Here is a 221,952-nt window from a genome sequence, read left to right on the forward strand (position 1 = left end):
AGTCAGTGGAGTTTATAGCCAAATATTAACATACGGAGGAAAAGAAACAAGAAACTGAATAACGGCGTTGTGAAACACGCGGACCATCGGCGGACCACCGGCCCTCAAGCAAAGCTGGCAGAGCTGCGTTTCTCAACACGTGTGGCATAGTGACCCACCGGGGGGCTTTAGGGTATTTTACTGGATTGCAGGTCTCACCTTTCTATTTGCCTTTTTTCCTGTTTAACTGTTTTGTTTTTATAAATAATTAATAAAGATAATAAGGTGGAGGTTTATGGCCCCCAATGTTTGTGTATTTTGAACTGTTGAAGCCTGAGCTCCGGTTTGGGCCTTTGAGTTCGAGGCCAGGCTTCCTCGGGTGAGGCCTACAGCTCAGACCGACTGGTGAGGCCCGCTCAGCCATATGGGACGTTCTTGTGTCATCGCGTCATAAACATGTCATTTGTATGCCACCGCGGGCAGTGAGGCGTTTGCCTAATAAAAGATATCGATCAGTTTGTTCTGAAACAGGAAAAGGTGTTTATCTGAATAAATTAAAAAAGAGCCGGACTTGGCGTAAGCCGCGCTAATTCGGGATATTCATAAGAAATGTAAAGATTTACTTCATGCCGCAAACGTACATAACACAAGAAAAGAACTGCCGCCCATCGTTTTGTAACCCGCTTAGTCCTCGAGAGGGTTGTGGGAGGTGCTGGAGGCCATCCCAGCTAGCAGAGGGCACAAGGCAGGAATAAACCCCTGAGCGGGCACCATAGTTGTGTCAGATATTAGAAAACTGAAAACTTTGTGCTTCAGTTTTGACTCGCTTATAATAGAAATCTGTCATTTTTCACTTTCTGGTGAAGGTTCACAGAATAACCTGAAATTCATAATCACTGACCTTGAAATAGTGTGAAACGACACCCCAGACGCTCAGGTTTGAAAGTTGTCATTTGAAACCTTTGGGGGGTCGCTGTTAGGTGGGCTAGGACCACCGGTAAAGAATCTGATATCAGGTGAGTGATCAGAAACCTCAAAACAGCATCAAGTGACACTCCAGTGCTTAGATTCCCAATCTCCATTTCTTCAAAACTTGATGGACACTCCAGGGGTCACTTTGACTCTTCATATTCCAGGAGGGGGTCACAGCGTCAGGTCCTTCTGATCATTTTTGGTTTACAAAATATCACAGAAAATGGTCCAAAAATGAGTGCTTTTTCAGATGGAGAGTCTAAAATGGTTGGTGGGGGACCTCAAAAATCTCAACGTTTTGCCTGAGCAGACACCAAGGAGAGTCCACCGCTAAATCACGAGGGGGTTTTTAATCTCACTGGTGCAGAAATGTCCAAGCGTCCAGAAGGAATTCTCATCAACATCGACGAGACCTTTGACCTGCACAACCCGTGTAACGCTTTTGATTGGTTGTGGGCCATCAAGTCGTTTCAACATCCGTAGATTTTCGTGAAGGTGAATTCTCCTTAGCCCGTTCTTTTAAGTCTCCCAACGGTGTCCTCCTAGCCTCCACCACATTGCTGCTCATCCTCCTCTTCTCTTTCCTTCTACCGTTCCCGGCATCAGATTTTTTTTTTTTCTAGAAAGCCTGGTCATCTGTGCCTCGAGTCAAAGCCCTGGATGATCCACCGGTTTTGTCTTCTTGGCTGTCCATGGTATTGTCACAAGTCTCCTCCAGCACCAGAGTCCCAGAGGGTTTTCCTATCCGTGGAGTGTCACGTGATTAGTGCGGCTGGAGACATTGCGGTGTTTCAATCACGTTTTTTTCTTTTTCTTTCTTCTCCGAGGCCTTCATGGCTGTTGTCCCACATGCTGGTCTGTGGTGTGTTCCACGATGACTCATTCCTTGACCGTTGGGTCCTAAAAGGCAGGCGTCGTCCCCCAGGCTGGCTCTTCTACCTCCTGTCAGAACTTTGGTCTTCTTTATATTTAATTTTAACCTCATTATTTTTTCACCATGCTCTTTGACTTTTGTTATGGGGCCTTGCAGACCATCTTCATTTTCTCCAGTCAGGGTGGCGTCATCATCCTGGCGCAGGTTATCGACTTTCCATCCTCCAACTTTGAAGCCACGCTCATCTTCCTCCAGTCCTGCCTCCCTTGGCGCAGACTCCACACGTGGGTTGTCTTTGCCAGCCTGCAGCGGGTCTGTTTCAGCGTGTTGTGGCTTCCTGTCCTTAGTAGACGTTCTTCATGAGGACAATGAGATGTCAGCAGTGTAACCCTCTACTAACCGTATCGTTCAGTCTGTTAGTTTCAAGTAAGATGAAAAGCCCCCCAGCCCACTCCTACGGGGACTGCATGGCCCGACACCACACGACTGGCGAGTTGCTCTGCCCTCAAGTCCAAACTTCCATCTTCGTTACCTGAAAAAGCTCAGCACACGTTTGTCATTATCAACGCAGGTTAGCGGAGGTGTTATCATAGACCACGACAATCGATCAAACTTTATTTTAAATCGTGTCTTTCACAGAGAGCCTTCAAACAACTGACTGTACTAAAAAACAAGAAAAACAAGAATCCCAGTGAACGCTGCATGCCGGCTCTTCGAAGTGTTAATCCATCAGAAACTTGTAGCATCGCTGCATTAACATCGGCTTCTCTTACTCTTCATCGTTACAGGAGTACATTATGTCACTTATGTGTCACCTGTAAACTTGACACTTGGTGAAGACCTTTAGACAACAATGAGCTGAAATTGAACTGGCATCCCGACACGGAGGGGGGTCTCACACCCAATGTTGTCAGGAAGTGGCCATCAAAAAATCATCGGCGACAAAAGTCATCAAGAGTGAGGAGGCAACATCAGCATAAAGTCAACACTTATTAAATTGTCACCAAAGGCCATTTTGTGGCCTGCTAGCTTCGTTCACTCGAAACGTCACACAAAGAAATACAAGTGTGCAGAACATCCAGGATAATCAGGCGGTGAAGGCCCACACACACCTTCTGTTGCTATCAGGCAGAAATGTCCTGAGCAGGTGGGCACAAGCATTAACAGTAAAATAAAGATGGCCTCAGGCAGCGCTGTGGACGAATTCCTCCCCACTGTCACTTGACTTGCACAGTTCCTCTTTAGGACGTCGTGCCCATGGTCTTCTGGTTATGATGTAACAGGCGGAGCTCAGCAAGGCCTTCGTTTCCGTCATCCATGACCCTTCTGTACACTGGAATACGAAGAACAGGCAGGCAGCTTTGTGAGCTCTAAGAAGTGGGAGAAGCAGGCATTGTGGGGCAACAGACTAATCCACACTAGAGAGAAAGGAAAAAGGAGGTCGGTGGAGCAATGACGAGGACTACGATCTAAGCGGTCATGTGACACAATACAAAAAACAAGATGACCTTTATGAGATTATTCTAGTAGGTTACACTAAAGACCAAGGGGTCAGCAGACATGAGGTCACCTCTCAGTAGGATGGTGGCCAGGACTTTTAAGAGGGCCTCGCCATTGTGACGCAGACAGGTTTAATTGTCTAACTAGCGCTGTCCTCTCAGAAACTGCTCACGTCACAAAGGTCCACGTCAGACTCTCAGACTGGCACTGGGTCTTTTCGTAGGCCACCGCCTTCCAGGTGAATCAGCCCTCCATCTGCTTTCAGGAGGAGAGCGGTAATGTTGGGCTCAAGATGGCGGCCATCTGTCCATTGACATGGCAGCACCAGATCATCTCCCTCATGGGGCAACCTGGACACTTCCTCCAATGGGGCACCTTTACCTGGCAGGAATAAAAAAGACTTTAATAAGCACAAGGCAAGGCAAAGAAATCCAGGAGGAAAACAACACCACTCCCCATGAAATCATGAGATGAAAACCCTCTCAGCCATCAATACAAATAGAAAAAAGAGGAGTCTGACATTAAGTAACGCTCAGATCATAGCACCTACCAGCTTTTGAAGAGCAGCTGTGGCAAACTGGCTTGTGATTGTAGCCGAGCACTTGAATAAGACCAACTTCTCCTCTTGGGTCCTGTTCCAGTACGAGAAAGACCTGCGAGTGACAAAACATCGAAATCAGGAACCGTTCAAAGACAGACCACCTGGACAGCCCATTGGGGTCAGCCCCACCTATCTGGACGGCCCATTGGGGTCAGCCCCACCTACCTGGACGGCCCATTGGGGTCAGCCCCACCTACCTGGACGGCCCATTGGGGTCAGCCCCACCTACCTGGACGGCCCATTGGGGTCAGCCCCACCTACCTGGAGCTCCAGGGTAGAAGCTCCAGGCTGTAGAGAGACATATTTTGGGGGTTAGCTGGAGGAAACGGACACTGGGAGACACAACTCCTTATCACGTCTATATTTTATTCTTTAGATTTCTGACTTCACATCATGAGAGGTCCACCAAATCAACAATCTTATTAAAATGGTAGGCTCATTTATGGAATGCTCTCTGGACCTGCTGGAGATAGTCATGGAGGAGAGAATGAAGACAAAACAGATGGCCATCATGAGCAATGCTGCACATCCTCTTTTTGACACAGTAACTTGGAGGTATGTGGAGGTATCTGAGAGATGCTTTGTTGCTCGTCATATTTATGTATTTATATTTCTTGTGTTTCTTGAGGTTCTGTAAACATTCAAAAGGTAGCCGTATTTGTTGAGGGTTTCCAAATAGTTCAAAATAGTTCAAGTGCAGATACCAGAAAGGCACGGCAGCACCAGTAGGACTTGTACACGAAACTCCACAGTCCAAGTGTAAACATTTTAAATATTTCAGTAAAATTCAAAGTAAACAGATGACCCATAAAATAAGGAAAAAGGAAAATGTCTTGTTTATGATAAGCATCCAGGTTACATTTCTTAAGGTTTCCATCTGTTATCTCATTTACGTATATATGGTCAGAGCACAATCCGCCCTTAACGCTGATCTGTGTTTCTCTCTAGCTGTCTAACTTCAGTCTAAGTGCTCTTCTATTGCCACACAGTTAACACAAAGAACATTCCATTAACTTTAAATTATAGGGGGTTCAACTGAATCGTCCATTATCTGTGCTTAACATAACATTATAATCAAGTTCAAAACTACAGTAAATTTACCATTAAGTTAAAAGATCTGGCTCTTGCACTGAATTTCCCCCAGAGGACAAATAAAGTGGCATCCATCTATCTATCATATAGTGCCTCATCTATCCATCTATCTATCTATCTACCTTATAGTGCCTTTCCATCTACTTATCCTTTTAACATTTAGAAAGAAATGAAAACTGAAGGGGAGGTCAAGTACTAACAGTGCCGTCACATCATAAGTGTGTAACGATTTTTATCTGCTACACTTCACAAAGTTTACAGTGAAAACTGTACTGATGATTGCAGGTCAACCCCAAACGGTCTTCAGCCCCTTCCCATAGCGCAGAAAGATGACTTATAATAATAGAGGCGATATTTATCAAACCACACAGAGAAAAGATGCAACAAAAAAAAAATGGAATTAATACATTTTCTACAATCTCCCAAAACTCCTCCACTTCCAATATATACAATAAACACAAGGCATAAAATTGTATCAAGAATATTCCCCACCGTCCATTCAATTTAGTCTTTTTCCGATTCTCCTATTTCCCCATAGTTCAGTTTCTTAGACATGCCAATCCCAGAATAAAAGATTTCCGGCTCACACTGCTTCCGATCCCTTTCACCGGTAAGGTTCACTTCCCTCAGGGTATCCGGAATCTTCGATGTGGCCACCCCAGACTGCACTGGACTTGTGGTGCTCCCCGAAAACAATCTTTCTCCTGGACTCAGATGGGTCTTTTCCCTCCTTCTTAAAAACGCGGGCTGTCTTCCCTTCCTTCCTTCTCTTCCTGCCTTTTCGTGCCCCTATTTAAAAATAGTGCATCCGTTTCCATGGCACTCCCAGAAATTGCAATGACAGCTCCGTACCTCCCAAAAGGTCCTCTCTATCTAACCTTCTCATCTTATGCTACCGTGCCGCAACGGGATTTTACATAAAGAGAAAAAAACAAACCATATGCAAACTAATATGGCAGTGCTACACATAATAATAATTCTTTGCATTTATATAGCGCTTTTCTCGGTACTCAAAGTGCTCAGCAATTGCAGGTTAAGGGCCTCGCTCAAGGGCCCAACAGGGCAGAGTCCCTATTGGCATTTACGGGATTTGAACTGGCAACCTTCCGATTGCCAGTGCAGATCCCTAGCCTCAGAGCCACCACTCCGCCATGTCACATGTATGTAGCTCATAAGGACTCAGCCTGACAGCGGAGTCCATTTCACACAAGAGTAAAGCATGCGATGCTAATTCCAATATCCGCACATGAATGAGACTTTAAAGAGTCTGAACGCTCCGAGTGGCGAGTGCGACGCTCTGACCCGGGGGTCTGGTTGGGTTTATGGAGTGGACTTGGCAAAACTGCTGGGCATGAATGTGCAGACAGGTAGAGCAGGGAGGTGTGACCCTTAAGAAGAAATATTCCTTTCTTTCTACCCCAAACTTAAAATAATTTTAGAGAATGTTGCTTTTTGCAATTGTGGAATTATATGTAAAAATAATTTCATAAACTGACAAACAAAACTTGCTGCGTTGCTAATGGTTTACGGAAATGTTGCCCCTCACGTTTCACCCCCCACCACATTTTGCCTTCCACAATTTGCCCCCGTAGATATTGAGTAGGTTACAGAAATCTAAATAATGCACCTAATTTTTTTATATCTTCTCATTTATTTTGCTTTAATAAATGCACATGTTAAAATTGCCAAAAAAAAATGAACCAAACATGTGAAATACAATTAATCTTAAAAATATACCTGGAATTTTAAGGTTAACAGATAGTATATGAAATATATTAAAGTAGTGCTAATTAAGATGATTATTATGTCATATAATGTTTTGAATAATATATCAGAGTTTCAATAAAAATTACAGTCCCATTTTCGATCTAGTCTCCAGGCCAATCACACCAGCTACAGTCATGTGAAAACATTAGGACACCCTTTGAAAGCATGTGGTTTTTGTAACATTTTTAATAAATGGTTATTTCATCTCCGTTTCAACAATACAGAGATTAAAGTAATCCAACTAAACAAAGAAAACTGAAGAAAAGTCTTTTCAAGATCTTCTGTAAATGTCATTCTACAAAAATGCCTATTCTAACTGAGGAAAAGATAGGACACCCTCACATGTATTCCCTCTTAAATTGGCTCAGATCTCACACAGGTATATCACACCAGGTGCACATAATTAGTAGATCGTTACTCTGCATGTTGAATGAGGCTTGCCCTATTTAAACCTCAGACATTTAGTTTGGTGTGCTCCTGACTGTTGAAGTGAGAGTGAGCACCATGGTGAGAACAAAAGAGCTGTCAGAGGACTTCAGAAAAAGATTGTAGCAGCCTATGAGTCTGGGAAGGGATTTAAAAGATCTCAAAAGATTTTGAAATCAGCCATTCCACTGTCCGGAAGATAGTCTACAAGTGGAGGGCTTTCAAAACAACTGCCAACATGCCCAGGACTGGTCGCCCCAGCAAGTTCACCCCAAGAGCAGACCGCAAGATGCTAAAAGAGGTCTCCAAAACCCTAAAGTGTCATCTCGAGAACTACAGCAGGCTCTGGCTACTGTTGATGTAGAAGTACATGCCTCTACAATCAGAAAGAGACTGTACAAGTTTAACTTGCATGGGAGGTGTGCAAGGAGGAAACCTTTGCTTTCCAAGAGAAACATCGAGGCCAGACTGACATTTGCCAGAGATAAAGTTGACAAAGACCAGGACTTCTGGAATAATGTTCTTTGGACAGATGAGTCCAAAATTGAATTATTTGGACACAACAGCAGAGGACATGTTTGGTGTAAACCAAACACAGCATTCCAAGAAAAGAACCTCATACCAACTGTGAAGCATGGAGGTGGAAGTGTCATGGTTTGGGGCTGCTTTGCTGCAGCAGGACCTGGTCAGCTCACCATCATAGAATCCACGATGAATTCTACTGTGTATCAGAAGGTGCTTGAAGAACATGTGAGACCATCAGTTAGAAAATTAAAGCTGAAGCGGAACTGGACCATGCAACATGACAATGACCCAAAACATACTAGTAAATCAACCAAAGATTGGCTGAAAAGAAGAAATGGAGAGTCCTGGAATGGCCAAGTCAAAGTCCAGATTTGAATCCCATTGAGATGCTGTGGGGTGACTTGAAAAGGGCTGTACGTGCAAGAAACCCTCAAACATCTCACAGCTGAAAAAGTTCTGCATTGAGGAGTGGGGTAAAATTTCCTCAGACCGATGTCGAAGACTGGTAGATGGCTACAAGAACCGTCTCACTGCAGTTATTTCAGCCAAAGGAGGTAACACTCGCTATTAGGGGCAAGGGTGTCCTATCTTTTTCCTCAGTTAGAATAGGCATTTTTGTAGAATGACATTTACAGAAGATCTTGAAAAGACTTTTCTTCAGTTTTCTTTGTTTAGTTGGATTACTTTAATCTCTCTGTATTGTTGAAACGGAGATGAAATAACCATTTATTAAAAATGTTACAAAAACCACATGCTTTCAAAGGGTGTCCTAATGTTTTCACATGACTGTATATGTTAAAGTCACCGTTATCTCCATAGTCAGAACAAATTAATTTAATATTTTTCACTATTATAAAAAAAATTTTGGAAGGAGACGAGACATGACTTTCTCAGAGAGACACTTTCACGTCCCGCGAGACGAGACTTTGTGCCAAGAGATGTAGCCAGGCCTGGGGCCGGAAATAAAAAACAAAGAGTATGTGACAAAGTAGAACGTCATAAAAAATTCAAAAATGTTGGTGCGGTTAACACATGCAGAGCAGGTTAGAGATAATGAAAGTATGAAAATTCAAAAGTCTCAAAAAAATGAAAGTAAAGATCGCATTAGCGCAAACAAATGGAAATTGTTACTCGGTGAACTAACGGAACAGTGAAAAGAGATTGAAAATATTGTTCAGATTTAAACTTTAATTCGGAGACTTGTAGATCGTCTAATTCGTGCTGCCATAACGGAAAAGTAGTGTTACTTCCCAATGAAGAGGCGTATCCGTGAGAATTAAAAGATTTGTTGTCTGGTGAAAGTGAAATCCCGCGAGAGAAAATTTCAAGCCCTGCAAGACAAGACTTTATGCAAAGAGATTTGGAAGAGTTGCGCCCACATAACCACGCACACGGTTCAATCATTCCTTATTTGTGTTAATGCTATTGTCAGACGCAGTTCTTGGAGAAAGAAAGAAACGATATTCACTCACGGCCAGTTATACGTTGTGTTGTCACGATGTAATTCCAAACACGGAATCAACGTTCAATGTGATACTAACGAAATGGTAAAAGCGAAAAGAGATCGAATATATGGACATAAGTGATATGACTGAAGTATGGAGATATTGTTTGGCTTTAAACTCTAAATCGGTGACTTGTGGATCGTCTAATTCGTGTGGCTATCAGGGAAAAATAGCGTTTCTTCCCAATGAAGAGGCGTATCCATGAGAAATAAAAGATTTGTTGATTGGTGAAAGTGGAATCCACACACGTGAGTGACAGAGACGTGAAGTGGCTAACGTGTAATGAAGGCGGGGGGGTTGGTAAGCGAAGTGAGCAGGGGGCTTTGCCCCCTAGTAAAATAAAATAAAACAATTTAACAGAATCATTGTTTAAAACTCAAAGTTGTATGCAATGCCGCTAAGGTAATCAGTCACATTACGATTTTGAAAATCTTGGCCTATTCCTTTGATCGTAGTAGAAATTGCAGTAAACTTCCCGTCACTACTCGTCAGCTCCACAGGGCTTACACAAACCCGAAACCGCAACACTGTGGCAGTAAAGCGGCAAACCTGACAAAATGTAACCAAACGCCAATCCCGTCAAACAATCGGCATAGCAAAAGTCACACCAATACAATCAACAGCCCCGTTGACAGAGGGGTTAGCATCACGCCAGTCGACAACAGACTCTGTGGACCAGTTTGAGCCGTCAAAAAGGCATTTAGTTTAGTCTTCGTAATCTGTGGCTCATTCACAGAACAAAGAGTGAAAAGACCCAAAGCAAAACTTCAAAACCAAAAAGGATTCTGCGGTCTTAGTAACAAATGAAGGACGAGCACGGCGCACACGGGCCTACTTTACTCGTCACTTCTTGTATAAAGTACATCTGGTACTCATTACCTGACTTTGACGCTGCCCACTAAAGCCACTCAAATCTGGACCAACTGGAAAGCCATTTCAAACACAGAGGCCCTTATTTCAAATAATATAAAATAAATCTGAACCATTAAACATAGAAGAGACTTCTGACACACCAGAATGACTAAACAGAAAGATAACTGGAGACTTGGCTGAAGATAAAACGAGCCATCGCAGTCCCCGTGAGGCGTCACGCTGGCGTATTGCAGTCGTTGTGAAGGAGCCCCATTACGGTTTCCTGGACTCCCTGCTGTGCTGAAGAATTCGTTCAATGAAAACCCTCAAAACTTGTGTCACAGAGAGGCCATGCAGCGCAGTTCATAGTGGCTTTCAGTCTGTCTGTATATCCTGCTCCACTATGACCTCCAGCGGGTTCAGAACATGTCCCATAACTTAGGTGGCCTTCTTAATCAGCTTGTTGATTCGATGACGTGAATGGCCCAGCACATCCCACTGGCCGTCACAGAGTTCTAGAACATGTAAAGGTTGACACTACGTGTATTAAAAGGACGAGGTCTCTTAAGAGAAGAGACGGCGGACAAGTGACCTGCACAAACAACATGCATGTGGCCCTGTCCCTTTGTCATCGCTGTGGCTTTGCACCATCAACAAGGCACATGGTGCTCAATAACATTTTGTCATTTCCTATCTTATATTCACTAACAAGTGAGGCAGAGATTGAGGTTACTTTTGAGGACACAGAGGTCTCCTCCATTTTCACTAGAACATTAAAGAGATGTGAAAGAAAAAAAAAAAATCAGAATGCTTGCTGGGATACGGCGCCACATGTTTTGACATACAAGGCTTATGGTGCTTTTATCTGATTGGGTATCGAATACCTTTGTTGCCTCTGTAAATTTCAATTCCTTAATCTAGAGGCTGTATATTATCAGTAACAAATAGAATGTTTAATTTTGCTAAAATATTTGAATTCTGTCTGTTGCTCTCCTGTCAATGCACTGTAAAACGGAAAAGCTGTTTTCTTTCAAAGTAAAACTGAAGCCTTAATCCACCTTAGTAAAAGGAGAAGTGTCTGTGTGGCTTTGTAGCTCTGTGTCCATCTGGTAGTTATGGCTGTGTCATTCCAACAGATGGTGCACAGCCAACATTTATAGCAATACAGTAAAATGTTTTGCATTTGCCATTCCAACAGATAGTGCGTCACAAAAATTAACAAGGCTTTTACGAATCCCAAACCAAATGGCATATAACAGAAACATATTTATTGCATTTGCTCTTCCAACAGATGGGAACATCACAAACCTTTGTAATGATGCATTTTATTACTGTGGATGTTTGTGGAATGACAAATGCAATTCCTTTTATTACTACATGAACGTGGGTGTGGCACGGTGGCGCAGTGGGTAGCGCGGCTGCCTCGCAGTTAGGAGACCTCTCTGGCTTCGCTTCCTGGGTTCTCCCTGTGTGGAGTTTGAATGTTCTCCCCGTGTCTGTGTGGGTTTCCTCCAGGTCCTCCAGTTTCCTTTCACACTCCAAAGACAAGCAGGTTATGTGGATTGGCGATTCTAAATTGGCCCTAGTGTGTGCTTGGTGTGTGGATGTGTGTGTGCCCTGCAGTGGGTTGGCGCCCTGCCCGGGATTGGTTTCTGCTTTGTGCCCTGTGTTGGCTGGGATTGGCTCCAGCAGACCCCCGTGACCCTGTGTTCGGATTCAGCGGGTTGGAAAATGGACGGATGGCTGGATAACAAAACTAAATGTATTCTAATAGATGGTGCACTGCAAACGTAAATGCTGAGGTCTACACGTTGATTACTTAGCTGGGTTACCCTTCTAAGATGGTTTGAAATCTATTTTCTTAATAAATATAAAACTAACCTCAATAGAATTCCAAAAAAACACAAATGCTTGTGTAATGTTGTTAAATGTCAAGAACCTGGAAGGCCTGGACAATAAACGTCCTTTACACCTGCGCATGTACAGTGCAAGTTGGGCCAGAGACGTTGATCGGGTAGCCACACGTGACTCCTGGATGGACTGCCTGTCTTCAGGGCATTAAATCACGTTAGCCTAGAGACATAGAGTATGTGTAACAGGAGTCATGATATCGTACTGCGGTCAGTAACTGTGATATGACTGTAGCAGTACATGGTAATGTGTTACACGACTTTGTAACTGGGAAATGTCACTTGATCCCACTAATGTGTCACCATCAACTCTGGTCAGCATTAGGAAAAGCATGCAGATGGTCACTTCTTTTGATATTAGCTCAGGCCTTGTCCTGTTATTTGTGCAAAAATTGGAAAAGCCACCCCAAGTGCTAATTAACAGGGCAGTGTGGCACCCTGGGACAAGTGCAGTGAATGTCTTCAAGTTCATTTTAGTCTGAATCTGCCTGCCTCCTAACTTTGGGTATAAGAGGTTGAGGACTGAAAATGTTACATCAAATCAAACAAGAAAGACACACAGCTCTGTGGAGCCCAACAGCCGCCCTCTGGCAGGCCGAACTGGGGCACCCGCCTGTCACTCCATTTAATTACCCGCTTGGCGCTGCTGCCGGATGTCCCGGTGACACTGTCCACGCTGCTGCTCCCCTCGCTCATTTCATCAGTACAGGGATTCTTCACTGGATATTCCTTTTGTCTGAAATTGGAAAATTAATTAATTATTTAATAAATAAAGTAATAAATAAAGTGCTAAAATGCTTTAAAAGGCTGGAACTGCTCCCACAAAGGAGCTCTCCACTAACCCAAACTGACAAATTAGGGTTAGAGCCCCCTGTCAAGTGCACCTGTCATAATCTGGAAAGAAGGGAAGAGATCAGGAGCTTGTGGTTTAACATCCCACTGCGCAGTATACACGTTGCCTTAAAACAGCCGAGTTTTGTTTTGCACCATTCTGTTAACATCTTTTTTCCTAACATTCTGGACTGTCTTGTGATAGAATGAATGAAAGGAAAGAAAGAGACTTTCTTTCCAGGATGACAGAAATACTACATCCATTCTCTGGACACATTCTATCCATCACAAAGCCGGAACATCATCCAGCAGTGATGGTGGTAGACAGGGACCAACCACAGATGTAATACGCCAGCTCAGTGATGGACTCATCTGCAGACGTCAAAATGAAATGCTGCCCAGATAATTTCACCTTTGGCTTGTTTTCTGCCTACAGAACCCTCAACATGGAAAGAGAGCCATGAAGTAAACATATAAACTTAAAGCTCAAGAAGAGAGGGCTTGGGTGGACAAGGGTGCCAAGTGGTAAAGGACACCACAAGCCAGTTACTTATTGAAATCACAGATTCATTCAACTGTGTCGTTATATTGGTCAGTCCTGAATGACACAGTGAACAACTGTGACCAGGAGAAAATAACAAGTGTTAAGGGATTTAACCATCAGAGCAGTGCCATTTTGAACAAGAAAATTCTGGTGAGGGACACAGAAAGAGAGAGAGCTGCTGTCAGAAGGGGCGGAGCCTGGTGAGAGAGAGAGAGCAAGAATGAAAGATAGGGAGAGAGACAGAGAGAGAGAGAGAGAGCTGCTGTTAGAAGGGGCGGAGCCTGGGAGAGGGAAAGCAAGAATGAAAGATAGAGAGAGAGAAAGAGAGAGAGAGAGCAAGAATGAAAGATAGGGAGAGAGAGAGCTGCTGTCAGAAGGGGTGGAGCCTGGGAGAGAGAAAGCAAGAATGAAAGATAGAGAGAGAGAAAGAGAGAGAGAGAGCAAGAATGAAAGATAGGGAGAGAGAGATGGAGATGTTACCAAAAGGAGTGGAGTCTGTGAGAAAAAGACACTTGTCAATTGGGGAAGAGCCCTCCTGAGGTAACGTGGCGTGTGTGTGTGTGTGTGAGATGTACAGACAGTCTATCATCCAGGACACTCGTCCACCTGTATAAAAAGAACAGGGATGGCTGGATGGTATTGAAGGTGCTGTTGAAATCAAGAGCCGTCACCATCACAGTGCTGCCAGCACTGACTAGCAGATTGACGATTGTCTCTTTCACTCCATACTTTGTCCTATTGCCAAACTGCACTGGATCCCTCAGATAAGGAAACACTGGTATAAAATAAATAAAATTGAGGTTTTAAAGAAGAGCAAATACTTTTTCACAACCACTGTAGTAGAAAACAACAAAAGGAGGTGAACAATAGAGTCAGAGCTGTTTCATGGTATACATCAGCTAAGTAATTGCTTGGGGCCCTCAAGCTCAATAAAAAGAGGGCTGAATGGAGGTGGTCTCCTAAAGTAGGTCCACTGTAAGATGGAAAGAACCGAGCAGCCAAAGAAGGCAGAAGTGTCACTCGAGCATTTTGGAGCTGAATATGGGAGCAGTTCAGACTTGACAATCTCTAATAAGACAAGAATTACAAGGAGGGGGCCAAATGGACAAAGAAGAGGTACAGACCCTAATAGAGCAAGGGACTAGATTGCAGACATAAGATAGACCCTGAGAGAGAGAGAGAGACTGTCAAAAGGGACTGTGACAGAAAGGACCACAGCAAGAGGACACCATGAATCAGCCTGGATGACAACGCTGTTGTCGCCCCTCTGTGGCTTTGATTGCTCATGCATCCCGATACAAAGCAGTGGATCAATTAAGGGAAGAAAATCAAAAAATGGAGCGGCCACCTCAGTCCAGCAGTCGAGTGAGACAGGCAATTTGCCACAAATATATCAGTAAGTACTGCGCGGCCAAATAAGGTTATAGACCAGTGGCTCCATTTCTCGCCGCCAAAATGACCTACTTAGAGGCGTAATTGCTGTAGTACAAGCCAAGCCAAGCATGTAATTGAAAGCGCACACTTCCACAAGGAAGCGAGGGTCTCGCATTGATCGCTGCTGCTTTGTAAGTCAAAAGAGCCGAGGCACTGCAGTGTGACGGGATGGCAGAAACATTTGTACAGGGAATCATTTAGTTAAACAACACGCGAAAATAGAGTTTGAAGGCTCACAAACTACTCATCTGTGCTCTGTTTGCCAGCTTCTGAGGTGAGCCCTTACATACTCCATTTAAAAACGCGTGTGGCACCCCCATCCCCCACCCTCAGTATCCCCCCGGGTAGCGGTGTTGCACCTTTTAAATGGCGGCCTCACAAGCTGCTTCTACTTTTCACTTTATTAGTTGTTTCTTCTTAATGGATGCTATCCCGTTTAAATAAATGGCGACTGTGACCACATGACACTTGGATGGTACAAATCGATAAAAAGCATTCCAGAGGTTAACTCAAAAAGTAAAGCCCACCACACTTCAAGGTGACCCAGTGAGCAGAAGAAAGGCAAGATGGCCGAGTCAATCCTAATGGCCCGCTACCAAATGATGAAGACCCTGCAGAATAAAACAACATCGGGGCCAACTTTATATAACATGGTGGATGGATGGGGAACAGAAGGGGTGCAAAAATGGCAGAAAGTAAACCACTGTAAGGTGCCAGGTCTAGGCCTTGGCATGCAGTGCAACAAACTAATGTCTTCAGGGGTGAATGCCTCTTTGCACAGATTGTCCAAACTCCAAAAGTTTTCCTCACTTTGATTAGTGTGCCCTCCAAGCCAGTGGGCTCTTGCTCTGTCTCAGTCTGAAGCACAGTGACAAGGGTGGTGTTCTGCCACAAAATGCCAAATACCATTGAGTGTGGGCATCACTGCACTACTGGCATGAGCCTGTGGATGAGGACAAGTGGACACACTACTGGTCAGAGGAGAGCGCTCATTCATACAGTGCTCGCTCGTCTGATCTCGCTCTACAATGTAGCGCCTCTCATTCATCTTTTATATAGTGCCTTTCCAATTTAACCATCTAGTTACCTATCATATATTTTATGTCTAAGACAGAGACGCTGACAGCTGGTCAGTGCAACAACAAAACTCCTTTTATATTTTTCCTTTTTCCTCTTGTCAGACCAAAGCAATCAAACTCATCTCACAAAAAAAAGACCTACAGCACATGTAATTCAATGATGACACAGTGCGCGCACACACATACATACATACATACATACATACATACATACATACATATATATATATATATATATATATATATATATATATATATATATATATATATATATATAGAGATAACAACATCGTGCATTTTATCTGTGTATGCATCTATCCATTCATGCCGTTATCTGTCTGATATAATAATGCCTGTCTGTGTCTTTCTCTCTCTCGGTCTCCTACAGAGCTTTTGATCAGTCTATACATCTACCCACCGTCTATCCTACAGTATCTGTTTTATATAGTGCCTTTTATTAACTGTTTATTTTGATAGTACCTTTCCTAGTTATTTACAGTATCAATCTATTATATACTGTTATTGATTTATCTTTCTTGCCACCCACCAATAGTCCTTTCATGTCTGTGTCTTAGACAATATTTCTTATCTATCTACCCATGTGTCTTTTTGTCTATCTATCCGTTAATTCACCTGTCCACTGTGCTCGTCAAATCTGCTCTATATAGTGCCTTTCCTATCTGTCAATCCAGTTACCTATTATATGGTGCTGCTCATCCGTCTATCCATCCATCCGCCCCTCCTTTCCCTGGTGCTCTAATCTATCATGTAGTGCCTTTCTTATCCATCTATCTGTCAGTCATGCAGTGACATTTTCATCTGGTATCTACTGCATCATACAGTGCCATTCATATCTCTGTTATTCACCACCATTCTTATCTCGCTCTTACACTGACCTTTTAATTTTCCTGTCCATCCAACCACCACACCTGTCCTGTCTCTTTTATATAGTGCCTTTCTATCTATGTTTACTTCATAGAACCTTTCTGATGTATCTGTCTGTTATATAGTGCCTTTCATCTAGCTTTCTCTCAGCCATACATAGTCCTTCATGTCTGTCTCTCTCTCTCTCTCTCTATCCATGTGGCTCTTTGCCTTTCTATCAATCCATTCATCTGCTGTGTCTGTCCCCTCTCTCTCTCTTTTGTTTTATATAGTGCCCTTCCTATCTATCCATCCACTTGTCTATTATATAGTACCTTTCATCCATCCATCTTATAGGACTCTTATCTGTCTGTCAATCCACCAGCATGTTTGTCATCTGATCCATCCATAGTGAATGTCCTATCTGTTTTCTGCAGTGCCTTCTCTATTGAGTATATACCACCAGTAACACCACCTTTCCTATTTATCTGTCTATCTATCTATCTGTCTATTTAGTGTATAGTGCCTTTCATATCTATCACTGTGTCCATTTACCTGTACAGTACGGTTCACGTATGGCTTTGCATCAATCCATCTTAAACTGTCGGTCATCCTGCCTCACATATCCCAGATGTTCCCTTCCTTTTTCTCCGTCCACTACGCCAGTGATTCCCTGACCCAGTCCTGCGGATCCCCCTGTGGCTGCAGGTTTTTGTTCTAACCAACTTCCATTTCTCATCGCACTCTTAGCCTAATTGAGCGAGTTGTTATTATTTCCGAGTTTCTGTGTTTTGGAGTCAGTGTAGAAATTACAATCTACGTTTGGTAGATTGTTATTAAAATGTAATAAGCAGTTTTATGGTGAATATATATGCAGGTTGTTTGTTTTTTTAAGTCTTTAAGAGTATTTTCAAATTATTTTCATCCTGCTTTTCCAGTGTGCTGGTTATTTCACCAATTATTTTACTAATTTGCGGGTCTGACACTAAAGTCGTTGCTTCTTTCATCATCCCGGGTGTCTGCTGTGCTGCTTGTTAATGGTCACCATTAGGGTTAAATGAACTACACAGGAAAGAGGATAATAACAGAAAACAACAAAAGAGTTAAGCATTTAAAGTTTTAGAAAAACACCCAAATATTTCTAAATGTCTTCTAAAAGTAAAAACCATACTGTTGTGTTTAACTGAATGCACAATGAGAGAAGAGTAAAAAAGAGCAGCTCATTCGATGAGATCAGCCGTTATCGATTATCACCGCCGATTGTGAAGCTGCTTGGAACAAAAACCTGCAGCCACAGGGGGTCCCCAGGGCCAAATTTGTGATCCACCACACTAGAGAAACAGGCGTTTGATCTAAAAAAGAACCCAAGAGCATGTAGGTGCGGCTCTGGCACAACAAAGCAGTGGGCATGGGGGGGGCGCAATTAAACACAAATCAGTGTGCCCATTTTGTCAAAGTGGAGAAGACAAAGGCCAACACTGGTGGACTTGAATGTTCGATGCTGTGAAATATGGATGGACCTTTGTTATGTAGTCAAGGAATGGCGAATTCCACACAAAGTCTTCGTCTGATGACAACTCCGAATCTTGCCAGCACCTACTGCGGGCACAGAGGGCAGCACTGCCATAGTACAGAGGGTGCGCAAGCAGTTTGTGTTTCTACCCACGGTCTGCACAGTGAGGGCAGACATTTATGGCACATCTCCAAGGCTCTGACTGACAGGCCTTCCCAGGATAAAGGGGGTTAAGACCATACAGAAGTTAGATTATTGTATAGAGAAACGTATGTGGGTACAACTGGTATGGGCAGGTGTCGATTGCCTGTTTTATTACTTCTTTTCCTCTCTGCCCTGAAATGTTCAGATTATGGAGAGAACTCGGTTCATGTCACAGCCCCATCGTACGGCTTACCTGTTACAATACGTCACACAGGCGCCAACGGTCAGCACCAGGACCAGTATGATCATGCAGACAGCGATGGTGAGATTACGCCTCTTCTCTTCCTCTTCACGCTGCAGTTCCCACCACTCCAGATCGCTGAACTGGCAGCGCTCCCCCATGTAACCTGTCACACAGCTGGCACAGGACACAACAATGTTAGATGCTCACATTACCAACGCAGAGGAAATTAAAGCATTTGCTGTTAATTTGGCTTAAGGTCCACTTCTGAACTGAGCTCTTTCTTTTTCTTTTTTTAATTGAACTAACAAAACTGTAAAACCAGACGCTTGGAAGGGAAAGAAATGTCATGACTGCCCTCTAGTGGCAGACCTTAATATTGACAGAAAGAAATGCAGCACATTAATGAACACTGCCACCTCAGAGATTCAGTACCCTGGGCTCAAATCCCAGGCCTGGACACTTTCTGTGTGGACTTTGCCTGTTCTCCCTGTGACTGTGGGGTTTTTTATCCCAGTACTCCAGTCTTCATCTCTCCTCCCCAGTCATGTGATGGTTAACTGAACTGACCAGTATAAAATGGCCTTGTGTGGGTGTGAGTGTCTAGGTGGGCTGGTGCCCCTCCAGGGCCATTTCCCGTCTTGTGCTACTGGAAAAAAGCAATGAGCCCAAGCCATGACCTGAAAATGATTAAGCAGATTTGACAATCCACAGAGCGCTGATAAACAGCGAAGTGTGAAAATACAAAGACCAGCAGAGCATTAATGAGGTATGGCTGCCCCCCAGTGGTAAATCTTGTTAGTGCAGGTTAAAATGCTACAAATGATACTTGGTTTTTAGGGGTCTTCATTGTCAGGCACACAGAAGACAGTCTAATTCTGACTTGCAGATGCTGATCAACATGCAATATGTCGCCACTCGCTAGATTAACATCAAGCCACAGGATTATCAATGTCATGAACTGGCATCAAAATGAGAGGGAGACAAACTGGTGCCATTGCTACCACTGCTGCCTCACAGCACCAGTCTCCCATCCCCATTTCCAATCTGTGTGCAGTGTAGTTGTTCTCCCTGTGTCTGTGAACCATCTCCATGGAACTGACAGATGATTAGCACGCTGGCCATTCTCAGGGTTTGAGACCGCTTTTCTTTCAGTAACTGACCAGCTCATCACTTTGAAGTTTGTACCACAGGCCAAGGTTTATCGGTTCAACTACCAAAATTTGTCATAAACCTAATGTGTTTCTTTTTTCATAGAGAAAATAGTGCTGTCTTTTTTATGCTTTGTCGATAGAATCTAAAAACACAACGAGAGCCATTGGCTACTGAACTCTGAGTGGGATTTCAGTTCAAGCCACAGCTGACACGATGGAACTGCAGCACTTGGCCTGCTTTGTTTTGTTTCAAAGTTTGATAAATATTTGAAAATACTTGACATTGACATTCTGCTTCAGTACCATCATGCTCTGTGGCACACAAACATTTACATGAAGTGGGAGATGTCACTAAATGTCACATCAGTAGGGGGTGGTTAGGGGACAGCACACTTGATAGAGAAAACTTCATTGTGGGCCTATCATGGAGTGAGCTTGAACCCAGATAGGTAGATAGAGAGACACATATAGGGAAGACCCTATAGCACATATATAAAGACCCATACAGAGCCTTGAGCATGGGAGAGGTGCTATATACTGTAAATAAAATGCATTATTACTATTAGAGACATGTGAGAGGCACTATATTGAAAGATAAATAAAGAGATGTGAAGGGCACTATATAGTACATGGAAAGCACTGTATGATAGATAGATAGCATTACATATAATAAGATGTGAAAGACTGCATATAGATGAAAGGCATTATATTAAAGATGGATGGATAGATATGAAAGGCACTGTATAATAAACATATAGACAGAGAGATGTAAAATGCACTATATACAAGTACGTAGATAAAAGGCACTATATGATAGATAGATAGATAGATAGATAGATGGATGGATGAAAGGCGCTATATAATAGATAGATAGATAGATAGATAGATAGATAGATAGATAGATAGATAGATAGATAGATAGATAGATAGATAGATAGATAATCTTGCATTTGGTGCCGCCTGGATGGACTCTGGCCCCGTCACTCTGAGTTGAATGAAGCACCTTTCATGATGTTATGAGATTTTAAGCTGTGATGCTTAAAATTTGCCATCCTGTTAAATGGAAAAATGTTCCTTCTGCCTTAATCTGAGTGGCATGAGGTTTGCCCCTATTATTTGCCCTGAGCCTCGCCCCACCTTACAGCCGGCTTGCTGTCTGGGCCCTTTGCCTTTCCTCTTTGTTGACTGCACTGGCTGGCAGGGAGCCCAGGGAAGTGTTTGGATGCCAACATCCGTCCCCAGCAGCATTGCTATGGCTGAGTCTCTTTGTCCAACTGCAGTGTGGTGGCCTCCTCTCACTTGTCACCCTTCATACCCTAAACGGGTCTCCTACAGCTACACACATCCATCAGCTGCTGCTTACAAGGCCGAGTGCAGCCACCAGCCCTGGACAGCCCAGTGTGTTCATCCCTACTGCAGTGCCCAGGATCAAACGCCAGAAGATGAACCCTGAAGGTGATGATCTGGATTAACAACTGAAGTTATTCTTTACAGTTTTGGTTTGCCTTGTGCCATTTTTGTTTGCTCCACATGGACTTACTTGCAGGCGTAGGATTCAATTTCTGGAATATGGAAGCAGACTCCTTCATGAAGGCAGTACTCAGCATGTGAGGCCGGGCAGCTGTGATGTCGCTCGTCATTCCATGGATGTGTCGTTTCATAGACATTCCGAGGTGGTGGGATTGTAAATTCTACAAGATAAAAATGAAGTGAAGTCACCTCAGTGGCATCAATACATGTTTAGAATTAGAGTGGAGACTGAACCTCCATTTCTGCGGGAGCTGCACTGAATGTCAATAAGTAATACAGTGGTGGGGTGGTCATGTTCAGATGGTCCGAGGACTGTCTCAGTGCAGTGGCTCTTCAGTCCCTGCCATGTAGTAATGGAGGCACTCAGATCACTTTGTGGCATCTCCCTTTCTCCCAAGTGTTAAGGAAGGCAGGGACATTTGGGTCTCCATTTCCCTTGACTGACACATTTAAAGCTTTGAATTCAGGGTGAGAAGGTGCCCCCTGCTGGACACAGTCTTCCATAAAATGTAAAGCGTTTATTACCAACATCACTCAAGAGTGTAACTGCAGTCTGCGATACCTATGACGTGAGTCACATAACAACCACCAGCCCATAACATCATGTAACGGCCACAACATCAGTCACAAAACAACAATCACGCATTAACAGAAACGAGCTGTAGATGTTACAAGGTATGTCTGGTTACACTGTGGTTATTATTAAGATTGTGGGTGGGGGGAAGTATCTAACTCAAATAACAATGATTATCAAGTAACCAAGGGACATAAATCTCTTCTCAGTACTCAAATGTGCCACTTGGTGCCACCGCCCACCTTCCAAGTGGTTTTGCCTGCCTCAGGTAAAGTCATCTCTGATGGAGGATCGTAGGAATCGTCAGGTAGAGGGGTCCTTTCATCTGATTGGCTGGCCCAGCGCGGACTCAGCTGTGGATTGGCCGATAGGGGGAGGCAGCTTGATGGCAGAGGTCTTCAGGACTCCAAACCCTATTACGTGAAATCATCTGTTAAATTCTGCTCTGTATTTGTAATATTTCTATTGCACTATTGTATTGTATTGAGGATGACTTTCAGTTCTCTTCTGTCTATTGTGTATTGTATTGACCCATTTTTTTTATTTTTGGAAAGGGGTCTCTCTTTGAACTGCCTTTCCGGAGGTTTCTTCCATATTTTCCCTACTAGGGTTTTTTTTGGGTGTTTTGTCTTAGAGAGTCAAGGCTGGGTCTGTTAAAGCCCCCTGCGGCACTTCTTGTGTGATTTTAGGCTCTACAAAAATAAACGGTATTGTATAAATGTGTTGTCAAGATTGACATGAGAGGGTGTTTCATGACTGACGTTGTGGGTGTCCCGTGACACTGTGGGTGTCCCGTGACACTGTGGGTCTTATGTAAGTGACATCATCACTACTGCAGGCTGCAGTTAGGACCATCTTGGGTTACATTAAAACATGGAAAATGAAGCAAAACAAAGCAGCATCAGGATAAAACATCAAGTTTTAAGTAATAATTTAATTTCCCAAAATTTGAAAGTCAGCCAGTGGATTGAACATCAAACTCACCAAAACAGCTAAGGCCTGATCCGGAGAAGCCACTTCTACAAGTGCAGGTGAAGTTTCCTTCTGTGTTTGTGCAATCGGCGTGTGGGTGACAGTTGTGGACACCCAGGCTGCATTCATCAATATCTGCAAGACAAGTCAGAGGGCTCACCTCCAGTCAGACATTAGAGAGGGGCAAACATGGGCTGGAAGGAGACTGTGACTCTAGGCTCTGAATGCACTGACACAATTCAAAGTATAAGCATCTCTCAAACAACCTTACGTTAAAACGACACAAATGCCATCCACCTGTGACCTGACTGATCTCGCTCTTCAACATTCAGTCCTGCCAAACTAAAAAGTGCCTCATAGTCTCTTACTGGAAAAACACTGGATTGGATGGTGATGCTGCCTTCTTTGCATACATTAGCAAGGATGCTGTAATCAGGAATTGTGGGTAATTATTTAAAGCCAATTATTATACTTTATTCCTTTCATTTCAGGGACCTAAGCTGAATATATAACAATATATATTTCAGCAGACAGCTGGGGGCCATGCCCAGCCAGGACACCTGGAAGGACCCGGAGAGGGACTATACCTCCCCTGAGCCACGACTGGGCAGCTGCCCTGGTTTGTATGAGGGCCACAGGAACGGAGCATAGAAGCTCAACCCTATTGGGGCTCGTGGTCACCACAGGGGGGCCCCCACTGGATTGTGGAGCCCTGGATGTCAGCACTTCTGCCACACCAGGAAGTGTCGTCGGAAGATCGTCAAGGAGCACCTGGAACACATCCGGGTGCTTATAAAAGAGGCCGCCTTTCTCCATTCAGGAGACGGGAGGAGGAAGACGAAGCTTGGGAGGAGCGGAGTAAAGGTGGAAAGGAATACGGAGAGCAAAGGAAAGAAGGGACTGTGTATTGGCGGATTGGTGCACTGTGTTGTGTGCAGGACATTTTGTGAGAATAAACAGTGAGTGTTTTTGGACATCCGGCGTCTGTCTGTCTGTACCCGGGGGCTGTCTTATCACAATATATAAATGATTTTTTATTTAAAAATCGAGGATCAGTTGCATCCAAAGAAGGAAATTTAGATGCAGAAATAACCCACAGAATGCAGTGTGGATTGAACAATTGGAAGACGGTATCAGGAGTGTTGTGTCATCAAAGAATTAAGACAAAGGTTAAAGGTAAGACACTGATAAGGCCAGCAATGATGTCTGGAGCTGAGGCATGGCCAGCAAATGGAGCGCAGGAGAAGAAGTTGGATGGGGAAGAAATGAGAATGTGGAGATGGATGAGTGGAGTTACAAAAAAGGGAAAGAATAAGAAACGAGACGATCAGAGGTGCAATAAAAGTGGGGGGGAGATGTATTAGAAGGTACAGAGAAGTAGGCAAAGGTGGTATGGACATGTGATGAGCAGCAGAAAGGAACAGTTGGTCAAAAGAGGGATGGGAATGGAAGTCCAGAAGGAGACAAAGTGAGGAGGCCAAGGTGGAGATACATGGATAAAGTGAAAGAAGTTTGGGAAGGAAAAAGGCGCGACTGAGGAGGAGGTGCGGGACAAAGCTGGATGGAGAAGGTTAAACAGAAAGAAAAAATGAAGAAGAGTTATGGAGAAACAAGATGAAATTATATAACATATATAAAGAAATTATTTTGTCACCATCACTGCAAACTGCCAATAGAATGTAAGAGTTAAACTCAGCTCTGCCTTTCAAACACTTCATGGTGTGCATGGCACATTTGTTTTTTCTCATTCATATAACATTGATTCAATCTTTCTAGTGAAACGGAAAACAATGTCCATCTGAACTGGATACCCCCTGGACATTTTGAAACTGTCGTGTCTCTCTTTTGCATTAACGCCTTGTCCCCACCAGTCATGGCTCCTCTCACGTGCCCATAGGTTTCTACTGTGTTGATGCCACTCTTGGAGCTGAAGCCACCATGAGCCAAGTAATTTGTGGAGGTTCTGCACTATAAATAATTTCCAGCTAGCATGTAGCTGTTGCTCATGGAGGTCGGTAAGGTTGCATTTGTCTAACAAATTGATTTTTTTTTAAATAACTTTTGCAGATTCAGGACTGATATTAGCATGTGCTTTTATTGTAACTGAATCGCTTGCAAAATTAATTCCAACGGTCTAAAATAAAATGGATGGGAGCCACAAATGTAACCGAGTCCCTTTTACCTGCAGTCTGATAGTTGCTTTAGTAGCCTGTGGACTCCATACGGACCCCAACCCCGGCTGGTATCAACCATTTGGCCCATTTTGTGTGTATGTAACGCCTTCTCTAATCCGAGACAACACTGGAACTACCAGCAGCTCCCAGTTAGTAATGGATGGGTGTTTCAGGGAGAGCAGAACAGCACAGCACAGATAGTCATCTTGGCAAAGTCTGTTCTTCTGGTAAGGGGCATACTTGCCACTTGTGATACCCCAAAACTGCTATGTCATACTGGGACGTCCCTCAGCATATCAACATTACTATGACGTTCACTCCTCGTGTGCATTTTATGGCAGAGATTCTCCATAGAGTTTCTTACCCAGACAGCTCATGCCATCCCCAGTGTATCCAGCATGGCACTTGCAGATGTAGCCTCCCTCTGTATTAATGCAAACTGCGATCCCCCGCTGACAGAGGGCAATGCCAGTGTAGCATTCGTCAATGTCTGTGGGGGAGAGAAGAACACGTTTCAACACATCACAATATAACCCAACATCAGTTTCTCAAACCCTCTTTAATCAAGTCAGGGCTGTGGACAGTCAGAGGCTGCTAAGATGGCATTGGGCTAGACAGGGTGCCAGTCCATCACTGAGCCCACTCACTCACACACACACTTAGGACCCCAATTAACTTAACCAGCAGATCTGAAACAGTGCTGAGAGGAACTGGCAGAAAAAAGAAAGAAAGCGGCCACACAGCCATAAACAGGGACTAGGAGATGGAAAGAATCAGAAATGGTCGCTGAGAAGTTGTTACCAACAACTCAAAAATGATCAAGTCTCAAAAATAAAGCAGAAATCAAGAAGTTTAGTTAAAGATGAAGAGAGCAAGAGCAAAAGAACTGTCATTAAAAGTCAATGTTCAAAATGGTGGTGAGGTGAGATTCTAGGATTTTTCTCAAGACTTGGACAGACCACAAACAGTTGTGCCGTGTTTTACAGATGGAACATGATGATGATGATGATGATGACACATGTCATGTAAGAAGTGATTAGCAAACAAAAGGGAAAAATGGCAGCACCCATAAAAATCCAAAGTGGCATCACAGTCAACAAAATTAAATAAGAAAATTCAAATAAACAATATGACCAGGAACTAGCATGTAAAAAATAGACTGTATAATCAGGACATCCCAGGAATGTGGAGCGGTAACTTATGAACCAAGAAGAAAACAGGCAACAGAGGAACAGGCAAATGCCACACGGAAAGGGGTCTATGAGGGGGGCACAGATAATCTTTGTGCTAACATGCCACTGTGCTACAGCTAGTTGTTGTTCCTTGGCTTATGTTTAAGGATCTTCAAGGGTACATTCCTTGTATTCTGTAAGTCACCATAATGTCACTTCTCAGGGACAAACGCTCCGACTTTATACAGAGGTTGAGGAGATGAGCTGAGCAGAGATGCATCAATCAGGGTCAAGTGTCTTTCATACTTAGTATTGTTTTCAAAGATTCTAAGGGTTTATTTGATTTTTCTTTCTCATTTTTTGCTGTTTTCTGGATTGTAGATGTGGACTTCTTTGCTTTTTTGTCTTTCTCCATTGTCTTTTTCAATTATTTAAATACATTCTTTAAAATAAAAGGGACTTTGTTCTATTCATTCCAAACCAAATGTTTTTGATAATCCTCTCCCTTGAGGCTGTTTTTTTGTCCATTTTGTGTATTTGAAATATTTTTAGACTTTCATGAGCCAGAGCCCCATTTTGGTTCTGTGCAGGCCTTGAGGCCCGTTTTTTGAGTTTGGGGTACAGCTGATGGTATTTGGAGACCTCCTCACCCCTTTCACTTTGTGTCACTATATCACTACACATGCATCCCAAAGGCATCTAATATATACACTGCACGCAAAGCATGAGCTAACCCCTGGATGGAATGCCAGTCCTTCAGAGGGCCCCCTCACTCTCACACACCCACCCATACCAGGCTGGTTCACCTAACCTGCCCATATTTGGTTACATACATGGTAGGAAAACTCACACAGATACAGGGCAGCATGCTGAAGCCACACAGACAGTGAGCACACTTCAGGTTTGAACCCAAGACATTAGGTCTGTGAGGAAGCAGGGATAACCACTGTGGCACCATGTCTCCCCAGCATAGATATTGTCACTATTGGGCACAAGGCAGGACCTAGTGCTAGACAGTGTGCCAGTGCAATCCAGAGCACAATCATACACATGCCCAGAGGGCCAACTTACATTTGACAGTCCTAAGATGCACATCTGTGGTGATGTGGGAGGAAAAAGAGAATAGTGGGAGAAAAATGACTTGGTGTGGGATTTGAACCTAAAATGCTGGATTTGTGGGAAACCAATACTAAGCACTGTGCCATCATACCATTAACACTATCCACATATTCATTTACCAATCATTTACTGAACTGGGTGAGCAGCTCAGTTTGGTTCAGAGGTGCAGGGGTGAGTCCCCCAGTAGTTGAGACTGGATTATGTGGGGTCTCTCAACCTGCCAACGAGTGTTTACAGTAAATGGAGTTTCTACTTGCATTTCAGTCTTCCACCAGCAGAGGTGCTCAGCAATCATTCAGTAGCAGCTGCTTTTTCTCCTTAATTTTATACTCAGCATAGATAAGAAAGGGACCGGTGGTGGATGGATAGAGTGCCCAGGGCTTTAGTCTGGAGTAACTCTCCACACCAAGAGGGCCAGCCAGCAGAGTCATCAGTAGCCTTTTAAAAAGGGCCCATCTTCAAGGGTCCATACAGTTCCATTCCTGCTGCCAGTCAGATGATAATAAATGGGCATTGTGCTGCCATAGGTCAATCAGGAGGTCTTGTTGCATGTACACCGTGTCCTCAGGTAAATTGTTTCCCCATTGCACCTACAGATGTTCCTGTCCTCTGCCAACACCTGACAAGCTGAGTTGCTTGTTCCCTGCCAACCTGCCAATGTGGCTGTCTGGTCTGGGACACTCTAGTGGTGCCCTTGTCCCTGATAGCTTACCTTTGCAGGTGCTGCCATTGCCAGCAAATCCTTCTATACATTGACAAACAGCGCCCCCTTCTGTCAGGACACACTGAGCATTAATGTCGCACTCTTGTTCAGCACAGTCGTCACCTTCATCTACAAAGAAGAAACAACAAACTATTTTAGCTCTGCTTTTCTGCTTTTAACAATAAGGTCTGATGTCCTTTATATCAGAGCATCTCTCAGTAGGAATCAGCACAAGCCAAAGAGGAACAGCCCAAACACCGGCATCTTTGTCAAGCTGGAGTAACCACCAGTTTACCCGACATCGCCAGATGTATTCCTGTAATGTGAGACATGTCATAGTAGTTAATCTTGGCCTCGTTGACTTATTCACAAGACCGCCCAAGGCACCCCGACTCCAAATCATAAATATCAGACATGTTCAACATTTACGACTCCACACAGTGAGGTACGAGGCCTGCTCGGGAGGTTTTTACACAATGCATCTTGACATCACGTTTGAAAGCCTGATGGCCAACGAGAGGCAAGCGGGTGGAACCTGAACAAACACGGCAGTGAAGACAGGGGACACTTTCTCCAGGTGGGCTGAAGCGTTTGTATAAAACGACATTTGAGAGGACGGAGATAAAGAGTAAGCATTTTATATATAGAACAGAGGTGCAGCAAATGGGTAGTGGACCATCATGGAAATTAACGACAATTCAGAGTCTGAAGACCTGAGTCAGAATGTAACCAAATCAATCCATTCATTTTTCTTACTAACACTGCAGCTAAAATGTTGTAACCAAAAACAGGCCATCAAACCAAACACAACTTTACTTTGCTTAGTTTTTCCTTTGAGTTGCTTTAGCTCAACGTTATCACAATTATCTGATTAATTAATAAACTGATGAATCCCATTAACCATTGTGATAGACCTTGCCTGGAGAAGGGAAGGGCCGGTAGAGGGGCAGTATCTTCCCTGGGATGCAAGAGGACAGGCCCCCTGGATTGCATGGGGGCCACAGAGCTTGGACGCTCAACCCTGTGGGGGCGCCTGGATGGTTTCAGAGCCATGGACTGCAGCACTTCTGCCACACCAGGAAGTACTGCAGGAAGGCCATCAGGGAGCACATCCGGGTGGTGTATAAAAAGGGCCGCCTCACTCCATTCGAGGAGCTGGAGTCGGGCGGCAGAGGACAGAGCTAGCAGGAGAGGAGTGGAGGCGGCAATAATAAAGGAGAAGAAGAAGAAGAGGAAGAGGAAGAGGACTGTGAGCATAGTGGGGTTTGTGCATTTGTGATGATTTCCCACAAGGGAAAAAGAAAATAAAAACCGCGGACGTGCTTTTTGACATTCTGAGTCCGTCTCTGCCTGTTTTCCAGGGCGTCTTTCACACCATAAACACGCGTCTGAAGGAATATCTGATCAACAGTATTTTATTTGTCCAAGAGGAAACTTAGACTTTATATAAGTTCAAGAAATACATCAACCCTCCTTAAACATAGAATTACAAGAAAAGAAGAAAAACTTGTGACTTGGCTAACGATAAGAGCGCAGTCCCAGTGAGGCACTAGAAAGTCAGGTTTCCAGTGGTATGAAGGAGCCCCAGAAGTTTCTGGACAGACCTCAGCTGAAGTGTTTGTTGGCTAAAGTCCTCAATGTTGATGCGTCATGGAGAGAATGTGCAGCTTTGTTCATAGTGGACATCAGTTTGGTCTTCATTCTCTCCTCCCCTACTACCAATAGAAGATCCCAATAACCGTGTCTGCCTTCCTCGTTGATGTGGTGGGCCTCATTTGAAGTGAAGTTACCAGCCCAGCACACCACAGGCTGGCATGTACAGACTTATTGAAAATGTAAAGACGTCAGTATCGACACTGAAGAAGTGCAGTCTCCTAAGAAATAAAAGAGCCTGCTCTGCCCATATTTATATGGCTCCACCGTGTTACAAGGCGGGTCCAGTTGCTCCTGTGGTGGCCCCCCAACATGTCTGTAGTAGTGAATCACCTCCACGTCCACTCTCTGAATAGCAACCGGGTGAACAGGCTCTTTGGTGTGGCCAAAGTCAATAGCAGTTCGTCGATTTTGCTGATGCTGAGCTGAAGACAAAGGTGAGTTACTTTTAGCCTATTCGGGATGAGTCGACGATTCCAGAGAATTAAATTCACAGCAAAACTTCAAGTTTGCTTTGCAAAAAGAATCGTGATTGGTGAAATTCACACCATTGACCAAATACAAATAGAGTTCAGTATATTTTTTTTTTCACTGTATTTTCATCTCATCTGCAACCAAGCACCACTGCCAATGCAGGGACTACAGATCCCATCATGCAGCTGGGGTGCTCTGGGGCTTCAGACAAAATGCAATATAAGAGAAAGGAAACCTGAGAGAACACACTATACTGTTTTTTTTTCTTAAATCAAAACTTTCACTATTTAAGACAGAGAGTTATAAAAACTCTCCTATTACCCATGGGAAAAAGTCATTGTCCTCAGAGTTGGTTACCACACCTTTAGGAGCAACTCCGTGCTTGCTATTATGCGATTTCAAGTCACTTTTAAAAATGTTCATTCACTCTTCTTTAATTTGAACACAATGGTAGGTCAGCGAGTGCCAACTGCTCACTTCAACATCTCCATTGGGTTGGTCAGAACTTGGACTAGGCCTCTTCAAAAGCGCTTAGTCGTTCATCTGTAGACCTGCAGCAAAACCCAATGACAGCATCACATAACAGAAAGATGAGCAGACATTCTCCTTAAGAATATTCTGGTCAAGTTCATTTGGTAATGGCAAGTCCTCAGAGCATGCCCATCCCATTAGGACCTCAATGTTTCATTGCAGGTCTGATGTTTTTCTGCTGAATGCCAGACACAGTAGGCCTTGTGTCGTTTTAAGAGTTTGGCTTTCGACGATATTTCAGAAAGTCTGGGGCTCTTCCAGGTGTTTCGCTACACTGATGTTACTCTTGGGTCGCTCCTGTGAATACCGATGAGCACCAACCTTAGCTGAAGCCGGGAGGCCTGCAGATCTTTGGATGTTCTCCTGATCCACCGTGTCTTCTTGAAGGTGTTCTCGCTTTGGCCTTGGGGTCTTTTTGGCAGGCTGACTGTTCCAAATATTCACCATTAATTGATACTGGCTCTCATGGTGGTGGGTTGGAATCTAAGAGCCTTAGAAATGGCTTTGTCAGCCTTTCCTTTCCTGACTGAGCTTGTTTGCTCATCACTTCTGAATTTCTTTTGTTTGAAGCCTAGTGGTCTTGAAGAAACCTTGTGGTGGCTTTTTCACTGTCATGGTGAGGGTCAGTATGTGGGGAGATTTAAATTAACAGAGCTGCCTAGGTTTATTCAGCTGACTTAAATAAATTAGAATAACTAAGACTGCAATTAACTTTTACATGTGTTGGATAACTTTATTACTTACACATTAAATTAGTAACATTGAAATGGTGCTATTTGTCTGCTCAGGTTGTCTTTATCAAATGTTAAAGTTTGTATAAAGATCTGAAGCTATTCATTGTGACAAATACACAGAAACAGGGGATATCAGGAAAGGGGCCAATACTTTTTCACAGCATGGTATTGAGCTTTATAACATTTTTTTCCCCCCATAGAAAACACAAATCAGCATTAACAGGTAATTCCAAACTGGCCCCTCTGTGTGTGTGCGTCCTGCGATTGATTGGATGTTCTGCATAGGGCTGGTCTCCCACTCGGTGCTGCGGGGATGGGCTCCACGTCCCCGTAGCACTCACCTGGATTAAGCGGCTTTGGCAGTATTATGTTGCACACTGTAGTAAGTGATACCTATGCTGAAGTGTTACCACAGGGGTTTTTTTTCGCTATGCTTATGCTGCCACTAACTAAGCATACCTGAAATCATAATTTCCGCTTCCAGAAGGATCCTCAGTGAAGCGTCTCCTCCAGCAGTGGGACGTGTGACAGGAAATGCTGGACTGCCTTCACTGTTCAGTGGTGTATTCGACAAATTCAGCCTGCCTGAGTCGGGCTCATCGGACACTGGGCATGAAAAACAAAAATCAAAGTCACATTAAGAGAGTGACATTTTGTGACAAAAGAAGCAGAGCAGACCTGGGAGACAAGCCTGACAAATCCTGCGTTTCCTTGAACTGTGTTCTTATTTACTTGTCCAACCTCTATATACAAGAAAGAATGAGAAGAGCCCAAAGGCATGGAGTCCAAATGGACTGAACAGACAGCTGCAAGGAGCAATGGGGCGAGATGGTGGTCAGTGCTTGTTATGGTGGTAAACCTCAGAGCCACTGGGGGACATTAATGCTAATGACAGTTATCGGCTTCAATGCAGAGCCTCTCCATGCAGTGTTAGCAGAAGGGTCTCCATATTTGACAGAGAGGAACACGAAGGCTAGTCAGGCCCTTGGCTGCAGCAGTGGAAGACATGAATGCCCATGTGCAGGTGGCAAAGGACCCTCAGGCAGGGAAAGACAACTCAGGGAGTGTGGAAGTCAATTGAAATAAACTGACTACTTGGTAATGTTGGCCTTAATACAAGGCGCTATATCTCATCCAAAGTAAACTCTTAGTTACACAGAACTGTGCTTGACCCTTTGACATGGCCACGTGTGACATGATCTGGTCATTGGGTCGGGTCCTAGGAAAGCAACACAATAAGAAGAGCAGAAACCCTGAAGAAGATTGCGCGTTTCACATTGACGTTGCTATTTAACACTGTAAAGAAGGGCATTGATGGGTTTACATCTTGGCTGGGAGACCATTATAATGAACAGATAGTGGGAGACTCCTGCCAGGGCTGTGTGTTCCACCAGAAAATTGGGTGGTGGCACCCCTCTGGTTGAGCTACCATTTGGACATCCACAGGCCTGCATTGAGACCTGCAGTCCAAACATCCAGTTCAGTTGTGATCCTCTGGAGGAAGCTGCTGGGAGAGACCCCCCTCTGTCCTGCAGAGGTGAGGCCTGCTTTGCACCCATCAACGAACAGTGCCCTATGTACCCACTTCTCTTAGTTTCAGCACAAGCCTTTCTTATCAAATGCCATCACTGGCACCTATCTGGCCATCTGCTTTTGTTACTTTGTTTGTCATTCCAGCATATTAGTGAAACGTGACCTCCCTGTCTAAACCTAAGCTAGCTATCCATTCGCCGTCACTCCTGTTCTTTTCTTCACATGTCATGCTCCATTTTCTCCTTACTATATTCTTCCATTTATTTACCCATAATGCATGTTAACCTCACAGGCCAGTCCTATCACCTTTTTTTACATCTGCTAAGTTCAATTCTCTTGGAATTTCCAGAGGGTACAGTACTGATTGAAAAAAACACTTTAAGGATTTCTGTTCCTATTCAGTAACCTAAAATATGGAGGAGACTGAGAAGTTAAATAATGCATTTATTTCTAGTACTTCTGTATTGTGTTATTCACAGGCTGTCAAATCATTCTCTATGCAGCTTTTACAAATTTAAAAAGCTGCTTCAATTATTAAAACAAGAAATAGAAACTCTAACCACGCAACCCTAGTCCCCAACTCATTACAGTGGCTTCCAGTTAAGTTATAAGAAGGAGGAACTCGAAATCAGTCCTAAAGTCTTAAATAGTGGCGGCCCAGTTTACTTATCTATACTAATGAAAGGCAAAGCCCTCACTGACTGACTGACTGACTCACTGACTCATCACTAATTCTCCAACTTCCCGTGTAGGTAGAGAGCTGAAATTTGGCAGCTCATTCCTTACAGCTTACTTACAAAAGTTGTGCAGGTTTCATTTCAAAATTCTACACGTAACGGTCATAACTGAATCCTACTTATGTACATATATACAGCCATAGCATGCAGCTCGGTCGCCGTGTGAGATGGAGTTGCGTCCCCCATCCCCACGCTTCCCACGTAATTGAGTGGTTGCCCATATAAGGCCGTCCGTCAGCAGCAACTTTGATGTTTATGAATGTTTAAACTCTCAAAAGCTGGATGCGAAGTTATCGATGAAGCCGGTTGTATGCTTACAACGCTTGACAGATGCCGAATGTCACTTCAACACGTCCTGCAAATACTAACGTAATTGAAACAAACCATGAAACTCAAACCGATTATGACAACAGCAATGCAAGCTGTGAGAAAACACTAAAAAGGAGGCATGTCAGACGTCGTGGTACATTTTCTGATGCAGCGAGACGGAAACAACTTCGTGACGCTGCCGCCAAATACTCGCAGAAAAATCCACAAGTTCATAGACACACTGTCGCTAAATACTCGAAAGGCAAATCCACAACTCAATACCGGGAATGCCTGTTAAACATCTTAGATTCACGACTAGCGATTTGTGTAGTGAACACTTCGATGAATGAAACCTGTTATCTTTACAACGGTTGACAAACACAGAATGTAACTTGAACACAACACGTCCTCCAAATACGAACCTGATTGAAAGAAATAATGAGAATCAAATCCCTGATGACAGCAACACTCATAACAGTCACAAAACAATGACATTGACAATCAGGTTACGTTATTTTTAAAATGTTCCCTTTTCTTTTTCATAACTTCTTTAACACACTACTTCTCCGCTGTGAAGCACAGGTATTTTGCTAGTTTTAACTTAAAATTACTTGCAAACCAGAGTGCACATTAAGATGTTGGCCTACTAAAGAGAAATAAAACAGCAGCAGGAAGTCGGGCTTTTAGCTACAGGACCCCAAAGATTTTGAATGGTCTGCCTGTTGGTCTCAGGACTTTACTTTGGCACCCCTGACTAAAGCGGATGATTAGCTGTCCATATTCCGTCTCTGTTCGTTATCCTTTTGTACAAAAATATACACAATTCAAATCACTAACCCTCCTCTGTTCTGTTTCACCTTCTCTGTGTCCTAATTGGTGCCAAGCGGTTTTCTTGACTATGAAAAGACACCTGAGGTACTGGAAACCTTGGACTCAATAGATAGAAAGGTTCTGTCATCAGATTAGCCTGCCCAGCACAGGCAGTAGTGTACAATGACCAGTAGGGGGCGTGTGGCCAGTTGGCCTAGGTCTCCATCACTGCGAGTGTGTCCGACTTTGTCAGGTCTACATGTTTCCCTCTCTCTGTTGTCAACTGGCCTTAGCTCAACAATTCACTAATGGACAGAGAGTGCTGGGCTCCATTTATGTTTCAAACCCATTTGTTTTTTTCTGCCTGTTTAAACGAGTCCATGCTTTTATGTTCTTAGTAGTACTTGTGGACTTGTCACTGTGCTCTGTGCCTGCACTCAGTGAAGGGTGCTATGCAAGAATAAACCAATTCAAGTGACCTCCCTAAGCATGACAGATTAAATATCGTTTGGTCCTGAAAATTTCAGCCATTTTAATCTAAGCCACGCTTAGTACCTCCTTACCAGTCCCCATTACAAATACTGCACATGTGTTTAGTGCTTTCACTAGCTCACTGTCTGTATTTTCTAGTTCATCCTTACTGTTCCTAATTGTTGTTCTTTTATTACTAAAATCCTGAAAGTTCATCACCTCAGGCTTGTACTTACATGGAACTGACTCAGACCAATAACAAGACCGGCCATCGGCACCCTTTAGAAACTGTGGGTGACACGAACAGTGAGCCACGCCAAACCGGTTGTCACACTTGTGGCTGCATCCGCCATTATTGGACAAGCAGGGGTCAGCACCTACAAGCAAATCACACATTAGTTTCATGTCCAGCTCTGACAACACACTTGAATATCTACCAGCCAATATTTTGACCCTGTAAGATGCTGGCACAAGTTTTTGTTCCTCACTACAGGTACTTGACCTCCATGTTTTTTGCAGTGTGACAAATACAAGACAGGAATATTTAAAGACTCTGCTCTATGGCGATACCATGGGGTCAGCTACTTCACTTACATTGCTCCATCCTCCATCACGGGCTGTCCCTGCAGTCATGACCCTCTGAGTCTATGTGGAGAGGGGCATTTTCCAGTATAGCCCCACCTGGTGGTCATTATCCTAAAGACTTGAGCCCACTATCTGATGCTGTCCTTTGGAAGATCTCAGAGCCCTCAATGGCTATTTGCTAATTTGCTGCTGGTCAATTGTAATTTTTTTTTATTTTCACATCATACAAACTGTAAAAATACAAATGATTATAAAAAAAATAGAAGATAATGACCAATCATGAAAAGACAGCAAAGTCGGCAAAAACAAGCACATTGAACATGAGCCAGGAGAGGAACCTTGGATTGAAGAGAACTTCTTTCCCCCCCATTTTTGATTTCAGGGAATAAATTAAAAAGATTCTTCATTTGCTTCTGTGTTATTAATCCAGAGGTTTTATGGTCTTCTCTCCTTTAAAATGCATGTTTGTATATTTGAGACATTTTTTGCACTGTTAACGTCAGTACCCCATTTTGGCTCTATGCAGGTTGAAGCCCACCTGCTGAGTTTGGTGTTTGGCTGCCTGGGGTGAGGCTTATTTTTAGAAGCAGATTCGTCGAGGTCCTCGTCTGACTGGTTTGGTTTAAAATACTTCAAGGAGTATTTCACCCAAAAATTATATTTCTTTCTCTGTTATTTACCCCATGTAGTTTGTAGTAGGGGCCAAAAATAAGTTTGAAGATGGGATTTTTGACCAATGATTGAGGGAGAAAGGAGGATCTTCAAATCCGACACACAGTATTGTCGTGAAATGACGTTTTTACTGTTGACGTTCAATGCAGCATTTTCAGGAAGGCATTGTTGATAATATTTTAGCAAAAAAAATGCACACATTTTACAGAATCTGACCATTCGCAAATGAATAACAGATATGTGAATTATGCAACACATGTTACGTGAGATTCTTATTTTTCACATTGGTTGCCATAACACAGAATTGGCCTTCCATACGTCATTTCACCTCAAACACGAGATTAAGGTGAAATACACTTTTAAGCCTTTAAAACCAAAAAAGGCCAGACCTGGACCTCACTGAATCTGCCGCTCTAAATAAGTCTCACTCCAGGCAGCCAGACCCCAAACCCAGCTGGTAGACTTCAACCTGCATGGGGCACCAGCATTTATTCCTTTAACAACATTTTCATCATCTTATTTCGCTGCCTTCACACGGGTCCCATCTCAACTATATTTGTATTATGCTGCCCCCTGCTGACAGACAGCTTCAGAAAATTCACATGGGGTGTACACAGAAATCCTTCAGTCATTTGTTCAATGATGAACCCCTGTAATCCAATTCAGGGTCACAGGTGAACCAAAAACGGCCCCAGCAACACGGATTCAAGCACAGCCGGGGCACCTCTCCATTAGATGGCACACTCATACTCCACCCATCACTCCTATGTGGTAAGTTTGAAGCTGCCAGTTTGCCTAAAGCGTACATCCCTGGTACATGTGAGGAGACCAGAATACTTGAAGCCGGAGACTCCCCAGGCTATGTTTAATTTAAACTGACCATTTAAGTAAAGGCATGGCTGACAATTAAAAGGTGCTATATATGTGACAAGGAAGAGCAATGAGCAAAGAGGTGATGCTGAACATTTCCAGATGAACCTCTCTAACTCCAGTTTTTACTTCAGCATACATCTACGCCCTAAGTGGCATCACATCTAGTGACTGGGCTTCCCTTGTAACACGTCACAGGTGACCTCGACTTGCCTGTCCCCATGTAAGGTCTGCCATCACCTGCTCTCCCTCTTTGTAGGTACTGTGCCTGCTGCTATCTCATGCCAGTGAGGTGCCAGCCTTTGCCTTTTTTTCTTGCCTTACATTCCATGCACACAGATTTTTAAATTTACCCCCGATAATATAATGAATGTTTTAGCAGATTTCTTACCAGGTTTGGCTAAAGGGTGCACAATAACAAGAGAAGAAGGGCGCGACATGTTGCCTCGCAGACGCACTCCATTCTGTCCACTCCTCTTGTCCACTCTCACAACAGATGGATTCTTCCAGTCAGTGAACCAAAGGTAATCTTCAAATACAGCAACGCTGAAGGGGCGGCCTGACACAAGGGGTTTCAAATGGAGAAAATTCTTCAAAACACTGCTCAACGACCCAGGCTATGCTTGCATGCTTTTTATAAGTAAATTCAGCAATAATAGAAGCCTCACCTACATTGTTCTGTGTCAGGATGCGCCGGTGGGTGCCGTCCAGTTCAGCCACTTCAATGACCGATCGTTTGGCATCGCACCAGTACAGCTTGTCTACCAGGTAGTCTACTGCTAGTCCAGTCGGGGCAATGAGCTGGGTGCTGACGACAATGCGGCGCCCGCTGCCATCCAAGAAGGCGCTTTCAATCAGAGGCTTGTCACCTTCATCAGTCCAGAACAGCCTCCTTCAAGGTAAGGAACATCAGGTGAGACGGTGAAGCTGAGGATTAAGGTGCTCTTCATGCTCTCCACATGCTTAACAGCACACTTAACACACTTGTGACTCCGCTCTTAACGATGTGCTTCGTTATTCACACAAGTGCAAGTTTAATTAATGTGCTTCACACACTTGCAACTGGGCTCTTAGTGATGCGCCTCACACACTCAAAACCACCTCTTAATGACACATGAACAGCTCTTAATAATAATAATGATACTGACGAGGCCGATTTAATGCGTTTCACACACTCACAGATCAACTCTATGTGATCTGCCTCACACACCCCAAGTATTTAGTCGTGTGCTTCATATGCTCACAGCTCTTGTGCTTTATACACTCGTATCCCAGTTTTCACTCCATACTTTGCACATGTCCAACTCAACTTTTAATAATGTGCATAATAAAGCTTATAATGTATTTCACACCGTCACAGTTCTTACTGACGAGGCTTCACTTGCACTGAACAATGGACTTTAGATACACACACCTCATTTCCCAGTGATGTACTTTATGCACTCACTGCCCATTATTAACCCCTAAATGGCCACATACTTGGGGGGTTAATTCACTGCCCGGACGCCAAATTCTTTTTTGCTGCACTTTTTAAGTAAATATCACAATTCACAAAGAAAAAGTGAGATTATAATGGAGCACATTTTTTTTTCATGCAAACAGCATCACAATTATTGCAACACGGATCATTTTATACACTGCCAATGTAGTGTAAAAACTATAAAACTACTGGAATACGTAGAAGGTGCAACTGACGCCATTGATGAAATTCAGTAAATGACAGATCCAACTGCGCTTGAACTGGCCGCACACAAACACACAGAGGCCAACGCTGGTATAGTGCAGTGGCTCAATCCCAGGGACAGTGATGCTGCAGTGCTGCAGGGGGCGCCAGTGGTCATGAGCCGACTGCTCAACGAATGTACGGCACGGACTGATCAGCTGACTATAGTCAATTGCAGCATTTAATGAATATACGTTGTGGAGTATACTCGCCTCCGGTGAGCTGGCAAATTGCATTGGAAGCCGACTAGAGCCGTTTCCGGCGGTTTAAGGGTTAATAGTGTTCTTCACATGCATCCAAAATCTTAATGATGGCCTTCAGAGTCACAAATGTGAATAATGAGCTTCATACACTCATAATCTGACTTTTCATTCATTCATATGCTCTGCTCACTTCCAACTCAACTCTTAGTGATGTGCTTCACATTCTCATAGTCCACTCCTAATAATGTGCTTCTCACACAGCTCAAGTCCTAAAACTGTATTGACGTGTTTCACATGCTGGCAGTTCATTATGACGTTCTTCACATTCTCACATCCCACTTCAAATAAGTTTTACATATTTGCAACTCAACTGTAAATGTTCAGATTCACACACCCATAATCCCACACAATGTGCTTCATTTTCTCATATCCCCGAGGTGAAGAAGTGGTATACGTCACAGGCCCACAACTCTTAATTTTGAGCTTAACACACTTAAAGCTGCAATCTTAAAATACGTACCTCACATGCTCACCTCTCTTCATGATGTCCTTCATATGCTCAGTCCCTAATGTTTAATTATGTACTTCACACACGTACACTCCGCTCTTAATCACACATCTTGATGATGTACTTCACTCTGTCTAATGTCTTAATGATGTGCTTCATATACTCGCACGTCTTTAGAACGTGCTTTACACACTCACACCCTACCTCTCGGTGATGTATTTCATGCACTCATAGCTCTGTCTCAACAATGTACTGCACACGCATTCCAAATCTTAATGATGTAGTTCATAGTCACACATTTTAATCATGTGTTTCATACACTCATAAGTCATACCCGCAGAACAATAAACTCAAATATTAAAGATGTACACACATTTTATTGATCTGCTTCTCAGTCATAATGATGTGCTTCACAGGCTCTTTGTTCATTATATTGTTCTTTTACACACTTGTAACTCAAGTCTAAATGGAAAATGAACCCAAAAGTGCACTTGTGTGTTGGGCCACTGGGTGGCATTAGCGGGTGAAATTCCAGGGCATCACTTGGATTTGGGCATCGTGTTTGAGGTTCAGCCGCCTTTACTGTTCAATGAAGGTGTCACCTCTGCCTTTTTCTTGGTAAATACTCCAATTTATTGGCGACGTACACTTTGACAAATTAATGGCCAAGTTTTTCACATTTAAAATAGCGGAGATGTTCTTGAATCTGATAATTACAGCTGATCTGTTGTAGTAGTAATGATCAACTAAAGCCTTCGTCGTGCCCATGCCAATGCGCTAGCAATGTTTAGCCGTAGCCTTCCAGTGTTTTGTACCCTCCTTCAGTTTTCAGAAGGATAACCAGTATGACTCTAAAGCAAAAGGATTTATTTACTTACAAGACTCTTTTGATCTCGTCCAGCCTACACACAACGCATTTAGTCATTTTAAAAAGATTAAACGTTAACGTGAGGCAAGTCAATGGTGTCTGCATGTCTGACCATTTCTACATTTTATTTGATGTAGAGATGCTGGTAACTACAACTAAACAGAAGTGCACTGTTAAATAAAGTGTTTTGATTCATCTGTAGCCTGAAGGTTTGCTGATGTTCTGTACCAGTGGTTGTTAAACTTTTTTGTGTCTTCAAGACTCAGAATCACCGTGGATTGTCACCCTGATACTCCCTTGGAGAATCCCCGATGGGGTCCCCCTTGGTGAATCCCTGCCAACTGTCACCTCCTTCTACCTTGCAGAACTGAAGGTTGTAGCAGGACAATGGCGTTTGCCAAAGCTGCCCACCGTGTCCCACCGCAGACCGTACACGGCCCTCTATTATCAAGTACTATTGAGATTTGAGACTCTACACAAGCCAAATTCAGACAACATGCAACCTAAAAGGGGTCGTGACCCGCAATTCAAGTGCCTACATACGTCCTAAACAATCAGTCTGAATGAAGCGCTCGCCCCGATATAGTCGGTGATGTCGCCAGTAAGATGGAAAGCTTGAATGCTAAGGTGAAGGCCACGTTGACACAGTGACCCCTAAAAAATAGTTAAGAAATCCTGCAGCACCAAAATACCTCGTAAGACTCAAAGGGTGTCTGATCTAAAGAGAGCTGAGTGGCTCGGGAGAAAAACTAAACTAACAGTTCATGATGAAATATTGAAAGCACCAATAGCTAAATACAGCAATGCAGTCCATCTTGAGAGGCAGTCCTATTTCTCTAAAATTATAAATGATAATGCTGGATATCCACAAGTTTTATTTGCTACTATCGATCATTTTCTAAGGCCAGCACATTTCAACAGAACGCCTCCTGAAAATTTCTAATGGACATTGTGAGGCTTTTGTAGCATTTTCTTTTAAGCACAAACTAAACAATATAATGCATACCTCCAAAGTTGTTCCTGTTGAAGCCAGGCCTGCTCTTTATTGGATTCAATTCCTTCACTCAAATCGATCTACTTGAACCCCACAGTAGAATCTCTCAACTAAATCCCTCCACTTGTGTCCTTGACCCATCGCAACAGGCTTTTCCAAAGTCGTCTCCGATGCGCTTGTGGGTAGCGTAGTTGGTCCCTCTACACTGTGCCATGAATGCCCACTTCTTTCATTCCGATCTCAGGCCGTTCTTATTGAAAGCTTTCTGCTAATCAGATCAAGGACACCTCTGGTTTTCAGCTTTTGGGGCTTCCCCATAGGATTCCACCGTATTTGTAAAACCCATGCGGCCTGATCACTAACATTCCTTGCCCAGGGATGCTCAGTGTTTTCCTTAATACTGTACATACTTGTGTATAAGTTGGGGTCTTGAAACCCGAAAAATCGATCATAAAATCGGACCCCGACTTATACGCCCGTTAAAAAAATACGACAATTTTTTTTTTTTTCCATTTTCTTGCTTCCTCCAATCTCGCACCAGTTTCACAGACACAACGAATTTTGTACCAATTTCTTTCGCCACTTCAACAATATTTAATTTAAAACCAGCTTCATATTCTCTTCTGATCGAGCACTCCATCGTTGATAAGGGATGCTCTTACGATAAAGGTGTATGAGGGTGTGAGATACAAAAAACAAAACAGTGCAAACGTCGCTTCAGAATAGTGCGGGTATTACCGTGTGGTCACGTAGGCACAATACATAGAAAAAAAAAAAAAGGCTGTGTGCTCTGGTACGCTCTCAGGTGGGCGTTAGCATATCGTAATCTCTTGGACCAATAGTGTGAGGTTTCTGCATTTGACTTATATGACCGACATTATAAAATACCAGAAATTATACAGTAAAAATCAAGAGAACTTAAATGCTCCCACAATTGTTCCTGTGATATGCGTTACGCTTACTGGTTTATTGTTACTTGAATCAGTCCAGCGGCTTCAAATCTACTAAATTTCCAGTCCAGTCCACAGGAATTTCTCAGTGTGCAGAGATTTTTAGAACATACACCTCAAGGGTCTCCTTCTGCACTTCCTGACCTCCTCAAGCACTCAAGAAGAAATGTCCCCAAGTTCTGAAGATTTGTAAAATGTCAGCTTAGTCAGCTTAGCCAACTATTCCACCATTTCTGTAACAATTTACTAATAACTATTTAGATTTCTGATATCTTATTTAGCCAATCATTTTCCATGATAAAGACTGACATTGAAACATTTATTACAATGAATGTTCCCACAAATGAATCACAAGGCTCTGGCACTCATTCTGGCATGCCGTGCGCCATCATGAAAAATGCATGTTTTTGTCAACCATCTGACACATTTGCGGCCAGACAAACTTAGAGGGTAAAATCAGGACATGCCAGTCACAGAGCAGTGTGGCTTTAGACCTGAGCTCCACAGACAAAGCTGTGACATGGCGGCATTACCAGTCAAGTCACCATGCCAACCCAAAGACTGGATCAGCCTTGTGCCATTGTCAAGGCAACAGTCGCACCCTCATTCTCACTCCCATTCAACTCCAGTGTGTGGACACAAAATGCGTTCAGCAAAGAATCCAAGACTTACTTTGCCAGAGGGTGGACGATAATTCCACGGGGCTTGGTCATGTTGTCCTGGATGATCACCTCTCCTTGCATCCTGTTAAGGTCACTTTTTTTAATCTCAGACCGCCTTAAAGAAGAGAAAACGGTAAAAACCGAAGTGAGACAAGTCAGTGGCATTCACAGCGTGTGAACAAGACAACGTCACACAGGATTTGCTCACATCTATTTATTTCATCGGCTGCTCCCTCATTCTTTAGTACCTTCCAGGTTTTCCTGAACAGACTTTTTGAACTGAATCAAGGCCATGTGGTGACTTCTGTCGCTGTCCTCTAACCCTTTTGGGATTTGGCTCTTAACGTTGTTCCCTTCATTTGCGTTTGCATACTCTCAACTGATTTGTCTTTATTTTTCTTTGTCTGTCACTGAGGCCTGGCACAGAGTCGGGGGTTAAATACTGTTGTCTTTTGCTTCACAAGCATGGCAGGTTTAGCAGACATCATTTTGTAAGACTCCAATGGACAACCATCTGGGCCTGTAGCGTTGCCACTTAGTAAGGAATTTATAGCATCCTGTATTTGAATATCCTACTTTAATCCTAATCTCATGCAGTTTGGTGAACATGATTCCATTTCCAGCTCCATACTGCCCCTATAGGCCACAAGAAGTACTTCCAGTAGTAATCAATGCGAGTGTATAGTACTTTGTGTTATGTCTCGATGCATGCTTAACAATCCAGGTAAGGAAATTCTGGAAAGTTTATTCTGTTCATCTGGACATCACTTGGATGAATGATGAAACATATCAGGAAAAAATTAAACTATGTCCAGATGAACAGAATAAACTTTCTAGAGTACTTTGGGTTATGCCCCAACTTGGGCCTAATATAGACAGTGCAGAAACAACATTTCCCAGACAGCATTGCAAGTCCAGGAAGAACTTCATGGAGTCGCTGCCCCTCTAGTTGCTGGGTGTGGCTCTTTTTATATTGTTCTATAAATATCATCTATCACATTTTCTTGTTGATTACTCAGGTGTGCACTGAAAAAAACTGTTTTGATAATTTCATGAGATATTTATATATTTATGGGTGCTGAATTCAAAAATAATTTTCCCCATCATGTACATTTTTTTTCACAAAAACATTTTTAGTTACTTTTATTTGCTGTTTTCACACTACAATATTCATATTTTATTTTAATCATAATTTGTTTGAATAGTTGCTAATATTTAAAATCTATGTTTAAAGCAAAAGTGTTTTATTTGATAAGAAGGTCAGCAAACCACCAATTAAACCTGGAACAGGCATTTGCCACTAGAGGGCAGCACATACTGTGAATTAAACCTGGAGTGGGTCAGAGATTCTTGTTATGTTAGGTGAAGATGCTCTTTGGCAATGTTGAGAATGCTGAAAGGACACATATTGAAAGATGTTTGGCTTTCAAAAAGCAGCATTTCCTAAACAGCAGTGGGTAACGCTGCTCTGCGCCAGTACCAGGGTTCAGGATCCACAAGCAAGCCTGTTCATTTGCCTTTTCCCAGATGTCCGTGTGAGTTTTCACCCGAGACTTCAGTTATTTGCAGGCCACTGCTGACCTGAGCTGGATTTTATTCTGTGATCCCATCTCGCCCTGATCTACAATATTATCTGACTTCTAGACACGTAATCTGCTTTGTGCCTTTCACATTAAAGTGGACGCCACCACAGACTAACAGCAGAGGCACCAAGACCTCGATTCAGCTGGATTGTGGTTGTATTACATTGGCTCTGGCACAATTAAGGTTTCACTACAGCTTTGCTGAAGCCAAATGGGCCCCCTTAAAGTTGGTCAGAGTATTCCATTTTAATCAATAACAATTTGAACAGAAACGGCAATTTACAGCCCATTTGGGTCAGGAACAGAGTGGCACAGAGGCATACACACTGCCCTGTTAAGTCTTGAGACTCTCTAGAAATACTGCCCTCTAGGAGCCCACTTGGGTCACGGCTGTTAGGATTGGAAGCAGAGGTGGGTAGTAACGAGTTACATTTACTTGAGTAACTTTAAAAAAAAAAAAATGTACTTCTAAGAGTAGTTTTACTGCACCATACTTTTTACTTTTACTTGAGTACATATATACACACACACACACACACACACACACACACACACACATACATACATACATACATACATACATACATACATACATACATACATACATACATACATATATACATATATATATATATATATATATATATACACACACACACATATATATATATATATATATATATATATATATATATATATATATATATATATATATATATATATATATATATATATATATATATATTAGAATTAGAACAATCTAGACGAGAACAGGCCATTCAGCCCAATAAAGCTCGCCAGTCCTGTCCACTTGTTTCCTCCAAGAAAACATCAAGTTTTGAAAGTCCCTAACGTCTTACTGTCTACCACACTACTTGGTAGCTTAGTCCAAGTGTCTATCGTTCTTTGTGTAAAGAAAAACTTCCTAATGTTTGTGCGAAATTTACCCTTAACAAGTTTCCAACTGTGTCCCCGTGTTCTTGATGAGCTCATTTTAAAATACAAGTCTCGATCCACTGTACTAATTCCTTCATAATTTTAAACACTTCAATCATGTCACCTCTTAATCTTCTTTTGCTTAAACTGTAAAGGCTCAGCTCTTTTAATCTTTCCTCATAATTCAACCCCTGTAGACCTGGAATCAGCCTAGTCGCTCTTCTCTGGACCTTTTCTAGTGCTGCTATGTCCTTTTTGTAGCCCGGAGACCAAAACTGCACACAGTACTCAAGATGAGGCCTCACCAGTGCATTATAAAGGTTGAGCATAACCTCCTTGGACTTGTACTCCACAGATCGGCTATATAACCTAACATTCTGTTAGCCTTCTTAATGGCTTCTGAACACTGTTTGGAAGTTGATAGCTTGGAGTCCACTATGACTCCTAAATCCTTCTCATAAGGTGTACTCTCGATTTTCGACCGCCCATTGTGTATTCAAACCTAATATTTTTACTTCCTATGTGTAATACTTTACATTTACTGACATTAAATTTCATCTGCCACAAATCTGCCCAAGCCTGTATGCTATCCAAGTCCTTCTGTAATGATATAACGGATTCCAAATTATCTGCTAATCCACCTATCTTGGTATCATCTGCAAACTTAACCAGCTTGTTACTTATATTCCTATCTAAATCATTTATATATATTAAAAATAGCAGCGGCCCTAGCACTGACCCCTGTGGAACACCACTCTTAACATCGGCCAGTTCTGATGAGGTTCCTCGCACCATCACCCTCTGCTTCCTGTGTCTGAGCCAATTCTGCACCCATCTAAAAACATCACCCTGAACTCCCACTTCTTTTAACTTGATGCCCAACCTCTCATGTGGCACCTTATCAAATGCTTTCTGAAAGTCCAGATAAATAATATCATAAGCTCCACTTTGATCGTATCCTTTTGTTGCCTCCTCATAGAATTCCAACATGTTAGTAAAACACGACCTCCCCCTTCTGAACCCATGCTGACTGTTCAGAATAACTCCTGTCCTTGTCATGTGTTGCTCAATCTTATCCTTAATAATTCCTTCCATTAATTTTCCTGTGATGCTTGTTAAGCTTACTGGCCTATAGTTGCTTGGATCTGCCCTGTCACCCTTTTTATATAATGGGATGATATTTGCCATTTTCCAGTCCTTTGGAATCTCTCCAGTGCACAGTGACTTCCTAAAAATATGTGTCAAGGGTTTATATATGTACTCACTAGCCTCCTTAAGAACACGAGGATAAATATTATCTGGGCCTGGTGATTTGTTTGATTTCATCTTATTTAATCTGAGCAGCACTTCTCCCTCTACAATTTCCAAATCCCTCAGTACCTCCTTAGTAGTTGTTTACCTCTGGAGGTTATCCACTTGCTCACTTGTAAACACCTCAGAAAAATGTAAGTTTAGGGCATCTGCTATTTCATTGTCTGTATCTTTTAATTCCCTTTACTATTCCTGATGAACTTGACCTCCTCCTTAACTGTTCTTTTACTACTAAAATACTGAAAGAATCTCTTGGGGTCTTCTTTGCCTTATCTGCTATATTCCTCTCCAACTGTCTTTTAGCCTCTCTGATATCCTTCTTAATGGTTGCCCTCATGTTCTCATACTCTCGGTTCTCTTTGCAGTCATTAGTCTTATATGCCTTATACAGCAGTTTTTCCTTTGCAACTTCTTTTTTAAATCTTTATTAATCCATCGTGGAGTTTTTTTTAGTTTCCTATTACTTCCAAATTTAGGTATGTATCTGTCCTGCATTACATGTAAAACATTTTTAAACCTGTTCCACTGCTCCTCGACTGTCTCTTATCCCAGTCTATCCTACTTAGACTTTGTCGCATCTGCTCAAAATTAGCCCTACTAAAGTTCAACTTAACAATTTTAGTCTTTGCATCTGTACTCTTACAAAATACTGAGAATTGTATTACATTATGGTCACTTGACCCTAGTGGTTCAATCACCTCTACACCCTCAATTCTATCCTGATTATTACAGAATACTAAATCCAGATAGGCTTCACCCCTTGTTGGTGCTTTAACATGCTGTGTTAAAAACAGTCGCTGATTACTTCTAAAACTCCTGCTCTTGTGCTCCTCCATCTGTAAGGTTATCCCAGTTAATATTTGGATAATTAAAGTCCCCCATGACTATAATATCCCCTGTAAACTTGCCTTTTGATATTACTAAAAGATGTGTGTTGAAATTACTGTCTGAATTGGGTGGTCTATAACACACTCCTAAAATGAGACCTTTTCCCTAATATTTTCCAGGCCAAGCCACATGTCCTCACTAAGATGGGGCTCATCATCCAACTGAAGATGACTTACATTTAATTCCTGTTTGGCATAAACAGCAACCCCACCTCCTTTTCTGTTCTGTCTATCCTTCCTAAAAATGTGTATCCCTCTATGTTACACTCATCCCCATCTTTGTTATTTAGCCAGGTTTCCGTTATTGCTATAATATCAGAATTGTGCTCTGCTACATACAACTCCAACTCACTTACCTTATTTTTGATACTTCTAGCATTAAGGCAAGCTATTTTTAATGTGTTAATCCTTCTATCTTTACGTGTTTGCTTAAAATTTACATTACTATGCATTTTTATTTCTACACCATTGTTTGTTCTTCCATGTATAGATCTAAATCTGGCCTGTCCTAAACTCCCTGCCCCCCCATTCCCTAGTTTAAACAATCCTCGACTAGCCTACACATACGCCTCCCCAATACATTGGTGCCCCTCCGGTTCAGATGTAACCCGTCACGGCGGAACAGGTCCCATCTGTTCCAAAAGGAGTCCCAATGCCCCATAAACCTATACCCTTCTACCCTGCACCAACACACATTATACATATACACATATATACACACACATTATATATATATATAATATATATATATATATATATATATATATATATATATATATATATATATATATATACACACACACACATACCTGTACTGTATATAAATAAAAATGGAGTAAAAATTCAGTAAGTACATCCTACCTGAAGTGTACTTTGCAGCCAATTCATAACAAAGCATACGCTTTTCATTTGTCACTACGCGTGCTAGACAAGAGTTCATTAGAACAATACGTATTATAATTTATAATTATAACATGACTGTAAATATTGACTAAAATGCAGTAAAGCATCAATCTATACTAATAAAAGGCAAAGCCCTCACTGACTGACTGACTGACTGACTGACTGACTGACTGACTCGTCACTAATTCTCCAACTTCCTGTGTAGGTAGAAGGCTGAAATTTGGCAGCTCATTCCTTACAGCTTACTTACAAAAGTTGGGCAGGTTTCATTTTGAAATTCTACGCGTAACGGTCATAACTGGAATCTACTTATGTACATATATACAGCCATAACCTGCAGCTCGGTCGTCATGTGAGGCGGAGTTGTGTCACGCCACCCACGTTATTGAGTGCCTGCTCATATAAGGCCGTCTGTCACCAGCAATCCAACAGACACGCTGCCGCTACAAGGCGTTTGTCATGCCTAAGACGAATATGATTTTCGCAAGATACAAGTTTAATGAGAAGACGCAAGGTATAAACGAGACTTTTGATCACTTTATAATGGAGTTAAAATTGCTGGTGAAGGACTGTGCTTATGCAAATGAAGATGAGATGGTCAGGGATAGAATAGTGTTTGGCACAATCTCAGCGAAAGTGCGAGAGAAACTTTTAAGTGCCGGGTCTAAGCTAACATTAAATAAAGCCGTGGACATCACAAGATCGCACGAGATAGCACAAGCACAGCTGAGAACCTTCGATGCATGTACTCAGAGTGGCTCACGTGAACTGACTGTGAACGCAGTACGCAGACAACAAGCAAGAGCTCCAAAGAGCGCTGAACAAAAACGCATTACACAATTGAGAAGGCAGCAAAATGTGATGCAACGTGACATATTCATAAGTGCAGCTACTGCGGAAACAAAGCACACGGTGGAAAAAGTCAATGTCCAGCTATAGGAAGACATTGTAAAAAATGTGGTAAATTGAAGCACTTCGCTAAAGTTTGCAGGACTGGGAAAGGTAAACCCGTGCATCCAGTGTGTAATGTCTCAGATAAAGAGGAAGACGAGCTGTTTATTGATGCAGTAGGAAAGGAAGAACCCTCTGAATCTGAACAAGCCTTTGTAGACATATCAATAGGAAAGCAAGGTGTAAAGTTTAAGATAAATTAAGTTCATAGACACGCTGCCGCTAAATATTCACAGGCAAATCCACAACTTAATACCGGGAATGCCTGTTAAAAATCTTAGATTCACGAGTAGCGATTTGTGTAGTGAACACTTTGATAAATAAAACCTGTTATCTTTACAACGGTTGACAAACACGGAATGTAACTTGAACACAACACATCCTCCAAATACGAACCTGATTGAAAGAAATAATGAGAATCAAATCCCTGATGACAACAACACTCATAACAGTCACAAAACAATTACATTGACAATCAGGTTACGTTATTTTTAAAATGTTTCCTTTTCTTTTTCACTTTTTTAACACACTACTTCTCCACTGCGAAGCGCAGGTATTTTGCTAGTCATTTAATATACAGCACATACATTGTACACTATGGTAGGCAAAGAGTTTCACGTTGCAGTACCCAGATAATTTCTTACAAGACCCGTTATTGGCTGAAAGAGGAGGCTCAACCAATCAGAGCAGGATTTTCATTCTCTTGGGCTCTGATTGGCTGCTGCTAATGTGGTGTAACCTCGCAAGAACAGCGAGCATGGGTCCCTGACACATCTCAGTTCTCTGTGTATCGCGTACCTTGCTTGTGGTCTGATTGTTATGAGAAAACTTTTTGTGAAGTTTTCGTTTTGTTTTAAGACCTACGATGGCTCCCAAGCATCCTGCATCTTCTAAGCCTCCTGGTAGTAGTGAGCCTAAGCACCAGAGGAAGACCTTGACCATTCAGGAGAAGGTAAAACTCCTGGATATGCTTCGGGAAGGAAAGCGTTATGCGGACGTCGCTCGCCATTACAAGTTTACATGTGTTTGAAGCGTGTAGGATGGGTATTTTAAGGCTTAAGCTATAAAAAATATGTTTATTCATATGGTCTTTGTATATCGCGGATTTTCACTTATCGCTGATGGGTCTGGAACGTAACTTCCGCCATAGGCGGGGGATCACTGTAATACATTCCAAAATGCCAGAAAGGGAGAGAGGAACCATGAAATCTCTGGCCCGCATAACCAAAACAATGTTGCTTAATAATTACAAAGAGTTTAATTGAGAAAAGAAAAGAAACAGACTCAAAAAACACAACCAGAATAAAAGATGCCTAAAAGAGACTTTAAAAAAAAAAAAAACAAAGTCCATGGTCGAACAAAAGAACTACGAAACAAAAAGCAAAAACTCACAGAAATCAGAAAAGGACTTCAAAGGGCAAAGAACCGAGTCCAATCTAATGACCTGAGGGCGGGCCTTCAGTGTTCAAACAGGATTATAAAGGCCAGAGGGTGGGCCTTCCATTGCCCCACCCCAAACTTAGGATATGTGGGCAGTTCTTCAGTTGGCCCACCCTCTGAGGTTCTACCTTGACTGTATAAGGCACAGAAATCAAAGAAGTGCTAAGGAGTGCAGCACTGGAGGGCTGAGGCCTAAGGCATAACTTGAGTTCCAATACCCAATTCAGTAAACACAGCGGTGTGATTGACTGCACTGCCACAGTAGAGATAGAAATGAGCAGAATGAGGGTCTTTACTGACTGACAAAACTGGGAGTACAAATTCTTCTCTGGAAAACTTACCCTGAGTCGGTCCAGTACAGCTTGCGGTTTATCCAGTCCACAGTCAGCCCTCCACACAGACCTAAATCCTCACTGGCCAGCACTTCACGCTCTGTGCCATCCAGGTTGGCTCTCTCTATCTGCTTGAGAGCAGTATGAGCAAAATAAATCTAGGAGACAAAAGTCAGAGATATGGCCATCTTAGAAGTCTTCTCAGTAACAGTGGAGGCAAAAAGTATGGAACTGAGGGCTTCAGGCTGACTAAGCGGCCAAGGGTGTGGAACTTAAAGAAACGGTTGGCCAGATTAAACACTGTAGGTGGTGATGATGATGATGCAGTACAAATGTGAAAAAGCAAACTAAAGTGCTGAACTAGCACAGCCCATCTACTATGAAAAGGCACTATATAACCTTCCTCAATGTGCGTTGGCAAGTTGTCCACACGCCTGTGCAGGGTTATTTACCAGGTAAAGTATTTTAACATCCCTGAACACATGCAAGTTACAATAATTAGCAACTCTGCAAATGTGTGTGCCCTGCAATAGACTGGCACAACATCCAGGGCTGTGCCAAACTGGATCAGGAACAGGTGATAATGGAACGAGGGACATCGCTGGCAAAGTGACCATCATTCCAGGAACATAAAAGCATGCACTATATAACAGGCAGATAGAAAAGGCACAATATGATAAATAGATAGACAGACCAACGACTGCCTGCATGATGGGCCCAAATGAGAGAAGAAGTGGCTTAGAATCAGAATTAAAAAAAAACAAAGAACAGAACGTACCAAGAAATGTTATTTCTTAAGAGTACAAGAAGTGTACTTGTGCATGCAGGTTGGTTGGTGCGCAGTGAGTTTGATGCCAGGTCTAATGAGGTCAAGGCAGAGGTGCCCACAAGCTGTTCTCGGCTGAAGCCCAAAACTGTATGTCAAGCAACGCCAATGGATTTTTATGGCATTGGGATAAAAACAACAGCTGCGGCACCAGAGCAACGAAATGAGGTGAACACAGGAGGCGTCATGACGTTAGGAGCGCAGTGCCAGTGAAGCCGTCTGTGCACATCATCTCGGATTAGCAGTTCTATTTATTATACAGTGCCTTTCATTTCTGCTTATTTCAGTGTGTTGTGCCAATTCTATATCTCTATTACAAAGTGATCTCTCTATCCATTATTGTACATTGTGACTTTTCTATGTATCTGTTATAAAAGGAATTGTGTATCAATCAATCAATTATTAGACATTGCTCTGTTTCTAATTTAGATATCATATAGTGCCTTCCTTATCTAGTACTGGACAGAGTACTTTTACTATTTATTAACTCTAAAGTTATTACTGTATGCTTTTCCTATTTATCTATTAAATTGCACCTTTCATATCTAATATATATAATGCAATTCACATTGTAGAGGATATTTTTCATTAGTTTAAAATGCTTCCAGTTTTGTGGCTATTGTGACTGAACGTCTTATGCTCACCTCGGCCAAGGCCAGTAAAGTCATGTAAAGATCTTATAAATAGTTCAACATGTTAAACTGTTACACCAAACCAATTACAAAATGGAAAACTCTATAAATACTCCATGCAAGATGCAAATAAACAGTTATATAAAATAATAATAAACAGACTGCATAGTTATTGGTCATGTGAGGGCAATAATTAAATACGAGGACACAGCTAAATTAATAAAAGTGTAAATTAGGAATGTGCTTTATTGTACATGACCACCTTCACAGAAAAGATCCTATTTTGGAAAGTGCTAAAGAGATCTTAGTGTGACCTCCTTTTGGTCAGGAAGTTGAGTGCCATGTTGCTTTATGGCTCAGCTTATTTATTTGATACAATTTTTAAATAAATTTACCTTACAGACACTTCCTTAGGATACTCCAAGTGACTCTGACTAACCTCTGATCTTCGTCTTTTCTGCTGCACGACTCAGGGCGAGACCCCATTCTGGTTAGCGCTGCCTGTCCTCTGCTCTGCTGCTTTTTCCCCCCAAATGTCTTTCCATGAACCTCAATACATTGAATATCCAGACCTCGGACTGTTAATTTTTTCCTTACATTCTAAATATGACATTCATGATATTCAGTCTCCTATCTTCTTCATTTTTAACGTCAACGTCTCTTCAGTGGTCACTCAGGCTCATTCTCAGGCCACCTTCCATCATTTTAACATATCTGCATTGTACAGTAGAACTGTTTGGGTGGTCATAATCAGTGACATCACACTATTAAGCAGACAGTTGCAGAACGTCACTACATGTGGGTGACATTACAAAAGGTGTCCTTGCAGCAGCCTCCCACTAACTGGCTCACCTTACTTTCCACCGGGTCGTAGTCCAGTGCTAACACTCGGCCCATCTGCTTATCCAACAGGGTCTCATACAAGGTGCCATCAAAGTGGATGCGCCGAATATCATGAATATTTGCAAAAAGTAGATAAGGCTGGGGACCTGTCAAAAATAAAGAATAAAAAACAATTAATGAATTTTCACAAATATGCAACCCCACCTTGACAGATGCTTTATTGTAAGGGCCAGCCGTCACCTCTAATGAATGAATAACCGATATGGCGTCGTCATTATCAGGCTAGTCACTCTACTCAGGACCTTCTCCAGTGCTGCAAGGTATTTTCTAAGTTGCATTTACATTACTAGCGACTTTCATGTGGAAGACAGACAGGCAAAGCAACAAAACACTTGGTAGGCCGATTTTGTTGAATTTTGGCACAATTGTTCTTCAAACAAATTTCTCAGTAAAGTTACATTTTTACTGAAATATTGTGAATACAGACCACTGTACTAATTTTAAAATTAGAAAAACTTATTTTTATAATTCATATCACCATTATGTTATAATTACAATATTATAATAGTGCGTGTGAGTTGTTATTTAGCTGGTTTTGCTGAATTTCGCTTCTTTATTAAGGGTGTCGTCATCTCCCAGTTTCCCTTAAATGCGGTGTACAGATAGGACACACTTGCTGTAAATATATATAAGCTTTCACGTCAAGTTTTGTTTTATAAATCCTGATATTCGCATGGGAAATTGTGTACGCACATTTCGAGCCTCTTTTTGTGCCTATACAGGCTCTATAAAGAAGCCTCAGTTGTTCAAGAGACGAATTAACAATATTTTAGAAAAACTACATGTGCCGGGGATGTTGCGAGCACAGGGCAGGACACATGACATGTGGATTATACAACACAAGTCATTGGAGCTTTATCTTATGGATGTTTTGATATTGTTTGCCCAGTTAACTACCATTCTATTCTGGAACTTCATTATCTCAGCAGGCATCACTACAAACTGCATAAGGTAACAGATAAAAAGGCATGACCATTTCTGGGTGGCGTACTCCTTTAAACCTAATCAAAGCCCATCACACTAAGCAAAAATTATAGCTCAAATAATCTCTCTCACACACACACACACACACACACACACACACACATAGCCTGAAAAGATTCTGAAATCTAATGCATGCAAAGCTCTTTCACAATATCCACAAACTGGGACAAAGAGGCTTGTGCACCACCATCTTAAGTAGGGACAGTGAAATGCATAACTAGCAATGTTGTCACCACCAGAGAAGAATGCACAAATTGGTGGATCAAATAAACAATAAATGAAATGGCATCACAAAAAGTACAAAATAATAACACCACTACCTTTTATTAACAATATCGTGATTCACAAGAAAAAAAGTTAATTCTTTATGTGCTGAAAACGTAAAATCATAACAGGTACAGTTAACAAGAAAAACAATATACATTTTCCGAGAATGAAGGCATCGGCACCAGACACAGTTGATTGTGATAATCAAAATTCCAGAGATGGTGATGTCCTTCAAATAAATAAGTAGATACAGTAAATCAATGAATACATGTGTATAAGTATACCAACTGCGCTGCAGTGCTTGGCATCCCTGTCAAGACGATATCCAGGAAAGCAATCACATTCCCATTTAGTGGGACTCCGCAACGTACAAATCTGACTGCACCCCCCGTTATCCAGAGATGTACAACCTAAAAGGAAAAAGCAAAAGCAGCAGATCACAATCACAATCCACAATCCGCAGTTCAGCTCAGTTTATTTTAGTATGGTGCCTTTCACGAAGGACAGGCTCAGGAAACCTGTACAGGTTTCCAGCTACAGAAACAGAAATAATTAATCCACACATCTTGTACTTGCAGTATATGCACACACAGTAATCAATCTGATTAAGATGCCATTATAACTGTTAGGTTTCAACCAGTGTTTGTTCCCTGGCTTATTTATGGTTTTCCTGTTTGGTTATTTCTGTTGTTTATGACGTGAATGATAATTTTAATGATTTTTTTATTATATAATTGTAATTGATATTGTCTTATTTAAATCTTATTTAAAAGTTAGGCATATTGTATTTAAGCCTCCGGACTATGTTCCATGTATTTTGCAGGTGATACCCCAAGAAGCAGGGTCACCATGCTGTCACAGGCTGACGGTCCCGAAGAGCATCACGGAGTGTTGTAGACTGCAGATATTTGTAACTACTTCTCTTGGATTTTCTGATTCTTGTGGATTTTTGCTTTGTCTTTGGTTTCTGTTTATTGTATTACAGACAGGACTTGTTAGCCTTGGGTTATCATTTCAGGCAAACCCTTTCTGTAGTTCTTTTTTTATGTAATACCGTACATCCTTCATATTTAAAGAACATTATTGTGTCTTTTCAAGCCAGAGGTTTTACACTCATCCCCTCCTACTGAAGGGCATGTTTGAGTGTTTTTAATAGTTTTAGCCTTTTAAAGCCATCCGTTTCATTTTGGGCCTGTGCAGGCTTTGAAATTTGTCCTTTGAATTAGGAGTTGGGCTGCCTGGGGTGTGGCCTGCTTCTGAGGAAGACTGTTATGTTTCAGCCTGGGTGTGCTTCACGGCTTATGTTAATGTTTATTTTTACATCTTTTGCCATTTTCATTAATTCTGATGTACCTGTATTATGAATTCTTTCAATTTAAAAGATTTTATGTGGGAATGGTTCTCTCTAGCCAAAATTATTTCTGGTTCGTTTCCCTTGATAGGCATTTCTGGATATTTATGTATATTTTGAGACATTTAAAAAAGTGTATTGAGCTTTTCACGCCAGATCTGCTGTTGAAGCCTGCCTGTAGAGTTTGGGGCCAGGCTGCCTGAGGAAGATCAGTAAGGTTCTGATCTATTTTGTGCTTATTCTTTGAGCCCGTTCACCTTTTATACCATTTTGATGTTACTAGCTCACAGCAGTGATAAGTGAAAGTACATTAAAATTACAAGTGAGATATGGGCAGGTGACAATGAACAAGAGGAATACAAAAACTGAATTTGGCATCATTGATATAGGAAATTAACATCTGGTGCTCCAGGCCAGTTTTACTGTCATCACAGCTCTGCTAGCCTAGGTCGACAATACCTAACCAATACCTGAGCTGGGCATTTAACTATATAAACACTTGCAGTAAGGGGAAGCCCAGTTTAGGGCAGCAGAGTGTCTTAAGCCATGTTAGGACACCTGTCGCCTATTGTGGACAGACTAGCAAGGGCGGCAGGTTCCACTCTGACTCCCCAAGACAGTGGCCAGGTGGTCACCCAAAGGTGTTTCAGGGAGAGCAGAAACTGACCCTGGAGGTAGTTTTAAAAGGATTGTTGGCCAAGTGGCCACTGGACAAAAACTCAGGAGTCAGTGCTGGACAAGGGATCAACTAGAGAGAGCGAGAGAGGCCAGATACGCTATAGAGAAGGTGATGGAGGTGACAAAAGTGAGCCTGGGCTGAGACTGGAGAGCACTGTAATACCCAATCAGTCAAGGCCAGGGAAGCCAGCATGTTTTACACCTTAATTTTCATGCTTTGTGTTATTCCTGGTTAATGTAATTATTTCTGTAATAAACCTTCTTATTGGACTTCTCTCTGTAGGGTCTTTTCTGGGCTCAGGGGTGCAACACGAGTGCCATGGCATGTACTGTTCACAATGCTAATGACTGGTAGCCTAAAGAGCACAGCCCAGACCTGGCACATTTTAGTTTAGTTTTTTTTTTTTTTTTAACTTAAAGAAAACCATACAAGTCACTTTACCTGTGCAGGTTCTCCCATCTGGAGCCAACATGGATCCCTCTGGGCAGGAGCACACGGCACCCTCTTCTGTCTGCATGCAGTAATGACTGCAACTGGTAAGGTCAGACAAGCATGGCAGCAGCTCTGCAGATGAACACAAAAACACAGAGACAAAGGGAGCACATCAGAGGTTCTGTACAATGGACACTGCAGATTGTCTGCTGACTTGAACTGTGCTACGACCCTCCACGTCACAACTGCAGCCACAGAACCGTGAATGATGGCACGACGGCCTGCAGCAAAGAGAGGCCTGAAGACCTTTCTCTGTGCCCTCTGATGGTCTGGTACTCTGATTAGGGTTGGTAGTTTCCTTCTTTGCACCCAATGCATTGTTATGACCTAAATATTCCTTCATCCCTTAAGCAATCTGCTTATTAAATCTCCAGTTTATCCAAATCTGGGGTGCGCGGACACACAGTGGAAAAATAAAACAAAGGAAAAGTACGAAAGATCCTGCAGTTTAGGTGGGTGTGGGCGACTTGCAATTAAATGTATTAGCAGGGCTTAGGGTCAGAGGGGATGGCACTAATGTCTACAGAGCTGGGTCCGGCCACCTGGCAGATCAGAGTCTGCATTTCTCCCCCTGTCCATGGGAGTCGTCTCCATGTTATACTTGGGATTCACGTGAGGAGTGAACTCGTCAGCATGTGCGCGGTCACTGAGCTACAAATGAAGGCATGAAAGGAGTGTTGACCCTGGTAATAATTCATGCAATTCTTCACCAGAAGTATTACGTTCAACCAAAATTTGAACCCTGTGTACCACTATTTTATCTAACATGGCTGCCATAATGTTATAAGTCACATGACCTGTGTGTACATGTTTGTTCGTTTGTGTCACATGCCTTACAACAGCCCTAGCAAACACAAACAACATGGTGGAAAATACCAGAAAAATCAAGGAAGTGGTGGAACATGTAAAAAAATGAAAAACTGTAGACACCCGACCATGACACCCAACTATGCTTGCTGCACATCTCATTCCAAACCCACAATCATTAATACGGAGGTGGTCCCCCTTTGCTGCTATCACAGCCTGCACTCTTCCTTCCCCTCAATTTTATAACACAGTGGCGGAGATTCAACCACAAGAAGACTGTTGAGTTAGCGCACTGATGTTGGGGTTGCAGTCCAGGTGCTCATTTGGGGTTGACCTCAGGGACAGTCAAGTTCTTCCATGCCATTTTTGTGTGGACCTCACTTTGCAATGTAGCGAGGATAGATCATTTTTACAAACTTCCTCACTTAGTGGTCCCATTCTGTGATTTTGTTTGGCCTGCCACTTGATGGTGGAGTTCTTGTTGCTCCAATTCATAATACCAGCAGTTTCAGGGGATAAGGCAGCCATTTGAGAAACTGAAGGATGGCATCCTCAGACAGTGTCACGTTTGAAGTTAATGTGATAAATTAGTAGACCCCATTCTACTGCTGGTGTCCGTCAATGGAGAGTGAAGGGCTGTAGGCTGTGGGTGCACATGTTGTACTTTTGGCATTTTGTATGGATAACAACAAAGCTAAACGTACAATAATACAAAATTATTTACAATGCCAATGATGGGCATTGTACTAGACTAGGCCAGCTGCGGACTCTGAAATGGTCCGCTATTGTTGTTTAGGCCATGCCCTTCTCCTGATGTTGCCAGGAAAAACTGTGCCTCCTATTATCCCTGTAATGGAATAAGAGGGTTTGTAAATGGCATGGATGGACTCATAATAAGTACAGTTCAGTGTCCATCTCTGTGAAAGAAACATTCCTCTGAGAATAAAAACAAAAAGAGCCGCCATCCAGAGGAATGCAGAAGGAATTCCAAAGCCCACTTACTAATGCAAGAAACACAACAGATATTTGTCTACGTCAAGGCCGATGCAGCAATGCACTTCCAATTTGAACGCATGAGCTGCGTTGACAGTCGATCAGCTGAAATTCCGCCAGTTCTGCCAGGTGGCTCAACTATGCCGGTTTCTCATGTACAACAGGAATTCCTCCCAATACAGAAAATATCTGACATTTCACTCAGCTGACAACGTTCGAGTTTTACAGATTAATTTCATACAAAGCAGGCTACAACAAGTCGTAACATTTGAAAAAGCAACGGCTTCCCCTGCCTTGTGTCCTCTTCTGCCAAGTAAGGTCTGAGCTCCACAGGACAAAGCAGGAAGACAAAATGAATTGATGGACGGAAGGAAGGAAGGAGTCTGACCAGCATGTCGCCAGCAAGCAAGAGAAACGAGAGGCGGCAGGAGATGATCAAACTTAAAACCAACCTGTCCTGCAGTGCAGTTGTGTTTTTGATCTCAAATTCTGCAAAAAAATTAACGACTTTACCGTTTTAAGTGCAAAACAAAACAAAACAATAAAACAAAACGTGACATGGCACTGGCATCAACCTCACATGTTCCCAGCCACTAGGGATTCATTAGTATCCACTCCCTTGAATAAATCAAGCAGCACTTACTTTCTACATTCTACATATTTTTACAAGATACATCCATTTATTTGAAATTGCAAAAGTAGAAGAATCAGGACATGATACATAAAAATGAACATGAATACACATTTTGGAATCTGGACTCTTGGCTAATGATTAAGGTGGGAGGCAGACCCTCAATTCCTGAAGTGTCTTACATTTTAATAAAGTGAAATGTGTTTGAGACATTGTGTGCCTGTGACTGGACAACCTCATACTGTATGTGGGTAAAGTGACACAAGTGACAGATCTGCAGGCATTTTAATATTGTTTGCTGTTGGTCACCATAAACTTACTGTATATTATATCAGAAACTTTTGTCTCTGTTATTGATTAAAGACTTTAAAAACTTTAACTATCAGTACAAACCACATGGGGGAAGTGACCTGTAAAAAGTTTTAGCGGAATGTTCCTTTAAAGGAGCCACAGCAAGCTGAGATCATTTATAATTAAATGTCAGCTGCATTAATATTTTTGTTCATTGTGATATACAGTCTATTGATCAAAGAGCTCACAAAGGATTAGATTTGCAAAAGCAAAATAGACTGATATTCAAAAAAAAAAAAAAAAGGCTACACGTGTCATCCGTCGTAAAATGTGGTGCCATATCCAGAGAGCTCTTTAACATTCCTGTGAAAATGGAAACGCCTTTACAAGTACCCATTTAAGAAACTCAATTCATTTGACTTTTTTCTTTCATCAACAGGGTCCAGGCTGGCACCAGGTTGGTAATTGTATTTTGGGAATCTGTTACAGCGCTCTGAGCCCACGCTACACAAAATAAACTGAACTGAATAAACGCTGCTTCTTCTTTTGGCTGCTTCCATTAGGGGTCGCCACAGTAGATCATCTTTGTCCATCTCTTCCTGTCCTCGTCATCTTGCTCTGTCACCCCCATCACCTGCATGCCCTCTCTCAGCACATCCATAAGCCTCCTCTTAGGCCTTCCTCTGCTCCCCTCACCTGGCAGCGCTATCCTTAGCATCCTTCTCCCAATATACCCAGCATGCATCTCTCCTCTGCACATGTCCAAACCAACGCCATCTCGCCTTTCTGACTGTGTCTCCTAACCATCCCATCTAAGCTGACCCTCTAATGTCCTCATTTCTAATCCTGTCTATCCTCGTCACCCCCAATGCAAATCTTAGCATCTTTAACTCTGCCACCTCCAGCTCGGTCTCCTGCTTTCTGGTCTGCTTTAGCCTTTGCTAGACAACTGATACATCTGACAGACCGCTGATATCAGTGAGTGACCTACCGTGGCAGGTTTTCATGTCTGGCAGTAAAGCAAATCCTTGAGGACAGGTGCAGACGTAGGAGCCTGGAATGTTGTAACAGCCTAAAGTACAGCCATGATTCCAAAAGGCACACTCATTGACATCTGGGGAAGTCAAACAGATAGACTGTTACTTGATCGATAAAAGATTAAATGTGAGCATAAATACAAATCTGACAAGTCCAACACAAGTAACAGGGAAAATACCCAGCAGCTTTGAGAGCATCACATGACACTGCTGACTCACTAAGACTGGTGTGTCCTACCTTCACAAGCCGTCCCGTTTTTGGTTAGTGTAAAGCCCTCCGCACACCGGCACTGCTGGTCCCCATCACTCACACAGACACTTCGGCAACTGTCTTGTCCGCTGGCACATCCAGAATCTGTGAAGCAGGGAAAAAAAAAAAACAACACACACACAATGAGAGTGAAGGACAAATCCTGTAAGCCCACACACAAGCCCATGTCTACATATGCAGCTTGTCTGACAGATAAAAAGTTATCTTGTCGTGTTGGATCAGTGGCCACGTGAAGCTCAGAGCAAAGGAGTCAAGTTGCAGAGTGAAGAAAGAGACTGCTAGGATAAAATCACAAGTAAAATGTCATAGCACAAAAGGAGTGTGCAAATGTGACTGGTGAGATCATTAAGAGTTTGTATTAAAGAACAGGCCATTCAGCTCAACAAAACTCACCAGTCCCAACCACTTAATTCTTCCAAAATAACATCAAGTCGAGTTCTGTAAGTCTTTAAAGTCCTGCCGCCTCAGACGCTACTTGGTCACATTTTGCACCCATCTACACACCACACCCTAAACTGTCACTTCTTTTAGTTTGATGCCCAACCGGTCGGTCACGTCCTGTCTTATCAAATGATTTCTGAATGCCGTATGCACCACTTTGGTCGTATCCTTTTGTTACTTTCTCATAGAATTCCAGAATGGTAATAAAACACCTCCGTCATCCAAACCCTTGCTGACTGCTCAGTAAAACACCTTTTCCTTGTCATGTTTTGCTCAGTCTTTTCCGGTCCCGGTGATTTGTTTGATCTTAGCCTATTTAATCAATACAGCACTTCTCTCCCTCTACAATTCCCACATCCCTCAGTATCTCTCCTTAGTAGACCCTGTTACTACTGGGCGGTTATCCACCTCCTCACATGTGAAGACTTCAGAAAAATGCAAGTTTAAAGTATCTGCTATTTCACGGTCTGTATTTTTTAATTCCCCTTTACTATTCCTGATGCACTTCACCACCTCCATGATTGTTCTTTTACTACTAAAATATTGAAAAAAATCTCTTTGGATCCTCTTTCGTCTTATCTGCTTTATTCCTCTCGAACTTCCTTTTAGATTCCCAAATATCCTTGTTGATGGTTGCCTTGATGTCCGCATGCACTCTACAATTCACATAATAATTATAATAATACATCTTATCTGTTCATTTTTCCTTTGCAGCTTCTTTTTCCAACTCCTTATTAACCCACTGCCGAGTTTTTAATTTCCTACTAATTCCTAATTTCAGGATGTACCTGCCCTGCATTATATGTAAAACATTAATAAACCCTTTTCACTGCTCCGTGACTGTCTCCACACTTAAACAAATGCTCATCCTGGTCCATCGCTCTTCAGACTTTACTGCATCTGTTCAAAATGTGCCCTACCAAAGTAAAAAAGTTAACAGATTTGGTCTTTACATCCATGCTCTTCCAAAACACTGAGAGCGTAATGTCACGTCAATGAGACGTCACTTTGGGAAGCAGCCTGTCCCAACAGCACTGGGTACGAAGAAGGAGAATCTCTGTGGAGATGAGAGAAACTTACAGAAGGACAACCAACACTGCAGGACTCCACAGCTTTAGGCTTTGTGACAGACAGAAGTCTCTCTTCAGTAAAACATACTTGGAGTTTACAAAAAGGTACCTAAAGGAATCACAGACAGTGAGGAACAAGATTATCTGGTCTAATGAAAACAAGATTGTCGTCATGTCTGGATGAAACCAAACATCACTCATCACCTGTGCAATACAAAGGTGCAGTATGGTGGTGGTAGTGTCACGGACTAGGAGAATTGTTAGGGTCGAGGAAAGCTGAGCGAAGCAAAGCATAGAGATATTCTTCATAAAAAACTACTCAGAGTGCTCTGAACCTCAGACTGGACCACCTTATAACAGGGCAAAAAACAAAAACACCATTGGAGTGGCTTAAGGACGACTCTAGGAATGGCCATGAATGGCCCACCTAGAGCACAGAGCTGAACCCAATCAAACATCTCTGGAGAGACCCGAAAATATCCGTCTGCTTAGAGGATCTGCAGAGCAGAATGGCAGAAAATCCCCAAATCCCAGCAAGCAAAGCTTGTCGTATCAAACAAGAAGACTCTCTGGCTGGAATAACTGCCGAAGGGGCTTCAGTGGAGTACTCAGTAAAGGGTCAGAATACTTGCGTCAGTCAATCTGAGATGTCCAATTTTTAATAAAATTACAAATACACCCCAAATTCTATTTTCGCTTTATCATTCTGGCGTATTGAGTGTTGCTTGATGAAGGAAAAACTGAATCTGAATTTAAATTTAGCACAGACTGCAACAAAATCTGTAAATTGTGCAAACTCTGAATACTTTAAGTTTGAATGGGTGCAATGATACTCCCAGAGTCGCCCTAAAGCCATGTCATATTTACACAAGAACACATGAAATTTGCCTTAAGCTTCACCCAATACCTAACCAGACACAAATAAAAAACACACATATCTAAACAGGTTAACAGTTACATCAAATTTCTGAGATATTTAAATCATTTCAAAAGTAATGCTTAGCTAACGACATGTAACAGTCTGATAACGTCTCTGTACCTAAACAGTTCCATAATAAACGTTCTACACTTCTACAAGGTGTTTACCTTCAGTCAGAGATCAGCAAAACAATTCATGTTAATTTAACTCTCACACACACTTGCTAAATAAATTGTGTTTCACTTCCAGCAAAACTTGCATCATTTACACAAAAAGAAACTCATTTCATTCCAGTCTGAAAGCGTTTTCATTCATTAATTTATTGTTTAAATAAAAACCACCAGGGAAAAAATAAAATCACCAGAAATACATCCTCAACTAGGATAAGGCTGTTGCTAGATAAGGCTCTGCCTGTACGGAGCTTCGTGTCGGTCAAAACACAGCAATGTGCATAGCGGTCTTCACATCCTAATTATGTAAAAAGTGTACTGCAACAAGAGGCCTAAACAGACTGGACTTTACCAGTGTGGTATCGATTATCATCTTATGAAAAGAACACAAGTAAACACAGAAGTGTGAACGGTGCCTTTCACCAACCTCAGAAAACTCTTCAGCAAGCTCTACAACTGCAAAACAGATTTTACTGTTAGTTTTGCAAACTTTTATGCACATCAAAAAGATGCCCACTTTGTTCATCCCTACTTTTGATACGCCTCGTTAAAAAGCCATACGTCTCATTTCTGGAGTGTTTTTATGGTTCTTTAAAGTGCCTGTCTGCCCTGATTTACAGAAGCAAAGTTCAGTCTGTCATCAGCCAAGATGATCTCCAGCTTCTTTATCATCTGACCAAATCATCTCCAGTCGTTCTGGTGGTGTGTTTGGTACCCTGCTAAAGCTTTATACATTTAGATTTCTCAGACTACTTGACATACAATGGAACTGAGACTGATGGGATGAATCTTTGATAAAAGGCCAGCCTGAACAGTCTGAGCTTAGTGATTGCACTCCTATGTATTTGTGTTTCCACTTCTGCCTCCATAACAATGGGAGGTGTGTGTGTGTGTGTGAGTGAGTGACAGAGAGCAGAGGTGGGTACTGTAGGGTTGCACATAAATATCTTCCTTTGTGACCCACCCATCTGGTATAATGACCACCATTTCAATTTCTCAGAATGACTTTCCACGTGATCTGCGATGTCAGCGACCACCTCTGGAGGTGTGGATGGAACCATTTCTTGGCTTTGACACATTGATCACACAACTAGCAGTGTCCCTTCTATTTTCCAATTAGGCATTTCGTCGGAGCACTACCAAATTATTCCATGAATCTGTCACTTGTCAACTTTAAAGAACACACATTTCCACAATTAAAACATTTTCTCAATTGAAACTGTGCCTTTCCTCCAGCAAACACACAAACTGAAACATGACAAGTGCTGTAAGCTCCCACCACCTTTGCCTGACTAGATTTGCCACCGTCAAACCCAAGCCAGGGCTTCTTAACATGCTCAAAGCAACTTTTTCATATACCACCTTGTATTTGTCAAGTGTGGATTATAAAGAGAGTCCTGAATGCAGAAAGTGACAACCATTCAACGTAGTGATCACATGAGAGAGGCCAGATGAGTGAGACATGTCAAACTAACCAGTTGTTAAAGGAGCTCCTGTCCAGTCTGTGAGTGAAGTTAACGGGAAGACGACTTTCACATCCGCCAAAACATCAAATGATGGCTTGAGGTTTAAAGTGACGACATTCCGGCCGGTGTATTTATGGGTTCTCCTGATTGCTCTCCTCTTCAGGTCCGTATAGTAGATGTGATCAGCATACAGAGACATCCTAAATGGCCGAGATCTGCAAAAAAAAACACAACTTCAAAGAGGTATCGAGTGACCTGAAGTGTGAATGAAGAGAGTCCCCTCAGGTGGTTTTTCTTTTCCTCTTTCAATTGCCTGGAGCAAAAAGACTGAGGAGCTCCCTGCTCAGCACCACTTCACTTACCACAGAAGGTTCTGATAACTTTTTTTTGGAAAAACTTTACTGCAGAACTTAAACAAAATAACAAATATAATGTACACATGTAACGTAACCTATCAGATGATTCCTGATGCACATTACAAATTACAGTAACCTGACAAACTCACTTCACTGCAACTCCACAAAGCACAACACGTGGAACTGATCTCCAGAAACCCCCATAGCAGGCCAGGGCTGTCTATGCCTACTGGATTGGCCTCACCCCATTTAGCCTAACCCCAACTCAAAAAGCAGGGCTCAAGGCTGCACGGGCCCAGAAATGGCTGAATTCTGAAAATCTAAAGTCCAGCAATTTCAGAAGGAAGGAGGAAAATTGTAAATCCCTGACCAGAGAAAGTAAATCACTGCCAAACTCTAAAACACTGGCTTTTACTAAAAACTAGCACAACGGGATCAAAGGAGTCCTAGATTAAAATGTTCAAACAGCCCATTAAACTCATCAAAAACACCACGTTGTTCTTTAAAAGAATGAAGTGACTGAGGTCAGCCAAAAAAGGGGACAATAGTTTTCAAGATTTGAGCAGACGGGCCATGTGGCACACTGGCCCTCAAGTGCAGCTTCTATACTTACTGAGCCAATAATCTCATCATATGGACGGCAGCCCCACTGTAGTCACAGGATCCCACCGTGGCTTCTTCTTCTTCTTGGCCATACTGAACCCAAAAGACTCTCTTGTCATTAAAATCCAGTGAGATAGTTTCCAGTTTCTCATGTGAGCTGAATATTGACTTCACCTTTCCACCGGTGCTAGGGGCACAATCAACAGTGGCCAACAGTCCATCAGAAAGCCAGAAGAGAAGCCTGCAGCCAAAATTATAGAGCAATGTTTATAAAATAAGCAGCTTTTATCATGAGCCACAACCCCACTGGCACGTTCTCCCCAAAATACAAATGTATGTTCAATTCTAAGGTCTAAGGTGCAAGGTTAGCTTTGGGAGGCTGGGGTTGTGGTGCAGGGGTTAGCACTGCGGCCCCCTGAACTAGGAACCGGTCATCAACTCCTTGGCCCTGTTTTGTTAAGGTCTTCAGTGGGAAGCCAAGCCATCTCTGCGGTGAAGACCTGGCCTAACGGTGGAGCACAAGAACGGCTTCTTTTCCCCAGCTACGCTCCCTTAAATGATTTGTGGTCAGGCCTGGCATCATGCAGAAGGAATTAGGGGTACAACCGTCTCAATTTTGGACAAAATCATTTTAAAACGTACTTATTCTGGGCTCAGATTGTTATATTACAGCCAGGCTTCTAGCCTTAATTTTAGTGTGCTGTTTACTAAATCTTTTTACTTTTTAATGTTTTGTAAATATTGCTGTTATGTTTTTGTTTCCTTGTCTATTTAATAATAATAATAATGATACAGATAGGTATCTATAGATAGATAGATAGATATTGTATCTCTCTATCTATCTATCTATCTATTTATTAAAAAAAGGCTTTGAGACGAAAGGACAGCTGCTGTCCAGGATTTTAAATGATCGACGTGCAGCGTTACAAGCAGAACACGCAGCTTGGCAGCAGCAGGAGAAAGACAGCAGCTGATCCAACCGCATCTCCTCTGCGTGCGTTCATACACCCCCTCCCCCGCCACGACAACGCGAGCGGCAGACACCCCAAGTGGTTGGAGCGTAGCATGTCTGGGTGGGGGGTGGAGGGCGAAGCACCCTAGTGTATATATATGTATTAAATTCAATGTCTGTCTGTCTGCTTTCACGTCAGAAATATTTAATGGATTAAGATCGGGTTTTTTTTTGAGGAATTTGCTTGAAAATTCGAGTCGATTTTGTGACTCCTCTCTTCGTGCTAAGTATCACAGTTCGCTTGTGGTACCGATTTATTTGTGTTAATCCGAGAGACACGCAGCAGACCGAGGGGAGGGGGGTGGGTCCCTCCTCACTCATGCACCAGCCTCAGGGCATATCTTACATCCGCTTAGCTAGCGAACGAGAGAACCACTTCACGGATTTAGATCAGGCATTTTTTCCTAGAATTTGCTTGAATATTCCAGTTGATTTTGCGACTTCTCTCAATGCGCCAAGAATCACAGTTAGCTTGCAGGAGCGATATATTCGTGCTAATCCGTGACAGAAGCAGTGGGCCGAGGGGAGGCGGAAGTGTGATGTCAGGAGTGGGGAGCCGGGTAGGACCCTCCTTGCTGTCCTGTTTCACTAATACGTGGGTGAAGCCGCGGGGTGCAGCAAATTTAATTTATAGAACACCTTTCCCATACTCTTAGTGCTTAATGAACATTTTATGTTATTATTTTTACCTTTTGTTCTCGGTTTATATTTGTTGTGAATACTGCTGCTCACAACGCTCAGAAATTGGGATGTAGGTCTGAAATCTCACATAAAATGTTAGGCCTGCCCTGGATAGGCCTCACTCCTGGCTGCTAAGACCCAAACCTAACTGGCAAGCTTCTCGTTAAGGATTTAAAAAAAAGATTGTAACCTACAAGGCCGAAACAATAAAGAAGTGCAAAAAACGGAAACCAAAAGCCAAAGGATTGTAAACCCAACACAGTTTACCTTTAGCAAGAGCCTGGAGTAGAAACCATAGGATTCAATAATTGAAAAGTACAAAAGCAGATGATGGGAACCAAAGGTCAGAAATGCAATGGCAAAACTGAGCTGCAACATCAGGTGGTTCCTTGGGCTCCCCATAAAGAAGAAAGGCCAGAGAAGATCTGTCTATCTTGCTTTAGTTGGTAGAAGAATGGATGGCATTTTGCCGAAGGATGTCCTAAATTAGACATTATGCACGTGATTAGATGTCAGCTTTATATGTGACATTATCATGGCAGAGCTTTTTAAGATGGTACTTCAAAGTACTTTCTCTCCAACCAGAGTGAATGAATTGAGTGATCTTTAAGGGAAGACTACTCGTTATCATTAATGCCTCTTGATTGTCTTGTTTTGTTTTTTTTGACTTCTCATTTTTGTATTAGTCACTCTGTTCTCGTTTGTGCTTCTTTTGGTTTCCAACCTCTTGTTAATGCTGTTTGACCTTTCAGTTGAGTTTCCCCAAACATGTTTGTAATTTCCTAATCTAATCTTCCCTCCTCTCGTCCATTTGGAGAGGCCATTTTCGGTCTTTCATACAAATTTTTAAATGACTGACTGCCATCTTGTGTTTAGCAGTGAATAATCATAGGGACTCCATAGTCTGGCACTGAGCTCACTGTAAATTTGAAAGTGACGATTACATTTCAAGCACAAACAGAAGAGCAGGGTTGTTTCTAGCATTTGAGATTCATGCTTAGTGGGCATCTTCAAGGCTCTTAGAAATACATGTACTTCACCTCCAGAGCATAGTGCTGCTGCTAAAGCCATTTCCCCTTATACCGTCAAAACAGAATGACTGGAAGAACGGTGAAATCACTTCCTCCTGTGTCACAGAACTTCCTCCTTTTCCACCCTGCATCGTACTGTACATTGGAACATAACGAACTGGAAGTCAGAGGTCAGTCAAGACCATCTTCACACCCAGATTGGCCTTAATTCAAGTCTTGGACCTATTTGCACCCACAACTATTTCTTTTTTTTTGTTAGGCCTGCCTGTTAAATGGGGTCCACCACACTGGTGCCCCAACTTTTCATTTTGTGCCATCTGGTTGTTTTTCACTAGTACAGTAAATCAATGTGTTAATGTCTCCGAGTAGCTGCAGGTCTGAAGTAGTGTGTGATAAAAATGAAGACCGACAGCCCTGAGTCACCAATCAGCTTCAGTGAAAAGCGCGTTTGTGCAAATTTCCATCTCTTCTTCTAGAGAGCAGGCCACCGTCTAGTATGATTCATAACTGCCCTCCAAGTGACTCTGGGTGAGGTGAGTGTTATGACCGCAGTCTTGGCCGGCTTTCACTTATTACAAAAATGACAGTGCGGTCAAAAACAAGCCAGCTACAGCAGATGACACCTACGTGTAAGCCATGTTTCAATGGACTGGGTTGTCTGCAGTGATTCACAGGGAAAGTGAGAAAAGCATTTGATGTTTGCTTTTCAACGCCAGTAAACGTATGGAATATTTAAGGAAAATGTCATAAAAATGTCTCAAAAATTGAAACATTTTACACTTGCCAATCAGGGATAGTGTTACACGAAGATTGGCCAACATGTAGAAAGTGACGGGTGAATTCAGTGTGCAAATCTGTCACTTTGTCTGTGAGATGAAATGCCAGCCTCTTCAGAAAATAACAATCAGAGAAATGTGCCACCCCTGTTAGGCAGTGGGATTATAAATCTCTCTCTGCCCATCAACTCCTCTTCTAAGCCGCCTTGTTCCTGTAAGAGTGCATGAGGCGAAGTCAGCTCAATGAATTTCCTAGGAGAAATGCTTAAGTGGAACATTTCAAATAACATCGATTACTGGATTCTGTTAACCAAGTGTGTGGGGGACACTCAACTGTAATGTGCAGCCATAGCCAAAAGTTTTGAGAATGACACAAATATTCATTTTCACAAAGTTTGCTGCCTCTGTTTTTTTAAATGGCAATTTGCATCTAACTCTAAGAATGTTATGAAGGGGGATCAGATGAGCTGCAATTAATTGAAAAGTCCCTCTTTGCCATGAAAATTAAATGGCATTTCCACTGCCTCAAGCCTGACCGCCAATCCTAAAGTTGATTCATAGCTCGGGATTGGGGGGCACTGCCAGGGCAGAGCTTGCTCAGGAATGGCAGCAGGCAGGTGTGAGTGAGACAGACTTATGGAGGAAGGCCTGGTGGGCGTCAAGAAGGGCAGCAAAGAAGTCAAGAAAAACATCAGGGACAGACAGAGGTGCTGTGAATGGACTGCTGGATATGAGTCACTGTCTCTGATGAATCCCCTTTTTGATTGTTTGGACACTTGGAGAAAAGAGAAGGCGAGCATGCAGTAACGAGTCATGCCAAGCATCCTGAGACCATTCATGCTTCTCACTCAGAATTCTGCCTAAGAACAGAGCCCTGAATAAAGAATGGGAACAAAACATCATCTGGGAGCAACTTCTCCCAACCATCCAAGAACAGTTGGTGACCAACATGATGGAGCATCGGGCCATAAGGCAAAAGTGACAACTAAGTGGCTCGAGCAACAAAACATTGACATTTTGGGTCCATGGCCAGAAAAAATCCCCAGACCTTTAATCCCATTGAGAACTTGTGGGCAATCCTCGAGAAGTGGGTGGACAAACAAAAAGCCACCAATTCTGACAAACCCCATGCACTGATTATGCAAGAATGGGCTGCCATCAGTGAGGATTGAGCTCAGAAGTTGATCAACAGCCTGGCAGGGCGAATTGTAGAGGTCTTGAAAAAGAAAGAAGGGCCAACATCTATTCACCATATTACTCTGGTCTTGCAGCAGCTTCATTGGCTCCTGATTAAGTTTCAAATTGATTTTAAAATCCTGCTATTAACATTTAAGGCCATTCATAACCTCGCCCCTCCATATCTGTCTGACCTTCTTCATGTTGCCATTCCCTCCTGTAACCTTAGATCCTCCTCTTCCTCCATCCACCTGACCGTCCCTCTTGCCCATCTAACCTCCATTCAGTTGTTCTGCTCCCAAGCTCTGGAATTCATTGCCTACTGAGCTCAGAAATATCGAATCATTTTCAACCTTTAAATGTAAACTTAAAACACATCTGTTTAAAATGGCTTTTTCTTTTTGATTACAGTGGCTTTGTTTGGTTTTAATTTTATATCTTCTGCTTTTTACTTATTTATTGTTTGTTCAGTACCCTTGAGTTAATATAATAATAATAAATAATAATAATAACACTGCAAATGTGGACTCTGCGTAAACTTCATGTCATCTACTGTATACTAATAAAAGGCAAAGCCCTCACTGACTGACTCATCACTAATTCTCCAACTTCCTGTGTGGGTAGAAGGCTGAAATTTGGCAGACTTATTCTTTACTGCTTACTTACAAAAGTAAAGCATGTTTTATTTCGAAATTCTATGCGTAACGGTCATAATGGTCAACAACGTCCGCCATGTTGAACTTTCTTATTTATGGCCCCATCTTCACGAAATTTGGTAGGCAGCTTCCCTGCGCTAACCGAAACCGATGTACGTACTTATTTCGATGGTATGATGCCACTTTCGGCCGCCATATTGAACTTTCCAACGTCACTAATTTTCCAACTTCCCGTGTAGGTAGAAGGCTGACCCCATCTTCACGAAATTTGGTAGGTGGCTTCCCTGCGCTAACCAAAACCGATGTACGTACTTATTTCGGTGGTATGACGCCACTGTCGGCCACCATATTGAATTTTACAAACGTCACTAATTCTCCAACTTCCCATGTAGGCAGAAATTTCGCAGGCTCATTCCTTACAGCTTACTTACAAAAGTTAAGCAGGTTTCATTTCGAAATTCTACGCATAACAGTCAACAACGTCCGCCATGTTGAACTTTTATTCATGGCCCCATCTTCATGAAATTTGGTAGGCAGCTTCCCTGCGCTAACCGAAACCAATGTATGTACTTATTTCGGTGGTATGACGCCACTGTCAGCCACCATATTGAACTTTCCAACGTCACTAATTCTCCAAATTCCCGTGTAGGTAGAAGGCTGAAATTTGGTACTTATTTCGGTGGTATGATGCCACTGTCGGCCACCATATTGAACTTTTCAACAGTCTTTGTTACTTATGGGCCCATCTTCAAGAAATTTGATACGCGGGTTCCCAACGCTAACTGAATCCTACTTACGTACATATATACGTCCATAGCCTGCAGCTCAGTCACCGTGTGAGGCGGCGTTGGGTCCCTCATCCCAATGCCTCCCACGTTGTTGGCTGCCTGCCTATATAAGGCCGTCCGTCGCTCCAGTCTCTTCATTCCCTTCCTTGCTTCGCCACAGGATTCACGTCTCCCTGCTGATAACTGCAGCCTTTATATTTAGCGGCTTCTCCACTGTTTTATTGTTCGTTTATTATGATTATAGTTACTGTGTAGGTATTTTAGACTTACTTTACATTGTTCAGGTCCCCATTTCCTTTATCATTCCAACCATACCCGCATTAAGAGGTATATTGAGGTGATCACCATCGATCAAAGAACTGTCACTTACCGAGTGGTTTCCATGCCCAGAGATGCCACCTGCCTTTTCCACTCTCTGTGTTACATATTGCACGGCCATATCAGGCTCACTCTTGATATCCATTGTGTCTTATGTATTGAATGACTGGACAGGTTCAAGGTGTGGACTGATGACGTACAGGAGATAATTAGACTACACAGGAGCACTAGAAGAGTGAAATGCTTAAGTCCTTCACCTATGGATCTGCATGTGAGTTGATGGCTGCCGCTGAATTGTTCGGTTGTCGCTTTCAAGTGTACCGAAATGGCCAAATATTTTACACCTTTGGACAACCACCAATGCCTCTTAAACATCTTAGATTCACAGGTGACGATTTCAGTAGTGGACACTTTGATGTTTATGAATGTTTAAACTCTCAAAAGCTGGATGTGATTTTATCGATGAAACCGGTTGTGTGCTTACAGCGCTTGACAGATGTCGAATGTCACTTCAACACAAGTCCTACAAATACTGTCGTAATTGAAACAAACCATGAAACTCAAACCGATTATGACAGCAGCAATCCAAGCTGTGAGATTTGAGACAAGATTACTGTTCACATGGCCGACTGTACGTTACATGCTCAAGAGTAAGCTCAGCGCACAGCTTGGTCATATTACAACCGGAGGGCCGAACTCACAATGTGGTATACAAAGAGATCCTTAAATAATTATTGGTATATTTTCCCTCAGTTTAAAAAGGTTTAATTTTCTTCTTAATAAAAATTGATTAAAATTTAAGGCAGTACTTCGCCGCTGCAAAGGGCGGGTATTTTGCTAGTTGACAATAAAAGCCTTTTAAACTTCTGAAATGCTTGTAATTCTACTTCAGTATGACATCTGACAAAAAGATGTAAAACAATGGAGAAGCAAACTTTGTGAAAACCAACACCTTCTCCAAACTTCTGGCCACCACTGAGGTCTCATCCAGCTTGGACAGGACTCATTGTATTGTGCTAACCTCTATATGGACGACAGTGCATTTCAAAGGCATCAACTCAAAACTGACATCTATACACACACACACACACCTCATATTACATTTTCTATAATATAAGCAACAGTGTTCTTGGCAAAAAAAAAATTGGTGAGGCTACATAGAGGTGGGAGACACACTGCGAAGGTGTTTATAAACGGTCCGAGGTAGAGGGCCATCGTGCCAAACTGGCTCCAAGTAGAGCACATGCAGAGGTATCCGTGTGTGAGAAAAGCACTTCAAATGCTACACCTTTAAGAGTCGCTCCTCTGCTTAAATTCATCGGGATGTGTCGATGGTCACCAGAGACCTCAAGAAGGATCCAGGGTGGGATCAGCTCACAGAGCTGGGGAAAGGGAGTGCCGATCATGTTGCCTCGGGCACCAACCGAGCAAAGTGAGGTGGAGCTGGCTGTGTGAAAGGGCAGGCAAGGGACATGGCCGACAAAGAATCATTGGAACTGCATGGAAGTTTGGAGCAAAGTAGACAACGCTGGAAGGAGGCCGAGAAAGGAGACAGCCTCCATTACGCTTCACATTAGGGAGCAAGCAAAAGACGCTGTGTTTCACAATGTATTAGACCTCCAGCACCAATGATGATAAATGTCAGCCAAATAAAGCTTTGAAAAATCAAACAAAGATCTATCAAGATATTGATATACAGTGCAATGAAATGCTCAAAACCAAAAGCAGAAACACAAATGCATATTTATCAGTTTCCAATGTGCAAAATTGTTTTGTACATAAGAAATTAGTGTGATTCATGATAATGATGAGGAGTACTCCAAAACAGTGGGATGTTCAAAATCACGCAATCTTTAAATGGAGTCATAAAAAGTCAACAAATGGGGCACTTAAATGGGCTCTGACCTTCAAACCCCACAGTGGTACTGAAATGTGGAGGCCACTTGCCAGGGCTGAATTAGAAATGCATGGTCAATTCCTGGAATATCAATTAGAACTGGAATTGTACCCAGCCAGGAAGGAAAACATTGCAATGAAAAGAAATTCTACAAAAATCCACTTTTGAGATAATTAGCCTTGGAATTGTTAAATATAATGAATCACATGAAATACAAAACACACCAAACAGATTCAAGTATAATGTGTGTATTATATGTTATCCAAAAATGTTTCAACTTGCTTCTCATGTCTTCATGAATATGGTGGTCTTATTTGCCTCCTTCACTCTGCTCAATGACTTTCCAGCAATAATGTGGTTTTAGTTTTGATGAAAAACAACACTACCCAGGATTCCAGGCAGATATGCGGACTCAAAGTTCATAACCTTAGAGCAGAGTTTAAAGGCGTGACACTGCACTGGAGATTTAGTGTGCATGTATGTGTTAGTTTTATAGAGTCTAATTTCTTGGACAGTTTTTGTGTGTGATCTTGGACTGTATTGAGGACCTGATTGTGTGTGAACTCTGGACTGAAATATTAATATGGAGATATGGAGCCCACTATTAAATTAAATTACAAATAACGGGAAAAACCGCAGTAAAGGATCCTTTTGATGAACCAGTTCCAACGACATCAAGTAACCGCAGTGAGGTCTGTAAGCATTGTGGTCTGCCTGTTCATGGATCCAATGAAGCAACTTCAAACTCTAAAAGGCGTTTCACGCGAGTGCTTATAGAACTAGCCGTTAGAAAAAAAACTTTAAAATATTCTAGACTTCCAATCAGAATGGTCACTTGGTAGACTTGCCAATGCAGATAAAAATGCTTTGGTAGAAATTTTGTTGGGACTTTGGTAAACTTGCATCTTGTAGCTTCACCTTTTGAACTTTGTAACAATGCTTATTCTCAAATGTGTTCCTTTCAACTGCCATTGTATTGTATAGTAAAAGAGTGTAATTTTTGTTAATACATTAAGTCATTTTGTGTGTTATGTTGTACAAACGTTCCAACCATCTCCATCAAGATTGACAGTTTCTAACACATTAGTATATAAAAGTCAATCACTCGATAAGCAGAGCTCATCTGCAGCGGTGGAAAGCCTGCTCAGTGTCACCAGCAAGATGTCCAGGCCTGAAAGAATAAATCTTAGTGGAGTGAAATAGGAGGATGTTATGAAGATTTGGTTCAATGAAAAGTAAAACTATATGAATGAAAGAATGTTAACTTTTCTCTTAAAATTACTGTATGTTATGGTTTGAAGTGTCACTGATCAAAGGCAAGCAGGGCAGTACCTCATTACACCATCATATCTAGTAGCAAAAAAATACGTTTGACTTAACATAAGCCACACTAATTCAGGGTGTTGAAATGTAATGATTTACTTCATGAGGTAAAAGTAACAAGAAAAATTGCATCAGGTATTTGAAATATTAAAAAGGTATTCTTCAATTCAATGTTTAAAGTCTAACTTTTTTCAATGGTAATTGAAATTTGTCATTTTTCATCTTTTGGTGGAGGTCCATAGAGGCCTAGGTCTGTAGTAAAGGATTAAAAATCAAAAATAGCATCAGATTCATAATCACTAATCATGAAATAGTCTAAAGAGATATCCTCATGATTATGTTTGAAATTGGTCATTTTCACCCTTCAGGGAGTAGCTCTTAGAGGGCATGGACCACTAATAATGAATCAAATATCAAAAATAGAATCATATGTACGATCAGCAACCTCAAAATGGCACAACAGGACAAGTTCTATTTAAATTTTAAATATAAGTAGGTTCTATTTAGTCGACAGAAATCTCTTTGGTAGGAATGCAAGTTAAATTTAGTCATCATTGCATACATTTTTCTTCACCATAGAAATGTAAAGACTAAATTCAACTTACATTCCTACCAAAGATATTTCCGTCGACTAAATAGAACCTACTTATATCCAAATAGAACTTGAAAAGATAGATTTTTTTAAATCTGAGCTCGCATTTTAGATCGACTTAACGTGCACTACATCGAGCCGCGTGCTATTGTGCTCTGGCCTGCCTGCCTGCCTCAATAAGTCACCGTCGCGTCGCTCTTACTTTTTTACCGTTCATTTAATCATGGGCCTCTCTACAGTTTTGTTTATTTTCAGGTTGTAATGTTCATTAAATTTACGTATCATTTGGTCCATTGGCGGACCGTGCATCTCACTCCTAGCCCTTCAGTACTGCTCTGTCTGAATCAACCCGCCCCTCAAAAACTAATTTATGGTTATAAAAACCATCTTAATATGCAGAAATACAATATAAAGAGCTGCTGCATCACAGATAGATAACTCCTGTAGCTGCAATAAATGCCTTTATTGAATAGACAAACAAGGGGTGAACAAGTTCCTTTCTACTGCAGCCACAGCTGCGACACACACAAAAAACATCAATAATAACTCATAAACTTGCAATATTATTTAGGAAAATCGCAACATTTTACTCACCAAAAAATCAGATTATTTGTAAACAAAATCCATCCTCCTCTCTTTCCTCAAAAACAGTTCAATTACTCTGTTGTACGGATTATCCGTGCGCCTCAGTTCCACCAAAAAGTCCCTTTCTATTGCCATCGAAGCTAATGCTGAAAATCGAACCTGCAGCTTCTATCCAAACAATGGGTCTGAATACGGTGATGTCGCCGTACGCCTGCTAGAGGGCCGTACTGACACCAACTCAAAATCTGATTGGTTGAAGCAACAGGTTAATCGACATGTATTCTGTGTTAGAGTGCCTGCACAACGGATTGTAAAGTCCGCTCTGCCTGGCAACAAATGATGGCTGAAATGTGATTGGTTAAATGCTTTAATACGAAAATACATGCCTGGAAGCAGCACAACCATCGGAAAAGCTATGAAAGGAAGCGGACAGACTATTTGGAATTATTTAATAAGTATTCATGGACAAAATATAATTAAACAACAGCTTGTGATTCAGATATTTTTACTTATGAATATGCTAAGCGCAGTTCTTCACCCGCGAATATCTACCTTATATGGGCAGGCACTCAATTACGTGGGAGGCGTGATGATACGAGACAACTCCGCCTCCCACGGCCATCGAGCTGCAGTCTATTACGGTATATGGATGAAAAAATAGGTTCCAGTTATGAGCATTATGCGTAGAATTTTGAAATGAAACCTGCCCATGTTTACTGACCTCTACTCTCTCTTCTGTTTCTTTTTCCGGTTTCTTTGTGGTGGCGGCCTGCGCCACCACCACCTACTAAAAGCATCATGATGCTCCAACAATGATGGACTGAAAGCCAGAAGTCTACGTGACCATCATCATCAGGTCCTTCCATGAAAACCCTAAATCCAAAGAGGACTGTTTGACTTATGTTAGGTAGATTGCCCAGAGGGGACTGGGCTGGTGGTCTCTTGGTCTGGAATCCCTGCAGATTTTATTTTTTTTCTCCAGCCTTTGGAGTTTTTTTTTTTTGTTTTTTCTGTCCACCCTGGCCATCGGACCTTACTTATTCTATGTTAATTAATGTTGACTTATGTTTATTTTTTATTGTGTCTTCTATGTTTCTATTCTTCATTTTGTAAAGCACTTTGAGCTACATTTTTTTTTTTGTATGAAAATGTGATATATAAATAAATGTTGATTGATTGATTGATTGCCGAACTTTTGTAAGTAAGCTGTAAGGAATGAGCCTACCAAATTTTAGCCTTCTACCTACACGGGAATTTGGAGAATTAGTGATGAGTCAGTCAGTCAGTCAGTCAGTCGGTCGGTCAGTCAGTCAGTCAGTGAGTGAGGGCTTTGCCTTTGCCTTATATATATAATAATTTAGTTTAAGCGAATGGAGATGAAGAGTACACATGATTGAGATGTTTTAATTAAAAGAAGCAGGACAATGGATTTCTGCTGTTACTTTAAAATTAATTCTTCAGCATGAACACAGGGACATAGACAGAAACAAGTTAAGGGTGAATTGCTTTTTCTTCATACATACAGACAGACAGACAATCACATTGTAATGAACGTTTAGTACAATAAAGCCTCCCAATACTGCCAGCTAGACCAGGACTTCATTGACCCCAAAATAGGTCTCATCCCAGGCAGCCTGGCCCCAAACTCAAAAGGCAGGCTTCAAAGGCCTACACATGCCAAATGCTTGGCTCAGGCTTATAAAAGTTCAAATACTCAAAAATATACAAAGAAGAGGTAGAATCTTGAGCACAAGAAGACAATGCCAAATTGTAAGTGAAGAATTTATTTATTTAAACAAAAGCAGCACAAAAGTGGACAATCAGGAAAAAAAATAAAATGATGCAAAAAGGTGTGCCTAAAAAAGGCAATCCAAAATGACCAAATACAATCTGAAATCTAAAGGCAGAATAAAAAAACAGAGCAGAAATCCTCAAAACCTGAAAAGTGAGACACTACTTACAAAGACAATACTCAATGTACACTCTGAGCCACCTTCTGCCCAGCCTGAATGATAAACCCCAAAGGCGGCCACCTCAGCAGTGGTGTCATGAAGGCACAACCGCTTGGGCAGTCACCAAACAGAAAAACAACAAAGGCCAAAAAAAATTAAAAAAGAGTAATATTAAACAAAAAATCCATTAAAACAAAAACACATGTACAAATAATTTGAAAACAACAGAAATAACAATAAAAAAGGAACATAAGCACTAGCCAGGGGAGAAACCCTGGCTGAAACAACATAAACACACACACACACAGAATAAGTGACCAGGCAGTGTGGTGGACAGTAAGACTTTAGGAACCTGCAAATGTCAACTGAATGCTACTTTAGAGAAATTCGGGGAGTAGGATTGGCAAACCTGTTGGGCTAAATAGCCCGATTTCATTCAAACTGATCTGATATTGTGTGGTTTCCTTTTAATTCTTTTATTTTATTCTAATCTCCTTTAAGGTCAATGAAAAGCCCCATCCACCAGAAAGTGTCTCCCTGAGACATGCCGCAGAGCTGAGCGTCAATGGAGGAAGACTAAACTTACTATCCACCATGAAATATTAAAAGTCAAAATAACAGAATACAATAACACTGTCCGTCTTGAGAGACGCTGCTATTTCTCCACGATTATAAATAACAATGCTAGTAATCCCAGAGTCTTATTTTCTACAATTGATCGCCTACTAAAACCCAGGTAAGTCAAAGGAATGCCTCCAAAGTTCTTCCAGTAAAACCTGTGAGGCTATCGCTGTATTTTTCAATCAAAAAATTAATGATATTAGAAATAACATAGTATATCCCTCCAACACTAAGGATCCTCCTAAACCCCAGCATCCTGTTATAAACAAATTCAACTCTTTCACTAGGATAGATTTACCTGATTTACAAAAAATAATATCTCAATTAAAATCCTCCACCTGCATCCTTGATCCAATACCAACAAGGTTTCTCAAAGAAGTATCAGGCGTGCTAATTGATAATATTCTGGACATAGTAAATTCGTCATTAGATACGGGGGTCTTCCCAGACTGTCTTAAGACTGCTGTAGTTAAACCCCTTCTTAAGAAACATAATCTTGACCCTCGCTTTGAAAATTTTAGACCCATCTCTAACCTGCCTTTCTTAAGTAAAGTTCTGGAGAAGGCAGTCATTATGCAGTTAAATGACCACCTCAATAAACCTGCTATTCTTGATAAATTTCAGTTGGTTTTAGAACAAATCACAGCACAGAAACTGCACTCGTTAAAGTAGTAAATGACTTGCAAGTGAATGCAGACAGAGGCCATTTATCTGTTCTCATCCTCTTAGATCTGAGTGCTGCATTTGACACCATTGATCATAATATTCTTAGAAATCGCCTTAGTCAATGGGTGGGCCTCTCTGGCAGGTCTTAAATTGGTTTGAATCCTACCTGACAGGGAGAAAATTTTTGTTAGTTGTGGGAATTACAACTCAAGACACATGATATCCGATATGGTGTTCCACAAGGCTCTATCCTGGGTCCGCTGCTTTCTCAATCTACATGCTTCCGTTAGGTCAGATTATCTCAGGGCACAACGTGAGCTACCACAGCTATGCTGATGACACACAGCTGTACTTATCAATAGCACCTGATGACCCCGATTCTATTGATTCACTAACACAATGTCTGACTTGTATCTCAGAATGGATGAATAGTAACTTTCTCAAGTTAAATAAAGAGAAAACTGAAATCTTAGTGATTAGCAATAATGGATACAATGAGGCTATTAGAAATAAACTGGATACATTAGGATTAAAAGTCAAGACGGAGGTAAAAAGCTTAGGGTAATTGTTGACTGTAATCTGAATTTTAAATCACATATTAATCAGATCACTAGGACAGCATTTTTCACTTAAGAAACATAAGTAAAGTTAGACCTCTTATATCACTGAAAGATGCTGAGAAATTAGTTCACGTGTTTGTTTTCAGTCGACTAGATTACTGTAACGCACTCCTCTCAGGACTACCCAAAAAAGACATAAATCGTTTGCAACTAGTGCAGAATGCAGCTGCTAGAATCCTAACTAGGAAAAGAAAATCAACACATTTCTCCAGTTTTGATGTCACTACACTGGCTACCTGTGTCATTCAGGATTGACTTTAAAATTCTGCTTATGGTTTATAAAGCCTTAAATAATCTCCCATCTTATATATCGGAATGTCTGACACCTTATATTCCAAATCGTAACCTCAGATCCTCAAATGAGTGTCTCCTTAGAATTCCAAGAACAAAACTTAAAAGAAGTGGTGAGGCGGCCTTCTGCTGCTATGCACCTAAAATCTGGAATAGCCTGCCAATAGGAATTCACCAGGCTGATACAGTAGAGCACTTTAAAACACTGCTGAAAACACATTACTTTAACATGGCCTTTTTATAACTTCACTTTAACTTAATCCTGATACTCTGTATGTTCAATTCATCATAATAACTATTCATGGTGGCTCTAAAATCCGTACTGACCCCTACTCTCTTCTGTTTCTTTTCCGTTTCTTTGTGGTGGTGGCCTGTGCCACCTCCACCTACTCAAAGCTTCATGATGCTCCAACAATGATGGATGGATTAAAAGGCAGAAGTCTACGTGACCATCATCATCATCAAGTCCTTCCATGAGAACCCTAAATCCAAAGAGGACTGTTTCATTTATGTTAGGTAGAATGCCCAGAGGGGACTGGGCGGTCTCATGGTCTGGAATCCCTACAGATTTTATTTTTTCTCCAGCCGTCTGGAGTTTTTTGTTTTTCTGTCCCCTGGCCATTGACCTTACTCTTATTCGATGTTAATCAATGTTGATTTATTTTGTTTTCTTATTGTGTCTTTTATTTTTCTATTCTTTATTATGTAAAGCACTTTGAGCTACTGTTTGTATGAAAATGTGCTATAGAAATACATGTTGTTGTTGTTGTTGGTGGGGTCTACAAGTCATGTTATGTACTCACTTGTTGTTTTCACTTGATTTTTAGTCCCTTCAGTCAGTTCATCTTATATTTCCTTTGAATTCCGATGGTTTGGATTTGCTAATAACCTTTAGAAATTCCAATTTTGTGATCTAATCAACCTTGAAGCAAACCAAATTGAAAAGGAATGATAAAGATTTACCTCTCATAAGGATCAACAATAACGTCACTTGGATGAAACAAGTCTCCAAAAAGAAGGTGTGGGTTTGACCCATTGACAGTCACCTCTTCGATTGTCCCCTTGATGTGATTGCTCCAGATGATGGTGTTTTGGATCCAATTTACAGTAAATCCTGAAACGCCTTCTCCTGTCACATGCACTATCTGTGAAGAAAGAAGAAGTTGATGAAGATGCAGCCATGGGAACTTTTGGCTATAGCTTAAGCTGAGGCTAATCTTTTATCACTTTATAAAATTTTAGTTAGCAGAATGCTGGGAAATGAACACCATAAACAGTATAAGACACAATCACCACTGTCAGAAATACCTAATTTATAGAAATAACCCATCTAAAAATGGCAATGAAATTAGAAAAAAGAGTGACAAAGACATTTCTAAGGCACCACAGTGAGAACAATTATTTGCAAATGGAGATCATTTACAACAATGGGCAGCTCATTCAAGATCTCAAAAGATCATCCAAAGTTGAGCAGATGCCTTCCTAGCTTCATGTAAGGTCAGTGCTCACGACTCCATGATAAGAAAGAGTCTGAGAAAAATGGGATTCAAGGTATAAACCGCCTCCATCCAAGAGGAACATCAGTGCAAAGAAATACCAGGATGAACTCCAAGCCTTATGAAATAATGACAAACGACTCCAAAGCAAAACTCTTTGGTCAACATAGTGTAGCATTTCAGGTGTTGGACAGCAAGAACATCAGATCTGCAGTAGAACATGGGTGTGCTGAAGGCCTTTAATGATCTCTTGGGCACGGCCATCAGCAGTGTGTGTGTCTGCGGAGACAGTGTCAACCTCATGGAGAGATTTACTTACCTCAGCAGTGACATTCACATCTCTGGTGACTCTTCCTATGAGGGCAATAGATGGATTAGGGGATCATGTAGAGTCAGGGGATCACTGTAGAGGGGTGTGTGGTGCTCGCGATATCTCTGTAAAAGGACGAAGGTCCAAGTCTTTAGAGTCCTGGTGCTTCCTGTCTTGCTATATGATTGTGAGACATGGACGCTATCCAATGAACTGAGACGAAGACTGGACTCCTTTAATACTGTGTCTCTGTGGAGAATCCTTGGGTACCACTGGTTTGACCTTGTGTTGCTGTTGCTCATGGAGTCCCGAATGTGGCACATGACCTGTCAGTTACAGCACTACGACCATGTGGCGTGTTTCCTCCAAGGGTGATCCGGCTTGCAGGATCCTCATTTTCAAGGACCCAAGTGGCTGGACCAGGTCAAGAGAATGCCCAAGTAACACATGGCTATGGCAGATAGAGGGTTCATTTCCGGAGGGTGGGTTGCCAATCAGGATCCTGAACTGTTTTGTTTTGTTGTGTGGTGTGCTGTACCAGTGCAAGCTCCCCAACCTGGCCTGATCTGTGCTCATGTGATGGTGTGGGAATACTTTGGAACACTTACTATTATTGAAGGAACCTGGAATTGTGCACTAAGGAGAATGTTGGGTGAGAGTCCAGTCATCTGTCAGTGACTTAAAACTAAAGTGTCAGACAAAGAGCCAAAACATACACGTAAATCTATAGCTGAATGGCTCAGAAGTGTTGGGTGGCCTATCCAAAGGACACGTTGAAACAACCAGTTGATGCTCTCAAACCAACCAGTCCATCTGCATGAAAAGAGTCCTGCAAAGAATTAATGTGAACCACTGATAGCAAACTACAGGAAGTGTTTCTGTACTGCTAAAGGTCCTAGAAACAAGTATATAAACTATGGATGGGAATGACTTTCTCACATGGGCGATTGGGGTGCTGGATTACTGTTTCTTGATTAAAGAAGATCCCGATTTAAAAAATTATATGTCCACTCAGGTTCTTTTTCTCTAATATTGCATTTTGCCTAAAGGTCTGATGTTATTCGCTGGGCAAAATATACAAATGCAGAGGATAATAGGAAAGGGGCAAATATTTTTCATAGCACTGTAAATGCAAAAATACTAGTTCAAGAATATTAAAATTAAAAAAGGGGAAAGAAAAAGCATCTTCAGAAACATCATTTATAAATGAATACATAAAAAAACAATTAAGAGAGACACTTGATGAACCCCTGGCTATAGCAGATCATGTGTCATGCCACTCACCTCCTTCCTTGTGCCATTCATGAAAGCCCTGCCAATCATACCCTGCCTGCTCATGTCGGCCCAGTAGATCCTGTCCTCACTGTGGTGGTAGTCCAGTATGACAGAAGAGCTTGTGTTGGCCACCAGCCTCTTCAGGTTGGTCCCTTCTCTGTCCACTTGGAATATGGAACTGCCATAACTGAAGATGAGGTAGGGGGCGAAGGCTTGATTATGGGCAAAAACAAGAACATGATTAGTTTTAATAAATCAAATCAACAATAGGATCAATCCATTTTAATAATTTGCCCTTTTAAAAATAACAAAGCCAAAAGTGTGTGTGCTGAAAATGCATTCCTGTAAACCAAAGAAAGAGAATCCTTCTAGAAGAACCCACAGCACCATCTTCACTTTCCACCCACTTATGAGGGTCACAGTGGTGACAAGCCAAGGAGGGCTGACCAGGCCACTCTGTCCTCAGTACTTTTTTTCCCCCAGGATCTCCCAGGCCAGTCAAACCATGTCCTGGGTCTTCTGCAAGTGGCCTGTGTCTGGTATTTTGCCCCAAGGGAGACACCTGGGCTTGTGGGGGAGGGGAGGAGCCCAGATGACCTCCTCAAACCACCATCTCCTGTCAGTCTGGAGAAGCAGTGGTTCAACTCCAAGGTCCTCCCTGTTCTGGCTAAAAAGGGGAAATATTGAAGATGTTTAGCTAAAAAAGACCATTAAAAAAGCAAACAAGAAGATGACTCAAAAGAAAAAAAAAAAGAAAGACTTGTCTGAAATTCTTAGTCCGGTCGATAAGAGGAGGTCAGAAGAAGGATACACCAAAACAAACACCAGAAATCAAAAAGGACGAAATGCAAAAGGAAACACAAGATTAAATCCCCAGACTGTAGGGGGGGCATAACACAACTGCCAGTTCTAATCAAAACAGGGGCACAGTACCTGTTCATGCAGGACAAAAAGTATTCCAAATAATGCTTAAATTAAAGCAGGCACAAACCGGCAATTCCACACTCCTGGCTGAGACAGATTGGCTCCCTTTCAGGCTATTGTTGGGCAAAATTTGGGAGCAATTTGTTCATTTTGAAGGACTGTTTTCAGGGAGTTATTGTGAACCAATTCATGTGCAGAAGAGAATCAATTCAAAGGAGTTCAGCGGCACGGATATGGCATCTGTGATGCCATTTTGCAGGTAGCTGTTGAGGCAGATGTGCAGTACGGCCTGTCCGATTCATTCTCTCTTATATATATTTCTCTTCTGGTTCGTCCTGCTTCCACTTCAAAACCGGTCCCACCCACACGCAAACAACACGGTATTTCTCGATTCCTATTCATCCTCTTTCAAACCCTTCTCCACGCTGCCTGCGGCCTCCCATACACCTTGCAATTTTCGTTATACTGCGATAGTTGTTTCCTAAGCCTTTGTTATAAAATGAACGACAGTATCTTCTCAGTCAACGGGTTTTTGTACAACGTCATCTCTATTCCGGGATCCGGCAACTGCCTGTTCCTATCAGTGGGTTATTTCTTGACACAAACGGTTGACGAAGGCAATGCACTCTTACTACGACACAGGGCAGTAGATTTTGTTGCATCACATTGGGACAGATTTGCAGACGTTCTTCCTGTTGTTCTTTACAGCGCAAATCGAGTTATCACAAGTCAGGAGTACTATCAATACATGGCAACATCTGGAGTTTATGGTGGTGAAGCTGAAATTCAAACTCTTTAAGAGATTCTCCATGCTACCATTGTCATTTACTTCAAACAAGACCCCAACATCCTGCCTTGCATTTACAATTCTGGAAATACTCTCTTCATTTACCTTCTGTACACAGGACAACTGGACAATGGCCACTATGAAGCCCTCCTACCGATTCTGATCATGTTTCCACAGCAGCATATAATGTCTGATAACACCAACACATCAGTCCTCAGTCATTCTTCTCTTCCACAAAACACTACAGTTTCGTCTACTGCTACAACCTTTCTCTACGACATTTGTAGTAAACCTTTCAAAACAAAACCCAGCCTTGCCAAACACAAGAAAATTCACTGTAACTACAAATTGTTTCAGTATCACACTTGCACAAAATGTTTCACAACGCAGAACTATCTTCACAAACACACAAAAATTCACTCTGCTGATAAATTACCTGACTCCCACTCCAGTAACACATTCTTCCAGTGCAATTCCTGCAAGAAAACTTTTCAAACGCGAACCTCACTTGCTAAACACAAGAAAAGGCATTCTTCCCAGCAACTATACAAGTGCCAGAAATGCAATAAGAAGTTCACTACACAGGATTGTCTGACTAAACACAACAAAACTCATTCACAAGTCTTGCAATGCGACATCTGCAAAGCAATGTTTCCAAACCAACGCAGTCTCAGCAGACATACACATAATCCTCTTCCCGTTACCACAGGTACTTCTTCACCTCATTCCTATCTTCCCGTCTAAGATTACAACACTGGGACTCCAGACCAGCAGTGCAAACACGGTCATGCACTATACTGGCCTGCTGAGCGTAATACATCCAACAAGTACTCGAGGTGCTGCCACAACGGTAAAGTAGCTTTACCACCTTTGCAGGAGCCACCTGTGTCTTTACAACAGCATCTTACACAGCAAACATCAGAAGGTAAAAATTATCGTGAACACATTCGAGAATACAACTCTTCTCTAGCATTTGCTTCCATGGGTGCACCTCCTGGCCACGGACCATACAGTTTTAAAATACACAAGCAAATCTATCACCAAATCTCTCCACTATACGCTAACACTTCTCTCTCTCCAGGATATGGACAGTTGTATGTTTTTGACACAGAGCAAGCTACTGAAGTACGCTTACAAAATAAAGCAAACTCTGCTTGCAGCAAAAATTTACTTCTCCAGCTAGAGTCCATGCTCAGAACCATCAACCCCTTTGCTAAATCATACAAACACATGTATGAAATTGTTTAGTCCAGTCCAACAGCATCTGTACAAATGGTTTTCAAGGAAAACCCTGGAAAGGATTTATGACGATACAATGCCCCAACATGTCATACCGATGTTGCAGTGATTTTCATCGGAGAAGATGGCGAACCCCCTGCCGAAAAGGACATTTGCATCTCTCCCAGAGGCAACTCCTGTAAACAGATTTCCATGCTCAATATGAATTGCGATCCTATGGTTTACCCACTTTTATTCCCTTACGGGGACATTGGCTGGCACAAAGATTTACAACATGTTCCCGATAAAAGAACCGCCAACCAAATCAGGCTTACTCAATGCCAATTTTACACGTACAGATTATCAGTGAGGAATCCATTTAGTATTTAGCACTCCAGCAGCAAACTATTCCAACAGTACGTTGTAGATGCCTATGTTAAAACAAGGGGTGCGCATCTCAATTATCTCCGATTACATCAAGAAGATCTGCATGTGGAACAATACAAAGGACAGTCAGACGCACTGCAAGCAAACTAAAAAAATAACAAATAACAACGTACGAGTAGGCAAAATGGTCCACATTTCCAGGAAGTCCAAGATACATGCAACAAAACTGTCAGGATGCCACGGCCATAGTACGTAAATTCGGAAAGCCCAATTTATTTATCCCTTACACATGTAACCCTGCTTGGCCGGAAATTCTACATTCACTGTCGGATACCCAAAGACCGGAGCACAGACCTGATATTGTAGTACGAGTGTGAGAGCCATTTCCCTAGTTCTGTAAGATTCATGAATATTTTACTAGATTACAATGCATAATCTATGGGAGGTTCCTATAACCCCCGTAAATAGAATTGTATTGGTATATTCTTGCCATTTCTAACAGCTTTGAGTGAACAATGTTCTCCAGTTAGTGACAGCCTTGCCTTGAATAAGGTATGGAAGGCATAAGGTTTTAAACCGTGCCTGGGCATAGGCCTAAAGGCCTTTTGAGTGTAAAGTAACTCGTAAAACAGCACTTATTGAAGTGTTGAACCATATGTTTAAGGCATACAAAAGAAGAAATTAAGAACCTTTACGTATAGAAAGCAGAAGTAAAGAACTTTTAAGTATAGAAATAACTCGGTTTCTCAAGAAAAGCCAAGTTTATAAAAGATGCATTTTTTCCATTTTTTGTCTTTTATTCTATGTGTGTAACTATTCTTCCTTTTATTCTTGTGTGGGTTATTTGCTTTTAACTTTCACTAAATATTTTTAAAACAAACTTTTGGACTGTGAGATTTCTTTAGACATGCGTTTTACCCGTGCCTGATTTCGCCTTACTCCGGTGGCTACAACAAGTCTTTTGGATTAAGCTGCAGGAATTACTTAGAGACATTCTACAACATCATCTTTTAGGGGGTGTTATCTCTTATATTTACATAATCGAATTTCAGAAGTGTGGCCTTCCTCATGCCCACATGCTGTTTACTCTTCACAATAATTCTAAAATAAGAACCAAAGAGGACATTGATAAATATGTCACTGCTGAACTCCCTAACCCTGACACTGACGCTAGGTTATTTGAAATTGTTACTAAATGCATGGTACACGGACCATGCGGTACAGCAGGTAACCCAACGGTATTGTGCATGAAGGATGGTACTTGCACCAAGCGATTCCCGAAAGATTAGAAGGAACACATGCAAGAAAACATTAACGAGTACCCAATCTACTGCAGAAGAGAAGGGCCAACTGCACAAATAGGTAAGTTTATAATTGATAATCGATGGATAGTTCCATACAATCCTTGGTTGAGTAAAAAATGTACATGCACATATTAATGTCAAAGTTTGTTCATCTATAAAGTCCATCAAATATCTCTACTAATATTTTCACAAAGGTTACGATGCAGCTTCCGTTACCTTACAGCAAGAACATGCTAACGATGACTTGGTTCACGATGAAATCATGACTTTTTTGGACGGAAGATATGTTAGTGCTCCAGAAGCTATGTGGTGTCTTAGCGAGTACAGTATGTCAGACAAATCTCACACAATTATACGATTACCTGTCCGTCCTCCCGAACAACATACTGTCCTGTTTCATGAAGGTCTCGAAGAAGAAACCTTAAATCGAGAAGCAACGAGAAAAACCATGCTAACAGCATGGTTTGACCTGAATAAGATGGATACTTATGTGAAATCACTCCACTCTGCGACGACTCCGAAAAAGTAACACTATAGGTAGAATGCCAATTGTCTCTATTCAAGACTCTGAACAATACTACTTATACACGCCCTCTTAACATGGTTTCCAGGAGCTACTACTTTCCAGGAGCTTAAAATCATAAATGGAAACATATGCAGCTCATTTAAAGCAGCATGTCAAGAGTTAGGTCTCCTTAACGATGACAAGATTTGGCACGACACTCTTTATGAAGCTACACAAACTAAGATGCACGTACATCTTTTCGCTTTCATTTGTGCCTTTGGGGAACCTGTCAATGTCCCGGACCTATGACAAACACATAAACTGGCAATTTGTGAAGACCCGTTTACTAAATATTCCACGGACACTGCCCCGATGTACGCTCTCTCGGAAATTAATGAAATACTCAAGTGTTAAGGTATGACTCTTCAACTATTTCATCTCCCGGTCACTGAACTCATCCCACCTTATACTCCAACCTGTGTTGACATTCTCCACGAAGAAAAAGTAGCTTCAGATTACACAAAACTACTCAACGACGATCAGCGAACAGTCGTACAAACAGTACTGTAGGCAATATACAATCCACCGATGTTTCTTTCTCGACGGCCCCGCAGGATCAGGCAAGACCTTTGTATACAAAACCCTCATTCATTCTGTGAGAGGTAGAGGAGACGTGGCAATAGCGGTTGCTTCAACTGGAATCGCAGCAACTTTGCTACCTGGCTGCCGTACTGCACATTCCTTGTTCAAAATACCTCTTCAAATCACACCAACATCAGCCTACAACGTGAAGCCAAATACCAACGATGCCAATAATATACTTGAAGCGAAAATGATCATCTAGGATGAAGCACCAATGAGACATTGTTATGCATTTCAAGCTGTTGACAGACTACTGTGAGATCTCACTCAGGAAAATCCACCTTTCGGTAATAAAAACCATTCTTCTCGGTGGAGATTTCCGCCACATACTGCCTGTTATCTTCCGCGGTTCTTGAGCCCTCACCGTTGCCTCCTGCATCAACAAACACAGGCTGTGGAACGAAGTGAAGGTCCTATAACTCACAAAAAATATGAGTGCTCTTGAAAGTGAAACTCAATTTGTTCAATGGCTTCTTCAAGTTGGGGAAGGTAAAACTGGAGACATGGCAGAAATACCTTCTCAATGTTTACCACAACAACAAGACCCAGTTGCTCAACTTTATGGTGATATTAAATTTTTCGACTGTCACTCCCCAAGAACTTGCTGTAAGAGCAATTCTGAGAGTCACAAACGACGATTCTCTACATATTAACAACAAAGTTCTTGATCTTATACAGGGTGAAAAAGTGACCTTCAAGAGTGTAGATACAGTGGTCAGTGACGATCCAAATGATAAACTAACGTACCCACATGAGTTTTTACACACTCCCACACCAACTGGCATGCCTCCCCATATCCTTCATCTAAAGGTGGGAGCCGTAGTTATCCATCCATTATCCAACCCACTATATCCTTACTACAGGGCGCAAGGCAGGAAACAAACCCTGGGCAGGGCGCCAGCCCACCACAAGACCACCGCACACACACACACTAGGGACAATTTAGAATCACCAATGCACCTTACCTGCGTGTCTTTGGATTGTGGGAGGAAACCCACGCAGACACGGGGAGAACATGCAAACTCCACGCAGGGAGGACCTGGGAAGCGAACCTGGGTCTCCTAACTGCGAAGCAGCAGCACTACCAATCCGCGCCATAGTTATGCTCCTTCAAAATATTATGCCATCAAAAGGTCTTTGCAACGGAAAGACTCATCGCTACCCAAATACACACAAATATTACTGAGTGCAAACTGATCGCTATCCAAAATTCTGAAACAATCTTCATTCCCAGAACCTCTCTCCTTCCTTCCGACACCAATCTCCCTTTTAAATTTAAACGCACATAATTCCCACTCAGACTCACCAGACTCTCCATGACTATCAACAAGTCCCAAGGACAAATGTTTGCAAAGATTTGCGTTAATCTACAACAACCAGTCTTCAGCCGTGGCTTTTTCTAGGGTTAGATCTTTCGACTCATTATCTGTCGTCTCCAGCAAACAACTGCGTCTTTCAAGAAGTATTTCTTTCTTCTTCATTTCCGAATTCCTTTCTCACCATTTTCCATTCCTATTCTTACACCGCCATATGCTACAGTGGGCGTCGGCTATTTCTCATTTATTTCTCTTGTGATTCCTTTGGCTTCAGACTGAATTACAGTATAAGCAGCAAACACAAGAGCTCCATCACGGATGATTCTCTCATTCATCATACCAGTCGAGTACAATACAGGAACAACACATTTATATTAGAACTAGCTGTGTCCGTGCGTGCTGTAAAAAGCCCAGGGTCTTAGAAACGATTGAAATTGTCAGAAAGAAAAAAAAAATGTTGATATATCCGGTAATTGAAAGGCACTACTCTTGGTCTCTCTCTCTCCCCTAGGAGGAATCGTTTTGCCGATGCGCTAGCCTTGCTTGTACATTAGCGGCTGGAGGAAAAATAAAAGGATACCGTTTTACCGACATTAGCGGCTACGCGACTTTGTCTTTCTACTGAGGTTTCATTTTGCTGATGTGCTCGCCTCGTTTATGTTATTAGCGGCTAAGAGAGTTTTTGTTTCCTCGAAGGCGGCGCTCATACCCAAACTCCACCTCTCACTTCCGGACCGGACAGACAAACAAACTTCCACATGTAGACATTTATATAGAAGATGCATCAATTATTTGTTTTGTACATTTTATAGAATAGATGAACCTAATATTAAAGTAACATGTATATGTCCTTTTGTACATTCAAGAAATCACACAACATTTCCAACAATTTTTTGCTTTCAACTTTACTTTAATGCACACTTTTTTTACAGCACCTGACTATGTATGTCATTCAGCGATTCTTTCATGAGCTTCTCGATCATTTAACTTTCTAACAAGTCACCGATATGAGACAGGGCCTGAGGGAATAGTGGGAGACAATGAAAGGTCGAAAGACCAGGAGATGATAATGCAAACCAGAATCAGAGTCGGCACCTGGCGAAACGAGGCTGTGGGATAAACCAAAATTCAAAGTCAAAAATAGATCCCGAAACCAAAACCAGGCCTATTAGAAGAGAGAAGGGAGAAGGGAACTACCGCTGGGATTATCCAACTGAAGGACAGCTCCTACTCGCGACACACCAGTATTTATACCGGAGCTTCCAGTGACATCACGGACACCAGAAATCACAATCAATTGAGGTACATAAATAACAAACCAAACCAAATACAAATTCACAAAAATAATGTATATTATGACGGTCACATGCTTCTCAATTTATTTATCAAACTGAATTATTTCTTGAGAATGAGGTGCACGATTCTAATTCACGTCTGATTCTTGAATGCATCATGTTATCATAATAATACATTTTAACTACGAGGGACGTTCAAAAGGTTTCTGCACTTTTATATTTTCATTGGAACTGGTGAGGGGTTGAGGAGTAGTAATTGGTCATTAAAAAGTTGGCACAACGCTGGGAAAATCGCATCGCAAACGAAGGTGACTGTGTAGAAAAGTGATGTCATTTGTTTTTGAAATTCTTAATAAGTAGAGTTAAAAAAAAAAAAAACTTATCGTTTGGATAGTTCTGAAACAGACAGGTCTATTTCTATTATAGTCAGCCTTTCGTATCTTTCCATCTGTTAAGGCCACTACATGCCAGAAGTTGAATTCAAAGCTGAGTCACTTTAAACAGAGTGAACTGGGGACTTGCAGGCGTACCAGCCACGTCAGGCCACACCACCAGTTTATTAATAAAGTATAGAATTGGCAGCATCCACAAAGACCAGTCTGAAGTCACTTACTACTTTAGGTCAGAAAACCTGCATGGCGCTGTGGCAAAGAAACTTCCAGCATCTGCAGATCGAGGCAGGGCACTGCCCTGTTGTTTCCTGACCAAATCATGACTTGTTTATGGAGTGGACAACACAGTCTCAGAAGAAATCTTAGGACAGTGCTTCTTTAAGGAATGAGAAACCCATTGTCCATATATTATATAGACAGAGAGATAGAGAGAATGTGTGTTAGCTGCTGTCTACTGCATGGTACCTTTCCTATCTCTCTCTATTATATTGTGCCCTTTCATATTATTATTGTGCCTTTACCTTCTATCTATGTCTATATAGTGAGTTTAATTTATTATATAATGCCTTTTACTTCTATCTATACAGTAACATTTATATCCCTCTACTTACTTATTATACAGTGTCCTTTATTCCCACCTACTTATTATTTTGGTACCTCTCGCTCCTAAACATATAGTGACTTCTGTATCGCTCTATCAATTAAGTATATAGTGCCCTTTACCTCTGTCTGTCTGTCTACTGCATAGCCCCTTTAATGCCTGACCACCAGTCTGTCCTGATTAAAGCACATCTCATGTGGAGGTGCTGATTGAGCCCACCAGCTCAGTTTCATTCTTGTCCAGCACTTTGAAGGCTGAGAGGACTCGGCCCGGGAAGCCCATGCAGACACACAAAGAACATGCCACCTCAGTATAGAAGCCCACTGTGGACTCTGAAGTGTTCAGGTGGTCCTTGACTCCCATGCCAGGTACTGGTGACTGCCTATTTTGCCCCATGGATCTCCTCTTCATGCCCGCCATGCTGAAGTTGTTCTCCTGTGAGCTCGGCCTTTGTTCCTTGTTTGCTTTAGGCATCTAAATGCTACAAAATCCTAAACATGTCGACTTGGTTTGCGCAAATAGCAACAGAATGGCAAACTCCGGCATGGTCAGCTTGTCTCAGGAATGTGCCAGCAGTGCATTTTCTCAGCCAGCACACTTTTTCTTTTTTGTTTTTCAATGTTTTAAACACTTTTTATTAGAAGAAGAAGGAGTTTGAAGGCCCATTAGGAATTGGACATCAGCTACAGTACATTATGTGCCCCTTGGATCAATTATGGCCACACCTGCCCTGTCATTTTCTTGTACACACATTTAATAAAAATGTACGTGGTCTCCACCTTTGCCCCACAAGCCCAAGGCATGTGGTCATGTTGGGTGGGGATGTCTTTGTGCCCTACCATGCCTTGTTGGGTTTGGTTTCTTCCTTATGCCTGTTGGTGTCAAGATAAGAGGATGAAATCTCGGTGTTTAAAGTAAACCTGACTGAATTTGAAATGACATTCATGAAAGTGAATACAGAAAGTGATAGAAGTAAATAAAAGCGGTCTGTGGGCTTCAAACCACAGTCTGGGCAGGAGATGGCCACCAGCCAATGCACTGTGATATGGAAAAATAATTAAGCAGGGAATCAAAAGACCCGACTCACACCGTGAGGCACAGAAACACAGTCCACAGACATGAAGTCAACATGCCAACGTGTGCCCAGACTGCTGGAGTGATAATGTGGCGTCTAATGGGCTCTGAGGGGAAGAGCAGACATGTCTCTCACTTCCACCGCTCAAGGACCAATGACATCACGTCTGCCCCGTCTTCTCAAGACCTGCTACATGAGGGGCACCCCTGCCAAGGGAGAGTGTTCATTTGGATCCCTGCAGCCCAAGAGGAACAAGACCCTCGACAGGAAAGTGGAAATGGAGAAGCAAAGCCAACTCAATCACAGTGTTGAGGTTGTGTTATAACTTTAATTATTCTTGTTTGCAACTCTTTATGTGCAGTTTTGTCAACATAGAGGAAGAAGCAAAAGATGGACAAACACTGTCATGTTGTACGTTATTTTGAGGAAAGAGACCACCGTGACCGACCAGGAAAAGCTCAGCCTAAGAAAAAATTTGGGTCAGGCATGCAGATCCTAAAAAGATAAAAAGTTTAACACGTGGACCTCGAACCATTTAATGATTGAGGAGAAAACAGAAGGGCGGACCACTGAGAAGACATTCAGACAGACAATGGCAGGGCTAAAAGACCAAACAGGACAAGCGCCTCTTTTGTGAGCTTCAGCCTAAATTAACTTTAGATGGGAGATGTGTTATCGCTAAAGTACTCTGTTATGAAATAAGGTATTAACTGATAAAAAAAATATACTTTATATGATTTTTAAAAATAGTTCTGTAGTGTAATGGAAGGCATGAATGAGCAGGCACCCTGGCCAGCACAGTTGGTGGAGGGCAACAGGATCATAGACGGAAAATGAAAACAAAAGCAAAGCAGAGATATCAGACTTCACTGGATATCTGTAGCAAGGAAGAAAAGGACCGTCCAGCCTGTTACCAGTCACAAGTCTAGAAGCCAGCATCTGTGATGGCATGTGGTTGTGTCAGTGCCCTGGGCAAACAGGTAACATGCACTTCTGTGAAGGCACCAGTTACAACAGTCTGGATGAGAACAGGCAATTGAGCCCATCAAAGCTCGCCAGTCCTATCCACTTATTTCAAGTCGAGTTCTGAAAGTCCCTAACGTGTTACTGTCCGCCACACTACTTGGTCTCGTTACTCCAAGTCTCTATCGATCTTTGTGTGAAGAAAAACTTCCTAATGTTTGTGTGAAATTTCCCCTTCACAGGTTTCCAGCTGTGCCCCCCGTGATCTTGATGAACTCATTTTAAAGTCACCGTCTGATCCACTGGACTAATTCCCTTCATAATTTTAAACACTTCACTCAGGTCACCTCTTAATCTTCTTTTTCTTAAACTGTAAAGGCTCAGCTCTTTTAATCTTTCCTCATAACTCATCCCCTGTAGCCCCCCGTAATCAGCCTCGTCACTCTTCTCTGGACCTTTTCTAGTGCTGTTGTGTCCTTTTTGTAGCCTGGAGACCAAAACTGCACACAGGACTCCAGATGAGGCCTCACCAGTGTGTTATAAAGCTTGAGCAGAACCTCCTGTGACTTGTACTCCACACATCAAGGCGCTATATAACCTGACAGTCTGTTAGCCTTCTTCTGAACACTGTCGGGAAGTCGATAACTCAGAGTCCACTGTGACTCCTAAATGCTTCTCATACGATGGACTCTCGATTTTCAGACCCCCCCCATTGTGTGTTCAGACCTTCACTTCTTATGTGTAATTCTTTACATTTACTGAAATTAAATTTCATCTTCCACAAATCTGCCCAAGCCTGTCTGCTGTCCAAGTCCTTCTGTGATGATATAACGGATTCCACATTATCTGCAAATCCACCTATCTTGGTATCATCTGTAAACTTGACCAGCTTGTTGTTTATATTCCTATCTAAATCATTTATAGATATTAAAAATAGCAGCACTGCCCCAGGCTGGTCACCACGCTTAACATCACCCAATTCTGATGGGGTTCCTCACACCATCACCCTCTCCTTCCTGTGTCTGAGCCAATTCTGCACCCATCGACAAACATCACCCTGAACTGCCACTTCTTTTAATTTGATGCCCACCCTCTCAGGGGGCACCTTATTAAATGCTTTCTGAAAGTCCAAATCAATAACATCATGAGCTCCACTCTGATCGTATCCTTTTGTTGTTTCCTCATAGAATTCCAAATTGTTAGTAAAACACAACCTCCCTCTTCTGACCCCACACTGACTGTTCCTAATAACTCCTGTCCTTGCCATGTGCTGCTCAATCTTATCCTTAATTCCTTGTTAAGTTTACTACCAGTAATGCCTAAAAGCACAGATTTTGGAGCAACATATGCTGTCTTCTATATGACATCTCCTCCATGGAAATCCATGCATGTTTCATCAAGACCATGTTCAGTGCATATTACAAAGGTCATGGCTGTGGGTGCTCGAGGGGTCTGCCTACAGTCCTGAACCGTCCCCGATTGAGAATGTGTGGCACATTTTGAAATGCAGACCCCATTATGTAGCACACCTTAAGACTCGCCTGCAAGAAGAATGGGACAAAATGACACTTGAAACACTCAATAAATTGGAGTCTTCAGTGCCCAAGTGTTCATTAAGTGTTGTGAGAAGGAAAGGCAACATCACAGGTGGGAAATTCTTTTCTGTCCAAACTATTTTTAAATATATGTTTCAAGTGTCAAAATAAAATGGGTTTATTTTTTACAAAAGCAATAACATTCATGAGTTGTAACATTAAGTAATGGACCATTATATTGTTTTCAGGTCACTGTCTATACACGGTTTCCTTTTTTTATTTGCTTTTTCCACACTGCCTCAGTTCCAACCACAGAATTGAGGTTGTTATAACAACAGAGATAATATTCAAAGAGTAATAACAGCTTTATAAGACTTTGAATAGCCGTTTATTAGAATCTCCTCTTAAATCATCATTACCACCTTTGTTTCCTTCTTTTTTCCAGTTTTGCAGATAACACAGAAGATGGCCAAATGACCAGTCATCAAGTTCATGATAAATTTTCATATTTTGATATATCAGCTACTATGAGCACAGGACACTCTGATAACATTAGTTATCCTCCCTTTGCCAAAAGGTAAATGAGAACTCATCAGATGTGGAGCAATAGCAGCGTGAACCACCTACACATTAGAGCAACACTCAACAAAACCCCGCGAGTGGGGTTATGGGGGTGGGGGGGGTCACGCGCTGACACTAAAATAAATCTCAGATGAAAGGCCGCACCTCATGTAAAGAAGTTAATAATCAATGCATTAAATGATTAAAGCCGCCCTGCACATAGCAACTCTCTTTCGCACATCGCCGGTCCTTAAAACACTACATACGACTTCAATTACGGCCGAGTTTACCGTCACAAATTTATCTTATCTTGACAGAGGACACTTCAGCTCTCACCGTGTCATTTGTACACAACATCTTCCTCCTTTGTGCTTTAGACAGCTGCTCCTGTCAGTAGACTGATCCCCCGTCACCAGTATGAGCGGCACAGCGATTTGAGCAAACCTCCATCACACACACCAAACACGCGCAAAATATTAAAAAACAAAAAACAAATCACAAACTACAAACCGGAGAACACTTCGCCCTTCATTGGGAGTTTCATCCCATTGCATTTTAATTGAATTTACTGGTGCTGTCAATTTTACTGCCGTTTCTCAGATCGTTTCACGTATTGGGACTTGTTTGCTGTGGATTGCCATTTCAGGAAACGTTTTTGCTCATTTGAGCATTAGTGGTTTTTATTTTTTCCTTCTTGCTAATAAATATATTTATAAAGATTATTTTTTCAATGTTGTCTTTAAGCGAAAGATATTTTACAGTTTTTTTTCTCTTCAACTTATATAGTTATGGGATATTTGAAGTATATTTTGTATTAGGCAGAAGCAGGCCATTACAGTGCGGGATTCAGATGCTTGGGGTGAGGCCTAGTCTACGCTGCAGGACAGTTTGAATTGCTCAATATTAGACATGGAATTACTCATTCATCAATTATCTATACTTCAGTCCAAATCTATGGAGGATCAGCTTTGGTAAAATTAAATCAGTACTGATATTCGTAAATAAATGGATTGTAAAATCTGACAATAATTAATAACAAAATGCTAGATGAGCATAAATAAATATGTCATGAAATACACGTATGCGTTTTATAAACATTTATTTCAGTGACATTGCACATAACATGAAAGACACTTTCAATTGAAAGCTGTCATTTTCCACCTGTCCAAGCTGACAGGGTGGCTCTAGCGTGTGCAGTGCTTTGATTGGCGAATTGTCAATACATGTGACGGCCATCAAGTGTCACATTTAAAACAACTCGGACGTAGATGAGGAATTTCGTGCTCCTGTCCGTCACAGATGCAAACAGTCACAACCTTGAGGGAGCAAGCAAGAAGTACATGTAGTATGTATATACATTTTATGATTGAGGTCTTTTTGTAAAGGTTAAAATGTTTGCATTTGCACATACATACTTTGTTGTGTCTGAACAGTCGGTGCTGGTGCTCACTTCATAACACTCACCAACGCACGACTGAGGCTGCTGCTTTACATCCACACGTGACTTTGCTCCCCTTTGCACCCACACAGCTCAAGTGCACACTGCAGTGGCACTAAACCCAACAGACCGTCCTGACACAATGAATACGGTCTAAGACGTGACCCCACAACGAGTGCAGACTGCAGCTGGCCCTGAACGTTTAACAGTTGTGTTCTGCATTTGGGGGGCACCGTTGTAAACATAAAACCTTTGGTTAATTTGAAATTTATATCAGAGAACATAATTAGAAAAAAAAACTGTCCTCAGCCAATAAGAAAATTCCCTTTTTAGGCTAAGGATAGGTAAGGGGGTATCAGTGCATTGATAAGGATATGTTGGTGCAGTCCTGTGGCAAAGGGTTTGTGTCAGTCCTGCTTAATTATTGTCTTTTTCTTTGCTACGTGTACTTTAACGGTGTTATAGGAGCCAGTAGTTAGAGTGGGCAGCAATCTAGAATATCATATCTTGTATTCAAATATTTTTCCATGGGTGCCATGATGGCACAGTGGCAGTGACCAGGGTTTACATCATGGTTACTTACCAAGTGAAATTTGCACACAGTCCAAATACATAAGGATTAGTTGAATTGGCTTTGCTCAACTGACTCGTGTGTGTGTGTGTGTCTGTTCACCCTGTGATGGACTGGTGTCCTGCTCAGATGTCAACTCTGCCCTGTGCCCTGTCATTGCTGGGATACGCTCAGGCTTTACTGTGACCCTGCACTAAATAAGCAGGTTAGGAAAGTGGAATGTTGTATTTTACTTTGAGCTTTAATAATCAAGATAAAATTATAATATTAATTTGGCCCCAGATTTCAGAGGCTCGGGTACTGGGAGTCTCAACCTACAGCAGTGTTGTACAAGCTCAGCCCAAAGGTGCCATCATAGCTGTAGGTTTTTATTCCTACCTACCTTCCTAACTAGAAGCCAAATGAGGTGGATGACATAACTTATTTGGCATTTTTTTTTTGGCTACACCAGGTCATTCTTAAATTGCAGAGTTTTTCTTTCTAAGAATATCATCCAAGTGATGTGCGGCCCATAAATCTCAGTTCTTCACTTTTTCTCTTCCATTTTATTTAAGCAGACACTTCATGATAAACACACACTGACATGAATGTAACCACATTAGACTGTGAACTGTGGGTTTCCATTTCATTTACACCTCATTATTAATTATTAATCTAAAATACTAAAACGAAAGGTCAGTGTATTAGGGCCGGGTCAGCCGGTTTAATCTGCATTCAATATGCCTAAAGACTGGCCATGAATGTGGCTGTCCTTTACTCTCTTCCCAGCAGAACATTCTAGGCTCATTAGCGCTGTGTCCTGACAGAAGGGCACAAAGGATACATTTGTGTGTTTAGGAAAAGGGGTGCCAAACAAAGACAAATAAAAATTAAAAAATAAAAAATTGGGTTTTGTTTGGATTCACAATGTCTACATCCTTGGCAGATGTGGGTTTCAGGTTTTGTTCCCCCTAGGGCGAGCTAAAGGGGCATGGACTTGTGATATGTACGTCACACACTGCCTTCCCCGATTAGCATTTTGGTCCTGGGCCGTCACCGATGTTTGTTTTTTTGACACTATTTAGAGTGCGCAGGTCCATCACAATCCTAGTACCACTGGGGGGTCACACGGCTACTTGAACGGACTGCCACCACAGTGCTTTACCAAGTATGTGGGTAACCTAGCAACAGTTTCTTCAACATAAAATCTGGCAAAAGCAAGCAGGCTGCCTGAAAGATCTCGACAAAAGTCCTCCAAAGACGAGAGAAGGGGCTCTGAATGGGGAAAATGTCACTTGCTGCTCCTTGGGCTCAGCTTTTATGAGAGAGAGAAAGAGGGGAATGGGGCATGGATGGGGGGGTCACACAGTGACAATGGGGCAGTTCAGAGCCCGTATTTCATTAGCATTCTGTGAATTCAACAGCCAGGAACAACGAGACTGCCTCTTGGCAGAGAAGGGACTGGAAAGAAGAAGCCATCCAGCAGAGAGGAAAGAGAGAGAGATGTGAAAGGCAGTAAAACTCGTAACTATACACAGGCAGATGTGAAAGGTGCTATATAACAACAAGACAGAGAGCTAGCTAGATAAGAAAAGCGTATCAGATAGATATTAAAGACACTATAAAATAAGAGAGGACTACAGAGACAGATATGAAAGGTACTAATCATGGCACCAATGCATAGATAGTTGTGAAATGAACTATATAATAAGAACGATAGCTAGATAGATGGGTATAACAGGTACTGTATGGAATAGATATTGTACAAAAGACACTACGACAAATACATATACAGATAGATATGAAAGGCACTATGCGTAGTACCAACACACAGAAAGATGTGACACAACTATAAGATATCTCGATAGATAGATAGAAATTGAAAAGGCACTCTATAATAAGACAGACAAACATGAAAGGCACTTTAAAAAGTATGAATACATACATACATACATAGCTGTGAAAGGCACTATATGATAAGACAGATAAGTACACAGATAGATATAAAAGTTACTATATAGAGTATCACTATCTAATGTAGATAGATATGAAAGGCACTTTGTAATAAGACAGATAAATAAATACATACACACACACACACACAGGTAGATCAGAAAGGCACCGTATAATAACACATATGTCAAAATATCTGAGAAAATAGAAAAGTTCCAGAAGACTCCACTCCTGATGGAATGACAGGCAAAAAGGTGGCCCACAAAACAGAAACAATGCAGAGCACCATTAAAGCCACCCTGCCCCTAATCCTCAGGGGTTTGTAAAAAGTGAGCCAAGGCCAGGACTCTGCAGATGGGACTGGCTGATCTGACAATTTCACACGATTTTCTTTGCCCACTCGGCTCATACACTCTGTTTCTAGTACATGTCTCATTGACCGCTGCAGTTGCCAACGCCATTTATGGTGGACAATATCTTAAGAAAATATAAAAGGAAGTCATGTTTACAACACAAGGCTGCCAAATATAAGATGCTGTAAGTCAGCAGAATACAAAAGCAATAAACCAAATAAGATCAGAACGATCGACTGACAAAGGCAGGACATAAACATCACAGCAAAGCTCGGGCTTTACATAATAAATCAAACATACCTAACAATTTCAGGGGACCAACAATAAAAAACAGACAGACAATCTGATGACAGAAATCAGAGTCCTGTTAGTAAAATATGGCCAAGCACATCTTATTGTAAGTCTGATTATTAAAACACATCTGCCTGACATCTGACAATAGGAATTCACCAGGCAAATACAGTAGAGCACTTTAAAACACTGCTGAAAACACATTACTTTAACATGGCCATTTTATAACTTCACTTTAACTTAATCCTGATACTCTGTATGTTCAATTCTTCATAATAACTATTCACAGTGGCTCCAAAATCCATACTGACCCCTACTCTCTCTTCTGTTTCTTTTTCCGGTTTCTTTGTGGTGGCGACCGGCGCCACCACCACCTACTCAAAGCATCATGATGCACCAACATTGATGGACTGAAAGCCAGAAGTCTACGTGACCATCATCATCAGGTCCTTCCATGAAAACCCTAAATACAAAGAGGACTGTTTGACTTATGTTAGGTAGATTGCCCAGAGGGGACTGGGCGGTCTCGTGGTCTGGAACTCCTACAGATTTTATTTTTCTCCAGCCTTTGGAGTTTTTTTTGTTTTTTCTGTCCACCCTGGCCATCGGACCTTACTCTTATTCTATGTTAATTAACGTTGACTTATGTTTATTTTTTATTGTGTCTTCTATTTTTCTATTCATTTTGTAAAGCACTTTGAGCTACATTTTTTTGTATGAATATGTGCTATATAAATAAATGTTGATCGATTGATTGATTGACATTTTCATCGAGGACAACTTCAAAGTGTCGATATCCATTTGTGCAGGTTGGGAGACGTCTTTAGGGTCGCAGGGTGAAGCTACAGTGAGCGTCGATTGAACCAGCAGCCTTGTGACTCAGAGGCCAAGGCCTCAGCCGCCAGGCTGCACCAAGCTGTGTAAGATGAACTGTAGACTGGCCAGCCATATCAGAAGTACACGTAGTGTTGGCCAAAGGGAATAAAATAACACAACAGCAGCAATCTCAATTAAAAACTCAAACCTCTAACACTTTACAATACAGGGTGGGTCACATCTATCTGTCCATTTTATAGTGCCTTGCCTATCTATCTAGCTAGCTGTCTTATTGTATAGTGCCTTTCACATTTATCATACCTATATGTCAGTTATACTGTATAGTGCAATTATTATACCGTGCCTTTCATATCTGTCATATACAATGCATTTCATATCTATCCATCCATCCGTTGGACTTATTATATAGTGCCTTTTAACATCTATCACACACAATGTCTTTCGTATCGGTCTGTCCAGCTAGTTATGCGTCACTGCCTTTCATATCAATGTAGCTCTTTAGCTTTCAGTGCCTCTCATTATGATGTGCCTTTCGCCGTATCGATGTTTTTGTACCATGTACAGTACATTTCACATTTTTTTATCTGCCTCGTTAGTATTGCATAATGTATTTACTGTCCATATACCGCATATCTTTTGGTTATATAGTGCTTTTCATATCTAGCTATGTCTGTGTTTTTATTATATAGTGCCTTTCAGATCCTCCTGTCTTGCTTGACAGTTAGCTAACATTGTATAATGTCTTTCACAACTATTATATATAACCTTTTAGCTATTCAACTGATTACCCATCTATCTTATTATAGCTTTATTAGTTGATAGTGCCATTGAGGTATACAGTGCAGTCAGTACCTTTCATATCTAGTGTATTAGTCTAAATGTACTAGAATATTCTACGTTTCATATTTTCCCATCTCTCTCTCCCTCATTGTAAAGTGCCATTTTTATCCATCTATCAGTTATGCATGGACAGATATAGAGGTCATATATCTGTGTCTGTCTTATATAGCACCTTTCATTTTGCCTGTCCATTTGCCCATCATTTCTTGAACCACTTTTTCTGTCACAGCTGTTGACCTTTGGGACTACCACAGCAGGACTTGTGTAAATGCCCCATAGTGGCAGAGGCTCTAGACTGAATGGCACAGGGATGCTACTGTAGTTCCGGGTCTATCTTGGACTCGTGGTGATGCGGAGTGAACGACTTAACCTGCCACAGTTTAGTGTAGTGCAGTGGAGGTGCAAACAGACCTTAGGATGTTGTTGGGGATGAGGATTAAAAAGGCACTATATAAATCATGTCTGTCATTGTTTTTGCCCTCTACATATGGCATATAGTTTACACACACACACACACACATCACGTCCACAGAGCTGCAGTATCTGCCTTATTTAAAATCTTCACCCAGACACACAGATGACCATTGGCACATTCTGGGTGGTAACCAAAGACGCACTGTGCCATTAGCATAGCCAGGGTGAGACGAGACAGGTGCCTCATTTAAGCAGATTTGCCCAAATGTCGACTTACCAACACAAAGGGCACCATCTTCTTCCCACTCCCCTTCCAAGCATGACTGACGAGCAGACCTGATGAGAACAACAGTGGACGCCACGGTCAGAAAAGTCCTTAGTATCATAATCCTGAACTCTGCTTTGACTGAAATAAAAGGCTTCACCAGACTTCCGTCATACCCAGAACAGACAAAGTAGGAAAAAGGAGGAAAAGACCCCATGAGGTTCAGACGAGTTCATCTTGAACTTTGTCATCTTCTTTAAGAATTAGGAGAAGCAAAAATGACTTGGGGAAGAAACTTCTTTGACATGGTGAACTGCGGTGGGCAGCCTGCTGAGGTGCCCCTTGTCCTCCCCCAGCATAAAGCTGCACTGTGTAACCAAGGCGACTTCAGCTCCTTTGGAGGCAAAGTATGAAATGCCTGACACGCTGGTGGTGAATTTGACACTTTGAAGGATGCTTCTTCCCAAGAACTGCTCTTACGTAAAAATTCCAGATGGGAATCCAAATGCAGAAAATGCAGGGGAGCACCAGGCACTCTTTGGGTGCTGCTGCTCAGACTGAAGGGACTCGCACGCCTCACGACCCATTTAATTCCTTAGGCTCTCGGCTCCACCCCTCTCATTTACATTTGCTTTCTTAGTGCAAAGTCCATCAGTTTGTGCGAGGGGTCCGTCACCCCAGCAGCGGAGGGTCCTCATTGGCTGGGGATTTCCAAATGGAAATGCAGCACCAGAATGTGTAAAATAACATTGAAAACTTGAATATGAGAAATCGCGAGCCAGGGCACTTTGTTGTGTGCCCTCTTTTCATGATTTATATTTTCTGTAGCTCTAATGCGATTACTTTTAAAGAACCATGAGAAATAAAAGGCCCTTTATTTTGCTGTTTGTATTTTCCTCTTCACACAGGATCCACATGTTAAATTGAAAGAATGAACAGCTGCTGCTGGATGGTTGGCAGAACACACACTCATGCAGCTGGAGCCGAGCTCATCTCTGGGAATCAGTGTCTATCACGGGCTACCGACGGGCCCAGAACGATCTGTCAGGATGCAAGATGAAGCGTGAAAGAAGGTAGCTATGTGAATGAAGCTGCATGTGAGGAGAGGCAGAGCCAGCAACAAGCAGGATCTCTGAAAGGGTGCACATAAAGGATGTGGTGGGGGGGTTGGGAGTTCTTCTAGGGTATTGAGGGCGTGCTTGCACAGTTAAACACTGGCATCGGTTAGACAGAGGCACCTTCATGGTCTCCACACACACCCTTACTGGCTTCTTGCAGAATTTATTGCTGTTGGTTGAGGCTCTTGAATTTTTAGCCATTTCACCTACAAGCAATACTGCAGACCAAGGATACACGCATGTCTCTCAAACACGCTTAATCCAGTCAAGGGTCATCAGGGCCAAGTTTATCCTGGGAAAATAACCTGGAGAGCAAGACTGTGAGAATGTGGGAATGTCAATCAGCCTGCTGTGCAGGTCAGCGGAACGAGGGAGGAAAAGTGGAGAAAACTCCAAACCGAAACCAGCAGAACATGAGGAGTTCACACAAACAAATGGCAGGTGTGGGATTCAAACCAAAGACACTGGATCTGTGAGGCAGAAGTGTTAATTACACTCATCTTAAAAAGCCTCCAACTGACCAAATCTGAATATCACTGGGAATGAGGGAGGACAACCCACTCAGACATGGGAAAAACAAATAAACGTCACAGAGGCAGTAAGCAGGTATGGGATTTAGACACAGAGTGCTAAATCTGTGAGGCTACAGTGTACACCACTCCAATCTATGCAGATCAAAATGTGTGTATTATAATAAGATGCTTAATAAAAAAATAAAATATAGTATAGCCTAACCGGGATCATAGGACACCCCATTATCATAGCAGCACTGGATACAATGCAGGCACCAACTGGAGATGGGGAAACTGTCCATCAAACTCACTGTAGATTCACTAACTGACCAAAGTCTTTAGGAATGAGGAAGGCCATGCAATTGTCTCACAGACAATGAGCGGGTGTGGGATTCAGACCTAGGATGTGGCAGTGCTAAACACTGTACGACCAAATCTCAACCTCTATGGGGATGACAGAGGAAAGTCCATGGAGTCCATGTGTGCGTTTTGAGGAAATTCTATTGCCACACATGGGCCTGAATGAGGGCAATTCACACCAGAGCAGGGGCTGGCAGAGTGTGTGGACCCTTTCCACTTTAAACCGATTACGGGGAAATTCCACCTGGTTCTGAAGACGCCACTTCCATTTCTGGCCCTGATAACGTCACTTCCGGTCCTCTCCTTTAAAACTGCCATCTTTTCCTCATCAAGACAGTTCTGCTCTGGACTCAAATCTGTACTCAATTGTACACAACATTTAACTCTTTTAGGAAACAATAAACGGGTGGCTGCCCCAGCTCTGCATTGATGGATTAAAGTCCAGAAGTCCACATGATCATCATCATCAAGTTCCAACTTCCATATGAACTGTGACTACAATGAGGACTGATTGAGGTCATTGATGTTGGGTAGAATGCCTAGAGGGGGCTGGGTGGTCTTGTGGCCCCGGCAGATTTTATTTTTTTTCTCCAGTTGTCAGGAGTTTTTGGTTTTTTTCTATCCTCCTTGCCATCAGACCTTACTTTATTCTTTGTTATTTGGTATTGCCTAATCTTATTTTATATTTCTATTTTTTATAAACTTTTCTTTCCTCATCTTGTAAAGCACTTTGAGCTCCGTCATTTGTATGAAAATGTGCTCTAGAAATAAATGTTGTTGTTATTGTGGCTCACTTGTCTCTTCTTTGACACAATGCTTATAACAGAGCTGAATCTGTGAGGCAGCAGTGCTAACCACTGAAGATCAAAATGTCTGTGTTGTGCAGAGTGCCTTTACAGCCAGGGCTGCGATAGGATGCTTCTTAAAAAACAGAGTATAATCTAACAGCTTCAATTCAATCAGGAGTCACAGGGCACTGGAGTGTATCACAAGAACACGAGGCTCAAGGTATGGACCATTCCTGAATGGGTTTCTTGGCCATCCCACTCACACAAGGCCAGTTTAAAGTCACCAGCTGACAAAACCTGAAAGTCTTTGGGGATGACAGGGAAAAAAAAATCTACAGAGACAGCAAGTTTATTCGATATTTGTAACCCGTGAGGCAGCAATATTAGCTTCTGCAGATCAAAATGTCTTAATTGTGTACAGTGACTTTACAACAGGGACTGTGATAAGATGCTTCATAAAAAAACATAGCATAGCCGAACAGTCTCAATGAGGTTAACAGTCACGGGCACCAGAGCATCATGGCAGCACTGGGCACAATGAAGGTAACAGCTGTAGATGAGGCACCGATCCATCACACTCCTAAAAACATGGTTAATATGAAAAACAAAAACAAACAAACTGTTTTGTTTGGACCAACAGTGAGGTGGAATTGTTATTAAGAGTAAGAGACAAGTATGAGGCGAATAAAGCGGCTAAGAAAATGTAATAAGCAGGGAAGGGTCAAATAATAAGCATGAACCCCTAGTCTGTGTTTTCTCTCATTTTCCAACTCCTTTCATCCATTCACACTGCAAAGCTGAGCCTGTGATCTCACAAATATACAGATCTGGACAGCATTTTCAAAATGTCTCCCTTCTCAGGAGGGTACTGTGAACAAAAGGCAAAAGCAGAAAATGTAGTCGTGAGGACGTAGCCTAAGAAAGCGTGAACAAGTGGATTTGTATTCTTTTTGTACTGCTGAATGGGAGGCTTTGAAAACGTACAGTGAGCAAAAACATGTACCACAATGTTATTTTAGAGAGATTTACTAAGTTTTGTTTTTAAGGAACTAAAAGGTGTTTTTGAAGTTTAACGATTTTGACATTTTAATGAAATGTGCAAGACAAAACGTGTAGACCCCTTACAGATGGCTCTATGAAAATTAACTTCTAACTCTATCAATAAATGGCATCAAAAATGGCTGCTAATCAAAAAAAAATAAACACACACCCTGGGTTGCATAAAACTCCAAAATAATGAAATGTAATGTGTAACTCCATCAACAAACAATATACATACATACAAGCTATACAAGCTTGTCATTCAATCTTAAATCCAAACCCAAACTGCAACGTATTAAACATTAACATTTAATTGGGCAAGAAAAATAAATTTTTTGATTTAAAAATAGTGCCTTGAGTCTTTAAAATTTGCAGTACATGTTGTGCGTTGGAGCTCAGTTCAAAACCCTTAACTTACAGCTGGCTGCTCTACTCTGTGTAGTATCGCTATAAATGAAGCCCATTGTGAAAATTCTAGCCCTGTTTAAGATGCTGACAGAGCACGCCAACGGCCACTTCTTTTAGGTTCGTTAGCTCGCGACAAGATGCCGAATTCTCAAATCTGTCTTTAAATCGGTTAACCAGCACACTGACACCTACCGCGTAGTTCTGGAGTCCTGCTTCTGTCTCTTTTACTTGATCAAATTTTAATTTGTTGTTATCGATCTTTTGCATTCATTTTAACTCAGAAAAGACACACAGACACACCACGCCTCTTGGCCTCCTGGCGCACATCTCCCGCTCTTAATTATGTACCACCTTTTGCGCCTTCCCTTTCTGCCTCATAGACATATATAGGTAGACGCCGCATTCACTGTGTTGACCAGTCGACACAATACGTCAGCACGTCCGCCATATTGCGAGTGGCAAAAGCGTCATTTAAACTAATACATGGAGACGTGGAAACCTGGTTTTCTGATGAACAACCAATAACGTTTAAAACAGTATCATTTACATACAACAGATTTTGGCGAATCATTTAAATGCAATTATTTATATCCTTTATACACTAATAATGACAATTATTAAATAATAATTATTTAATAATCCATCTCTGAAACATTTCTAGACTTCGTCCTGTTCTTACCCAACATAGCACTGAAGTATCGGTTAATGCCCGAGTCACCTCACGTACAGATTACTGTAATGCTATTCTATCTGGCATCCCACAAAAACGTATCCATTGCTTACAACTTCTTCAAAATTCTGCTGCCAGGATACTAATCTGCTGCTCTAAATCCACTGAACATATCACACCGATTCTCTCTCAACTTCACTGGCTCCCTGTTCACTACAGAATACAATACACAATCCCGCTCTGAACATTTAAAGCTCCCCCTACCTCACTGATCTCCTACAGACTTACGCTCCCTCTCGTTCACTCATTCAATGACAAAAATAAACAATTTTATTGTATACAAATTGGCTTAATAATTTCTGAAAACATTTCACTCATTCCTCTCTCTCACACACACGCACACACACACACACACACACACACACACACACAATGTGTTTACTTAAATATATACAGAAAATTATCTAAAATCCTTGAAACAGAACTGTCTTCCATAGCTTTTTCCGTGTGCTGCCACTCCGTAATTTCAGAGTATTCAGTCTGGCAGTATGGTGCAGTCTTAGTTTGTGGAAGACAGAACTAAAGACATGAGAATAAAAATGATGGTTGTCAATTTCAAAATGTGTTTCCTCAATGTGCTCCTTGAGAAAAAACACATCATCTGAACCAATGTCAGCCCGAACAAACTGACTGATCACAGATACACTGACAGCTTGTCCTCATGTCGACTGTCAGATAACACGCTCAGCTACTTTGACCACCTTGACTGGACCCTCAGAAGGAATCATCAAACCTCCTTTGATTTTTAATGTGAGCGAGTGGTAGCTTTGATCATATGATGCCAGTACAGCGTCTGTTACCAGACTAGCATCGCACATGTCACAGGACAGCTTTCTCAAAATCCCGTCTAAGGGCTACCTGACCTCCTACTGCTTCCTGAGGTGGATTTCTTTGGGAAACCTTCAGAGTTTGAGAAATGTTAACAGCTAACAACAATCTACATAGTTAGTGACTAAATATGTTTATCCAAAACGTTGTTTGGAGGCTCACTTGAGCAGATAAATGCGTAGCTTTGCTAGCTTAGCTTGGCGTAGCTAAAGTTAAGATTATAAAATGGGATTTTCTAATGGCCAAATATAACCGCAACAATTGTTCAGACTTACCTATGAAATGTAATCCCCCGGGATCTGGTTTGGAGCGTGCAGCACACATGCGTCAGGCATCTTTATCCATTACTTCACTCCACAGCAGTGCCACTCGCAATATGGCGGTGACGTTGACGTATGATGCTGCTGGTCATGCGCCATCTAGTAATTCTATGTCTATGTTCTGCCTGACCATCCAGCCAATCCCAAGCAGATCCGCCTTAAGGACCTGAAATCGATCTACTGAGAAACATTTTCCCGCAACACATTTAAACAGGAAATCAGTTTAATTGGAGCTAATGCAAAGATAAGCCATTAGAATTATTTATCTATATATTAAACATCTATATTTGAACTAAACACTTCATTCATTTCTAATAGTAAAGATTAAAATAATCTCTATGGTGATAAATATGGACAAAAACATTTAATATAAATGTATTAATTACTCTAGATAAAGTTCATAAAATAGTCCAATATATTTCTACTTTCAGCATTTTTCTGTTGCAGTTCAAATCAAAGTTTCTGAAATATCTGAAAAAGGCAAAGGGAAAGTTTGGACTAAGTAAAAACCGAATTTGGTTATAAATGTTTAAATTCATTATCTCTGGGTGAATTTAACGCAGGTTCTCTATATTCTATTGGTTTGGTCCTCATTTGTTAGCATGTCAATGTAAATCTTTGCAAAATCTGTTATAAATGAAAATAAAAAAACGTAGCTATCCACATTATCTCTGCGTAATAACCGAACCAACCAATACAGGCCAACACTTACCAGCAGGAAACAAAAAATATTGAGGAAATATTAAAGTAATAATGAATAAATCCGCTGTCCTACCTTATACGAGAGCTTTTCGGTTCGGGCCAATCCTTAGCAGTGCCTCGGAGTTCAGCTTCCAACAATCCGCTGGTTTAATTTTCATAAACCCCGATGTGAACCTAAAAGTCACTCAGCGCCTTGGAACCCTCAGCCACGACCTCACATGCGCATCGGCACCGCAGGGTTCAGAGATCCCAAAACTAGTCCAACTGTATGAATGGCTAGTCCCTCTTTGGTTTTATTTTCTTATAACCGATTGACCGCACGCCGTTCATTAAGAAGGCGGACTCTCCGCTGCATCCCGAAAAAGCGCGAATTCACGTCAGCCTCTGCCGGAAGTCACTGTTGTGAGTGAAGCTCATCTTCCCGCCTACGAGCGAACAAGGACGCCATCCGAAGACACCGAGAGCAGGAAGCTGATTTGTCTAAACCTGTGCTTTCTTTCATAGTGTGCATGAATATAAAGTACAGTAAGTGGTTTCATTTGACGTTATTAGGGGATGGTACACGTGTTCGGGTGTTCATATAAAGATCATTTTGTTCGAATGAGGTCCCGTTACTTTTGAGCGACGGATTGTGTGTTGGTGCTGTGATGGCGGCATCGACTGCTGTTTATTTTTTACAGCTACAAGTAAGTTTTATTTCTGTGTTTCCAATATGTGACATTTGTTCAAGTTATTATTTGATTTGAAGTCGGTATTTTGTTTTATTTAACTATACTAGGGTGTAAAGTCAGTTGTTAAGTTTCAGATCCATGCGCTGCCATTCCAGATTAGTGTAACGGCTCGAGCCACAGACACTACACACAGGACGATATTCATTTTGGTAGTTTATTCGTCCCGCCGTCACAACCCTCCGATCACATAGGGTTGCCAGGTTCCTAAAACAACTATAGCCCAATGACCGCTTAAACATAACGAATTTGGCAAAAAAAAGGACCAATGCTTGAAGCGAATGCTTCCCAAAGTCTGCCGGGGAGCCCCTGTGGTTGCAGGTTTTTGTTCCAAGCAGATTCACAATCACTGATAACACTCATCTCTTAGCTGCTCATTTTTCTCTCATTCTACACTCAGGAAAGCACAGCAGCATGAATTTTACATTTATAAGACATTTAGAAATGCTTCTGTATTTTCTATATATTTAAGTGCTTAACTCTCTTTTGTTGATTTCATTCTATTTTGCCCTTTTCTCTGTGCAGTTTTTCCCCCCTTCGTTTCATCTTAATGACCATTAAAAATGAGCAGCACAGACCCCCCAGGCAAACAACACTACATAATCAAAGCATCAGACCCACTGATTATGAAATAATGGATTCATTAAACAATTAGAATACCTGGAAAAGTAGAATAAAAATCAAGATAAAAATATTGTTAAAAAGAAGAAAAAATACATTATTCCCATATACTGTAACTGTGTAGTACATTTTTTTTTTACCAGACTTAGTTTTCTAATTTCTATACTGTTCCCAAAACACATAATTTGGGAAATAACAGTTCACTTAATTAGCCCAGGAGTCCAAAAACAGAAGGTGGTTGGGACAAAACGTGCAGCCACAGGGGGTCCCCGCAGGACCAAGTTTGGGAAGCACTGCCTTATAAAATGACACACTGGAAAGTGCGGGGTCTGTGTGTGTGTGTGTGTGTGTGTGTGGCGCGGTGTCAGAGTGAGAGAGTTTGGTACACGCCATCTAAGTCAGTCCTCCCCAGTATATCCTATCGTACACTGTGGTATGGGGGCCAGGGAGGGGATTGGGAGATCTTACAATGGTAAGAAACATCTATACAAGCGCCACTAGCATGGAAAGAAGTGCAAGATGGATAAAAAATATGGTCAAAATTCATTGGAGGGGGTTGGAAAAGAGCCTAAAATGCCGCGTTGATTTTTAAAAAGTAGCCCAAAAACCCACAACCCATGAAAGCTCATTTTTTCCCACGAACAACAATTAAAAACAGCCCAATTTGGAGAGGAAACCAGAGATCTGGCAACACTGCGATCACATAGCCCGTCTCTGCCCCTCAGATTCTCCCGCACTCCTCACACAGCCAATCACAGTATTGGAAAGCTCCCCGATTATAGTGAACTGAGTTGCAATCATAAATCACAACTTTCTAAGGAACATTTGAATGTTACATGTATGAATTGTAATAACTACACAAATTATTTTAATTAACAGTTTGAAAAATAGTTTTTTTTTGTTCCCAGCAATTCTGTATGGTTCACTACTGCTCTGTTGCTGCTACCAAATAAATATGACGTGTCATACATTTTGTATTATTTCAGTTGATATTTAGAGAGCCATCTATTGGCATCAAGTGTGCATCTCTGCAACAAGGAGCCTCCACCCCAGAGTCCAAGTATGGGAGTTGAGTCCAATGGGCACCAGCACAGTCTAGCTGCAGACGTCCAGAACATCTACTATGATTGAGATTAAGGCTGTTTGAGGGTTATTTGAAATACATATTAACAGCTGTGCATTAAGTCAACTCCACCTACTTGGAGCTCCAGGCTAGAGGTTCCAGACTTTTTTGTGCAAGGAGATAAGAGAGATTGAGGTCAGATGTAGGCAAAGTTTGGATGTCTGAATGTCACCATTTGGTGTTCACACTAAATCCTAACTACATCAAGCCCAGACCTTAACCTGTGTCTTAAAACTGTGCACAATTCATGATGCTGCAGCTCTGCAAATGCGTATATGATGTTGCTGTATGCTGATATGATACAGGATGGTATTTATTTTGTATGGTTCTAAATAAATAAATAATAGCATTACTACAGAATTGACTAGATAATGGATATTATTAATAATGATACAATTACATAAATACACATCTAACGTCATACCTTCCTTCTACTATAGGCGAATACCTGGACAACATACAGACAGTGAGCAGAAGATTACTGAATACAGGAGGGGGTCTGACATCTGACCCCAGCCTCATCAGTCCTACCCCTGGACCCGTCCCATGGCATGTTCCGCAGTGAGGTGAGAATGACTGAATTCAGCTGCCATATAGCAAGCCATTTTAGCATTTAACCACTCTCTTTTGGAGATGGAAATTCAAAGTCCAGTTATTAAGTTTGATATCATCACTTTCAAATTTGATCTCAACTTTTTAAAAAATTTTATATCAGTGTTTCATATCAACCATCCATCATCCAGCCCGCTATATCCTAACCACAGGGTCACGGGGTCTGCTGGAGCCAATCCCAGCCAACTCAGGGCGCAAGGCAGGAAACAAACCCCAGGCAGGGCGCCAGCCCACCGCAGGTGTTTCATATCAGCATTTTGAATTTTGATATCCCCCATTAGAAATCTGATATATGTATTTTTAACTTTGATACGTTTCAAGATGAGTGTCATTTCTTCCAGAGGTTTAAAGTTGTTAAGTTGCTCTGCTGCCTTCTTTAAAGCTGCAGCTCCCTCCACGTAGTTTGTAGGCTATTCATTACAGTGACCACCGTTTATTTCTTATGTTGTCCATTGAAGGATGGATTTTTACTATTCTAAATTGTTTCTGAAGCATTTCACTTTATACTCAATTCTGTAACAGTAGGCTCAGAATAAGACTCTTTAAAATCACAGTTCACTAATGGCACTTTACTGGGTTGTGTGGTTCCTTGTAGAGCCATTGCTTGACAAAGAACCATTTCATTCTGGAAAGGGTCCTTTTTCATATGAAACTGGTTCTTGAAGCTTTGTCCCTAATATGTGAAAAAGAGAAATCTTTATTCTCTAGTAGACTAACTAGAAAAATACAACAGATCAAGAATACCCAAACTTCGCCTGTGTGCTTGTATGCAGAGAGAGTCCTTTTGCAATCCTGAACCTCTGGTATTTTGTCATTTTTACCATCTGTCCATGGTTACTTATGAAACCTGTTAAGGATATAAATAAATTAAGGGTCTTTCTGGAACCTTCATGTAGATGGTTGTTTTGGGAAGAAAAAATGGTACCCTTAATGGCATCGCTCTGAAGATGCACACTGACACCTTTATTTTTAAGAGTGATGACACTGGGATGATATTGTAATCTCAGAGTTTGTGAATGATACACTGGCAAATGTTGCTTTTAGATGCAGACATAGACACTGCATTAAAGTGACATGTTCTTAAAAATAATTAATATTAACTCTGACTTTGTAGTTACCATAAAAATTCCTTTTAATTTTTTCTCTTTGAGTTTTCCCACTGTACTTAAATCTTCAGTTCTATTAAAGCTGTACGGATGAACTAATTTCTTTAAATGGCATTATGTATACCCATAGAAATACTAGAAAATTAGGCATCTATTTGTACACTTATGTTGGTAAATTTAATAGTCAGCACTAAACGTGTCAGTAAATCGGAAGTAAAATGAAGAGGCCGAAAGCAGTTCAGGGGCAAACATTCCAGTACACAAGTGCTGTTGGAATATCTGACTTTAGTTTTTCAACATTTTAGACTTAGGAAACTGGTATCTGGTAGTAAGTACAGTAAAGTACATCAGAGCAGGTGAATCTTGCAACAGTACAGTTTATTATACTCGCTTTAATTTCAATATCAACATTCTGAAATTTGATATCAGGTCAGGTCAGTGTGGTCTGAAGTCAGTTGTGACAATTCTGACCTCCTGGTTTTCTTTACTCTCGCAGTATATAATATAAAAGCCTGAAGTTGAAATGCACTGGTCAACATAACCAATATTTGAAACACCTTATAGACAGCAGATCACAAGTGAAAAACGTGTCATCCTATTTGTCAGGCATTTGTATTTTTGTTGACTATAGCTTCATAATAATAATAATATTTTATTTATATAGCACCTTTCCCAAGCTCACTTACCTGGCAATATGCACATTTACCATTTAATGTGATGATAATTTTTAATATTTTCTGGCAACAAGGTGCACACTTGTAGTATCCCTCCACTCAGACAATTACCAAGGAGGCCAATCATATAAAATAAAAATGTTGTCTTTATTAGGTCAAACACACAGGTATAGGTGAACAAAGGGGCAACTGAATAGTACAAAGTATAGAGAGCAGAAAGATAGCTGCTGCTGCCACCATGGGCCTACTTTTACAGGTCTTGCCTGCCTGCTAAGTCCAAGTGCCACACCAGGTTCTTCCTTCATGACCCATCTCTGCCTCCTGCACTTGCCTTCTCTCCTTTCCTGACTCCACATATGGGATTTGGGCCATAAGGCAGCATTTAACGCTTCCCAGGGTCACTTCCTGACAAATCCCAAGGTCACTTCCGGGATCATGGATAGTTACTTCTGCACCAGGACCAGTAGGCTAGCCGGCCCTCTAGGGACGTCTGGTGTTACTGCACTTCTAAGTCTGTATCTGCTCTAATAACGCCCGCTGCCCCTTGACCGCTCATGGGCACAGCACTGTCTGGGACTGTGTGCTCTCTAGTGGTCACAAGGTGTTGCCACCTCTAATTGTTCTCCATCAGGCCTCATTCGCTCTCTCATGGGGAACACCATTTCTTCCACCTAGGCTGCAATCCTCTGTTATCTGGGCTGGCACTCCTGCTTATGACTTTTTTGAGGCACTCTGCCCATAAAGAGCAAGCCCCCTTCCAAATGGTGCCCATATTCATACAATGAAACATGTATTTACATTGCCACAGCCAGTGTAGAGTTTCTTGTTTCTTGGCTCTGTTTGTGCCTGTCATCCAATTCACATACTTTTGGGAGGTTTAAATAATGTTCTTCATAGAAAATAATCAAAATATGAGAGATGTCTCATTGTGTAAGATACCGACATGTTTCTGAATCAGTCAAATGCAGAATCATCTAATATAATTACCATTTAACAAAATCATAAAGTGTCAAGTAAAAAAAGCAAAGTCATGCAGTAAATGGAAAAACAGACAGTCGTCATTTTGCACATTGTGTCCAGGATCGTTCTCCTGGAAAAATGGAATAAATGTTAACATACTCTACCAAGGTCAGTTTGAAGTGAAATACTCTGCAGGTGTGTGGAGGAGATTCACTTTGATCAAGTTGATTTCTTTTTTTACCTTTTTATAAATTGTACATTTTGTGATCCTTTTGTCTTTGATTTTTCTTTCATTTCCTCAGGCTTGGTTGGTGGAGATGTGCCATAATGTCCAGAGTCTACTGTACATCATAAATGCATGAGGCTGCCAACAGCTAGCACAGGTACTCTGGTCGTGACATGTCACTTTTGAAGGTCATCTGAGAGTCAATGCTTGATCTCGAACACAAGAGCATTCTCTCCGATTCAGCGGTGCTCCTCCGAGCCCAGAGGTCTCCCGTCGCTCCAATTGTCCGCTGCTTGAGAGATAAAGTCTCAAACTTGACGTAGGTCTCCTTGGCAAGGTCCTCGTCCGCTGAGTTCCCCTTCTTGCAATAAAGCTTCAAAACTTTATACAGCAGGAGAATGATGAGTGGTAGGGCCACAGCGCAGGCGATGCCACTGCCAATAATTAGCAGCTGTGCCTGGCTGCTGGCGGCCACCTCCTCTAAGGTGGTGAAGACGACGCATTGGTCCTTCCTTGGCTGCGTTCCCTTTGGACTTACACACGCCGTGTATTTGGTACTGGGTGTCAAACCATTGATGAACACCGCACTTTTTCCAATGTCAGTTGTAATGGTTTGCTTGTCCTTCTCTCCGTAAGTGGAGTACACCACGTTAAGGGCGATGCCCACTGGAGAATCTGGCGCCTTCCACGTCAGTACAGCAGTGCGCTCTGTCTGGTCCACTACCTGTAAATTTTTAATGGTGACCTTCTGGATGGCGGCTGACAAGGTTGTGTTGTTTGAGGCCTCTGCCTCTTTTTTGCCGCCAGTTTCTTGCTGAACCCGCTTGTTGGTGACAGCAGGCTGCTCCTTCACAGGCCTCTTAGCCTCAGCCAATGGTTTGGATGGAGCATTTACTGAAAGCTTCCTGTTTTGGAGCTCACTAAGGGTGCTGGCAGTGAAAGTAGTGGGAGATGCCATCGTTATCCTCTCTGTGAGCAGCTCTGTTTTCACCTGCATGACATTGCTGGGCTGTGTGCCAGGCCTTTTTGTAAATTTCATTGGGGAGGCAGTAGTCGTCACGACCCCCACCACTGTCAGTGTGATAGACGCTTCAGATGTCCCAGCCAGGTTTTTTGCTTTGCATCGATATTCACCAGCATCTTTGTATAGAATTCCATTGAGGCTTATGATGGACCACCTTATTCCCTCTCCAGGAGACTCTTGAACAACTGCAAAAAGAATAAAAAAGAAAGAAAACCTCTAAGAATGGGATTAAAATCACCTCTCCTAGGCACCCAAGGCCTGTATGTCATTAAGCATCAAACCTGCTTAAACTAGTTCAGGGGCCAGGGCCAATCCCAGGAGCAGTGAGGATAAAGCAGGAGCCAGCCCTGGTGAAGATGCCAGGCCACCAGAGGGCAAACTTACACACAACCCACAGTGATGCTGCCAGTTCATAGGCACCAGTCTTTATTCTGTTCTAATTTTTGCTTTGCGCTCTGCCCCACCATAACCTATCATGAGTGGGGGAGGCGTGAAAGCTTTAGATTCGTTAAAAATTTTAATCCCCGGTTTATGACAGATCGTGACGTTTTAGGGTGTCCGATATCGAAAACATTGATATCTCGATCATGGGTGTATGTGTGAGTGTGTGTGTGTCTGTCTGTGTATCACAGTTTCTTTAAGGACGGTGTAGAGCTAAAACAGCAGGACGGAAAAATACCAAAATCGAAACTTGAGCCTGTTATGAGATGATGAGGTGCTGATTAGTTTTTAAGCCAAATTGTGCAAAAGAACAAGGCCCTCTAGAGAAACCCTCAAATACCCTAATTCTGCAATTAATGATGAATTCTTCTTGTCCATTGCTATTGTAATGACCTATTTTATCATCAGAAAGATCAGCATCAGAGCTGATAGGGGTAAATAATTACAGAAATGTTAGAGAATAGTTTGGGTAACTTGGTTCTGAGGGTGCAAAGCCTACTTGATGCTCCTGTCCGAATTTCTTATTTTAGTTTTTGAAAGATGGGGAATCCAATGATACCTTCATTTTCTATGAGTAGCTTACTGTATGCTTAGAGCTGCTGTTTTATTTTAGCACTAGCCATGTTACCAGTCAAGCACAGGTAATAGAGCTCATTTTTAATATTTCATATCTCTTGTCCTGTGTGTACCTTCAACATTCCTCACACACCTCTCCTCGGTATCCTCATGTGTTTGAAGCCTCTGTTGTATTGTGCTCTCTTTCTTGAGCGTGTTTCAGTAAAGCCGCCTTCTCTGTCATTTTGAGGCACCTTGCTCGCCTCTTATCCACTTTTTGATTGCCACCAGTGGTAGCCAGGCCACCATTACCCACTGAGAAAACATTAATTATCTTGAAGATACTTCCCATCTTTTAAGGTAACCATCATCTTGCCTACTGCGCCTTTACCTCTATTGTATGGCACTTCCTCTGTCAATTGCATCACCAAAGTCAAACTGACCAATCAGAAGCTTGGAGAGACTGGACATGCGTGCTTCACACACACACACACACACACACACACACAGACAGTAGCATTTTATTACAAAGTAGATTATTTTTGAATTTCTGTGATGTTTTTTCTATGGGAACTGTCAGTTTGGGTAGCAGTTGCTAGGATGTGGGTCCTGGTTGCCAGGCCACTCATACTCCCCCTCCAAAGTTATGTCACATGTCTTCATAAGCTTAACTAACATCCCACCAGGCTCTTTATCTGTGACTGAGTTGAGCATACTCCTCTAACCCTGTACTGTGCTTGTGCTTTCTGAACAACTCAAGTTTATGAATTTCACTTCCAGAGTTTTTTACTTTTTTAGCATTGGTTTAGTGATTTGCCATAGATGCCCCTTTAGAATTTATTTCAGGCTTTGGACCCTCACTTTGCTCCTTGACTACATTTTTAGCTCCTAATGTATCTTTCCCTCTGCTCACGTAGCTAGAGCAGTAAAGCTGCTGGTGTCATACTTTTTGTAAACATTTTTTTTGTTTTGTAGGTTTCAGTTTCACATTTTTTATTTTGTTTTCTTTTATATGTAGACTTGTTAATTTTTATAGTTAGTTTTTGCTGTTTACATGACACGCTTTTGTTTTTCTAGTGGGCACCACCACTCTGAGATGATGGTTTCTGACTTATAACATGTTATTAACTAGCACTGTGTTGTTTTGAAATGTCCAAGATTGTGGTTAAATCTCTAAAGCCTATTTCTGGAGATTTGGGTGTTGTTATATAAAAAATGTATTTCTGTTCACATAAATTTTACTCAGGATATGACTGCCAGTTGGAAGGGGCATGCTCCTGGAGGCTCTGTGGCATACGGTGATGGTATTAAAACTGTCTCATTCATTGAGATGTCCAAGATTGTGGATAAGCCTTAAAATAATCGTCTGTAAAGTTCCTGTAATTGAATCCTGGCTATATCTATATACAGTAATCCCTCCTCGATCGCGGGGGTTGCGTTCCAGACCCCCCCGCGATAGGTGAAAATCCGCGAAGTAGAAACCATATGTGTGTATGGTTATTTTTATATATTTTAAGCCCTTATAAACTCTCCCACACTGTTAACATTATTAGAGCCCTCTAGACATGAAATAACACCCTTTAATCAAACGCTTAACCTGTGCTTCATTACAAGACAGAGATGGCAGTTCTTTCTCACAATTAAAAGAAGCAAACATATCTTATCTTCAAAGGAGCACCGTGAAGAGCAGATAATGTCAGAGAGAGCGCTCGCTAAGAAAAGCAAAAATCAAAAATCAATACTTGCTTTTAAGTATACAGAAGCACCGCGATAAAGCGGCATTTTGTAGAGGAGCGTCCTATCTTCTAGGCAAACAGCCCCTCCGTCAGGCAGAGAGAGTGAGAGAGACAGAGAGAAGCAAACAAAACAAGCGCCACGCGGGAAGCATATCTTATAGCATTGAGGAGTTTTAGTTAATATGTAATACATGCTCTGATTGGGTAGCTTCTAAGCCATCCGCCAATAGCGTCCCTTGTATGAAATCAACTGGGCAATCAAACTGAGGAAGCATGTAACCTAAATTAAAAGACCCATTGTCCGCAGAAAGCGGCGAACCAGTGAAAAATCCGTGATATATATTTGGATGTGCTTACATTTAAAATCCGCGATAGAGTGAAGCAAAAAAGTCGGCGATATAGCGAGGATTACTGTATATATATATATATATATATATATATATAAATCATACATCAAGAGTCATAGCGAGAGAGTCCAATGCCAGAATATTGCACTTCGCCTAAGCAAGATGGAACTCAAAGTCCAAGAACAGAAAACAATTTGTAGCCAGAGGGACCTTAAAGATGACAACACTAGTGATTCAAGTGTTAAATCAGCCACTCTCAAATTCAGACAGTAAAGAAATGTGTGACACTGACCTTTATACCATTGCAGTAATGACATCATGTGTCACACACTCATTACGAAGAAGCACTTATGGCGCAACAGAATGGTGCATCGAGAAGATATATTTCAAAGTTAGCTTCTTCAAAAATGGCTCATATCTTTGAGGGCTGAATATTTTATCCAAAAAATTCAGTTTTCTGAAAAGCACACAAAGCAAAAGTTTCACACAGAAATCAACATAAAATGTCTGTTGCTGTGTGCTGCGTCAGCGAGGCTGTCTTCATGTAGCAGGGGGCAGGATCAGAAGTGGCGGCTGAAGTGCATCGCAATCTGGTTTTTACGTTTTGCCATTTTAAGTGGCAGTCCTCCCACACAAGCATTGTCGTAGGTACGTTAGCTACACAAACCTGGTCAACACCACGATCAGTTGATGCTGGTACCTCATTGTTTTTGTTTGATAATATGTAAATTGTCGTCCACTGAGTATTTTGCTTTATGCATTCGCTTTGATCTCTCGCCAGATGTCGATGCCATTTTTGCGATTTTTTGCTCCTCGCTACTCACTCGAGTGCAGGGAATCTCAGTCAAACCAACAAATCTAATGTTCCTTCTAGCAAAGAGAGTCCAACTCGAGCATAACATCAGGTTTTGTCACTGTTTATAGTTGATTACCGCCATCAACCCCTCCAGTCAACATCCGCCCTGAAAGAGTTAAATCAAACACTAGACCAGACCATTAAATTCCTTAGCTTTTAAAACCCCAAAAATGATATTCCATTATTTTTAGAGTCCAAGGAAAAGACTATAAAAAAATAAAGAACTAAAAATAAAAACAAAGTCCAAATCAAGTTATTGGCCTTCAGACATATTGCATAATTTTTGACCTCGTTTTCAGTCCGGCGAATTTGCTTAGTGGATTTTGACCTTCCTTTGCTTTTTGACCACATTATTCTCCTGGTGCTCCAAAATACATCTGCCGTTGTGGATTGACTTTCTTCTTTAATTGTAGAAGAACATGAAGTGAGTTTGATTTTTTTTTTTTTGGTTCCTAGGCCTGAATCCAGCAGGGGGCGCTAGCTCCCTTGTTGGAATAAGTTCTTTTGTGATTGCGGCGTGTTACATAACCTGAAACTTTAGATATAATATAAAAAAGCGATACAGCGCTAAGAAATCACATAGGAGAAATAACTCGGCTTTCTTTAATGACGGCTTATGCGGCATAACAGACAAGGAAGCCATGGCAAGACCTTTCGGGTAGTGGGGGCCCGAAGTGTTTTTGTCATTGTGCTGGAAGGATTTTCAGGATCGGATGATGGTATCTCCCATCCGTCCATCGGCTCCAAAGGTGAGCCAGGCAATGTGCCAAGGCTTTATAGCCTTTCTCCATTTGGTGAATCATGCTATTCCAAACAAGGCAAAGAAGATCCAATGTCATGCTGTCTCCGACACACAGAAATAGTACAATGTCCCTTTCTTGTCTTCTAATGTTTACCTAGCAGTTCTAAATGCTGAGCCCCTGTGTGCTAAATCTGTCCTTGTGTTAGCTGTACATGTGAGTGGATTTATAAAATATTTTTGTACAGAGCACAATGACATATTAAACTTATATACTTATTACAAGGCCTCGGAGGAGCCTCAGAATAAGCTTTTCAGTGGAGAGCCAGATGGGAATCATATCAACAGTTATTTTTGGTCAAGGGTTTTAGCCAGTGCTCTTTCATTAGTATTGATTTCCTGGCTTTGGACCACCTGCTTGTTCTTCGGCTTCTGATTCTATCCCCTTTTCTTGTTTCGTATCTCATTGTAAAATTTGCTGCTTCCAAATCCCAGGATACTGAATGTGTGTGGCAGCAGCCTTACCCACTGTGCCACTACCCAAGCCTGAATGTAATTTAATTGGCATTGAAAATGAAGAATCGGCAGTGACACACCAAAATGGCAAGGACAGCTCATTCACCTCTTACCTGTATTGTTAACAGGTGATCCATCAGATCTGGTCCAGATCAGAATGGGAGTCGGATAGCCAGTGGCATCACAGCGCAGCAGAACATTGCTGCCCAGTGGAGACGTAATCTTTGTCGCTGAGGTCATCACAGATGGTTTGAGGCACTGCTCGAGTTCTGCTTTCTGGAACAGAACCCCAGATAAGTTCTCCGGGCCACTGCAAGCCAAGAGGGGATCCAGAAGGACAACAGATGGCTCATAGATTTTGGAAAGTTCAATCAGCTTTGATATTCGACAGTCACAAAACCAGGGGTTGTCTTGCAGACCTAAAAGAAGACAAGAGGCATCATGGATTTCAGAGCTTGTAATGGGGTGTGATATTGAAAGGCTAGATGGCCCATAAAAACTCCCAGATCTCAACAAGGCCATTGGAAAATTAGGAATAGTTCATTCAGTTTATTTTTAAAAATTTGAGTTTATTAAGACAAATACAGAGAGCAAACTGAAATAAGATAATTCAAAACTACTTCTAAAAATATCCCTCAACAAAGAGTAATGAACTCCGAAGAGCAACAGCAAAGAAACTGGAAAAAAGTTACTGAAAGCAAAAAAACAAAGAAGACAACGGTTTAGTCGGGGTTTGATCCCTAGCTGAGGTATATGTTCTTGTAATTTGATGAGTTTGTAGCTCCTGTCACAAACGTGTGCTTGGGAGACACTCAAAGGGCATGAAACCGTGAGTCAAGCATTGACGCTGCGCACTAACACCTCTTATCATTCCTCTTTAGATCACCAGATGGCAAGAAGACCTGAGCCCTAACCGGCTTCCTTATTCCTCTCTAGACCACGCCCTCCTCCTGACCTCACTTCCCTCCTGGACCCGCCTCTTCCTCTCCGCTGCCTATAAAAACCTGACCACTCTCTTTCTGTGTCAGTCCCATGTTGGATATGGCCTCTTGTGGCTACTCGCTTGCATTACATTATACGGGGTGGCTTGCTCAAAACTTTGTGTTCTTGTATTTACACTCTTTAAATATTATTATTGTGTAATTGATCGTATTTTGGTCTCTTTGTACTTTATGATTTGAATATTGTTTTTGTAATAATTATTTAGTATTTATGGATTAGTGTTTTCTGTCATTAATAAAGTATCTATCTATCTATCTATCTGTGCTGTCCCCTTTATGTAGAGCCTCGAGGGGGTGGAGCCACCTTGACATAACAGCTAGAGAGCCGCCCACTTCCTGTGTATTCTGGGTAAGGCAAACAAGTCAGCTTTATTTATAAAGCACCTATATAAAATCACAAAGGTTTTTACCAAAGTGCTGTACAATAAATAATAGTAATAGTAATAACAGAAAAACATTCCATAATTACAGACAACATGTATAAAGTACAGTGACTATCCAATACATAAAATACAAGCCAGCAAACCTTTTAATTTGAATTAAAAGTCAGGGAAAAAAGATATGTTTTCAATCTGGATTTAAAAATGTTCACATTCAGAGCAGATCTAATCTGCAGCGGCAGGTTGTTCCAGAGCCACGAAGCAGCCACTTCAAACACATGATCACCCATATGCTTTGTCCGAGTTACCACCAGTAGTAACTGGTCAGGCGATCATAAAGAATGAGACGGGGCATATGATTTATTAAGACTGGTGACATATACTGGTGCTTAAATATTTACAGACTTCTAAACAAGCAATCAAAACATAAACTCGAATCTAAAACTAGCAGGTAGCCAGTGAAGAGAGGCTGGTGCGGCTTCTCCAGAATGGCATTGACTTTGGTATTGTGATCATTTTCTTGGTAAGTATTGGAGTACAATTTTGTATAATGTCTGGTTTTGTATATATTGAAAAGGCAAGAAAAACCAAGCCACCAAGTAAGAAATGTATAAGACATAAATCAAAGGTCGAAAGCCAAAAGACGTCAAAATCAAAACCTAATGTCAGGGTCAACTTGTAAGTAAAACTCGATCAGTCGCTCACTTTATGGATGTAGATTCTAGCCATCTGAAAAGCTAAAGAGACATTTTCAAGAGTTTATGTAACCACCGAGGCATAACACCTACTATTGATGACATCACTTCTGAATCACAATGACGTGACACAAACAAATGAAAAACCAACCTCCTGTTGACCTCAGTCCAGTGCTGAGCCATTGGCTCTCCTTTCCCACTGCAAACTTTGATGGTCTTTTCATCTCAGCTAATCTTTTGGTTTTTTAACATTTTACATTTCTGCTTGGTTTTGCAGAATTTCTTTATTGAAGTTTGTTCTTTTTTTTGTTTGTTTGTTTGTTTTCTTTACTATTTAGCTTTGATCCTCTTCAGATTCATTCTTGTTTTCTAATTTGTGTGTAATTTTTAAAATTTTGTTACTTTGGAATTTTTTTTCAGCTGTTGATTTGTTTTTGAATTTTATGTCCTTAATTTAATAAATTAAATAATTTAATAGTCTTGTATTATTATTAGTTCTATTATATGTTAACTTACAGTGGTAAAGGAGTACACCATTTGTGTAGCTATGAGAAATGTACGTCCAGTTCAATACTTCTGTAAATAACTTACTAGGCCCGGCTCTTACAATGATTATTATCTTGTACACATTTTAGTTGCTCCCATTGCATAATCCTTGTTGATAATGTGTGTGTGTGTGTGTGTGCGTTTCAACTGCCCAGCTCAAAAACCTTGAAAGAGACCCCCAACCCCAAAATTAGGCTTCAAGGCTTTACGCAAGTCCTGGAAAGCAGGCTTTGCTGCCTACAAAGGCCAAAATATGAGTAAAAGCGTCACAACTCAATAGACAGAAGGGAACTGTGTAAACCCCTGGACCAAATAACAAAGCAAAATAGATTCCATAATTAAACTTTAAAAAAAATCGAAATCAGTAAAAAATAAAATCTCTAAATTACCAAAAGGGATTTGCCTGTTAAAGCAAAGCCAAAAAGTCTGAAGACCAATTAGTTTAATCCAAAAAGTGAAGCCAAAATTCAAAAACCAGAGGATTAAAAAGGAGAACTTACAAGAGTGAAAGTATTGAACCCAATAAACAGAAGGAGAGCCAAATATCAGAGTTGAGTGCTAAACCTCTCTGCCCATTATGGGCCCTCAGCTGCAGCGCCAGGGATGCCAAGGCTCAGTCAGGTCCTCGACTACGGCTAAAATGTTTTATCTTGTTGGAGGATGTTTTTGTTATCTTTTAATTGCTATTTGGTATTTGATGTTATAAATTGTGTTCTTTTTAATTGTATGTCCCCATGTTCTGCAAATGAAACCCCAAGAGCCGTTGGGTCACTCCATTCAACCTGACGGAGCTTGAGAGGAGCTGCAGAGAAGAATTTCTGAAAATCCCCAATCCAGGTGTGTGACGTTTGTTGCCTCAAACACAAGAAGACTCCAGGGTGGAATGGCTGCCTGTTAGGTTTCAGCCAAAATTCCTTCCCTTTTTGTCCATTTTTGATTGTGTTTATTATTTTTATTCTTTTTTTTCTTTTTGCATTTTGTTTATGTTTTAATGCCTTGGTTATGTCCCATGTTGTTTGTGGGTCGTCCTCAAAGAGGCGGGGCCACCTGCCAATCACTGCTTGGGACTGCCCTCCTGCCTATAAATCCAGAGGGTCTCCCGCAGTTCATTCAGATATTCTTTGGAGTTTTGGTGAGTTATTGAGTTTCTGCTGTGCTTTTTGACATTTTTGTGTTCTGTCTTGTCTTTTGATCTCACCTTGGATTTGTGATTTTTGGGACTGTGTTTGCTTGGGATTGTCTTACTGCCTCAGCAAATCCTTCGTACCTTTAGTGCTCTACGGAGCTTTATTGACAGCTTGTCCTACGACGGCTGCTACAAGCGTACGTCAACGTCGCTGCCATATTGCGAGTGGCACTGCTGGGCAGTGAAGTGATTGATAAAGATGCCTGACTGATGCATGTGCTGCTTGGGATTTTACAAACCGCTGGACGCTCCAAACCAGATCCCGGGGGATTACATTTCATAGGTAAGGCTGAACAATTGTTGTGGTTATATTTGGCCATTAGAGAAATCTCGTTTTATAATCTTTAGCTACGCCAGGCTAAACTAGCAAAGCTATGCATTTCTGTGCTCAAGTGAGCCTCCAAACAACGTATTCAGCCACTAACTGTGTAGATGTTGTTAGCTGTTAACATTTCTCAAACTCTGAAGATTTCCCAAAGAAATCCACCTCAGGAAGCAGTGGGAGGTCAGGTAGCCCTTAGACGGGATTTTGTGAAAGCTGTCCTGTGACGTGTGCCATGCTAGTCTGGTAAGAACAGACGCTGTACCGGCGTCATACGATCAAAGCTACCACTCGCTCACATTAAAGAACATCTGAGGGTCCAGTCAAGGTGGTCAAAGTAGCTGAGCGTGTTATCTGACAGTCGACATGAGGGCAAGCTGTCAGCGTATCTGTGATCAGTCAGTTTGTTCGGGCTGACATTGGTTCAGACATCGAGGAAACACAGTCTGAAATTGACAGCCATCATTTTATGTTCATGTCTTCAGCTCTCTTTGTCTTCCACAAACTAAGGCTCACCACATGACCAGACTGAATCCTCTCAAATTACAGAGTGGCAACACACGGAAAAAGCTATGGAAGACAGTCCTGTGTCAAGGATTTGAGATCCTATCCTGTAGATATTTAAGTAACCACATTGTGTGTGTGAGAGAGAAAAAGAGAGATTGAGAGAGGAATGAGTGAAATGAATTCAGAAATTATGAAGACAATTTGTATCCAAGAAAATTGTTTCTTTTTGTCACTGAGTGGATCATTTCACTGTTAAAAGAAATGCCACAACGCCGGTTACAGTTTTACTATTTTGAATTTCAGACATTGGTCAAGTTTTCATCTCAATAATTAATAATAATAATAATACATTTTATTTAACAGGCGCCTTTCTTAGCACTCAAGGTCACCTTACAATAAAATGAAACAACATTAGTAACATTAAAGTAAGAGAATGATAAATCAAAAATCAATAATTAGCAAACAAACAGAGAGAACTGGCAGTACCAGTGCAGAATTCACAACTGGTGTGCCAGTTTGAAAAGAGAAGTTTTAAAATGTGTTATTGAATCGAGCTGACGGATCTGAGAGGGAAGAGAATTCAGGAGTCGAGGAGCACCAGGAGAGACGCTCGACTCCCAGAGCACCGAGTGTGACGTGTGACACAGAAAGTCGAGCTGCAGATGAGGATCTGAGTGAGCGAGAGGAGTGCCAGTCTGGAGGAGATCAGCGAGGTGTGGAGAGCTTGAAATGTTCAGAGCGGGATTGTGTGTCGTATTCAGTCGTCAAGAGGGAGCCAGTGACGTGAGAGAGAATCGGTGTGACGTGTTCAGTGGATTTAGAGCAGCAGGTTATCATCCTGGCAGCAGAATTTGAAGAAGTTGTAAGCGATGGATACGTTTGTGTGGGATGCCATCTAGAATAGCATTACAGTAATCTGTACGTCAGGTGACTCGGGCATTAACTGATACTACAGTGCTGTGTTGGGTAAGAACAGGACGACGTCTAGAAATGTGTCGGAGATGGAAGAAGGCAGTCAGAGAAATGTGACTTATATGGGAGGAATTATTTAATTAATATTATTTCATAATTGAACAATTAAACAATTAATTAAACAATTTGCCAAAATCAGTTGTATGTAAATCATACTCTTTTAAACGTTATTGTTTTTTCATCAGTTTCCACGTCTACCTGTATTAGTTTAAATGCCACTTTTTCCACTCACAATATGGCGGACGCGCGCCATATCGTGTCGACTGGGCAACACAGTGAATTGGGCGTCTACCTACAGGGTGGTCCACATCTAATTATGCAATTTTCATTACGCTATAACTTACTAAGTTTATTAAATAGAAAATCACCCAAAAAATCCTGGACCATCGAGAAGTGTGTGAACTGACGACATGAAGAATTGTCTTCGCGCTGAACTGGAATCATCCCCGCATAAATCAAAGTCATCCAGACGATCTGAATCTGCATAATTAGATCTGGACCACCCTGTATGTCTCATTCAAGCAGAAGAAGCTGAGTGAGAAGGACTCTTCTTCAGTCCGTACCACTAGAGGGCGCCAGAACTTTTTTTTTCCATTGCTTTTCCATCTTTCTATGTTACAAAATAGGCATTAAATGGGGAACGCTGGCTTGGAGGCCCAGACCTTTTTATGCTTCATTTTATTTACAGTAGAAACATCTTGCTTCTTGTGGTCTGTGAAATTGCTTTTCATTTGGTGCTGCCAGCCTGTCTCCAGCTGACGGGTGGGCCTGTAGTGTCCAGCTGTGACCAAGAACTCTGTACTGTAAATAACGCATTATATTGTAGTGGCCAGAAAAAGTTCAGGGCTGTTGTTTTAATGGCTCTAAAGTTCAGGGTGACTTTGACACGTGCGGAGTTATCTTGGTTGTTCTGCACAGTAAAAGCTCCGGTTTTTTGGTTGTTGTTTGCTCACAGGCTTGGTGTGTGGACGCACAGTAAAAGCGCTCTGTACTCTGAGCTGGAGCAACGACTTGTTAAGCAGCATCTTTTTCATTAAATTCAATGCATATATATTGCTGAATAATTCTGGAAAACGTTTAGTTAATTATTATAGGCTTCCTGACAGATATCTTTGTCGAGTACCAGTTTGTTTTACCCACGCCGTACAGATGGCAAGACAATATAAATACGCATACGGCACATCAGATCTGCTTAAACTCATCACCTAAACAAGACTGATGATGTCCTTTCACTGTGACTTATCTTTGGCAGTTTGGCTCTGCTTATGTGTAACTTTAAGACGTCTGGCATCTCGACGCAGTTCTTGAGGACCATTCTGACTGTGCGTCCTGAACTTTGCCTACCCGTGTTTGAGCTTTGTTTGAATTTTGACACATTTGTGCCCAGTCCAGGTGGTTTATTGTCTCGTGGGTGTGGCAAAGCGCTCTCTCTCTCTCTTTCTATCTCTCTCTCTCTCTGTGCCATCTTCTGATCCCATTATCTCTCAAAATGGAAGTACACAGAGTTCCCCATATTTTCATGCAGCTTCTAAATTTTGGGATGAACTCTTTCTGCTTTTATCTAAAACATTTTCAACCTGCTGTGCTGCTCCTATCCCAGTTTGCCTTTTTATTACTTGACTAGTTCCACTCAAATACACATGCAAGGTAAAGAGAGAGCCTCGTCTTGGCACCTCCTGCAGTGTCCCCTGGTCAGACCATTGAGACCATTGTTGAGATATCGCCCAGCTTCTCTATTTTAAATCCCTACCTCCATTTCGGTCCACCACTGCCCACGCCATACCACACACACACACACACACACAGAGGTGGCACACATGCCATGATTTACCTAGTATGACTCGCTGAGGCAGCAGGCCCGGGTTAGTATTCACAATTCCAGAAAATGGTGGCCAGATGTCCATCAAGTCTGTTGGCAGAGTTGTGAGTTTGTTGCTCGAAATATCCAAATAGATGATGTTCCTGAGATAGCGGCCCGCCTCGGCCGGGATTGTTGACAGCCGGTTGTTGTGCAAGTCCAAAGTGTGCAGGCTGGGCATCTCCTGCATGGCCTCCCACGGGAAGGTGGACAGCAGGTTGCCGTCCAGGCGCAGCTCATGGAGCACCTTGAGGTTATAGAAGCTGCTGCTGTCCACGGTGGAGATGGAATTGTATGTAATCCAGAGATACCGTAGATCCACCAGGTAGTAAAAGGCCTCTGTAGGAATCCGTCGCACCACCGTCTTCTCCACCCGCAGCTTCACCGTGTCCACAGGGACGTTGACTGGGATGTCCGACATGTCGGGGTCATTGCAGAGCACCGATCTGTCAAAAAAGATAAAAAAGGTGAGAGGGGTGGGCAACATAATACAGTAGATTGATCACGCAGTGAGAGAACAGCGTAGAGCAAGTGATGCACTTTTAAATCCTGCTGCCTCAGGCTGTCCCCTCAACATTGCCAGACAATAGGATGCGGTGGCTTAGTGACTGGGCCATCCTCCATGAGGACACTGGTTCAGTTCCCAACTCTGGCTCACTGTAGCAAGAGATGGCCTGGCCTGGACTCCAACTTTAAAAACTTGGAAGTTGGCCCAACAATAAATCAACATGAGGTGCTGCGCGTTACACGGGGCTGCCCCCTACTGGTCACTGCACACTGGGACCCAACAGGAGTCGTTACAGCTGCCCAAAGTCCACTTGCAGAATTCAGACAGTTGCTTTGGATTAGCTGCGATAATAAAGGCAAATAAAGAAATAAATAGGCCAGAGGAGACCACCTACCTGGTGGGGCAGAGTGTGAGGGCCGATGACAAAGTGACTCAGTGCCTGAGCCGGGATTGCAGCTTTGTGTTAAGCCCACTAAGTGGATCCAAGATGACCTACATATACCTCACCTTGGGTTATTTTTGTTGGGCGTAAAAATAAGCAGCGGGTACAGCGCCTGTCGAGAGTGGGCCGCGACTCTGGTGCTCTGCCTGCTGCTCAGGGGCTCCTATGGCCGACACCTTCAAGGGGACCATCCTGCATGTCCGTTATTATTCATATGGTCACGGCCACATCTCCTCTGAGCGATTTTGGTGGCTTTTATAAATCAACACAAGAGTATGTAGGCTCAGGACACGTGTGTGAGCAGAAAACAGACATACACGTGTATACCACTGGAGACACACACTGGCATACACACATGGGCATACAGGGCACATTCAGGGGATACTTTGCAATGACAGTTCTGTGTTTCTTGAGCTTCTCTAAAAGCATAATGTCTCCAGTTCAAATATTATCTATTATATAGTGCCTTTCATATCACTTTATTTATCTGTCTGTTATATGGTGTCTTTAAAATCTTTAAAATAAAAGTGCCCTGTCTATCTGTAAGTTATATAATGTCTTTCATCTATCTATCTATCTATCTATCGATCTATCTATCTATCTATCTATCTATCTATCTATCGGGTGGTCCAGATCTAATTATGCAATTTTCATTGTGCTATAACTTATTAAGTTTATTACATAGAAAATCACCCAAAATATCCCGGACCATCGAGACGTGTGCAAACTGACGACATGAAGAATCGTCTTCGCACCAAACTGGAATCGTCCCCACATAAATCAAAGTCATCCAGAGGATCTGGATCTGCATAATTAGATCTGGACCACCCTGTATCTATCTATTATATAGTGCCTTTCACTCTATCTGTCTATCTATGCACCTTGTGCTGTTTCATCTACCTGTTGTTATTTTATAGTTCCTTTCCACACCTGTCTGTATTATATAGTGCCTTTCCTAATCATCTATTATATAGTGCCTCATCTACCTATATGTTATATAGTGTCTTTTGTCTAATATCTTGTATATAGTGCCATCCATCTATCTATCCACGTAGCTATGTATTTATAGTGCCTTTCATCCATTATCTATTATAGAGCGCCTTTCACATCAGTCTGTGTGTATTTTTCTGGCTGTCGCATGATGCTTACATACACGTCGCCTGTCCTTCAGCCATATTACATTTGTACTTATTGTGTGTCACTCCTTAAGAATAATTCCGAGTGAACTGCAGGGCGCACAAATATATCAGGACTCGTCCACCCGTACACACACATGCGCACACACTGCCGATCTCGGGGTCCCGCTGTTCTCCATGCACCCTCTGATTCATGTGCGCTGGTCCCGCTGGTCTTCAGCAGACTCTCACAGATCAAAGGGAGTTGGTGTGTCTTTGCCAGCCACTCTGGGCAGAACGCAGGAGCCCACCCTTGACGGGGTGCCAGTGAGGAGACATGGCCGCGTTTAACAAAAGCCACAGCGCCATTGAGTTAAACTGACCGCCCTGGCGACAGCGAGGTCGATTTCCTTGGCTGTGTGTCGCCCACCGGCCCCCACTGACAACGGTGCCGCTTCATTTTGAAGGGTCCCATATCTGAACACTCGAGTTATTAAATAACTGAGAGACTCCCTGCCTACATGGCGCTCATCGTCGACTAAAACTACAGCAGAAAGCGCAGCCCCCGAACGCCGCGTACCTGGTGCCCGTGCCGTCGCTCCGCCCGTGGTAGATGCAGGTGCACTGAGAAGGACAGAACGCCGAGACCCGCGTCAGAGCCCACAGGAGGAGAAATCCAAGACCGGGAGACATGGCCGGTGCGTGGGACAGCGGGCACGAGACGCCTCGGAGGAGTCCAGCGGAGCTCTTGTGCCGTGTGCTTCATGGCTGCGCAGCGGGCTGGGATTAGCAGCAGATTAGCGGAGATCGTCGGGTCAGGTAACCTTCAGAATTAGCCGTGCAGGACGCCATAAGCAGATTGAAGCGCTGGGCTGGGCCGTGCGGTGCGGCGAGGTGCCTCCGGCATGTGCCCGCTCTGTCCTGCATGAGGCGACAGGAGATGTCAACGTGATGTGGTCGACAGACGGAGGTGCGAGTGGGCGACCCCAAAGGACATCCAGGAGTCCCCCGCACGCGGTTAACTGATTCGCGTGGTCACATGGTGGGCTCAGACCTTTCACTTATTCGGGGCTTATTCATTAATACCGATGCGTACTGAAGACCCCCACACTGTCATACAACATCCCAAATCATGCAGGACCGACCCCGTTTAGCCAAGAAATATCAATAGGAACACACACAGCGGTGGGCGCCAGGAACTGGGGCGATTGTAGGATTTGCTGGGATCAGGGGTCTTAGCCCCCTCCAGTGCCAGTGTGGCTGGAGGGCTGGGGTCCCCCGTGGCGTTTGCCGTTGATCAAAGGCTTGAACCCTTGAAGCCATAACTCACGAGGCCACTGCAGCAGGGGCCCAGAAGGAGCCCCAAGACACCCAAATGACAGCCATGCACCTTGTTACGTTTAACATTTGGAGACATCCCTGACATGGGACCCTCAATGGACTTTTGTGGTTTTTCTGGAGTTGGCCTGCTGCCACCTAGTGGTGGCTGTCCTTAACTAGCACATCACATTCATCTTCATAAAGTGGGCTTTGTTGTAAGACTTTGGGACAATGACTAGCACCCCCAAAAACGGAGGCCTCTACTCCACGTGGTCCACTATAGCATCAAGACGTCGACTTTGTGGAGTTTCACAGAACAAATAAAACAAGCCATGGTGGGGAGGCCTGTAGCTCTAGGACTCTCAAATAGTTGACCAGACCCTCATCTAATGGACCAAGTCAAGGGTGATGCTGTTGGCATTGATCTGACCTTGTGCTCGTTTTCTTCCTCTTCTCGGTGTCGCTGTGATGGCATACAGGAGCCACCAGCAAAGGCAGACAGACGTCGCTGTATTTCAGTGAAGACAACGAGGGGCATTTTACATTTAGTTTATAAATTTTACATGGCACTCACATTACATTACATTAGAAGTGCGTGCCCCTCTCACAATCCTCCGCCGAATGAATGGCACTTCATATTTGTGGCCTTCTAGTGGCTGAGGTGTACCAGTCAGGAGTCAAGAGCTGAAGTTCACAACAGGGACGCTTCAATGTTACCTGCTGTGCCACCTAATGTGCCACATGAATAGAGTCAATGACGCCAGTCAATCATGGACCACATTTATTAAAAGATGTAAAGGCCAGAAGAGCTCAAATTTACCAAAAGCTTCTCAAAACGTGTGCAAGATGGCAGGACCCCCTTCATCACTGAACGTTTCAGTCTACCAGCATGCCACCCGGCCCTCCTCTTCTTCTCTGTGCTGGTGTCCCCTGGCCAGTGAATGTGACGGGCCTACTGGGTTAAAGGCAGCTGGGAGATGGTCATGGGCACCAGAGTGTTGATGGTGATTTCCTTCCGGGTCTGGCAGCGTAGCATGGCGACAATCGATCTTCTGAACCTGAAATAAAGGAGGCAACTTCTGAGAAGCCCTCGTGTACGGCACTGGCATTCCAGTTAAGTTGACCAACAACCACCTGAGGTGACACCAATATGCCCAACGATGACCTGACTTGTGCAAACCCCAGAGATGCCAGGGAACAACCTGGACAACACCTGTGAAGTGGCGCGAGACGCACTCGGGTCTAGTGGTGCCACAGCGGGTAGTGGGTCTGCCAAGCACAGCAGAAGTCTCAGAAATGACACGGGTTGGGCGGCTGCATTGGTCCTTCTTCTCTACTGGTGGTCTCTGAGCTTTTTGAGACAGCACAGAAGGTCCAGACTTGGGTGAACTGGAGTTGAACTTCAGAGGGGGGCGAAGAGTCACGGCGGGTATTGGGCAGCAGCCAGTTTAACCATTAGGCTGGATACGGCCGGGGGCCATAAACATGGCTGTCACCTCAACCCACGCAACCATCCACTGACTGCCCACTGGCACAGCAAGTCCAGACTTGGGGGAACTGGACTGAAGGCTCAGCAGCAGGGTGCCACCTTGAAAGTGGAGAGTTGAGGGGGGTATAGAGGGTGGTCTTGTGTTGGCCCATAAAGGTTGCTGCCTCCTCCACCCAAGAACACGTACCTTAGAAGTTGACAGGATTTATTTCATATAGTGCCTTTCACAAGACGCTTTACAGAGATGACGGAGCCGTAATCGGACATCAGGAGCAGGAGGAGGCGAAGGACAGCAGGGGGGCAAACACAGAAAGTGAAACTTAAGAAAAACGAGAAACGCGGCCCGATGTCAGCAGTGGTCAGGCGGCTCAGTGCTTAGGACATTCATCACCCCAGGATGTACCATTTACACATTCTCCCCATGTCCCCAAGGGCTTTTCTCCAACATCCAGAATGACACGTGTGCCAGGGTACACCAGGGATGGCAACCTCGAAATCTTCAGGGCAGACTTCCTTAGTAATCAACGTGCAGGGCTGACTCTGCCATTTTAATGACTCGCTTTGTCTACATTTCTGAACTAAGACGAGTGACGAGGTGGCAGGGCCTTGGGCTTTAGTTCCTTTGTATTTCTTTGTGCTGGCCATACAACAAAGAAGGTGACTGGCGTTGGCACCATCCGTTTAGTCACAGTGAGCCAATCCACTCAGAAGTCTCACAGTGGCTCCATTTTTTATTCATGAATTAACCAGCCTGACCCTCCTCGGCCGTAGTGCCAGCTCTGTAGTGCAAGGTCTTCTGCCATCCCACAGATAAACTGCCAGTTGAGTCCCATCCGACACATCCGAGCCTTACTTACAGGAGTGTGACCACAGAGGACACCTGAAGCCCCGCCCCAATCTTAACTTGGAGCCCGAAGTGGGTGTGACATTCAGATAGAACCTGAAGCCCCACCCTTACCACTACCTCTGATGTAAGCAGAAGCCCCGCCTCTAACCCTAAATTTGAGCCCAAAGTGGATGTCAACTCTCAGCACCAAGTGGGTGGAGACACTCAGACGTCATCTGAAGCTCCATCTCTACCCCTCACCCTAAGTAGGTGTGACCTGATGCCCCGCCCCTAACTCTGAGCCCTTAGTGAGTGAGGCTTTTGAAAAGTCACTTAAAGCTCCTCCCTTAACCTAACCTCCACGCCCAAAGTGGATGTGACATTCAGGTGGCACCTAAAGCCACACCCCCTTTCTAATGAAGGCCATTCTTACCACAGCATCCTTTTGTTCTGTGCAGTGATATCACGGTACCTTTTGGAGTGGGCTTCTCTGTATTTGGCCTGGCATTCATGGCATCTTTCAGGGGTTGTTTGTGAGACACCATGTGCAGGATGTGAAAGGCGCTATACACAAAGATCAAAAAGATCCTAGCTGCTTACCTCTTGTTTGCAATGACATAAATGCAAGGATTGTAGAAGGTGGAGGACTTGGCGAAGAGCGGGGCGATGATGGCCAGGGACGCAGGAATCTGCTGTGGATCTCCAAAGGACGCCCAGAGACACACGACGGAGTACGGCGTCCAAGCCACAAGAAACATTAAAATCATCACCACGGACATCTGGAAAAAGAGACAAAAAGTCAGCTCTGCTGTCAGCGGGTCCAGTGGCCCCAGAGTGGCGGAGGGTGGCATCCTAAGGCAGGACATAAGGACCCTGGGTCAGAAGGTGGCACCAGTGACAAAACGGGCAGCCTAAGTCCAGCCTGTCAGGACGATGAGAAGGCCAAACTCACTTTTAGGGTCACCACTGACCCCAAACCTTGTGGAGGGTGAGGAGGTCAGCTATTGTATTTTTGTGTATTTTCATTTTTCTGTTATTTTTGAATTATTTGTCTTCTTTTATTATTTAATCTTTGTTAATATTGTTATGTTCATTTATGATAGCCTTTATATTTTGTGTATTTAAATTGTCTAAATTTGTCCCTTGTGTTTTGTGGGTGTCACCCTAAAAGCCGAGGCCACCATGATGTCACTTCTGTGGTTCCTCTTTTCAAGAAAGCCTCACTCAACATGTCTGCCATTGAGAAGGACCACCCTGTCCGAGACCCTAAAACGCATAGTCCACAAGCCCCAATGACCCCGGACCACCAAGGTCCCTCTACCAGAACTGCTCTGCTTTTGGTCACGAGTGGTCCTGGATCTGCTTGAGCTCCTTCTCTCTCCTGTGACCTTCTCCTTCTTGACCCCTCATCAGCGTTCCATACGGTGGTCCCCTCCTTGCTTATCTCTTCCACGGTTCTGCTGGGCTCTGGGCTGAGCAGGTCCTGCCTCTCTGACTGGTCCTTTTGGGTCTCCTGGTCCAACTCCACAGGTGTGCCCATCGCCTGCCTCTTCATTTTGGGGTCTGGCTGCCAGGGGTGAAGTCCTGCTGTGGTTTCACGACTGTTTGTCCCTTTTCATCATTTTGTGGCCCGCTGTTCACGACAGGCGAGGGAGTGGAGAGTTGACCGGTGGCACTTCTTTGTTTCATGGACTCCGTTATTTGTCCTCAAACTTCGGTGGCTGGCAGCTTTTTGGTCAGACGGTCATATTAAAGGGGGGGTCATGGCAGCAGCAATCTCACCTGGCACTTTGAGACATGTCACCCACCTGAAGCTAATCACTTTGGAGCCCACCCAGTACTCGATTTTGAAATCGACTAAGGAACGGCTTGGGTTGCTGATGAGGCCAGCTGGGGGCGCTCACCCCCCAGTCTGTGTGTGGACCCCAGGCTCCCAGTGCAGTGACAGGGACACGGGGCTGTCAAACAAATGGCGGAGTCTCGTCATTGAGACGTGAAGCCCAAGTCCTGACTAGCAGGGAGTACCCCAATATCCTGGAAAAACTGCCCACCACAACCTGGCCCACTCTGGCCCCTCCATCATCCCCCAAGTGTCTCTGTCACCCCTTCACCAAATACTAGCTATTGTGTGGCGGGCATATGGACACATCAGTTAAGGCTTTGGAGTTCAAATCCCACTACTGCCATCGAGTCACCCAACTGGAAAACCAAAATGAAAGGAAAGGAGCCGACTGCACTTCAGATGTTGTATGGCGCCTTGGAGAAAATTAATTCACCGTAAATAATCAGCATAACCCTGATTTTGATTCAGCGCCTCACCTCTGCATTTCATAAAACGCCATCACAGACTCCGCAGCCATTTTGTTTTGATGGAGAAGACCCTCATTAAAAATAAGGGCAAGTGTCACATTAGCAGGAGAGACTGAGACAGGGAATGCCACTGAGGGGCACACTTGAGCCACATAAGGGGACCATTCGACTGTCGTGGGCCAAGTGGACTGCTGCTAGGGGGCGCTGCTCACATCACATTCAAGTCTGTGCACCCAGGCCAGGGGAGGCCATGCAGAAGGGCGAGTGGAGTGGACATGACACTGCAGTATGGCCAGGGACCACCAGAGGGCCCTAATACTTTAAAAGAAGGGGAACACAGGGTGACATAGAAACTGGCATCTGGGCAGGAAGGAGGAGTGGCAGCCTCAGTAACGCAGCACAATACAGTGGAGTGAAAGGCGCTATACAAGACAGGCCAGGCCTCTCAGTGTGCTGTTACTCCCTGGTATCGTCCCTCCTGCCAGGGGTACAAAAGTGGGTCGTTCACTTTATTTACACGTGGAATCCTAAAAGTGAACTCCTGGTGAGGCCGAGGCGTCCCTGCCTCCATCACTGGCCACGTTAGTCATTTACATAACGGAGTGCAGGAGTGTCACCTTTGTCACGTCCATCTGCTCCGACCAGTCCATGTTGATGTTGTCCAGATACTGGCCGCTGCTGCAGCGCTTCACCGCCTGAGAGACCCCGTAATAGCAGTAGAACATGACCACCAAGGGCACCACGAAGTTCACGGCAATTACCGACATGGTGAATGAGATGAAGGACCTGTGAGGAGACAGAACAAAGGGTTGGACCACAGCTGACCACGCGGCTCAGCCCAGACACGGCAACGGCAGGTGACAGCTGGGGGGAGGGGAGCTGGTGGTCCTGAAGACCACTGAACTGGAGCGAGCTTCACTTGTGCTGCCTGCTTGCTGAGCCCGTGACACAGCACCCCCAATTTCATCACACCCCTGTACCCTTGCAGTGGCCTGTCAAATGAAAATCAAGCAGGTACAGTCATGTGAAAAAGTAAGTGCACCCCTACGTGGACATTTGCAGGTTTGATCTTCCATTAAACAAAATCTTCAGATAAAGCTGAATGAAAATTGACTTGGCAATAATGTACTCAATGGGCCACTGCCATCTGTGCAGCCTTGGCCCTAACAGTTGCCATCGTCCCCTAAAGTCTGCATTTCCTGTCACTGTCTAGCAGCCCCCAACATCGACTGCGAGAACGTTTCTGCCGCTCCTCCATGCGGCTGTGAAATGTTTGAGGGGGGGTCCTGTATGCACTCCCCATTCCAAATCCCACCATGACTGGACGACTCCTGCACCCGCCATCCCTCCCAATCAGACCAGACGGCTGAGGTTTCAATAACTTCTGCTTCAGAGCAGATCCTGTCACGAGTCTGACTTGAAGAGGTCATCAGTCTCAGGGTGCACTTACTTTCTCACACCCAACCTTTACACTTCTGTTCATTTAAATGATACAATGGACTACCAAATGCAGATGTGGCCTGAAGTTTGTTAGACCGCGTCACCTTCATCTACAGATCCTGCTTAAGAGAAGACCAAACCTTGGTATGTCCACATATGGGGTGCACTTACTTTTTCACAGAACTGTAAAATCTGAAATCAGCCAGAGGGACTAATGGACCTCAGATCTGAAATCTTTCTAGGAGGCTTTGGTAATACGTCAACATGGCAGCCCAGAGCTCCAAGTCACGCATTTCGGTGGTCTGCCTGGTCACTGGTCATCTGGGGTTTGCACCTTCTCCTTCTGTCCATCTACTTGACCATTTGGTTTATGGGTCACTCTAAACTGGGAGGACATCAAGGCCTGTATAGACGTTTGCCCTGTGTTGATGGACCCAGTTTCCTACCTGTGCCCTGTTGTGCCAACATAGGGTCCTGCTCCCAGCAGCCCACTTACCCCACAGAATGAATTCTCTGATACTTGAAAAGGCCAATCCAGATATTTTCCACCTCTGCCCATGAATATGTTCCTCAGCTATCTGGACCACCCAGCACCCACTGCCAGCACCTCCTGATATCACCTCATATTCCTTTCATTTTAGTCTCAAATCTTCATTGGAAGTCATTGCGTCTCCCCCATGTGACAGACCCCTCCAAACCCCCATTGGCAGTGCCATCACTCACGAGTCATTCTTCCTCCAGTTGACTGTACAAGTTGCTCCTGTCGGATCGGCTCCATAGCTGGCCCACCCTGCAATGGGCATGATGGCCCAGAAGAAGGCGTTCATCCAGGCTGCAGTGATGAGGTAGGCATATGTGCGGCCCGTCATGGTCCTACCTGTTGTGAGGTGAAGGAAAGATTTAGGAAAAGACGCTTGGCACACACACGGGCGCTGTGCCCATCAGTTAGTTGCTACTTGGTGGCACCCAACCCTTCACAGACTACCTTCAACCCTGGCAGACTATGGCAGGCCCAGACCTTGGGCACAAGGAGTACAGCTTTGCAGCCCACTGATGCCCACTCACTCCCAAGCATCTAATGAGAAGCACATAGGTACCATGGTAACAGTGTGGCCACGCCCCTTGGGGAAATCCTAGACAGAGGCCCCCCGCCCACTCACAGACAGGTTAGGTTTGTGTGGAAAATCTGTTAGATCCACGTCTGGAAGTTGGAACAAGCAGATGATTTGAGTTGGGAGTTTGGGTGGTCCGAGGACTGAGGGGCAGCAGAGAGGGCTGATCGTTGATGTTTGATCGAGTGCAAAGATGAAAGGCACTACATAATTACTAGACTGAGGTGAAAGGCACCATATAATAGGTAAACAGATCAGGGCTCACCAGGGGTCGTGGTGTGAATGTGAAGCGGTGGGCAGGCCTGTTTATTTTATTTTTTAATGGCACCTTTTCATGGTGGGCACCACAGTCCCCTTCTTCCTGTAGCCCTTAAGTGAGACCACTGGCAGAATAGGAGACTCAGGCTAGGTGAGGGGGGTACCCGAGTGCTGTGGTAACGTTCAGCCTCCAGGTGGCAGCAGTGGTCTCTGAGCAGAATGACCAGCTGACCACTGGTGACTGAGTGGCCGCCCGCCTGAAGGCCCTGAGCTGGGAGATGGCACAGACCAAGTGTGGATTGGCACCTGAAGACCCTCATTTTGTTTTAATTCAAGTCCGCTGATCACAGCTGGCATTCCGATTGGCAAAAGTGACCTGCAGGACATGTCTGGCAGTAAACGTGGGGCCTTCTGAACCCGTCGTCACCGTGTCTTTGTCTTCAATTAAATAAACAAACCTGGAGGTCCCACGGCAGACCACATCTGTCACCTAAATTAAGAATAGGCCACTAGGGGGCAGTGAACCCACACCCTAGATGTGAACACCCCAGGGCGTACCACTAGATGGCGCCATAAAGACACAGTGAATATGGGGACCCTCACAGTGGCTCTGCACACCCAACAGGCCTGGGGGGCAGCAGATTTCACCTCTGGATGTTACGTGTGTTTGCCAATTCTGAGCTTGTGCTGGCACTAAACCCCAGAGTGAGCCCAGATTAGGGGCAACATGAAGCAAAATGATGGCATTGCAGGAGTCTGTTTGGCCCATGGGGTGTTTTGCCAGGCTACTTATGGGCAAAGGTGGGCAAGCCACCTTTGGAGGCCCTGGTGACCACTTTGGTATTGGACACCCAACACCCTCAGTGGTGCCATCTGCTGTCTAAAACTGCATACAGGATCTCTTGGCTTTACTCTTTATTTGTGCCACTGTGCCCTCCTGCTGTGTTTTGTCAGCATGGCACCAAAGTCCCACCTGCAATTACTGTAAATGGACAAAGTTCATTGATATTGCTGTCTTTTAAACAAATTAGCTCTAAAGAAGAGATGATTATAAAATATAAACCAAGTAAGAAAAAATAAAGCCAAGTGTGTGCCAACCAGCCCCCCATAGGACTCAACCTGGCAGGAGAACGGCAGCCATGTGACTGTAGATGGCTGAACTGGTGGGTGGGCCAGTGGTCTGACCCTCTGGTGTCTGCTCTCGGCCTGCCATCTCAGAACTGCGTTCACTTTCATTTACTCAGAATGGCACACTGGCACCCCATGGTGTTCCTGCCTTGGACCTGACGCTGCTGGCCTCGGCTCAGCCTCCTTGTGAAGATGAAGATGAAGAGGAGTAAAGCCTTTACTTGAGAGGGGCACACAGCTCCGGAGACACGGGTTCAAATCCCAGCCCAGCTCCACCAGCACTGCACTTTCTCCCCAGCTGTGGCTGCTCTCTTTCCACATTTTAGGCCAATCTGAAGCTTTAAGTGGGTCCAGGGAGTTGGCTGGCAGTGCCCCAGGGCCCAACTGGCATGCCACCCATGGACTCCTCTGTGACTCTCTCTCCAATGGCTAAAGTGGGTTCAGAAAATGAAGCTCAGTGGTTAGCACTGCGGACTCACAGGACGTGGGCTCAGTTCATGTACCTCATGTGCTTTTTGGGTTAATTGGAAAGGGCATGAGTGTGCCCAGTGACCAACTGGCATCCCATCCAGAGGCTGCTGCATCCTTGCACCCAGTACCACTGGTAGAGGCGCTGGGGTCTGCAGCTATGACAAGGACAAAGTGGACACTGGTGGATGGAGTGGGTCACAGACACTGCCCGCTGCCTGAATGCCCCTTTGGCGCTCCTGTGATTTATTTATTTTTATTTGGCACTGCCACTTTACAATGACGTGGGTAGGTGTGTGTGACCATCACTCACCTGTCTATCACCTGAACCTGCCAGAAGGTAAGAATCAACCCTGGACTGGACGCCCGTTGGCACACACACACAGTCTTTAGGACATATTATATAGCGCCTTTCACAGTGGGCAGCTTCACAAGAATAAAACAGAAAGCAGCCCACCCTAACTGGTGGTCCACAGCAGGACATCATTCTGATTCGCATCCGTCCCACAGAACAAAGCAGGACGCGAGCAGGTGACTTAAAAGCGACGTGTCACAGCAATCAGCAGGTGGCAGGGGGGCGACAGTGAGAGAAACCGAACAGAAGACACGGCAGAATACAAAATACCCCCCGCTGGTGATCAGGGGTCCCGTTAGTGCTGCAGGGTGGGCCGAAGATGTCAGCCAAGCAAAGGAGTGACAAACCAATTCTCCTCACGATGATTCGAGTGTGACGTGACTCACTGGCTCTGTGACACGCGCGTGACACTTGGTGGGCGGGTGGTTGTTTACGGTGCGTGTGCTGCCCGCTTGTTTGGGGTCCTCGTTCCCTTTGCCCCTTCTGATCTTCTCGAGTTTGCAGCGTTTGGCTGCTCAGCACACAAGTACGATGACCTAACGACGCATTTACATGAAAAGTGAACCATTTGCTGCGTACGACTCAGGACTGGATTTGTGGTACTGGTGGGCTGAGAAGAGGGAGGAGCCAACACGGGGAACTGAAGAACACCAATCACGGCTAACAAAACAACTGCGGACCGCCCTGCTGGACAGTACCTGATGGCCACTCGCAGTGGCTTTAAGAAACACGTTGGACTTTGTCACAGAGTAAGTGACATCAGGGAATGTGACATCAGGGAATGTGACATCAGGGAACACACCACCGGCTCACACCGACTCATCAAGATCACAGAAATGAAGCGCTGGAGAGGTCGTCTTAGTAGAACTGAGTTTTCTGCAGTTGACCCCCCTGAGCCACGGCAGGAATACGAGACCCCCGAATAAACGCAAGACTCGTCTGAAGGGGAGACGCCTCGATCAGCCGGGCAGGGAGCTGAAGAGTCCAATCGGTAAAGTGAATCTCAAAGTGTGTGCTGCCCCCAGTTGGCACTCCTGCTGACTGCTGGGATTTGAAGTCCACCTTGTGGCGCAGTCCTGGATTGCGGGTTGAACAAGAAAACTCGGGACGCCTAAGCAGACCAACGACGTCACCGATGGGCCACAACAACAAACACAAAGCGGAGGCGAAACGCGGAGGATCTTGTGATCGCCGTCACACTCGTCATCGTCACCCTTCATCACACGCTATCAGAGTGCTCAGAGCCCCGACTGGTGACTTTTCCCCGCCCACTTCAGTGACATCACATGAATTGCCATTAATTTGCCACGAGGTCGGCAGACTGAAGCTCTTGAAGAGAATTTGGCCTTTGATTGTGAAGATGAAGAGTTAAAGTGTCACCTCACACCAAACACAATTCAGCCATAAAATACAAAATGGCGCTTCTGGTGGCGCAGGTCTCACTTCTGATTGTCTACAGCTGACTGAGGTCAAAGGTCAGCGCTGCTCGGACAACTCGCTTTGTTTTCTCGCTGGACGTTCGTGTGGAATTCCCAATGCCGGACCCCGGTCTTCCGTGAACGCAGCTCACCGGCGGCGTGGCGCCCTTACCTGTTCATTTAATATGCAAGACTCCGCCCACTTTCTCAAACCCTCCCAGTTCACAGGTCGTGTCGCTGTCCTCCCTGCCAACAGAGCCATCTCTAAGGGGGGGGAGCTAAGTACCCCCAAACACCACTCTTACTCCAGTCAAGTCACTGCTGCCACCAACTCCTCTAACGGGGGTCTTGCACAGCCCCGGGCTCCCTGTATTTTGTCGCAAAGTCATTAACGGGCACAGAGTGACATTTCTGCCAGTGTGGGAGGGACCCATTTGGCACCTTTCCGACGGCCCACCATAGGTAGAATGACCTACCTGTGTCTGGTCTGCAGATGGTGAGGTGGCGGTCAATGGCCACAACGGTGAGTAACCCGATGCTCGCCATGCCAAAGAAGATGTTCAGGGCCGCGTAGATCTGAAAGAAGCAGAGCCCACCGTTAAAACGACCCACTGTTGTCAAGTGCGGGCAGTTTGGCTGGACGGACCACCATGTTGATTACTGCGCTGGGATCAACTTGGCACTGGTGCCATCCTGTATAAGGGATGAGGAATTCATGCAGGATAAGACTTCAGACGAGCAAAAGAACAAACGGCGCCCAACGACGGAACCCATGGCCACTGCGTCACTTTAGTTGACAGCTTCACGATCAAGTGACCCCACTGGTCCTCGAGTTTTGTGCCTCATTGAAGCCACTCATTCACCTGACTTACCCAAACTCAGCCAGTCTTATCAGAGCAGCACGGGGCACGAGGTGGGACCCAATCCTGGACGGGATGCCAGTCTACTGAAGGGCACGGCGGGCCAGTTCAGTTCAGAGACACCCGTCAGGTGACAAGGGACAACTCAGGTGTGATTTGAACGCATGTCCCCAGGGCTGCTTCCTGTCTTAAGTAAGCTAAGTGACCACTTGAGGCTCCAAACTCCTACAGAGGGGGTCCCAAAAAGATGAGAAATGTCCCTGCTTGTGGGGCTGCTGTGCCTGCGCTGAATAAAACAAACAAAGCCAACCAGAATCGAGTTTCAAGGAGCCCTAAAGTGGGCGCGTGTCCCTGGCAGTCCCCACATTCTGAGGGATGTCACCCTGGTGTCCACATGGGTCAGGTCGCCTGGCATCCCTTCCAGGGTTGGGTCCCTCATTGTGGGCTGAGCTCTGCCTCTGTGACCCTGAAGCAGGTGGAGGGCACAAATGCGCCAGGCATGGGAGCAGTGACCAGAATGTGCCATTTCTCTATCCCACCTTGCCACCGCCTCTGACCAACTCGTGGCACCAATTCCGGTAAATTCCCCCTCATTTTCCTCCGTCTGGTTACCTGACAGCCCGCATATCCAAACTTCCAGCTGCCGTGGAGGTCCGAGGCCGCCGACATGGGGTAGCCGATGCCGCTGACGCCGATGTCTGTGAACGCCAGGTTGATGATGATGGCATTGGTGGCCGTTCGAAGCTCTCTATACTTCACAAACATGGCCAACACCACGAGGTTGCTGAGGAGACTCACGACACCTGAGCGGGGAGAAGTCAAGAAAGACTCGGGATGAGATGGCCGGCCTGCCAGCCACATGTGCCCACCTGAAACAAACAGCATGGACACCAAGCCTCTGCCACTTTTAAGCTTCAGAACTCGGGTTCAGGGAGGAGCTGCCCACCACGATGGCACGACTCTGACGAGCCCCTTCAGCCCTCCACCATTTCCAATCACAAAACGCGATGCCAGCTGGCGGACCCTTCCTCACCTGCCGTTATCAGGTACGCTGCCACCACGTTGTGCTCCGTCTGGGAGAACACGGAGTCTCCTCTGAGCTGATGCCCGCCGGCTGCAGAGAGGTTCTCCATCCCAGCCCGTCGTCGTCGTCCTTTTCCCTTTCGGCGATTCCTGCGTCTCACGAGGAGGGGTGGGGGGGCGTGAAGGGGTTAAATTAATCCCAGGCATTTTCAATCCGAGGAAAGAGGACCCTTTGTTGGGCAGGCGAGGGGGGCTTACTCTGAAAAGAAACATGACAAGGATTAGCAGTCACATGCCGGGGGCAAGCAGAGCGACTTACAGGGTCCTGCATGACGTCGGCTGGCACAGAAGCAGCCTTCGGCTCTCTGAAAGGCGCTATATACACTTAGAGTGGTGGGATGCAGAAGCCCAGCCTGGCACTCACTGGGCAGCCAGACAATAAAGAAGGGGGCACCTCATGGCCAATGGTGACAGGGCGTCTGTTGTGTCACCGAGTGAATGACAGGTCTGGGGTGACTTCACTTGGCTGTCATGACGTACCCGGCCATTCAGAAGGAGACCCCCCCCCCACTCTCCAGGCCACAAAGGTACCAAGAGATCGGAGTCACGTGTGCCCACAGGATGGTCCTCTTTTACTGATGGGTATCAAGCATTAGGCACTCACCGCCTCGGTGGTCAGAGTGGCACACATGTGGGTGGTCCCGTGGCTCAGACGTTGGACAGTAAGGGTGCCAGCTCCGTCCTCACCGCCAACTGTACAACAGTGAACTTGTGAGGGGCTCGCTACTGAAAGGCGCTACATTTAAAAGGCTTACCTGAGTACAGTCGTGTGTTGAGGTCGCTAGGCCTCCTCTCCTCAGCGGGACCCCCTCACTCGAGCAGGGGTGCAACAGTCGAGACCTCCGGATAGCTCCACAGCCCGCTGCAGCCGCAGTTCATGGGTAGTGCACTTTGGATTCCAAATCCAACACTTTGGCCCAGTGAGCAGGCGGGTGGTCCGCCACCAGACCCCGACCACCCCTCATGCACATTCAGTTTTGTTTTTCTGTATTAATGTTACTTTTGGTGCTCAGGATTAATTTCTTACACGTTTTAATGAAGTGAATTTCCAATCATTTATACCCTAACTGGCTGTGCCACCTCCAAAGACGGACCTCCGCGTATTCTGTGGTAACGTGTGCAGTGCGCCATCTGTTGGAATGTTTCTTGCAATGCTTGTAGTAATAAAATGCAGTGCGGTTTTCATTCCAACAGATGGCCCATCACAAACATTAACACGGCTTTTACAAACCCCACACCCCTTGGCATATAACAGACATGTAGCAACCAGGCGGACACATGGGCACTTGTGGGCAGAGGTTTCTGGGGACACTTCTGACGTGATCTCTCAGACGGCATTTTATCTTAGTTATAAATATTGGACGTCTGTTCCCGATGCCATCCCGTTATTCATGTAAATGTTTGTCATAACGTCACCCAGGGGTGTGTGTGGCCATGTGACAAGAGGCCAGCGTTGTGCCCATCCTGGTCACCCCGAGGTGGCGTCTGTGATTAGCGTTTCGGGTTTGACTTTCCATATTGGATTTTGATTCGTAACCCACGAGAGATGGGCAGACGTTCGGGTAACGCCTATCGGTGGCCACTTTGATGTTTCGTCACCTGCTCCCCTTATCGGGCCCACCCTACCGTTCTGAGGATCCCTCAGACAGACAGACAGACAGACAGATTAAACAGATATAGAAGGCGCAGTATAATATGTAAATGAATATGAAAGGCGCTATATAACATACGCACAGAGATAAAGACACTATAACAGAGACATGAAAGGCGCTATATGATAGAGAGAGAGTCAGACAGAACTTCACATTTTGAACAATAAGATTTCTTTACAAACAAAGGCCCATTGTTAAATATTTGAACTCATTTTATTTACAACTCGCAGCTCTGAAAATAAACGTTCAGTTTCTTTAAAAAATAAACGCACAGGTCGTTAAATCAAAAGGTCAAAAGAAAAAGTAAAAGCCAAGAGCTACTAAACGTTTGTCCACGTCAAAGAAACTCTGAAGTGTCCCCCTGTGGCGGGTGCCCTCAAGTGTGACACATTGGCAGCGAGTCACGTGTGTGACGCTGGGCCGCTACAATCTACGTTACCCTCGCGGCTCTCGTCTTCGCTGTCTGCACGTTGCCGCTTGGTCTCCTCTTCCTCCAAGTCCCTGGCAGACCCCTGCCCCTCTTTGGTGCCACTCTGACCAACGGGTACTGCGCCCTTCCTTGGTGGCAGAACTGTAAAGAATGCTTCCTTCCAGTCCCTCTTCTCCAGGTACGCCAGGATGATTTCAAACACTTAAAAAGAGATGAAGAATACATGACGGTAAAATGAGGTCAAGGACGAGTCCTGCGTGAAGAGCTGCAGTTCGGCCCACCGACGCGAGACCCTGCGCCACATCAGCAGGCCGCTTACTGAAAGTCCGACTCAAACTTAGCCGATGGCCGCAGACGGCCGTGAAGCTCCTCAAGGAGATGAAGAGCGGCGCCAGCGAGCAGAATAAGCCGCCACGGCACGAGGACAGCGGCTTCACCGAGACCGTGGGGCAGACCAATCAAACAAACGCCCGCCATGTCGGGCAGTAAGGACCCCGGCTTTTAAATTTGATCAGAAACACAAACATCTCTGGGGGTGTCGAGTCGGTGGTCTGAGACACAAACACACAGTCTGGGTGCTCACCGTGGTTCACTGCCAACACCTTCCGGCTGTTCATCTTCACAAAGGTCCCAAGTGGCAGCTGCGCATGTCCGATCCCCAGCTCCTGTGCCCGCTGGAAAGTGACCCCCTGCAAGAGAGAGACGGCCACACGATGACACGTCACCTGTAAAGAGCCACACGACGTCCTCGAACTACAAGCTGAGCAGGGCTGGCTCTCTGCACTGTCACTCACTCTCCTGTGACAGGACCACCAACCCCTTTGATGAGGGTCACTCATCACCGAGACGTGCGCCACTGGGGGTCTGCACTCTGCTACTGAACACACGCACTCCACACAGCCCCCCAGGTCAGGCCTGACAAGTGCCACATGTACCAGCTGGGCGCTATATAACCTAACATCCCTTTAGCTCGTCTAAACACCGAGGTCCTGCTCTTTAGGGTACTTTCAATTTCCGGACCACCCGTCGTGTGTTCAAATCTAGCTGGTGGTCAGGCCGTCCCTCCTGGCATTGTAAACAATCTTTGTTTCTGCTTGGGATACGGGCGTCATGCCAACAGGATGGAAAACGGGACATGTCATCTCCATCTGGAAAGGGAATGCTGTGGCGACTACAGGGGGATACCACGGCTCTGGGTGCCAGGAGGGTCCGCACTAGGACTCGTGATCACTAACTCACCTACCAGCCGACCATCAACAGCATCCTGGCACCGAGGGGTCTCACGGAGCACAAATGTGGATATCAACTGGTGGGACTGGGAATGCTGTGCAGAGTGGAGGCAGACCCTCTTGTTTTCCCAGTTGATTCTGGGGGTCCATCAGGGTCTGCTGTGCTCCTACTCTGTTCAGTGCTGGCATAGACTGGGTGGTTGGGGGGCATCTGTTGGTGAAGAGAGATTGGCTGAACTTTCCTGACGATGCGGTGATCTTCAGCAAGTCAATGGATGCTCTGATCGGGGGCCTCGAGAGACGAGTGGAGGGTCCTGATAAAAACCAAAGAGCCATCAGCAGTGTGTCTGTGTGCAGCGAGAGTGTCGACCTCGTTATCGAGAAGTTTACTGACCTCAGCAGTGACATTCAGGTCTTCCTATGATGTCAGTAGACCGATTGGGAGGGCATGGGGGGTTCCTGAGGTCACCGGAATCAGGGGTGTGGTGCAAAAGGACGAAGGCGCAAGTCTGTACAGTCCTGGCGCTCCCTGTTGGCGAGACGTGGACGCCATCCAGTGACCTTAGACGAAGACTCGACTCCTCCATGACAGTCCTTGGGTCCCCCTCTGGTCTGACTTCGTGTTGCTCACGGGGTCCCGAGTTACGGCCACGTGACGAGATTCCCCGAGGGTGACCCGGCTCACGAGATTGTCACTGTTGAGGACCTGAGTGGCCGGACCAGGCCAAGGGGACACTCATGGGACACCTGGCTGCCGCAGATAGAGGGTCATTCTGGGGGGTGGGACTGACCCACGTGTCTGCCAACTGGTATCCTGAGACGTTTGGTCGTGTGGTGGGTGTACCAGTGCAGGCTCCCCAATCTAAGGTACCTAACGTGACATTAATGTTGCACTGCGTTGCGTTTTTGTTAAATGTCCTGAGGTGACACGCAGGTTAGAATTTCTTTGCACTTGACAATTAAGCTCACTTGAGTCTCCAGGGCCATCGCTTACAACGGCCATCAGCCCGAGACCACGTGCTGCTCCAGTGGAAACACCAATTCTGCCATCGTCAGCTAGGGGCCCCCTTTCTGTGCAGGCACCCAGGCAGGTGGTGGCATGGCTCCTAACTAGAGACGTGAACAGCCCAACGGCGCCAATGCCTTTAGGTGTTTGGCAACGGTGGCCACAAGTGGATGGTGTTTTACATTTGAGGAGCAGCTTGGCACGCCGGCCATCAATGAATTTACGCAGAGCTGTGGTGCGTGTTGGACGCTGAAGGATCTCTCTTCGTCACATGTCCACGGGTGAAGCTGATCTTCCTCCGATGACACATTTTCCTGGTAGTTTTTTATTTTTAGCAGCATCATTGACACTGCAGCCATCAGAGCCCAGCTGCACATCTCCACACTGTCACCTAAAGTGTCACCTAAAGTGTCATAATCCTCAGACTTGTGTTCATGAAACTCGATGCTAATTGGCGCCATACCTTTACTGTTGAAGAATTCACCCGTCGGTGTGGCAGCTGTTGTCTCAATGGCGTCCTGACAGGACACAATCCCAGAGCCGCGTACTGCTTGGATTACTGAAACGTTTTGGGAAGAGCCGTTCAGAGCCCAAACTGTACTCGCCGTAATAAAAGGGGAAAAGAAACAAAAAAACATGCACAGTGGGCACAGAAAAGAATCCCCCCATCGAAATATTCCTTTTTTTTGCTTTACAGCCTTAAATGTAAACACACAATCCAATATTTTTTCCAGGTTTTCTTACTCAATGCCATCCAAAGACATCACAGCTTACAGTTCAGAAGAATTTTAATGAAATCCCGAGATGAATAAACTCACTCAGGTGTCAGTGCCCACCATTCCCCAGTGTGGTTACTGGTTTCCTCCCACCTGTGCTCAGCTGTAATGAGTGTGATTAGTGAAGCTGTTCCTGGTCCATTCATTCCCTTCCTTGGCAGTGCCACTGACAGCAAACACCTGACTACGGGTGGCAGGCCACTTTCAAAAGATCTCAGGGACAGAGCTGTGGATGGACAGAAATAGCATCAAATTCTGGAGGAAAACCTGCCACCCTCTGCCAAGTCGAAGATGGGCAGAATGTTAACCTTTCAACAGGCCAACGACCCAAAACACACAGCAAAACTGACCACACGGTGGCTGAAGGAGACAAAAGTGAATGTCCTGGTGTGGTCAGTCAGAGCCCACAGCTAAATCTGTGGAAAGATCTGAAGATAGCGGACCACCAACATCACCAGCCAATGTGACCGAACTTGAAGAGTCAAACTGTAAAGAAGAATGGGGGGCAAATATTGAGTGGGCGCTCAGTCCAGGTGTGCAGAGCTGATAGAGAAGAATCACCAGACTCAAGGCTGGCATTAAAGCAAAAGGGGGGTCAACAAAATGACATGGGGGATCCTTTATTCATCTCAGTGGGTCTTGGTTTCTGAACTGTAGCTGTGATGTCTTTCACTTTATGTTAGAGATGGCATTGAGTAAGTGAAGCTGGGATTGCTTGGGCTTCTTTTCTATGCCCACTGCACACGTGTATTGTTTGAGTGGCGAGAGAGCCTTGTGCAAGACTGGGCTCTTCATACATCGCCGATTCCTGCTTACCATGCAGTCCTGTCAGGAAAGGCTGTGGCCCCAAATTGAAATAAGAAGGTTCAGTGACGGACTTCTTAATGTTAGGAGCATCAGGATCAAATGGAGGGCCCACTGCACTGCACTGTAGCTCTGTGAACGGGCGACACGTCCTCATCGGCATGGGGGGTTTGCGACCCTGGTCGCTATGGGGACCACGGGTACACAGCTTTGAAGCTCAACCCTGTAGGTGCCCGTGGTCTCCGCCAGGGGGTGCCCCAATGCCTTGGGAGCCCTGGACCTCAGCACTTCTGCCACACCTGAAAGTGCTGGGGGAAAAGGATCGGGGACCACCCGGAGTGCTTCTGGGTGCGCAGTGTGGTGGGAGTGCTGGCGGAAGACTGTCAGGAGGCACCTGGAGTACATGAGGGTGACTGTAAAAAGGGGCCGCCTCCCTCCGTTCATTGGCTTGAGTTGGGAGTGGAGAAGGATGGCGCTCGGGAGGAGTGGGAAGGAGGCGGCCCGAAGAGAAAGAGGCATAAGAGTGAGGCCTGGACTTTTGGGGGGCTTTGGGGGTTTGTAAATATGGACGTGCATAATAAACGTGTTGTGGGTGACGTGAACTTGTCCGCCTGCCGGCTTCCTCAGTATGCCGCTATGACATGAGGACCCAAGTACTGAGATACGCTGCACGGCCAGTTAGAGGCCTCATCCATTTTGTGTAATCTGTGCTCGTGAGAAGCTAATTAGTAACAGCGTAATGAAAGGACAACTTCAAGTCAGCGTGGCAGCAGAGAGCCAACACTCGCACCGCTGCCCTTTTCTATGCCAGACACAACAGCCGTCACTTCTTCAAGAATCCAACTCGTCCGTCCACATCCCGGCCATCACAGGACACACACGGTGAGTCAGCCAGCTGACCCTCGTCCAGCATCACACCAAACAGCAGCACCTCACTTCCCTGAACACATCAAGTACCTTGTGATGGTTGTGATCGACCAAACCTCCAATCACGTACGCCTTTGTCTCATCCAACTCGCTCAGTGTGTTTGGAGAGTCGGACGTCAGGTACACCAGGTCTTCCTTCTTCAGAATTGTAATGTAATGCTCTGGAGACACATGGATGTCCTGCAGGATGTAAACAAAGGAAGTGAGAAGATGTGCCAAAAGCCAAAGCCCCTTTAAATACCAGGACCATATCTGGCATAGTGTGGCATGGCTCCTGACTAGGGAAGGGAACATATCTTAAAAAAGAAAAGAGAAATAATTAGAAGGTGACGACACACACGACTTACCACTAACTCGATCTTACCTTCCAGTTCACCCATCCTTTGTCATTTTCATCCATGATTTGCTTAAGTTGTCCACTATGACTCGTTAAATAAAACTGCAAAAGAAATAAATGGATCAGAGTTGATGAAGAAGATGAAGCTCTGGCAAGATGAGTCAGTCAGTCATTGTCCAACCCCCTATATCCTAACAGAGGGTCAATCCCAGCCAACACAGGGCACAAGGCAGGAACAAACCCCGGGCAGGGTGCCAGCCCACCGCAGTGCACACACACACACAGCACACACACTGGGGACAATTTAGGATCGCCAGTCCAGCTAACCTGCATGTCTTTGGACTGTGGGAGGAAACCCACGCAGACACGGGGAGAACATGCAAACTCCACACAGGGAGGAAGTGAACTCTGGTCTGCTTACTGTAAGGCAGCAGCGCTACCCACTGCGCCACCGTGCTGCCCACAAGATGAATCAGAAAGCTGCTGAGTCAATCTGAATTTCTTTAGTAGGACTTCATAACCCTAATGGCTAAAGAAATGGATTGTATAAAAAAACACATCTTGGACTGCCTCAGACTGGAGGAGCCTGCAGACAGAGAGACAAGCGGGCACAGTGGTAAGCGGGCAGACAGATGAGTGGGCAGAGTAGTGACCGGGCAGACAGACGAGCGGGCACAGTGGTAAGCACTGCTCCATCAGCGGTCCCACGGCCCAGCGTCACTGAACGTCCCAACTACAGCCTGGTAAGAGTTGACAGACTCCAGCAGCGTCGGTGCCCTCCGATTTCTCACACTTTCTAAAGACAGGGGTCTCCAGCTAATGCAGACGTCTTGGCAGTGTGGCAAAGAGCGGATTCCTGCCCTAAAATGTGCCCTGCACCGGGCCGAGATATCTGCAATTGTGTTGCAACTGTTAACTACCAACTCCATGGACTTTTATGAAGCAATCAATTGTGCAATGACTGGTCTAAAGTGAAGACTTGAATGAGTAACTGCTGTGAAAGGAATTGGGCGACTTGTCACATCTGAAAAACACAGAAGTCGACCTGAATGACAATTCTGATTCGTCCAAAGTACAAATGGCTTCACATCGCCTTGAGACGTGCTCCTGTTGTTGGGCTTACGCTGGTCGAGGAGAGACGAGAGTGACGTGCAGGCCTCAAAAACACTGCACATTACGCTGATGTTAATGACAGACTGGAGAATTATGGGATGTTCAATTGCTTAACACACTTAAATAATGCAAGATGTGACTGTATGTGTGTGAGTTTTACAGAGCCAGCTGGTGAATATCACACTTCTGCATTTATCGACACATCCCGTTATGTAAACGTCTTTTCAAAATAAGCAGCATGGCGCCTCTTCCTTTTATAAAGCTCCCTGCTGCAGGCGCACACACACACACACCGTGTGCAGGGGACTCCCTGACCCGGACCCACACTTGCCAGTGTGCCACCGTGTGAAATCCAAACTGTAACGACAAGAGTCCTGAGTTAAGGGATGGTGATGTGTTACGACGTGTGTGGAGCTCCCAGCCCACCGATGAGGGGGGTCCTTGTAAATCACAGCCCCTTCCAAAAGGGCTGCAATGAGACGGAATTGTTGTGAATTTAATTTTAATGTGGTGGTCCACACAGCACGCCATGAAGATCTCTACTAAGGGCTCACCTGAACAGGACGTACTGCCCGACGATTCTCAGCGTAACATCTCTGGATTTGTCTGTGGAGCTTTTTAACATCCTATAAGGAAAGAAAATTAGTTTGATGATTTAGTGGAGATCACTGAAGCCAAACATCCGGAAAATTCTGAATCACTGGAATACAAACCGTCACCTCAACTTTAAAAAATATACAATCAAATAAAATAACAAGCATTAAAAAATATGCCCTGTGCAGAGGACTGTTTACATTTTGATCAGTCTGTACATCGTCCTGTCCTTCAACGCTCCAGTAATACACCTGATGACCCGTCTGGTAGGCTTCATGGTTTCCATTTACAGCAGAATTTCTTTTTTCTGTTGCCCACTGATCCATTTAGGATTCTTTAATTATTAAATATTTATTACAACATTCAAGCACTCTGGACGAGCACAGGCCATTCAGCCCAACAAAGCTCGCCAGTCCTCTCCACTTATTAACATCAAGTCGAGTTCTGAAAGTCCCTCAACTCTTACTGTCCACCACACTAATTGCTCGCTTGTTCCAAGTGTCTGTCATTCGTTTGTGTAAAGAAAAATGTCCTCATGTTTCAATATGGAGCAGACTCCCTGAGGAAGGTTTCCAGCACCTTGGTGAATCGATGCCATGAAGAAATACAGCAGTTCTGAAGGTGTACCTAATAAAGTGGACGGTGAGTGGCATGCTGTGCCCTCCTTTTTTATGAGTTTGTGTCTTTTTGTGGTCGTGCCAGCTGTTCAGATGAGCCATGAAATTTAAACGTTTCACTGAATCTGACAACACGCGTGACTTGACGCTGTGAGGACACACAACACATTCAAACACTCTGGACGAGAGCAGGCCATTCAGCCCAATAAACCGCACCAGTCCTGTCCACTTATTAACATCAAGTAGAGTTCTGAAAGTCCTTAACGTCTTACTGTCCACCACACCACTTGGTCGCTTATTCCAAGTGTCTATGGCTCTTCATGTAAAGAAAAACTTCCTAATGTTTGTGTGACATTTTCCCCTTCACAAGTTCCCAGCTGTGTCCCCGTGTTCTTGATGAACTCATTTTAAAGTCACCGTCTCGATCTACTGGACTAATAACCTTCGTCATTTTAAACACTTCAGTCAGGTTTCCTCTTCCTCACTGTAAAGGCTCAGCTCTTTGAATCTTTCCTCATAACTCACCCCCTGTAGCCCCCCGTAATCAGCCTAGTCGCTCTTCTCTGGATCTTCTTTTGTGCTGTTGTGTCCTTTTTGTAGCCTGGAGACCCAAACTGCCCCCAGGACCCCAGATGAGGCCTCACCAGTGTGTTATGAAGATGAGCAGACCCTCCTGTGACTTGTACTCCACACATCAAGGCGCTATATAACCTGACAGTCTGTTAGCCATCTTAATGGCTTCTGAACACCGTCAGGAAGTCGATAGCTTAGAGTCCACTGAGACTCCTAAATCCTTCTCATAAGGTGGACTCTCGATTTTCTGACCGCCCATTGTGTATTCAAACCTAATATTTTTACTTCCTATGTGTAATTCTTTACATTTTCTGACATTACATTTCATCTGCCACCAATCTGCCCAAGCCTGTCTGCCGTCCACGTCCTTCTGAGATGATATAACGGATTCCAAATTATCTGCTGATCCACCTATCTTGGTATCATCTGCAGACTTCACCAGCTTGTTCCGTCTATTCCTATCTAAATCATTTATAAATATTAATAATAGCAGCGGCCCCTCACTGCCTAGTATTTATGCTGCTATCTGATTTATTAAAAACTACATTTATCTGGAAAGTGGCTTATACATTATATACATACGCCGCACACAGATTTGTGTGTTTTAATGTTGTCGTGTTGAGTGAAGTTTATTTGCACTTTTCGTCTTCTTATGCATTTTGCTTTGAACTATCAAGTATTTCTAAAGATGTAAACCAGATCTTCTGTTGGTAACAAATGTGCAGCACCCAAAGATGAGCTTAGCGGTCACGTCACACTCTTAACACAGAGCGAGGCTGGGAGTGTGCGCTGATCTCAGGGCGTTGCTGCACCCTCCACACGACAAACCAACCCAGACCGAGACCCGGAGCGCAGGCGTCCAACGGGCGACACCTCGGCACCACACTGCAGCAGTGGGAGGTTTGCTATGGTGGCTCGAGTGCCAGTCCTGTTGCCAACCCCCAGGTTTTCCCTGCAATTCGGAGGACCTGCTTGCGGATTAACGTCCCAACCTGGACGGAACGATTGCAGGTTAAGGGCCCTGCTCAGGGGCCCAATGGAGTGGAGTCACTTCTGGTGCTTCATGGGATTTGAACCATCAGCCTTCCGATTGCCAGTGCAGATCCCAGGCCTTAGAGCCACATACAGACAGAAAAAATAAAAATCGCTCCGACTCGTTCTCAAGTAGCAAGACGTTCCCCAAAAGCGAACTGGAGCTCTGTAGGCGTTAAAGGAAATGAATATCGGAGAAATCGGACCACCCAATGCAATTTAAAGGGCCAGTTTTCTTGACGTGTGACTTCAAGTAGCTCAAGGTACAGAAACGATAAGACTGAAATCTTTAAAATAAATATATATATATATCACAAAAGGAAAATGCGGTGAAAATCCTGGTTTATTCTGACAGCTACGCCGCCCAAAAACAATCACGTTTAGATGATCCTTACACGCCGATGTTTTGTGCGTCTTTAATATTTCTAACGTAAAGAGGCGAAGCGTATTCAATAAGCAGGCAGAAGACAGCGAGGACGAGGCCGAGAGCTGCCGTAAGCCTGCGTGTTTATTTATTTATAACCATAAAGAGCCGTTTTTGAGTTTCTGATCTGTTTGTGAAACGTCTTTATAGATAAAAAAAAAAGAAAAAAAAGTGGACTGCAGGGAACGACAAACACAAGAAACGACGGCATCAGCACCTCACTGCCCAGACGGAGCAGGCTGAAGACAAACAAAGTCCTAAACAAGTGCGGCTCAACCCTCAACGCCCGAGCCAAAGCGTCACCCAGAAACCACTGCCAGAATGACGTGTGCATGGAACCCTTACCAGAGAACAATCACTTGGTATTCTGGGTGACCACCAGTGGCGTCCCACCAGTACAAAGGAACACTCCACCCAAAACATGGCAGACTGTTTCTGAAAGGTGTCACTCACATCGTGTAGCTTGTAGTGGTGGCTGATCTCAGAACTTACACATTGAGGATTCAAACTCGACGGGCCCCCGAGGTGTCCAGTTCTGAATAACAAAATAAAATACGGAAGACCCATTTAAAGAAATGTCGTAATGAAGTGTGCCAACGTGCCACGATCATGACACCAACAGTTAGTTCAAGACTCGTCCTCTGCGTTTGGTCAAATCCAAGGAGGTCGACACCACCAGGATTGCACCCCACCATCACTAAGAGGACGTCCTCAGAGGGGTCACAATACGATGATACAGGACTAGGCCTCGCATCCTCACAAAGTACTTCACTTTACACATGAAGGAGACGAGGAGCTCCTGGATATCTTTGGTACGAGAAACAGGAATCACACAAACCATCATCATCATCAGGCTCTTGTTTCTGAGTTTTTATAAATTCTTCTTCATCTCAAAATGTATTCAGGCCTTGTTTTAAAAGACAAGGAATCTCAGGTCATATCCACGTTGGCGCTTCTTATCCAATCCTAGTAAGTTAAACTCTCGTAACTGTTAAGTGTTTGCTTAATTACAATGAGAAGCGACTTTTATAAAGCTGGGTGGACGTCAGAAGATGCGTTCGAATCCCGTATGTTAACACAACATTCTTAGTCCTCGGCTGCATTTCAGTGAAGGCAGCAGCAGGACGTCGGAGTGAACGCCTTTACAAAGAGAACTGCAGTACCTTAAACGCCATTAGGCTGTCGAAGCTGCAGTCAATCACAAGGCGGGTTTGGCTGGGCACCACTTCTCTCCGGATGTGCTTCTTAAAGGTGCCCTCTGTGCCAGTCTCCCCTTGACACTGTCGTTCTAACTTTCTCTTCTGTTTCTTCTCCTTTCGTTTTTGCCTTTTGATAAGAAGCAGGATGATAAAACAAATAAGGAAACAAAATAATATGGAGTAGTAATATCTAATAAAAAAAAAAGAAATCTTACTTTCAGAAGAAGAATAAAAGGTAAAGTAGCCCTTCTGGTCAGCGGAGAGGGCCCAAAAAGTGACAGAAATCTACATGTTGCACCAAAAAATTTGGTTGACCCGAGTGAAAGCGAACTCAAGTTATCGTGTTTACAGACACACACGAGGACACGGGCACACACAATTCCAATTCAGACACTAGGGTGGCTAACACATCGAGATTCATCAAAGTCTCGAGGTTGAATTTCTGGACGATTACAATACTTGCCTGTACTTCACATACGAGAAAGTAAAAAGGCGGTTAAGCTTTGAATGGATTTACAATAAAAGAACTTCCATCTGAGATACAACAAGGGCACAACCAGAGGGCCAGTGGGCGACTTCTGAGCTCGGCTGAGCTGCAATGCCCGGGTGTTCACCAAGAAGACTCCGAGGAGGTGGCTGGAGATGAGAGGGCTGACCAGTCGGGTGCAGCAGGACCCTCAGCGACGTGAGTTTGATGACGACTCGCTACTTGGCTCAATTTCAATTAATAGCAATAGACTGCAATACAAACCAAGCTATTTATCCTGCATATCCTGGATGAAGACTCCTCCATTTTGTCCAGAGGTTTGTTATTTCTGGAGTTTGCCTTTATGTTGCTATACAGAATACACCGTGACAGCCCAACAAGCCCACCAGTCCTATTCACCTCATTTCTCCAAAATAACATGGGGTCAATTTTCAAAGGATCTAAAGTCCAAGCTTCTATTTGTGCTCTACTGTTGTAGCAAGGGTGGCATGGTGGCGCAGTGGGTAGCGCTGCTGCCTTGCAGTTAGGAGACCCTTAAGGGTTCGCTTCCCGGGTCCTCCCTGTGTGGAGTTTGCTTGTTCTCCCCGTGTCTGCGTGGGTTTCCTCCCACAGTCCAAAGACATGCAGGTCAGGTGCATTGGTGGTCCTAAATTGTGCTTGGTGTGTGTGCCCTGCGGTAGGCTGGCACCCTGCCGAAGTTTGTTCCTGCCTTGCGCCCTGTGCTGGCTGGGATTGTCTCCAGCAGACCCCCTGGACCCTGTAGTGGGTTGGATAATGGATGGATGTTGTAGCATTAAAGAGATAATGGAAGGTCCTCCCTGACTCTATCAGTTACCACATCACTGAGCACAACGAGGACAGACTCGCACGTGTGAATGACAGGCCACTTACTTTCTCAGTTCTCGCTCTTCCTCCCACTGTTTGTTTCTCATTAACCTCTTCATCTGCTTCTTTGACATCGTCCCAGTTTGTCCCTCCAGGGTCCCATTATGGCCGCTTGTCTCCCGCACACCTGCCACACACAATTCCTTGCTGGCTCCATCATCGCCCGACTTAGGCGTGGTATTCCTGTTATCCTCTGCTTCGAATGACATGTTTTTGAAATTCCATGTGACACCTGGAAAGAAAGGCCAGTTTAAGAGAGTCAGATGAGGACTTGTGTTGTCACCTTGTCGTTTTAGCCAGTGACATTCATGTTATGTGACTAACATATTAGCACAAATTACATCCATTTTGACAGCAGAGGCTCACACCTCTTATTCAATTTGTGGATTTATTTTTAAGCGCTCTCTCTTAGACTCTTCTTTCTTGGGAGACCGCATCCTTTACTCCGTGATGGCCAGTAACGTCACCTCAAGAGAGGACCACCGAATCAACCAGATGACCACAAAGGTGGGCTCAGTCATGGAGGACAGACGAACGGAGCGCCACTATGAGCAACGCTGCACAGCCTCTCTCTCGGAGGACTTCCAGCCATCCAACCATTCAGGGGGAATCCTTACAGAGGTGGTACGGGGGTCCTTCATACCTGTACAGGCCTCAGTGGGGCCGCCCCCTTTACCTGTGGCTTAGTCAGAAGCAATTCTCAGGTTAGTGGAGTCGGCAGAAAAGCAGCAACTCCAACTAGATGTGACTGTAATATAATATGCAAAGATTTCCAGTTTCACAGTTAAATATTGTTTTCTTCCAGCAATTGATAGAAATGACCTATTTTTAAATTGTCTACACTTCATCTTATGTTTAATGCTGCTCGACGTTTAGAACTTCTTTAACAACTAATATAAAAAGCCACAATGGCAGCGAGTACCTTGCGTGCTTTCACTCCACACACTAAAGCCATCAGTCCAGTTACAAATTGACCAACTGCACGGCTCTGGTCAGACGTTTTCTGCTTTTTATTTCTTAAGTAATTTTTGTGTGTATTTCTTATTTATTGAGCTTCTGTGAAAAGCCAAATGTCCGTCTGTCTGTCTATCTATCAATAACGCCAACTTCCAATAAATATCTCGTGCTGGGGAAACGTGTTTCGTTAATTTTTAAAAACGCGACACTGAAATTCCCATTTGAATAAAGCGGTAACGCCAGCAAGGCTTTGGGGGCTTTGCACATTACAACTGCAGCCAGGCGACAACGACACAAGACATTCAATTAAACGACGCGTCTAAGTGATCTGGAATTTGATTCCGCCGTCCGTTTGTCAAGTCGTTCAAAGAAAAGAACGTGAAAGCCTCGCGGTGAATAGCAGCGAACGAACGAACCGCTCGATTCAGTTTAAGATCGCGCCTACCACCGCTGGCATCCCTTCTGCTCCAAATCCCGCAGGTCTTGCGTGACAGACGTGCCCTGGACGCCTCACTTCTTCACGGTTTTCGTTCCCTCTTTCTAGAAGCTTCTCTGGCGCTCCAGTCAAACTGCCCCCCGAGACCCGGCCTGGTCTGGCCATGCCCATCCTCCCTTGGCTAGCATGCCACACACTATGCCAACAAGTATAAATGTACAAATAACGACGCCAACAAAGTCAGACTGCGAACGACACTGTACGAAGGTGTAAGAGGCTCAAACGTGCAACCCGCAGGGGCACAGATGTGTTCTTCCCACGACCCACACGGACATGCAGGTGAGGTGAATTGTCTCTTAGTGAGTGCCAGGCGCTGCCCTTCATTCCATTTAATTGCCTACCCGCGACGCCGCCACAATGAACGTCTTCCACTAGAACCGTAAACTTGAATCGGACGCTAACTGGAAATTACATTAATTACATTCCAATACGTTTTTGTTATGCTATGTCAAAAATAAAAGATTTGTCCAAAATCTCCTTTTTAATGGCACTAAAAAAATGCATTCGATTTACAGTCGGACGCTCCTTAAAACTAAAACCGCTGCACACCAACCGTAAACCGAGTCTTACCTGGAACTTCAGAATAACAACACTGGCGTAGCAGCGGCTACAACACACGTGGAACACGCCAATGACATCATCAACACGCGCCACAACCGGTCCATCCGCGAGGGCTGATGGGACTGCGCGCGCTCATTGTGCCCGCCCGTCCGCCCTGCTAGAGTGCGAGTGCGTGTGCGTGTGCGTGCGAAAGGTGCGCGCTGCGTCTTTATTCTTTATGGTCCTTAATGGTTTTTAATGGTTTTTGTTTGTATGTTTTCCAGCGCTTATGAGTTACAATTCTACAGGATGTTGTTTACGAGTAGAGTAGAAAGAACCAACTTTACAAACAGCAGAGGGAAGTCTGATAGCGAGAGTGGCGCTTAAAGTAGTTCGTGTCATTTTCGGGCTACTTTATCGATGTGTTGTTTGTTGTTGCCTTTTGTGAATGATGAGCCTTAAGTGCTTTGTTTAAGCTGTTTCGGTAGATCTAAATTAGGGCGCTAACTTACCTTTTTTAGAATAGATTTACAAAGCTCCTGTTTATTGATCCTGTATCATCATGATCTGTAACGTTGAATATCAATGTATGTGAGATTGCAATTGTAACATTCGCAGACCCCCTAAATCCACTTTTATTTTTCCAGGAGGCTGGAGCCCATCCTGGCAGCATTGAGCACAAGGCTGAAGCAGGTCATGGGCAGGGTGCCAGTCCTTAGCTGGGCACACTGCCATTCACCCGGCACCATTTAATCTAACTTTCACCCCTTTGGGAATGGAGCTCCGATTGCCCAGAATTCTGCAGCTTCGGTTTACTTCACAGAACGATTTGGTGTGACGCCTAATGCAGCAATTCCACAGTTCAGGTATCTTTGTTTGAAAAGGTTTAGCAGACCTCAAAGCAGAAAGAGAACTAAAGAGAACGTTCTTGTATTGGGTGTGTAAGGTTTAGGGATGAGTTTAAGCTCCTGTCCTACACTCGGGGGCCATGCGGTCAGAAAATGGAAAGCCATCGTTGTGTCGGTGAGCCGCTCCGAGTGTCCGTGTTTCACGTTCGGTTATCACAGAAAAAGCTGAGGAGGTTCAAGTACTAAAAGAGTACCTCGTACCTCAGTCACGGTGTGAGGCTGCTATAGAGGACACTTGGGAGAGTCTGAACATCACGGCTAACGTTCTTAGATTGGCTCTTACAGGTAATGTGGGAGGAAGGCTGCAGAGCCGCAACGAGAATCCACGCAGACGTGAATATACAGTACAATATATATATATATATATATATATATATATATACTGGGGAAAATAAGTGAGCAACTGTATTCACATGAAATGTACACCAGACGTCAGTAACCACCCAAGTAATCCACACGGACAAAGACAGCAAAGCAAAGACGTCTGTTAGTGAAGTTGTGTGACGTGTTCAGTGGTTATGAGCCCCGCTGTATTTACAGTATAGACGTAGAAATTCTTCAGGAGAGAAGTTTGTGTCCGTCTCTGTTTATTAAATCCACTCCCTGACAGTTCAGTTTATATCATTTAATATAACAATAAAGGAATCGTCTGTGCTGTCATGTTTGTACCTGTTGGACTGTTTGTGAGGCGCTATAAAAATAAAATACAGCATCATTATAGCATTGGGACGCTGCCACCTGAATTTACACTCAAGGACACTGTGGGTTGTGGTGACTCAGTGGTGGCGGCCGCCGGACATTTAAGCAAAGGGGACGTTTTAAAAATAACGTGATAGTGTCGTCGTCACTCATTCATGGAGAATAATAGGAAGGTTTAGCTTTGACCAAAGTGACAGTTTCACGTGACTCAACAGTGGGCTGTAAGAGGGTCCTAAACAAGAGCGCTTGCTGGAGTCCAGCCGGACTGATCAGACTGACACTTCTTGGACTCCATAAGGCCCGCGGCCATCCTGTCCGAACTACGAGCTTCTTGTCACACGTCGGCTGCTGCTTTTACCCAAAGTGACGTGTAAGACTGGCACCGGCCTTTCTTTCATTCACTTTTTGTTTTTTTTTTTTCTGTATTTTTGTCTGTTGTCAGGCAAGCACGACTTTCATCGTACTAATTACACCTCATTACATGTTGGCACACGCGTGTGCATGGGGGTCACTTCACAGGCTCACATTGTGTCATTCGTCAGACAGACTGCAGCTTGGCACTCACCTGATCTTCTCTCCTCTTGTTCCTCTGCAGTTTAGCCGAAGGCCCTGCCTCTCAATGACATCACCATCGGTCCACCCACTGATGACATCATTTCTGGTACCCAGAATCCCCCTTCCTGCCACATCAGTTCCTGTTCCGGCTGCCCTGACTCCACCTCTTCCTCCTCACCGCCATATTTATAGAGCAGACTCGACTTGGTAGTCAGTTTGGCTGTGAACTCCACTTCTCTAAAGACGTCTTTTCTTTTCTTTTCTGTTTTTCAGTATACAGGCTGGCCATCCCCAAACCTTTTCATTTTGTTCTCGTGACTGTTTCATAAAAGGTCAAATCCTCTTCTCACCACAAACAATCAGAATGTTTTCATAACCCTGGTATTGTTCTGCGCGTTTCTACAAAGACGTGTGTCTAACAACAGAGACTTTAAAACCAACCTGAAGAGCCACACGGGTGCCACCCCAAAGCTCGGGTTTTCAGACGTGGCACTCGTAGCCCTCATCACAAAGAGCGCGGGTGCCATTTGATGTCTCTACTAAATTATAAGGATGGCCGTTTGTTTCTGGCTCTTCTTTACTGTGTTGTACTTTTAGGTTTTCCTTCTCCTAGCTGAGGACTTGGCTCCTTCACTTTATGAGTTGGGCTGCTCGCCCCAAGACCACCCAGCCTCGTGATGGACGGCGTGGGCTTCTCCCGCTCTAATGTTTAACTTCATAAATGAGACAAACCGTGTGTCGACGATTTAAGACGTTGAGGCGATTTGATTTCTTCATGAAACGTTTCCCACTGAGATACATTTAAGTAAAGTCATCTGCTGGCCCCCTCACACCGGCAGGTCCTCCTCTGGTCAGATGCTGAACCCCCGCTAACGGTCACTGCCAGCCCCCTGCTATGGGCCTGCCCGAGTCTCGTCGTTTCCTTGCTTGATGGCCGTCGGACTCCATCTTGCTTGTTCTCAGCTACTTAGGAGGCCTTTCACCCCCTGGGGCTCACATGCACTGTGAACTTCTTCAGAGCTCTTCTCACTTCTCACTCTGCGCAGTTTATTGAGTTTTATGTCTCATTTTAAGTGGAGATTACGACTGACTGACTGACTGACTGACTAAACTGGCTGTTTCTGCCCACCTGTCTACACTCAATAATCCAAGATGACAAAGTGAAGACGTCCTGCCCTGCCAAGAGTAGCGGGACGCCTGCCTTTACACCCACATGAACTTTAATGCCATCCCCTTCTTCATGTGGTGTCGGCCCACCCTTTGCAGCTCTTCTGTTGTGCAGGACTGTGTTTAGGGGGATTTGTGACCAGGAGAGCATCTGTGAGGTCAGGCGTGATGTTGGACGTGAAGGCCTGGCTCACTCGCTCACTCGCAGTCTCCGCTCGAATTCATCCCAAAGGTGGTCTGTCAGGCTCTGTGCAGGCCAGTCCAGGTCCTCGCTCCTCCATTTCTTTATACACCTTGTGCTCTGTGCCCTGATGTGTGCCCAGTCCTGTTATCATCCACAAACTGTTCCCTCAAAATGGCTTTGTATGCTGAAGCATTAAGAGTTCCTGTCACTGGACCTAAGGGGCCGAGGCCAACCCCACCCCATAATCGGCCCTCCACTAAACTTTACACTTGGCACATTGCAGTCAGGCGAGTCCCGCCAACCCCAGACCCGTCCATCGGATTGCGTGATTTGTCAGTCCAGAGGACGCGTCTCCATTGCTCTCGAGTCCAGTGGCGTTATGGTGGGCTTCACACCACTGCATCTGACGCTTTGCATGGCACTTGGTGACGTCAGGCTTGGCTGCAGCTGCTCGGCTGTGGAGACCCCATTCGCTCCATGAAGCTCCCCCCTCTCTACGCCGCACTGTTCTTGAGCTTTTGGGGGTCTGTAGCTATGGACTCTGCAGAGAGATGGCGACTTGTGCCCACCTCAGCATGCGCTGTCCCTGCTTTGTGATTTCATGTGGCCCACCACTTTGTGTCTGAGTTGCTGTTGTTCCCAGTTGCTCCTACTTTGTTAGAAGACCACTGACAGCTGACCGTGGAGTATTTAGTAGCCAGGAGATGTCACGAATGGCACAGGTGGCATCCTATGACGGTACCAGGCTGGAATTGCAGCCAAATACAGAGTGGTCCCTGAAGAGAATCTGCTGCAGAGTTCATGCCACCTAAGACTGGCCAGGTGGCTTAGTGACCTGGATGTCATGAATGGCACAGGTGGTATCCTATGATTATACCAGGCCTGAATTCACTGAGCTCCTGAGAGCAACCCACTGCAGTCTGTATGCCAAGGTGCTTGATGTTATACACCTGTGGCCATGGAAGGGACTGGAACACCGAAATTCAGCGATTTGGGGGTGGGGGGGTCCCGATACGTTTAGGAATAGAAGGTATTTTCAGACAGATCTGCAGATTTACTACAAATCAAACACTGAAATCTCTCATTGGTGGGCCCTTCACTGCGGACCTCCATGTTGTGCTCAGGTGCCTCCTGCTTGAGGTGCGTTGAGAGCTCTGATTGGAGTCCACCTGCGTGTGACAAACCCAAGTGACTGGACGTCCCCTAGTAAGGCACACCTGTACCTGTGAGCACCCGCACTTCACACTACACGCCAGGACAAAACCACAAAGCCGTGAAGTCCAAGGAACCGTCTGGAGACCCCCATGGGGAGGCGGAGCTCTGACCACCACTAAAGCTCCCATTTGGAACCATCAGGACTCTTACTGGAGTTGACCATCGGGCCAAACTGAGAAATTAGGCAAGAAGGTCCTTCATGAGGGAGGTGACCAAGAATCCAATGGTCACTCAAACACAGGGGTGTCCAACGCCGGTCCTGGTGGGCCGCAGTGGCTGCAGCTTTTCATTCAGACTCTTCTCCTAATCAGTTCTCACTGCTAATGAACTCCTTTACCCTTCATTTTCATAGCCCCCTGTTTTTAAGGATTTGGTCCTCTGAGTTGAGACGTGAGACGAGCCGACAGACGACCACCAGTTTCTTAATGAGAAGCTGATTCATCCTGTTAATGAAAGGCGTTATTGAATACTAGACATTAAGCTCGTTACAATAGCGGGCGCGAGAACAGCAGTGCATAGACAGTAGTAGGAACAGTCGATACTAAATGGCAAGGGACCTGGTATGTGGCTGTATGTGCGTCACTGGATTGTGTGCCTTTCATTTTCTCTCTCAGTAATACAGTGGAACCTCGGGTCACGACCATAATGCATTGCAAAACTCCGGTTGTAACCCAAAGTAATTTCCCCCATAGGATTGTATCTACACTTATAAAAGGCAAAGCCCTCACTGACTCACTCACTCATCACTGACTCATCACTAATTCTCCAACTTCCCATGTAGGTAGAAGGCTGACATTTGGCAGCTCATTCCTTACAGCTTACCTACAAAAGTTAAGCAGGTTTCATTTCGAAATTCTATGCGGAACGGTCATAATGGTCGACAACATCCGCCATGTTGAACTTTCTTATTTATGGCCCCACCTTCACGAAATTTGGTAGGCGGCTTCCCTGCGCTAACCGAAACCAATGTACATACTTATTTCGGTGGTATGATGCCACTGTTGGCCGCCATATTGAACTTTTCAATGGTCTTTGTTACTTATGGGCCCATCTTCAAGAAATTTGGTACGCGGGTTCCCAACGCTAACTGAATCCTACTTACGTACATATATACGTCCATAGCCTGCAGCTCGGTCACCGTGTGAGGTGGCGTTGGGTCCCCATCTTAACACCTCCCACATTATTGGCCGTCCGTCACTCCGGTCTCTTCATTCCCTTCCTTGCTTCGCCATGGGATTCACGTCTCCCTGCTGATAACTGCAGCCTTTTTATTTAATCCACGGCTTCTCCGCTGTTTTATTGTTCGTTTATTACGATTATAGTTATTGTGTAGGTATTTTAGACTTACTTTACATTGTTCAGGTACCCATTTCCTTTATCATTCCAACCGTACCCCATTAACATGTCTATCGAGGTGATCACCATCGATCAAAGAACTGTCACTTACCGAGTGGTTTCCATGCCCAGAGATGGCGCCTGCCTTTTCCATTCTCTGTGTTACATATTGCACGGCCATATCAGGCTCACTCTTGATATCCATTGTGTCTTATGTATTGAATGACTGGACAGGTTCAAGGTGTGGACTGATGACGTACAGGAGATAATTAGACTACACAGGAGCACTAGAAGAGTGAAATGCTTAAGCCCTTCACCTATGGATCTGCATGTGAGTTGATGGCTGCCGCTGAATTGTTCGGTTGTCGCTTTCAAGTGTACCGAAATGGCCAAATATTTTACACCTTTGGACAACCGCCAATGCCTCTTAAACATCTTAGATTGACAGGTGACGATTTCAGTAGTGGACACTTTGATGTTTAAACTCTCAAAAGCTGGATGTGATTTTATCGATGAAACCGGTTGTGTGCTTACAACGCTTGACAGATGCCGAATGTCACTTCAACACAGCAAGTCCTACAAATACTGTCGTCATTGAAACAAACCATGAAACTCAAACCGATTATGACAGCAGCAATCCAAGCTGTGAGATTTGAGACAAGATTACTGTTCACATGGCCGACTGTATGTTACATGCTCAAGAGTAAGCTCAGCGCACAGCTTGGTCAGATTACAACCGGAGGGCGAACTCACAATGTGGTATACAAAGAGATCCTAACAAATAATTATTGGGAGATTTACACTCAGTTTAAAAAGGTTTAATTTTCTTCTTAATAAAACTTTTAAGGCAGTACTTCGCCGCTGCGCAGTGCGGGTACTTTGCTAGTGTAAATACAATTAATCCGTCCTAGACCGTGTGAACTCTATTTAAATATATTTTTTAAGTTTGTAAGCACAAATATAGTTAATTATACCATTGAATGCACAGAGTGATAGTAAAGTAAATGTAAAAACATTGAACAACAGAGAAAACTAACACTGCAGTAGTGTGCGCTATACCGCTGCCAGCCGCTCGCTAAACACTCTTTTTTTAACAAGTTTTAAGCACAGGGGAAAAAATGAACATTTGAAAAATCTGTAATTTAATAAACCACCAAGAAAAGTGACATTACAACAATACACGCGCGCGCCTGTGTGTGTCTCGTGTGTGTCTGTCTGTCTGTCTGTCTGTCTGTCTGTCTGTCTGTCTGTCTCTCTGCACACACAGCTAGAGACTGAACACGTGCCGTGTGGCCCCGCGCCTACGCACTTCACCAGAAGACACACACGGACACCTGGACACCTGGACACCTGGACACACACAGGGGTTTATTAAAGCGGTTTATTAAAGAGGACTTGTCGCTGCTCTCGTTCTGCCACAGTTTTTTTTCTCTAAGACCACCGTCGAGATGTTTCAGTGACCTGAGCAGACCCACCTGACCGAGACCCTCAGCTTTCTTTTTTTTTTTCAGGTTGGCAGCTCGTTTTGTGTCTCCTTATTGTTTGGAAGAAGAAACAACAAAGGGGTCCGAGTTACGTTACTGAAAACGAAGGCAAAACGAGTGAATGAGCAGCAAAGGCAACTCGCTAAGTAAGAAGAGGGTTAGAATGAAAACCTGCAGCCACTGCGGCCCACCAGGACCGGAGCTGGACATCCCTGTTCTGATATTTCATATTTGACTTATTTTGACTGATGTCTTAATTCAAGGGGGCTTACAACATTTATGACACAACTGGAGCAACCAGGCAGGTGAAGTGACTTGCTCAGTGGTGTCAGCGGTGGGATTTGAACCCACAACCTCAGGGTTTGAAGTCCAAAGCCTTCACCACTGCACCACACTGCCCGCCTAACTGAGCTCCAGAAGCTCTGGAAATGCGGAAACAGGAAAAGCTTTCAGAAAGACCGCCATCTCAGCAGCACTCCATCAACCAGACGTTTGTGGTGGTCTGGTCAGGCAGATGTCGCTCTTTAGTGAAATAAAGATGACTCTGAGGGCACGAGGACAGAGACTCATGGAGACGTGGCGGGACCAGCATCACATACACCACTGCATCCGACAGTCTGCATGGCACTTGGTGACGTCAGGCTTGGCTGCAGCTGCTCGGCCGTGGAGACCCCATTCGCTCCATGAAGCTCCCCCTCTCTCTACACCGCACTGTTCTTGAGCTTTTGGGGGTCTGTAGCTATGGACTCTGCAGAGAGGTGGTGACTTGTGCCCACCTCAGCATGCGCTGTCCCTGCTCTGTGATTTCATGTGGTCCACCACTTTGTGGCTGAGTTGCTGTTGTTCCCAGTTGTGCCCACTTTGTTAGAAGACCACTGACAGCTGACCATGGAGTATTTAGTAGCCAGGAGATGTCACGAATGGCACAGGTGGCATCCTATGACGGTACCAGGCTGGAATTGCAGCCAAATACAGAGAGGTCCCTGAAGAGAATCTGCTGCAGAGTTCATGCCACCTAAGACTGGCCAGGTGGCTTAGTGACCTGAAGCATAGAGCCAGGGCACTGCTGGGGTGGCTTCAGGACAAGTCCCCGAGTGTCCCACCCAAAGCCCCGACTTGTGTGGAGAGACCTGAAGATGGCAACACTTCTCATCCAGTCGAACGCAGCGTGAGAGGACCTGCCAGGAGGAAATGGCATCAGCTGTGCAGTCCAGGTGTGCAAAGCTTGGAGAGACTCGGCCAAGAAGACCCCAAGCTGGCATTGCTGCCAACGGGGTTGAAGTTAAGGGTCTGAATACGTCCACGAATGAGAGCTCTGAGTTTGTGACTCTTAATAAATTGGTACATTTGTCTGCAAACACCTTTTCACTTTGTTATTATGGGATACTGACTGAGGTCACTGATGTCAGGTAGAATGCCTAGAGGGGGCTGGGCCGGTGGTCTCGTGGCCCCCTACAGATTTTCTTTTTTTTCTCCAGCCATCTGGAGTTTTGTTTTTTTGTTTTTTCTGTCCTCCTTACTTTTATTCTATGTTAATTAGTGTTCCCTAATTTGAATAAAGCACTTTGAGCTCCATTGTTTGTATGAAAATGTGCGGCAGAAATAAATGTCTGTGGTGGGCTGGCGCCCTGCCCGGGGTTTGTTTCCTGCCTTGTGCCCTGTGCTGGCTGGGATTGGCTCCAGCGGACCCCCGTGACCCTGTGGTTAGGATATGGCGGGTTGGATAAGGGATGGATAAAATAAATGTTGGCGTTGTTGTTGTGGACTGACTGGCAAAAAACCTGCAACACAATAAAGTGAGCAGAAAGTGAAGGGGGTCTCAGGGCTTTCTGTGCCCGCTGCAGAATCAACTTCCACCACGACAGGCAGACCCGGCCTGTGCTCGACTTTCTCTTTTATTGTCAGTTGATTAGGAGGGTCCCTCCTTTTGTCTTTTTGGGTGGGCGCTGAGTGCCAAGTTCTTGCCTTTGGATTCATTCTGAAGCCTCCTGTGGTATTTGCCATCCTGAATTGTATTCTGTCAAATTAAGGGAAACCAAAAAGTCCGAGACAAACATGGAAGCAGTTTTGGGGGCTGAGTCCTTGTTCACGGCCCTACTGCAGTACAGTCACACAGTAGCACATGCTTGGTGGTCTCCAGATGTCTGGGCATTGGCACTGCCTTTCTTAAGTGCCAGTCAAGCACAAAGATGCGGGGTCTCTAAGAAGAGCCGAGCCCCGGCGGCCCACTTACAGGCCAGCCAGCCAGCCAGCCATCCGGCCTTTGGCCCCCCCACCCGGCGTGGCTCGGCTCAGCCGTTTAATGATTTACCTGAGGGAGGGCAGCGTGAACTTAGTCCTGGAGCGTGGAGTTTGGAGTCTGGCCCTCTGCTCCACAGATAAACTCTGCTTCTGTTGTCCCGAGGCTTCTCTGCTGTCAGCCCTTCATTCTGAAAACTCCACGTAGTCCTTCATCAGCTCCAGAGAAGAAGAAGACAAAGAAGGAGCCCGCCACCGCCACCGCCACTGCCACCGCCACTGCCACCGCCACCATGATCCTCGGAGGTCTGCTCTGCCTGTTTGTGCTGCCGTTGCTGGACGCTTCCTCCATCGAAGGTCAGTCCTCACATTTCATTCATTCGTTCATCCTCAGCATCCCACCGCTTTCTGTAACGGGCAACAAGCTGAGGTGCGGAGCCTCACGTATCCCCCCGGGCCCCCCAGTCAGTCCATCAGTGTTCTCTATCTGCCTAACTGGCTCAGGGCTGTGTGACAAGCGGGGTCCAGGCTGGTGACGTGAGTCTGTGACCTTCATCTCATGTGTGGGCCGCAGAACTCCAATCTGAGGGGGGCACAAAGCTGGAGTCGAGCCTGGGTGGGCTGCCAGTCCATCACAGGCCTCACTTCCAGAGGGCCAGTTTCGAGCTGGTGGGCACAGTCCTGCTGATGTTTTATGTAATATAATATAGAGGGGTGAAGTGGCACAGAGACTGCATTAGTGCCAGGCCTGTTCATTATATGGCTTTCCCATCTTGGTGGTCCGTCCTCACCCTCTATTAAACACTTTGCGCTCATTAAGACAGAATGTGCCATAAATGATGTTCGGTGTTTTACGCGGCTGGAGTGCGGTGGTCTGAGCTGCTCGGCCCGAGTGCCCGGTGCCACTGTGGCTTTTTCTCCGTCTGTGGTATCAAAGCCTCGTGGCTCATCTGCTTTCATTTTTAACGCGACTTATCTGGAGTTGGCGTGCGTTCCTGTAGAAGGGCTGCCAGCCTCTTTCCATCTTTGTGTTATATAGCGCCTTTCACAGCACAACATTTCTCGGATTCTCCCTGAAGGCAGGATATCTGCAGGTGGACTCGGGCTGAGCGAGTGCCGCCGGTGATTTTTAATGTTTTACTTTGAGTCAAAGGACAACAGAATCCTAAACAATCACAAAAGTCCTCTACAAATACGCACACAAGTCAGCTGGGGGGTCTCTCTGGGGGACTGCAGGCTTTGGTGAATGATTAAGAGAAATGACGTCAGACAGGCCAGACATCAGTGCAGTGGAGAAAACCGCTGAGGGTGACGTTCATAGCAAAAGTCACATAAGACCCCCACCCATGTCACTAGACCCCATATTTCAACATTAATGCCAGTTTATGAGCGCCCTCTGAATCAGCTGGCTTTATTAAGGTCTGTAAGACTCCGCCACGTCTTTAGGGTGGTCTCCTGCCTCACGGCTCCCGGGTTCTCAACTGGCGCCCTGCCCGCTCACAGCCCGAGTGCTCACGTGGCCTGCTTGGGGTTGACTGGACTGGCCTGCTGTCACTCCATGTGCTGGTGTGTGATGGGCGTGTAGGGCTGCCTTCCAGAATATGCCTTGGCAGTTCACCGGGTGCCAGCCTATGCCACATGCAGGAAACTTCCCACCCACCACCCCGGCTGGGCTGCCAAGCCATCGACAAGCATATTCTGTCTTTTCATCCCTCATACGTCATCATGTCTGTTTCAGCCTTGTGGATGCAGTGTTTGGGCACACGTCTCACCTCTGCCACTTGACCCAGTTCCAATGTGCCCACCCCGTGAACACAGAAGGTCTCTGGGTTTGATGGAGTTGTTGTGGGATTGCTGGTCTGTGGTGAGATTAGCCTGCTGGCCACCGTCCTGAATCCACCTCATCCAACTCGGGGTCACGGGGACCACAGTAGACTCAGAAGTTCTGTCCTGCCATGTGTGCCGGTGGCGTGCCACGTGTTACATACCTGCAGGTTAGCACAGGCGAGGAACAATTTCACTGGACTCTGATCACGTGACAGCAAAGACGCTATAAACCAGCAATGGAGTTCAGACACTAGAGGGCAGCATTTCAAGGTAAGGCGGTTAGTTCAGGTAAGGAGTTTCGAGGTGAGCCCGTTCTACTCGCTCATGAGGGCACTGAGAGTGGCGACGTGCTGCCAGCTGATGAGCGTGTGAGCGAAAAAATTCACTAAACTCTGTCCGTGTGCCAATAATAAAACACTAAGCTCTGTGTGTGTGGGGGGCGGGCTTGGGGGTCTCTTCAAGCATTGTGATTGGCCAGTGTGGGAGACACACGAGGAGGCAAAGACGGGAAGAATCAAAGTGGACAGCAGGCAAGCGAGGCACCTCGATATTTATAGAAACGACATCGAGAGGGGGGCGCGCCGGTCAAGAAGGGTCCAGACACACGGGGACACCGAGACACCAAGGCTCTGTAGGGACACGTAGGGCAAGAAATATCAAATAGTTTCAGATTTAGTCCATTAGCTAATGCGGCTCGTGACCACGTAAAGCTGTAACGGAGATAAACACCAGAGGGCGACAGCTGCCAGCCGGGTGTGCCACCCATAACAGAATTCCGGCACTAGAGGGCGATGACGTCAGTCCAGATGGGGTTCACTTTAACGAGGCCCGTCTTGGTGTTTCGGCTCTTCATCCTGCTGCACCACCCAATGGTCACCTGCCTGGACATTCTCCTGGTGGAAGGCGCACTTCGACGGTGGCATCTCCACATCGTCACCGTCACGTTTTACTGTCGGTCTGAAGTTCTTCCAGTTGTGGTGGGCCGTGTGTCGTCTCTCATTATCCCAGAAGGCCTGGAGATCATCGCAGTTTTCTTTGTAGCGGCGTCCTCTTGCTCCTCAACCATGACTCCCGTCCTGAGCGCTGCTCTTAGGTGACGCCACAGAGGCCTGCAGCGTTCGGGATGTTCTTCTCGGGTCGTCTCCGTCTCCTTGGGGTCACTTTGGCAGGCCGCCCTTCTCCGGTAAGATTCCGCGCTGTTCCTCATGCTCTCCATTTACACAGTGGTGCCCTGGAGGCTCAGCGTCTGTCAAATGTCTTTGTCACTTTTTCCTGATTGGGAAGTTTCAATAACTTTGTCCCTCGTCTCTTCTGAATGTCCTTTGATCGAAGCCTCGTGTTCTTGTGGGGTCAAGTTCACTGTCATGGCGTGGTGAGCGTCGGGCTAATAGGGCTGCTTGTGTCCGATGATCAGTGAGCTTTGGTCAGCTGTTTGAGTGAGGCACTCTCGGGGGGCAATTACCTTTTCACAAGGGCAGTGCAGGTGTAGCGGTTTAGAAATGCTGGTCTGTGTTCACTCATCTCATGTCACATTTCTGTCTAAAGACCTGGAGAGATTCATTGTGACAAACAGACAACAATTTATATCGTATATCAAATGAAACAAAAAACAGAATATCACGAAAGGGGGCAAATACTTTTTCACAACGCACCGTGGTGCTCCAGAGGGTCCCAGTGTGACAATTCATCTGAGGTGACACGGAGGACATGTTGGAGATTCAGGTTTGGGCTGAGCCGTTAAATCTCGAGGTGAACACAATGGCGGGTCACACGATTTAACACCTCTGGGCGCTCAGTCGGCACTAATAGCACAAACAATGGTAGACCGTCAGCCTCAAAGCTATACGATAAACGTTATAGCGCCTTTCACAGTTTCTGCTGTCACAATCCAGCTTTACTTCACAGGTGACAGCACAACTACAACCTCACAGCTCCTCGTGTGACAGGCATGTGACAACAAACAAGGAGGGCATCGCCTAATCTCGTAAGCCTCGGTCCTCCCAGTCAGTGTGGCACCTCCAAAGCCCACGTGGTGACAACACAAAGCCTCAAATCCCCCTAACACTCCTCGACTTCATTCACATAAAGTGCTGTGCCGGTCACACTGTTGACATCACCGTGTCCTCGGCTGTGACATATCAGAGGTCAGCAGTAGATGAACACGCTGAACCTTCTGAGTCTAACGTGGCACTCAAGTGACTCCCTGAACTCGAGGACACGTCACCCAGCAGCGTGTTATCTGTGGCCACGTCATAGCCGTAGTGACAGATCGTAGTGCCCAGCCCAGCCCTTGCACTTTGGAACAGGACACCACCTACGAGGCGCTGGCATCACCGCAGAGGTGTCGTGCAGTGACATGTGGTGACTCCTGCCAGGCCAGCCAAGCATCTGCCGAAGGACTGCAGGTGACAACCCCAACTGTCAAAGTGACCCCGACTGGGTCACCTCACCTGACTGACCCCACATTTAGACAACATGAAGCCCTACAAGAACTGACCTGCGGGGGACAAGGCGCTATATCAGTAAATGTGGGCACTCGCTTCTTTTAGACATTCCTCAAATGTCCTTTGTTTTCTTATTTTGATTTTGCCATTTCTGCTAACTGACGGTCAAGTGTCTAAATTCACAGAGGGGGTCCTGTCTGTCTGTCTAATGTGCCCCCCTCAAGTGTCCTGTCTGTTAAATGATGGCAGGCTTGGGCCCTTTATGGATAACCAACCACTGGGCACGTCTGAAGGCGCTCTGAGGCCTCAGTCACAGGACGGCAGTGCAGGCACACTTTGAACTGCCGCTCCGATGCCAAGTGAGGATTGGCAGTGCTGCTGTGCCAGTGTGCCAACCTTTAATAGCAACTGCTAAGCAAACGTCTACCTGTCATGAATCACTTCTGTAACTCCGACAGCCTTCACAAAGCTGGCAAACTGAACACTAAACTGGCCGTAATGTGCCCACCACACAAATGGGGCCACCGGACCACCACACTGTGCACGGCTCATTTGGGTTTAGTAATAAATAACAGGAATGGAACAAGAGAGGGGGCAACGTCTTACATGTTGGTCAGACAGGCAAGAAAGAACGTGCCCAGGACGACATGAATACCACCGTGACGGGTATGTAGTGCCAGTCCTGTCCAGCCGTCTAATTTGCATACCACCTGTCACACTGCTTTAACAATTGTGTAGTGCCTTTCATATCTGTCTATTATATAGCGCCTTTCACTCTATCTATCGTAAGGTAATCATTCACTTATCTATTTTATAGTGCCTTTCCTCTTTACCTATCTACCTAACATAAGAGACCAGAACTTTGACAAACAAGAGGAGACCATTCAATCCCTCAGACTTATTTAGGTAAGTGAGGATGATGAAGTCATAAGCAGGGTCTTCTCATAGGACAACTGGGAGAAATCCAGAAATCCAAACCTCGAGACAAAATGGACGATTTTACATCCAGGATGTTTGGGATTAAGAACTGGGGCTTTTTCTTTTCACGTTGCTATAAGTTGAACTCTTTCCAAGTTACAAGTCATCATCGTCATCGTCACTTTCAAGTGTTTGAGGGTCAAGATGTGCCCACCTGAACTCTAACCCCCTACTCCCCAAGGTCCTTCCCAGCTCAGCTGGGCTCTGTCATCTGCCCAGCGTGTCCTGGCACTGCTCCCCTGTCCTCCTGCAGTCAGCTGGGCCTTTTTACTCATCTAACGGAAGTTGTTGTATTTTGTTTTGTAAATTATTTTACAGTTCATTGCTTATTGATTTTCTTTTTTGTAAATCCTTCTTTATAAAGATTCTTGTGGCCTTGCCAGGGCTTGTTTGGTTATCCTCTCCCTTGAGTGGCATCGGGAGTGCCTTTTGGTGGCTCTCCTCTGGGCAGGCTGGTGGGATTCAGAGCTTTTCTTGTTTGTTTTTTTAGAATTCGAACATTCGGACCCTCAGGACGAGAGCAGGCCGTTCAGCCCAACAAAGCGCGCCAGTCCTGTCCACTTATTAACATCAAGTCCAGTTCTGAAAGTCCCTAACGTCTTGCTGTCCACCACACGGCTTGGTCTCTTATTCCAAGTGTCTATGGCTCTTCATGTAAAGAAAAACTTCCTAATGTTTGTGTGACATGTCCCCTTCACAAGTTCCCAGCTGTGTCCCCGTGTTCTTGATGAACTCACCGTCTCGGTCCACTGCACTAATGCCCTTCGTAATTTTGCACACTTCACTCAGGTCACCTCTTAATCTTCTTTTGCTTGAACTGTAAAGGCTCAGCTCTTTCAGTCTTTCCTCATTTATGACGACTTCACACCATTTCTGTGAGATTAAATCCCAACAGACGTCCACCGCCTCCTGTCTTGTGTGCAGTTTGATGTGATGATGTTCTTACTGTCAGTCAGTCAGTCGGTCTGTCAGTCGGCCAGTCGGTCAGCCAGTCGGTCAGTCAGTCGGTCGGTCAGCCAGTCGGTCAGTCGGTCGGTCAGTCGGTCGGTCATCGTCCAACCCGCTACATCCTAACTACAGGGTTACGGGGGTCTGCTGGAGCCAATCCCAGCCAACACAGGGCGCAAGGCAGGAAACAAACCCCGGGCAGGGCGCCAGCCCACCGCAGGGCACACACAGGGACAATTTAGGACCACCAATGCACTTGACCTGCATGTCTTTGTCCCACGCAGACACGGGGAGGACCTGGGAAGCGAACCCAGACGGGTCTCCTAACTGCGAGGCAGCAGTGCTACCCACTGCGCCACCATGCCGATGTTCTTACTGGCACAAAGATTTTAGTAGTTGGGACACGACATGAGATTTTCTCCTTGAATGGCTTTGGATGAAACTGACTGAAATCTTACAAATCACCGGGACCGGAGGTTAGAGAGCGCAGATGGAAACCATTAGTGCAAATTCTTAGGAAGTCACTGCACACTCAAGAAATTGCAGAGGACTCAGAAAGGGCAAACGTGAGCCCACCCAGAGAATGCCAGGTTACTGTATATAGCGCCTGTCCTAGAGTCTACACTACCCGCTCTGGGCAGGCTGGCATGGATTCTGGCCTGCTTGGCGGACCCTGTTGGCCATTTCACGTGCTGCGCTCATAACACCTGGGAGGCATTTTTTAGAAGTTTTCAGTTTGGTTTTTTTGGACTACAAAACCAGTTTTGCATTTTAGGCCTGGGCAGGTCGAAGCCTGCTGGTGGAAGTTCATACATTTTAACATAAATGCTGTATAATAGAATGGAAATTGAATTTACTGCACCTTAGTGAGGAGTGGCTGCTGGAGAGGAAGACCAAGGCTGCCATTTGGAAGGGCAGTCGACTTCGGTGTCGTAAAGATGGCCGCCAGAGCCGCCACACGTGTACCGTTTTCGTGACCTCAATCGTCGATACTACGACCTTCCTCTTAGGCTTTGTTGGCTCTTCTTGGATGCCATGGTTATAGACAGGGGGTTTAAATCAAAGCAAACACACGAGCGAAGCACAAGAGATGCTTTCAGAGCGAGAGGCGACTTGGCGTTCACGCTCGCTGTCTGAGCTCCGCCTGCACGGTTTGAGTGTCGAAGCATCGGTCAAATCGCAGATCGAATTTCTGCCCAATTTAGTGTTTGAGGTACGAGGCCCTGCTGCACTCTATTCGTTATCTTTGAGTCCATTAAACATTCTGGTGGTCTGCACTCATCAATGAAGCAAAATAAGAGCAGAAAGGAATGAAAGGTAAATAAATCACAAATCCCATGAACAGTTTGAGACCCTCAGTGTGACAGTCAGTGGGCTCTGATGGGATCAGCACTTCTCCCATCAGCCTTTTTTATTTGCTTTCATTTAATTCAATTAAATCTTCCTTTACTGGTTATTGTGTCATTTGTGTGCGCCATCTGTTGGAGTTCAAAGTACTAAGTCAATGCATTACATCACTGCATGTGACAAACGCCTTAGAGTGGGCGTGTCAAGAATGACACCTGGAGTGACGTCATCATGGGGGTGGCGGTTGTGTTCCCTTAAGTTAGGTGACGTCTCTACGCGTAGATTGAGGTGCTGCACCGGTGCTCACCTCTTGATTTATCATGAACTGGGGCGGCTGATTTTATTATTTCTAAAGAAGGTACCGCATTGTGTTTAGGGGTCGCCTGAATGGCAGACACCAGCAATGGGAGGTTTGGGGGCCCGTGTTCTGCCATTTTCAGTACCCTGGGCTAATATTTGTCATTTTTCAGCCAGGGTGGCCTATTGGAGGACTGAGGTGACACCCTGCAGTGTCACACTGATGCCTTCCATGAGTAAATGTGGCCTCCCAAGTTCTGCTTCTGGGTGGGCTTTTGTGAGTGGATCACATAGCGGAGGAGCAAAGCAGTGCAGCTTGATGTGTGTCACCGATGTCTTCACAGAAAAGACGGCCGGGCCGCGGCTCAACAATGAGAAGCTCTACAGGTACAGCTATGAGGTGGAGGTGCTGCTGGACCGAGGCAAAGGCGATGCAGCTGAAGGTGTGGGCCATAAGATTACAGCGACTGTCCGCGTTCACCTGGTGTGGAGGAACCCCAGCAATAAGGACGATCAGCTCATCCAGATAGACGTAAGGCCTCTTCTCACTTTGTAACAACCGGCCCTGCTTCACTGATTAAATAAAAAAGGACAGCACAGCGGGCAGTGGCACAGAGACATGGGGGGCACTGACCCCGGATGGGCCTGACTTTGGGTCAGCGTGACTCTGTGACCGGGACACAACACTGGCGGCAACTTGGGCTTTGGCTGAAACTTCAGAGAGTTGAGTCAACACCAAGCCAGGCGGACATAAAAGAGTTCAGCAGCTGCAAAGCCGGGAATGAAACACGGCAGTCAAGAATGGCCGCCAAATTATTAGGAACACCTAATGATCCATACGGTGATAGACAGATAGATGAGCAGAGTGAAAGGCGCTATATAACAGAGAGAGAGATAGACAGATAGAGTGAAAGATGCTATATAACAGAGAGATAGATAGATAGATAGATAGATAGATAGATAGATAGATAGATAGATAGATAGGATAGATAGATAGATAGAGGAAAGGTGCTATATAACAGGCGCTATATAATAGATAGATAGATAGATAGAGAAAGGTGCTATATAACAGAGATAGATAGATAGATAGATAGAGGAAAGGCACAGATGCGCTATATAACAGAGAGATAGATAGATAGATAGATAGATAGATAGAGTGAAAGGCACTATATGATAGATAGATAGATAGATAGAGTGAAAGGCATAGATAGATAGATAGAGTGATAATAGCACTATATGCTATATAATAGATAGATAGATAGATAGATAGATAGATAGATAGATAGGAAAGGCACTATATGATAGATAGATAGATAGAAAGGGCTATATAACAGAGAGAAACAAGATAACACGACAGATAGATAGATAGACAGAGTGAAAGACGCTATATAACAGAGAGAGAGATAGATAGATAGATAGATAAGACTATATAACAGAGAGATAGATAGATAGATAGATAGATAAAGTGAAAGGCACTATATAACAGAGAGATAGATAGACAGATAGATAGATAGATGAAAGATAGATTAGATAGATAGATAGATAGATAGATAGAATGAATGGTGCTATATAATAGATAGATAGCTTGCTCTCGGCCAGCAGGTCGTGATGTTGCCTCATTCTGATGTTGCTGTCGATGCTCTGAGCCTGAAATGTGACTTTGTGTTCATCTCTTGTCTCACTAACGTTGACTACTAAACGCACTCCCACTTCCCACAGGGTCTCCACTCCTATGGCTCTCCTTTGTTTCCCTACAGATGACTGATGTCAGGATCGAGAATGTGAACCCGCGGCCCGCGGACAAAAATATTTTCTTGGCTACGTCTGCAGAGAGCATTCTGGGAAAGGAGCAGCTGGCAGCCCTTCAGAGGCCCTTGCTGGTCAACTTGGTCTTTGGAAAGGTGAGGAGGCTCTTATCTCGACTGCTCTCCAGCGCAGTGATGTAAAAAGTCAGGCTGACAGGAGGTGTGTGTGTGTGTGTGTGTGGTGTGTGTGTGTGTCTAAGGCCAGGTTTATTCTTCACATGGCGTGATGTGTGTGCCTGTGGACGCTACTAAGTGTTGTGCTGTTTATACTTGCATGTGTGTTTTATGTAAATCTGGAAGATTCCACCAGGTGGCAGTGCGAGATATCATCACGGTGAGAAGAGGTTCGTCTTTGCCGTGTTGTGAATTGCCTGAAACGTCCATTAAATTCCCAGGACACCTTGGCACAATATCTCTGAACAGGATATTTAATGATTAAATCCATCAATCCAGAGATGCGCCCATTCCAGCTAGCATTGGGCACGAGGCAGAAACAAAAACCCTGAACGGGGCATCAGCTTATCATAAGGTGAACACAAAGCACACACACACACACACACACACACACACTGGCGTCATTTCAGTGTCACCAAATCCCCAAACCTTCATGTCTTTGGAAGAAAACCAGAGCCCACTGTGGAAACCCACCAGGAAAACCTGCAAACTCCAGGTAGGGACCACCAGCGACGTGACTCCCTACTGTGAGGCAGACAGTGTTGCCGCTCCGCCCGCGTGCCGCCCGCTCATGTGTCATTATTATCAGTATTGATTATTTAAATGAAGTTAACGACTTATCTGTAAAATGTCACATCCTGCACGTACTTCATCCTAAAGTGACATCAAGTAGAAATCAACGGATTCTAAATATGCAGACAGCTGAGATTAACAGCGATATTTCAGTTCTGATATTAATTGTAGTTTTAGTTTTTATTTTATTTTATAAAATTCATTTTTATTTCATTCTAGTTTTCAGTGGGGTCACCAATTTTGACTTTTATTTAGTTCTGTGTTTCAAATTGTAGTTTTTTACGTAATATTAGTACAATTTTAGTGAGACGTCGGCCCACACGTATTTCAACACAAGTTATGTTTCAGTCGGCGGCTCACACTGCCGTTAAATGAAATCGACGATGAAGCGGCCAGTTGAGCGTAGTCGGCAGGATCAGACGTGTCAACCCAAGGAGCCAGTGTGTGCAGCAGGCACGTGGCTGTCGAGCTCTAAACGAGCGATGTGTTCACGTTGCCATGACGTCCGTGGCACAGACAGCCACTCACTCGACGAGGTGACGCCAGTGACGGAGGTGCACAGAGGAGGTCCTCGGCACTATGAGGGGCGCCAGCAGGCTGCACGTTGGCGATTTCTGCTGCCAGTACTGAAGGGCAGGCCTGGTGCCAGAGAAGAGCTGGACGTCCACTAAGTTCTGACCCAGCTGGCCCGGCACTGAGACTCCCAGACTCACACGTGACATCTGCGCTGTCATTGAAGTATTTCCACACGTTACGTTCTCGCTTTCTACCCGCAAACATCTGTGCAACCACACGTGCCTCCTGCTTCAAGCGCTCAACAAACAGACGCCGGTCCTTTATGGAAGTGGCGCCACGTGACTCTAGCAGGTCACCGCGTAGTGAAGAGCACAACGTCACCGAACGCTCAGGGCGACCTACAAATAACCGCTCTGCACGACTGTTTTTATCGTTTTTGTTCTCGTTTTCGTTCCATCACATGTCACTAACTGTTATTTTTATTAGTTTCTCTGTTTGCCTTCATTTCAGTTCTCGTGCTTGTAAAACAAACAATACTTTTAGGTCTCGTTCTACAAATGTCACCGCTGGAATGTCATAAACGTCACGTGTTCTGTGTGGTGATCCCTGTCGGGTCAGGAGGAAGCCCCAGCGGCGCGTAGCGAGCCATTAACAGCTGGGTCGGTGTTAAGGTGGCGTCTACGGCGGTCTGCTTTAATGATAAAGTAAACTACGAGATTAAAGTGGACGTTTCGAGACTGAAACTGAAATTCCCACTTTAATCACAAAACAGACCGCGTCCCTGGTGGCTCAAATACGCCGCCGCACATTGTGATGCTGTTGTGAAGGTGCAAAAAAAATCAACAAAGACGGCACAGAAGAACTCTGAAAACGCATTGTGTCGTTACGATGGCGAGTATGTGACGCTGGAGTATAAAAGCGTCACCAATGCATTTGTATGTCGGTACAAATTAGGGTTAGGGTTAGGCAGCGCACACATCGACCCCCAAAGCGACTTTCTGTCACAAGCGGACAGTGAGCAGGGACTCTGACGTCACATCCCGACTTGATCACACAGCGCCCCCCGACTGTTTGCTGGTACTGCAACTCGCATGCGCGCCGCGTTCATTTCAGAGGACGCGTCAAATGAACGCTGGGAAGGCGTGGCCGCCATGAAGTATAGATGGGCCCTAAAGGAAGAACCCTGGACATGACAGCAGACTCACACTCACCAAATAGAAGGTGCCAACATGGCAGATCACCTGGCTGCCCTCCGTGTAGGCTGGTCCATGCCCACCAGGTCCACTCCAGTTTTTCGGTACGTCTTCAGTAAGCCTGTTCTGTCGCAGTCATAGCGGCTCGGTCTTCTGGAAGGTTCCTCTAATGAAGGTTCTCGGGGAGACCCTTTCTTTCTCACTAAGGTTGAATTGTTCTCGGTGGTCTTGTGGGCTGCCATTTCCATGTCACTGTCACCGATGCGGCGAGCACGTCATTCACGGAGATTTGCTCTTTGCTTTCTTTCAGGTCAACACTTTGTACGCCAATCCCGAGGAGAGCACCGCCATTAGGAACCTCAAGAGGGGTCTGGTCAGCCTCTTCCAGCTGCAGCTCACCTCTGGAAACCGGGAGGAGGTCGGCTTCTTGACATTCTCATATTTGCTTTCATGTCGTCTTGTTGAATGTCGGTCAGAGAATTAATGGAGTTTGGTTTGTAGAAAGAAAGTTGAGCGAGATACGAGAGATCTTGGCCATCTTGGGAGCCTGGCCTTAGTTCACTAATAACGCTGGACTTTGTCTAGAGACGGGCTAAGGGGCTAGAGACCCCCACACTGATACTCATACTGGAGTTGAATGTTACCTGCCCCGTATGATGATGATGTTCCTGCTTGGCTCCACACTCCACTGCTCGTTTTGGACAAGGCCAGAGGTTCTTCAGCTTCTGCAGTGCCACTGATCTCAAACTGAGGATGATCTGCACTTTGCCGAGGCTCCATTTTTATGACTGGTGCTTCTGTAAAGCTGATGTGCTGGTGGGGCATTGGGGGCACAAACCGCTCTGAGACTTGGCCACTTTCTGAGGCCCACCTGCCCCTTGAGGTCCTTGGCTTGAGACGCCCTCCATGAGCTGCAATGATCCGCTGAAGGGTCCGAATATAAAGGCAGTGGGCGGTGCTTCAGCGGTGCCATGATGGTGGCCCCGCCTCCTGGGGTTCCGCCCACACAGTATTTGTTCTTGTTGGCTTGCCGTCTGTCGCTTTCACCTTTGGTTTTGATTTTTGATTCATCTTCTCGGTCAGACGCTTCCTTTGACTTTTCTGTTGCTGGTTATAAAACTGCACTTCATCTTCTGGCCTTTGCCGTGTTTTTAGCCACATGGCTTGGTGTTTTTCTGTCCTGCTGCAGTGCATGAGCTCAAATGAACGGATTGCACCATTCCAGGAGTGTACTGGGATTTGCTCACACAAGTCAGGTGTACCCACTAATCTGTTGGGAAATCCTGAGGTGCCCACAACCAGCTTCAGGTGGCACCCAGGAATCGGCTCAGGACAGAGTGCCCGTCTCACATTTGACTTGAGGATGTGCCAGGCCTGCTTTAAAGATCACTCACAAATGTCATATGACTAAGAAGGCCCCAGTTCTGCTGGCAATAAAGAGACACCCTGTGCTGTTGCCCTCCTCTCGTTACAGGTGGACGTGTCTGGAAGATGCAAAATCCGCTACGTGACGCAGCAAGGACAAGTGACGCGGCACAAGCAAGTGGACAGTTGCAAAATCCCTGAAACGGGCTTCACGTCTCACAGCAAGGTGAGAAATGAACCCTTCAGTCCAAAATTGGTGTTCTGTCTGGAAGACCCCCATCGGTACGGCTTAAGGGGCTTCATAACATGACATGGATCATCCATATTTCTTGTTAGGTGTTAGGAGTCAGCAAGATGTCCCAGTCGATCACCGTGTTCAAAGTGGATGATCGTTTCATTAAGTCAGCATACGCCGAGGAGATTCACCTGGTGACCCTCAACGCACATCAGTCTCTAGTACTCGAAATCAAGGCCAGGTAAGTGAAGAGCCGTGCGCCAGTCGAGGTTTGTGGAGACGTCACCGTGACTTGGAATGGCAAAGAAGAACCTCAGAACCTGTGTGATGTGCCTTATACAGTAAGGGTGAATGTTAATGCAGTACGGCATGGCGCCCAACAGCTGGACTGGGAATCCCAGTTACTGACTTGTTGTGGTGGAGTAGTAGAGTGACTCGTGACAGCAGCAAACCGCCAGATGACCAAAGGGCACCATTAGGAGGGGTGGAAGCAGCAGGTGTGCCAGCAGTTGGGACAGCCAGGTGGAGGTGGACTCTGACGTGAACATCTGACCAACAGGGAGCACATTAATACCTTCCTGTGCCAGAGTGGAAGGCAGACAGACAGACAGACAGACAGAGAAAAGAAAAGGCGCCAATAAATAGATGTGAAAGGCACTATATAATAGATAGATAGAGAGTGTAGTTGGCAGGATTAGATAGATACTGTAGATAGATAGATAGATAGATAGATAGATAGATAGATAGATAGAGTGAAAGGCACTATATAATAGATAGATAGATAGATAGATAGATAGATAGATGAAAGGCACTATATGATAGATAGATAGATAGATAGATAGATAGAGATAGATAGGTGAAATGCACTATATAATAGATAGATAGATGTGAAAGGCGTGATAGATAGATAGATAGATAGTGTAGTTGGCAGAATTAGATAGATAGATTGATAGATAGATAGATAGATAGATAGTGAAAGGCACTATATGATAGATAGATAGATAGATAGATAGATAGATAGATAGATAGATAGATAGATAGATAGAGTGAAAGGCACTATATGATAGATAGATGAAAGGCACTATATAAGATAGACAGACAGATAGATAGATAGATAGATAGATAGATAGATAGATAGATAGATAGATAGATAGACTCGGCCCTGGAGACCCCCCTGAGGCTGCAGGTTATTCATTTCTTCTTCTAATTGGACTCCTGCATTAATTCTTCATTTGTGTTCTTTTTCTTCTCTACAGACAAAGACTGCAGCTGCTGGCCATTGAAGGGGGGCCTAAGGAGACACCAGGAAAACAAGTGGCCAGCATCGTCAAGTCACTGAATCCAAAATACACGACAATCCCCCTGCCAGCTGAGGCCATCAAATCAGAGTGCAAGGACTGTCGCCCTGTAAGTGCCATCTAAATAAAAGAGGGTCCAGTACTTGGGGTCAGACCTCCATGTGAGGCCATTTGATCTGACATACCCTAACCGCAGGGGCAGCTCTCAATATGTGGTGAGCCTCAAATGAGCCGAGATGGCCAAACTGACAGGACAGTGGGGGTCTTTAGGATAACAAGCAGAAGGTAGGGTTGAGCAAAAGTGCAGACACAGAGTAACTAAGCAAAAAAACAGAAAAAGGGGGTTAGACCTCCAGCCCGCTCCTCCAGCCCGCTCCTCCACCGGCCCGCGATATCTCATTCTCCACACTCGCCTTCACCTCCTTCTTCTCTTTCTCACTCACACGTCTTCCCTTCCAGCTCAGCTCATTCCTGATTCTACACCCGCGGAGGTGATGCTGCTGCTCTGTGACTCGTCCCCTAAATCTAAAGGCAGGTGATGTGTCCACCTGAGGTTCTGGACCCCACAATGTCTGGCTGGACAGCTTTGCCCCTGGGTGCTTTATCTGTGCAGACCCTTCTCTACCGTTAGGTTGGGGACTGTCCGGTCATTCTAAACTGAGATTACACTCTGCCATGGATGGAGTGGCATCCCAGTGTGCTCTGTTCCCTTAACTGGCAGGGAGGCCAACATAATGGTTGGTTTGAAAGAGAGGTGTGGCATTTCCTGTCCCACCTGGGAGGCTGGCAAGTAGGGCCAGTGTGGCAGAACAGGCAGTGGGACTGGCAGGGCATGTTTACAATTAAGCGAATGGAGAGTACACAGTAACAGCACCCAAAAAGAGTGATTCGTGCTCCGAGCCCCTGTAATAATACAGGACAGTGGGAGACTGCCTCGCACGCTCATATCGTCCCCCTGTCCTCTGGTTGACAGCATCCCCTATTGATGACCTCCAGTTTGTGGACACCTGCAGGGCAGCATGCGAGTTGTGGTTCCAAAAAGGCTGTCCTGCTGGGTACCAAGGTGCCACCTGGGGGAGCCATTTGGAGGTCCCAGGTTGGTTCCAACTGACCCAGAAGTGCTTCCTGGAGACAATGGGTTTGACACCAGACGTATTCCCGGGTCGGGTTTAGAAGGGAGTCCTCCATGTCGGCTAGGAAGTCGGAGTCGGGAGAGGAGGATAAGGACAAAGCTGTCCTGGGAGGAGTGGGGAAGGCAGAAGGAGCTGGAATTGTGTCTGCACGCCTTTTTAAAAAGACCCGGGGACTGTGTCTGAGCGGCTGGCACTCGGGTTTGGGGCTTTGAGACGCCCGCTACAGGTCACAACGCTGAGATAACAGTGAAAGAAAGCCCGTGTGTAGAGTCAAGTAACATCAAACAGCATCGCTGTGTAGAACGAGCTGACGTGCAGGTCACTGCCGGCCATCAGAGCCTTTTGACGGAGCTTTTGACGTCGTGCCTGCAGGCTCACAATGGCGATTTATTTTTATGGCTGTAGCTTGACCATCACTTTGTCGATTGCTTTGACTTGGAGTTGCTGTGCGTGTGTCTTCGGCCTGTTAAACCCGCACCCCATAGTGCACACCCCTGACTTTACGACTTGTCATCTCCTTTCAGCTTTCTGAACTGTGGCAGTCCGTTCATAAAGATCTTGAACCAGAGAACCTCTCAGATGCCAAAGCCACCCGCAGCTTCCTGTCGCTTATCCAGAGCCTTCGGAAAGCCAAGAAACTGGAAATCCTGCAGCTGCTGAAAAGCGCCAGCAAGTCCGCCCTGTAAGTACGCACCCTGAGCTTTGTCTCTCAATTTATCAGGCTGCCATGTTCTCATGCCACCAAAGTGGCAGTCTGGCCTTTAGGGTGGATGCCCACTGATACAAAGCAAAGGGCATACTGTGAAAGCCACCGTCCCTCCCCTTCCCTCCTACAGGCCCCAGCTGGTAGACACGGTCACCTCGGCTCAGACCACCGCGTCCCTCGAAGCGATTCTGGACTTCCTGGATTTTTCCGATGAGAAGGGTGTGACTTTGCAGGAGAGATTTCTGTACGCCTGTGGCTTTGCGTCTCACCCTAACCAGAAGATGCTCAAAGCTTTAATGGTGAGTGTCAGCGCTTTTAGTTCACTTTTTAAAGAGGGTTCTCTGTATTATATTGACAATTCTTTGCTTAACGGATGCTTTTATCCAAAGCGACTTACGAGGGAGGTCAACATAATCAGGTAGTCATCAGAGTGAGGGACAGTTTAGGAACAAGTGTGACAGGACAAGGGGACAAGTGACAAGCTCAGAAGAAAAAAAAAACAAACAAGTTACCCTTCCTAAATTACAAAACCGAACAGCCAATCAAAATCAAAATCAGCAAAAAGGGAGGGTCTTCAGAAACACGTTGAGGGAGTCCAAATTCCAAATGGAGGTAGGGAGCTCGTTCCACCAGCTAGGAGCTACACATTCTGGTGCCATGCACTGGTGGCATCAGCAGACCGGAGTGGGTGAGAAGGAGCAGAGGACCTCACAAGTGTCTCCTTATTTACAGGTACTCTGTAGGCGGGTATCGAGGATTTGAACTTAATATGTGCCGCTACAGGAAGGACTCAGACCACCTGGGCATTGAAAATATCTCGGAGTTCCAGGGTCCGAGCACACAAATGTGCTGGGCAGTCGTGTAAGATTGTTAAAATGGCCCAAGTGGGGTGAGGCCAAAAAGCAGACCAGAATCCCCGTAGTCTGCTCAGAATAGGATCCCCCTCTGCAGCCCGCGATACCTTTGGGGTCCGTCATGTAACACCCAAACATCACGTAATGCCCACCTCGTCAGTCGCAGAATGCCCATAGAATGCCAGGTTACACTATGGTTAAATTAGGGTTGTGGGTGGGTTATCTGACGCAGAAGGTGTTTTGTGACTGGCATTATGGGCATTCTGTGATGTTGTGGGCGTTACGAGACCTACATCTCACCAGAGTAGCTAACCCTAACCCTTTCAAAGCTCAAAATGTATAAGAAAATCCCAAATCATTTTCAAAATGCCTCACAAGGCCAGGGAATACCGTAAATCTCAGGCTTGAAAAGAGAATTGATTTATTAAAACAGAAAAATACAACAAAATGCAAAACAAACCCGTAGTGAAAAAGGCAACGGCAAGACTCACGATATCAAAACAACAAGAAACAAAGCAAAGGTTTAGTCTTTTGGTCTTAAAGATTCAATCCAATCTCGACTACCGGGGGCCTCGTCGTGCCAGTAATTATAGCATCGGACTAATGATGAAAATGTCGTGCTGTGCAGAGTTACCCCAGGAGAGGCGTCAACAACTGAAATTCGACATGTTGATGTGGCAAATAAACATTATAACAAAAGTAATGATAACACTCTGCTTCTAAAATATCAGTGAAATTACACGACCATCCAGAAGGATACTTCATAAGAAAAACATAATCCCTCACAAACAAAGTAAATATTTGTCCCAAGAGGGCAAGAATTTTGCAATCTGGCAACTCAAACAACAACAGCATCAGTCACAAACTGAAATCTTAACTCCACTGATGGTCTTCAATGAACCCCACAGGACTCCATGTCCTTTTATGGGGCTGGGGGATGGACCTTGATAGTAATTTAAGGGGTGGCCCCGCCTCCAAAACATAGGGGACATAAAGACATTTAAAGAAACATAATAGAAATAGTAAGGCATGAACACTGGTGCCCCCTGTAGGGCTGGACCCTGCCTTTCACCCTTTGTTACCCTCATAGTCTCCAAGTCTGAAACGAAATTAAAGGAATACTCCACCCAAAGACGATATGTTTCTTACCGTATGTAGTTTGTGGTGATGACTGAGAAAGGTTTTTAACTTCATGTTATCATAAAGAATGAAGAGAAAAAAGTTCATAAAAATACAAGGCAAGGTGACCAATGTGGCACAACAGCAAACAATGTGAAAAGTGACCATTGGAAAAATCGTGTCACATAATCCACACGCCTGTTACCTGCTAAATCATTACTTTGGGAATAACCAGCACACATCAAAAAACAGGAAACTAAAGCCTCATGGGAGCTACTTATTAATTGATGGCAGGACTCTTGACCAATAAGTGAGGGGGAGAGGCCGGTCTTCAATTCAATGTAGTCCTTCCAAATTGGCACCTCTGTGTGTGTGAGATTAAGTGGGTGATAAACTGGCACCACGTCTACAACTGGGACAAACTCTGACCCTCACCACCTAAACTGGAAGAAGCAGGATGGAGAACATGATATTACATTAGGTGGTCCTTAATGTCCTTTGATCAGAGGTTCAAGGGTAAGCTTGTAAACGAATGGTCTTGTGTTTAGTCTGCTCCTTTATCTTTATAGTCACTTTCATTTGGTTTCTTTCAGATATGACATGTTGTATTTTAAATTTCTATTTCACACAGGGCCTGTACAAAGGAAAGATTGCCAGCAGGGACATCAAAGAGTCCACAGTTATCATTATGGGAGCGATTGTCAAGAAACTGTGTCAAAGTGGAGGGAGTGACCTTCCGGTAAGTGAATTACCTGTACAGTGCCCACCTGACAGACAGGCCATGTCCTCCAGGGTCCACCTTCTCACAATCCTATCCAAACGTCGGTGAGCCGTCGCTGGCCACTGTGGCTCCTGCTGTCTGGACATCTCACCACCCAGGCCTACTGTGAAGCTCCAATCTCACTTAAAGACTCGTCACTTCCGTCCTGCAGTAAAAGGAGTTTGTAACATGTGGCTTACTGGCTCAGGGTGACACAGAATGAATTTAATGACAAGGACCAGGAGACTGACCAGAGTTCAACCCATCTGTCATCAAACTGCTGCCCAAAACTCAAAGATCTACAGCAGGTGGCATAACTCAAAACACACAAAAGGCAATAAGTAAAGTCTGTAGGTGGCACACAAATCAGGAGTTAATCCATAAATCTCAGATAGTGGGAAACGCATGTGCTGACTTGTAAAGACCCTTCAGAAACTCATCGGACCCTTCACTTTTTTTCATATTTTGTTACCTTGTGGCCTTCTGATAAAATCGATTAATATTTCTGAATGCAATTGTCAAACGATGCTGAGTGTAGATCTACTTCTTCCTCTTTCGGCTGCTCCCTTTAGGGGTCACCACAGCAGATCATCTTCTTCCATCTCTTCCTGTCCTCGTCATCTTGCTCTGCTCACCCATCACCTGCATGTCCTCTCTCACCACATCCATAAACCTCCTCTTAGGCCTTCCTCTTCTCCTCTTACCTGACAGCGCTATCCTTACCATCCTTCTCCCAGTATACCCAGCAGCTCTCCAAACCAACACCATCTCGCCTCTCTGACTTTGTCTCCCAACCATCCCACCTGAGCTGACCCTCTTAATGTCCTCATTTCTAATCCTGTCCATCCTCGTCACACCCAATGCAAATCTTCTCCTTCCATCCACACCATGACAGAACGATTTGAATCCCCCTCTGATCCTCCAGGCTTTACTCCCCTCTTGCACACACAATATATCAACGTTCCTCCTCTCCATCTTATCTGCCAACTCTCTCCGCTTACCAGTCATACTGCCAGTATCACAAAGTTCCTACCCTCACTTCCACTCTCTTTACCTTCCTCCTCTCCTCCTGCCTCTGGATACGTCCCTCCCCCCTCCCTCTTCTTCTTCATCTTTTTCTTCGGCCAAAAGTCGCCCGATTTCTGCCAGCACCCTGTTGGCTAACAGTACTGGTGGCGGTCGTTGTTAACCCGGGACTCGCCCGATCCACTATGGAAATCTGTATTGTTGTCCGCATATTGATCTGGCAAAATTTCACACCAGATGCCCTTCTTCACATAACCCTCCACATTTATCTGGGCTTGGAACTGGCATGAAGAAACACACTGGCTTGTGCATGCCCTGTGGCGGGGTTTGAGTGTAGATAGATGGGAAAAATAGCCAATGAGATCTACAACACAACAACGGGTACAGAAAGTGGCAGAGTCTGAAGACTTTGTCATTCCACTGTATTGGAGTGTCACGTCACTTCAGACACCCCCTAGACTTTCCCCCACACCCGCCTCTCAGAACCACTGGTTCAAATGAAAAAAATCAACCGAAATGCCGCATTGCCCCGACCCCCAGTGGGCAACTTTGGCATAACGGCCTACCATCAGTATTTTTAGTCATGCCAAGAAGCTAAATGGCTTACCGGCCCACCCTGACGGGCCCAAGACTTGAACTCATCCATTTTTCTTCTTTTGTGATTTCTTTCAGACAGTGAAGGAAGCAAAGCAGCTGATACTTGAGGGTCTGCGTGACTCTGAGGAGGAGGACGATATCAAAATGTACCTCTTAGCAATCATAAATGCCCAGCTGCCCGAGGGGACCCCTCTGCTGGCCAAGTATGCAGAAGAAGGAAGCGGACCAGTGAGCAGTTTGGCCATCATGGCCCTGCAGAAGTACAGCACTGCACTGATCACAGATGAGGTACACGACTTTACATGTGCTGATTTAACTGAATATGAGGAGAATGAGCGCAAGGCAGACACGCCTGACGGGCCAGCTCTGGGGTCAGTGCTGTTGGGGTGAGAATGGCTTTTAAGGAGGCCTTGACCGTGTTTGTATTGTCCAGCTATCCTTCTGGACCCTCCTGGATTGCTCCGCTCAGCACAGCTTAGGCAGGCTTCATTTACCGCTACTGTAATGGCAGCCCCAAAACAAATCATAAGATACAGTATGCTGGTCAAAAGACTGGGCTGACCAAGGTCATGTGACGCATGAGCAGTTGTGACAGAACCTCCCCTAATGGGCCTCTTCCCTTCTCACTGTAGATCAAAAAAGTCCTGAACAGGATCTACCATCAGAACCGCCGCGTCCACGAGAAGTCTGTCCGCACGGCAGCTGCCGACGTCCTCTTCAACAGCAAACCCACATACATGGAGGTGAAGAACCTGCTGCTCTCCATTGGATTCCTGCCTCACGAGATGAACAAGTACATGCTGTCCAAGGTGCACGACATCCTGCAGTTTGAACTGCCAGCAAGGTAGCCGAGTGTCTGCTTCTGTTGTGGCCTATTCATGATTTTGAACTTCTCTGAATCATCATCATCATCATCATTATTATTATATTTCAGTTCTTTGGTTCTCACAGCCTTTCTGCTGGTATGAAAACTATGCCCACTCAAGAGATCTCTTGAGAGAGGGCATAGTTGAAAGTCCTGGGCAGGAATTTAGGTCTCGTCAGGGTTAGGGTGCCCAGTCAGGGTCATCTCAAAGGAAAATGTCTGGCATTAAGTACTGTTAACCGTGCCAAGGACTCTGCTGACAACGGACGGCGTGCATATCGCTGCTTGTTTCTGTAGAACAGAGATGTCGATGTTGGGCGAGATCTTTTCCGTTTAACGCTTGATGGATTTAGCGATGACCCCAGTAGCACCTGTGACTACGTCTGCGTCTGTTTTCCATTTCAGAGCTGCTGGTCCCGCTCTAATTTATGCTCTTCTTTTGCATTGATGTTACAGTCCGATGGCACCGACATATCCATTACAAAAGTTGTATGGCTGGATAGATTCGGATAAATGAAGTCTGTTTAAACAGGGAGCCCCCAGAGAATCTTAGATGGAGTATTTTACATCTCCACCATTGCCTTGGCACTTGGAAATTGTCATCCGTAGCTGGAGTCCAGTGGATATATTTTGCCATACTGTTGTGGCGCCACAGATCGGACATATTGGCACTGCCAATGTGATGGCGGGTCTCATCACATTTTTGACATACAGTAGGCGGCACAAACGATCCTCTTCTGGTTGTTTGAGGATTTGTCTTCTGTTGTATTTAGTTTTCACTGCCTGACCTTGGAGTGACGGCGTGATGGCTAGACGTGTCAAACAGCTGAATGTCAACGCGGCCTTCTCAACATGGGATTGTAACAACAACATTAACTTCAGGAGCACATTTTCATACACATGATGGAGCTCAGTGCTTTACAAGATGAAGAAAGAAAGGCTTATAAATAAACTACATATCTATAAAAGCCAAATCCCACTGAGTCGCTCATCACAAAATCCCCCAAACCATGAGGACTTGGGACTTGAAATTTGGAACGTAGGTTACCCTCGGCCCATAGGTGCTCGCCAAGAACGGTTTAACAAATTTCATGGTCCAAGACCGTAGTTTTTTAGACCCGTTTGTATGTCTGTCCGCTTTTCTACTTGACGGATTTTGATCTTTTTCTATAATTTGCGTGAACATTACGGTTGATTTTGCGACTTTCTCATCGTGCTAAGAATCAGAGTTCGCTTGCGGTACCGATTTCTTAGTGACTCATCGGGGGGCGGGGCCCTCCTCACTCACACTCCACCCTCGTGGCGTAACCTTAACTCCACTTAGCTGGCGAACGAGACAACTACTTCACGGATTTAGATCGAGTTTTTCTATAATCTGCGTGAACATTCCGTTGATTTTGCGACTTCTCTCATTGCACAAGGAATCAGAGTTCACTTGCAGGAGTGATTTATTCACACTAATCCGAGAGAGAGGGACTGTGAGCCAAGGGGAGGGCGAAGAGTGACGTCAGGAGTGGGGAGCCAGGCAGGGCCCTCCTCGCTGTCCTGTGTCACTAATACACGGGCAAAGCTGCAGGGGACGGCTAGTATGAATATACACTTCATGAACCATTTAGTGAGTTATTGTCACATTTCACAATAGGCTTATTTATTTAGTTTTGTCCCAAATATTCCACCCTACACGGCTGCCAACACCCCTCCCTCTCGTTATCAGAAGACAAATCGAAGGCAGTGGGTTTACTGAAGAAGGTGAAAGGTCAACCCGCCGGAGTTAAAGCTAAGAGTCTGAGATGAAGAGGTCGCTCAGTTTTCAGTGTTTGGTTTATACCTCCGAGTTTGGAGGGCGAGTGTATTCGGTGCTCTACCACTCATTGTCCGGACAGATCCAGGATGTGCCCCTCCAATGGCCGGGGAGCCTCTAGGAATTCCCCATCAGGAGGTAGAGTAAGTCGCTAGGGAGAGGGTGGTCTCCTCAGTCCTCAGAAGGAAATGCAGAATGACGTAATTATGAAGATGATGCTCACACGTGCTCTCTTGTTGACATTTCTTTCAGTAAGGTGGTCCGACAAGTGATGAAGGATATGCTCGTGCACAACTATGACCGCTTCTCTAAAATCGGATCTTCATCGGCCTTTTCTGGCTACATGACCCGTACGTGAGCCTTCTATGTCACTTTGGTGTGTTGCAAACTGCCGTGTCACGGGTGCTGTGACGCTGTGTGTTCGTTTCGCTCTCCAGGTAGCCAGGACATTGCCTCCACCTACAGCCTGGACATCCTCTACTCGGGTTCAGGCATCCTGAGGAAGAGCAACATGAATGTGTTTGCTTACAGTAAGGACAGCAGGCTGCATGCCAGTCAGGTGAGGATGAAAGCAGCGCGCCGTGTTGATATTCTCTAACTCTTAGTTTGTATAGAAAGATTGGCTAAAGAGCTCCAAATGGGAAAAATGTATTTAACAAAAATGATCAAAGGGAGCAAAGAAAATCCCACAACTCCACAGTCTTCAGCTGCATTCACAAGGCAGGGAGACTGGAAAAAGACCAGAAAGTGGGAGAGCAGATTAGCAAAGTGAAAGGTCACAACCAGGAAATCAGACAACCGACTGGGATCTCCGCCACACCGCTGATCCACACTCAGACGCAGAAGTCGTAGCCCCAAACTCTCTTTCTAACACACGCTTGTGGACCATCCACACTGCTACATGGAAAGTACGCCACATGTGAGGTCCAGGGAGCCATAGTGGACTGGTCAATGTCTACATTCAGACCGTGGACAGAAAGGGTTAAGGAGGGTAATGGCACACTCAGTTATTTAGCACCTTGATGTGTGCAGTCAAGTCAAGGGAGGTTACACTTCAGCTAAATAATACACTAGGGAGGTCCCACCTGCATTGACATGTGCAAGTCAACATTAGAGACCCCCGGGCACAGCAGTGCACAGCAGTGCATTGAGCCCCTACCTACACAACCACTCTGCAAGTCACAGCATACATAGAGTAGCGTCAGACCCCGAATGCTGCCCAGCGTGCCCATGCGTTAAGAAAAAGACATAGCAGCATTGAGGAAAGTCCAGAGGAGAGCAACTCGGCCGACTGAGGAGCTTGGAGAGGAAGTGAGGGGAAGAGACAGGAGGAGGTGGGCCATTAAAGCAGATGGAGATTAAGAATGGTTTGACTGCAGGGTTCAAGAGAAGAGAAGAGAATTAGTGCAGTGGACCTCAGCCGTCTTCATCAAGAACGCACCTCTTCTTCTCATCTCATCTTAGGAAGCCACTTTTTCTAGTGAGGGTCACGGTGGGCCACAACTCATTAAGTCTAAGTTTTCACACAAACTTCAGGCAGTTTTTCTTCACACAGAAGACCAGAGACAAATGGGAGACGTGGCCAAGTAGTGTGATAGACAGTCGAACTTTAGGGACCTTCAAAATACAGCCCAGTGTCAATGTGGAAAAGTCAGGTGGGCTAGAAAGTAAGGGTTATGAAAAAGTCACGGTGGACTGCCAGCCTTAAATGGTGGTTCACACTTATGGGCAGCCACACAGGATGATGGGCATACAGATGAAAACGTGGCGAGGGTGTTCTTCTCCATTGTTTTCCAGCTTCTGTCTTTCTGATGTTAGTGGTTGTTTCTTTCTTATTAGTATCACATGTCCCAGGTACACAAGTTAGGTATGCATCATGCCAAGAAACTCTTTACTCTTTACCACCAAGTTGTCTTCCCTGCTTTCCAGGTCATGATAGAAGCTCAGGGTCTGGAATCCCTCATTGCAGCCACCCCAGATGAAGGCGAGGAGGACTTGGATTCCTATGCAGGAATGTCTGCGATCCTATTTGATGTGCAGCTGAGGCCCGTCACCTTCTTCAAAGGGTACAGCGACTTGATGGCCAAGATGTTCACAGCCACAGGAGAGCCAATGAATGTGGTCAAAGGTCTCATTCTCTTGGTGGACCATTCCCAGGTATGGACTGAAGGACACTACTGTGCTTTTATTACCTGTCGGTTGTCACAAGCATCTTCTCCTAAGAATGCACGTACCCTCGATGTGCTGTATTGGTTTGCGCCAACAAGAGCAGGCCAATCCGATGTGGGCAGTTGATGTGAGAAGAAGAGGAATCAATCAGTTACGTAGTTATCAGTTTTGCCTTTGGTAAAGCCGGTAAGGAGTTTTTAATAATAATTACAGAAGGCTCCCACTTTTCTGTGTAGGTGGGCTTTCCAGCCTGAAGCTCACTTGTTTTAAGAAACAGAGTAATACAATTTAATGGTAAACACTTGAATTATAGAAATATGATAATATGGATAATACGGATAGAGAAGATGAGATGCAAGACAGACAAATACGTAACAGAAAAGGCTGGCTGCTCTTAAATCATTTACAGGTTTTTTTGGGATTTTCAGTTTTAGCCTGATATTGTAGTCCCCTCACCCTGCTATAATGCACCACCTGAACCGTTATCTTTTGTTTTCAATTAAATGAAAAAGTTGTAAAAGTTATAAGCTTGTTACACAGTAAAAATCCAACCTGTGTAGCAGTGCTAACTAAAATGGACTACAACTCCCAGCAGCCCCAAGATTACTGTGCCATTGAGCGGCTTTGGCTGTTAGATTTAAAGGGGAGCCGTAAGGAGCCCATAGGATCGTGATTGTCATTTGTGTTGTCACCGCGGTCACCACTGCAGTTTGCCATTGGCATTACCAGTAATTACACTAACTGAGGATTACAGTTTTCATGGGATTCGTCTTCTTGTCCAGCGTCTCCTAGTTTGTGCGCTCTTGTCTGAAGTGAATATCGCCTTTGTCTTCTGAGTGTTTATTGTTGAGACAAAACTTTACAATACGTTTAGAAGGCTGCTCACTGAGGATTTCACTTCATTCATCATCATCATCATCGACTGCATTTGTGAAACTGGATTGTGTCTCGACTGGGTTGTGAGCGTTTACTGCTTAGTGCCTAGTGTTTGGTCAGTTGTCTCTTGTAGTTGGTTTTTAGTTACCATATATACTCTCATTTAAGTTCTCCCACTTATAAATCGGGGCTTGTTTTTACCGTATCGTTTCCGGTATTTTATAATGTCGGCCGTATAAGTTGAATGTGGAAAACTCATGCTATTGGTCAAAGAAATTACGATATGCTAACGCCCACCTGACAGTGTAGCCACGGAGCACATGGACCTTTTTTTTGTATTGCATGTATTGTGTCTACGTGACCACACAGTAATACCCAAACTATTTTAAAGGACGTTTACACTGATTTGTGTTTTTGTATCTCACACCCTCACACACCCCTATTGGAAGAAAATCCCTTATCTACGATGGAGCGTTCGATCAGAAGGAAATATGAAGCTGGTTTTGAAATTAAAAGTTGTTGTAGTGGTGAAAGAAATTGGTAACTGCGTTGCTGCAACAAAATTCAATGTGTCTGAGAAACTGATGAGTGAGATTGTAGGAGGCACGAAGACGGAAAAAAAAATGTAAGTGTTGTAGTTCTGAATGAGCGTATAAGTCAGGGTCTGATTTTATGGTTGATTTTTTTGGGTTTCAAGACCTGACTTATACGCGAGTATATACGGTAAATGATTATCGTTGTTGGGGTTACTTGGGTGGCTTTCTATGCATGCAATGTTTTGTTTGACTGTTTTTATTTTTGTTTGTTATTTATTCAATACATTCTCTTTTATTTCAATTGAACTGCTATTTACGTGTCCATGTGTGAACATGCATTCCTGGGGTAAAACTAGTTTGAAGACAGTGGGACTCTGAGCGCCTCACGGCCGCTACACACGTACAGTATAAGGGAGTCGTTAGCTGGCTGTTTAGAGTCTGCTGTGATCCTGACACACATAAAAATCACAGAAAGGGGATTCAGGCATCAAAACTAACAAAACAACAGGCCTTCCTTGTTTTCAGGTCTGGCTGCACAAATAGGCCTCATCCTTTGCAGCCTAACCCTTAACTTCAATAGCAGACTTCTGGCCAGCACGGGCCCAAGGCTTTATAGAATATCCAGGAAGGAGGAGATGGAGATTGTACTGTAAATGTCCGGTCCAATTTACCCAAAACCTCTTTTCATAAATAACAGATGCTTACGTTAGTGTGCTTTTGGATGCGCACTTTATAGTCTGGTGGCAGGGCAGTGGTGGCTCAAAGACTTTGGGAGATGACTGTCCATGAGATGCACGGGAAAATGTGACTTCACTCAGCACATTGTGTAGAAAATCTTAGTTTTGAATCATAAGTCTGGTGCCTTATGTTTTGTTTTATGGGGGGCAATGATGGTTTTGCTCCCTGAACACTTTTGGGTGTCTCGTAAGGATTTTGATCTGCTGATCACAAAAATCATCCTTCAATTTTCGTATCATGTAAGGCCTACTTTTGTGATTTCCTCTGTAAGTACACATTTACAGCTCAACAACTACAACAAGAACATCTGTGGAGATTTCAAAGTAATGGCACTGCAGCTCAGACTACGGGACGCTTGGGCCAAAGAGCCTTCACACATTTGAGAGAGCCGGCCATTGTGTAAAGAGAACAGTGTGGCACATAACCCACTGGTCAAAACCACAAAGACTTGTTTGCCTCCTCTCCATATAAACCTTCTGTGCAAGTGATGAAGAAGGAAGATGAAGAATTTCAGTATTTGAGACATGAACCGCTGATGCCACAATTAAGTGAAGAATAAATCAAAGATCTGCTAGAGGAGCTGTGGAGAACTGCATGGAAGGCGTTCAGCTGTCAATACCTCACCAGGCACTATGCACTAAACACTCACAAACACAATCCAGTCTCAAAGGTGGCATGGCTGGTGATGAATCAAGTATCCTTAGTGATCTCAGGGATGAAGAGTTTCTCTTTCTGGGACACTGAATGTCCAATGATGATCTGCAGTGCATGGAGCAGTAAATAAGCGTAGTGGACGTTTTTGAGACTTGGTGCTTTGGGCCTCAATGGTTCACGTCAGTAACATCCAGGAGCTGTTCAAGTGAGGCAGACTGCAGGCTGGTGAGTTCACATTAGGCCACTTCATGCCAACTGAATGCCATGTGAATGGCACACTAGTGCCGGAATAGTCCATCCCTTTATGGCCACAATCTGTCCTTATCAAAGTGGGTAATGCACCGCGTCAGCTCGATCTGAACATGACAGTGACTTCAGTTTACTGCCCGCACAGTCACCCGATTTCAATCTGATAGAGCGCCTTTGGCGCAATGGGGGAGTCACGGCTGAAGAATTCACAGAGCCAACGTAATGCTATTGAGTCAGCGCGGACCAAAATACGGAATGCGCAAGCCGAGGACCTCGCTGAATCCATGACAATGAAAACAAACAATTCAGGCAGTTCTGGAGGCAAAGGGGACGCTAGAGATAGGTGTACCTAATAAAGTGGACACTCGGCGTACATACACGTCTATCTGTCGGTGCGCATGAGGCAGGGAGCTCCAAAAAAACGTTCACTTTATCACCCCCAAAATCACGTTTAGCGCTGCAGGGTGCTGTCACGACTACACAGAGGCGGCAGTGGGATTTGGGCCAAACGTGAGGCATTTTACATTGGGCCTTGTTATTTTGGTTTTTTGGATCTCTGATGTAACTTATCTGATTGTTAGAAATGTGATACATTGTGTCCTTTTATTTTTACTCTGATCTATATTCCGCGTTTGCCCTCCCCCCGAATGCCGCTGGCCTGCCTTCACATTCCTCTTTCTCTCCTTGCAGCTGATCCAGTTACAGTGCGGGCACAAGGCCAGCGTGGACTTTCAGGGAGGCCTTGCCATTGACATTTCAGGAGGCATGGAGTTCAGCCTGTGGTACAGGGAGTCCAAGACGAGCGTGAACAATAGGTAAGGCCTGAGCAGGGCACCGGGGTGTACAGTGGGGGTCCTCATCGTCCTGCTTACACATGACAGGGCAATTCTGACTTGTGCTAAACAACATGATTAGCAACTGACAGGAAAAGAATCACCCCCTTAAAATATTCCCATTTTTTTGCTTTACAGCCTTAAATGAAAACACACCACACACTAATATTACTTCCCAGCTTCACTTACTCAATGCCACCTCTAAAGACATCACAGCTACAGTTCAGACCAAAGACATCAACATAACTGAGTCTGGGGGACAACTTGGGAACAAGTGTGACAGGACAAGGGTACGGAATTCATCATCAGAATGAAAAGCCCACTAGTTACAAATCCTTCATTACAAGATCCTGCTGAGGCCTTCATCAATTAGATAGAACTTCACCAAACGAGACATCTTAATCACGTTGAGAGAGTCTAAATTTTGAATGGAGGTCAGCTGCTCATCTCACTGCTCAGGCTACGCATAAAGAGAGTTTGGATTGAAATTTGATGTCACACAGAGGTGGCATCTTCAGATGCCATTCATTAGCAGATCTGAGGGGGGAACAAGCAGCATAAGACCTCACAAGTGCTGACCCACTGACCACTCTGTAGGCGAGCATTAAGCATCTGAACTTAATAGGTGCCACCATAAGGAGCCAATGACCCGAAGAGAGGAGTGACACATGTCCACCTCCGCTGGTTAACACCAGAGGCCCGGTGACACATGCTGGTATTCCTGCCAAAAACAGTTGCTGTAGTCCAGATGTGACAAGACCAACACCTGGACCAGGAGCTGTGCTGCATATATACCGTCATACACGGTCTGATCTTGCTGGTGCTGTAATGAGTGAATCTACAAGGTCAAGAGACCATTGCAACATGGACATTGAAGGACAGTAGGTGATCAATCACCAGCCTAAGGTTGCACACAGACTTGGAGAGTGTTAGTGATAGCAGAGCTGAACAGAGATGGGGTCCATCTTCATCAGCTTGAGCTGAAGACGGTGCCCTTTCATCCAGGTTGTGATACCAGTGGGACATCTAGAGATGCCAGCTGATGCTGTGTGATCCTATGGCAGGCACAGCTGTGTATCATAGGCATAGCATTGATAGGGGCTGGCTGATGGGGCCTAGTGAGGAAGAGTATAGAGAGGAGAGGAGAGGAGCAGCACCAATCCAACATCTCTCGTCACCTGGACACACGGTAAGATCTGCCCAACAGGTAGGATTCAGACCACCGGGCAACCCCAGTGATGCCAAGGGCAGAGAGGGTGGAAAGGAAGATCTGATGGTCGACCGCTTTGAAGGCAGAAGGGAGATGTAGTAGGATGAGACAAATGACATGTTGGTCGCTCTAACCAGCCATACCGTGTCTCCAAAGGAAAGTAGAGTCATCTCGGTGGAATGGCCCCCTTTGAAGCCTGACTGACTAGGATTATATTTGTTTTAAAGGGGAATGATGGTGGTGAGCGGCAACGCTAACGTGGACCTGGGCCTGTACAGAGCTGGAGTAGAAAGGAGCTTTGAGACAGAAGCTGCTCTGGACTTCATCACCACCGTGAAATTCTCGGAGTATCCATTCTTGGTGTGTATGCAGATGGAGAAGCAACAGTTTCCATTCAGGTATGGCGTCTTTGTGTTCTTCTGTAATCCCACTTCAGGTCCACGTGTTGTTATTTTAGACCAGGGGTCTCCAACACGTCGCTCACAAGCTACCGGTACCTCGCCAAAGGGTTAACGAGTCCTACATAAATTTGAAAACTTGAATAGTCAAATTAGGGGTGGGTGATCTTTCCAAAAAATCGATTCACAATCTGAATTGTAATCTCTCTTTTCAATGTGGCGTACACTTAAGACTCATCAAGACCTGCAGTAAGTAACACTTTATTTTAAATATCAGAGTTGAATTCAATTGTTCTCTCGTGTTCTCTCACACGTCCCGAAGCTGGCGAGTGATTGAGGAAGGCCCCCCCACCCTCGGCCCGCTGCGTGTTTCTCAGATCGTTCAGTGAACTCTGATACATAGCGAAATGAGAGAAGTCGCAAAATCAACCGGAAAGTTCAATTAAGTTCTAGAGAAAAAAAAACGATCGAAATCCGTGAAGTAATTCTCTCGTGAAAAGCGGACTTTGGATTTTATATTTTCTATATTAGTAAACCTTCAAAATAATGTGCAGTTCAAGTCTCAGCAGCATTCTCAGTATTTCTGGAGCTTAGTAGAGCCCAATAACTAGAAGAATCTTCACCAAGCAGCTCTGAAAATGTCTGCTTTGTTTGGGTCTCCATACCTCTGGGAGTCTGACGTGAATGTCATGAAATCAAAGTTCAGAACACAACTGACAGACGAACATTGAAATGACTCCATAAGAGTGAACCGAAGGGGGCTCCACTCCACCGTACACCTCAGTACCAGTCATCCGACTGACTAAAAAACACATCACAAGAGCAACTGGACCTGTGAATAAAGTGACACAGTGACATGTGACAAAATGACAAATGAAGAAGTCAGAATTCATGTTTTAATTCAACTGTAAGAGACAGACTAGAAAATGCACTTGTAGGTGAACTCGATATTTTTTGTGATGTTTTAATGCAAAATGTGAGTTGTGGACACCGACATTCTGTAAATGTGCAGGCACAACAAGCTTAGTCAGTTCGTTTGGGTTGAAATAAGCGACGAGAAACAACGTTAGAAAACACGAGGAGCTCTCGGCCATTTTTATTTTGTAAAAGTAACTCTCAGGGCAAAAAAGGTTGGAGACCCCGGATTTAGACCATTCAGCAGTCGAGGTATACTGCTGCCTCCTACTGACTAGGGGGTCACACTGCAAAGCGTACCTTTGCCCCCTCTGCTCACACACTGTGTGGTCCTTGCTGGACTGTTGAGTCAAGATATCTGCTTCGAGAACACATTTCAAAACAAAGGGAAAAGAGCGTAAAATGCAGCTGAGCTCTGAAAATACTGCACGGCCCGCTTAATAACAGTTCTGATCAAATATGAAGTCACGATTTTTCAATCCAAATAAAATGGATCCAAACCAAGAGTCACTGTCTGGGGTGACTCGTTTCACCGTTGAGGGCCTAGTGCTGGAGGGCAGGGAGCGTGAACTGCTTTGGTGAGGCACTATATAGACCAGCGTTTCTCCACCTTTACGTATTTGAGACCCGAGTTTTCATAACAGTTCTAATCGCGCCCCCCTTAACGTTTTTTTGAAAGGAGCCCACTAATACCAATTTGTTCTTTTTGAAGTAATGATATATCACAGATGCATAGTTTATTATACCTACTTAACTTTTATCGACACTTATCTAACTCTATACTGTATTTATTTTTCTAGTATCAGAATGTACTTGACGTTCATTTGTTTTGGTTTCAATAGATGGATTTTTCATATTTTTGATTCTTGTTTTCTTTATTTCACATCTTTGTGCCCCCCTAAGGGCCCACCCCACCCCACAGTTTGAGAACCACTGATATAAACCAAAATCCATCAGATTCTACTCTCATTGGCTGCTTCTTCCTCTCCTTTTTTTTTTCCGACTATGGACAGGCAATTCTTAACCAAATACGAACAACTGGCATCTGGAAAGAAGTTTGTGTCTCGTAAAAAGAGGGCAGACCTGGTTCCAGGCTCAGAATTCCCACTTCATCAAGAAAACTCAAACATGTGCAACAAGGTTTTTGAAGAATCGAGCTGGTAGGGCACCTCATGCCAAAAAGGGCACTGGTGGTGGCGGCGGCGGAGGCGGCGGCGGGATGCAGCATCAACCCAAGGGCAGCCTCTTCGTTAGTGACCAGACGATGACACCGTGCCACACGGTGCACAAAAAGTGTTTACATATTTACAGCTATTTAAAACTTTTATATAATTGAAGACAATGTGTTGATATTAGAAAATGTATGTTGTTGTCTAGAGAGTTTTATTTAAATTCAGTGTCACAAATGCAGCCAGAGCATCAGAAGAATAAAATGGACCTTGTGAGTCCACGTTTGCCAACACTCAGTAATCTTAGAGAGTGAAGTCAAATAATAATGCGAGTGCCAGCCCGGTGACACAACTCTGTTGGGGTATCGGCATGGAGACACAGAGCGACGGCGAGGACAGGAAGTGGGCGGCCACATTTGAAAGGGGTGTGGCTTAATGACCAATCCGGAGAGGCAAATCACAAGAGAAGGAAGCACAGACTGCAGTGGAGCCGAAGTCACTCCAGCCGGCACGTTACGTTTACTTCTCCAGTTGTTTTATTCTTTGATTGATTTTGCGGTGCTGCCTTGTTTAGATGATTTTTCATATTTATCAGACATTTCCCTCTACACGTTTCCACACAGGTAGCTGCTTTAGATTTTTCGGCCACTGACTTTTCCTCTCTGGACGGACTATTTATGATCATTTGGTTCCTTATGAAAAGGAGTTTCTTATATTTGTGTCAGTCAGACCCAAGAACAAGTGCTGCATGTCCTGTTTGTACTTAGTGTGGTCAGAGACGGCCAACGTGCTTTCAACATTTCACATCTCTCAGGAAGCTCATTCGTATCTAAAAACGAAAGACTAAATTTGAAAATATTTCATATCTCCTGCCCTTGCATGTACCTTCACCGCCTCTCCTTGGTATTGTCGTGTGTCTGAATGTCTCTTGACCTGACCGGTGCTGCTCTTTCACCTCTTTCCTGAGGCACAGCGGTGGCTCTTTGGCTAAAAGGATCTGCGTTGCCAGTTTGAACCCCAGCAGCGCCAGACAGAATGCCACTCTGCTGGGTCCTCGAGCAAAGGCCGCTAACCTGCGATCGCTCCAAGGGTGTGACCTTGGGTTTGGATCCCAAGCTTCTCTTTACCCCTCTGTGTGTCTCCAGACAGTAAGTTGGGATGTGCCAAAAAAAATGACAAATTCCTAATTCAAGAAATTTTATACGACAAATAAAGTGAATTATCATTCTTATCAGTAATGGAGTTTACTGCCCCACTTCCGCTGACTTCTGTGTTGTCATTTAGGCTGACCTGCAGTTCCATGTCTTTGTTCACTGTGTGTCTCCTCTCTCTGTCACTTCATATGCTGTACGTCATAGAATAAAATGTCTAAAAGCTGTGACAAGTGTAGCGTTGCACCTACAGAATGAATGCGGATGGTTGAATGGCTGGCCTTTTTATGTGTCAGTATTGCACAATTAACACCTTTTAAACTGCTCGTGTGTACATAAAATTCAGGTTTAACACAACGTCATTATTTCCAGGCATGACGTATACACAAATTCAGCCTGGCATAGCCTGGTACCGCTCATGCTGTGACAGAGTCTGGCTGCCCACACAGGTTTAGAAAACATGGCAGGAGGGACGGCTGCGTACAAATAGCACCTCTTGATGCAACTCAAGGACAAGTCGACATCAGTATGTTCAATTACTTAACAATCGCTGGGAAACACAACTCGGAGTCCTGCCACGTGACGACACTGCTATGGTGGGCTGCATCAGGAGTGGGCAGGAGGAGGAGTACAGGAAGCTAATCAAGGACTTTGTTAAATGGTGCGACTCAAATCACCGACAACTGAACACCAGCAAGACCAAGGAGCTGGTGGTGGATTTTAGGAGGACCAGGACCCTCATGGACCTCGTGATCATCAGAGGTGACTGTGCAGAGGGTGCAGACCTATAAATACCTGGGAGTGCAGCTGGATGACAAACTGGACTGGACTGGCAATACTGATGGTCTGTGCCAGAGAGGACAGAGCCGACTATACTTCATTAGAAGACTGGCGTCCTTCAACATCTGCAATAAGATGCTGCAGATGTTCTATCAGACGGTTGTGATGAGCGCCATCTTCTACACGGTGGTGTGCTGGGGTGGCAGCAAAAACAAGAAGGACAAACTGGTGAGGAAGGCAGGCTCTATTATAGGCATGGAGCTGGACAGTTTGGCATCCGTGGCAGAGCGACGGGCACTCAGCAGACTCCTGTCAATCATGGAGAATCCACTGAAGAGGATCATCTCCAGACAGAGGAGCAGCTTCAGGACAGACTGCTGTCACCGTCCTGCTCTACTATCTATCTATCTATCTATCTATCTATCTATCTATCTATCTATCTATCTATCTATCTATCTATCTATCTATCTATCTATTTATCTAGTGCCTTACACATCTATCTATCTATCTATCTATCTATCTATCTATCTATTATATAGTGCCTTACACATCTATTTATCTATCTATCTCTATCTATCTATCTATCTATCTATCTATCTATCTATCTATCTAATGGAGCAGGAAGAAGAGTGGAGAGTCATTGAAAAGAAATGCTGCAGAAGACAGGCAACGCAGGCATCTCTGTCCTAATTTTCTTCAGTTCGTAATTATTTTGAAAAGAAACACAAGATTTTCTTGTCGTTGTTGTCACTCCCACAGTGGGTAGCGCTGCTGCCTCGCAGGAAGGAGACCCGTCTGGATTCACTTCCCGGGTCCTCCCCGTGTCTGTGTGAGTTTTCTTCCAATGTCCAAAGACATGCAGGTTAGGTGCATTGGTGGTCCTAAATTGTCCCTGGTGTGTGCTTGGTGTGTGTGCCCTGTGGTGGGCTGATGCCCCGCCCAGGGTTTATTCCTGCCTTGTGCCCTGTGTTGGCTCCAGCTGACCCCCGTGGCCCTGTAGTTATGATATAGCAGGTTGGATGATGACTGACTGACTGACTGACTGACTGACTGACTGACTGTTGCCACCCCAGCTGCTATTGCAGTGCAAGTCCTCCTTGCTTGCCTTATGTCTGTACAGCTTGATTTTTTTTATGTGCACTTCAATAACCAGACTGTTCACAGAAACCGGATTTCTAAAATGCAGTGTAAAACCTTATTATGATTAGATTATGTGATCAAGGAAACCAGGGGGTCCAGCTCCGGGCCTGGAGGGCTACAGGTTTTCATTCTGACCCTTTTCTTAATCAGTGTTCACTGCTAACTATTAACTCCTTTTACCCTTCATTTTAATAGATCTGTTTCTAAGGATTCAGTCCTCTGATTTGATTCTTTTCTTCATTAAATGACAGCCAAACAGAAATGAGATTACGCTTAAAACGAGACAACAGATGACCAGCTAAACAGGAAAATAAAACGCCAGCCAATTTCTCCCCAACCAGTTTCTTAATGAGAAGCCGATTCTCGCTGTTAATTAAACTCGTTATTTAATTCCACAGCTTGTTCCTGCTCCCACTCGGCCTCAGCAGACATTTCCATAACTGTTGAGTTTCACCTTTCTTTATTTTCAGATATTGTGTGATGGCCACAGGTGAGCTGGTCAGGCGGCGACTCCTTTCGTGTCTCCTTATTGTTTGGCTGCTAAGCTAAGCTAACAACTAATGGGCCTGAGTCAAGTTAATTAAAAGTTAATGAAAATTAAGGCAGCATAAACAGGTCACTAATTAAGAAGACGGTGAGAATGAGAATCTGCAGCCACTGCGGCCGTCCAGGACTGGATTTCGACACCCCGATGTAAACCCTTAATCTGGTTACTGTTAAGGACTTTGTAGTCCGCGCATGTCCGTTGCACTCCAGAAGCATCCACAAAGTAAATGTCCAGAGGAAAACGTTCGGGCGATTGCAATGCTCTTTCTCTTGGCTGAAACAATCTGTCTCAATATTTCTAAAATCTCTAAATTTATGTGGATGACCTGAACGTACAGTGCTAAACTCAGCAACTCAATCTCAAGGGCAGTGGGGTACCACACTTTTTAAAGTAACAAGTAGCCCAACACAGATCGTATTAAAGTCAAATTATTATTATTATTATTATTATTATTATTCCAGCAGCACTGGCCACAGAGCAAGAACAACATGTGCCCGTGAGTCAGTCCTAATGGGGCTCAGTCACACAGCCAAGCAGAGAAGAGCGAGTTGTGGGCAAACTGGCAAACAGAAACCTACAAAGCATCAATTTGACTAAAAATATTCATCAAACACAAGAAAATGATTTGAATTAACAGTGGCCGATGGTGACGTTTAACTCCTTTTTATGCAATTTAATGACATCGGAGCATCTTGACAAAGGAGTATTCCAGAAGATTACTTGTCCATGTAAATGTGGATTATTAAGAAACCAGGTTACTGTCTTAATTGGCTCATTCACCTTAACCTGATTATGTGTGTGCATGGAAACACAACGACTATACGACACTTTCTGATTATCAAAGACCTCATCCATCTTGTACAGTCACTCTTCTCAAACTCACACCAGTGCATTCTGGGTATAGTGACCATTCACAGGTCCTAAGGTTGTTGGTGTGTGTGTATACATGTTGTATTGTCAGTCATCATCCAACCCGCTATATCCTAACACAGGGTCACAGCCAATCCCAGCCAACACAGGGTGCAAGGCAGGACGCCAGCCCACCACTGGGCACACACACACACACACTAAGCACACAGTAGGGACAATTTAGGATGGCCAATGCACCTAACCTGCATGTCTTTGGACTGTGGGAGGAAATCCACGCAGACACGGGGAGAACATGCAAACTCCACGATGGGAGGACCTGGGAAGCAAACCCAGGTTTCTGAACTGCGAGGCAGCAGCGCTACCCACTGCGCCACCATGCTGCCCATATTTTATTGTGTATATACACACCTATACACATGCAAATGGCTTTCATAAAGTATCCAGATCCTTCATTTTTTTCACAGTTTGCATATTGCAGCTTTGTGCAAAAATCATTTCAATTGATTTTTCTCTACATCAAGCAACACTCAATACCCCAGAATGACAAAGCAAAGACAGGATTTTAGGATTTTGTGTAAAAAAAAAAAACACACCTCAAATCTCACACTGACACAAGTATTGACACCCTTTACGTTGGCTCAGGTGCATCCCATTCTATTGATCTTTATTAAGATGTTTGGCCGAGGGGACCGGCGGAGCAAGTGTGGACAGAACAGTACCTGCCCCGGGACACTAGATGGCAGCCCCTATGGGTTGCAGCGGTGCCTTGGACTCGCACAGGGCTTCATGGGAGATGGAGTTGTCTACAGCCCTGTTGGGATCTGGGGGCACCACCAGGGGGCGCTGTAGCTGCACCTGACCCCGTATGGGTGATCATCGAGCACCTGGAGCACTTCCAGGTGACATATAAAAGGAGCCAGCAGACAATACCCTGGGAGCCAGAGTCGGGAGGAGGGAGGTGGAAAGAGAAAGAGAAGGAAAAAGAAAAAGGATTTGTGTATTGTGTGCTTGTCTTATTTGGACTGTGTTGGGCCTGTGGGAAACAGGGAAGGCCTTTCCCACAAGGGTTGTCAGGGTTGGCTTCCACAGAGTCCACCTGCGGCCAGCTCAGCTGACTGGACATCATTAGGAACGGCTCCCACCTGCCTCACAGTGGACAAAAAACAAGCCATGAAATGGAAAGAATTGCCTGCAGAGCTTAGAGACAGGCCTGTGTTAAGGCACAGATCTGAGAAAGGCTGCAGCATTGAGAGTTCCCAAGAGCACAGTGGCCTCCAGAAATCTAAAATGGAGCAAGTTTGGAACAACCCTGACTTATCGTAAAGTTGGCCAAATAGCCAGATTGAGCAATCAGGGGAGAAGAGTCCTGGTAAGAGAGTTGCCAAAGAAATGCTGAGCTCCAAAGAATCTGTGTGGAGATGGGCCAAACTTCCAAAAGGACGACCGCCACCGCAACACTCCACTAATCTGGGCTTTATGGCAGAGTGGCCAGACCACACATGACTGTCCACTTGGAGTTTGTAAAAAGGCCCTTAATGGACTGGTCTGATGATTGACCTGTTTGGCCCCAAGTTCAAGCGTAATGTCTGCAGTGATAGCATCCCAACAGTGAAGCATGCTGGTCTCACGATGTGCAGTTGTTCTTTTAGAGGCAGAGACGAAGAGATCTGTCAGAATTGTGGCAAAGCTGAAAGGTGCAAAGTACAGAAATAACGTTAATGAAAACCTGCTTCAAGAACTCGAGACATCTGACTGGGCTGAAGGGTCACCTTCTGACAGGACAAAGCAAAGACAACACAGGAGCTCTGGAAATGTCCTTGAGCATCTCAACCAAAGCCCAGACTTGAACCCAATATTAGGACATATCTGAAAAAAAGCTGCCCACCAATGGTCTCCAGTCAAAATCCCCAAATCCAGTGTCACAATAATAGCCACAAGACATCAAAAAAGGTTTGGGGCAGCCACCCGTATACTGAACCCTGGCTGCAAATGAGTCATTCTTTTGAGTTGTTCACAGGTCCGAGTCCAAAACAGAGCTGCTTTTAAGGTTGCAAGGAAGTGATGTCATCGGGGCCGGACGTGACGTCGTCAAAGGGTCCAGAACTGGAAGAGACGTCATCATCGGGGACCAGAAGTAATGTCATCAGTGGGGGCAGTGCTGGAAGTGACATCATTGACGGCGCCAGAACCGAGCGGGATTTCCTGTGGGTGGTCTGCAGAGGATTGAGAGAGAAAGTCAGCGCAGCTCGCCACCCCCTGGTCTGGCGTGGAAGTGCTGTTATTCAAGCTCTTTAGCTGCCTCCCAATCACACGTGTGTGACACCAGGTACAGCACGTAAAGCTTGTCACCTCACACCTAAGAAGACTCGAGGCTGGAGTGGCCACCAAAAATACTAAATAAAGTGCCTGAATACTTGTGTCAGCGTGATATGATAAACATAATTTTAATACATTTGCACAATTTTTTTAAATCTTCATTTCGCTTTGTCATGCTGGAAGAGGGAAAAAATGAATTCAAATGATTTCACCACAGGGCTGCAACAAAACAAATGTGCAAAACGTGAAGGGTCCGAATAGGGGACTCTAGATATTACTACATACACGGAACAAAGGATTTGACCTAAGAGATCGCATGAGGAGTCGTGTGTTTGAAGTTTCTGACTTTCCTAGTAGCTTTTCACAATATATATACGGTGCTGTGAAAAAGTATGTGCCCCCTTCCTGATTTCTTGCTTTCTGGCATGCTTGTCACACTTAAATGTTTCAGATCATCAAACAAATTTAAATATTAGACAAAGATAACCCAAGTAAACACAAAATGCACTTTTTAAGTGATGATTTTATTTATTAAGGAAAGAAACTATCCAAACCTACAAGGCCCCGTGTGAAAAAGTAAAGCTAATAACGGATTGTGCCACCCTTAGCAGCAACAACTGCAATCAAGTTTTGTGTGACAACCGGCAAGGAGTCTTTCACATCGCTGTGGAGGAATTCTGGCCCACTCTTCTTTGCAGATTTGTTTCATTTCAGCCACATTGGTGGGTTTCTGAGCATGAACCGCTTTTTGAAGGTCATGCCACAGCATTTCAATTGGATTCAAGTCCGGACCTTTGACCTGGCCACTCCTTGTTGTTTTTAAGCCATTCAGAGGTGGACTTGCTGGTGTGTTTTGGGTCATCGTCCTGCTGCAGAACCCAAGTGCGCTTTGGCTTGAGGTCACAAACTGAAGGCCGGACATTCTCCTTCCTTTTTAATAGAGAGCAGAATTTGTGGTTCCATCAATCACAGCAATCACAACAGTATGGAGGATGATTTACTTCTCTTAGCTGTCTTTCTTCTCAATGTCTGCATACTGTAAGCCTTTGAACGTCCCTGTCCAGTCCACTCAAAAAGAACAGGGAGTTCACTTGCTGCTCTCCAATAGATCTGCTGAATAAGTAAATATACGCACACCGAATCCTGCATTAGAAAGTTTACTTAAGAGAAATCCACAACACTCATCCTAAACAGAAACATGAAAGAAGGTGCAAATATGACGATGAAAATGGATTCAAGTCGAGGCCTCAACCTGCCTTAGTAGATGGCAGACTGTCGAGCTCTGAGCTCTGCTTGTTCATCTGTGACGACTTCAGACAGGACGTTTCTTAAGGACGACTTTAAGCATTTCGTTGTTCGGCTGCTGTCTGCAGCCAATGTTAAAGTGTCACTTGAGACAACTTCTGACTCTCGTCATCAAACCGTCCCTTCCTTTATTTGGGAGCCTCAGGCAGTAACTGGAATTCTGCTAAGACACGTTCTCTTGACCGTAACTGTCTGCATGCTCACTCTCCCCAGGAGTGGTGGCCCAGCCAAAAGCACATCCCTTTAGTAAAGCGATTGTGTAGGTGAGCCATAACTACTACCCCACATTAGCTCAGAGTGGCGCCAAATGAAAGGCATGTCCCGTGGGACTCTCTGAAACGCTTCAGTATAAAGTACAAATTGCACATTGGACTGCGTCATACTTACTGTACTGTGAATCATGGACCGAGATGAGCCTTGGGCTGACAAGACAGACATGGAAGTCTTCTTTCTGGATGCACTATAAAAAATCGCCAGTGCTCTCCCCTCAACTTTCTCGTATACTCAGATATAAGAGATCGATATTTGAGGAGTAAACCACAAGACAAGGATTTTTTATATTATGTACATTAAAGAACAATCGACATACAAATCAAATCAAATTAATAATATATTCTGCAATTATTATAAAAGTAAAGGTGAATAAATCAGACTCTGCAGCAGCATGAATAAAGGGTAAAGTACCACTTCAGGTTAGCGGAAAAAAGCCAAAAATTTATAGAAATCTACATTTTGTACCGAATACTTGCATGCAAAATTTGGTTGACGTAAGTGACAGCATCCTCAGGTTATCGTGTTTACACACACACACACACACACAGACAGACAGAATTCCAAAAATGGTATTTGCAGACTCAGGGAGGTTGGATTCATCAAAATCTCCACATCAAATCTTTGGACGATTACAATACTTTCCCTATACAGTGGAGCCTCGGGTCACAACCATAATTTGTTCTAAAACTCTGGCCGATTTGGTCGAGACCCAAAGTAATTACCCCATAGGATTGTATGTAAATACAATTAATCAGCTCCAGACTGTACAGGGAGTGCAGAATTATTAGGCAAGTTGTATTTTTGAGGATTAATTTTAATATGAAACACACACACAGTGCTATCAGTCAATCCAAAATGTTAATAAACCTGAAACCTGAATGTTTCACAACGGAAATGTGAGTGTGAACATCATCAGGGGAATACATATGTGCGCACAATTATTAGGCAACTATTAGTGTGCAGATTTATTATGCAACTAAAGGAAAAATGAAAATGTTCCCATCTCACTTGTTTATTTTCATCTGTTATAGTGAGAATAATAAACAAACACCTCAAAATTTACAAATAAACATCTCTGACATTTCAAAAAAAATCAATCAATCAATGACCAATATAGCCACCCTTCTTTCCAATAACAGTCATAAGCCTTTCCATTCATGGAGTCTGTCAGTTTCTTGATCTGTTGACGATCAGCTTTTTGTGGAGCAGTGACTACAGCCTCCCAGACACTCTTCAGAGAGGTGTATTGTTTTTCTCCCCCGTAAATCTAGCGTTTAAGAAGTGCCCACAAGTTCTCGATAGGGTTTAGGTCAGATGAGGAAGGGGGGCCATGTCATTATTCCTTCATCTTTAAGGCCTTTACTGGCTGGCCACGCAGTGGAGAACTTCGATGCAAGTGATGGAGCATTGGCCTGCATAAAAATCATGGTCTTTTTCCTGTATCACTGTTTGAAGAAAGTGTCTTCGAAAAACTGGCAGTAGGTTTGGGAGTTGATTTTGAGTTCATCTTCAATGCAAAAGGTCCAACTAGCTCATCTTTAAAAATACCAGCTCATACCAGTACCCCACCTCCACGTTGGAGTGGAGCTCTGTGCCCATTACTGATCCACAGGTCCATCCATCTGGTCCATCAAGAGTCACTCTCATCTCATCGGTCCATAAAACCTTTGAAAAAATCTGTCTTCAGATATTTCTTGGCCCAGTTTTGACGTTTCAACTTATGTTTCTTGTTCAGTGGTGGTTGGGTTTCAGCCCTCCTTACCTTGGCCATGTCTTTGAGCACTGAACACCTTGTACTTCTGGGCACTCCAGGTAGGTTGCAGCTCTGGAATATGAAAGTACTGGAGGATAATGGGTTCCTGGTAGCTTCACGTTTGATTCTTCTCAAATCTTTGGCAGCTAATTTGCGTCTTTTGTTCTCAACACGTTTCTTGCGACCCTGTTGACTATTTGCAACAAAATGTTTGATGGTTCTGTGATCACACACCAATATCTTAGCAATTCCAAAAGTGCTGCATCCCTCTGAAAGACTTTTTACAATTTTTGACTTTTCAGAGTCAGTTAAATCTCTTTTTGGCCCATTTTGCCTGAGGAAAACTAGCTGCCTAATAATTCTGCACACCTTGATATAGGGTGTTGATCTCCTTAGGCCACACCCTCCCTCATTACACAAATACACATCACCTGACGTGCTTAAATCCAATAAGCATTCAAGTTAATACAGCTTGGAGTTGGAATATACGCATTAAAAATGATGATATGGTCAAAATACTCACTTGCCTAATAATTGTGCACACAGTGTACAAGCTGTATGTAAATATATTTTTTTAAAGATTTTTCAGCACAAAAATAGTTAATTATACCATAGAATGCAAAGTGTAATAGTAAACTAAATGTAAAAACATTGAATAACACTCAGACAGACACCCAGGCTCCCTGCTCAGCCGCTCGCTCGCTCTCTCTCTCTCTCTCGTCTTTCTCTCTCTCTCTCTCTCTCGTGCGCTCGCTCTGTCTCTTTCTCTCTCTCTCTCTCCTGCTCTCTCTCTCGCGCTGCTCCTGCACCGGCTTTCTCCTCCTGCTTCCTGCCTTCTCCTGCAACCTCCCGTTCTTTCCTGTTCTTTTTTCCTTTATTTATGAAGAGGCGCGGTAGTTGTGGCAATCAGCAGATGCGGACCACTTCTCACCTGTGCACTTAGATGAGAAGCGCCCACATCACAAACTCCTAAGGAACCGCTTTGGCCACACCACCACGCCCCCTTGCTACGCCATGAAAGTGTGAATATTTACTAAAACTGGCCTTTTTGACGGGAGCTATGGACCCGCTATACCATAAGAGGAAGCTGGGTTGAGAGGAGGTTACAGTTTTGAGGGACAGTCCCTCCGCGTGATGCACCGAGAACAATGTACAGTACAGGGAGAGACTGAACATGTGCAGAAATGATCGGCGCGCACAAACCGAAAGGGAAACTGGCTTGTCCGTCAACCAAATGTGTGGCCGTGAACAGATGCAAAAGTTTGGCAAACTTTTTGGTTGGAACCCGATTTGTCTGTGGTCCGAGATGTTCGTGAACTGAGGTTCCACTGTACTTTGTATACGAGAAGGTAAAAAGAGCAGCAGTCCTCAGCACTGACCCCTGCTGGCCACCACTCTTAACATCACCCAATTCTGATGAGGTTCCTCGCACCATCACCCTCTGCTTCCTGTGTCTGAGCCAATCCTGCAGATATCTTGAGAGGCTGACGTCATTGCTTTCTGAGGAGGCCGTGACGTTACTCCACCATATGCAGGCAGTCCGTTATGATTTGTTGGACTCAAGAAATTCAAAAAAGAGAGCATCACTGAGGCCTACACGCAAAATAAGCCTGGACTACAACTCAAAGAGGAAGCTTCTTTGGGCCCCACAGAGCAAAGCCAGGGGCAAAGGCTTCAGTGTTCAAAAAGATTTGTCAAGAGGGAGAATGAAACCGTGAAACCCCTTCTACCAAAAACAAGAACCAATAATAAACAAAAAGAATCTCAAAGATGGCCAGGGTTCTTGTCCAGCCGGTACGGACTGGAGGAGGAAGCCTGGTCAGGACTGTATCTCCCGGCCCGGAACGCTAGATGGCAGTGGTGCCTGGGACTCCCGCAGGGCTTCATGGGAGTTGGAGTTGGGTGCAGCCCTGTTGGGATCCGGGGGTGCTGCCAGGGGGTGCTGCAACAGCTGCCGTGTCCGGACGTGCTGCCGGATGTAGGTCAACGAGCACCTGGTGCACTTCCGGGTGGACTGTAAAAGGAGAGCCAGAGTCGAGAGGAGGGAGACGAAGCTTGCCAGAGAGGAGTGGAGGATAAACAGAAGAAAGTATTGGTTTTGTGTTGCACTTCTGGGAACGGGGAAGGCGTTGCCCACAGGCAGAAGAAAACAAAAATAAAAAATGTATTTGTTTTAAAGTGTGCATCCCGTGTCTGTCCGTGTACAGCGCCTTTGTCACAAAGCAAACAGATCCAAGTCTGTGTTTCAAGTTAAAAACCAGAGCCAAAGAATCAAAAAAATAGAAGAATCAAAGACGAAAGCTCCTGCTATAACACATAATTAAAATAAGATACAAAGTTTGAAAATCATAAGTGAACAAGAATCGTGCAACTCATCGCTAAGTTGTAAATCAGTCGTAAATCGAATGAACAGGAATTATGAGACTGAATTTTGAACTCAAAGGAATTAGTGAATAAATAAATGAGCCATGAAAAGTGGGCACTAAAGTAAATCTGAAAGCATAATAATTGTTCAAAATTAAGTCATATTTTTAGAAGGTTCAGTTTTGTACATATATAAAGGAACATAGATGTCTTAGTTTAATACTGCACTGTAAACATACACTGCGGTGGGTTGGCACCCTGCCCAGGATTGGTTCCTGCCTTGTGCCCTGTGTTGGCTGGGATTGGCTCCAGCAGACCCCCGTGAGCCCGTGTTCGGATTCAGCGGGTTGGTAAACGGATGGATGAATGTAAACATGCAGTATATCACTGTGTTGTGACTGTACTGTACCTGTATAATGATCAGCGACAGTCTGCGTTTGCCTGTAGTCTTCACAGGTGGGACACTGGTAGTGCTGCTGCTTTGCAGTAAGGAGACTGTGGAAGATTATGGGTTTGCTTCCCGGCTCCTCCCCGTGTGGATAGCGCTTTGAGTACTGAGAAAAGCGCTATATAAATGTAATGAATTATTATTATTTTTTATTATTAATGATTTTGTTCTAATTAGAAAGAGCTACGAGACGTGAACAAGAAGCAGGAGTCAGGCGAGCAGCACTTGCCCCATCCACCCAAAGAGGCTGACGGCACCGACACACATGCACTTACGCACTCCCGCTGACCTCCAATGAGTCGATCCACTTGTAAGACTTCCTGTAGGTGCACGTTAGGTGAGTCAATCAGCGTTAACCGACTTACGAACAACGGCAAAAAACAAAAGATTATGATCTGGAGTCTCCACCAAGAAAAAAAGGGAGTTGAGGCCTCCAAAAACAAGCAAGGGTGCAAGGCAGAATCTTAGAGGGTCTGCCCAACACAGGCTCACTTGAACCCTTAAAGTGCCTGCTGGCTGCAATCGGTGCAGGCCTAGAAATGGGGAGCTACGAAAACATCACAAAAATATAATAAATCTCCACAAGAGGAAGGACCGTAAACCCTCAGTTTGAATTTAAAGGGCAAACACGACATTTTTATAAGCCAAGAATTTTTTTCACAGAAAACTAGAAATACAAAACTTTAAAATAGCAAATGAGTTGCCTAAAAGGCAGTCCTAAGCAAACAAATCCCAAAATGTAAAGCACAAGAAATTGAGAAATTGAGGAAATCCACTTTAAACTCCACAGTAAACAATCAACCCTGAATCCTGAGCCTTCTCAGCTTACTCACATACCCAGAGTGGGGGCTTTCGGTTGGTGATGTAAGGGTGGCCCGCCCCCTAGGGGCTTCAGCCACAAAGGACAAGGGAGATTAGAACACTTAAAGAGGTAGAACTTAAAGAATATGCTGCACAGAAATAACAATCAATACTTTAAAATACATAAAAACAGACGAAAGTCCACAATAGAAAATATGCAGAGTGGCATTGAGGCCGAAAAGACGTTGCAAAGGGCAACAGGCTGAAATACCACAGCACCAAATCAGCTCCCCAGGTAGCACAATAAATCAACAGACCTGACATTTAATGTAAGATTTGCTTATTTTAATAAAATGCAACCTAAGCACATAATAAACAAAGGCGCCGATTAAGTGCTTCATTTAGGTTTAACCTGACAGAACGTTAAGATCGAGGGAGATCATCTGAGGAGTGTGGGCTCACTGCGCAGAGGCGTCTAAAAAGAACAACTGGCCATTAACAGAGAATCCGCAGGACCTCGCATCCAGCAGCTGGGAGCCAGAAGGTGGACACGCAGGCACACTGGTGCCATGGTGACCACAAAAACAAGCAAAATAAACTGGCAAAGTGATCTTTAGTGCTGAACAGGTGAGACTGCCAAGCATGAGGCCAGCACTCTGGGAAACGACAGGCCGGAGATTA

The 221,952-nt window shown here is 44.3% G+C and overlaps 5 protein-coding genes and 1 long non-coding RNA gene across 10 annotated transcripts; 2 read left to right on the plus strand and 4 right to left on the minus strand.

Moving 5' to 3' along the window:
• Positions 1-2,407: 2,407 nt before the first annotated feature.
• Positions 2,408-105,925, minus strand: egf (epidermal growth factor). Of its 2 annotated transcripts, XR_005634429.1 has the most exons (25): positions 105,395-105,925; positions 84,946-85,148; positions 82,819-83,000; positions 66,881-67,111; positions 65,921-66,126; positions 61,813-61,929; positions 61,529-61,651; positions 57,765-57,887; positions 55,578-55,703; positions 53,992-54,128; positions 51,691-51,839; positions 43,349-43,453; positions 38,099-38,322; positions 37,822-37,989; positions 35,540-35,680; positions 31,903-32,049; positions 28,061-28,180; positions 25,422-25,547; positions 22,896-23,018; positions 21,348-21,498; positions 18,666-18,830; positions 12,637-12,739; positions 3,876-3,978; positions 3,396-3,706; positions 2,408-3,243 (listed from the first exon to the last, which is right to left on the minus strand). XR_005634429.1 is itself a non-coding variant. In XM_039759802.1 (24 exons), exons 1-24 carry the CDS (start codon positions 105,597-105,599, stop codon positions 3,522-3,524), a joined length of 3,663 nt encoding a protein of 1,220 aa, XP_039615736.1. In that variant the 5' UTR covers positions 105,600-105,925; the 3' UTR covers positions 2,408-3,521. The 2 variants fall into 2 exon arrangements, 1 of the variants encoding a protein (XP_039615736.1); XM_039759802.1 differs by having other exon boundaries at positions 2,408-3,706.
• Positions 105,926-112,535: 6,610 nt separating this feature from the next.
• Positions 112,536-125,532, plus strand: LOC120533104. Its single transcript, XR_005634430.1, has 3 exons — positions 112,536-112,714; positions 115,102-115,227; positions 125,335-125,532. It is a non-coding gene; the product is annotated as an uncharacterized LOC120533104 (long non-coding RNA).
• Positions 118,385-135,113, minus strand: LOC120533103 (leucine-rich repeat, immunoglobulin-like domain and transmembrane domain-containing protein 3). The gene is made up of 4 exons (XM_039759803.1): positions 134,566-135,113; positions 131,894-132,366; positions 124,567-124,872; positions 118,385-119,448 (listed from the first exon to the last, which is right to left on the minus strand). The coding sequence occupies exons 1-4, from the start codon at positions 134,676-134,678 to the stop codon at positions 118,388-118,390; spliced, it is 1,953 nt and encodes a 650-aa protein (XP_039615737.1). The 5' UTR covers positions 134,679-135,113; the 3' UTR covers positions 118,385-118,387.
• Positions 135,114-136,072: 959 nt separating this feature from the next.
• Positions 136,073-148,250, minus strand: rrh (retinal pigment epithelium-derived rhodopsin homolog). The gene is made up of 7 exons (XM_039759810.1): positions 148,003-148,250; positions 147,582-147,772; positions 146,586-146,685; positions 142,094-142,247; positions 140,548-140,716; positions 138,221-138,399; positions 136,073-136,363 (listed from the first exon to the last, which is right to left on the minus strand). The coding sequence occupies exons 1-7, from the start codon at positions 148,100-148,102 to the stop codon at positions 136,258-136,260; spliced, it is 999 nt and encodes a 332-aa protein (XP_039615744.1). The 5' UTR covers positions 148,103-148,250; the 3' UTR covers positions 136,073-136,257.
• Positions 148,251-149,893: 1,643 nt separating this feature from the next.
• On the minus strand, positions 149,894-186,122 carry trmt10a (tRNA methyltransferase 10A). Of its 4 annotated transcripts, none has more exons than XM_039759808.1 (8): positions 186,036-186,122; positions 162,144-162,369; positions 160,730-160,892; positions 156,881-156,952; positions 155,241-155,315; positions 154,907-155,056; positions 150,718-150,823; positions 149,894-150,335 (listed from the first exon to the last, which is right to left on the minus strand). In XM_039759808.1, exons 2-8 carry the CDS (start codon positions 162,344-162,346, stop codon positions 150,106-150,108), a joined length of 999 nt encoding a protein of 332 aa, XP_039615742.1. In that variant the 5' UTR covers positions 162,347-162,369; positions 186,036-186,122; the 3' UTR covers positions 149,894-150,105. The 4 variants fall into 4 exon arrangements, with proteins under 4 accessions (XP_039615742.1, XP_039615739.1, XP_039615740.1 ...); XM_039759805.1 differs by lacking the exon at positions 186,036-186,122 and adding an exon at positions 164,161-164,260; XM_039759806.1 differs by lacking the exon at positions 186,036-186,122 and adding an exon at positions 163,540-163,789.
• Positions 174,013-208,914, plus strand: LOC120533105 (microsomal triglyceride transfer protein). Its single transcript, XM_039759804.1, has 18 exons — positions 174,013-174,272; positions 182,101-182,288; positions 183,514-183,657; positions 186,328-186,435; positions 187,492-187,608; positions 187,719-187,858; positions 188,874-189,024; positions 190,573-190,730; positions 190,885-191,053; positions 193,359-193,466; positions 195,186-195,398; positions 195,743-195,954; positions 198,029-198,126; positions 198,214-198,335; positions 199,706-199,933; positions 203,689-203,813; positions 205,269-205,439; positions 207,368-208,914. Exons 1-18 carry the CDS (start codon positions 174,209-174,211, stop codon positions 207,516-207,518), a joined length of 2,667 nt encoding a protein of 888 aa, XP_039615738.1. The 5' UTR covers positions 174,013-174,208; the 3' UTR covers positions 207,519-208,914.
• The last annotated feature ends 13,038 nt before the right edge of the window (positions 208,915-221,952 follow it).

Source organism: Polypterus senegalus, chromosome 7 (genome assembly GCF_016835505.1).
Source record: "Polypterus senegalus isolate Bchr_013 chromosome 7, ASM1683550v1, whole genome shotgun sequence".
NCBI lineage: Eukaryota > Metazoa > Chordata > Cladistia > Polypteriformes > Polypteridae > Polypterus > Polypterus senegalus.

Bases quoted from the DNA above. Each gene is read 5' to 3' on its own strand.
- egf (XM_039759802.1), bottom strand. From the start codon at position 105,599: ATGGGGTCTTTTCCTCCTTTTTCCTACTTTGTCTGTTCTGGGTATGAC. The intron at 66,127-66,880 runs GTAAGTATAGAA...TTTTTTTTGCAG, and splicing joins ATGATGAGATTATTGGCTCA to ATCTCGGCCATTTAGGATGT. The intron at 61,652-61,812 runs GTAGGACACACC...TGACTTCCCCAG, and splicing joins AAACGGGACGGCTTGTGAAG to ATGTCAATGAGTGTGCCTTT.
- LOC120533103 (XM_039759803.1), bottom strand. From the start codon at position 134,678: ATGTCTCCCGGTCTTGGATTTCTCCTCCTGTGGGCTCTGACGCGGGTC. The intron at 132,367-134,565 runs GTACGCGGCGTT...CTTTTTTGACAG, and splicing joins AGCGACGGCACGGGCACCAG to ATCGGTGCTCTGCAATGACC. The intron at 124,873-131,893 runs GTAAATCATGGC...GTCTTCTTTTAG, and splicing joins GCCTCAGCGAGTCATACTAG to GTCTGCAAGACAACCCCTGG.
- rrh (XM_039759810.1), bottom strand. From the start codon at position 148,102: ATGGAGAACCTCTCTGCAGCCGGCGGGCATCAGCTCAGAGGAGACTCC. The intron at 140,717-142,093 runs GTGAGTGATGGC...GTCTCCTCACAG, and splicing joins AACTGGAGGAAGAATGACTC to GTCCTTCATCTCATTCACCA. The intron at 138,400-140,547 runs GTGACACTCCTG...CTCTTTTTCCAG, and splicing joins AGCAGATGGACGTGACAAAG to ATGTCCGTGGTGATGATTTT.
- trmt10a (XM_039759808.1), bottom strand. From the start codon at position 162,346: ATGTCATTCGAAGCAGAGGATAACAGGAATACCACGCCTAAGTCGGGC. The intron at 160,893-162,143 runs GTAAGTGGCCTG...TCTTATCAAAAG, and splicing joins GAAGAGCGAGAACTGAGAAA to GCAAAAACGAAAGGAGAAGA. The intron at 150,336-150,717 runs GTGAGCACCCAG...TCTCTTTTTAAG, and splicing joins GGTGTTGGCAGTGAACCACG to TGTTTGAAATCATCCTGGCG.
- LOC120533105 (XM_039759804.1), top strand. From the start codon at position 174,209: ATGATCCTCGGAGGTCTGCTCTGCCTGTTTGTGCTGCCGTTGCTGGAC. The intron at 198,127-198,213 runs GTACGTGAGCCT...TTCGCTCTCCAG, and splicing joins CTTTTCTGGCTACATGACCC to GTAGCCAGGACATTGCCTCC. The intron at 199,934-203,688 runs GTATGGACTGAA...CTCTCCTTGCAG, and splicing joins TCTTGGTGGACCATTCCCAG to CTGATCCAGTTACAGTGCGG.